Source organism: Protopterus annectens, chromosome 5.part0 (assembly GCF_019279795.1).
Source record: "Protopterus annectens isolate FY-2018-M chromosome 5.part0, PAN1.0, whole genome shotgun sequence".
Lineage (NCBI taxonomy): Eukaryota > Metazoa > Chordata > Ceratodontiformes > Protopteridae > Protopterus > Protopterus annectens.
This window is the reverse complement of record NC_056735.1, coordinates 740,585,854-740,874,211: the sequence shown is the minus strand read 5'-3', so window position 1 is coordinate 740,874,211 and position 288,358 is coordinate 740,585,854.

The window sequence follows — 288,358 nt, the reverse complement described above, 5'->3', positions numbered from 1 at the left end:
GATCCTGCAACAAGTCAGTGAGGGAACCAGTAGCTACCAATTATAATTCCTGAAATATAATGACCGAGTGGCACTTAGAATAGGGATTGGAGTTTGGTGGAACCCTGGACACAAGGGGTGATACTCTTATGCTACAAATGCACTTAATCAGAACAGGAATGATAGGGAACACAAGCCACCAGGATATCTTTAATGACACTATAACAGTATGGGGATTGGGAGTATGGCACTTGATACCAGGGATACTCAATATGCTGTGCTTTAAAGGCACATAAGTGAATATCAAGGTGTGGGGAACCACTAGACACTATGGAAAAGCAGAATGCCTTAAAAAGACAGTATACAAATGTCAAACCCTGTACTTTCCTACCTCCAACAGAGGGCATTAATCCTCTGTGCCCTGCTAGACACTAGTACGCTTGTTAGAAATAGAGGTAATGATAGTTGGTGTGGGTTGTCGGTAGAGTCTCAGGTTGTACAAGGACATTTCTTCATGACATTTAGCTGCAAAGAGATTACATGTACAGAGATGAAGTCGTTTGTACAGTCGGGATCCTAACAGTAGGTTAAATATTTCTTTTATGAGTAGTTACTTGGCTTTTTCTGTGGGTTTACAGTGATGCTCCTGAAGGGGTGAGTTTATAATGAGGTATTGGAGACTGTGTGGAGTGCAGTCATGGTTTTCTCTGAGGTGGATGGGAAAATGAGTAGTCCATATGCTAGATGAGAGAGGAGAACTCCTTTGCCAATGGCTGCTGCAGTTAGTTGAGATAAAAAAAGGAAGATCTTTTGGGCCCAAAGAAGGACAGATTTTATTTCCACACTAACTTAGTCTATATAGAAATGCAAGTTTAGAGACTGAAAACCTTTTCATGATACAACAAATGGCAGTTTTTAACAAGTTTAGAGACTGATCAAGCCATGATCCTAGTTATTTGAAAGTAGAGGTTGTTCTATGTTATGGTTGTTTAAGTCAAAGATAATTAAGGAGCCATGTATTTTGAGAATTTGTTTATTTATTTATTATTTATTTATTTATTGACATTTGGTAACTAGGAAAGTCCACTGAGTCAGAAACCCATTTTCAGTGGAGGCCTGGGGAGAAGAGCTCCAAGAAAGGTTACAAAAAAAATTACATAATGTAAACAGTTATATACAGAGCATAAGGAACAATGGTACTTATGTATTATCGCAACCAGATTTTCGTGGTAATGCTTCTTGCTTCTCGTTGTGTCAAGTAGCACCGAGAAAGTATTAAAAACCTCAGAAACAAGTTTTCTTTAATGTTTTCTGGTTTTAGGAAGGTTTATCTGTTAAACGGCTGAAAAAGGAAGGTTTGAAAATAGCTTTACCCTTTACTTTGGAGTGGTTGCATTTGCGCGTGTATTTGGCCGGAAAGGACTTTGCCAGTTAATCGTGCATATGTTAGGTGCTTTTCAGAGATACCTTCACTTATTTTTCATCTGTAGTTTTGTACGTTAACCTTCGTGACAGAAACTTGCAGGAATTAAGGGCTTGCAAGAGTGATGGGGGCATGATGTTGACAGGTAATCCGGGGTAGTTTTTCATGGCACTGCCGTGATGGCAGAAGGGAGTTACCAGGTGTGGTTTGGTTGTTTTGGTGGGTACGTTTTGGTGTTGTGATAGTGACATATTGGGACAAACTCTGGTGATGTACCTCAGGGATTTCTGCATGTTTTACAGCTGGAAAGCTATGCATGGCTCACTCATTGTTTTTCTGTTGGTATGTGTGTGGGGGGGGAGTTATCAGCGATTGCACTCAGTTAGCCCTTCAAAGCAGTTATTCTGCTGTGGAACCCGCATCACACAGCATGACTGACATGAGTTAATCTCTGAAAAAGGGACAAGCTATTTTACAATATTATTTTCTCAGTGTTTTCAAGGTTAAATAGTACTACCAATTGCAAATATTACAAAAAAGACTTTATTTCATTTTAATACTGTCAATTTTGTTTTCAAAAGGAAAACAGAAGCAACCAGCGTTAGCGTGAAAATCTGGTTGCGATAATACGTAAGTACCGGAACAACATTTGCAATTACAATTTCACATCAGTCATCGATTAAGGTAAACATCATACATATCATTAAGTATTTACAGAGGTTTAAGGTATTTACAGTTTGGAAACTATAATCATATACAGGCATATGTAAACTTGTTTCACATCTTTAGACACTATTTTTTCTATACAGCTGCTGTGAAAGCAGAAATAGGTGGTATGCAGAAACATAGGATCTAGAGGTGCAGAAAAAATCAAACGGAAAAAAATATGGACAAAAAGCCAAGGTATGTGAGTTAAAAGACATCATTTGATGTAGTGTAGTATTGAGACAATGATCTATTTAAGTAGGTGTATGTGAGTTGTTACAGGAGCATGTTTGATTGTTGAGGTAATGGGAGTTTAGTGTAGTTTTGAAAGCTTTTAAGGTGTCTATGTGAGTAATAGATGAAGGCAGGGAATTCCATGATTTGGTGATAATGAAGGAGTAAAGGCTTTGTCCAGCATGTTTGTTTGGCTTCGATATACTTAGGATTGGTTTGCTTGAGGACCTAAGATTTCATACAGGGGTATATTTATGTAGGATGGTTTGAAGAGAGGGGCAAAAGTTGGGGTTATATAGTAGTTTGTGGGTGAGTGTTAACAGGGTGTATTGTAAATAGTGGGAGAAGTCAAGCCAGTTAATATTTTGTAATGCAAGGCAATGATGTGTTCAGGTTGGCATATTGCAGGCAAACTTTGCTATTTTATTGTAGCAGGACTGTAATTTAGTTTTAAGAGTTGTATGTATGTTGGTAAAAATAGGGCAACCATAAAGAAGGGTGGGGAGGAGAGCTGGCCAGTTTTAACTTAGTGGGTGTGCTCATGAAATGTTTATGTATAGTTTACCAAGTCTGAAGTGGGTTTTTTTTTATCACATTATGAATGTGATTATCAAAGGATAGTTTGTCATCTATTGGGATGCCTAGCAGTTTTGATGATTTTACTTGTTCTAGTTTTGGTATTATTTTGTGAGATAATAATAAAGTCCTGATTTAAGGGTTTGGATGAGAATATTAAGAGTTTGGATTTTTTTGGATTGAGAAGAAGTTGTGCATCATTCAGCCAGGATTCAATAGAAATGAATGCTTTTTGTGCTAGATATTGTAGGTCTGTCAGGTTGTTGGCAGAGGAGATTATCATAGAATCATCTACATATTGGATTAGTGTACTAAGATGGGAAGCTTTATGGAGGTTATTGATGAAAATGTTAAATAATAGTGGTCCAAGAATCGACCCCTGAGGAACTCCTGTTTTATTCAGGAGATATTCAGATTGCTTATTCTGCCATCTGACAGATTGTTGCCTGTTAGAAAGATAGTTGGAGAACCAGGCCAGTGAATGTGGGGAGCAGTTTAAGGACTGTAGTTGTAGTAGCAGTTTAGGGTGTGATACTGTATTGAAACCCTTAGATAGATTCAATAGGATAACAGAGGTTATTAGACCAGTATCCAAGGCCTTGTTAACAGTGTTGGTGAATGAAAGTAAGGCAGTGGTACTACTGTGTGCAGGGAGAAAGCCATGATGGGTGGGGGCAAGTAAGTTATTGTTGGTGAGATATTTTAACAGTTGTATGTGTATACACTTTTCCAGGTTTTTAGATAGAGGAGAGAGTATGGAGATGGGCCAGTAATTAGAGAGACCATTAGTGTTACCACCTTTATGTAAGGGAGTTATAATGGATTTTTTCCAAAGTAGTGGAATATATGCTTCAGAGATGGATCGATTTATGAGAATGCTAACAGGGTATGCTATAGCACTTGAAGCAACCTTTAAATATTCTGCTGGGAGTCTGTCTCCAGAGGGGGAGCCTAGCTTTAGTATACTTAATAGTTTATGCACTAGTGAGGTGGGTACAGGTTGTATAGTAAAGGTACAAGTGAGTGGGCTCCTACTGGAGGTATTGTTTAAAGGGGGGGTTATGTTTGATGTAGGGGCGGGGGATTTGTGTTGCTATCTGATTTATTTGGGGTAGAGTCAGTATGCGTTAAGGAGTCATTGACAAGTTTCAATGAAGAGGGTGTTAAAGGCATGAGTAATTTCTAATGGGTCTTTCTCAGGGTATGGTGTGGGATCTTGATGGTTTCCAGGCTTAAGCAGTGAGGAAATAGATTTGCAGAACATTTGTGGATTGGAGTTTTGGGAGTCTAGTTGAGTGGAGAAGTAGTTTCTTTTGTCGGTAATGACTAGCTTTTGTGAAGTTCCAAAAGCATAACTTGGGTCTTGGAGAAGTTGAAAAGTAGTTTATGGTTTGAGCCATTGATGCAGTTCAAGTAAGTCTGACTAGAGTTAGAACTGAATGCTAATGTGAGAGTGACTTGATCTGTAAGTGACCATGTTGTCTGCAGAGAGTATGAATGAGAGATGGGAGAGGCTACAAGGATGTTTGTCAATGAATAAGGAGAACAGAAGGGGGGGAAGAATGGATTCTTGTGATACATCTTTGATAGCAAGTGCAGATTTTGATCGGGAGGATCTAATTTCAGCTTTGAATTGTTTTATCAGTTTGGAAGTTTTTAAACCAGTGAGCACTCTCTGAGCGAATACCAATTTCAGTCAGTTTGTTTAGGAGAAGTTAGTGGTCAGATGGGTTAAATGTATTTTTCAAGTCTATAAATAGGGCACCTGTAAGGAGGCACGCAACAGTGCTTTTCAGAATGTCATCAATAAGGGTCAAAAGTGTTGTCAAAGTACTTTGTCCAGGCCAGAATCCATCCATGCTGTATGGAGGAGACTGGGTGGTTCTACTAGATGCAGTCAGAGGTGAGGGTTATTAGTCAGCAATCAGGAGTGGAAGTTAGGTTTCATAGAGTTTTATTGTTTTTAAGCAGGAAGGGAATTTAGAGTTAGGCAGCAGTTGTGAAATGTAGGTGTAGAGAATTCAGTATTTGTTTTAGGGATGGAGAGTTTTAGGGTTAGGGAACAGGAGAAGAGCTTAGGGTTAGGGAGAGACTGAGAACTTTAGGTTTAAGATGTGAGAAGGAAGTTTTTGGTTTAGGGAGGGGAAGTACAATTTTGAGGCTGGGGTGAAAGAGGACTTCAGGATTAGAGATGGGGATAGAATTTATAGGTTTAGGAGTGATCTAGGACTATAGGGTTAGGGAGTAGGTGTGCTATGATTAGGGAAAGGGACCGGGTGAGAGTTTTAGGGTTAGAGTTAGAGTTAAAGTTCTGGTAGGGCAGTGCAGTTCAGCTGGGAAAGATGATGACAGGGCTAGGTAATTAACTAGGATTGAGAAAGTGAGAGTTAAGGCATTTGATTCTTAGAGCAAATGGCAGAGAGCAAGTGTGTTAAGAACTAATAGCACTTTGGCCCTTGTAAACCTTATCCAAAATATGTGCTTATTTTTTTTTCCATTTTGATGCCTACTTCTATTATTTTGCCTGTGTTACCCATGATCCTTGTTTAGATTGTAAAGATGGCCCATTGTACTACATCTTCAATGCTCCTTACACAAAGGGTCCTGAGGATGATATTGCGGCTAACACAGAAACCTGTTCCATAAGTTTGTAAACAACTACAGGAATATGGTTTCGGATTTGGTTGTTTTTCATTGTAGTACTGCTATTGGAAACATTGTTATTTTAGTGTACTAACAATTCAAAGATAAGCAGGGAAGTTGTCTGTCATGATAAGTTTACTCCCAGTGTTTTGTGACATTAATAATTTGAGTTGTATGATGATGACTTACTGATGTTATGTGAGTTTATTATTGAAAAAGGATTCAACTTTGTTCCAGCAGCATGGGCCAAAGTTGACTGAACATTAGTTAAGTTGAAATTATTTACTAAAAAGTTAAACCTGATCATTTTATTGTCATATATTAGCATATTGTTGCTTATTGAAAACATCTATAGACAATAAAGTACTTTTAATCCACAGTTAAAACAAATCCTAGTAACTTTTAAAAAGGCATTTGATTGGGAAATTATAGCCCTTTAAATAATGCCTTGATAATGTTTTAACATATCTTCACAAGAGGATAGCTCAGTTTTAACTATTTGGCTTATATCAGGTGTACATGATGTAACTGTAAATAATGGTGTCTTCACGTGCATTTTTTATGTTCTGAAGAAGTCTTATTAAAGATGAAAGCTAAACATTGTATATAGAAATTTGTGGTGCCATTGTTGACTTATCTGTTTTTCCAGTTTCAAAATTTTACCAACTTGTAGGAATTTAATCTACTATTTGAAATCATTACGTATCCAGTTAGCAAAAATTATTTTGATGTTCCCTACACATTCATAATTGATTTAGTGCAAAAAGATATTTTTTTCTATTGTAGTATTCCAGTTTATCTCTTATTGAGTTAAAGATAGGGAACACACTAGTATTTCTTTTCTTCCACTGCTCCTCTAACAGCCTCCTCTCCTATGAATTTATTATCTGGGAAGCCATTACCATTCAGCAAAGGTTAGCCCACCTCAAAGAGTATGATAATTGTTCTGGAAACGTTATCATACTTACACACTTACCTTTGTTTTATTTAGATAATTCATATGCACATAATTATCAGTCTATATATGATTGTAATTGGCCACTGGAAAAAGGAAATAAAGGTCCGTTTAATACACTCATATTGCAGCTACCCCTCCCCTCTGTTGCCTTTTCTTCTTTCCTTCCTTCCTGCCTTAATTAGTCTTTTGCCATATTTTACCATTCTTGACCATATATGTCTACATCTAGTGAAACAGAGGGCTCTGCACACCAACCACTTTTGGGTGGAATAAATTTTCATCATCTTTGTTTTAGCTCAGTTTAAAATGATGCGCTTTGTATAATATAAGTGAGGAGGATTGTGGGTTTAGGTCCCATCAGGGTTGTATGTTTGACAGTGGTAGTTAATGCAGAGGACTAATGCTCTGACTTATTAATGAGCTGTTTCCTATGCCAAGAATTCAGGGTTTGAATCTTTCCACCTTCATTTGCCAACTGCAATACTAAAAATAGGAGAGTAAATTATTAGAGGAACTAATAATTACATTTGCAGAGAGGATAAGGAACATCACATAGTGTTATGCTTGCCAGGAGCAAAAAATATGGGCTGCAATTAGGGCCTTAGAATACCTTAATATAAGGAAATATGTTGTTCCTCCAGATTCTCAAAAGCTTGCACGGTGTGCATGATTAGTGTTAGATGAAATTTTGCCAGTATGGCAGCCAAGCAATCCACGTACATGCACATCTGACGTGCGCGAGTGCTGTAGCACTAGTGCTGCATGTCCCAAGCCCCAGCAGCAGTGAAAACCATGCAAATGAGGTAAATTTGCCATCCAGGAAGCAGGAAACAGAGCATGCAGGACTAGCATAATATGCAGAAATGTACTCGGTTAGTAACCGAGTATGGTACTGCAAACTGCAAAACAGAGCTATGACAGCTCCAAATAAAGGCCGCATAGCATTGAAGATGCATGCCAATGGCCAAGTAGAAGGCCATTGGCATTGCAAACAATGCCAAATGTACAAAATACAACTTTTATGAAATGTCCTCCGATCACGTCCAGGGAGGCAATGGGAAGGGAAAACAGCAGTAGGAAGGTAATCAAGGCAGCGATGCGCAAACGGGATTGGGAGGAACATAATAAACTAAACCTAAAATAAGCACTCTAACTAAAAGCAGCAGTCTGCCTTGCAAGTTAATGGTAGGCAGAAGACAACCTTGCCAATAATGGTTGCTAAGGGGAGAGGCTCAGTGTGAGACATGTAACTATGCATTAGCAGGCAATCCTATGCAAATGAGATGAAGGATAGTGAATCCTAGTTTTCCCCAGGGTGTGAGGGCAGGTCCCAAGAGTGTAAGAGTATAAATACCTGGGATCAAGACTAGGATATAGGTGACATCATGGGGGGTGTCAGGCATACTGTAAGTGTATTGGAGCCCTGTGGCTTGGGATTGCTCCTAGCTTAGCACAGCTAAGCTAGAGGTGTGTCTAAACCTGTCTAGCACCCTTTACAAAGTGTAAGCGGGTGTGCGTGCCGCGCACCTCGTTGTACAGGAAGAAAAAAGAAGTTAAACCAGGAAATAGCAGCTCTGTGCACATTTGAACAGGGAGGCAATGGGAAGGGAAAACAGCAGTAGGAAGGTAATCAAGGAGAACTAGCTGAGCTGACAGGTGAAATGTATCAGAATCAGCTAATTACACAGGCAGCAGACCAGCCCAGCCCAGCCCAGAACACTACTATAAACTAAGCAAACACTGACCCCCCTGGTTTTTCCACACTCTACACCACCGGTGTATACAAGCAGGGAAATTTTAGCAAACAAACCTACAAAATTAGAAGGGTTGCAGCAGGCAACATAGAACAACATGTGCAAGAGGCTGAGGGTGGTGATGATGTGAATGCTGCTGAACAACCCACAGTGAAGAGAAAGAGAAGAGTGTACAGACCCAGGGTAACTTACCAGGGGCTACATGATCTGGAGATAGTGGAGCGCTATAGGGTGGACAGAGACCTCCTACAGCAAATTGTTGAGCTGTGCCGGCCACACCTCACACACCAAACTGGCCGAGAGGAACCCATCCCAGTGGATACCAAGGTATGTGTAGACCTAGGTATACTAGCCACAGGTACCTCCCAAAGCACAATCGGGGATATCAATGGCATCTCACAGGCATCAGCATCCAGAGTATTCCACCAGTTCCTGGATGCCATGTCAGCACATGCCAGTGAGCACGTATATTTCCTCAACACATATGAGGTGTTGACCAGCAATATGCATCTCTTCCACCAAATAGCAGAATACCCTGGGGTAGTGGGTGCTATAGACTGCATGCACTTACACATCAAAGCACCACCCGGTGAGCAGGGTAGGGCCTACATCAACCACAGGGGCATCCCCTCCATCAACTGCCAGGTCGTATGTGATGCCCAGGGCATTATAATGAATGTGTGTGCTGGCTGCCCTGGAAGCTATGATGATTCACACATATGGCATCTGACTCAGCTGTACCACAGATTTGCCATTGTGGACATCCCCTACAGTCACCTAGTGGGGGATGCTGGGTACCCACAGGAGCTGTGGCTAATGACACTCATCAGAAATGTGCACACACCTGAACAACACCATAATGAAACACGCACAGGCCAGACATATAATACAGCATGTGTTTGAGATGCTCAGGTCACGGTTCGGGTGTCTGGACACATCCGGTGGAGCCTTGCAGTATTCACCAGCTACATGTACCCAGATTGTTATGGAATGTGCTATGCTGCACAATATGATCCTGCGGACACAGCTGCAGCAAGAACAGCATGAGGCAGGGCCACACAGCCCCCACCAATACCAAGGCCTGTACAGGCACAGAGTGACTTGGAGGAGGGACAACCTGAGCCTGTCCCAGTAGGCAGAAGGAGGTGTGCCCAGTATGCCCTGGCCTTGGCAAAGAGGCAACGCATAGCATATGCACTGACACAGTAGGGACCCAGGGAATGACACCTCTCTCTGACTCACACAGGCAATAAAAGAGATGCCAAACATCACACTACCTGTGCCTAACCATGTATAGGGAGTGTACTATGTGCATCCAACATAGGCAGCCCTCCAGCACCATCCTCAAGTCCAGCATACCCTCAAGGTAAGTCAATCAACCTACCATTTGCCAAATTGAGTAGAATGTGTTGTTACCTGTAGCTATGGTATGGATGTGAGCATGAAAGGGAATTGGGTGGCTGAATGTTAAGGCAGCAGAGTGTAGACACCCATAGTGGCACCATGACATCTGTAACACATACTGGAGTCGCCATAGTAGCCAGTTCTACACAGGGTGACAAATCCCACTGCAGGAAATGGGCTGAGTGACATGTGTGTCCATAAGAGCCACACATGCCAGTCAGGAAGGTTCACATACCCAACAACAGTCTCAGCCATCAGGACAGGTGTAGACAAACACAAACAAATGCTGTACTATGGCCTCTGAATGAGCCCTATGGGTAACCTCTCCTCCAGGCCTACACAGACAGACCAAAGCAGGCCAGGCAGTTGGATGTAAGTTGTGAAGGCTAGGAAGTCAGAAACTAATATGTAGGTAAACAAAGCTAAGATCTGTAGTACACTAATATGCCTCTAGCTAGCAGGATAGGTAAGACTACAGACTGAAATGGAGTACCTGACATACCAGTACAGTCCTAGAAAATGTGTACAAGTGTCAGGTGTGCCCCCCATCCAACGTACACTTATAGTAACAGTCAGGTGTGCCCCCCCACTCCTGTTTAGAACAGTAGAAACAGTCAGGTGCCCCCCTGCTATGCATAAATGTAGCAACAGTCAATGCCAAATAACCAATGGATACCCTGCAGACACAGCATTTTACCTGTAGGTGCACAACACAAAGGTCAGCACCACAGTACAAACTACCTGGACTTGATCCACACATGCAATACAGATGGCCATACTGGGCATGCTCACACACTTAAACACATGAACGCCATGTCTGCAAACACCAGTGGACCAGACATATCTGGCAGTCTCATTTCTCTGTGCAGACACATGTCAGTATGCACCACTCCAGCCTTGCACACACAGTGGATAGGAATACAGACATATATGTAAGGACAACACACTACAATAAGCCAAAGGTAGATGGGCATAGATGTGTAGAAGAGGGTGACCGTGACAAGGAACCATCCGGGTCTGTCCCACCCAGCACATAGACAAAGGGCCCCAAACACATGAGGTGCGGATATCACTCACTGCAGATACTAGCCACCAGTATCTGTCAGCATCACAGACTATGTGGTGCACATGCCAGCTGTGCAACATGACTGTACATGGAAGTAGCCATCTAGTAGCTGTATACACGTACCTGTGACATATGACCCAGTGTGTGCCTGCATGTGGCATGTCAACCCCTACATGAATGGGTTATTGCCCATGCACACACTGCCCTCCCCATAGCAGTATTATGACAAGCCTGCTGAGGTCATCCAATGTGAAATACACCTTTGGGAGAGCTGTAGCTCTGTAATCTCCATGGTGCATCCCATAACTGCTGTAGTGATAAACTAGTTAGGCAGTAGTTCTAACCCCAGACCTAGCAAGTGTGTGTTGTGTGCGTGTCTGCCTGTCTCTGACTGTGTAGAGAGGAATGCGTTTTAGGCTACTCACACTCCGTGCAATTCATATACTCAACTTTGGCAAAGCTGCAGATGTCAGCAACCTAGAAATATACTTCTGGGATAGTCATAGCCCAGTAATCTCCGTAGAGTGTCTTGTAGCTGCATACTTTTGTAGTGTGATAAAGTAGTTAGGTAGGTGTTCTAACTCCAGACCTGGCAAGTGTGTGTCTGACTGAGTAGAGAGCGATGCTTTTTAGGCTACTCACACTCCGTACAATTCATATACTGAACCGTGGCAAGGCTGCTGATGTCAGTCACCTAGAAATATACCTCTGGGAAAGTCATAGCCCAGTAATCTCTGTCGCACGTCCTGTAACTGCACACTGCTGTAGTCTGATAAAGTAGTTAGGTAGGTGTTCTGGCAACTGTGTGTGAATCTGTGTGTGTCTGACTGATAGAGTGCAATTCTTTTTAGGCTGCTCACACTCCGTACAATTCATATATTCAACTTTGGCAAGGCTGATGATGTCACTTACCTAGAAATACACCTCTGGGAAGGTTGTAGTGCAGTAATCTCTGTAGCGCGTCCTGTAACTGGGTACTGCTGTAGAGTGATTTAGAACGATGGTAGGGTTCCATCTCCATACATGGCAGTTCTGGATGTTTTGTGTGTGTTTCAATGTCTGTGTATGGAGCAATGCATTATAGGCTACTCACTCACAGTACATTGCAAATGCCCTACTTTGGCAATCCTGCTGATGTCAGTCATTGTGAAATACACCTTTGGGAATGGGTTTCTCAAGTAATCCCTGTGATATGTCCTATAACAGCTCCATGCTGTAGTGTGATACAGACCTCAGTCAGGGGTTTTATACCAACACATGCGATTTGTTGATGTTTTGTGTGTGTCTCACTGTCTGTGTAGAGAGCAATGCATTTTAGGCTAGACACTTGCAGTACAGTTGACTTGCCCTAGTTTGGTAATCCTGCTGATGTCATTCATTGTGAAATTCACCTTTGGGGAAGATGTACTTCAGTAATGTCCATGGCACATACTATAACTGTGTACTGCTGTAGTGTAATAAACTAATGAGGTAGGGGTTCTACTCCCAGACATGACAGGTGTTTGCAACTTGTATCCTGTATAGAGGTGTTGGTGAGTGTAGGCAATGTGGAGGGGTTTTTGTTTATTTCATTTATGGTGGCCCTCCTATATATCACAATGTCAACCATACAGGGATAACAGATGTAAATTAGCTGAGAGGCTGGGGTGCAAAGCCGTACCCATACATGTGACATCAAGGCCAGCCAATCACAGTAAGCAACCCCACTGTGCCTTCACATGTGGCTCACAATGGACATACCATGCCTGACAACATGCCCTGTATGGACAGATGACAGACATCAGGGAATGCTGTTAGCATGCTATCAGTGCAGGTGCAGGGAAAACCTGCTTCTCATTACCAGTTCCTACCAAAGGTGGGCAAGACTGGCACATCTGATGATAATCTATGTTCACAACATGGGCCAGACACCCCAGGAACAGTTCCACATGTCACTGCACATGCATGTGGGAGGCGTGCACATCCTAGACACCATCCATGTCATGGACTAAGAAACACATACATGGCAAGTGATGCACAGCATTGGCCACACACAATAGTCACCCATGTGACTGGATGGTGGATGCAGTACTCAACTATGTAGGCAAATGCAGAAACTACAGGCCTGAGCCACAATGCAGACCATTGTCATGTGGCCTGATGCCAAGGTATACCCATCGCCTACCCTTGTATGGCCTGCTGGCACTATTGACCACCACACACCCATGCAAACATGCACCCATGCATATCAGAACTGGCACCCTGTGTGTTCGTGTGTGTTGTATGGTGCATATGTCCACATCCACACTCACTACAACCCCCCAGGGCACAGTGAAGCATGCTGTCTGATGTCTGAAACCTCTTCATACTCATTGCCCATACAACCTCCGTATGATCCATGTGGTGCATGTGATACCTGCACATTGATGTGTTGTGGCAATTCCACTAGTGATGAGTTGCACTCCTGGCCCTGCCAAGTGTGTCAATGTGTGTGCATCCCTGTGTGAGTGTGTCTGTGTTGACACTGGCACCTGTTCATGCAGACAAGCACGTGTATGTCACTACTATATATCTACCATATCCCTGTTGCAGATGTCACTCACCATCACATATATGTTCTGAGTGCTCCATCATAGATAACCCAAGTGGTGCATCCAATAACTGCACTGAACTGTTATAGCACTACATAGTTGTCAGGGGTCTGATACCCTCTGCTGGTAGGTGTGTGACACAAACATGCTTTAATTTTACTCTCCCACCCCTCCCTGACATGTATTCACCTCTGTCTGCCTCCCCCACTCCCTCTCTGGTAGAAGTAGAGACCCACACCTGCTTTTCTTAGACAGCAGCAAGTGTATTTTAAGTTATGCTTATGATCAGCTGATGGCCTCTGCACAAATTGCAGCCCTCCCCTAGCTGATTGCATGTGGAACAGCTGTGGTAACATTCAAATAGCCGATTGCATGAAAACACACTCCAATACCTTGGAACATTATGGTGGTGTTGGCCCTTTTCTGTCACTGTGATCAGGAACTAGATCTGTTGTTTGGCAAACAGCATCTCAGATGGATTGGGGATTTACCTCTAACAACATACACTGTGGAAAGAGGGCAACAAACAGGAGAGGGATGTGCCTGACCTGACTACAGACTGTAAGTGCTGCTATACTGCATTTGGAGTAACGTTGGCTTATCAGTGTTTGTCTGGATATGCCTGTCATACATGTCGCAATACCTGCCATGTCAGTTCCATGTATATGAGGAATCTCCATCTGCAGGGTCATCTGCAGACTGGGCAGTGTTATGTCTTTGGTCTCATGTGCTGGCCATGGTGCATCTATCTGCAGAATGCAGAAGGTAGTGTGAGGATTGCAGTCTGTAGATGGTGAAGGCCATGACAGTTACTGAGTTCATATCCCTCATAGGACATATGTTGCAACAAACCCTGTAACAATGGTAAATTTATGAGATTATCACAGCAACATGTCTATACTGGCCCTGTGTATGTGCTGTCAGCCATACCTCTGTCAACCTTTGTACATATGTTGTGCATGAAGTGGTGCATATGTGCTGTACACCATAAATAGTGTCATCATAATAAGCCAGTGATATGTCAGATTGCTACACATCATGCACAGTAGGGGTTATATTTTATGACATAACCTGGACATTCTGTGGATGTTGGTACAGTACTGAGGTCTGTGTAGTGATGGTGAATGTCAGCATTGTGTGTATTGTTAATATGAACCTTAGCCTGTTTTCAGACTGTGATGGATGTCATTGTTCTAGCTCCCCTTCTATCCAATGTTACATGCTGCCCCACTGTATGGTACCATTTTGGCATACATGTTTGTAGTGCCATACACACACATGTCCCATACCACAGACAGCCATCAGACCAAACTGTGTAGCAGCCCAGGATATGTAGGGTCATTCTGTGAGTGGCACATATTAGGATGGTGTAGAACAGATAGTCCATATACTGTAATATTATGCTAGCTTACCATATGTGGCTGTGACTGTGTTCACACTGGTTGTGGTTATGCAATTTCACACAGGTGTATCTTACCCTGCGCTTTGACATGGCTGTTGAGCCTGCTATATATGCAGGTACATGTGCATTCCCCATATGAGATGTAGGCCAGTGTTGTGCCAGTCTGCCTGTAGCCTGCACAGTGCATTGTTACATGCCTAGCAGCTTAGTGTACTTACCCAGTGAGATGTCATGTGCAGATACTTGCCAGATGTACCATTGCAGGGCCTCCCTTAAATGTCATGTATGTCACACAGAGCAGCGGGATGCTGTACAGATGTATGTCAATATCTAGTGGGTAGTATGTGTCCATGGCACCCCTATACCAGCAGTCATTATGTGTCAGGCCAGACAAGAGTGTGTGAATCCAAAACCTATGGTGGCATATGTATACCTGTCGTTATGTGTTATACTCATCTATATGGCTGTCTACATAAATATTGTCAGGCCTGGTACACATGTTGTGCACTAAGGGATTATGTGTATACCTCTGGACTGTACATTGTGTGTCCGAAGTTCCACATATATTGGCATGTGCCCTTATGCACTCCAGAGGCCAGTGTATGTAACAGTGGTATATGGGCCTGTATTATGGAGTCTAGGTGGGGAGCACCATAAATAACCTAGGCTGTTACAACATGTGAGGGTACCAGGGGTGAGCTGACGCAAGTATCTGGATGTACAGTACCGTATACTTCACCTATATTTACATGAATTGGGGTACTGCAATCCTACTGCCTCCTGCCATACAGACTGTTCGGTTTGTCAGTGTGCTCATGATGGTGTCAGTTATGCCTTGTTATGTACCAGTTACAGCCCATGTGATCACATAACATCTTTACCCACCTACTGAGTTTGTACAGATTGTAGATAGAGGCTGCTGAACTACACACCTGCAGTACATACTGTTGATTGTTTGGTATCCTGTGGCCCAGTCTGTCTTCACTAATGTACAATTTGAAGGGCATGGCCTGGACAGCAACAGTTGTGAACCTTTCCAGACTACTGTATTAGTGTAACTGTTTCACAGTTGCAGTTCTCTGTTTATATGGTTGTCAGTGTCTGAACAGCTATATGACATGGCATGTAGAACTGTAATAGTAAACAATTAAAGGTTTCCCATTTCTGCAAACCTGTGTGTGTCGTCTTTCCTATGACCTTTCTATGGGTATATGTTGCAGGCAATGACTGGCATTTGTATGGGTGCCCCATACAGTGTCCAGTTTTTCAGGTGTTAACTGTAGACATAGTGGCTGTTCCATATTGTATGCACCTTCTATGTATGTATCATACTGTACATATATCAGCGTGTGTATGTGCAGTCACATGTATATATATATATATATATATATATATATATATATATATATATATATGTATATCTGTATCTGCATATCTGTGTCTGTATATCTGTATCCTGGGGATGTTGATGGCTCTCACATATTACATGTCCTATGGGAGGCAGACTCTACTTGGTAGTGTATTGCAGGGTGCAACATGTTTGGCTGTGGGGGGATGCCTATTTGTACGAGACGTATAGTGTGTGGGGCCTCTCAACCTCATTTATGGTGCATGTGGATATATGCGTATTTGTTAATCTGCCATTGCTATCTGCAGATGTATGGCCATATATACCTATATAGATATATATATCTGCTAACATATATATATAACCATGACCATATATACCTACATAGATATATATCTGCATACACATATGTAACGTGCTGTGTATATGTAGACATATAGGTGTAGACACATATATGTGTTGATGTAGGCATATGCATGTACTTCTACACTTAATACAATAACACCTCACATCTATGTTTACTGCAGTACTCCAGTTCACATATTTATGTTATGTGGCAGGTTACACCACTTTACACTGTACATAGATTCAGTTCACATGTTTGGTTTGATTTTCCTATGGTGAAGATTAGTTTGCTGATACCTCATTCATCTGCATGACTATGGTGGCTTAGTGGTTGACTGCTGTAACTATAGTGTACAGAGTCCTGAATTCGAGCCTTACAAAAGCAGTTTATTTTGTTGCTGGGCAAAACATGTGGGTTTGCGCAATGGTAAGCACTGCTAACCTCCAGTTACAGTTTCTTAAACCAGTTAGCTTCTACTTTGCTTAATCTGTTTAGGCAATGCTTACCGCCGCCCACACAGGTGTACTCCTGCTTGCTGCCGCATACCCCCACGCTACTTCATGTGCATGTCGGTTTTATACATGCTAAGTCAGGTGTACATGTCAGGTATGACTGTTCACGAAGGTCAGTGTAAGGTTAAGTAGAATTCCAGTTTAGCATTTCTGGTTAGGCTACACTCAGGTATTCGGGTTAGGTTTAGTTATTTCATACCTGTGTTGTAGAGTAGATGTGAATATTGGTGGTGTAGGCGGGTATGTGGAGGGGGGGCATTTTAACTGTATAGTAGGCCGTTCGACTGATTGGTGGGGGACCGGTAGTGCAGGTTTGCAGGGTGTTGGGATATGTATGTGAGGCAGGACAGGAGGTGTCAGTGTCAGTAGATGGTGTAGGGGTCTGGAGTGTTGGGAGGGGTGGCAGACTTCACCAGGGGGTGATCCAAATGTGCTTGGGTTTTCCCTTCATGTGTTTTTACATGTGTAGTCTGGGACAGCTGTGGTAATTCACCTGGGTTGGGGGTTCCAGATTCTGGCAATATAGTTGTGTGGAGGGAGTCACCTACTTGTGACTGTGGACATTACTACGAATGTAACAGGGGTCGATAGGTAAGTGGTGTTACTGGGCCACACAGAGGGGCTGATAGTAGGGGACATGTCCATGGGTGTGCAGGACGGCTGATGGGAAGGTCCACAGCTGGCCATTTCTTCTACAGTGACAGCTGTGTATATACCCTGCATTTGGGTGAAGGTCTGGACAATTACACCCCTGGGTGGAGGTGAGGACAGCAACATAGCTCTCAACCGATCAGAGACAAATCTCAAAAGAATCAGGAACAACTCCTCAAATAATCAGGGACAATCAGGGACATTTTCTAAATATTTGTAGTATTAACATGAAACATTTGCAGAATAAGAGAATGTGGATTAATATAGGTTTTCTGATATGAAACTTCTATAACTCTGAATTACTATCATTATTTATTAAGGGCAGTTCACTACCTTTTCTTCAGCACTCACCAGTTTTCAGGGGGATTAAGAGGGACACTCCTAAAATCGGAGTCTATATCAGAGACGTCCCTGAAGATCAGGGACAGTTGAGAGGTCTAGACAGCAATAATACCTTGGGATGCCAATTAGTTCGGCTTACATGCCTACAGTGGGGTGTTGTGACCAAGTGATCTTTGGTGTCAATTAGTGGGTTTGCAGCAACACATCTGGTTATACCCTCCTTTGCCATGTAAAATAGACTTTGCTGCAGTGGGACTCATACAGGGCATGGCTGCTTATTAGGTGTCGGCTCTGCCCAATGCACACTATTGCTTACATCATTGGGGTGGACAACATAGAAGCAATCCAGCCAACACCTGCACAGCTAGGCCCATAATTTCATATGCATAGTTCCCAAACCGCACATCCTTTTCGGCACTCTTCCATACTCTGGGTGCAGGTTGGGTCTGGCCACACCAGTACACACTACCCACTCCCCAAATCTCGGGGCCCATCACGTATGTTGTCTCGCCCCATGGATCTTCAAGCTTCCCCAGCCTTGTAGACCAAGAATATGTGTGGCCTGTCGTTGGACATCTGTATAATGTCTGGAAACCTGAAAATCATAGAATTTTTGGAGTATGCCACAAGGGACATTCTTGTCTTTGTTTCAAGATTAGACTTGGTGGGTCTCTCCCATTGGTAGTATCCTGCCAGTAGTCTAGGAAGCAGTGGTGTGTTTACTTTTATTGTGTGTTTGTATGTTTCACCTGTCTAGCTGGGGGGGACCTGATGCTATGTGTTACATGTTTGTTGATTGGACCCCTCACCACCATTGGCACAGCCTGTGAACATATGTAATTCTTAACTGCTGTATCATATCCTAGCTATATATATGTGTATATTTACACACAAATATATATATATATATATATATATATATATATATATATATAGCTGTATATATATATATGTATATATATATATATATATATATATATATATATATATATATATATATATATATATATATATATATATATATATATATATACATATATATATATATATATATACATATATATATATATATATATATATATATATATATAGGGGTTCTATCAGTTGATTGAACTGTCATTACATCGGCACCTCTTGACACGAAAACATATCTTCATATCATCGAATAGGTGATCCCCTCTTGGGACCCATGGTAGCACTTGTTTTTCTGCTACAACGTATGGTTCATGTCACTACCTACAATTTCCCTAGACAACGCTGTGATTTACTTCAATATAGCCACAAGTGCTACCATGGGTCCTGCGAGGGAGGATCGCCACCTGACATTTCATGATATGAAGAGTCGATGTTTTCGTCGAAGAGGTGAGCGCCGATGTAATGACAGTTCGATCAACTGATAGGAACCCATATATATATATATATATATATATATATATATATATATATATATATATATATATATATATATATAAAATGACATATGGATGTATGGGTGTCTGCATATGTATATATCTGTATGTGGGTATTTATATATATTCTGTCTATGCATGTATACATTTGTACTATGGAGAGGGAGAGGTATATCTCCATGTAGTTATGGGTATGTATACACACACATACCTCTACATATTTACATCTACATATGGCTATTCCATTTTTACCATGTAAAATAGACTGTGCTGCAGTGGGACTCGTAGTGGGAGTGGCTGCTCGTTGGGCGGTGACACTGCCCAATGAACACTATTGCTTACATCCTTGGGGCTGTCCGAACAGACCCACTCCAGCAAAACCCCTGCATGCCTAGACCCATATTTACATACCCATAGTTCCCCCACCCGACCTCCTCTACAGCACTCATCCTTACTCTGGGTGCAGATCAGGTCTAAATACACCACTACACACTGCCCACTGTCCACTTCATGGAACCCATCTCGTACATTGTCTCGACCCATGGGTGATCAAGCTTTTCCACCCTTGTAGTCCGGGTATGTACACACCCCGCCTTGATAGGTCATCGCACAGGCTTCCTCCTTTAACAAGACAATTTTTGGGGTGTCCCACAAGGTACACTCCTGTCTCTGTTCCAAGATTAGACTTCTCGGGTCCACTGTGTCCCCCCCCCTGGTTGTACCTGCCTATGGCCTGGGGAGTAGTGGATTAGTTACATTATTTGTGGGTTTGTTTGTATGTTTCCCCTGTCTGGCTGGGGGGTTCATGCTACGTGTTACACATTTCTTGCTTGGGCCACTCAGCTCCATAGTCATGGCCTGTGAACATATGTCATTCTTAGGTGCTGTATCTTATCATAGTTATAGATCTGTGTATATCTACGCACACACACACATACACACATAGAGATATGTATATATATATATATATATATATATATATATATATATATACACACACACACACACACACACACACACACACACACACACACACACACACATATATATATATATATATATATATATATATATTTAATGACATGTGGATGTATGGGTGTCTGCATATGTATATATGTATATGTGGGTATTTACTTATATATCTATTTATGTATGTATACATTTGTACTACAGAGGGGGGAGGTATATATCTATATAGTTATTGATATTCATACAAACACATATACCTCTAAATCTTTAGCTACATATCCTGTAATGTTGACTGGTATTGCTGGATACTGTGTTTTGTTTGCATACCAGCCAACCTTGTGTGGCACGTATGCTTTGCAATACCTATGACTGACTCCGTTAGTGTACACAGAGTCACACGTGACACCGGCCGTTGGATACAGTGTGCTTAAGGCACTTTTCAGTGGATGTAAGCGGGTTTGCACAGAGGTTAGCACTGCTGGCTTCTGGTCTCAGTGTCTTACATGCAGTTAGCATCTCCTTTGCTTGATCTGTGTCGATGGTGCTTCACCCTGCCCAAACGCACTTGCACGTGCTTACTAGTGCTTACATTTGCTTACTACTGCTTATCTGTGCTTATGCTTGCTTACTGCTAATTTATTCATTATGGTACTCACTCTTCACATGTGCATTTCATGCAGTACTCCAGTTCACAATTAAATGTAAATGAGTGTTCGCATACAGATTTCACATGGAAAATGGTATGTGCTGCAGTGAGACTTGAGCCGGGAATGCCTCATCATTAGGTGGATGCTCTGACCACTATGCTATTGCTGTGCTGCTTCATTTGCTATATCTTCCATGTTATCCTCTTCAGCCTTTTATGCTGCTTTAACCGTAGCTAAGCAATGGGCACACCCACGCACCTACGGTTAGCTGTACTCAGAGTTTTAAAATTAATTACAGGGGTTACTTCTTTTTATTTTTATGAACTGTTGTACAAATGGGGGACTGTTGGTGGGGCTATGCGGACACCTATGAGTGGTCTCACTCATTTATTTACAGTTTCTGCTGTTCTACTTTGCAGGGGCATGTTTATTCTGAGAGCTCTGCTCTCAGACATGCTCCCTGCAGTCATACATGCTCCGTGTAGGATTAGGAGGTCAAGCAGCTCGCCTTCATTAATATGCTTGGCGCACTGCAGTCCTCCTCCTAGACGGCCGCTTCTGTGCAGCACTAGACTAGTCCTGCATGGAAGTTTAGTGAATCCACGGGATTGTTTTTATTTATTTTGGTTCAAATTATCTCATCTTCAAGGACTCATTAGAGAATTTGTATGTATGTGTGTGTGTGTGTGTGTGTGTGTGTATATATATATATATATATATATATATATATATATATATATATATATATATGTGTGTGTGTGTGTGTGTGTGTGTGTGTGTATACCTCTGAATACCTTGCCACCATTCTACTGATGGAATGAGAGGAATGCTGAAGAGAGCTGCATGAGAGTCATTGTGCTTCAATGTGGGGGGAAGGTATATAGTATCAGGAGTCATAATGAAATACAAGGCCGAATTCATGAATGGCCTCATGTTACATTGTATTGTGTGCACATCACAGTGCAATGCTCACATAATAGCGTATTATTTTGTATTTATTAAACAGCTCTAGCAAAAATAAACTGCAGAGTATGCTAATGAAAGCAGCTAATTAATCAATCCAAGAAGGCAGTGCCATTTTGGAAGCTATAAAGTAATCATGTACACTTGATGTAGCTCTTTGCCATAAACTCCAAAACCTACTGGAATACAGCCACCATCACACATAGAAAAAAAGGTAATGTTAGGCGATGTTAGTTCTGTCTTGCATATGTATATGCAACAGGCTCAAATGTATGCTGCTGCTGCTGATAGACCTCAGCCATGAAGAAGGCTGTTTATTACTAGAGTAGTTAGTTACTAGATTAGTACCAGGCTAACTGCTCTTGTGAGCCATTTTAAGCCTAGTCAATTAACCCATGTTAGAATTAAACCTTGCACCTTGTGTTTCTAAGGTAAATGCCTTAGCCATCATACCAACCTGGCTATGTTCAGACCCCATCTAGCATATTGTGGACTGCATGATAATGAAATATTAGAGTGCTACAGGGTGGATAGGGAAACACTTGAGGGACTCTGCAGCCTCTGCCTTCCCCATCCCAGATGAAGGAGAAATCAAGGAGAACCTAAACCAGTGGAAACTAAGGTATGCATAACATTAAGGATATTAGCTACTGTTACATTCCAGAGAGCCGCAGGGGATATGCCAGCAGTGTCACAGTCCTCACCTTCCAGAATATTGTACAAATGTCTTAATGCTATGCTAAAACATGTAAGGGAGTACATCTATTTTCCCCACACTCCAGAGGAGAGACCATGAACAATGCAGGAATTTTATGCTGTAGCACAATTCCCTGAAGTTTTGGGTGGCATAGACTGCACTAATTTAGAAATAAAAGACACACCTGGTGAACAGGAAGGGCATACATCAACAGTAATGGGATCCACTCAATCAACTGCCAGTTCTCTGTAATAACTGTGGGATCATCCTCAGTGTATTTGCATTGGCAACCAGGCAGTTACCATGATTCACACATACGGCACACCTAATTTTGCACAGGGTTTGCTAGGGGTTATGTTCCACAAAGCAATCTACTACATGATGCAGGTTATGCAGTGGAACTGAGGCTCACTAAGAAATGCGCACACACACACACACACACACACACACACACACACACACACACACACACACACACACACACACGCATCCAGTGAAGAAGGATACAACGATACCCATGCTCAAACTAGAAACATCATAGAACATGTTTGGCATGCTTAAGTCAAGATTCTACCATATAGACACATCAGGGGGTGCCCTGTAGTACAACCTAGGCACCTTTGCAGAAATTCTCAAAGTCTGTGCCATGTTGTGCAATATCATCTTGAGGAAACAAATGCAACAGGGATAGCAAAGTCCAGGACCACACATTCCTTGACCACAGGCAAGAACAGTACCTCGAGCACATACAAACAAGGATTCTGAGGGAGAACCTCCAGCTGCAGAGGTCAAACAAAGGTATGCACACTATGCCTGCACCCTGTCTAAGAGGCAAAGGATAGCATCCACAGTCACCATATAAGAGACAAATGATAGCATACATATTTATCAGGTAAGAAATGTACATAACATCATAAGCACATACAAATAGTAAAACAGATGCCATCCAACTTACACAAACTTTACTTCCCCAGAGATAGCCCCAAAGGACATGACTCATACCTGCAGCAATGTCAAGGTAAGTGATGAAATCAGTAGTATACGGACAAATGTGTAAGAGGATGAAAGTGATATACTGCATACTGTTAGTAGTAAATGTACTCAAGCAGAACCTGTATGAGGTGTCCAAAAACTGGATTATTGGCTTTCAGGACTGATATCTGTAATACACAGCTATGCACTTTACACAATAACATCCATCAAACCAGTCACTTAACCACTATATGCAAAGCAGTTAACATGATAATTATATCAATAATTCAGAAACAGACAATAAGCAGGAATGGATTATCACAGATTTGAATCCAAGCCTTACATTACTAACTGAAAAATCATTCTGAAATGAGCATGTACAGAAACATCCCAAATGTTCTTATGTAATATATATATATATATATATATATATATATATATATATATATATGCATAAAATCAACATTGTGAAAAAGACCCACTTTGCTGTCTACTCTGTGCGGCAAACATATATGCAACCCCAAGTCAAAACAAAATGAACAAAGGGCATGGCACAGTTATCATCATTTGCACAGGGTAGATGGTGAGAGTGATAGGAGGCCAAGGCTGACAAAAAATTAGTGAATGTGTGCAAGTAAAAAAAAAACACAGAATATTCAGTAAAGTAGGAAATATCTCAGGGCCACTAACAGGAGATATATCCCAATCAACATTAAAGTTTGCTAATCTTCTATAGTCAGTTTTTGAGAAATATGTGTGTGTGTGTGTGTGTGTGTGTGTGTGTGTGTGTGTGTGTGTGTGTGTGTGTGTGTGTGTGTGCGTGTGTGTGTGTGTGTGTGTGTGTGTGTGTGTGTGTGTGTGTGTGTGTGTGTGTGTGTGTGTGTGTGCGTGTGTGTATACATGAAGACAAGCATTATGCTAGCACTATATCCTGGCATGTCAGACATGTGTGAGCCATGCATGGTAGAGTTGTCCGCTCAGTGTTGTCACTCCTGACCATACAAACTGCCTCTGCCAGATGTTGCACTGCCATTTTCACGTCCCCAGTTTGAAGTGGGGGTACTACTTGAATGTGAGCGATGTCTGCTGGATGAGGTCTCTTCATGACTATGGGCAGAATCATGACCCACATCTGGGTGTGGATACCTCAACCACTGATGGAGCAGTGGAAGTAGTGCCACTACAGGAGTGGGATCTGGCATGGTCACATTATCTAACACCAGAGGAAGATGTGGCTCTACAGACACATGAATGCCAAGCCTCCTCCAGCAGATATTCCACCACAGACACTGCCTGAGCCATTGTGTCACTCATCGCATCCAAGCAGTTACCCACATGGCTGAGCCAGGTTTAGGACTCCACTACCTCTTATGAGGCCCTGGTGGAATGTGCCTTTGCCTCCATGATAACACTATGCATACATCTGGTGGCATGCAATGACACACCAGCATCAGGAGGATGGGTGGACAATAGGCCTCATCCAAGCACCTTTAGCAGCCTTCCTGTGTGGTACCACACCCTCATGATGGCTATGTGCAGACTCAACTAGCTCGGCAACTGGAGTAACTACACTACACTGATTAACTGAGTCACCCTCAACCAGTCTTATATCTGAGGGCTCAGTGAAATAAGTATGTGTAGGCATACTGACTGTGTGAAATAAGGCCAGGGGATGTGTGCACCACAACCTTAGACTGAACCTCAAGATGGTATTGCACCCCCTGACTGTGCCTCTTTACTGCCACTATCTTCATCAGAGCCTACCAATATTCTGAAATCAGGTGGTATGAGTTCTACATTGCCACTGTCAGGATCCTCTGTGATAATAAGCAACGAACACAAAAACAGGTGAAATATTCTAAACACTCATGTTAAACAATTTAACATATTAAAGGAATACAATGACTGCTCTATCGGACTTATATCTAACTAATCGGTATTACTAAGCAAAGAAAGTTTGTGCTTACCATGTGCATGTGGTCTTTCAGACGGTAATTCTGATGTTTCTAGAAAAAGAGGAACACAGTAGAAAGAAGGCCAATAAGTATTACAGTGCAAATGGTATAAGGAAAAGACAATAATGCTCTGCCGATCTTCCTCTTAAGAAATACTTCAGCATCAGTCAGACTGACTATCCCCCCAACACAATCTCTGTTGAACTGTATCTCTTCTAAGCTGCACATCTCAGTGTTTCAAGATATATCAAAATATACAAGTATTAACACATATAAAGATATCTAGAATGCCGGTAAATGCCATATATATATATAGCATACATTGAAGTTGTTCCTGGGACATGCTTGTCCTGTCATCCAATTTAGCACTAACACAAAGGAGTTTGTGTTAACTCTGCTGAGCTGTCAGGATCTCTGACAGTGGACAGAAACTCCTCAGTTTTAGTGAGTGCTGGTTTGGTAGCAGGACCATCCCCCATAGTTATCTCTTCATGTGGAACCATAACTGCCCTCTTGTGGGCCACTGTAATCATATCAGTAGCATGTTTCCATACCTGATTATAGCGTCTGGCATGGCCGCCCACTGCATTTATGTCAGAGACCACCTGCTATCATATGGCTATTCCGTTCTTTACCATGTAAAATAGACTGTGCTGCAGTGGGACTCGTAGTGGGAGTGGCTGCTCGTTGGGCGGTGACACTGCCCAATGAACACTATTGCTTACATCCTTGGGGCTGTCCGAATAGACCCACTCCAGCAAAACCCCTGCATGCCTAGACCCATATTTACATACCCATAGTTCCCCCACCCGACCTCCTCTACAGCACTCATCCTTACTCTGGGTGCAGATCGGGTCTAAATACACCACTACACACTGCCTACTGTCCACTTCATGGAACCCATCTCATACATTGTCTCAACCCATGGGTCATCAAGCTTTCCCACCCTTGTAGTTCGGGTATGTACACACCCCGCCTTGATAGGTCATCGCATGGGCTTCCTCCTTTAACAAGACAATTTTTGGGGTGTCCCACAAGGTACACTCCTGTCTCTGTTCCAAGATTAGACTTCTCGGGTCCACTGTGCCCCCCCCCCCCTGGTTGTACCTGCCTATGGCCTGGGGAGTACTGGATTAGTTACATTATTTGTGGGTTTGTTTTTATGTTTCCCCTGTCTGGCTGGGGGGTTCATGCTACGTGTTACACATTTCTTGCTTGGACCACTCACCTCCATAGTCATGGCCTGTGAACATATGTCATTCTTAGGTGCTGTATCTTATCATAGTTATAGATCTGTGTATATCTACGCACACACACACATACACACATAGAGATATGTATATATATATATATATATATATATATATATATATATATATATATATACACACACACACACACACACATATATATATATATATATATATATATATATATATATATCTAATGACATGTGGATGTATGGGTGTCTGCATATGTATATATGTATATGTGGGTATTTACTTATATATCTATCTATTCACGTATACATTTGTACTACAGAGGGGGGAGGTATAAATCTATATAGTTATGGGTATTCATACAACCACATATACCTCTAAATCTTTAGCTACATATCCTGTAATGTTGACTGGTATTGCTGGATACTGTGTTTTGTTTGCATACCAGCCAACCTTGTGTGACACGTATGCTTTGTAATACCTATGACTGACTCCGTTAGTGTACACAGAGTCACACGTGACACAGGTCGTTGGATAAAGTGTGCTTAAGGCACTTTTCAGTGGGTGTAAGCGGGTTTGCACAGAGGATAGCACTGCTGGCTTCCAGTCTCAGTGTCTTACACGCAGTTAGTGTCTCCTTTACTTGATCTGTGTCGATGGTGCTTCACCCCGCCCAAACGCACTTGCACGTGCTTACTAGTGCTTACATTTGCTTACTACTGCTTATCTGTGCTTATGCTTGCTTACTGCTAATTTATTCATTATGGTACTCACTCTTCACATGTGCATTTCATGCAGTACTCCAGTTCACAATTAAATGTAAATGAGTGTTCGCATACAGATTTCACATGGAAAATGGTATGTGCTGCAGTGAGACTTGAGCCGGGAATGCCTCATCATTAGGTGGATGCTCTGACCACTATGCTATTGCTGTGCTGCTTCATTTGCTATATCTTCCATGTTATCCTCTTCAGCCTTTTATGCTGCTTTAACCGTAGCTAAGCAATGGGCACACTCGCTGTACTCAGAGTTTTAAAATTAATTACAGGGGTTACTTCTTTTTATTTTTATGAACTGTTGTACAAATGGGGGACTGTTGGTGGGGATATGCGGACACCTATGAGTGGTCTCGCTCATTTATTTACAGTTTCTGCTGTTCTACTTTGCAGGGGCATGTTTATTCTGAGAGCTCTGCTCTCAGACATGCCCCATGCAGTCATTCATGCTCCATGTAGGATTAGGAGGTCAAGCAGCGCGCCTTCATTAATATGCTTGGCGCACTGCAGTCCTCCTCCTAGACGGCCGCTTCTGTGCAGTACTAGACTAGTCCTGCATGGAAGTTTAGTGAATCCAGGGGATTGTTTTTATTTATTTTGGTTCAAATTATCTCATCTTCAAGGACTCATTAGAGAATTTGTATGTATGTGTGTGTGTGTGTGTGTGTGTGTGTGTGTGTATATATATATATATATATATATATATATATATATATATATATATATATATATATATGTGTGTGTGTGTGTGTGTGTATATACCTCTGAATACCTTGCCACCATTCTACTGATGGAATGAGAGGAATGCTGAAGAGAGCTGCATGAGAGTCATTGTGCTTCACTGTGGGGGAAGGTATATAGTATCAGGAGTCATAATGAAATACAAGGCCGAAATCATGAATGGCCTCATGTTACATTATATTGTGTGCACATCACAGTGCAATGCTCACATAATAGCATATTATTTTGTATTTATTAAACAGCTCTAGCAAAAGTAAACAGCAGAGTATGCTAATGAAAGCAGCTAATTAATCAATCCAAGAAGGCAGTGCCATTCTGGAAGCTATAAAGTAATCATGTACACTTGATGTAGCTCTTTGCCGTAAACTCCAACACCTACTAGAATACAGCCACCATCACACATAGAAAAAAAAGGTAATGTTAGGAGCTGTTAGTTCTGTCTTGCATATGTATATGCAACAGGCTCAAATGTATGCTGCTGCTGCTGATAGACCTCAGCCATGAAGAAGGCTGTTTATTACTAGAGTAGTTAGTTACTAGATTAGTACCAGGCTAACTGCTCTTGTGAGCCATTTTAAGCCTAGTCAATTAACCCATGTTAGAATTAAACCTTACACCTTGTGTTACTAAGGTAAATGCCTTAGCCATCATACCAACCTGGCTATGTTCAGACCCCATCTAGCATATTGTGGACTGCATGATAATAAAATATTAGAGTGCTACACGGTGGATAGGGAAACACTTGAGGGACTCTGCAGCCTCTGCCTTCCCCATCCCAGATGAAGGAGAAATCAAGGAGAACCTATACCAATGGAAACGAAGGTATGCATAACATTAAGGATATTAGAAACTGTTACATTCCAGAGAGCCGCAGGGGATATGCCAGCAGTGTCACAGGCCTCACCTTCCAGAATATTGTACAAATGTCTTAATGCTATGCTAAAACATGTAAGGGAGTACATCTATTTTCCCCACACTCCAGAGGAGAGACCAAGAATAATGCAGGAATTTTATGCTGTACTACACTTCCCTGACATTTTGGGGGGCATAGACTGCACTAATTTAGAAATAAAAGACACACCTGGTGAACAGGGAAGGGAATACATCAACAGTAATGGGATCCACTCAATCAACTGCCAGTTCTCTGTAATAACTGTGGGATCATCCTCAGTGTATTTGTACTGGCAACCAGTCAGTTACCATGATTCACACATATGGCACACCTTCTAATTTTGCACAGGGTTTGCTAGGGGTGATGTTCCACAAAGCAATCTACTAGGTGATGCAGGTTATGCAGTGGAACTAAGGCTCACTAAGAAATGTGCACACACACACACACACACACACACACACACACACACACACACACACACACACACACACACACACATCCAGTGAAGAAGGATGCAGTGATACCCATGCTCAAACTAGAAACATCGTAGAACATGTCTAACATGCTGAAGTCATGATTCCACTGTCTAGACACATCAGGTGGTGTCCTGTAGTACAACCTAGGCACTTTTGTAGAAATTCTCAAAGTCTGTGCCAAGTTGTGCAATATCATCTTGAGGAAACAAATGCAACAGGGATAGCAAAGTCCAGGACCACACATTCCTTGACCACAGGCAAGAACAGTACCTCAAGCACATACAAACAAGGATTCTGAGGGAGAACCTCCAGCTGCAGAGGTCAAATAAAGGCATGCACACTATGCCTGCACCCTGTCTAAGAGGCAAAGGATAGCATCCACAGTCACCAAATAAGAGACAAATGATAGCATACATATTTATCAAGTAAGAAATGTACATAACATCATAAGCACATACAAATAGTAAAACAGATGCCATCCAACTTACACAAACTTTACTTCCCCAGAGACAGCCCCAAAGGACATGACTCATACCTGCAGCAATGTCAAGGTAAGTGATGAAATCAGTAGTATATGGACAAATGTGTAAGAGGATGAAAGTGATATACTGCATACTGTTAGTAGTAAATGTACTCAAGCAGAACCTGTATGAGGTGTCCAAAATTGGATTATTGGCTTTCAGGACTGATATCTGTAATACACAGCTATGCACTTTACACAATAACATCCATCAAACCAGTCACTTAACCACTGTATGCAAAGCAGTTAACAGGATAATTATATCAATAATTCAGAAACAGACAATAAGCAGGAATGGATTATCACAGATTTGAATCCAAGCCTTACATTACTAACTGAAAAATCATTCTGAAATGAGCATGTACAGAAACATCGCAAATGTTCTTATGCAATATATATATATATATATATATATATATATATATATATATATATATATATATATATATATATATATATATATATATATATATATATATATATATATATATATATATATATATATATATATATATATATATATGCATAAAATCAACATTGTGAAAAAGACCCACTTTGCTGTCTACTCTGTGCGCCAAACATATATGCAACCCCAAGTCAAATCAAAATGAACAAAGGGCATGGCACAGTTATCATCATTTGCACAGGGTAGATGGTGAGAGTGATAGGAGGCCAAGGCTGACAAAAAAGTAGTGAATGTGTGCAAGTAAAAAAAAAACACAGAATATTCAGTAAAGTAGGAAATATCTCAGGGCCACTAACATGAGATATATCCCAATCAACATATCAACATTAAGGTTTGCTAATCTTCTATAGTCACTTTTTGAGAAATATGTGTGTGTGTGTGTGTGTGTGTGTGTGTGTGTGTGTGTGTGTGTGTGTATGTGTGTGTGTGTGTGTGTGTGTGTGTGTGTGTGTGTGTGTGTGTGTGTGTGTGTGTGTGTGTGTATATGAAGACAAGCATTATGCTAGCACTACATCCTGGCATGTCAGACATGTGTGAGCCATGCATGGTAGAGTTGTCCGCTCAGTGTTGTCACTCCTGACCATGCAAACTGCCTCTGCCAGATGTTGCACTGCCATTTTCACATCCCCAGTTTGAAGTGGGGGTACTAGTTGAATGTGAGCGATGTCTGCTGGATGAGGTCTCTTCATGACTATGGGCAGAACCATGACCCACATCTGGGTGTGGACACCTCAACCACTGATGGAGCAGTGGAAGTAGTGCCACTACAGGAGTGGGATCTGGCATGGTCACATTATCTAACACCAGAGGAAGATGTGGCTCTACAGACACATGAATGCCAAGCCTCCCCCAGCAGATATTCCACCACAGACACTACCTGAGCCATTGTGTCACTCATCCCATCCAAGCAGTTACCCACATGGTTGAGGTAGGTTTAGGACTCCACTACCTCTTCTGAGGCCCTGGTGGAATGTGCCTTTGCCTCCATGATAGCACTATACATACATCTGGTGGCATGCAATGACACACCAGCATCAGGAGGATGGGTGGACAGTAGGCCTTCTCCAAGCACCTTTAGAAGCCTTCCTGTGTGGTACCACACCCTCATGATGGCTATGTGCAGACTCAACTAGCTCTGCAACTGGAGTAACTACACTACACTGATCAACTGAGTCACCCTCAACCAGTCCTATATCTGAGGGCTCAGTGAAATAAGTATGTGTAGGCATACTGACTGTGTGAAATAAGGCCAGGGGATGTGTGCACCACAACCTTAGTGTCAGACTGAACCTCAAGATGGTATTGCACCCCCTGACTGTGCCTCTTTATTGCCACTATCTTCATCAGAGCCTATCAATATTCTGAAATCAGGTGGTATGAGTTCTACATTGCCACTGTCAGGATCCTCTGTGATAATAAGCAACGAACACAAAAACAGGTGAAATATTCTAAACACTCATGTTAAACAATTTAACATATTAAAGGAATACAATGACTGCTCTATCGTCGGACTTATATCTAACTAATCGGTATTACTAAGCAAAGAAAGTTTGTGCTTACCATGTGCATGTGGTCTTTCAGATGGTAATTTTGATGTTTCTAGAAAAAGAGGAACACAGTAGAAAGAAGGCCAATAAGTATTACAGTGCAAATGGTATAAGGAAAAGACAATAATGCTCTGCCGATCTTCCTCTTAAGAAATACTTCAGCATCAGTCAGACTGACTATCCCCCCAACACAATCTCTGTTGAACTGTATCTCTTCTAAGCTGCACATCTCAGTGTTTCAAGATATATCAAAATATACAAGTATTAACACATATAAAGATATCTAGAATGCCGGTAAATGCCATATATATATAGCATACATTGAAGTTGTTCCTAGGACATGCTTGTCCTGTCATCCAATTTAGCACTAACACAAAGGAGTTTGTGTTAACTCTGCTGAGCTGTCAGGATCTCTGACAGTGGACAGAAACTCCTCAGTTTTAGTGAGTGCTGGTTTGGTAGCAGGACCATCCCCCATAGTTATCTCTTCATGTGGAACCATAACTGCCCTCTTGTGGGCCACTGTAATCATATCAGTAGCATATTTCCATACCTGATTATAGCGTCTGGCATGGCCGCCCACTGCATTTATGTCAGAAACCACCTGCTATCGTATGCTTTTCCGGCAGACATATCACCTCTGCCTCTGTCAAGTAGGAATGTCCATGGTGGCATAAAGTTTTAATGCCAAGCTCTTTCTCTGCATCACTCAGTGGTGGCTTGCATGAAAAGATGGTCTGGGTAACATAATCCTGTATGGCATGAAACAGAAAAAAACATGAAACATATTTGTAACACATAGAAAAATTATACTCTCCAAATAAAATCTGTGAACACATCACCAACACAAAGGAATTTAACACACAATGCTCATTTAGGATAACACATAAGCTAAGGGACCCACCACCCCACAAAACATAATTGTAACACATTAGCATTACATCCATTCTGTTAGCATTTCTGTAGTGAATACAGCAGTTGTGTAAGTGACTACTGGATGGTATATTATCAATATTATAAATAAATTGGCAACAATTCAAAGTAGAAATGCCAATTAATTTTTCTCAGTCTCTTCATTGTAGTGGAGGTCAACCAGGGACATCTGTGAAGCCTAACACCTCTGTTAGCTACACATGCACAACTCCTTTAAGTTGATAAAAAACGCAATACACTTGTCTGCACTAACTGGTGAAACGCCAACAGCAAATGATAACACAATACTGTGATGTAACCATGCCAGTCATTAACAAATTTGAAAGTACAGCATGAACTGACATACCTGTACTATGCCAACAGTGAGTGAAAAAAGCATACAGATAAAAAAATCTATTGCATATTAAAATACATTCCAAATATGAAAATGTGAAGTTTATGAAGAAGACAAACATACCTTATGAAAAAATGCAGTAACTTGTAGAAAAATCTCCTCCAAGTAAATACCAGCAACAGTCTGTGTGTATCAAAACAGCTTCCCCACTTTCCTCTTACATAGCTACACCATTACCTTTATATAGTGTAGATTCAGTCCTCTGAGCACTGTGAAGCTATAAATGATGTGTTAAATTAGCATTCCTGACTACCAAAATTCTCACTAGGAGTAGGAGAGGTAAACATCATTTAAGTAGCTACACAACTGCATGCACATGTCTTAGGACTGCAGGGAGGAGCAGTGACAATTGTTACCTGCTAATTTCTTGCAAGTGTTAATGATTACTCTGAGTACAGCTCTAAGGAATATTCAAAAGACTCTTTTCTCTGAAGTGGGTGTATCACAAAGAGTAGACAAAAGTTGTAAACGAAAATAGTTTAAAGAAACAAGATAGATGATGCTTGCTTTGAATCCAACTTGCAGATATATTTTTTATTTATAAGGGGGTATAGAATAGGTATAGAATAATAATATGTTGTATATGAAATGCATATGCTAAAGTATGTGATAAATGTTCCATATCTTACCTGTAATTCATTTTAATGGTTTTCCTTATTAATAAAATTAGTAGCAAGAGATGTTGTATTATATGACAGGTTGTACAATATCACTACAGAAAAGGATTTATATGAGTACTGTGGACAGATGTGTGACATATGCTGTGTAAACTCTCAGAATCATACCTCATCACAGTAAGAAGTACTTCTTAATGGCATACTTTGTGTTCTGACAAATTGTATGTAGTCTGCCAAGTATGACCTCATTTCATTGTTTGTATAACCACTTCTTGAGCCATTGACAATACATGCTGATAATATGTAGACCACATGTGGATTGTAATGTGTGCAGCAAATGTGTAAATGCTGCATGTGTTTTTCTTATGGTATAACTTAAATGGAAATACAAGCCATGCTTGTTCTTGTTTTTTGCGCTTTTCAGTATAATAATATTTTTTGCCATTGCAATTTGTGTACTGCTTGGCATAATGCAAACAGGACTTGCAGCTGAAAGAAAAAGGGAAAAACATTAATTTCTGTAGATTTCATTCGTGCAAACACTACTGACATTGTTACATGGTATTTGTATTCAGTGAGTGAAGTGCACCTAGTATTTACCCCTTTCTGTGGCACAAGCTGTAAATGCAGTGACTTTGGACGAATAATAGAATTGTTCTGGGGTTCAGTTCCATACTGTGTGAAGGGAAAGCTGAAATTATTACTCAAAATTTAAGTTATACTTTCATATTTTTTTCTGTTTCTTGCCTTCTTCACTTGCTCACTGCTGAGAAGCACACAATCATACTTACATGCCTAAGAAAAAAGTGAACATTTTTATTTGGAAAGCCTTCTGTACTCAAATAAGCTTAACACTGATGCACAGATATCAGAACTCTGGACAGTACTGAGGGGAGAACGTCCAGTTGTCCTGTGGAACAAGTGGCAATGCAGTGACTTCAGAGACAGAAAACATGTAATCCAGTGTTCAAATGCAGATAGCAGTTATTTTTACAAAGGGTGTCAAAATGCCATTTTTCACAACACTTTGATTAGGAAGGCAACACTACATACAAGTAATTATCATAAATATGTTGACTGCAAGAAATATATCAGTGATGCTTTGATACCTACAATTTTCAAGATCGCATATTTCATGAATGACTTACTTATGAAATCCAGTTGATTGTGTGTGTAATTGTTAAAGCATAGCAATTATAATTAATTAAAATGCACTTGCATATCTATGAAGTGCAGAATACTTTAGTTAAAATCATCTTGACTCCTCACATAGCCCAACTATGTGTTTAGGACAGTATCTATTCTAAAATACATATGGATCATAGCCCGACCTGTATTACTCAGCTCATGAAAATCTATCCATCCAAAATATTTTTACAAACAGCAATACTGCCTCTTCATGGTAATGCAGTTCCCAGGACTTCTTAAAGTCACACACATACAGGCCTATCTGAAGTATATTTGCATTCAGTGTGAATGCCGTAAATCTGCAATGACCATGGTTGAAAGGAAGTTCTTTCAAAGCACTGAGAAACAATAACCTGGCTTAAAATGAATGCAGTCATTATTCCATAGAATTGAATCCCACCTTGTACAACTAACTTTCTACAGTGTGTATGTCCCAGCACATTAGGTATCAAGTCATCCTATTTAACCTTTGAAAGCTTACAAGCAAACCGTTAAGCATGTCATTGTTAACCACTGGAAAAAATGTGAATAGGCTGAGCATCACATGAAGCAAATCTCACTATCTTTCACACATTCATTGCTGTTTGATAAAATCCTTGCCTTTTTGTCTGGGAATGGATCTTTCTGCTTTCTAGCACACAAATGCAGTTGGCATGGGTGTGTATCTTTGCTCACTGGCTATTAAATCTGCGATTGGAATTTGGTGGCAATTTATACATAGTGCTCTTGCTTGACTTCTGCAGATATGGCTGGTGAGGGAGATGGTGGTGTTAAATTTATAGCACAGAGGTAGAGTATTGATGATTCCAAGATTTTTCTGGCACGCCTTGTGAAGCATTATAGCTGCAGGCTGCTGCTGGGAGGACTATGCTGATTCTTGATATAAAACCGAGACTTGGTACAGCTTAGCCAAGGCTGTCTAAAGTGCAAGTGGTATTCCATGCACTGGGGAGCAATGTCATCACTGCAACAGTGACCTGACATGGAGCAAAAGGGACCTCCTTAGCCAATGAAAGGATAAGTTTAGAACTGCTGACAACTGACCCATCACACTTCAGTCATTTAGAATGTAGTTTACAGCCAAGGGCTGGTGGAACGCATTGTGGAAATGGGTCTCCATGTTCAAAATTGGTCGTGGAAAAAAAGGTGCTTCGTCATATTGCAAAGACGATGCCATGTCAAGCACTAATACAGGAAACTGAGACAAGAAATTATGGTGACAGTTCCAAGAATGAGGACTAGATTCTTATTTTTCTTATGGGTACTGATAATGCAGTTAGCCCCCTATAGTGCCACTTTTCCTTCCGTTACTCATTTCTTCCTTCCATTTTTGGTTTCCTCCTTCTTTAATTAACTTGGCTTGTTCTGCCTGTTCCTGTTCTTGATTATACATATCTACACCCCATTGCAAAGGGTTCTTCTGTACACTCACCATTTCTTTGGTGAAAATACATTTCCTCATTGATTTTGATGGATATCCTTTCTTATATAGTAGTTACAGTAGCAGACACCAGCAGAAAGTCTGTTTCTATATTAGGTATGATCTTTTTTGGCTATGATTTAAAGGTGCAAATGCGCTTAAAGAAGTAAATAAGTAAATACTACTGTTTATTGTTCAGAACTTCTATTGTATATGCAAATTTGCTAATTTGTTAGTGATCTCATCTCAAGTACACTTAATGACACATAAAGGCAAATTAATAAATAGATCAATATGAACATTTATGACAAATGAGAGTGGATGTATTTTGAAGACTGTACTGTCATACATACACTAAACATCAAATGTTCAGAAGATATTCCTTTGCAAAAGATGTCCATGGAAGGCCTGATACAGTAAGTTACAGGAAGCCATTGCTTAAACCCATCACATAACTCAAAAAACATTGAGTACAATGGAGATCAAATAAGGAGAACATTTAATAGAAGAATTTTGGTTGGCAAACCCCATGCTGCCTCAAATCCTTCCACTTCTGCTTCTGAGATTGATGAGTGTTGTGGATAAGATGAAAGCTTTCTTATCCTCATACTTTGGTCATCTTACTCTTAATATTACACACATACATTGATAATTTGTGAGTCAAAACCTTTACCCTGATGAACTGGGAGTTGGCTAAATGTTTTGATGTGAAACTATCTGAAACCATGATCCCAGTTTTCAGATTACAAACTATACAAATGAATACTCACTAATGACTGTTATACAACTGAAGGGTGGACTTCTGCTCTAACATGTCCTCTGAAATGATAACAGTATCAAGAACAAAGTCATACTGAAAAGCAAATGCATTTTAATTTAAAATTCAGATACGTTGAGGTGGGTGCAATAGTATTTGGGGATGATAAATCCTTTTCAAAGAAAGAACAAGTTGTAATGAAAGATAAAAGAAAAATGTCTAGTTTGTTGAGAAAACTGAAGAGGATGTGAGAGAGTTACAAAAATGCGGGCAGTAATGGAATCTATACCAATGAACATTAGTCTGCAGAAATGCCTAAAATCACTCATGCACGAAAATGGATAGTCAGTCAATCAGCAGATTATATAGCTCTGATAAGTGGACATTTAGTTATTGAGGACAATCTGTAACATATAAACACAAAAATAGCAAGGTTTCTATAATTAAATGATATAAACAGAAGAGACAAGGAGAAAGTAATGCATATTGTATAGCAGTTACTCTGCTTTAAACAATGCAAATTACACAGTGCAGTCCATTACCTGCACACACATTAAGTAAGACAACACCAAACATCAAAGAAAGTAGAAAGCTGTCACATGTGTTGGCCGTTATTGCACAGATGACAGGAGACACATCACTCAGTGCTAACAAATGTACACACACAGAAACATGTAAGAGGGTGGACAGACCACACCTTATTGTAGGTGGGGAGGGCATCCATATGGTTGTGTGCAGGAGATAAATTGTTCCCTGGTGTTTTCTATGGAGTGTTCCCTGTGGTATTTTATGTTGCATTTTATATGGTGTTATATGAAGTGTTCTCTAGGTGTTCTGCTGTAAGGTATGGCAGTGTAAAAGAAACTCATTGACTGCAGTCACCAAACTTTTGATTACTTTGTTTGTCACAGCAGACAAGAAATACTAAGTTGTGTGCTGTATGGTGTCCCTTGATGAGAGGTGGGTGTGGTTGAGGCTGTGAGGAACATGAATGCAGAGCTATGAGCTCAGGCTTAGCATGAAGTAACAGGCTTCCTAGTCACAGCTTCAGTCAGTGTGCCTTGGCTTGCCCCAGACTGAATATGCATTTGCCACATCTGTCTATTCTCTCACACATCTACATCTGTCTCTACCACATGCCTATCAATGTTTTACAGTAACCATCCCCTGTGCCTTGGTAGCATATCTCAGCAAATATGCAGGAAAACAACATTTGCAATGTCCATTCATTGTGGAAAAAGCTGCATCTATTTAGCGGCAGTGGAGAAAGAAAATGTTTCACTTCAAAATACCAATAAATATTTCACTACTCATCCATTTTCTAAACAGACGAAGATGTGATATAAGCCCTCTCAACTGACAAAGCTATTGTATAAGCATAATATTTAACTGTAATACATTTAAAGCACATGCTTTCATATTCATGCAAGTAAATTTAACTTTATTCATGGCAAAAGACCTGCACGATGGACCTTTAGAAGTTTTTCAATTTTTTCAGTATTAAATAAAAATGTATCAGAGAGTATAGACTATCCTGTCCATTTTAAACAGAAGTACAGTGGGATAAACTTCAGAAAAGGTGTCTTTGCCTCCTGTCAAAAGCTTTATCATGTAAAATGCATGCCATCAGTAAGTGAGGTTAACATGTCTCACAACCCTCTATAAAACTAAAGAAGACTGGTGGGGATGAAAGGGTATGTCATCCTGGTTACTAATAAAATAAGTATAGACATTTCACAGTAAACTTTGTTCAAGTAAGAGAGTACAAGAGAATCAAGTTAAGCATAACTGCAGGTAGCATATAAAGTAACATAGACTGAAAGTTCTGTGTTACATTTATGCACAAAAGGAGTTCACTGTGATTCTCCGAGCAAAGTTATGGGGGTAGGTATAATAAAACACCACCACCCAGCCTATGACCCTGTGCTATCTAAAGAGGAAATGTTGGGAATGATCCACAAAGAGGGTGTTGCAAATATGTTTGTGTTGTACTGATCAGACTGTTCATCTTGGAAAATCTGAAAGCTCTTATTACCCCAACCTCATATAGGATCATAGCCAAGGCTATGAAAGATGATTTTGGATACCACAAACTTTCAGGGGAAGAGGAATTCATTTTTTGTCTCAGTCATCTGCAAAGAAAATGCCTCATTTCACGTGACATTCACTACTATATTGATCTCCCATACCTTTTTATCAAAGCAGTCAATCATGCCAAAGACCCTGCATCAAGACTGCAGAAAAAAGTTGCCATAATCATGGATTGCATTTAACTGATAGAGCAAACTTTGGCATAGTTCTATGCACTATTGCTGGCAGCTACCAGTCCTGGCCAGTAAAATTAGACCATGGTTCTTCAGGGATTGCAGGAGGTCTACATTTCTGAAGCCATAACATTTCTCTCACTACAGCATTCCTAGCCAATTGACAACCTATAAGACATAAGGCACACAAGGTACACCTCAGTATTTCAGCGGTATTCATATAACTAGATGCAGAAAGTTTACATCTTCAAATTAAAATGATACTCATTATGTAATAGTTCTAATATCCAAACAATTCAAAAATATAACCAAATAGAAATGCAAAGTTGATCAACTTTACAGCTTTTAATATAAGATTTAGTGCTTTTATCTACTTAACAGTGCAGGACTTTATAAGAATATGCAATAGCTTGTAAAAGAACTATTTATGTGCAGTCTTAAAAATCATGTGATTTTTATAATGCATTATCTGACAATTCAGCACTTAGTAGCCAAAAATGTGAGCAATGTTTATACATGAAAAAAATGAAAGTCTTAAAACAGATGATTGTTTGTTTATTAAAAAATACACATTTAAACCTTTCAATTTAAATATACTAAGGTATTTTATTGATTAGGTGACCTTAACTTTAAAATGCAAGATACTGAAATGTCATAATTTAAACCATGGTGTTGTGTCATATTCAACTAAAGCTGACACAGTTGCTCTCTGTATTCCAGCCTAGTCTCCCATGGGCCATCCTGACATATAATAATACTGTCTCCAAAATAAACAAATAAAACAAACAAACAAAAAAAAAACTTTTTAAAATTAATTTGTTCACTTGAATGCATGTGAAGGGTATTATTCGTGCTTTTACATTTGATGTCACAGCCCATAATGCAAAACAACATACCCAACACACTAGTCATAGGTGACTCTATAGTCAGGCACACTGATGTCCCACTCACCAGGCTAAACAAGGAGAAGGTTACTGTCAGCTGCCTGTCGGGTGCCAGGATCCACCACATAACCACGCACTCAGGTCACTCCACAACAAGTACAAATATGACTCTGTCATTGTCCTTGTTGGTATGAATGACCTGAGATGTACCTCCTGGACTACATGAAAAGAGACATGGAAGAGCTCTCCAATCTTGTAGCCCAGGCAGTTATGACCCTAGCCCTGAGTAGCATCCTGCCATCACCCAGAATGATACTGCAGTACAAGGACAAAATGATTGACTTCAACAACTGGCTAAGCTTCTGGTTTCATTCTAAAGGGATCCAGTATCTGTCTGCCTGGGATGACATTGTCGACAAACCATGATGCTTTTCCAGAGATGGCCTGCACCTGTCACCCCTAGGATTCCAGATACTGGCTAAGGCTCTTGCCGCCCCTATAGTGCCTTTTTTAGGCAAGGTTAAAATACCAAATTCACCACCGTAACAGGAACAGGCAAGCAAAAACTAAGGGTAATGCTACTCGATGCTAGAAGTCTAAATCTCAAAATGAACTCTCTCAAGGCACTCCTTAAAATGGAGAACATCGATGTCTGTGCAGTGACTGAGACCTGGTTCAAGGCTTCAGAGAGCACCCCTGCATTACCAGGCTATAACTCATACCACACTTTTCAGCCATCTAACCTGGACTGGAACACCAAAGGCAGAGGTGTGTCCATATTTATTAAGGATGTCCACACCTCCAGGCTAGTTGCTCAGCATAATGCATCCGAGGCTATCCAAGTGCAACTAACTCTGGGCAAAACTGCAATCCAAATTGTAGCTTGCTACAGATCCCCCACCATACCCCAGGATTCCCACTCTTATTTTCTTGATATACTGAAAAATATTAGGGTTCAACCAAGCACCCTAATAATGGGTGATTTCAACTACCCCACCATTAACTGGAAAACTACTCATGTACCAACTCCTTCGCTCAATGCTTCTTCTGACTATAAGCTAATCACCCTAGATATCCACATCCCATCCCCATTAAGGAAACTACAGTAAAAAATTTCTCCAAAGCTAACTTCATGCTTCTTAAGCAGAAGTAGTAAACTTCATGTCACCCATGCAGATGGACAATACAGTTACGACTGCTGAATCCTACACAAATGCACTATGTTAGCACTTACACAAATGCATGGATCATGCTATCCCAAACAGAACCAAGACGCTATCCTTCAAAAAAATTAAGCCAATCTGAGGTCCCCTGCCATAAACAAACTCTACAACAGAAGGAAGAAACTGTTGCAAAAGAGAGTAAAATCCCATGAGTGGAGGAGCTCCCTGGTCAGCCTCAGTAAGAAGCTGAGCTCCCTTATAAGATCCTCCAAAGCTAACTACAAAAACAAAATCACCACTGATTCTAGGGACAACCACAAAGCATTCTATAGCTATGTCAAGAATCTCAACAGCAACACCCAGATCTGCTCTGAGTTACAGCACTACAGCACAAAAATTACAGAACCAACTGATATTGCCAATATCCTGGCAGATAGGTTCAGTGCTAACTTTACCCCCCACCCCCACCCCCTAAAGGGCCCATATCTATACAGGAAGAATGCAGAGTCCCTGTAATCCCAACTATGCAGGTAAAAGCTGCACTCTCTAAAGCCAAAAACACAGCATCCATGGGACCAGACAATATCCCAGGCTGCATTTTACATGAACTTCAGAATGAACTGTCTCCCTACCTAAGCACCATGTTCAATCATAGCCTCATGTCAGGCTTTGTGCCCACAGAATGGTGCACAGCAACAGTTATCCCACTCCACAAAAGGGGAACCACCGCTGATCCAGGGAGCTATCACCCTATAAGCCTGACGAGCCTGGTCTGTAAGGCCATGGAATGTTATCATCATGGAACTCATAAACAAAGACATTGGTAACCTCCAAATGCTGGACCCCACCTAGTTCGGGTTTGTGAAAGGCATATAATGCCTCCTGAACCTGATCAACTTCTTTGAGGCAGTCACCAAAGCCATATATGAGGGTAAGGTGGTTCACACAGCTTACCTTGACCTCAACAAGGCTTTCGTCACCATCCTCCATTTTGTAATTATAGCTAAACTCATTAAACTAGGTATAAATCCCTACGTCACAAGATGGGTTGCCAACTGGCTCACTGACAGAACCCACACTGTAGAAGTTGCAGACTCCAAATCTGACTTCAAACCTGTGACAAGTGGAGTACCACAGAGTTCAGTCCTCGGACCTCTCCTGTTTGGTATCTACTTCTCTGAAGTACAGGCTAACACAGAAGGCCTTTGACTAATGAAGTTCACAGATGACTGCAAACTAGGAACCATAGTCGAGTCCCCAAATGATGTGGACATCCTACAGAAGGGCCTCACTGAGACAGATGCCTGGTGTCAGAGCCATGGCCTCAAGCTCAATGCCAAAAAGTGCAATGTCATCCCCTTTGGTAAAACCTCTGTACCCATGAACTACCACATAGGCGGCAGTCTACTTAATGCCGAATGTGTGATAAGAGCCCTTGGGACCCAGGTGGACAGTAGTCTCTCCTTTGATAATCACATCGTCACAGTAGTCAGGAAATCCTTCTATGTGGCACACCACATCACAAAAGGGTTCTCATCCAGGAAAAAGGAGGTAATTGTTCCCCTCTGCTCTACACTCATTAGAACCATTATAGAGTACAATTCCCCTTTTGGAATGTACCTCACAAGACATCTGCAGCAGCTGGAAAGGCCACATAAGTACCTCACAAAGAGGATTACTGGCATCAAGCAGATGCCCTACACTGACTGTCTCAAAAAACTCCAGCTTTACTCCGTAGCATATCACCTAGGTGATCTCTTCTTAACATATAAAGCTATGTCAAACCCAGAGCTTTTGGACATGCTACACCTAAAGAAATCCCAATCCCTCTGAGCTACATGCTCTAGGGACCTAAACCTAGTCACCACAGTAAACAGGACATGCTGGAGGGATAGATTCCTGTCCCAGAGACTTCCCATACTCTGGAACAAGCTACCAATCTATGTCAAGCAAAGTTCCTCATTAGCACTCTTCAAGAAAAATATTGATGAGTGGATGGGAAATAGGAAATACACCAAAGGGATCACTTCTGTGGCTCTACTCGATAGGGGCACAGGAAAATAACTTTCTTGGGTGGCGTATGCCAGGGAACCTTGTTGGCTAGGCTTACTTAGGCCCTTGTGCCACTAGACTAGTACCTACCTATGAACCTATGAACCTATATGTATGCTCAGAAATTCTCTAGCATAATGATGTTTCCATCTTTCCTAAGTGGACTACACTACATGTATAGCAGAATGCTAAATAAAACACACCATTGTATTGCAGTTGAAATAATCCAGACATTCAATATTTCTGTCATGAATGGTGACTGCTGCATTAGGGATATCTAATTTGTAATGGCAATATTTACATCTTCAACGTTTATGTCATGCTCTTTTTCCCATTACTAATTTCTAATATTTGCTTATACTTTTGTTTTTACAAAACGAGAAAACAGGATCAATGCCCTGTTTTTTAAGCTCCTGTGTGAAAACTAGTTTCAAAGTTTTTCTTATAATGGACTCATGGTTGTTAGATCACAAGTAAATGGCAAAATTATAGCCCTAGCCTTACTCAAAACATACAGTTTCCTTTACAGAATAACTGCCCCATACCCACCATGTATGAGCTTGAACTTTAGATGCCTGTCTTTACTGACTTCCAGACCTATCACATATACTAATATCACATATACTAGTTCTGAGGGATAGTCCCTAGCTACCAGCATATCTCTCCGTTTAGTCAGCTCCACCATAAATGCCTTGTCTTCTGACTTCCAAAATGGCTGCACATTGAGTAACAGCTTAATTTCAGCTCTCCCTGTGTGAAAACAGAAAAAAGAGAGAGCCAGGAAACTTGTTTTTTTTTAGGGTAAACTTCAGTAACTGGCTTGTAAGTGCACTGCCTGGATGCCATCAAAAAAGAAATTCAGAGAACCTAAAAGAAAATCAATCACAAATGTTGAGGAAAAAACACTGACTGGGAAGAATTCTTCTGACTTCCAAGATGGCTGCACATTGAGTAACAATTTAATTTCAGCTCTCCCTGTGTGAAAACAGAAAATCAGAAGAGAGAGCTAGGAATCTTGTTTTTTATGGTAAACTTCAGTAACTGGCTTATAAGTGCACTGCCTAAATGCCAGCAAAAAAGAAATTCAGTGGACCTGAAAGAAAATCAACCACAAAAGCTGAGCAAAAAGCACTGACTGGGAATAATTCTGCAGCTGTTCAGCAAAAAAGCAGTGCAAGCTCCAACTTTGGTGCAAGACATGACTTCCAGTAACCTAGAGGAAAAAAATAAGTCAAATGTACTGAGCTGATTAAAATAAACAAAACACTGATGTAGTATCAACTCAAATAACAAAAGGCTTGATGAAATGAAAGAAGCTTTAAACAGATATTCAGATGGGGGTGATAAAACTACAAAAATCAGAGGTCAAAATGAAACAAAGACTGGCTGAATATGATACTGCTCAAGAAGAGATGTTTCAAAAATAATAGAATTAGAGAACAGAGCACTCAGGGAAAACTTGAGATTTTCTGCTGTGCCAGAGAAGCTGGAAGGAACAGAATGTATTAATTTTATGAAGGCACAAATAAGCAACTGGACTGCTATTCCACAGCAGGAATTATTAATTGAAAGGCACATTATTGGTATGCTCTAAACTGGCCATGAGAAAGCAACCTAGACCTTTAATAGTAAAGATACAATCCTACCAGCAGAAGGAGTTCATTCTGACAAAACTGTGGCAGAAGGACAAAGTATTAAAAGACAGAGACAGTAGAGTGCTTGTAGAAAATGATTGCTCACAATACACCAGGCAGAACAGGAGGAAATGTATTCCTCTAATCAAAGAATATTGAGAAGCAGGCATGAGATTCAAATGGCTGGCATACCTCTCAACTGTACAGATTTTTGCAGAATGTCCAGATTTTTGCCTCATATTTTTGGTCCTTTTTTCATAAAATTCTTTTTTTCTGACAAGTTAGTGGCAAATAATTAAAGGCTGAAGTTAGAAAATAATGACAGACATTTGAGTTTTAGACTTCATACCCTTCAAAAAATCATCATAATGCAAAACTTGTTATTCTATCAACTTTCTAAGTTTGTAAGAGCAATATTTAAAATTTGTCCATATCTGTGGGCCTTTGTCTCACTTTTTCTCATTGCTTTGTCCAGATGTCTTGCATTTAGAGGCTGACAGGTATGCATCTATCTTCAGGATATTCTTTTCTGGAGGGACAAAATAATTTTTTGATGCAGAACTTGCTAAGGAGGAAATACAAAAGTTTGTCCAACAAAAAGTGAGCTGTGAAACAAAAGGAGATTCTGTAATAAAGAGCACAGAGAAACTGTGCCAGTGAATCCTTTTCTAGTTTTTCAACAGAAAATGCTTTAGAGACAGAGAAAAGCACAAAAGTTGACTAGAAGAACCAAGAGTACATTGGAAAGAAAATAGAGAGTGAATTTGGAAAACAGAAATAAACAGGAATAAAACCAACAACTCAGAAATTGCCAAATAAATTTTGGAATATAAAGCATTAATTATATTTGTGAAACATGACAGAATATTGGACTTTTTGACCTCGTTAAACTTGTAGGGGACTCTAAATCATATACCCTACTTCATGTCATTAATGTTTGAAGGAACACTTAGGAGAGGAGAAGAGGAAGAAAATAATTAAATGTAAAACAAACTTTTATTATTTACAGTAATATTTGCATAGTGCATGATATCTATATGATATAAAGTAAAGTTTTCTCAGTTATTTTCAAGTGTAATGGGGATACTAAAGTAAACAATTACCCCTGTGTTTTCCTTCTTTTCTCTTTCTTCTTGTTTAGTTTTAAGAAATGTAGGCACTGCAATATAAAAAAAAGAAGTAAAGTCTGTTCAAAAGAGTATTATATAAACATATGCTTTTTCTCATTCTTGCATAGGGGAATGACTGGATCAAGGCTCTTAGCTTTATCTAGTGACATGTTTTAAGAGAAAGCAAATAAATAAAAAAAATAACACTGAATATAATAAAGCTCTCCTCTAACAAATAAAATAAATAAATATTTGTAGAAGCAACCCTCATTGAGACAATCTGATAAAGTGCAATAAAAACAGAATACTTATTTCTGTTAATGGCTTTCTTTCAATGGCTAGGAGATAATGTTTTCTAAAAGCATTCATGTGTTTTCTCATTCTGAGCAAGCAACAAAGATAAGACAAAACCAGACAGCTCTTAGAAGCACAGGCACTGTCATGCATCTTAGCATGGGTAACTTTCCTTTTAGGTTAAAGGAACTCTGATTGTGGTGGTCAATCTGGGACAATTGTTCCTATTAGGAAGGTAAGACTTCAATATTTGAAGATGTGGATGGTTGTATGTGTTAATATTAAGTTAATAGGTTCTGGGGGTGTATTTGTTTTTTTGTTGTTGTTGTTTGAATGCTTTCAATAAAACAAAAAGTTTTGAAAGATATGACATAGGCTCAAATGGATATGACAAGAAACTATTGTATAAAAGTTCAATCTGCCAAACATTAGTGTGTACATGTAACACAAAAGTGGGAACTAGATACTTAACAAAAAACTGTTACAAATAAAAGGAGGGAATAATAACTTTTTAACATAATTAGCCTTTTGATATATGTTATCTTTAAATGTTAATGGTCTCATTTATTTATTATTTATTTTACATTTGTTTACCGGGAAAGTCCAACTTGGAACAGAGACAATTTTCAGTTGAGGCCAAGGGAGAAATGCTCCAGATGCATGTCTTTGAAACATGGGAGGAAACCGAAGCACCTGGAGGAAACCCACACAAATGCAGGGAGGACATGCAGACTCTGCACAGAAGGCACTCCAGCTGAGAATCGAACTGGAGAACCTCTTGCTGCAAGGTGACAATGCTACTGCTGCACCACTGTGCTGTCCATAGAGATATACAAAAAAGAAAGAGTAGTGAACTATATTAAAAATGTTGAGTGGAAATAGCTATGTTACATGAGACACATTTGGAAAGAACTGAACATGTGAATTTGATAAAGAACGGTTTTCAGGATGGTTATTAAGAGGAATACCTGGGACAAAGGAAAAGTGGAGTACTTCAATTAATTGCAAGATGGCCTCCAATAGTGATAGAAGAGGATAAAAAGATAATGATGACAGATATGTAGTACTAATTTGCTACTGGCAAGGGAAGAGGATTACACTGGCATGTACTTATATTCCACCTAAAACTGCTATAATGGAGCTTAAGAAAATTCTGGGAGAAATAATCAGTTTTCAGCAAGGAATATTACTTATGGGCAGGGACTGGAATTTTATTTGCTGCAGGGAAAATGTTTCTGAGGGGCCCAGAAGGGAAAATATAACAAAGGATGGTAGATTTTAAAGAAATTTGTGAAAATATCTGTCATAGAAGATGTGAATTCGGTAGTAGGGGTTTGGAGTGAATTTACATATTATTCCCCAAGATACAAAAACTGGGCAAGGCTAGACAGAACTTACATTTCACAGGAACATGTGTATTTAATTGAAAGTTTTGATACACATCCAATAACTATTTCAGATCATGTTCCAATAATAACTAAAATAAAAATGCAGGGTAATGAAATAAAAATGAGACATTGGCATGTTCCCACCTATCTGTTGAAAAGAGAGGAATTTAAGGAATGGGTATGGGAAATTATTTTGGAGTTATTGCATGAGAAGACAAAGATTTTTTCTGAAAATATAGCTAGGGAGTGGGATAAAATTAAATTGGAGTATAAAAATAGGGTGGAAATAAAAGGAAGAGATATATGGTTAACAAGCAACAAGAATTATTTTGAGGGACTGACAAATGTTAATGTACTGTAGAATAGGTGGAATCTCACAGAGCAAGAAGAAGAACAATTGCAGAGCACTAAGCAGAAAATAAAAGATTACCTTGATAATATGCAAGTTTTAAGAAAGACTGCTGTTATGCAACTGTTTTTTAATAATAATGCCAAGCGCAAAAACTTTTAGCACAATGACTCAAGCAACAAAAAGTAGAAAGGGTTGTCACCAAGCTTAGGGAGCCTATAACAAGGAAGATAACAAGGCATCCTGTAGAGGTACTAGAAATATTTCGGAAATTTCAAGAAAATCTGTATAAGACAGAGAAATATCAAGATCAAGAAAAGGTACAAATGGAAATGTTTAGGGAAGAATTAAATATGCCAAAGTTAGAGGTAGATGAGGCTCAATTACTAAAAAGATAGGAGGAGATGAGATATAAATGGTGATGTATAACCAATGACCAGGAAATTCCCAGGAATAGATGGTATTCATGTGGAAATTTGGAAGCTAGGAGGGGAAAAACTGATAATGATCTGGAAGGTTTTGTTTAACAGTATTTTAAGAGAAGGAGAACCACCAACTTCCTGGAAGAAAGCAGTGGTGGCTGTAATACCTAAAGAGGGTAAAGACCCATCAGATCCAGCTTCATATAGGCCCATTTCAGTTCTAAACCATGATTATAAAGTGTTTATGCCTGTAATGGTTAAATGAATGGCAAAGGTGATGCCAAAATTAAGAGACATGGGATCCAGAGGGAACCTGAATGTAAGATGTCACTGTTGTTGGTGGGTCTTGATGCAGAGAAAGTATTTGACAGAGTAAGCTGGGAATTTATGAGCAGGGCATTGGAAGCATTTGCATTCCCTGACTAAAATTCTAAGGTTGATTTAGAGGATATATGAAGAATCGGAGGCAAAAATTAAAGTGGGTGGGTTCCTTTCTGATAATTTCTGTTTGACAAGGGAACCAAGTAGTGGTGTCCTCTTTCTCCTTTGTTAGTTGCACTATATTTATAACTATGGGCAAAGAAAATGAGACTCAGAAATTCAAGGATATAATTGGTATAGTAATCAGGAATAACTGGCTCTATTTATAGATGATATTATTTTATACCTGATAAAACCAGAAAAGGACATTTCAGTATTGTGGAACATTTTGAAGTAGCCTCAAATCTTTTAGGGATACAAAATTAATCAAGCTAAAACAAAGGCAATAGCTATAACTTATGTGCCCACTCATGAATTGTTTCAGCACTATCCATATTTTTTGGGGACATGATAAAATGAAGTACTTAGAAGTATGGATTAAAAGGGATTCTGGTGTGGCAGCTAAGGGTATGTGGATTGAGACTAACCAAAAGATAATACAAAAACTTGAGAAATTGGAAGCTCCGTTAAATGGATATGAATATCAAGATGCAAACAGTTAAAATGTTTTTAGTCCCTTTAGTTTTATACATGTCAGACATATTTTTAGCAACCAGAAGATAAGTTGTGGATACAATTAATAGAAAACTGAAGGATTTTACCTGGGAGGGGAAACTGGCAAGAATCAAGTCGGATAAGTTGATTCTTCCAATTGAACAAGGTGATTTGGGATTACCCGATTTGAATGGGGTATTTCACAGCTACACAGTTAAGGATCCTGTACATAGCACAAGTAGAAACCTATAATTCAAAGTGGAAAGGGATGATACTGAAACAGGGGGAAGCTCAAGATACAAGCAGGGGCTGGGATTTTGGATGCAGATCCTTAAGGAGAATAACAATAACCATGCATAATATTATATTAACAAAGTAGCAGAAAGTATTCTAAAGAGTAAGCCAACATAGGAATAGAGGGTACTTATGTATTATCACAACCATGGCTGGACATGAAGAAATGCTTCCTTTGTGTCAATTCTCAGCAAGTTGCAACCTATATGACATAAACAAGCATTTAATGTTGTATTATTTTATACTGTAATCTGACTCCTGTCTTGGTTTAAAATAATTGAGGGAAGAACATTCCTGTGTAATTCACAAAGCTTCAGCCAGCTTCATCACGGTGAAGCTCTTTTACAGTCCTCATTCTCCTGTTTAGCTCAGTCCCCATTGCTTTTGTAACCCTTGATGTTAAGTTGTCCATCTCACCTTCATTCTTGCTGTTTGGGTTTGGAGCTGATCCTCGGCTCTGACTTGGCCATCTTCTATAGCTCGAGAGCTGTTTACTGGCTCGAGGCTACCCCTTATCCCAGTATGCCCAGCGTCAGCTACCCAGATCTCGTTTGCCGCTTCAGCTGCAAGGTTGCTTCCTTACTGGCTCAGGCTTAGTATAGTTTTTTTCTATTAATATAGTGTTGTTATTCTTGAAAGTTTGTCAAGTATTTGTCTATTTTTTGTCTACATAATATTCCTTTATCCCTTATTGCTTTTTTGTGTATTTTAGCTTTGTTGGCCGTCGCTCCATAACTCACAGGCCTTATGAACCCTTGAACTCATTTAAATTAGAGAGTCCCCCCCCCCCAAGGATAGCCATTTAAATTAGAGGCTTTCCTTCTGTTCCTTAACTGTAAAAAAAAAAAAAAAAAAGTCTATTTGTTTCTTGTTTTTTGTAGTATAGCTTTTTATTATTGTTGTTGTGGTTGTTGTTACTATAATGTCTAAAGATACCAAGGTTTCTGGCTTCAAAAAGTGTGACTCATGCTGTCAGAAAATGTCACTGACAGATGGGCACACTAGTTGTGTATATTGTTTGGATCCTGTTCACCTGCAGGACTCCTGTTCTATATGTCACGCTTTTAGTCCAAGGGTCCTGCAGGAGTGCAAAAACAAATTAATCCTTTGGGGATTATTGAAGCCTCAGGATTCTCCAGCTAAAAGTAATCAGCCAGCGAAATCCTCTAAGTCTGTCAAGCCGTCGGCTCCACCTTCGGAGCCAACTCCTTTACTTGACCAACCAAGTATGTCGGTGCCGGCTGGCACTGACAAGACAACTCCTCCGTCGTCTCCATCTGCTATTTCGGAGCCATCTCAGAGCCATAAGAGACTGAGGTCTCCTTCCTTGGAGTCCATCAACTCGGCACCTCAGTCCCCTTTATTATGAGTGAACGTAGCCATCATTTTTCCCAATCCTCTCGATCCTCTTGATTATTGGATCATGATGTGGAGAGAGTAGTAAGTAGGTTGCTTAAGTCACAGGCACTGGCTAAAATTCTGTCCAGCCCACCTCAACAGGTGTCGGCTCCAACCGCCTCTATTTCTGTTCCACCTCTGACTACATTTAGCTCGGAGCCAGAGACCATGGATCCGCAGGTGGTAGAACCGTCGGCACCGATCATCATCTCTCCTTTGGTTCCGACGTCAGCTCCGATTACCTCGATTGTACCTTCTATCGAGGGATCTGGGCACCAAGGCTCTCTCATTAGATCCAAGGGGGGGGAGTGGCATCAGATCCTTGTCCGACCCCATTCTCCCCCTCGGAGCTTCGGCGCACGTGAGCTCGGCTCCAACATCGGCCTCGGAGCCATCACCCTTGATGCAGAGAAAGACTCCTGTTTCTTCAGAGCCGGAGCTTTCTCTGCCTAGAGATCAGGATGCCTTTGAGGTCATGCAGAGTGTGCTGTCCCCCGAAACAGCTCTAATGCCAGCTCCATCAGCTCCTCCCCCCATGGTGTCTGTTCCAACCTCTACTCCTCCCCCAGACCCCAAGCGTAGGGAACCTATGCCCTAGCACACCCCATTGGGTGATCCCTCTTCTTCCGAAGCCTCCCCTGATCACTCTGACAAGCCTCCCCAGAAGAAGAAGTGCAAGAGGAAGCACATAGACTCTCCTGAGTCTGTCACTTCAGATACAGACATGGATGAATCGTAAGGGTCCCCAAGGTCTCCCTCTGAAGATGTTTCCTTTTCAGACATCATTGAAATGCTTAGACAGAGGAGAGACTGGACTTCCCTAACCCCTACTGAGGACAAGTCTGTATACCTGGATGCATTTGGTTCCCGACCTTCCACCTCCTGGGTATCTCCTCCTTTCGATCCACTCATGTCTGTAGTGGCTCGAAAGGCTTGGTCAGCTCCAGATTCTGTGGAACCTACTCTGAGGAGACCGAACAAATTTATTACAGACCCCCAGGACAAGCAATTCCTCTCCAAAGGTGTGCCTGTTGATGCCATGGTGGTAGCAGCAGCCACCAAGAAAGAATTAGCAGAAACCTCTTAATCTGTTCATCCTCCAAACAAAGAGTCTCAGATGATGGACAGATATGGAAAGTGAATGTTTGCTTCAGCGACCTTTTCAATGAGGTCCCTGAATTATTTATGCCATTTTACATGTCTTCAAAGGGATCTCCTGAAAAAGCTTGGAGATACCCTTCAAGATCCTACAGCTGAGGGAGCACCTGACAAAGTAGCTTCTCAGCTTGTGACTCTTAATTCCATAGTCAACTCCTCCATGAGGCTGACTTCCTATGCAGCTGATGGAGCGAGCAGAGCCACAGGGACAGGTCTGGCTCTCAGGAGACATGCTTGGATGTGGCTGTGTCAGTTTGCGGAACCCTTTCGAGCGTCCTTCACCAATACTCCCTTTGATGGCTCCTTTCTCTTTGGGCCTCAGTTGAAAGACATGTTGACCAGGTGTGAGCAGGAAGGCAAGACTCTCTCTGCCATGGGAGTCCGTTTTTCCACTCCTTCCAGACTTTATCCCAAGGGTCAGAAGAGCGGAAAGATGTGGTTCCGAAAATCCCAGGGACCCTTGCCTGACACACGTGGTGAGAGGGGGAAGCAACAACAGATGCCACCCTCGTGGCAGAGGGGGTCCGCAAAACAGGGTGACAGAGAAACCTTCTCTACCAAACCCTTCCAGCATCCCTGAAGGGTTGCCCGACTGCTCACCTCTGGAGGCAGTCAGGGGAAGACTTTCGCTGTACCCAAAAGCCTGGCAAAATATAACAAGAAACAGATGGGTACTATCCAGCATATCCAGAGGTTACAAAATTCCCTTCCATCAATCCCCCATGGAATCAAAAAAGCCCATCCCAGATGTCAAACCCAGTCTACGGGATCAAGCAGTCACAGCCATTCAAGAAGTCCCCGTAGACCAACTAGGATCCGGAACTTACTCAAGATTCTTTTTAGTACCAAAAAAGACAGGGGACTGGAGACCAATACTGGATCTCAGCAGATTGAACAAATCTGTACAAAAAGAAAAGTTCCGGATGGTGACACTGCAGTCCATTTTCCCTTTTTTTGGGTCAGGACAATTGGATGTGCTCGATAGATCTTCAGGACACGTACTACCATATCAAGATGGACAGACGCTCCAGAAGATTTCTTCGCTTCTGGGTAGGGGCCAGTCATTACCAGTTTAGAGCTCTGCCCTTTGGTCTCACCTCAGCCCCCAGGGTGTTCACCAAGTGTATGACAGTAGTCACAGCTCACCTGAGGCGTCAAGGACTCCACGTGGTTCCCTATCTAGACGACTGGCTCCTGACTGCTACCACTAGGCGTCAGCTCTTAGAGGCATGGGATTATACAATCACATCATGCACTCAACTAGGCATTACAGTAAATTTTGAAAAATCTGCCTTGTTGCTCTGTCAGTCTACACATACATAGGAGCAGAATTAAACACAAAAGAAATGTTTGCAAGATTACCACAGGAAAGAGTTTCCACTATTCGCCAACAAGTGTTAATTCTAATGCAGAGCAAAAGGGTTCAAGTCAGACATGTCCTCCAAGCTTTAGGCTCCATGGCAGCTGCCATTCTTCTTGTCCCATTAGCGTGTTTCCACATGAGAATCCTTCAGTGGCTTCTTTTCACGCAGTGGTCTTTCCAGGAACTACCCATGTCTCACATGATCCTGATCACAGAAACATGCAAAAGGCACCTTTCTTGGTGGATGGTCTCCCCACTAGTAATTCAGGGCAGACCTTTCATACAACCCCCTCCGGTAGCCACATTGACCACGGACACCTCCCTGATAGGGTGGGGGGCATTATCTTGGCAGGACAGTCCAAGGCACTTGGCAACCTTACGAGTACCATCTGCATATCAATGTCTTAGAAATGAGAGTGGTTCTCCTAGCATTGCAAGCCCTTCAAGACTCTCTTCCTTCTGGGACCATTGTAATCCAAACGGACAACATGTCAGTGGTGTGGTACATCAACAAACAGGGTAGGACCAGGTCTTACCCCTTGTGTTGAGAAGCACTCAGACTGTGGCAATAGGCGATTTCCTCCCAATGCTTTCTGATAGCAATGCACATCCCTGGGAAATCCAACGTTATAGCAGACAGGCTCAGCAGAGCTATCCTCATGCCTCACGAGTGGTCACTGAATCAGGAAGTTGCGGATATTATCTTCTGCAAATGAGGACAGCCTTGCTGTGACCTATTTGCCACTCCTCTCAACAACAAATGCAGCAGCTACTTCTCCCTACTTCCTCTTCCAGGTCATATACCCAGAGATGCTCTAGTCCATGATTGGCCTCAGGGACACCTTTACACTTTTCCCCCTTTTCCCCTCATTCCAAGACTCATACAGAAAGCAAAATCGTTGGGTTGCAAAATGATCCTCATTTCCCCATATTGGCCTTGACAAATATGGTTCCCGTTCCTACACCTCCACCTTCTAGATTAACCATGGATTCTGGACCCAGTTCCAGATATTTTGATTCACCAATCAGGCGGGTTGCACCAATCCCTTCAAACTCTCCAGCTCACAGCTTAGTTACTCCACTTCCAACCTTAGCCAGGCTTTCCAACATCTCCCCAGCAGTCCGTGATATTATTGTTTCCTCACATAAGTCTATTATGAGGAAAACGTATGCTAGTAAATGGAAACGGTTTTCTTACTGGGCAGAATCTAGAAATTTGGATCCTTTCTCAGCAGCAGTCAATGAAATTCTTGAATTTCTAGCACAGCTTTTTCAGTCTGGTGCGGCTTCCGCTACCATTAGAGTACAACTAGCTGCCATTTCAAATTTTCATATTGGTATGTTTAATTCTAGCATAATGTCTCATAAGCTCTGCAAGGCTTTTATGAAAGGAACATCTCTTCTTAGACCCCCAATTAGAGATCCTCCCCCTCCTTGGGATCTCAATTTAGTTTTAGCCTCCTTAATTTTGCCACCCTTTGAACCTGCAGCATCATGCTCTTTAAAGTTTCCTTCTTGGAAGAAACTTTTTCTGGTTGCTATCACTTCAGCTAGACGTGTCTCAGAACTTCAAGCACTATGTGTTTGTCCTCCTTACCTGGTGTTTCACAAGGACAGAGTTTCTCTGAGGACCAATCCATCCTTTATTCCTAAAGTTTGCTCAGAGAACAATTTAAAATCAATCCATAGATCTCCCAGTTTTCTTTCCTAATCACAGCAACAAGGCAGAATACAAGCTCCACCAATTGGATGTACACAGACAATTGCGTTTTTACCTCCATAGAACTATGGAACTAAGAAAGTCAGATCAGTTATTTCTTTCTTATGCTTTCAAAAAACAAGGCCTTCCAGTTTCTAAAGTGACCTTATCCAGATGGTTATCTGATACTATTGCCTTTATTTATCAGCTATGAAATAAAGAGCTTCCAGCTAAACCAAAGGGTCATTCCACTAGAGCATTAGCCACCTCTCTAGCTTTTCAGTCTAGGTTGCCCATAGACTCAATCTGTGCAGCTGCCACTTGGGCAAACCCCCACACTTTTATCTCTCATTACAAGGTAGATATGGTCTCCCAGAGCAGAGCTTCCTTTGGTTCTACTGTTCTGAAGAGTTTGTTCCAATGAACCACCCATGATTTTAGGTGCTAGGGATGCTGTCCCAAACAGCAAAAATGAAGGCGAGATGGACAACTTAACATAAAGAAGTTATGTACCTACCATAACGTTCCATGTTAGTTGTCTTCATCTCGCCTTCCTTCTTGCGTCCCTCCCTCCTTCCCCCTTCCTATAGCATTGTGAGTTCCCTTTTTTTTTCCACTGGCTGAGCATCTTTTATTACTTCACATGCCAGGTAATTTATAACTCTTTCCTTGTTTAGGTGTATTGGACAACCAGTTTTTAGGAACTGGTTACTCTACTTATGTCTAGTGTGCACTATCACAAACAAGATCTGGGTAGTTGACACTGGGCATGCTGGGATAAGGGGTAGCCTCGAGCCAGTAAACAGATCTCGAGCTATAGAAGATGGCCGAGTCAGAGCCGAGGTTCAGCTCCGAACCCAAACAGCAAGAAGGAAGGCGAGATGAAGACAACTAACATGGAACGTTACGGTAGGGACATAACTTCTTTTTAGTTTTCGCTGTTCTGCTTTCAAGTACAGCACTCCCAATCCGACCTTAGGAAATATTCAGCATCCTGTATGACAGTAATGGTCAAATCCTACATTACTGAACAAATTTTGTCTGTCCTAAACAACAAGTGACAGCGGCAGAATAAAACATGCCAGTTCCGTTAACATGTCCTTAAGCTGCTGTAATAAACTTTCAAACTTGATACAATAACACCTTTTGTTTACACATGTGTTTTCTGAAGGATATGAAGTCTGAGTTTGTAATGGCTGGGCTACACATCAAAGTTTTTCAAGGAGACAGCTAACTCATGTTCTATAGAGAGGGAGACAGTATATCACATGACCAAATAAACATGAACAGCTAGGCAGAAACATGTGGTGCAGATGGAGAAAGCTGTGCTTTAACGATGAATTTGAGGTGCAGAGTAAATGTAAGTAAAGAACATTGATACAGCTAAAAGCATGTAAAGAATGGAAGGATGTGGTCTCACACCTCACTACATGAAACTCGTGAAAACATGTATAAACGGTAAATCTGGTAGCCTGAATAGCTGCTTTTTGAAATTTTGCATTGAGTTATAGAGCTAAAGGATGCTACCCAGGAAGAGGAATTTAGCCTTTATTCCTGTTCCTATTTCAGAAGCAACGTGACACAATAGTAATTTAGAGAGTACACAACACTTTTCATTTTAAGATGTACTTATTTCACTATAACTTTACGTATTACACCAGCTTAGAAATCTGGTTGCGATAATACGTAAGTACCGAATAGAGAAAGGAGATTCTGCCAATAGGGATGACTGTAATTAGGGATACAGACAATAGGCAACAGGGGGCTGGAATTTATGGGAGAAAACTGGTAAAAGAACCAAGGTATTGGGTGCAAATAATTAGAGAGAGAAAGGTAATATAATGGGAAGAGACCAAGAATGTATTTGTTCTGGAGGATAGAGATTGCCTTCCCTATTGAGGATTGATATCAGAGTATAAGCAAAGAGAAAGAAATAGGGGGATTGTATGCAAAGGACCAGCACTGGTAGAGTTTTCAGTGGAATCTAGAACAGAAGTTGCTGTTAAAAAAAGGAATAATTCATACAGCATAAAAATATTTCATGATAACTATAAGAATCAATCAGAGGAAGTTAGAAAGGACTGGAAAGAGAGACTGGATAAGAAATTCACAAAGAAACAATGAGGGATATATGTATGTATCCTAAATAGGCAACAAAGTGTGGAAGATTTAGGATCTTTGCTTGGAAGTATTTATACAGGTATTTTTTACCCCAAGTGGACTCCAAAGAATTTCTCCTCAGGTAGACAGCAAATGTTAAAGGTATGATTGGAAGGAAAGAGGTAACTAAAAACATATTCTCTGGGAGTGTAATGAGATGGCAGACTTAAAGATTCCCTGCAAGCTGCTCTGTCAAAGATACTGGTTGAGCAAATTGGTGTACCTAAGGAAATTATTTTTTTGAGCTATGATACAGAATTGGATCTGTGTAGACATAATAAGGAATTGCTGGATCTAATTATGGTGGCTGCCAAAAAAATCAGTTACTAAAAAATGGAAATTAAAGTCTAAATCAACTTTACTAGAAGCAGTAAATATAGTAACAGAGATTAAACAACTGTATTTGGGATCTTTAGAAATGGGTATGAGCAAATTACATAGGAAAATGGGAATACTGGGAATAATACAAGCAGAGAAGGAGCAATGTTTAAAAGAAGGCAGAATTTGAATAAGCTATGTATTGTTTAACTGACAATGGCTGATAGATTATAACTTATGTATAATGTTTACAACTAAAATTACGTCAATGTGGTTTGTTTTCATTGATATAAATGTATGATTGTTTATACCATATCTGATAATTTAATAAAGACTTTTCTTGTTTAAAAAATAAATACATTGTCTTCTGTTATCAGTCTGGATAATCTTACCATCTGATATTTTATCAGACTTTTCTTTTATTGTTGAGGTAACAACTTCCAGAATGAAGGTAAGTATTTAAAAGGGTGGGTTTTCTCTCAATTGCAGATTGAAAAACATCCATATTTCTCTTTAAAAATAAACATAACTAAAAAATCAATAGAATTAATGTTGTGCTTATATGTGAACTTCAGACAACTGGTTATATTACTTATATATTCTATAAAAATCTTCCCCAACTTCTATACCACCATTCCAAAAGGTAAAAATGTCATCCAAAAATCTAGCATACAAATACAAGTGCTCTAAGTATTTGGACCCAAACACAAAAATGTTATTCCATCCCCACAAGATAATATTCCTTTATATGAGGACAGAGACTGCTGACATGGCAACTCCCAATAACTGATGATAGTACCCCCCCAAAAGAAATAATGTTATGCAGCACCAAATTTCAGTCAGTAAGTTTATTTCAATATTTTTAAGCTTGTGGAATTTGGTTAGAATTTTCATGAACTGAGATGAATTAAGCTTTAATGAGTGCAAGAATTGTAAAAAAAAAATTTCTAGTTTTTATTTTGGAGAAAGCATTAGAAAATGTCAGGGATATCTCATGGGAGACTACACTGGAATATTGGAAGGTAGTGTGGTAGCTTCAGCTGAACAAGGCACAGCACCATAATTTAAATGACCATATTTCAATATCTAGTATTTTAAATTTAAGATCAGTTAAACTATTAGAGTCCTTAACATATTTCAATTGAAAGGTTTAAATTTTTAATCCTTTTTTTAAATAAACAAACTGTTCACGTATGTTTGAACTTGTAAGTTGTTTTTCTATACAAACATTGTTTACATTTTCTGTCACTAAGTGCTAAATTGTCACTGTTGAATGATGAGTGGACAAGAGACTGCAAGATATCAGCAGTTTATTGCACACCAACATAAATCCTTCTGCATGCACATCCAAGATTTACTTGCTTAGTATCCCCCATGTACTGTCTTAACTACAGTGGCTGTCAAGTTATAAGACAACAGAACATAGTCACTGTTCTACAGTCACATGAACCATTGTAAAATTTCATGATTTTCTTAAGGCTGTAGATAAAAGGTTCATTTAGTAGGTATAACAGATTCTTATAAAGTATGTTTAGTTATCAAAATCACTAAATTTTCTATTAAAAGCAAATGATATTACCAACTTGGGCTTTTTAGTTGGTCAGAAGTTTAGAACTTAAAAATGCTGAGGTTCAAAACTGCAGATTTGTCCTTGGTTATTTTTCTTAATTTTCACACCAGAACTACTGTTATGATATCAAAACAGATGTTTGCTTATATGTATGCATCAACTACCTAACCTGGTAATATTACTTTACTGCTGCAATAATTATCCAGGTATGCACAGACTCCACAAACTTTCCCTGCATCAGAAAAAAAATGAAACAGCTCCTCAAACAGAAAAATAGACTTCATATATTAAAAAAAACAGAACTTCATGGTGAGTTTTTGTACTCTCCTGAAATTTTGGTAATCAAAAAGTTGTTTGAACCAAACTTCAAAGTGAAGGAACAGTAACTACTGATTCAGAGGAATTTGTCATGTCAGTTTAAATCACTAGAGACCAACACATTTAAATGTAAATGTTTACAGCTCGAAATGTATATTTGGAAGACAGTATGTGTAACAAAATGTTCTAATGGGTTATAGAAATTTCTGAATAGACTCAAATGAAATTTAGTATAGATTATCTTTAAATCCATTTGATAAAACTGGCTGTGAGTTTATAAAACTGGTTATTATAGAAAATTGCATGAAGTTGGATTCCATTTCAAAAAAGAATAAATAAAGTATTGTGTGGATCAATTACAAAAGGTTTACTGCTTAGTAGTTACAAAACTAAATATCTGAATGCTTTTTCTAATGCTGAGAAAAACATTATGGCAGAAAACCGCACAAAAAGCTTAGGTTTAAACTTGAAGTGGAAATGTATAAAGGGGAATGTGCTTATCTATTATCACCACTCTTCTGTTTATTTCCAGGAGCTTCACAGTGCTTCTGGGGAGATTTTTTTTTGGAAGCTACATTATCCTGTAGATTAGAGAGGGTAAAAAATCGATAGGGCCATCACAATTAGATCCAGAGAAAAAAGTACAATGGACAATAACCTTAGCAAAGCTGATTCAGGGGAAAGGGTTGAACAAATAAACACCTTAAGAAAAGCTAACCTGTTGCAGTCCAACTCTGAAGGTTTGGACACTCTTTTTTGCCTGTAGTGATGATTTCAGAATTTTTAACTACAGTCATCTGGACACCCTTTTTTGCTGTACTGATGATTTCAGACTTTTTAGCTACAGTCATCTGGACTTGACTGGTAAACATTTCAAAAAGCTTTTTTTTCTGTTGCTCTTTTGCAATGAGCAGCTATAACTAACACAGTGATTAACTTAAAGAGTTGTATACTCATGATTTAAATTTGAATTTATTGTTGCAAAATGATGAATGTTCAGCAACACATTTTGATATATACATTCAAATAGAAAGTCGACTTAATCAACAATTGTACCATATGTTCTTTTGAACAGCATTGTGAGGATGATGTAAAGAAATTTTGTAAAACCAAAAAATATTTTCCACCCAACTTGTTTAACAATGAAAGATGGTTGCTTTTTGATGTATCCAGCAACCATCTTGTCAGGGTTATGAAACCTGATAAAGGGAATTAGTAGTACTGATGATGTATGCAATAAACTATTTGGGGAAAATTTCAATAATTTTGTCTAACATAAAAGAAACTATGAATGAGTTGCATTTAATGAGATGAATATAGCATTTTACAAAACAGATTTTTTTTATTTGACTTGTTATCCCAAAGGGCAATTACAAAAGATAAATACACCGTTTTGCAAGTTAAAGATCCACTTATAACAGTAATGTTTGATTTCCTAAAGTTCATAGAAACAGTTTAGTCCTTTTCCTGAGCCCCTAGCTGTGTTTATACTTAGGACATTAAAAAGTTAAGCTTCATGCACACTTTTAAAGAAATGCAAACCATTTTTTGAAGCTGCTGTTACAGGTGGAGTTTTTGAATGATGTTGTATTCCTGACTGTTGGCATCATCAATATGTTTATAGTAATATCACATAAAGATGTGTTTTCTTGCTTCCCTAAAATTCTAACCCAGTTTCACAAGTTTAACAACAATGAAGAAGGTTATTCAATTAACTAATTGATCCAGTGCTACAGAATATTTATTTCTTTTCTGAGGTGAGATAATATCATTAGTTATCAAGTGATGCTATGGGAGTGGCCTCTGCCTGATAATTGCAAATATTATAGCACTTCTAATTGTTTGATAGGTTTTCTGACAACTTTTTTTATTTTGTGGAATGCTGGTATAAAACGTATGGAAGAAATTATAGATTATATACTTAACACAACTTGCTTTCTGAAATTCATGTATAAATACAGTGCTAATTTTCATTGATTTTTTTTTTTAGCTGTATCCATCTTTAAGAACTTTGGGACGGATGTTTTTTAATCTACAATTTTTAGAAAGCCCACCTTTTTAAATGCTTACCTTCATTTTGGAATCTGTTATTCCAAACAACAAAAGAAGCCTAGTAAAACTCCAGATAATTAAAATATGTAGACTGATAACAGGTGATGAGGTATTTAAGGGTGAGCTGACCATACTGAAAGATATACAAAGAACAAATACTGGACCTCCACAAGCAAACTATTAACCAGAAATCAGCAAACCAAAGTAATTTCTTTACTCCGCGCAAACTTTATTGAACAACAGTTAAGGGCTTTCATCCAAAATGGGACTTCTTCAGAACTGCCATTAGCTGAAACCAACCAACTTAAATAGTGCTCATAAAATCATGTGATAAAGAAACTAATTGCTTAATCAATTTTAAATAAATTATTAACAATTCCACAAAAAACACCTGTGTGTGTTTGTGTGTGTGTGTGTGTGTGTGTGTGTGTGTGTGTGTGCGTGTGTGTGTGTATATATATATATATATATATATATATATATATATATATATATATTTAAATATACAGTGTTATGGAGCAGGTAAAAAGGTAAAAAGAGATCCTAGGGGCATTGTAATAGAAGAATATTTATTAGTGAGAGAATTAATGTGGCAAGTTTATTTAAATGGTCAAGTGGCCCCTGGTTTAAATTAAGCTTGCTCCATTAGTCCAGTGCTTAAACTTAAATGTTTGCAATTATAAATGTAGGTATTATATTTAATACATGTTAATATGCACATACATGTTTTAAGGTGATTTTTTTATGTATATGCATTTTTTAATATATTTATAAGTATTTTTGGTGGAATTGTTAATAATTTATTTGAAATTGATTAAGCAATTGGTTTATTAATCATATGATTTTATGAGCACTATTTAAGTTGATTGGTTTTAGTTAATGGCAGTTCTGAAGATTGGTTTTAGTTAACGGCAGTTCTGAAGAAGTCCCATTTGGGATGAAAATGCTTAAATGTCCTTCAATAAAGTTTGCTCTGAGTAAGGAATTACTTTGGTTCACATACTGAAATATATGCTTTTAGCTAGGGATTATACCCCAAAATTGGTACATTCAATAGGTTTTGAAGTCAGTAAATTTGGGCATCTAAAACTCAGTCTCATATTCGGTGGACTGGGTTAGTTATTCTGGAGGGGAAAGTAAAAGCATTAAGTAAGACGAAGGCTATGATTTTGCCCTTTCCTTATGATGCTACAAGAATAAATCCATTATAAAAAGAGTTTGGAAACTAGCCTTCACACAGGATAAAAGTCGGGTGCTGATCCATATTTCATGATTTGATAAAACAAAATTATTAAACACATTTTTATAAATTTGTAATGTGAATGAAAAAGGCAGAACTATGAAAAGATCATGAGAAAATGTGGAAGATGTAAATATTACAGGAATATGTTAGGCTCCCCCAATCTAACAATCACTAGTGATGACAGAATTATTGGCTCTATATGACATTTTGACTGTAATACAAATGGAGTTGTTTACTTAGCATTGTGCTCTTCATGTAGTGTATTCTATATACAAAAGGCAGAGAAAGCATTATGCTCTAAAATTTATGAGCACACATATGACATCAAACATAGAAACAAAAATTATGCCCTTTATAGGCATTCTAATGAATATAAGAATTAAAAAAAAAAGTTTATTATTTTTTGATTTTGAAAAGAGTAATAATAAATGTCAGGGTGGCTCATGGCTGGAATACAGGACGCTAGTACAGCATTTTTGGTTGAATATTACACAGTATCATTGATTAAATTATCATATTTGAACATTCAGTGTTTTAAATTTAAGCTCATCTGATGTTACCCGTAAAAGACTTTACATATTCAAATTGAAAGTTTTAAATGTGTAAGTTTTTTAATAAACAAACTCTTAATCTATACATATTTGAAGCTTTTAAGTTCTTCATGTATAAACATGCATATATTTTCTCTTAATAAATTCTGAATTATCACATGATATATTGAAATCTCAAATGATTTTTTAAGGTTGCACAGAAATGGTTCATTTGCTAAGTATGGCAGATTCTAAAGAAATCCTGACATGTTAAATGGATGAAAGTCCTAAATCCCATATATACTTCTCAACTGTCCAGATTTTTGTAGCTTGCCAGATTTTTGCATCATATTTTTGGTCTTTTCCTCAAACAAATTGTGGTTTTCTGTCAAATCACTGAGAAGTGAAGTCACTAAATAATGACATTTGATGTTTGAGTTTCAGATTTCATATCTTTTAGAATCGGATAGCACAGTGGTGCAGCAGTAGCACTGTCGCATCACAGCAAGTGGTTTTCCAGTTCAATTCTCGACTGGAGTGTCTTCTGTGTGGAGTCTTCATGTCCTTCCTGTGTTCATGTGGATTTCTACCAGGTGCTCGGGTTTCCTCCCACATTCAAAGACATGTGTCTGGAGTTTTTCTCCCTGGGCCTCTGCTAAAAAGTGGCTTTGCTCCAAGTTGGACTTCCCCAGTTAATAAATGTGTGCTAACACAATACCTGTTATTCCAGCAACTTTCCAGATTTATAAGAGCAATATTTAGAAATTGCCTCAATGTTTGGGTTTTTGTCCCCTCTTTATTTTTTGGCTCTGTCCAGAGTTCTTGCACTTAAGAGTGTGAGAGGTATTATCTCATGGCATTTTTATTTGGTTACTGTGTTGGAAATTTATAAGATTGTGGTTTGTGAGTGCAAACTCCAAAACATAAAAGTATATGTCATATACAGTAACAAATCTGATATAATATAAATAGTATTATATGGCTTGTTACAGCATTAGTCTAGCAATGTAATGGAAGTTATATTGTGCAGATTTAAACAAACCTGGGATTCTTTAACAAGCATGTACACTTCACACTAAGCCTACACTATTTGAGTGTGTTAGAATGATGAGCAGCAGTGTTCATTGAATATGCAAGCTGCTACTGAAGCCTACATGTGTAGCAGCACTTATTCATGCCCAGCACAAATATTAATAGCTAAGAAAAGGTACACAGAAGTTCAAGCAAACAATGTAAACAAACGATTTTGCCTGCAGGCAAACCTAGCGGCTGAGCATATGAGGACAGCATACTACAAGGTGGGGCAAATTTATTGAAAGAATTAAGATGCAGGGGAGGTTAAATGGGAAAATTGCACTCAGATATATAGATTAGTGCACAAACAACAAGCAGGTGAAGCTAAAGGGGGGGAAACTGTTGTTAGGTAATAAATGTGATTATTTCACAAAGAGCATTCTGGTCAGAAATAAACTTTTATACTGATGTCTTAAATGTAATCCTGTTCATTGTATTGACTCGTAAATAAAACAGAAATGCTGTCAAATGATGTGAGGGAGACACAAAGCGCTAGGGTAACTAAGGGGAATAAATGTGGTACATGTGTGTCAAAATGTGATTACAGAGAACAGTTAACAAGGACAGTAGACACATTAGTGTGTATTTGCATATGCTGCAGTTATTGCATATCAAATGTGTATACAGAGATGTATCTGTTGTAAACAACAGTATGCTGTACTCTGAAGTTCATCATGTATAATTACACATCAGTGAACCCTATAGCTGTTGTGTCATGTACTTCAGTTAGGGACATTTCTGTTCAATTTGCTGGCACTTGTAACCATAGAAACAGTATTGCACACTTGAACATGTATTAGCCAAGCATGTGATGTATATTAATATAAATAATAAACATGAGTATAATTACACTCATAAATCCTAAAAGTGTGGTTGCCACTATACATGTTTTGTGGCATGATCATTAATATTTGTGTCAGTCACATGACTGTATTGACAGTTCCTAGATACACATGTGTTGCAGGTGTATCAAACTAGTCTACTACTGGAATGTATATTGTGGGTGAGATTAGCAGTAATAATTATATCCACATGATTAATATTACAAGTAGTGTGCCACAGTGGCACAGTAGATAGCATTTCTGCCTCACAGGAAAAGGTTCCCTTGTTTGAATCTTGGCTGAGGTGTCTTCTTTGTGGAGACTGCATGTCCTCCCTGTGTTTATGTGGGGTTTCCTCCAGGTGTTCCTGTTTCTTTCCACATTCCAAAGACATTCATTAGGTGGATCGGTCACTCTAAATTAGCGATATGTGTGAGTGTGTATGGTGTGGAAGAACTACTGTGGTAGGGCTAGCCACCTGGTGGTGTAAACCTTGGCTCTAGTTAATTGTTACTGTTAAAGTGCCACCCTGACCTCACGTGAAAAATGGGAAAAAAAGAGTTGTGGATGGATGGATGGATTAATGTTACAACATAAATGCAGGTTAAAAATTTCAGAGGCTGGCATTATCTTATGTGTATTTTAGAAACAATGCTGACAATTGTTATGGTAGTGTATACACACACATGTGATTGGATAGAAATATGGAGAAGAATCACAGACACCTGAGCAGTTGTTCCAATGACTGTATTAAGTGATGAATGAAAACATTTTTTTAAGCAACATGCATGTTGTCAAGGGTCTATATTATAACAGCGAATGCTTAAAATAGCAAACGCTGTATAATCGAACCTAAAATATTGAAACGGCAAAATGCCGAACACACAGAACAGCGATTTTTTTCCCTGAGAAAAAAATCGCTGCTCCATAAAAAAACAAAAAAAAACAAACACAAAATAAAGTAGGGGGCTTTGCCTACTTAAATATGTCAATTCTGAGATCATACCACAGTGGAGGAAATGGCAAAGTCCCAAAAACGGCCCAGTGATTTTTTTCCTGGGTAAAAAATAGCTGTTCTGTGTGTTCAGGATTTCACCGTTTTGATTAAAAAGGTTTGATTAAATCGCATTAGCTATTTTAAGCATTCGCTGTTTTAATAGGGAACCATTGTCAATGGTAGAAGGTTAGTGAGTGTTAATGCATGCTGTGTATATATATATATATATATATATATATATATATATATATATATATATATACATATATATATATATATATATATATATATATATATATATATATATATATAGATAGATATGTGTGTGTGTAGAAAAATACTGACGGACATGACACATACATATAGGTGTCACTTTAAGCAGGATATAAACAGAATAATGATCTAATATATATATATATATATATATATATATATATATATATATTACTACTTGCCTTACTATAGTAGATGTGACATATACAAATACACAATGAGTATGTGACATATGTGAAAATTCACATAAATCAAGATACAAGTAAAGTGTCGACCATTCCCAAAAGGGTTGTGTTCCTAAATATCATGATGTATATCGATACGCTATGTATTTTTGTGTATATTACGAATATATTGGCAGCCCACACAAGCCATGAACAAAACAAAATTACATGGCAGCAGTATGCCATGGGTAAAAGTAGCAACTGTCAGGCTACAGTTATCTGTAACTATGATGCATTTATATTAATGTAAGCAATGACATAATGTATGTCCATCCTGGTGTAAGTGCCACACCACACATGCTGATCTGAGTGAGTGTATTATACAGATTTGAATGCAGTATATTGTAACTGAGGTATATAGCTGTGAAGTGAGCCTTGTGAACAACAAAATTAAGAATTATATAACAGCACAGTAACAATCAACACACTCATATGAAGCATTAGTAAGTGTTACTAACTAACCCATTGTACATTTACATTGCACATACACCAAACATAGACTGGCCTGTGACAAATGTTGTTATCCTTTGATCATTGGTCACTACCTCCATTGTATGGATGTTGGCAAAGCCAACATTAAAGAGGATAATTCAATTAAGCCCTGACCAATAATAAGAAATTAAAAGAAACATCTCATGACATTGTGTAATTAAAGTTATTTTTGCTGTATGGCACGCATTTACTACATCATTATACTAAGCATATTCACAAGTAATTTCAACAGAGTACGATGATTTCAATTAAACAACACAAACACAAGAAAATGTCATAACACAGGCTCACTCACAATTTCTGATGATGTTTCAGCATGCCACACATTAAGAACAGTTATAGTTCTCATGTCCTATAAAGTTCTAGAGTGTGAACAAAATAATGTAAGTAATTTATACTTTTGTATGAAGATGTGCAATACAGAGCATTATTATTTGGAAAATAAATAGCGCCTGTGAGCATTCACTGACATAATCAACGTTTGCATCATGCCAACTCGAACATATGCCAGGGCAGATTTCAGAGAGATATGCATCAACTATTGACACCACAGAAACAGAGATATTGGTTACATCCTGAAGAACACCTTAGGGATTACATCAGTCTCCTACTATAATGTGTATGGATCCCCTAACTTGGAGTGTAAGCCCTTAAGTATGTGGCCCTGTGTGCCATAACTACTTTTGTTGCCTAAGCTACTCCTGACACAATTACCGATAGACAGATTTTAACAGATTCAAACCCCTACCAATCATACTCCACACTCTACAGAGCTGTGTATTTTCTGTGTCTACCACAGGAGACAGTACTAGTGTTTGTTACAAATAACAATCAAGTTTGAAGTAAGAAAGGGCTTTTGATGTTAATTTATACAATAATAATCCAATAGGTTGTCAGAATGATAAAAAGGAGATAGCTATGTTAATGTTCCCACAACTGTGAGCAGTCCAGCACCAGTGTTGTATGGACAACCCACCGTTTTCCATCCATATTTTTTACACACACAGATGAAGATATAATCCACAGGCCAGCTGTGTATATATGCTAAACAAGTCACTACTATCTGCATGTGCCACAGGAGCACTCATAACACAAGTATCCCAGAACACTTTCCACTGACATGAAATTCTCAAAAGTGTTGGAAAGTTTTTTTTTTCCAACAAAACATGGATACAAATAAATTGATGCAATGGTGGTTGCCTCACATTAGTACACTCATGTAATGTTGTTCATTTCTAAAATTGAACAGCCACCTATGTAAGTCCACAGGCTAACAAAGTGTGTCTTAATCACATGTGCCACAGTGGAAGTCTTAACACAACTGTGAAACTCCATCTGTGTGATGTCATTACATCATATGATTGCATTGCAAATCAGTTGTCTAAGGTAAAAGGGATGGGGAGGCCTCTCCCACTGTAATTGTACACACTACAATTGTGGTGGATGCTATTTGTGCATATCAGTATATTGACACACAATGATTATAGTCACTCACTGCTGATTTTGAACACCTAACTATGTGACCACAGAAGCTACACAATATTGAGATGACTGAACATGCCATGGAGAAATTTTATTACAATTTGAGATAAATGTGTACTTTAAGGCATTACAGCATCTTTTTGCTGCAAGGCATATGTGTGCCTGTTAAAAGAGTGGTGCGATCTGTCTCATTGTCCCACAATATTGTATCATGATACCCACCACACATGGTGCATAATACAGTAGCCACTGTGATGGTAAAATCCTAATTATAGACAATGTATAGATATTCGTAAATTCAAATGCATATCTTACTAAAGCAGCAATATATTGACCATTGTCTCAACTCAACACGCCAAAGAAGGCCTAATGCTAATATTAGAAATGGCAAATATTATCAAGTGTCATCAAAGGATGTCATCATTGTTAAATAAAGCATTTAGAAGTGAAAAATGGGCAGAAATTCTTGCAAGTGGAATCACCAGCTATACATGTACACAGCGGACAGGTAGGTAACAACATTGTTACCTACATGTACATTTAAAGTCATTGTGATGCAACTGAGTCTAAGGAGTAATGGCTGGATTAAAACTGAGTATCTAATGAAGATCACAAGCTAGAGAATATTGCAAGAATTTCAAGCAACCCAAGAGATGTTGTTTTACCACCGTGACAGTGCACAGTTGAATGGATGACATCACCATTATTTAACAAGGTGGTAGTTTTGCTAAAAAAGGAAAGAGGCAACAACACTCTATAGCTACATATTCTATCTCTTCAAAGTCATTTCTTCACAGCACAAGGGAGAAATACGCACTCAAAGTAGTTATTCACTCTAGATTCAAATGACCTACATACTTAGTTGCACAATCTACAGACCACAGCATCAACAGCCAGCGCCATGCAAAAAGTCATATGATAGCTGTGAGATAAAATATTTTTAAAGCATTATCTAATTAGTGTTTTTTTTCTGGAAATTTATAGGGTAGCCCTCTCCCAGTAAAGATATGCTTGCTAAGTGGAAGTGTATATAGTAGGTGCTGTGGTGGAGCCAGTGGTATATGGCAGTATACAGTGTCATTACTTAAACAATGCTGGATTTGAACCTCATATCTATACAGTTACACAGTCTAGACAGAATAATATCAATTGCACGTGGCACAGAAAAAGTCTGGCATCAACAGGGAAAGAGTGCACTTCTGTCAAGATTACCTCATCAGTGTGTTTCAGAGAAGCTGTTTGTGTTAAATATATGGATGGATCCCTCTCCTGGAGTAAATTTCTTTTCTGTGTTGGGGTAGACACAGTGCATAACTTACTGAAGATATATTTACCTGACACTAGAGACATACACTCGAGTTCTCCACTTTTGGATATGAACCACATACATATCTAGGTTTACACAAAGTAGAAAACAAAGTACCAGCCACAAACCATTGAGGAAGACTTCAATAGGGAGAGAGCGCATTTTGTCACGATGACCTCAACAGTGTGTTACAGAGAAGATGTTTGCGTTAATAGTGGAGGGGGAAGTCTTTTCAGAGTCCAAATGCTTCTCTTGAGTGGAAGTGGATACAGCACAGTTGTTGATGAAATTATACTTACCTAACAATAGAGCCATACACACAAGTTCACCACTGTTGGATTCAGTCTACCTACCTATTTAGTTATACAATCTAGAGAGCACAGTATAACCTGCATGTACCACAGAAGACGTTTGACTTCCATAGGGAGAGAGTACACTTTTGTCAGGGCAACCTCATCAGTGTTTTCCACAGAAGATATTTGTGCTAAAGTGGGGGGAACCCCCCACCCAATGCAAATGTTTCTCCTGAGTGGGAGTGGACACAGAAATTCAGTTGCTGAAGCTTACACTAGACACACACACACACACACACACACATACAGACTCACACACACATGCACACACACGCACACACGCACACACACACACACACACACACACACACACACACACACACACACACACACACACACACACACAAGTTCACCACTGTTGGATTCAAATTACCTACCTATCTATTCACACAGTCTTGAGAACACAGTACTAATCATAAGCGTCAGAGGTGAAGTCCGACTTGAAACGTGAAAATGCACATTTGTAATGATTACCATATCGGTGTTTTGCACAATAGCTGGTGTGCTTCACAGATATTGGTGAAAAGGCCTGTGTCTTGACATGCAGAAGTAACAATAATGTGCTGATCCCGAGTAATTGCATACTACTTGGATAATTTATCTAGTCTATCATTCATGTAGAATGCATTACTGTGAGCGAAATATACAGTACGGTGTTTGATGGCAATCACATTTGTGAAACAGCACACTGACAGCCAAGCATTCATGAGTGCTCATCTCAGGATGATTGTATGCAAATACCAATTGGTGATTTTCACTGGCATTGTCTCATGAATGGATAATGTGCAGTGTAAATACATCCACAAAAGTCATAAATATGGCAATGCATTCCTGAATACCACTGATAAAGTATGTGCAAAGATGTTCCACAGCACTGTCAACATTTTCAAATGTAAGTTTTGGAATACAGACAACTTTGCAAAAATGATGTGTTTAGGCAACATCTGCACATGAAATGTATGGCATAACTTAATGACTCCAATCCTCAATGATTTCCAGACATTCACCAGTTTAGTGATGAACACAACAAATATTGAAATGCATAAATGTGGACACCTTTTGAAAATCTGTGCACTACAGAGGTATTCAGAAAATGCTTCACAGAGTAATCAAACAAACCATCCAAAAATGTTTTGGTTTGCCTTCCAAGAACCAATTTGAATTTCCATCCAGTAGAAATTTTATTGCAAATAAAAGAAATAAATCAGAAGAGTTATGCACTTTTGTTCTACCCTGTTAAGAACTTTATCAGAACTACATATACTGACTCAGATTTGGTTTAAATCACCACTGTAATCACATGACAAATGAATAGGAAGTCATACTTTCTTAAGTTAAAATCACACATTGAAAGGTCAGTGACAACAGACTGAAACAATGGTAAATTTAGGCATCAGGCTTCATCACATTGATGACAATTTTAACATCCCATAAGGTGTATATTACATCCATCAGCTAAATAAATATGCTACATTGAGCATCTCACAATAGTATTATCAGTCTGTATTTATATAGTTTAGTGGGGCTAAGCATATTTGTGCAATATGAACTATGCTAGTGCAGTCGAAATTAAAATCATCAGCTTTTGCCATAATAAGTGAAATGCCATTCAACATCAGCCAAGACTGCTGCTCAGTGCCAAGGTCCGCATAAAAGCTGAGGGCAATGAATGGGGAAGAGAAATTGTGAGACAGGGATAGAGACTTAGGAAGAGTTTTGCTTATGGGACATTTCTGCACATTTTTGTTGTGTTTACTATAAGGTTTGTTATCATAATTATTCTGTCAGGATCTATGTAAGACGGTGTTCCCAAAGAGGAGTAAGCAGATAGAAACAACAGCAGGATAAGAGTGTGCTAATAAAATGTGCAGCCAACAGTTACACACAAAAGAGTCATGTAAAATACATACAATGACAATTTCACATACTTATGGATTAGAATCTTCACACTATACAAAAATCAAATTACAGACATGAGCATTATCTCAGTATAACCCATATGAACTCCTGCTTCACAAAGTTAAAATCTGACAACAGATTGAAGCAAAGGAGAATGTATGCATTAGTCTTTATTGCAGTCATGACAACTGTAAAATCCCATAAGTTGGACTTTACATCCGGTAGCCTTATTAATATCAGCTTGTCTTTACATAGTGCAAAGGGCATCAGACTAATGCAGCTGAATACAAAAACTCAAAAAATCTTTCTAGCTGCTGTGCAATGCCATTTCCCATAAGTTACAGGTACTGACTGGCAGCAGGCATCTTGCAAATCTTGAAGAGAAAGACTGATGACACAAGGGGTGAGAAGAGAGAGAGAGATTTGGAGGCAGGGATAGAGGCATACAAACAGACTTCTTTATGGGACAGTTCTACCCATCTTTGTGTTGTGTTACTGTTAGGGCTGTCATCATGATTATTCAGTCAGGCTCTGTATATACAAAAGCAATTGTATGCAATAGATGCAGAAATGTGGCTATTCTTTGACAATATGTACACTTTAGAGGTATTGCTCTGTACATTAAATATTTCCAATCTACATCAAGAAGGGGCAGAAGAGTGAAAATGGAGGATAGTGGTGGATTAATCACATATGTAGCACACAGTTATACACATACCTCTCAACTTCTTAGAGCAAGAAATCTGAACAAAGCCATAAATAAAAGAGGGACAAAGGCCCAGAAAGAGGGATAATTATTAAGTATTGTTCTTTCAAACTTGGACAGTTGATAGAAGTACAGGTGTTACATTAGCATGAATTTTTTGAAGGGTATGAAGTCTGAAAGTCAAATGTCTGTCATTATTTTCTAACTTCAGTCTTTAATGATTTGTCACTAATTTGCCAGAAAACCACAATATTATGAAAAATGGACCGAAAAATATAAGGCAAAAATCTGAACATTCTTCAAAAATCTGTACAGTTGAGAGGCATGGTTACACATATTATTAACATAAAATGTTACTTAATTGTATGGCATGCTTCTGGATTTGAACATTTGATAGTACAAAATACTAGTTTACAGATCAAAGGATTACCTCAGGTCATCACATAGGAACTCATGCTTTGGTAAGTTTACATTACACATTGTAAGGGCCTCTGACAAAAGATACAATAAAGGGAGTAGGTAGGCAGCAGCCTTCTTAACAGTTAAATCAGCTGTAACATCCTATAGACTGTATGTGATATCCAGAAGCCTAACAGATATGAAAGAGTAACTGTATCACATTTTATTATAATAAGTCTATTTTTCTATAGTGCAGCAGTGTTAAGATGTTTCCACAAATCTAACTGTGCTATTGTGATCTAAGACAAAACTCACAAGATTTTGTCATAAGATATGAACTGCCATTTACCATCAGTTAGTATTGCTGAATGGTGCAGGCATTGTACAAATGCTGAGGGCTCAGACTCATAACACAGAAGGGAGTAGACATAGAGATAAAGTGAGAGGGAGGCATTGAACAAGTAGATTGTGACAGGATAATGGTGATTCAATACAATATGTCGACAATAGCTGCACATGAAATAGTCTTATAAAAATAATAAATAAGAATTTGATATTTCTAGATTAGAACCTGTGAAACTATACAAAAATAAGTCTATAAATCTGAATATTATCTCAATACACCAAAAAGGAACTTTTACTTCACAAAGTTAAACTCACACAATTGAACGGTCAGTGACAACTTTTTGAAGTAAGGGAGGATGTAGGCATTAGTACTCTTTCATGTTCCATACAATATAGTGTTAGCTTGAGGGAGTAAGAAGGGGTAGGAGAGTAGAAACAAGGTTAGGACATACGGAGGGAGAGGGTTATTAAGTCTCCATACTGGAGATGGAATATGTTTGCAAATGCTTTATTGCTGCACTATTCATTTACTATGCTATAACTCTTCTAGTCACACTAGGTCATGAAATGTTGTAATTAGCGATAAGTACAGACTTTCTTAGTTAAGCACATGATAGGAATATAAAATGACATGAAATAATATTTTGAGATATGTCTGGAATCAAACGCTTGACACTATGCAAAGACATCAGTCTAGAGATGTGAATTAAATCAACACACCACATAGGAATTCCTAGTTCCTTACATAGAGCAGCTTTATAACTACTGGAGTAACTTTTTCAAAGTAGTACATTTACTCCATATTCATATAACACAGGGTTTTTAAGCAAATTTACATAAAGATAACCAGACTAGTCTGGTCAATGGTAAAAACTGTTTTTTTCCATTGAACATGAAACAGCATTCAACATCACTCAGCACTGTTGCACAATGCCAATCTCTGTGCAAACAATGAGGACAAAAAGTGAGAGCTTTTTGATGGGCCATTTGTGGCCATGTGTGCTATATGTTTTTCTATTTTTTACCAGGTTAAATGTGTGAAAAGGGTTTGATAGGACAATGGTAAAAATTGGGTGCAAGCAAAGGGGAGGACAGAGGGGGAAGAATACAGGAATTTGCATGATGGTGATAGTAGAGCACCATTGCTATTCACTTTTTCACAACCTCTATGTAGAATTGTACATATAATTGGATAAACTTGGATAGTCAACTCACCAGGGATGGGTGACAATAACAGTATAATGTTGTATTGCTTATTTTATTTACTAGCTGGAGAGAGAAGACTGTTGGAGAAGGTGCTTAGGAATAAGAGGGTCAGGTTTGCAGGGCAGGTTAGGTAGCAGGCACAGGCATGCAAGATATATAAGACAAACAGGCTGGTAATCTACACAAATATGTTGAGGGTTACCATGACTGGCGATAGATAGGGGACATCAGAAGCACATCCATTTGCAGTTTGAACACAGAATCTAGTCCTCATCCTCTGAACTGTCTTCACTCTATCCTGTGTTAGTGCTGGACATGGCATTGATTTAAATGTTTTTCTTTTCCTTAAATTCATGGTTTCATAAGTTCCTAGCTAATTACTAGGCTAGCTTTCTTATCAGGCCCTTCTAAGCCTGACCAGTTTCCCTCCCAAAGGTGAGAATCAAACACGGTACCTTGTGTCTATCAGTCAAACACCTTAAGCCTTATACCAACCCCAGTTACTAAAATAGCACCTGCTAGACTCAAACCCCAAGCCTTAAGATATAAAGGCTGACACACTAAGCACCCAGCCAAACCCACTGGCTTGGACAATCTGACACAGGATCTTTTCAACTCTGATGATTCAGGAATCAAGTCCCCTCCTATTATATCCTCTACAAGCCTGTCAGCTCCTGACAGGTGACAAAATCACTGCCTTCACTAGTACTGATCCCATGGGGTACCACTGCACAAGCAGTTGGGACAGAGCTATGTGATACAGGTAGAGCAAGTAGAGCAGAAGCTGTGGAGGCAATGCTGATGGTTTGTGACCCAGATGTTCTGAGTGCCTGTGCTGCCTGTAATAGTTCCACCGCTGCAGCCACCTGTTGAGGTATGGTAGGCCAAACCACGGTGGTCAGTCTAGCTCCCTGTGCTAAGGATCATTTTGGTTTCAGCAGTAATGAATCCCAATAAAATAAAAAAATAAAAAAACGAGATAGGGTTAGGGGAGACAAAAAAGAGAAAGTAAGATAAATGACATGTCACATTATTTTATTATTTCGGTACTTAAACAAATATGACTCATAAATATGTTCACCTTTGACACATTCAGATATGATGTGAAAGCATTAACGTGTCATAAGTAAATCAATCTCAAGTGTGCTGTTATATAAAAAAATGCAAGCATTCATTTCACTATGCTATGTCAGTTATATTCTGTCTAAGTTAATAATTGAAGTTACCAGCACTGAATTGTTAATATCATTCAGTATTTAAGTTAATTGTTAGAAATATTATCTGCAAAAACAGTTAATTTCTGCTTCTGGGAATTTAACCCACACACAACAAAGCTGATGTACTCTTTTCCCCAGATTCACTAATCCTCCGTGCAGAACTAATTTAGTCCTACACAGAAGCACCCATGTAGGAGCAGGATGGCTGCATGCTATGCATAATAATGAAGGCGCACTGCTTTAAAGTGCCTTAATCACTCTGTATCCAATGGCCCATGTTCTGCCCAGCAACAAAATAAGCAGCCTCTGCAAGGCTTGATCTTAGGACCCTGTACACTACAGTCACAGTAGTTAACCACGAGTGCAGGGGGCGTGCCTGAGAGCAGGGATCTCAGAATAAACATGACCCTGCAATGTAGAACAGCAGAAGGTGTTAAGAAATGAGCGAGATTGCTCATAGGTGTCCGCATATCTCCACCAACAGTTCCCCATGTGTACAATAGCAACAGTACTGAAAAAGTAAATGAAGAAACCCTTTTATTTTTTTTTTAAATCCGATTAAAGCTAACAGTAGGTGCGGGGTGTGCCCATCGCTTAGCTATGATTAATGCAGCTTAAAAGGCTGAAGAGGATAACAAGGAAGATATATGCGGCTAAATTAGTGCAGCAATAGTATAGTGGGCAGAGCATCTGCCTAACAAACAGCCATTTCGGGTTTGAGTCCCACTGCAGCACAGTCTATTTTACATGGCAAAACACATTAGAACCAATTTTATTTTGTTGCAAAACCCACTAAATAACATATATTTATGAACTAGAGTACTGCAGGAAATGCACATGTGAAGTATCAGTGTCATAATGAATAAGGCACTAGTAAGCAGGTCTAAGCACAATTAAGCAGTAGTAATCATATGTAAGCACTAGTAAGTGTGTTTAAGTGCATCTGCGTGAGGGTAAGCACTGCCTACACAGATTAAGCAATATGGAAGCTAAATGAGTATAAGAAAGTGTAACCGGAAGTTAGCAGTGCTTAGCTCCTCGCAAATACACGCACACCCGCTTACAACTGCTTTAAAGTGCCTTAATCACTCTGTATCCAATGGCCCATGTTCTGCCCAGAACAAAATAAGCAGCCTCTACAGGGCTTGATCTTAGGACCCTGTACGCTACAGTCACAGTAGTTAACCACTAAGCCATCTTAACAGTACATACAATTGCGGTGTCAACAAACAAATCCACACCGTAGGAAAATCAAACTGAACATGTGAAATGAATCTATGTGCAGTGTGATGTTGTATAACCTGCTACATAACATAAATATGTGAAGTGGAGTACTGCAGTAAGGCCAGATGTGAGGCGTTATTGTAATAAAGTGTTGAAGTCCCCAGGGCCCTATACAATGTACGTACACATGAATCACAGATACCAGACACAGATATAAATGTAACAAATAATAAATCAATGTCAATATGAAAATATAATGCTAATTAGATATTAAGAAATGCTAAGCATTGCACAGATCAGCTTACACTGAGGTGTAAGCAATGTGTAGGCTGGCTAACTCAATTTGCCCAGTGGTATGCCATTTTAAGCAATGCCAGCATTAGGTAAGCAGGTGTACCCATAGCTTAGCCTTTTCAAAACCATCCAATCATGGGAAAGTGTGGGAAATCGGGTGTATTTAAACCCCACAGGTGCCAATAATTTGCATAACTGGTTGCAGCTCCCTACTGCAGGCAGAATGGCTGGAGTTGGGGAAGGCACTCAATTTAGACTGCAGCTCTAGGACACCCAGGAGTCCAGATTCCTGGTATGGCTCTTGGTAAAACACCATGAGGAGAGACTACTGCAGGGTCAGTACCAGGGCTCTCAGTATAAAGTGGAGGCCCGGGACAGTCTCGCCCATGACCTCACCAGTGCCACTGGTATCCCCGGACTGATGAGCAGGTCAGGCATCACCATGATGATCTGAAGTGGCAGAGGGTTGATCTCTTAGCCCAGTGAATCAAAGAAGCAAGGCAGATGGCTGATGCCCCAGCACTGCGTAAGTACCCATTCTACTACATAGATACTGATTGCCTAGCTTGTGTATACTATGGATAGGTAATGGCTAAATAAATGAAATAAAGGTGTAATATCTTGTGAATAAAAGTATAACCCCTGGAGTGCTTGTGTACATCTTGCTTTCATATGTTGTTGTAGTGTTGCATTCTACAAATAGTAATGTTGTATTAAGCAGTATTCCTCACACTGTTGAACGCAGGTAAAATGTGTAGGAAGTTCAGTGTAACAATGCTGGAAGTCCCAAGATGTCAGTCATATAGAACAACTGAGGGAGACGTAGACAGAAACCATTGGAATGCTTTACACCAATTCTCTGATAGCACAGTGAACTGCGATGTCAGCTGTAATATTTTTACCACACACAGCAGGGGTTTGTATCCTGGGAGTGGTTGTAAGTTGTATGCATAATCATATCCCACTACTGTACAGAGTTTGCAAGAATGTTCAGATAGAAAGCTGTATGCATAATTAGACCCAACAACTGTACAGACGTTGCTAGAATGTTCAGATAGTATGTTGTAAGGATTTTCATAACCATCAACTGTGTAGACTGTGGCAGAATGTTCAGGTAGTAAGCTGTATGCATAGTCTTATCCTCAACTTTTCTGATCTGTCCAGCATGTCCAGATAAATGGCCCAAATCTGTTGCCTGGTAACCTGTTCCCCTGAAAAATCAGCATGATGATCCAAGAAATGTAGGTAGCTTATACTGACTTATAATGGATAGTCAGACCTGAACATAAAAAGGGAATGTATATGGAAACAAACCTGTCATTGTAGCAACTCACAAAAGTATATGACAGCAATTCTCAATATATGTCACATTGACACCTGCATCCTGTCATGCCTTGACCATAGTATGTGTTATAACAGATTGTTAGGTATGTGTATAACAGCAACATGGAATCTGGGAGTATGTGTAGAAATTGTCAGGTAATGTTAACAATGATTTTCTCAACAGCTATACCAGGTAAGAGGTGTAGACTGTAGGTACAACACAGTTCACTCATATACTTGTTTACAAGCATGGAATCTGGGAGTATGTGCAGAAATCATCAGGTAGTGTTAACAATGATTTCATCAACAGGTATAACAGGTAAGAGGTGTAGACTATATGTAAGACACAGTCCATGTATATACTAATCTACAAACATGCCATTGTACAAAGTAAGGACATCGGGTAGTGTAATAATACATGTAAGGGACAGATCACTTCAGTGACTAAGAAAGTTGCGAAAACTACAGGAATATATTAGTTGTTAATTGACCTCTCTCTTTCACCTTCTCCATATGTGCAACAATAACCTTATTACACACCTCAATGGGTATGTGTACACTCCAAACATTTGTTGGGACATATGTCCTATTGGTTTATAAATATTCGCATTTGGTTCTATGCATGTGCCATGTTAAAATACTCCCATATTGGTGGCCTGTTGCCATCAATGAAACCTGCATGCTGTTGTAATGGCCACTGTGGTCCCATATATGCATGTGTTCTGCTCACTCTGCAACTGTTGTAAACTGGTGTCTTGGGTTAATGGGAATACCTATGCATGCTGTTATAACTAATCCTGAATGCTGCTGACTATGACTAACTGATATCTTTCTTAAAACTGCAACACCATAGCTCTTATGGGAAGGCCAGTCCCAGTAGACCCACCTGTCCCACCTCAGCTGGCCATGGCACTGGGTACCAGCACATCTGGGGCCCAGCCTGGGACCTCCTCCTCCATTAGCCCTACACCAACTTCGAGTAGAACCACCACAGGGGATGGGGCTTGGCCCCCCAGGGAGCAGAGATGGAGAGATACCTGTCACCCACCGTCAGGTCCGGGCCGTGGTGCATAGGGAGCTCGACAGGGAGATTTGAGACCAGCTACGCCAGCTTGGGGGCCGCGTGGTGCAATTAGAGGGTGAGCCTGCCCCTCTAACCCAGCCCCCAGCACAGCAAACTTTGGGGCCGTGAAGGTGCAGTGGTGACTGCCCATGGGTGGGGACCTTAGTCCCACTGTTTCCATTTGGGGGCTCATGGGCTTGTGACTTCCAAGCACCCCTCCCTGTCCAAGGTGTTTATCCCCCACATGTGTCATATACCACCCTGTATGCGTCTTGTTTGCCTTGTCTGTTAACCTACCCAACCTACCTGCCCAAATATACCTACTACCCTTCCCCAACATCAAACTCTCTTCTGAAAAAGAAAAAAAGGGCAATCTGTTCCCACAAAAAGATCTCATCCTATACATTGGCTGTCCATTTCACACATGTGTCCACCGGCCACATGTGATCTGGTCTAATTGGCATCACAATGAATTATCGTTGTCCTCACTCTGAGCAAAGGGGTTTTAGTGTCCAAATCTGCCTTCAAATTCAGTGTATATGCACAGCTGTTGCTGTAGAAGAATTGGACAGCTACGGACCTTCCCTACACCCTTCATGCACATCCCTGGCTACTTTCCCTACTGTCTTTCCCTCTTTGTGCCCCTTTTTTCACCACTTTCCTATCAACCCCTTTTTCTTTTCTTTTACAGAAATTAGCGTGGGGGCAAGTGGGAGTAAGCACTTTTAAGCAGCAATAATTAGGTTTAAGCCTGTTTGTGCAGTGGTAAGCTATGCCTGCAAAGGTTAAGCAATTTAGGAGCTAACTGAGTATAACACACTGTAACCGGAAGTTAGCAGTGCTTACCTCCATGCAAATCCACACAAACCCACTTACAACTGCTTTAAAGTGCCTTAATCACTCTGTATCCAATGGCCCATGATCTGCCCAGCAACAAAATAAACAGCTCTTGCAAGAGTCAAACCCAGGACCCTGCATACCATACACAAAGTAATCTCCCACTACACCATGCCAGATACACAAAAGTCTGCTGTTTTCAGAAACATATTATCCAGCCCAGTAATGCAATAGTAGGGAGAATGTATACCAACATCTGGTTGTATGTGTGTGTAAATATATTAATTTCTAAATAGATACAACATATCTATATATGTAGATATATATATATATTTATCTATATGTATATGTATATATATATATATATATATATATATATATATATATATATATATATATATATATATTTCTAGAAATATATACATATACATTAATATATATGAACATATATACATGCAAATGTCTACATTGCCACATATGTGTCTACACCTGTATGTCTACATATACACAGCAAGTTAGATATGTGTACACAGATATATATCTATGTAGGTATATATGGACATAGTTATATATATGTAAGCAGATATATACATATATATATATATATATATATATATATATATATATATATATATATATATATATATATATATATATATATATAGCCATACATCTGCAGATAGCAATGATTGATTAACAAAACCAAATAAGTCCATATGCACTGTTAATGGGGTTGAGAGGTCCCACACACTATACATCATGTACGAATAGGCATACACCCCCACAGCCAAACACATCCACCCTGCAATACACTACCAAGTGTTGCAGATCCCATAACAAGGACCTGACACGACATGGTCACAAAATGTTAACAGTACTACATCCCACTTGTATGATGTCAGGCTGGTATTGGTAACATATCATGCAGTACAGTCTGCCTCCCATAAGAAATGTAAAATGTGGAAGCTATCAACATCCCCAGGATACAGATACACAGACACAGATATGCAGATACAGATATATATATATATATATATATATATATATATATATATATATATATATATATATATATGGATATACATGTGACTACACATACACATGCAGATATATGTACAGTAAGATACACATGTAGAAGGTGCACACAATATGGAACAGTCACTAGGTGGTAAAGATGTCAGGTGACCAAATGGGTTGTAATTGTTACATAACAAGGCATAACTGACACCATCACAAGCACACTGACAAACAGAACAGTCTATATGGCAGGAGGCAGTAGGCTTACATTAACCCAATTTATGTAAGTAATGTAAATATAGGTGAAGTATACTGTACTGTATATCCATATACCTTAAGGCAGCTCACCCCTGATACCCCCACATTTTGTAACAGCCTAGGCCATTTATGGTGCTCCACCCCCCAAACTCAATAATACAGGGCCATATACCACTGTTACATACATTGGCCTCTGGAGTGCATAAGGGCACACATGTATTGTGTAGGTGATGCCCATACATATATTGTCCCAGTCCCACCGTATGTGTGGGGGATACAACAGCAGTGGAGTGATGGCAGCAATGGCAGTGTGATATACACACAGCCCACTACAGAACAACCCCTGACAGCATGCCATATGTGCAAAGCTTGGTATGTAGGTGGAGGACAGAGGCTGGAACACAGGCACATATGTGAAAAACTGTTGCCATACACTAAGCAAGTTGCTGTTGTTACAGGATAGTCTGCAACATACCCTTAGTCAAGGAATTGAGGTTAGAAACAGAAATGGATGTAGCCATGTACTGATAGCACTCAATACACACACACTGCCAGTGAAATATCTGACACAGGACCTGTGTGGTGGACAGACAAAACATGATAGGCACACTCTGGCCACCAAGAGGATAGGCCCACAGATGAGAGCTATGCAGACAGACTGCATTCCAAGATGAAGTAGTTTGTACACCCACACCCTGTAACACCAGTAATATACAAAGCATTACACACTCTACTCCTCCTACAAATATGTAGCTGCTCTGAGTGTGCTGGTCCTCCTGTAAGAGGTATTGCTACCTGCTGTCTGTAACACTGATGCCCACACCCAGGACGGATGTCTATCACACAGGAAATGTAAAGCGACCACGCCCACACGATGTAGGGATTTATAGTAGGTGGTTGCCATGACAGTGGTAATTGGAAGTACCACACATGTGTAATCATATAATCATATATATATATATATATATATATATATATATATATATGACTATCTAGATAATTATGTGTGCATATATTTTCACCATATGTCCTGGACATGGAGTGTAGCCCTACCCCGGCCTCTATAGTCCCAAAGTCATAGTGCAAGGGGATGTCAGGTATGTATAGCAGGTATATTAGTAGACTATTGCTACTGTAATTGGGAATATCTTCACAGACATGGTGTGTGTGGGAGGTCACATCTGCTTATCACATGTGTGCCACTGGCTACTGACAGACATCCTAAGGACATCATAGTAAAGTACAGCTGCTAGCACTTAATGCCCCTGTGGACTGCAGCAGAGATATTGGCCAGTATATGTGGACATTCTGACATACTCTGTACAGTCCAGCAGTATACACATAACCCCTTAGTGCAAAACATGTGTACCATGCCTGACAATATGGATGTATACAGCCATGTAGATGGGTATAACACATAACGACTGGTATACATTTGCCATCATAGGTTATGCATTCACACACCCCTGTCTGGCCTGACACATAATAAACACTGGTACAGGGGTGCCATGGCCACATACTACCCACTAGATATTGACATACATCTGTACAGCATCCCACTGCTCTGTCTGGCATATATGACTGTTAAGGGAGACCTGGCAGCAGTACATCTGGCAAGTATCTGCACATGACATCTCACTAGGTAAGTACACTAAGCTGCTAGGCATGTAAAAATACACTGTGAAGGCTACAGACAGACTGGCTCAACACTGGCCTACATCTCTTATGGGGGAATGTACATGTACCTGCATATACAGCAGGTTCTACAGGCATGTCACAGCACTGGGTAAGATACACCTGTGTGACAGTGCATAACCACAACCAATGTGAACACAGCCACATATGTTAAGCTAGCATAATAATACAGTATATGGGCTATCTGTTCGACACCATCCTCATATGTGCCACTCACAGACTGACCCTACATATACTGGGCTGCTACACAGTTTGGTCTGATGGCTGTCTGTGGTATGGGACATGTGTGTGTATGGCCCTACAAACATTTATGCCAATACAGTACTATACAATGGAGCAGCATGTAACATCAGATAGGACGGGACCTAGAACAATGACATCTACCACAGTCTGTACACAGGCTAAAGTACATATTAACAATACACACACTGCCGATATTCACCATAAGTGCACAGACCTCAGTACTGTACAAACATCCACAGAATGTCCAGATTATGTCATCAAATATAACCCCTACTGTACATAACATGTGTAGCAGTCTGATATCTCACTGGATTTTTATCAGATATGATGACACTAATTATGGTGTACAGCACATATGCACCTCTTCATGCATGACATATGTGCAAAGGTTGACAGAGTTGTGGCTGGAAGCACATACACAGGGCCAGTATTGACATGTTGCAGTGATAACCTCATACATTCACTGTTGTAGCAGGGTTTGTTGCAACATATGTCCTATGAGGGACATGAAGCCAGTAACTGTCACGGCTTTCACCATCTACAGACTGCAATCCTCACACTACCTTCTATAGTCCACAGATAAATGTTCCATGGGTAACACATGAAACCAAAGGCACAACACACTTCCCAGTCTGCAGATGACCCTACAGATGGGGATTCCTCATAAACATAGAACTGACATGGCAGGTATTGAGACATGTAGGACAGCAATATCCACACACACACTGTTAAACCAACATTACTCCAAATGCAATATAGCAGCACTTACAGTCTGTAGTCAGGTCAGGCACAGCTCCCTCCTGTGTGTTGCCCTGTTTCCACAGTGTATGTTGTTAGAGGCAAATCCCCAATCCATCAGCGATACCGTTTGCTAAACAACAGATCTAGTTCCTGCTCACAGTGAATGAAAATTGCCAACACCAACATGATGTTCCTAGATATTGGAGTGTGTTTCCATGCAATTGGCTATGGGAATGTTAACACAGCTGTTCCACATGCAATCAGCGAGGGGAGGGCTGCAATTCGTGCAGAGGCCATCAGCTGATCACGAGCATCACTTAAGATACACATGCTGCTGCCTAAACAAAGCAGGTGTAGGTCTCCACATCCACCAGAGAGGGAGTGGGACAGGCAGACAGAGGCAAAGACAAGTCAGGAAGGGGTGGGAGAGTAAAACTTAAGCATGTTTGTGTCACACACCTACAGCACAGGGTATCAAACCCCTGATGACTATGTAGTGCTATCACAGTTCTATGCAGTTATTGGATGCACCACATGGGACTTGTTGTGGAGCCCTCAGAACATATATGTGATGGTGAGTGACATCTGCAACAGGGATACGGTAACTATATGGTAGTTGACGTACACATGCCTGTCCACATGAACAGATGCCAGCATCAACACAGCCACACTCTCACAGGGACACACACACATTGACACACTTGGCAGGGCCAGGATTACAACTCCTCAGTAGTGGGATTGCTACAACACATCACTGTGCAGGTATCACATGCACCACACAGGTCATACGGAGGTTGTGTGGGCAAAGGGTATGGGGAGGTGTCTGACATCAGACAGCATGCTTCAGTATGCCAGTGGGGTTGTAGTGAGTGTGGATGTGAAAATACGTACCATAAAACACACATACACACAGTGTGCCAGTACTGACATGCATGGGTGTATGTCTGCATGGGTGTGTGGTGGCCGACTGTGCCAGACGGCTATACAAGGCTAGGTGATGGGTATACCTTGGCATCAGGCCACATGACAATGGTCTGCAGTGTGGCTCAGGGCTGTAGTTTCTGCATTTGCCTACACAGGTGGATATTGTATCCTCCATCCAGTCACCTGGGTGACTATTGTTTGTGGCCAATGCAGTGCTTCGGCTTGCCATGTATGTGTTCCTTAGTCCATGACATAGACAGTGTCCGGGATGTGCACAACTCCCACATGCATGTACAGTGACATATGGAACTGTAGCTGGGGTGTCTGGCCCATGTTGTGAACACAGATTATCATCAGATGTCCGCCTGTGGTGGGAACTGGCACTGGTAATGGGCATCAGATTTACCCTGCACCTACAGTGATAGCATGCGAATGGCATTCCCTGGTGTCATTGGAAACTGTCCATACAGGACATGTTGTCAGGCATGGTGTGTCCTTTGTGGGTCACATGTGATGGCACCACAGGTGGCGTAGGTGTCCATTGGGGAACATCGGGAAGGTGTACTGTCTGCATGTATGTGCATTTTTGGACAGATGGACAGGGTGCCATGCCCTCTGTAGCCCACTGCTATCACTCAATAGTTGCTATCAGTGGCCAATATGCAGTGTACTACCCACATATTGGGTGCACCTAGGCATGTGTGTGTGTGTGTGTGTGTGTGTGTGTGTGTGTGTGTGTATGAGACATGTGTTGAGAGTGTGCTCTGGGTAATACTGGGGTTGCTAATTGTCATTGCCTGGCCTTGATGTCACATGTATGGGTCCAGCTTTGCACCCCAGCCTCTCAGCTATTTCGCATCTGTTATCCCTGCATGGTGGACATTGTGATATATAGTAAGGCCACCATATAAGAATTATGTAAAACCCACTCCACATTGGCCACAGATGTCACACACTCACAACCACCTCAACACAGGATACGAGTTACAAACACTCACACACCTGTCATGTCTGGGAGTAGAACCCCACCTAGCTAGTTTATTATAGTACAGCACTATGCATTTATAGTACATGCCATGGAGATTACTGGAGTACTCCTTCCCCAAGGTGAATATCACATTGGATGACATCAGCAGGATTGTCAAAGTAGGACATTCGAATTGTAGTGAGTGTGACTAGCCTATAATGCATTTGCTCCCTACAGAGACAGTGGCATGCACATAAAACATCCACAACTGACAAATGTGGATATAGAACCCCTAACAGAGGTCTATATCACACTACAGCATAGAGCTGTTATAGGACGCACCACAGGGATTACTGAGAACTCCTTCCCCAAAGGTGTATTTCACAATGAATGACATCAGCAGGATTGCCAAAGTAGACCATTTGAAATGTACTGAGTGTGACTAGCCTATAATGCATTGCTCCGTACACCGACATTGAAACACACACAAAAACATCCAGAACTGCCATAGGTGGGGATGGAACCCTATCACAGTTCTAAATCACACTACAGCAGTATGCAGTCATGGCATGTGCTACAGAGATTACTAGGCTACAACCTTCCCAGAGGTGTATTTCTAGGTGGGTGACATCAGCAGCCTTGCCAAAGTTGAGCATATGAATTATAGGGAGTGTAAGTACCCTAAAAAGCACTGCTTTTGACACAGACAGACACACACCTGCCATGTGTGGGATTAGAACACCTACCTAACTAGTTTATCCCACTACAGCAGTACGCAGTTACAGGATGTGCTATGGAGATTACTGGGCTACAACCTTCCCAGAGATGTATTTCTAGGTGGATGACATCATCAGCCTTGCCAAAGTTAAGCATTTGAACTGTTAGAAGTGTGACCACCCTAAAAAGCATTGCTCTCTACACAGTCAGACACACACACACCAACACACACTCCCCAAGTTAGGGATTAGAACTCCTACCTAACTAGCTTATCACACTACAGCAGTTCACGTTTATGGGACGTGCCATGGAGATTACTGGGCTACGGCTCTCCCAAAGGTCTGTTTCACATTGGATGACCTCAGCAGGCTTGTCATAGTAGGGTTATGGGGAGGGCAGTGTGTGTGCATGGGACATAACCCATTCATCTAGAGGTTGACATGCCACATGCAGGTACACACAGGGTCATATTTCACAGGTATGTGTATACAGCTAATAGATGACTACTTCCTTGTACAGTCATGTTGCACAGCTGACATGTGCACCACATAGTCGGTAATGCTGACAGATACTGGTGGCTAGTATCTGCAGTCAGTGAGTGATATCTCCACCTCATGTGTTTGGGGTCCTTTGGCTGTGTGCTGGGTGAGACAGGCCTGGGTGGATCCTTGTCACAATCACCCTCTCCCACACATCTATATCCATCTACCTTTGGCTTATTATAGTGTGTTGTTTTTTCATATATGTCTGCATTCCTATCCACTGTGTGTGCAAGGCATGACTGGTGTATACTGACTAGTGTCTGCACTATCAACTGTGACTGCCAGATATGTCTGGTCCACTGGTGTTTGCAGACATGGCCTTCATGTTTTTAAGTGTGTGAGCATGCCCAGTATGGCCATCTGTATTGAATGTGTGGATCGAGTCCAGGTAGTTTGTACTGCAGTGCTGACCTTTGTGTTGTACACGACAGGTAGCATGCTGTCTTTGCAGGGTATGCATCGACCATTTGGCATTGACTGTTACAATATTTCTGCATAACAGGGAGGGGCACACCTGACTGTTTCTACATTTCTACACAGGTTTGGGGGCACACCTGACTGCTACTATATTTCTACATAGGATGAGGGGGGCACACCTGACTATTTCTACATTTCTACACAGGACTGAGGGGCACACCTGACTGGTACTATATTTCTATGTAGGACGGGAGGGAACATCTGACACTTGTACACATTTGCTAGGACTATACTGGTATGTCGGGTACTCCATTTCAGTCTATAGTGTTACCTATCATGCTGGCTAGAGGCATACAAGTGCACTACAGATCTTAACTTTTAATTACCTACATATTAGTTTGTGACTTTCTACCCTTCAGAGCTGACATCCCACTGCCTGACCTGCTGTAGTCTGTCTGTGTAGGCCTGGGGGGGTTACCCATAGGCCTCATTCAGAGGCCATAGCACAGCCTTTGTTTGTGTTTGTCTACACCTGTCCTGCTGGCTTTGAATGTTGTTGGGTATGGGACCCCCCCGACTGGCATGTGTGAGTCACTTATCTTGTGGGTGTCCCAGTATTGAGGGTGGTGCTGCAGGGCTGCCTATGTCAGATGCACATAGTACACTCTCTACACATGGTTAGGCACAGGTAGTATAATGTTTGGCATCCCTTTTGCTGTATGTGAGAGTCAGAGAGAGGTGTTATTCCCTGGGTCCTTCCTGTGTCAGTGTATGTGCTATGCATTGCCTCTTTGCTAAGGCCAGGGCATTCTGGGCACACCTACTTCTACCTACTGGGGCAGGCTTAGGTTGTTCATCTTCTGGGTCACGCTGTGCCTGTGCAGACCTTGGCAATGGTGGGGGGGCTGTGTGGCCCTGCCCTGTGTTGTTCCTGCTGCAGCTGTTTCTGCAGGATCATATTGTGTAGCATGGCACATACAAGGACGATTTGGGTACATGTAGCTGGTAAGTACTGCAAGACTCCACCAGATGTGTCCAGGCACTGGAACCGTGACTTGAGCATTCCAAACACATGCTCTACTATAATTCTGGTCTGTGTGTGTACCTCATTATGGAGTTCTTGTTTGGGTGTGTGTGCATTTCTGATGGGTGTCATCAGCCACGGCTCCAGTGAGTATCCAGCATCCCCCACTAGGTGACCGTGAGGGATGTCCCCATTGGCAAATCTCTGGTACAGCTGAGTCAGTTGCCAGATGTGGGAATTGTGATAGCTTCCAGGGCAGCCAGCACACACATTCATTATTATGTCCTGGGCATTGCACATGACCTGGCAGTTGATGGAGGGGAAGCCCTTGCGGTTGATGTAGACACTACCCCGCTCACCGGGTGGTGCTTTGATGGGTATGTGTCTATAGCAGCCACTACCTCATGGTATTCTGCTTTTGGTGGAACAGTTGCATATTGCTCGCCAATGCCTCACGGGTGTTGGGGAAATATATGTGCTCACCGGCATGTGCTGACATGGCATCCAGGAACTGTTGGAGTACCCTGGATGCTGATGCCTGTGAAATCCCCATCATATCCCCAGTTGGCCTTTGGAAGGTATCTGTAGCTAGTATTCTTAGGCCTACACATACCTTGGTATCCACTAGGATGGGTTCCCCTGTTATTTATGAGTGTCAGGCATGGCCAGCACAGCTCAACAATTTGCTCTAGGAGGTCCCTGTCCACCCTATAGTGCTCCACTATCTCCAGCTCATGTAGCCCCTGATAGGTTACCCTGGGTCTGTACACTCTTCTCCATCTACTGTGGGTTGGTCAACAGTATTCACATCCTCACCTCCCTCAGCCTCTTCCACAAGTTGTATGATAGCTATTGCAACCCCTATCATTTTGCTGCTGTGAGTGTTAAACGTTCCCTGCTTGTTTACACCGGTGGTGTAGAGTGTGAGAAAAACCAGAGGGGAAGGTATTTACTTAGTTTATAGTAGTGGTCTGGGCTGGGCTGGTCTGCTGCCTGTGTAATTGGCTGATTCTGATACAGTTCACCTGCCAGCTATGCTAGTTCTCCTTATTTACCTTCCTACTGCTATTTTCCCTTCCCATTGCCTTCCTGATTAAGCCCTTGTGTGCACCGCGCAAACACAGTGCTCAAATGTGCACACTGCTGCTATTTCCTGGTTTAACTTCTTTTTTTCCCTGTAAAACCTGGTGCGTGGCGTGCACACTTGCTTAGGCTTTGTAAAGAGTGCTAGGCAGGTTTAGACACACCCCCTAGCTTAGATGTGCTAAGCTAGGAGCAAACCCGAGTCACAGGGCTCCAATCCACTTACAGTATGCCTGACACACACCCCCATGATGTCACCTAACTGCTAGGCTTGCACCAAGCTATTCCTGCTCTTACACTGTTAGGATCTGACTCACATGCTAGGGAAAACTGGGATTCACTATCATTCCCCTCATTTGCATAGGATTGCCTGCTAATGCATAGTTACATGTCTCACACTGAGCCTCCCCCTTAGCAATCACTACTTACTGGCCTTGTTGTCTTCTGCCTGCCATTGACTTGCATGGCAGAATACTGATTTTAGTTAGAATACTTATTTTAGGTTTATTTTATTACCCCCCCCCCCAGTCCCATTTGCGGGCTGCAGCCGAGATCAGCTAAAAAAAATAAAAATTGATTTTTTATTTTATTTGTTTTGTTTGCAATGCCAATGGCCTTATACTTGGCCATTGGCATGCTTACTACATGATATGCAGCCTTTATTTGGAGCTGTCATAGCTCCGTTTTGGATTCTGCAGAAATGTACTCGGTTACTAAAAGAGTACATTTCTGCAGATAGCACTAGTCTTGCACGGACTGCTGCAAGCTTCCTGGAATGCAAAATCACCTTATTTGCATGGATTTCACATGCAAATGGGGTGATTTGCATACCAGGGCTTAGCCCATGCAAGATTAGTGCAGGAGTGCTCGTGCACGCCCCTGCAGGCTGTTTCGGGATTGCACAGCAGACATATTGTCTGCTTGAGCTCTTGCACCAATCTTGCACTCCGTACAAGCTTTTGAGAATCCGGGGGTTTGTCTAATGCAATCACCAAGAGCTGTTGGAGAAGACATATATGCTTGATAAAAAACTTTAGGTATGCCTGTGCAAGCTGATATAGACAGATGACCTGAAAAGTATTAACTGGCTTGCACTCATACATGATGCATATTTACACCATGCCTCACTGAGGTGAGTGAGTCTCTCCCAATGTACCTCACAGTTTTTTGTTGTCTCTTCTGCAGCTGTACAGCTAGAGAAAAAGATTTGAAATCATAATGAATAACTATATTGACAGGATAATCCATGCTATATCATTGACTGGTGATGAGTCACTATACTTGCACAACAGAGGGGTGTTTCATGTCTTAAATTCTTCCTCTCATCAGCTCAGGAGGTCCTGCTTGCACCTCTTCATGTCACTGTAATGGTGAAAACATTCTTCCCCAGTATGTTGAATGCCAGTTGCACTGCAGACAGCCTTGGCCATGCTATCCCAAGCCTCAGCCTTGTACTGAGACCTCGTATAATCCTCCTGCAGCAGACTCCTGCTGTAGCTTGATGAGGAGTGCAGCAAAAATCCTGGGCATCTCAACACCCCACCTTTGCTCTACAAATGTATCATCATCCTCTCCTTCACCAGCCATGTCTACAGAAGTCAAGCTAGAACAATGTGTCTGAACTGGTGCCCAATTCAGATCCCACGTGTGACAGACTATGCACAAAAATGCACTGCCTTGCCAGCTGCATATGTCAAACTGAAAGCACAAATGTAACTTGGCAAATATACTGACAATATTTACATCCAAAAGCAATGAAAGTGTGAATATGGCAGAGAGATTTGGCCATGTGATGATTGATTTATTTACACATATTCCAACTTTAAACCATGAAATGCTTCATGGTGTTTGTTATAATCATCACTGATTGTATGTAAAAATGGTATGAATTGTGATATATTGGGCTGCTGGGACCTATTCATTAGTAAACTTGATTTGTACCACCTTGGATTCAAACCCATGAGAAAATGGAGGATAAAATGTCAACCTTTGCTTACTAACTGTATGTGCCACAGGAGAACTTCCAAGTTTAAGTGTTCATTTCAGATATTCTAATTCATAAATGAATGCAGCTGTACTTAGAGATGCGTGTTAGTGTGTGACTTTAAGTAGTCATGCTATTGCATTTCTTTGTAAAACGCCATCTGGTTGTAAATGCTAGAGTTGCATGACCTGAGTAACACATGTTGGGGAATGTTACATACATATTTCACAAGACAAATTGTAATAAATACATAATTAAGATATGTGATGAGTCATAATAATTATGAGAAACTTACAGTGTGCTTTATATCTATGCAAGTGTGTTTTAAATTAACTATCATCTCTGACATGTTTAGCATACTTTAAACAGAATATATTAGACTTATATAGCAAACTCTAATGATACATGTTTTGCAAAAATCATATTTATGATATTAATTTGTATTTAGTGTTACATTCATAATCTAAAGTTTGTGACAAATGTCATTCTAATGTATCTATAAATTGAATTTGAACCCTGCATTACCCGTTTTACCTCTCTCGACTCACATAAATTACACCTTGTGCCACAGAGATAGACAACAGCCGCTGTGTTTTCTTTACTCAGTACTGTCCAGAGTGCCAACAGCAGTGCAACAGTGACAAGCTTATTTGTGCTACTCATGGCACCCCAAATTATTTTTTTTTTTCATTTTTTTCCTTTAGATGTGAAACACACTGCCAAACAGCATGCAAATGCAAAAGGAAAAACAAAATAGGCAAAGATATAAAATTTTAATTAAAAAATTATGCCAAGCTAACAATAATACTTTGAACATTGGCTTGCCACATCAGAACTTGTATTTGTGTTAAACATCAGCAGAGATTCAGGTAATATTAATTTTTTTTTCTGAAATGAGACATTCAGAACATTATATCATCTCATTTGTGACACACCAATGAAAGTCATAATGACATACTTTGAAATGTAAATGTATTACTGTTGTGATTAACAATTAGACTACATGAGTAAGTAATTTATAATACATTCTACATATTTCCACATTCATCATCTTAGTAAATTTCTCTTCTCACACTTTAGAAACTCTTTTTTGACATTGTGCATAGCAAATGTTATTCACAAGAAGAATATTTTAGTTTCCCACAACCAAACATTGCTAACAGCAATTCACAGGCCTATAGGTTACATATTGAGCATTTATCACATATCCATAGGGTGTTGAATTCTCATCCCAAAATGTACATCAACAATTTACCTGACACTACAAGCAAAACTATCCTTACTAAAGATTTGAATTCCCCCCTCCCGTACTTGCTTTTTGTTCCCTACTTAATGTATTTAGTGTTTGTGCCACAGAGATGTGCAGCTGGCAGGTGCACTTTCTTCACTCAGTATGTTCCAGGGCACTGACAGCTGCACACCAGTGCCAGGCTCATTTGTTCTACAGAAAGAAGGCAGCCCAAAATTCATTTTTCATTTTTGCCTTCAGCCATGAACTATTTGTGTACTTCAAAGGGGAATGCAAATGCAAAAGGGGAAGAAATTAAAAACATTGAAAGGGAAATTAAAACAACAAAGGGTATATCCAGCAATAACCAGAGCAAGTAGTGCATTCAACTGAGACATTCATTCTTTTCACATCTCCTTGCCAAATCAGAACTTGAATTTCTGTCACAAATTATTAGGAGTTTAGGTAAAGCCAGTGTGGAAGGGAACAGACAGCAGAAGAATTAGATCCTTTTTAACACTGTAGATACAATAGTGACATCACTTCAAAGGAAATCCCTGTGTCTCAGGATTATTACTTGAGAAATATGTTGACATAATGCGTCATATGTAATACAGTTTTCCATATATGTTACTGCCTTTGTGTTATTACAGTTTACAAAATGTCATATTGCTCATGCATATCACATCATTAATAATGAGATATTTAAACTTCCATTAGCAACACATTCATGTATGAAAAATGGTTATTCTGAAAAGCTCATGAGAACTGGATTCAAACCTTATGTTACCTGATGTTTTTCTGTAAGCTCAGTGCATTTGCACATTGTGCCACAGAGATAGATAGCTGTTTTATTCAATACTATCCAGAGACCACCACAAGGCTCGTTTGCTCTATTGAAGGCAGACCAAATTAAAATATTATTATTATTATCTATTTATTATTATTTTTTTGTTGTTTTGCTTTAGGAAGTGAATCATCATTCACTGCTAGTGACCACAGTCATTATCTATTGCACAATTCCAAGTAGTGCACGATAAAAAAAAAATAGAGTATTGTTTTGTAGTATTCTTTCAACTTTGGCTGCTTTATTAGATGAAAATATGCACATTACTAATTTTACACAATTACCACCGCATCTAGATTTTAACTTTGATACCATGGCATGAACATGACACATTTTAGACTATTTTCACTATTTGCCATACACAACAGATATCACATATTAAGAAGAGAAAGTAGCTTACATATACTGAAGAGGTCACACTGGATAACTTTACATTAAAGGTCCTACATAAGCCTTTTCTACCAGTCATGCAATAGCAGTACTAAGTGCAGGTGTTTATGAATCTGGCCCAAAATGTTCAGAATAAAACACCTGACTGGCTCATCATAGTAGCAGTCTACTAAAAGAAGTCATGCTTTAGTGAATCACAAAGAGAAGTAAATTCAAAAGTACCCACAAATAAAATGTGCAGATAGCAATCCAGCATCTATGCTAGATGACTTTTGCATGCATTTTATGCTATGTTTCTCCTTGCATTCTTCATGGAGTCATTGTAAACTGAATGTGTTAGAATAAGTTAAGCATTCATTGTTAGAAAACAGCCTTTAAAATCCTACTGCTGCCACCAGTTAATATTGTGTAATAGTGCACTGGGTGTAGCCTTTAAATCTATGTCACTTGTACCAATTAATATGTGATTTGGCAGGGGCTACAGACTCACAATTTAAACTGTTGCTGATAAATAGTATATGATGGATAACTGGCCTGAAGAGCATACAGTAAATGCACACTGCTCTCATCCATGAATATTAGCCAAAACCTGCCCCATCGAAGCAGGCTTTACACTGATCACCTGTAGAGCAGATTTGCGAACACTGACTCCCCAAGATATTGATATTATCTATTCTGCTCACAGCCTAATGACTTTGGGTAGATTCTTATCAACAGTAAGTGAAATGTTCTGCATTGATTAGTACAAACACTTACATACATGTACCCAGAAACACCTCCTCCAAACACACACACACACACACACACACACACACACACACACACACACACACACATACAGATCCACCCCCATACACACATTCACATATACCCACCTACACACACACTCATGCACACAAACATTTGCATGCACACATGTGCAGATACATACGCGCAGGCCACCCATAGGCTCACTGCCAAGAACAGGTCCATTGTAGGAGGTGGAACACCAACACAGAGGCAACCCACAAAGGTGAATGAGATCCTGACAACCTGTCTAAGGCAGATGACCAAACATTCATACCTGGTGTTGGCTTGGATATGGGAGTTGGGCTGGTGATGGCTTTTCAAGTGTCTATATGGGATGCACTAGGTTACAAATTGTATGTACATTTTCAGGTTGTATACTGACCAAATGTGAGAACCTATTCAACACTTCAAGAACCAAAAGTGGATACGGTTGCAATAAAGGCTGTCTTCCAAAATCACAACACCTCCAATAACTCCACCAAAGTCTGCAGGATTCATAAAACGATAATTCCACCAATGATAATCAAATAATAACTTTTATTCGACACAGACAGATGTACGCCAAAAAATATATATAACTGGGTAATGGATGAAATACAATAAAGTCAATAATGCGATTTAGCGCTTTCGTCTCCCACTGGAGACCTTTCAGAATCAATACATATAGTTAATTCAACTCCTTAAATACTACCCATAGTTCGAATTAATGAACTAGTTAAGCACCAAGTGATTAGTAACACAAAATCAATAAAATTAAAGGTATATGTACCTATATATATATATATTTATATATACTTACACACACACAAAGATGAAAATGAATATACAAAGATGAATATACAAAGATTAATGTACGGAGATGAATGGGGCTGACTTGCTGCATATGATTGTTATAAGTTTTCTTATTAAAGCAATATTTCACCATACAAGTATTTTGTATACATCAATCCATACAGGTGTACAATTCTTTTCATTCATAAAAACACTTGTATTCTTTGTTTAATGAGAAATACTTTGTTTAGTGAAAGAAAGTACTGAAATATTGACCCATATAATTAAAAAATATATATAAAAAAAAATATATATATATAATATATATAAAAAATATATATAAAAAAACTACTAGATGAAAATCGATATAAGTGATATAAATATATATATAAATAAATAAAAAATACAAAATATATAAATAGACTATGAAAAGCTATAAAAAAGCTATAAAAACTACACTCCACATCCAATATGACTAGATTTAATGTAAAACCCTATAATAAAATTGATATTATCAAAATTCTATATGGTTGTCCTTGAAATGTTGAACTGTTGAACACATAAACAGATTCTTAAAAAAATTGATGTTACTATATAAAAATTAGATATTGTGTTATAAATACTATTGATACTAAAACTAAATAAAAATGCATAAAAACGCAATAAAAAATCCATGTTAACAAAACCACAAGGCTACAAAAATGAATCATATAGAGATAAGTAACCAATAAGAAAGAAAATAATATTGGTAAATTGTATTATTCTAAACAACTACCCAGATTATTGGTATTAATATTAATATTGATATTAATTTCTCTTTGGGTCTTCTGCTAGTATTTTAAGGGCAGGTGTAATGGAGACATGATCATTCAACCCCTTGCCATAGCAGGCATCCATTTTCAATTCCCAGATCATTTCCCTGTATTCTAATCTTTTCTCCCAATCACCGCCCCTTTCCAGTTGTTCCACTTCTTCCAATACCCCAAATTTAAATTCATTTTCATCTTTGTGTGTATATAAGTATATATATATATATAGGTACATATACCTTTAATTTTATTGATTTTGTGTTACTAATCACTTGGCACTTAACTAGTTCATTAATTTGAACTTTGGGTAGTATTTTAGGAGTTGAATTAACTATATGTATTGATTCTGAAAGGTCTCCAGTGGGAGACGAAAGCGCTAAATCGCATTATTGACTTTATTGTATTTCATCCATTACCCAGTTATATATATTTTTTGGCGTACATCTGTCTGTGTCGAATAAAAGTTATTATTTGATTATCATTGGTGGAATTATCGTTTTAGGAATCCTGCAGACTTTGGTGGAGTTATTGGAGGTGTTGTGATTTTGGAAGACAGCCTTTATTGCAACCGTGTCCACTTTTGGTTCTTGGTTTTTGTGTCGAGGGTATACTATTTGTATGCAACACTTCACTTATGCAGACATCAGAGCTGCAACTGCAACACCATATACCCCAAAATATGTACATGCCCATATGCTACTCACAGAAGTATCATGTCTCAGGATGTGTGCTCTTCAATTTCCATAGCTCCATACCATCCCATCTCCTGCCTGCAGACAGAGTGCCATGCCTAGATCTGATCATCATCAGGGTAATTGGTATATCCTAGCTCCCAACTTGATGTGCCATATTGGAGTTCTTGTACGTGCTTCCAAGTTTGATTCCATCCTTTATGCAAAATATATCATGCCCTGAAACTATGTGGTCACACTGTATGTATAGGCAACATTAAGACATGACAGATTCACACCAACACTAAAGGAAGTTATCCTTGGCTCCCCCAGCCTGCTACCCACCTGAGAAATCACTATGTCCACCAACGTCCAATGACCCTTGTCCATGCGATAGTAATGCTGTCAACTGTCAAGGTGATCCACCACAAGCAATGAAAACTGTTCCCTGCCCACTCTCTTGCTTGTAAATATAAGGTCATTTCTGATATACAACATGTCCAGTCAATAGTTGAAGATCAGACACCACCTCTTTGTCAGTACCACAACATACTGCATCCATCTCTGCCTTTCATGGAATGCCGCTGCTGCCAGCTCCTCTAAAGACTCTGCACCCAATGTCTCATTTACTGCTGCAACAAGTCTATCAGGCAGAATAGCAATGTTCCCAAGTTGTGTCTGCTTACATATTATCGTTCTGTGCAACATGACACATAGCATGAATAACTGTCTACAGTTTTCCACCACATGTATCCAAAGAGGAGAAGCAACCCATTAGGATTTCAAGTACACATTTTTCATTGTTCCTTATCTGTGAATGCATGGTACTGTATGCCATCTCAGATGAGGTACAGGAGATTTGTATGGGGTTCATTATCCATGCTTCCATGGCATATCTAGCATCACTTATAACATACAACAGTGGACTCCATTCTAAGCCATCTGTCACCTGCTTAAGTTGGAACTATATATCCTGGATTATGTACTTGGCAATATGTGCACCAATCGATTAAATGACATTGTTGGAAATTATCCTGCACAAAATGCTGACAGAGGATGTAAGCGTACCAGATTTGGGAATCATGGGAACTTCCAAGATAGTACTCAGACACATTGTATATAATGCTCTGTGTACTGCAGACCACCTGGCAGTTGACAGAGTGATAGGCCTTCTGGTTGATGTTCAAGGCATCATGCAAAGTAATTAGGCCCTTACTGGCAATATGAGTGCAATCATTCGTTCCTAGAGCCTCAAAAAAATGGGCTATGTTGTAAAATGACCTGGTAATGCAGCGGATAGCATTGCTACCTTACAGCAAGAGGTTCTCCGGTTCGATCCTTGGCTGGGGTGCCTTCTGCATGACGTTTGCATGTCCTTCCTGTGGTTGTGTGGGTTTCATCCAAAAGACATGCTGTAGGTGGATTGGACACTCTAAATTGCCCCTAGGTGTGTGTGTGCCTTCTGTGGAATATTGAGTGCTGAGCTGGCATCTTGAAACTGTAAAAACTCTACTGCCAATCATGAGCAGACAGGTGATCTGTTGTGGTGACTCCTAACCTGGAAAAGCTGAAAGAAGAAGTGTTGAGTCTGTCATTTGCTGTCCATGTAAACTATATATGCTCTTCTGCAGGTGCAGGATCCATGAGACTGACACCTGTCTGTCCATCTGAAATGTCTGTAGTGTTTTTATGAGTGAAACCTCCTAAAAGGAACACGACAAATATGATATGCTGCAAGAAAGTCCAGTGCCAATGAAAGGGCCTTATTGGCCCTTTTGGTTCTCTCAACAGCATGCAATACCATTGATAAAGCTTTCTTTCTTTTTCTGTCCATTCCCAAAAAGGTTGGTCCTTGACTGAATTCATCTTCATTCTGTCCCTTGAAATATGTAATACTACAGGGCTCTATCTTAGGCCCATTTATGTTAATGGTTTATATACTTCCATTGGGATCTTATTATCAAAAGGTGAGTAGCATACCATAGTTATGCAGATGAAATCTAAATTTAGCCCTCATCTCCATAAGATGAAGTGGCAAGTGTGTATTATCTGGCTGATGATGTTGAAGTCATCCATTCCTAGCTTTCGCATAATAAGTTGGATTTGAACAGCCCCAAAACCAAGGCTATGGCAGATCATGCTAACTCAACTCAGACCTCTCAACCTCTTAGCACTAGAATATAGGCAAAGCTTAAAATAATGGAGGGGCAAAGATCCAAAACAGTGACAGATTTTAAATATTGCTTTTATAAGCGTAGAAAGTTTCTGGAATACAGGATTTGTGTTAGCATGCATTTTCTGAAGGATATGAAGTCTGAAACTCAAATGAATGTCATTATTTAGTTACTTCAATCCAATCCTCAGTGATGTGCCAGAAATATCCTTATTACCTCATTCCACACATTCCAACCCCAAATGAGGTCAGGAAGACTAAGGGTGGTGGAGTCTATCTTCATTAAAGACAAACACACCTCCAGACTGGTTTGCCAGCATGATGCATTAGAATTACTCCAGGTGCAACTGACAATTGGCAAGACACCCATCCAAGTTACAGCCAGCTATAGACCCCCCTACATTACTCAGGACATCCACTCCTCCTACCTGGACCTACTTGACTCCATCAAGATACCACCTAATACCCTGATCCTTGGTGACTTCAACTACCCCACCACAGACTGTGTGAACTATTCCTGCACTAATGTACTCACCCAATGATTCCTTGACTTCAACAACATGGGTGACCACTGCACCACCCCCAACAGTAAGTTCTTCCCTGGTGAGATCAGACCATTGGACTGTCTCATTTAAAGTTTCTATCCTGCCCAACCCCCCCCCCCCCCCACACCAGCTGTAACCAGGCTAAAACACTTCTCAAAAGTTGAGTACAACCTTCTAAGGGAGGATGTCAGTAGCTTCACACCACTGCCCTCCTCAGAGGATGCAGACATCTATGCTGAACAGTACTCCAATGAAGTACACAAGCACCTGTACAACTCCATGGACTTAGCCATACCCAGCCAAATTAAAACCTGCTCCTCAAGGAAACACAAACCTATCTAGTGGACATCCTCTATCAACAGGCTTTACAACAAAAGGAAGAAACTGTTGTCCAAGGGTAAAAATACACAAATTCCCAACTGGACAAACTGCCTCCTTAGCCTCAACAAGCAAATTAGATCACTAGTGAAAACCTCCAAAGCCAATTATGAATCAAAACTATCATCCAAAACAAAGGGTAACCACAAAACCTTCTTCAGTTACATCAGGAGCTTCCATGGCAAAGCCCAGGTTTGTTCTGAATTAGTTCTTAATGATACTACTTACACTAACACCTGCTCCTCAAGGAAACACAAACCTATCTGGTCGACATAATCTATCAGCAGGCTTTACAACAAAAGGAAGAAACTGTTGTCCAAGGGTAAAAAGGCACAAATTCCCATTTGGAAAAATTTCCTCCTTAGCCTCAACAAGCAAATTAGATCACTAGTGAAAACCTCCAAAGTCAATTGTGAATCAAAACTAGCCTCCGAAACAAAAGGTAATCAAAAAGCCTTCTTCAGTTACATTTTGCAGTTAGTTGCAGATAGGGTTCAGGGCAAACTCCCCTCCTCCCGTCCCCCTCCAAAGGCCCATTCAACATCCCTGATACTTGTCACACACTTTACATCTCCATAGATCAAGTATTAAAGGCCCTATCCAAGGCAAAGAGCACAGCTTCCATGGGACCTGATAGTATCCCAGGCTGTATTCTGCACCATCTCCAGCAAGAACTAGCCTCACCATTGAGCATCCTATTCAACGATAGCCTAAGTACAGGCTTCATTCCAGCAGAGTGGAGAACTTCCATTGCGATCCCTTTGCACAAAGTTGGTGCCATTAATGACCCTGGAAACTATTACCCCATTAGCTTGACAAGTCTGATCTGTAAAGCCAAGGACCGTATTATTATGGACCTCATAAACAAACATAAGGTAACCTCCAAGCACTTGATCCCACCCAGTTCAGATTCGTCAAGGGCAGATCTTGTCTATTGAACCTCGTTGACATTCTTGAGATTGTCACCAAGTCCCTCGATGAAGGAAAGTGAGCACATACAGGTTACCTTGACTTGGCCAAAGCCTTTGACACAATCCCCCACTCAGGCATCATCAAAAATCTATCACAACTGGGCATAAATTCCTATCTCATCAGGTGTGTGGCCAACTGGCTCACTAATAGGACCCACAAGGTCAAAATAGTTGCCTCCACCTCTAACAGCAGACCTGTCACTAGTGGTGCTCCCCAGAGATTTGTCCTGGGACCTCTACTGTTTGGCTTCTACTTCTCAGTGGTCCAGGCAAAGACAAAAAGCCTGTAGCTGACCAAATTTGTGGATGACTGTAAGATGGGTGCTGTTATTGACTCCCCAAGTGATGCTAAGATACTACAAGTGGGTCTCACAGCAACAAATGACTGGTGCTAAAGTGCTGGCCTTAAGTTAAATGCAAAAAAAATGTATTATCGTATCATTCAGCAAAACCACAACCCCTACTGGTTACCACATCAATGGCAATCCCCTAAGCACACAACCTGTGGTGAGAGACCTGGGTACACAGGTTGATAGCAATCTCACATTCGACCATCATATAGCAGCAGTGGTCAGAAAAGCCTGTTACTTGGTTCATCTCTTAAGTAAGGGGAGGGATTGCATCCATAAAAAAAGAGATTATTACCTCTATATATTCCTCCCTCATTAGGGCAATAATTGAGTACAATGCCTCGTTTGGTATGTACCTCTCCAAACACCTGCACAGGCCACAGAAATACCTCACAAAGAGAATCCATGGCCTCCAACAGCTGTCCTATGTGTACAGGTGCAAATCACTATCATTCTACTCAGTATCATACAGATTGCTCGGAGGTGATCTGTCTCACCTACAAGGCAATCTCAGACCCTACCTACTAGAGATGCTCCATATCCATAAGTCTAAATCCTTGCACATTACCAAATCGAAAGGCCTAAATCTAATATGTGACATTAACAAAACCTGCTGGAGAGACAAGTTTGTTTCCCAGAGGCTGCCCTGTCTCTGGAATAGACTCCCCAAACATGTTAAACAGAATATGTTGCTGACCCTCTTCAAGCTCAACCTTGATGAGTGAATGGGAATCTACAAATTTGTCCCAGGAGTTCCAACTGTGTCCCTCATTGACAGGAATGGCAGGTGCTAACTGAGGTTTCTTTTTTGGAGATAAACTCTTGGCTAAACTTGTAAGGGCCCCCAGGTTCATTAGCCTAGTAATCTCCTATGATCCTATGATCCTATGAAAAACATAGATTTTATGAGAAAGTGAACAAAAATATTAGGCAAAAATCTGGACATTCTGCAAAAATATGGGCAGTTGAGAGGTATGCCTCAGTTTCCTAGTTTCTTTTTATTTGGGGGAATTAAGCTTGATTGTGTTAAAAAGTGCTTAATCTTGGTGTTATCTTGGATCATAAGTTGACACTTTGGAACCAAATGTCAGTTGACCCATGAAATTATGTTGCTTCCATTTATGAAACATCTCCAAGATTAAGCACTTTTTGTCTCAAACTGATCTCACCCAGTGGCAGTTCATGCTTTAACCTCCATCAGGATAAAGTATTGCAAACCCTGTACCTGGGCTTTCCCATCACTTTCCTAGACAATTTACAGAAGGCACTGAATTCTACTGCCAGGTTACTTTACTAACACTTTGCCAATATTCTGCCAAGCCTACACTTGCTGTCAGTTCATTTCAGAACTATCTGTAAGATTAAGATTCTGGTACTGATATTCTTACCCTTTCATAAAATGTCTCTTACTTACTACTCAGATTTTGTGCTCTGCCACTCAGAAGATGTTAGTATTTCTACAGATGCATCTTGAGAAACGTGCCCATTCTTTTACCTTTCAGATTCACCACATGTGGAGCTTACGTCAGCACTGTCTATCCTTGACTGGCATCAAGAGATCACTAAAAACTCAAAATTTTGAGATTGCCTTTGAAGAGGTGGGATAAGTTCTCATGATTTGTGATCATTCTTTATTTAATGTTTTACGTCATTGTTTTATGCAATTTTGTTGCTGTTTTATTATTTGCATTTGTTTTATTTCATTAAGTGCATCCAGCATTTTTTGATAAAATACCAAAAGAAACTATGTTGTTCTGTCCACCATTCTTTCATCTGAACAAGTGTTTTTATTTAAGGCAGGCTACCCATGAATGGGAAGAACATTCTAGAGTGAGTCACAGGAGAGGTTATAGCTATCTGGAGGGCAGGCAGCAGATGGGAAAGTAAAGGGGTGAGACTGGTAAGTTTATTTAAAAATAAGTAAAATACTAGTAAAATGGGAATAAAGTGCATAGAGAAAATAAATAGTAAAAATAAAAAAAATAATGTAAACAAAGTGAAATATGAGTAGAACTGAAAAGCCTTACATCCAGCCTGAAAAAGTAAACAATTAGTAAATAAAGAAAGCAAAAGCTGCTATCCATATAACACAGAATTAATGTTCAGTACTTCTCAACAACAAAAACAGACACAACAATAAAAACAGATGCAAATAGCTACATATAGGAATATTCATAAAGCTTTGCCCAAGATGCAACAGTAGATAAATGATGCCTGCTCAAAGCTGCAGGGAAGTATGGTTACATGACTGTATAAGAAAAGAAAGAATTTATAAATGCCGTAATATGAATGGAACCTGCAAAAGAAACAATGGTATTTAATTAAATGCAAAAGTTAAAGACTTACCAGAGCAATGTTGTAGTTTAGGCATTCAGTTTTAAGATCACAAGTAAAGGAATACAAGGAGGACAGTAGATGATATGGAAGAAGTTCTGGCAAGGCCTAAGCCACATGATACATCCTCAGGGTAGAACATGAGTGACATACTACAGTTAAAAGACATTGGAAGCTGCAGACTGTGCTATGATGAGAAACTGGATAAAGTTACAAATGGGCAGTGCTAGAGTTTTGAAAATAATTATTAAATGTGGTTTCAAAGTGGATTGAGAGTAAATACCTTAAAAATGGCATGGGGATTATTTTTTTTTCTCTGTTGCAAGATTGTAAATGATGAGAGGAGGCTTAGAGAGATAACTGCAAGTTGCAGACCTGTGTTTCAAGGAAAACAAATGTGTATACAAACATCATCACTGGATACAGTTGTTAGTTGGATCTCTGAGGAAGAGCATGTTAGAAAGTCTTATGTAGTGCTTGCATTGCATGGTGAAGAATTTTAATCATGATGTTTCTTTGTTTCTTTAGGTTGGAAATGTTGGGACATACTGCTTACCACCACACTGATGTCAATGTACACGATGATGTCACTACATATTCAGCACATCTGAAGATGATGTTAGCGTCATAGGAATGCATTTCTTATCACACACAAATTCTGAGGTCATCCTGAGTCACATGATCAGCACCATGACATTACCTGTGGGCAAAAGGTATGAAGGCCTTGCTTAGGTTCATAGTTTCACAGGTAATTACTAGACAAGCAGTTCAGACGATCATCAAGGATTCTAGCCCAAATTCAGTTGTTTCAAAGCACCGTCTGATTAATTGACTTGCTTAAGATCACAAAGCAGGCAAATGAAGTCTGAGAGAATCAAACCATGTACTCCGGGAAACAACTCATAACTTTAATCTTCTGCACAAAATACAGGAAGGACTGAAACATCAGGCCTTATTTTAACTGATTAATTACATAGATTGTTTAAAAGATTAAGTAGTAGAGTATCAGCTGAGATTTACTAGTGGTTTACACACCAGATGAATATGTTGCAACTGATGCTCTGGATAATATGAAATCATAAATGCATGAATGCTCATGCAGTATTTCATAAGGAATTAACCTGTATCAACAAGCATTTGTAACTGCATTTTAGGGCCAGATAGACACAAGCAACCAGAAGTCAGACATATATAATGTATATAGTTTTGTGTGTGTGTGTGTGTGTGTGTGTGTGTGTGTGTGTGTGTGTGTGTGTGTGTGTGTGTGCGCGTGTCTGTGTGTGTATTTATATGTCAACACAATAATACAAATAATAAAATATTGATATCTACATATATATATATATATATATATATATATATATCTTTAAAAATATACATATATATATATATCTATCTATCTATCTATCTATATATATATATATATATATATATATATATATATATATATATATAATGAAAGTATTGCTTGTTTAGTCCTGATGATGCCACTTCCTCAGCTGCACTCAGGCCTTGTCTCGGGCATATGTCTCTGAATAAGCTCCTCAGTCTGTAAACTCACATGCTTCCAAATACTATATGCATGCCGGCAAAGGGAAAAAGATAATATTATATCAAAATAATGATGGCTCTGCACATGGCCAGAGAAGCCAACAAGAGGTCCAACCTGGGTTTCTGGTAATCTGAAAGGAGACATCGGGGCAAGGGGAGGGCAGTTTGGTTAGGCAATCTACTTGCTGTGTGTAAATACTGATGTTCTTTATAACCGCTCATCTTCCTTTCTTCCCCATTTTCCTCTCTTCCCCATCTTTGCTGGAATTGTTCTTTCTTTAGTTTAATTTCAGTTGCAGTGGTGACAGTCACCAATTATTTCAAGCCACATTTGAAAGCACTATTCAGCACATGGTTTTATAAAGTTATGAATAAACCTTTCTATACTGATGAGACAAGTGTGAGGAGAGAAGCACTAAAGGTAGCTGAGCGAGCATGCCAAGAGCTGAGAAAAAAAACAGTGAGATATATCAGCAAGTAATGATATGGGTTTTCAAACAGCCATCAGGGGACAAATTATGCATGGCAACAGGATGAGTTTTCTCCTCTTTCAACACTGCTGTGCAATCTAGAGTTTGTTTCTGTAAGTTCAGAGGTGTGAGGTGTGCACCACTACAATGCCAATGGCAGAATTTAAGTTTAGAAAATAAAAATTACATTTAGAAACTCATTGCAGTGATAAGGTATGGAGACAAGGACTTGTGAGCTGACAAAATGACAGAAAGCCACACAAGGAACTGCGTTCAATAAAAAATAACAAGTATAAAATATGTGTTTTTACAATCTTTGCAAATTATTATGTATAAATGAAACATTCCACATCTCATACATATTGTTTTCAGCAAGATTTTTTTCATTTATCACTCTACTGTTCATTACTGTTGTATTACTTATTCACGTTTGTTTATTTTAAAATAGTAAGCAGTGATTTTATTTTAAAACTGTCGACCATTTACAAGAAAACTACAGAAACAGATAATAAAATTCATGCCTTTAGTATATAGTAATCTTTATTAAGGTAATTTGCTCCTGTAAAGAGATCTGTGAAAATGTCATCTGTATTGTTTAATTCTTTTTATAAAAGCATATTTGTAGGATTATATGATCATTTGTTTAAAAAAAAAAAAAATATATATATATATATATATATATATATATATATATATAGATAATACAGTTAAAATACTGAACAAGTCTTTCGCTGACAGCTATGAGAGCAGCACATTACACCAACAACTCATAGTGCAGAAAGATGGATATCTCAAATGAAATATTATTGAATGCCGAAATGCCAATGTCAATATAAGTCAGTGATACTCTATATGTAGTGGGGAATATTAGGGACAATATAAAAAGCACAGCGGCACACAGCAGTCCAACCAGTCATCCTGGTATATTATGGCATACACATACAACAATGCAGTCATATGGTAAAGGAGCACTAGTAATAGATGGCTTTGGTACTGCTGCAAGAAGGTAACCAAAAACAGGAAGTACTAGGCATGTAGATGCAAACAGTATGGCAAATGTAAGGGATGAACTGCAACAATTACAACCATGGCTGGTGATGAGTTGTTAAAGTAACACCACACCAACACCTTCCAGATGCTGCAGATGTTGAGAAAATTTGTTGTTGCACAGATTTAAGAGTATGTCTAGCAGTGACAAGAGATATCCCTTGCCTGATAGTGGACAATGACATGGCTACTACTTTGTGAGGCAAGTGTAACCTTGCCTTCAAGGAGGGCACTGCTTTAGAGGGTACATAGGGTCAGGAAGGCAGAACTATTGAGTTAAAATGATGCTGAAGTAGGGGATTATCAACTAAATGAGGGATACTCCATGCAGAAGACCCTATCGAAGAGTAGCTGTGGTGTTTTTATAGTAGTCCAGTGTATATAGTAAATGTATTCCACTTGTATACTAGACATGAGCAGTTTACAATAGTTACAAACAAAAATACTTGTACACTGTGCTAGACATATGTCATTTTTTTTACTCCTTGAAAGCTTATGTGCTGAGGAGCTAGAGTTTTGTTAATGTTTTTTTTTTTTACCATTGGCCAGTAGTTTGCTGTTTTTTAGATTTCATTTGTTATTCATTGTGTTTGTTGTTTACATGTATGATTGCTGCCCTACTCAAAATATAAATGTGTATGTGTTCCATAAAGTGTCCACCATAAGGTGTACCTTTCCATTACACTTTAATTCTTCTAATTTATTGCTTAAACCTTCACAATGAAGTGTTGCCATGTCTAGTATTTTCATAATGATATGTTTGACACTTTTTTCATGTCATACTTTCATTTTTAATCACCGTCCAGGGTGGGATGTCATTTTATACGTGTTTATTTTACTTTAAAAATAAAATTACACATACATTGTGGTTTGTGCCAAATACTTTATTAAAATCTTGTATGTTTGACTACCATTGTAGGAATTACTTCTCTTCATCCTGATATAGAAGTGTATTACTAGGAAATCTGTGTAGGATTGCCATTACTTGTGTCCTTCAATAAATCTTTAACATCTCTATGTTCATTTAATATGTTATTTAAGGCTAATTTATGTTAAAATGCATTTTTAGGTGTAGGTACATGTGGAGAACTGAGGTGATGTCACCATTTCAGGCTTTCACGTGATGAACTGTTGTGTTGTCACCATTCCAGGTATTCAATATTTTGAGCTGTCAATCAAGTTAGACTTTGACATTAATTTTTGACATTTTTCCATTCTGTGAAAAACAGCATTAATATACTAAATTATAATATATATATATATATATATATATATATATATATATATATATATATAGGCTCTATATTACATTGACGAATGCTTAAATGTCCAAATCTCTAAAGGCCGACCTTTAGAGATTGGACATTTAAGTGTATGAAAATGTAATAAAATAAACCACACCCCCCTACTTAAATATACCAACTCCGAGATCGCACTTCAGTGCACGGCAAAGCGGAAACGGGAAATTTCCCATTCCCTACACTGTAGCGCGATCTTGTAGTTGGTATATTTAAGTAGTGGGGGGTGTGGGGGGTGCCTGCTTACACCCTTTAGTTTTTTTTTTTACTTTTATTTTTTTTTTTTTATTTTTAAAGATATTCGAACACTTAAATGTTTGATCTCTAAAGGTCGACCTTAGATTTGAACATTTAAGTTTGTTTATTTAATACAGACCCTATATTATTTTATATATATATATATATATATATATATATATATATATATATATATATATATATATATATATATATACACACACACATACATATATCTGACTCGTTCGTCTCTAATACATATAACAAGAAAGCTTGGGATTTTTTTCGGATGCTTTAATACATACAAACACATCAGGATGGATAGCAGCATCATTAAATATGAACAAACTAGTTAACAAACAGAGCTTACATACATACATGCTTACATCTCAACAGCTAACTAAAAAATGGTGGTCAGACTTGCACATGCTCAGTATTTATCTTGTGCAAGCCCTTGGATAGCTTTTCAAACATATATACACACATATTTATCTACATCCTCCCTCTTAAAAAGATTGCCCTTTATGCAAAACAATATCAGAGTCAGGCATGCATTACTATATACATTATAAACAAAACACAATGCAATGTTAATGACCAAGTTTATTCATATCTCCTGCAAGGTTTAGAGTTTCGACCATATCTCGTAACATAACAGTTGGGACCAAATTTAGCAACAGGGACAGTCTACAATGCACAACTCATATCAGGAACTTCTGGATTTGTCACAGGAACAGGAATGGCTTCTAGAACTTCCTCTGGAATTGGAACAACACACAACTCACTCTGAGATAAAGATTCTCTCTCACAGGCTATCTGCTATGGTATAGACTCAGACACTGGTCTCAAATGCTTCTGATTCACCTAAAAGTTGCTCTTTCTGATTCTATAATGCAGGATCTCAGCTCTGTACCAGTATTCTTCATGACACCAATCCGATCATAACCTTTGGACGTTTGCATCCTTATCACTTCTCCCTCTCGTAATGGATTGAGCAGTTTGCTGGTCTTATTGTAGTAGGACTTCTGGGTTAAATGCTTCTTCAACAGAAAGGTGTTCACTAAACTGTTGTTTCTGACACATGGAGCCAACAATTGACTATGATTGGTAATGTGGTTCTGGTTTGTCTCGACAGAAGTTCTGAGCAGGTGAATCAAGATGTTTATCATGAGGAAAATTTCTGAGATTCAAGAGATACAGGAAAACATCACTATTATCTTGTTTTGACTTCTCTAGTAACTGTTTTGCACTTTGTACTGTGTGTTCTGACAAACCATTACTGCAGGTACTCTGGACTACTTCTGACATGAGTAAAGTCCCAGCCTTCAGCAAATCTTTTGAACTGTTGGCTTGTAAACTGCATGCCGTTGTCAGAAATAACTTTGTGCAGACTTCCATGAACAGCAAAATGATGCTTCATTTTAATAATGGCAGTACTGGATGCTAGGTTAGGAAGTAGGTCAGTCTCGAACCAATTGGAGTAAGAGTCTACTAACACCAAATAATGTTGACCATTCCACTCAAAAATGTCTGTGGCTACTGTTGACCAAGGTAGTTCCGGAATCTGGTTAAGCTGAAGTGGTTCCTTCTGTTGATGAGGCTTTGTACTGTTACACACTGAACAAGAGAAAAGTGCTCTCTCAATGTGTTGTGACACAGAAGGTCAAAATACTAGTGCTCTCACCCTTCTTTTGGTTCCTGGGTGACCACGATGCAAGATAATAATGTACTCTGGTTGCAAGGAGTTTGGAACAATTATTTTTGAGCCTTTCATTATGATACCTTTGCCAGTCAAAATCTCATCTCTGTATGGAAAATAAGGTTGCACTTCTTGAGGTAAACTAGAATGCTTTGCTGGCCATCCTTGATTGATAAAGTGGTTAAGCCTCTGTAAACTGGATCTGTGACTGTGTTATTTCTCATCTCATCAAGATGTGTGGAAGAAAAAATTTCTCACTTCCATGACTTAAAAAACAAGGTTCTCATTCTCATGCTGTTCGTGGTGTTTCCTGGGTGATCTGGATAATGTATCATCAAGATAAAGAAGTTTGCCTTTCTTGTAGACAATATTGAAATTGTACTTTTGCAATCTCAGCATCATACTTTGCAGTCTGGCTGGAGCTGAATGCATAGATCTTCTCAATGGCTGGGGGTCTGTTTCGATCTGGATAGGTCTACCATAGACATAATCATGGAACTTCGAACATGCAAGCATAATTGCCAAAAGCTCTTTCTCGATCTGGGCATACTGCATTTCATTTTGGGTAAGAGTTCTTGATGCATAGGCAATGCGTTAAACCTCTTGTAGAATGACTGCACCAAGACCAAATTTCGAAGCATCACATGAAAGTTTAACTGGTTTGTGAACCTCATAGTATCTGACAGAAGGTGGACTTGCAATTCTCTGTTTCAAGACATCAGATGCTGTTTGGTGTTGCTCTAACCAAGACCAGGATGCATCTTTATGTGTCAGCTCTCTGAGCAGTGCTGAATGTTGGCTCAAGTCTGGAATGTACTTGCCTAGGTAGTTAACCATGCCAAGAAAATGTTGCAGGGCTTGAACATTGTCTGGAGCTGGCATCTCAAGAATGGCTGTTAGTTTTGTAGGATCTTGTCATACGTCTACTCGTAAATAAATGACAAACATAAGTAACTTCTTGAAGCCTGAGTTTGCATTTCTGTGGATTGAGCTTAAGATTAACTTCATGTGCCCTTTCTAAAATTTTTCTGAGGTTTCTGTCATACTCTGCTTTATCACAACCTCCTGCTAGTATGTCATCTACTAAAATAGCACAAGGATACCCAGAAAAAATTTGCTCCATTGCACGCTGAAACACTTCACTTGCAGAATTTATCCCAAATGGCATTCTCAGACAACTGTACCTGCCAAACGGACTACTTAAAGTAGTGAGCAATGAGGAACGTTTGTCAAGCAGAATTTGCAAAATGAACTCTTTGCATCTAGGACAGAAAAAATAGTGGCTTTTCGCATTAAGGCTGTGACTTCCTCGACTATGCGCATTGGATGATGAGGTCTTTTAAGCGCTTTGTTTAAATCTTGTGGGTCAGTACATATTCTGATGTCATCTGAGCTTTTCGTATGAGCTAGAATCATAGGTTCATAGGTTCATAGATAGGTACTAGGCTATCAGCCCAAGGGCCTAAGTACGCCACCCAAGAAAGTCATGGAAGATACCCATTTAGTTGGAGTTTCAGCTGGACAAATCACACCTTGTCGTACCATTTTATCTAAGTTGGCTTTGACTCTGTCCTGCATGGCTATTGGAACGTTATGTGCTGGCCTGATAACTGGACTGGCCTCTGGGTCTAACTTCATGGAGTACACAACTGGAAGTTTGCCTAGTTTGCTTTGGAAAAGATCAGCATAGGTAGAAAAAATGTGCTGGGCAAAATTAGAGTAGTGGTCTTTTAAACTAACATGGTGGACTTCCTTATTAAGTGAAAGTAGTCCCATTCTCAAACTGTCTCTGAGCCCTAATAATGACTGGGTGTGCCTCTTGACCACATAAAATAATAAGTCATAGCTTCTTCCAGCAAAGTAATATAAAAGCACCACTGAGCCTTCAGTGTGAATTTCTTCACCTCCATAAGCAACAAGCTTTGCACACCTTGCCAAATCAAGCCTTTCACCTTTACATACTCTAGCAAAAGTTTCTGCTGACATAACATTGCACTTGGAACCTGTATCAACTTTGAGCTCTATGGGCTTGCCATTTATCTGAACAGTACAAAATACTTAATTCTTTGCCCTTAAATCTACTGTTTCATGAAGCACTGACAGACTGTCAACATAAAAAGTAGAATTTCCACTGTCTAACTGATCAACTTATTTCTTAAAATGTTCCCCTTTAATTAAAAAAAATGTGGGCCTTTTGATTTACAAAATTTTTTGAAATTATTCCATTTATTCCATTTGTGGCATTGTTGACCAAAAGCTAAACTCTTGTCCCTTTTGGATTAATGGCTTCTATCACAACTACAACAGTTGGCAATTAAGTGGGTGTGGGCCCACACTTTGCTGAGTCACTCTTATGCTTCACTGAGACTGTGCGAAGTCTGGAATTTGCTAGAAAGTTCTGGGGTTTACCAGTGAGTGCTGCAGGGGTTACAGTTGCTACCATGTGCTTGGGCCTGTTTCTTTTAATTATGTGCTGCATACTATCAACATGAGCTTTATCACTGTGCCTTCTAGAGCTGCTCTCATTCATAAGCATATTTGTGTGCTTTTCTGTGAGCTAATATATCTGGCAAATCTCAATGGCCTTATTCAAAGTTAAATCACTGTCATGAAGCAAAATCCTTCTCACAGCATCATCTTTTATACCACACACAAGTGTGTCTTTTATCAACTCATCCCTTAAATCACCAGATCTGCATGTTTTAGCCTTATTTCTCAGGTCAGTTATATATGCTGCAAAAGTTTCACCAGGCTTTTCATCCCTTGTGTCTGGGGGTTACACATTTCTCTAAATTTGGATTTTAAGCACTCTTGGTCCTCCCTTGACTCAGCCAGTACAACAATATGATGGTTTTCCCCCTCTCCTGTATAGATAACAGGTGCATACACAAATGAGCATTCCCTTTCTATAGCTTCTCACTCAGCTAAAGAAAGCAGAATAAATGCCTTTATACAGTTATCTTTATCACAAACTGCAACTTGTATGAAAATGTCGTACTCTTGCTCAAACATTCTCAGCAATATTACTGTCAAACACAAGTGCAGTGGGTTTCCGAAATCCATCTGCTATGCCCGCAAAGTATACACAAACATACTGAAAATATGGCCCTTGTACATATGAACAAACAGTTCTGTGAGCTTGTTACAACATTCAAATGCACCATAAACTCTTTGAAATACTGTACTTTGTGAAATATGCTCTATAATGGCTGTATTCTGTGAAATATGCCTTATAATGGCTATATTTTGTGAAATAGGTTTATTGTAACATGGCACAAACATGCAAACACTTTGCTTAATATGAAAATACATATGCTTTGTGAAAATATAGTCATTTTCCCTTATTTCATACATTGTATGCAATTCAGACTTTATTTCAAACATTTTCCATAGTAATTTGAATATTTTTAAAAATATTGTACATATCGGTTTACGCAAATATTGTCTAGAGCGTTCTGTATGCCCCGTTTCATATTATGTGAAAAAGAAATAATGCTGAGCAAGTTTTAGTATCTAAAATTTATTTCAGACCTGTTTTGCAAAGTTTGCACATTTAGGAATGATCCACTCCTAAATATTCCTCCAGCATCTAAACAAGTGCCTTAAGTCATTTTAGCCAAGCCACTTCTAATTTCATGCCATTTGGATATGCTGGTTCTGACTCCATGTCCTTTTGATATGCTTCATCTAACAATATTCTTTTAGACATGGCACTTCTGACACCATGTTACTCATTTGTCTCTAATACATATAACAAGAAGGCTCGGGATTTCGTTTAAATGCTTTAATACATACAAGCACATCAGGATGGATAGCAACATCATTAAATACGAATGAACTAGTTAACAAACAGAGCTTACATGCATACATGCTTACATCTCAACAGGTAACTACAAAATGGCAGTCAGGCTTGCACATGCCCAGTATTTATACACTTCTTAAAAGTATATACACACATATTAATCTACAATATATATGTGCATATATATATATATATATATATATATATATATATATATATATATATATATATAAAATACACTGAACAAATTGACTCTCACATCAGCCTGCTATTTTACATGGTTTAAAGTTAATTACACTGAAAAAAATTCCTTTGGGATTCAGAAAAATGTAACGTAGCAGAAGCTTAATCTCAGAGGGTTTCTACATCACTCTAATCATTTCAAATTCATAGACCACTCTATAGCTGAGTTTTTCCTCTCATGGGAGCCTCATTGTGGGGAATAGATTTGTAGGCAAAGTAATTTGTTAATGCAGCAGTCCAGGGGAGTGGCTAATGCTAATTAACCAGGTGATCTCCCCCAGAAATATTTGTGGCTCCTGATTTCCTTGGATGAGTGATTCAGAAAATCTTCCAGCAAAGCAAAATGTTATTCTTGGAGTAAAAAGTGACCACTATCAAAATGCAGCAGTCATCTATTCAGCCCTGTGGGAATACTCACAGTTTAGTTATGTTCAACAAAGGTATATGTGTGTGTGTGTGTGTGTGTGTGTGTGTGTGTGTGTGTGTGTGTGTGTGTGTGTGTGTGTGTGCGCACACGCATGCACACGTACATGCATGTGAACGTGTTAGGGGGTGCAAGAGGGGTGTCTTTCTTAATGCATGCAACACTAAGCAGAACACTACCTCAATCAGGTCTTATAGTGCTAGTGTTCAATTCAAAGACATGGTAATGAGCTAGTAATGAGATCTTTCTCATTGTATTTATAACTGCCTCTGAATCACATTTTCTCACTGTCCTACTAATTGACTAACACTGGTTGGGGTGTGGGCACGAGCAATGAAGATTTTATTGAATTTAGGAGTTTATGTCTTTCTTCAGTTTGTGTCTTTCGGCTTTTCCCAGTTAGGGGTTGCCACAGCGGAACTCCGGTCCACTAATGATTGGTAGTGGATTTATACGTTTTTACGATTTTTAGGGTTACCAGCCCTGACGCACAACCTTCAACGAAGGCACGCCCCATTCACATATGCCTCCACACAAAAGACGCTCTAGCTGAGAATTGAACGGGACAACGTCTTGCTATGAGGCGACAACGCTACTGCAGCACCACCACCGCAGTTATGTCTTTCTTCAGTAATATGCAGTAATCTGCAGAGCTAAGAAATACCTACAAATAAAAACTGATTTTTTTAGTATCTGTGAACTAAATTAAATGATGTTTACCAGAAGTATATATTTCTGAATGTTTAATGACAGTGATTTGAGTAGCTCCAGTACCATAAGTGCATTGTTTTGAATGTGCTGTTAAAACTACTGATGCAGAAAACAGATTAAACACATAATGATGCTGCTGCTGTTGAGTAACTAAACATTACTTGTACAACTGAACTAGATATAGTTTTTAAAAATGTATTTATTTATTTAACATTTGTTGACTGGGAAAGTCTGACTTGGACAGAGCCTATTTTCAGTGGTGGCCTGGGGTGAAACGCTCCAGACGCATGTCTTTGGAATGTGGGAGGAAAAGAAGTACACAGAGGAAACACACACAAGCACAGGGAGAGCATGCAGACTCCGCACAGAAGGCATTCCAGCTGAGAACTGAACCAGACAACCTCTTGCTGTGAGGCAACAACACTAACTGCTCCACCACTGCGCCACCCACATATATTCATATAGAGATAGAGATACACATATATTTGTGGGAGGGGTTTTGAATTATGATGCATGTATATGCTGCTATCTTTATTTTTTGTAATAAAAGGTAAAGCAATAACTCATAGCATGAAATTTGTTAATTTTACAGTAAAAGATATTGCATGTAACACATGAATTAGATCTCTGTAATACCATTTATCCACGCTTTGTTTTAGCTTGAATTTTTGTTCCCTATTTATTTTAGTGGGATGCGGTAAGTACTTTTTTGTGTACATCATCTCTTGATTAGGTAGTGCCCATGGGTTGTTGTGAATGGGCCATTTCATGGGTGTTGTTTTACTCTGTTTTTGAGGTGTATTTGTTTTTTATATGTAAAACAAGCTTTTACTGTTAATTTAGCAGACTATTGCATTTTTATGTTAGGGCTAGTTTTTCCTTCTTTATCTCTGCTATATTTGATCAGGTCCATTTTGCTGGTAATGCTATCTTATTAGTTGTTCGAGATCCATTGTTTAGTTTATTTTTATTATGTGCATGTAATTTTCTTTGTAAAACTAATGTTACAATTTTCTTCTAGAGTTTGGATTTAGGAGATGTTAACTGCCTTGGAGGAGCTTATCATATATTTTACAGCATATATTGTATGTAGTTTCATTTTTCCCTTTAGCTTAACCATGTTTGAGATAAGATTTTATTACAGGGTTCTGGTTATGCAGGGAGACTATGACATATATAAGATATGCATAAATGCACTGATGAACTGTATAGGATGTTAATAAATTAAAAAAAAAAAACATACATGCTGAAACAGATGTTGCACTTCAATAAGCAAATGTCATTAACATATGTCAAAGGAAAAAACTTCAAAGACCAATACACGTAAGGTTCAGTTAAGGCATATTTAATTACTTGCTGCAAGGAGACAAAAACATGCAAATACAAGGATTTGTCTAACTACTAACAGGAAGTATGCTTATTCTTATACTGTTTTACAAGACACGGCCTTCTATGGCTGACGTAATCAAACACAACTTTCAGTATTGTTCTACAGCAGATGTTACTCAGATTTTCTGCTGACATGACTAGATTTGTGAGAAACTTTTGAGAAAAACAACCTGGCCTTGGTGGGCACTAATTCGTTTACAGGCTTCTATTGTACAGTGTTACATTTCAAGGTATTTTTCTAACTCAGATACAAGCAAATGCTGATTGCAGTTCATATTTTCAAACAGGCTCTGTCCTAATTATCTATAGCTTCTACAGCTGTGTATTTTCTCACAGCACAAATTGAACTTCTTGCCTAAGTTTCATACAAGTAGTATTGTTCTATTCATTATTTTCCTAACATAAGCAGGAATCATCTGCTTCTCAGTAAATTTCCAAGGCACAAGCAAGATTTTAGCTAGCAATATAAGGTTAGAAAGCATCTGCAGTTTGTACAGATTTATGCAGTATGAAATAGAATAAATGTGTTAACCCTTTTCAAGCTCTAAATGCACTAAGCATATAACTAATACACACATTAATACATATTTTTCTGACAACATAGAGAGTCAGCTACCAGATTTATAGCTATCCTTCATATAGTACAGCAGAGCAGACACAGAAGAAAGGGTGCTGGAAATAAAGTGCTCAGACACATGATTCTTTTATTTATTTGACATTTGGTAACCGGGTAGTTCCAACTGAGCTAAGGAGAAAAGCTCCAGTACATAGACAGAAATTATAATTGCACATAAAATCTGAAATAGTGTAAAAAATATCAAAATTAGAGAATAAGACTTGCATACACAATAAATATAAGTAGTTACAGTAGAATAAACTACATGGTAAATGTAGGCAAATACACTTTCTTTTTACAGGTATATATATATATTTACATGGGTTTATGTAGTCAGAAGAGTAGAGGAAAAAAAAGAGAGATAGCAATAGTTAAGTATAGGAGTCAGAGAGTACTGTTAGGGTGTTGTTGGTAGAAATATGAGGAAGAGATTAGGTAGGGGCATGATAGTGACAAGACCTAGAGGCAAGTAGAAATTGTTTTAGCTTTTTTGAAGAGCAAGGGGTGGTTTGTGGTTCTTATGCATGAGGGAGTTTATTCCAGGCCTTGGCTACACTGTGTTTATACAAACTTGTTCCTAAATTTTTGTTAGGTGTATGAATGTCAAGGAGTTGTTGATTGGACGTATGGAGGTGTTCTTGAACAAGATCACATATCTGTCAGAAGGAACTTGGTGTGCTGCAGAGTGAAATGAGTTTCACACCGACCAACAGTATGTTGCATTAGTTCCAGTGATTAAATGAATATCTCAAAATATGTACAGTACTTGTGGGGATGAGAGTTCAAAGATTGCAGGTCAGGCACACAGAAGAGTAACACTATGTTCCCTCCATGGTAAGTCACTGAAATAATTTTCTACTGCTACAGGAAAAAAGTAACAGCATTTAAGGTAAACATAACATGACAGACAGTGTCCTACACTAACATATTACTTGCCACTGGAGAATTTATACATACTGGCATAGACATACCACTTAGTACTGAAAGGTTTACACTTACTGGCATGGACACAGCACTTGGCCCTGGGGGGTTATACTTACTGGCATGGACATAGCACTTTGTACAGGGAATTTGTACTTACTGGTATGGACACACCACTTGGCACTGGGGAGTTTGCACTTACTGGCATGAGCACAGCATTTCGCACTTTGGATTTATACTTATTGGTATGGACATAGCACTTAGTACTGGGAGGTTTACATTTTCTGGCATGGACACAGCAATTGATACTGGGAGGTTTACACTTATGCATGCACACAGCACTTGCCACCTGGGGGTTTATACTTACCGGCATGGACACAGCGCTTGGCACTTGGAGGTTTACACTTACTGGCATGGACACAGCACTTGGCACTGGGGATTTATTCCTACTGGCATTGGCACACCACTTGGCACTGGGGAGTTTACATTTACTGCCATGAACATAACATTTCGCACTTTGGATTTATACTTACTGGTATGAAAAACGCACTTAGTACTGGGAGGTTTACACTTTCTGGCATGGACACTGCAATTGATACTGGGAGGTTTACACATATGCATGGACACAGCACTTGGCACTGGAAGGTTTACACCTACTGGCATGGACGCAGCATTTGGCACTGGGAGTTTATACTTACTGGTATGGACATAGCACTTAGTACAGGGAGGTTTACATTTACCGGCATGGACACAGCAATTGATACTGGGAGGTTTACACTTAAGTGGACAGAGTGCTTGGCACCCAGGGGGTTATACTTAGTGGCATGGACACAGCACTTGGCACTGGGAGGTTTACACTTACTGGCATGGACACAGCACTTGGCACTGAGGATTTATACCTACTGGCATGGATACACCACTTGGCACTGGGGGTTTGTACTTACTGGTATGGACATAGCACTTAGAACTGGGAGGTTTACATTTCCTGGCACGGACACAGTAGTTGGCACTGGGAGGTTTACACTTATGCATGGATACAGCAATTACCACTGGGGGTTTATACTTACTGACATGGACACAGCACATTCCACTGGGGGTTATACTTACTGGCATGATGGTACTTAGCACTGGGGCGTTACTTACTGGCATGGACACAACAGGCACAGCACTTGGTACTGGGGGGTATACTTACTGGTGTGGCCACAGCCCTTGATGCTGGGGATTTATACTTACTGCCATAGATACAGCACTTTGCACTGAGGCTTTACACTTACTGGCATGGGCATAGCAGACAGCAGTTGGCACTGGGGTTTTATACTTACTGGCATGGGCACAGCAGACAGCAGTTGGCACTGGGGTTTTATACTTACTGGCATGGGAACAACAGACAGCAATTGGCACTGGAGATTTATACTTACTGGCATGGACACAGCAGACACAGCAACTGGCACTGGGGTTTTATACTTACTGGCATGGGCACAGCATATTCCACTGGAGGTTATATTTATTAGCATGAGCACGGCACTTGGGAGATTTACATTTACTGGCATGGAAACAGCACCTAGCACTGGAGGTTTATACTTTCTGGCATGGAAACAGCACTTGGCATTGGAGGTTTATACTTACTGGTGTGGACACAGCACTTGGTAGTGGTGATTTATACTTACTGGCATGGGCACAGCAGACACAGCAACTGGCACTGGGGTTTTATACTAACTGGCAGCGATACACATTCTAGCACACTGTGCTCCCTACATCTCTCTAGTGCACTAGCTTATCATAAAGCATGTCTGTTGGGGATGGCAAAAATACATGCTTTGTAATTTCATTCATGAATGTGTGCTTGTGTGTGTATATGGACAACTATGTGTGTGTGAGTGAGTGTGTAAATCTTACCAATGTAAGATTAATGGCTTCTCAATCCTTCTTACATAGCAGCACCAGAGCAGCTGCCCTACATATAGGTGTCTATAGTTATATTATAAAATTTTATTTCAGAAGCCAGCCGTAGGTTACAGTACAGGTGTTTCTGAAATATGTTATCACTGTGTTTCATACTATGCAGCTCATCTCATTCTCCTATTGGTCCTCAGACTCAAAGTCTTCACTTTACTGTTCATCAATCAAAACTCAAGAAACATTATTGCTCGTGTATTGCTCACATAAACTGGCAGCTTAATTCTCAGTGATATATTATGGTGCAGTGGTGCAGCGGTAGCATTGTCGCCTCCCAGCAAGAGGTTCTCTGGTTCAGTTCTCCAGCTGGAGTGTCTTCTGTGTGGAGTTTACATGTCCTCCCTGCATTTGTGTGGGTTTTCTCTGGGTACCCTGGTTTTCTCCCATGTTACAAAGCCATGCATCTGGAGCCTTTCTCCCTGGGCCTTCACTGAAAATTGGCTTTGTTCCAAATCAGACTTTCCCAGTAAACAAATGTTAAATAAATAAATATTACTTATACGGGTCTAACCTCTGAACTGTGTGTCAGCATTTGCATTTAATATAACTAACCTAAATAACACTGACATCTTACCCGTTAAACTATAGGTTAACCAAAACAAGTTTGTAACCATTATAGATACCTATGTCTCACCCAGCAATAACACCTCCACAATAGAACACATTCTCCAGTCTATATCAAAATATATATCTCAAGAAACTATCATTATGGGTGATTTTAATGTAGGCTGGACAACCTGTAATTCACACAAACCCAGCAACAACATCAACCTCTCCAGCTTGACACAACTTATCCAATCTCCTATATGGATTGACAAAAAATCTAACCAACAATCTATACTAGACTGGATATTAACCAACAAACCTCATCACTACCAGCATAGAGACTGTCTGCCTGACAGTCTCCGTGACCATATGCCAACCCATCTATTAAGGCAACATGTCAATCCTATTAAACTTACCACTTTCCCACAAATCTGCAGTAAGAAAAACTTCAAACCCAAGGATCTAATTAGCACACTAAAAAATGTAACTGGTCTAGCCGTAGACGAGGGTAAGGTGGTTCACACAGCCTATCTAGATCTTGCCAAGGCTTTTGACACCATCCCCCACTCTGGAATTATAGATAAATTCATGTCACAAGATGGGTTGCCAACTGGCTCACTGACAGAACCCACACTGTGAAAGTAGCAGAGTCCAAATCCGACTTCAGACCAGTGACAAGTGGAGTACCACAGGTTTCAGTCCTGGGTCCTCTCCTGTTTGGTATCTATGTTTCTGAAGTATAGGCTAACACAGAAGGTCTTTGGCTAATGAAGTTTGCAGATGACTGCAAACTGGGAGCCATAAATGAAACTCCTAATGATGTGGACATCCTACAAAAGGGCCTCACTGAGACAGATGGCTGGTGTCAAAGCCATGGCCTCAAGCTCAATGCCAAAAAGTGCATTGTCATCCCCTTTGGTAAAAATTCTGTACCCATGAGCTACCACATAGGTGGTAGTCTACTTGGGACACAGGTGGACAGTAGTCTCTCCTTTGGTAATCATATCGCCACAGTAGTCAGGAAATCCTTCTAGGTGGCACACCTCATCACAAAAGGTTTCTCATCCAGGAAAAAGAGGTCATTGTTCCCCTCTACTCATCACTCATTAGACCCATTATACAGTATAACGCCCCTTTTGGCATGTACCTCACAAGACATCTACAACAACTGGAAAGGCAGCAGAAATACCTCACAAAGAGGATTACCTGCCTCAAACAGATGCCCTATGCAGACCATCTCCATTCACTCCACCGCATATCACCTACTCAGAGGTGATCTCTGCCTAACATACAAAGCTATGTCAAACCCAGAGCTGTTGGACATGCTCCACTTAAAGAAATTCCAATCCTTCCAAGCTACATGCTCTAGGGACCTAAACCTTGTCACTACAATAAACAGAACATGCTGGAGGGATAGATTCCTTTCCCAGAAACTTCCCATACTCTGGAACAAACTACCTCTCTATATCAAACAAAGCTCCTTATTAGCACTCGTCATGAAAAATCTTGATGATTGGATGGGAAATAGGAAATTCACCCCAGGGATTACCTCTGTGGCTCTGCTCGACAGGGGCATATGAAAATAATTTTCTTGGGTCGCGAAAGCCAGGGTACCTTTTTGGCTAGGCTTGTATAGGCCCTAGGGCCAATAGCCTAGTACCTCCCTATGAACTTATGAACTTAAGGATGTGCCTCTTGACACCACAGTTGAACATTTTAATAATACATTTCTCAACATTTTCAACAGATTGGCCCCTCCCAGGTCAGTTCGTACTAAGGCCACATATACACAATGGCTAACTAATGAAACAAGGAACCTGCTTAGGCAAACGGACAAGGTTTGGCAAATTTGACATACCTGTAAAACCCCAAACAAGCATGTAGCATACCAACAAATTAGAAATAAGGCTAAGCACCAAATCAACCTTGACAAAAAGAACTTCTACTATAACTTACAAGAAAAGCACCAACATAACCCCCAAAAATTTTGAAGCACTATCAATGCCATTCTTCACAAAGGACAAACCACTACCCCTCCCCCCAACGTAACACATTGTTCTAGTACCATCGCTGAACAATTTAATAAGTACTTCACAGAAAGAATATTATCTCTAATCAATAGCAATAACTCTGATCCACCACTAAGTCTCAAATTTTAAATCTTAATAACACCTTCTTCTCTTTCCAGCCCATCCCTACAGCTACCATAGAGAAACTACTCAAGAAATTATAACCCACTACAATTCCGGCTAATAAGTTGCCAACCAAATACTTAAATTAGCAGCTAAAGCCATATCCTGTCCTGTATCAATTCTTATCAATAGGTCTATAGTAGAGCCATATGTCCCAGCAATATGGAAAATCACCCTACACAAAGGTTGCAATTCTACAGAGCTTACAAATTATAGACTCGTCACCATTCTCTCCCCACTATCAAAAGTCCTTGAAAGATGTATCCACTCACAACTGCTCCAATACCTTACCACCAACAACCTACTATCAAACTCCCAATATGGTTTCAGGCCCTCTCAGCTTCACCAATACCATCAACCAACTCAAAAATGATGGCGAAATAGTGTCTGCAGTCTTTATAGACATGTCCAAAGTCTTTGATACGTTCTCCCACCCCAAATTATTATCTGCTCTTTTCAAACTAAACCTTAACCACTATGCACTCCTATGGTTCTGAAGCTATCTAGATAGCCGCCAACAATCAGCAAAATGGCAACAAGTCCCCCACCTCCACTCCCTGTCACATTAGTAGTCCAACAGCGTTCAATTCTTGGGCCACTACCCTTTAGCTCCTTTACAAATGACCTGAATGCCACAACCTCTAGCCTCAATAATCCAATATGCAGACAACTCAGCACTTATATGTGCCGCATCTACCCTACAACACCTCCAAGACATAACCCAGAAATCCTTCTCAGAAATTAAACTATGGGTATCAAACCATCAGCTCATACTTAACCCTGAAAAAACAAAACATATGATCTTCCAACCCGCGAGATCCTCTCTCCCCAACCTCTTTTATCATCACTGCTAGCAACAATAGAAAAATCACTCCTGAATCACAAACAAAACTACTAGATATCATAACTGATAACAACCTAAGATTCAACCTACACATATCACAAACAATTAAGAGAGTTCATTAAAAAATGGGTACTTTATATTGAAGAATACTTCTAGGGTAGCCATTGCTAAAACCCACCTCCTATCAACACTCCTGTACTCTTCCCCATTTCTCATCAACCTTAAAATACAGAAAACTAGAAACATGTTATAATAAAATAGCTAAATTTGCCAGTGACTGTCCACATTACACCCATCTTGGGTTGCCACCCCTCCATTTTTTTTCCGAACTATCCAGAAATCAAACTGATTCTCTGGTAGTCCGGAAAACACAGTACAAACTCTGGTATTCTGTTTCAAAAAGGAAACAGACTATCTGAGTTTGTAAATCGGTTGATTTACTATGCTTTTTTTACAGAAAAGCATAGTAAATCAGCCAAAAGCAGGCAGCAGGAATGAAAAAAGAGGGCGTTCCCCACTGAGTGATGTGATCGTGACATCACAAAATGGGTGTAATGTGGGCGGGAGAAGGGATGGGATGGGCGGGGTTACTGATGACACAAGGGGTGTGGCTTTACTCCGGTTTTAGCCACGAAGGAAGGTGGCAATCCTACACCCATCACTGTCACACCTTAAAAAAACCTATCCTGGTTAGAACTACCACAACTTTTACCTTGCAATCAACTAACCATGGCACACAAATTATTATTATTATTGGAACCTTTTTTATGTAACGCTATTTCTCTTACTTCCTGCTGGGGGCCGTTGATCCTGACCATGGACTGACTTGGTGCAAAAGTGTTGTCTATGTGTAGGTTTAATAACCTGTCACAATAAACTGAAGTTTTCAGGATCTACATTATGCTGGTTCTGTTTTGATCCTGACCATGGACTGACTTGGTGCAAAAGTGTTAGGTTTAATAACCGCTGGTTCTGTTTTTCTTTTACCATTGTTATAATTGGAACCGCCATGTACTGCTGAGGTGATCCTGACCATGGACTGACTTGTCACAATAAACTGAGGTTTTCAGGATCGATCCTGACCATGGACTGACTTGGTGCAAAAGTGTTGTCTATGTGTAGGTTTAATAACCTGTCACAATAAACTGAGGTTTTCAGGATCTACGTTATGCTGGTTCTGTTTTTTCTTTTACACAAATTATTATACCAGCCCAAAAAAATTTCTGTCCCACTAAAATTTCTTCAACTCCATTCTACCAATTGAAGCCTACAGTCAACAACTTTACCTGCTTGCTATTTTAATCACCTTACATACTCTTTTCAGTTGCTATGATAACTGTATGCACTGTTTACATTGTATATTCATACTCTCTATTCTTACATTGTAAAAATAATTTATACCTGATCAAGTTGTACAAATGCTAGCTGTAACAACAAAGTATGTATTTTACATTGTATGTCTTTTATGTATTGTTATATGTGGAGCTTTTCTCCCTGGGCCTCTGCTGAAAACGGGTCTTCGGACATTCCAGACAAACAAATGTAAAATAAAAATAAATAAAACTTGTCTCCACACTGTAGCCTGTATCATGTCTATGAATTCAGCCCAGTACTGCATGACAAGAGTATTCCTGTGCATATAACTACTATATAGTTGTGATGTAGCAACTGCTATTCTGTAAATGTGTGATTGTAGCCATCGCACTTAAACATCACCATAAGGACACATGCATGGTCAAAAGCGTGGTTATGAATGGTACCACTGTTTTCAGACAGACAGACAGACAGACTATCACTACTGGCAAAGCAAGTTATTTCTAATTTTTTTTTTGGTCTCCCAATCAGGGATTTTGTACTGTTAATATTGTCATTTGCAACACTAGTGTGGTAGGATGGTTGTACAAAAGATATGCAACATTCTTGTGGAGGTACAAAAACTGCATGTGCTGGGCTTCCCCAGATGATCACAGTCATGCATAATATAGTCTTGCTTTGCTGAAAAAGTTTATGCATAATTTTGTACTTTTTGCATATACCAGTAATCCTATTACCTGTGTGAATTCCTGCTAATTCCAGCTGTATGAGTTAGTGTTTTCTTGGTGGTGCATATGTTGAATCCATTGTTATTGTTTTTCCTGAAAAATACTTTTCTTATATGCTACTATTGTTTATGATTAAAGTACATTAATTTATGAATACTGATATTTAGGTCTGAAGAGCTTTGTGATCTGATCTAAGTGGATGCCTTTGTTACTCATTTTCTTTAATAGGGTTTTTTCATGCTGTTGTAGAAACAGTATTTGGTAGATAATATATCTGCTTCTTTAATCACATTTTATGATATTTCCTGCGCTCTGAAAATGCACCATCTTGATTTAGAGAGTCAATTATCTGAACTAATTGGGGCCTAGGGTAGTTCAGATAATCAAATTGTTCAGATAAACAAACATATAATTGAACTGGATAAAAAAACTTCTAAAATCTTATTTGTTCTGTATGCAGGAATATACTTTTCAACCATTCAACGATTCCAGTAGACAATAAAGAATATTTTTTGCACATGAGCTGGTTATAAGCTCAAAAAAAAAATGTTCAAGTGAGTAAGTATAATGTTTACATATTCAGACTTCATGATTTTTCCTGTCGAAAACTTTGGAAGGCTGATTCGGATAACTGACGTTTCGGATAATCAACGTTCAGACAATCGACTCTGTACTGTAATTTGATGATGACAGATGACTTTCGTTGTCAGGAATTTCATGATAGTGTGCATAGGGTGGGTTTGTGACATAGTGGTGCACTGAATAGCATTATCACCTCACAATAACTGGTTCTTCTAGTCAATTCTCAGAATTTCATGTGGAGTTTGTATGTTCATTGTTTGTTCATCTGGGTTGTCTCCAAGTACTTTGTTTTTTCCTCCACATCCCAAAAACATGAGTTAGGTAGACTGGGAATCCTAAAATTGCCTGTAGGTGTTTATATAATATGTGTGTGTGTGTGTGTGTGTGTGTGTGTGTGTGTGTGTGTGTGTGTGTGTGTGTATATGTGTGTGTCAGATACAGAAGAAAGGCCTGACAAGCTATTTCCACTCCCTACTTTCCTAGTAAGCTCTGTGGATGGTGTGGCATGTTCATGGGTTGCTATCGGCATCAGAGATGACTCAGCAGTACTGGATAGTTGTATAAAGTGTTTGCTTTAAGTCTGACTAAATCTGTTTACACTGCAGTCATTCTGTTAATTTGCAGGGTATATATTGGGATCTTTAACACCATATGCTTGTGTTTAATATTTCATCTATCATTTTAGTTTAACTCCATTCTTGTCTGACAGCTGTTCAGAGTCTAATTGAATATAAGTCTTGCTGTGGTTGTCTGAAAAAAATTGAAATATCTCCCTGCTGTAATGCTGTGATCTCTCCATCACTTTGAAGTCAGAAGAATGAATAAACTATCACTTTCATGGCGGGTGGGCTTCATAAACATCTAGCATTAAGAATTAGGCCGTAGCACTCCTCCTGCCTCAATGAACCGTGAATGAAAGATGCAATAAGTGCTTGCAAAACATACACAGCACAATGATAATGAATATATTAACATGCAATTTGCATTTCAAAACATGATGTGAACAACCCAGATGTCAGCGTGTGTGAGGACACAAAGTGTAAGTGAAGCATGCTGAGGAGAAGAAAACAGCATTTCTGCATATTTTTTATATTCTTTTTTTTGGTGCAAAGCCAGTCATGTATGTGCTTAACTATTAATATTACTATTTATTTTGTCAGGCTATCCTGTATACCAGACTGTAGAACTGAATCAAAGGTGTTTGCTAGGTTCACATAGACTGCACAAAACTGCACGCAGCTGAAACTTGTTCATAAAAAAGGAAACATTACCTCCTTCTTATGAATCCTTACTGTTCTGCATGTAGTATTAGCAAAGTCACTGTTTGTTTTTCATTACAGAGCTAATAGTTCTTTCTTTGGCCTTGCACAAACTACACACTATACTGACTGGACTAACATATTCTAGATACCATTAAAACACTGACAAAGTTGACAAATAGAACCATGTTTCTCTATAATCTGGGAAACTACATGTGTGCACTGGTTTATTGAAGTAGAATTTCACTGATACAGTTTTCAGCTATTCTTAAGAGTATAATGGGATACTGCCTGGATCTGCCAATGCTTCAGAATTTTTAAAGAACAATGAAAGATCACATTTTATCAACATTATTTCCGTAATGCTCACCAATTTCACTTTCTCTCTATATGCAGAGGACTTGGTCATCTAGTCATCTAGCCACTGTTATAGAAAACCTCTCACAAAACCTAACATCTATCGTCACATAATTAGAAACACTTGTGCTAAGTTTAAACTTCTCCAAAACTAAATGTATGTCTTTAGACATTCAGAATAATCTAACACCATCTATAATTAGTTGTACAACCAACCTCCCCAACTAGATCCAGGAACAGAGGATAATGAGAAACTCAAAATGTGGGTTTAAAAACTGGGAAAAGATAAGAAAAAAATAGTCATAAAGGACTTAATTCTTTCTGTGTTAAAACAGACTTTCAGGAAAGGGGGAGAGGCAAATGGGGGGAAGACACCCTGTGGGAACTGATCCTGTACAGAAGTTGAGGATCTCAATAAGCAGAGGAAATGTTCTGTATATGGTTTCCACCAGTGCAGAACTAAGATGGGTAGAAGTTGGGGAAAGTTATTAGAAGTCCGTGTGCCACAATATAGTTCTCAAAACCTGCTGTAGAAATGACAATGCCAACAGACACAAGAGTGGGGCATCCATGCATAAACATGGATTCTGGAAAAGACTGACAGTAGCAGGCTATTTTGTGTTACTTCTGTCTTAGAAAAAGTTGAACAAAGTGTCTGTTAGGCAAATCTGTGAATTTTTCATATGTTACTGTTCTTACAAATAGGCAGCAGCAGTCCTCTCTGTTATGAACGTCTTGACAATCTAGCTTGATCCAGTTCTACATGTTGTTCATCACAGTGATGGGTAAAGATATTGCAGTAAAACTGACATATCTGAATTTTATAAGGGTCCATAACACTATGACAAAGGAGATTAGCTGCAATGTTAGAGCGCAATACTTAAAATGGTGACCAGGGTAAAAAACAGACAAACGAAGTGTCAAAGTATAGTTAGTGGGCAACTGTTTGGAAGGGAAGCAATCCCCACTGGGGTGCTGCAGGGCTCTGCTGGCATCATTCTGTGTCTGGGAGAAATAAAGCATTTGAAGTTCTGCTGTGTAGTAGTTTGAAGCAACTGTGATTGTAATTTAGAGCAATAATCAGTTAATGCCTAAATATTTCATATACTAATCTTTTCACACACCATTAACATGTTCACTACAGTGAAAGGAAAAAACTGGCAATGAAATACTAATAGCATTTATTTATCCTGCTATAGAGGCAACTCATTTGGGAAGAGCTGATGAATTTAAATAAACTACTGACATGTACAGCACATACTTTAAGAACTGAGCATTTTATTTCTTCATGTATGAGTTTATCAAACAATTATGTATAGATAATTGGTAAGGCAAACTGTACCTCATTTAACTGCTTTACACCACTGAAGTGCAGTTTGCCATCATGACTGACTGAGATTCATAAAGAGGCAACAATCATTAGGCTGAGGAGTGAGCAACGGTCATTACCATATTATGGCAATGAGGGTATCTGGTGCTGTGCAAGCTCTCACTGGTGGGAGCTCAGCAGCATCACTGTGGGGGGGGGGGGCAGGACAAGGTTGTGTGAGGTAGTGGGTTTCTCTGCAGCATGGAGGACTCACCAGTGATTATAAATATGGCCAGTAGTTCTTAGGAAATATGACACATGTTAAAATGCAATTATTTTAAGAGTATAAATTACATTTTCTGAATGCAAGTATAACAGAATACCAGTTTTTACTTTATATAGATAACATTATTTGCCTCTATAAACCATTTAAGGGTAAAATGTTCTGAGTAGCTTTAAAATAAAATCTGCATGCTTCTGTACAAAGAGAATACTTTAAATAAAACTTCATATGGAACTTGGACAATAGTATTCCACACAAGAGAATACAGCAGTTTACATAATTAATTGTTTTGTTAAATACAAGTTTTACAGCAACATGTTATATGAAAGAAATTGAGGCAAGATCTATGGACAATTTATCTATAATACAAACCTTTCAATTGTCCCTGATTTGTAGGGATATCTCTAGTTTTCCCTCATAATTTTTCTCTGTCCCTCCTAATGTCAGAGGAATCTTGAAGAAAAGCTGATGAATTATAATCAACAAATAATGGCATTCATTAAAAGTACTGAACCTTTTATAACATTTATCTTAATTCACATATTCATATTTTGTGAACTTTTCACATCACTGATACCAATATTTTAAAACTTTCCCTTAATTAGGGCATTTATCCCTGATTCTGGTAGGTTGAGAGGTTCCAAGCTATGCTGTTCTACAACATCATGGGCAACCTCATCCCAGAGACTAATTTAATATTGTGAGGATGGTCTTTTATATATGGAATTGTACTTTTTATTTATTCCACTCTGTAGCAATCCCACAAAATTTTAACAAAATTTAAAACAGAATACACAAGGCTAATTGCCAGAACTACTGCTGGTGTCACATTGCTGTGTAAATAACAATCATTGATGGTTAACAGAAGATGAAAGGATACTGCAACTTCCACCTACAAATAAGCAAATGGTGATCGTTGTACTATACTACATCTGCTGTCATATACTTTAGAAAGAAGCTGTCCATAGTTCAGAACAATCTTTATAACTGTCTGTATCACCAATAAGGCCTATGGCAGGTGACAGGCTTCTAATTACACTGTCCCACTAATCGTACCCTTCTACCTCTTCACCGGGCATATAAGAACATAATATGCCTAGAAACAAGCTGCTTTACTAGTGAATAATCAGAGCGCTAAACCTTCTTTTTAAGGGGTAAAATAAAATATTTAAAGGCTTTACCTGAAAAGCTCACAGACTCTGCCACAGCTTGCTGTGAGGTAAAGGTTAGTTTGTTTTTGCTGTCTTGTATTGTGTATTGCTTCATAGCCTCCTTCTATTTTGTATATTGTTCATAGGTTAGTACTAGGCTAACTGCTTGCCGCCCATTTTAAGCCCTGCCTAGCCATATTCCCCTGTGAGACAAAAACCACACCTTGTGTTTGCAAGGCAAACACCTTAACCATTAGGCCACCCTTCTTTACAATTTGTTTTACTTGTATTTTGCTTTTACTTGTATATATAAACTAGTAAAGAGACCACAGCTGTTTCTCTTGTGAGCCTTGCAGAAATTCAGCTTTCCCACACTCTACTGCTGTTAATTTGACTACATATTACCTTCCCACTTCTCTTTCATTGGCTATTGTAAGTAAGCACAAAATTATCATTTTTGTGAAATCACTCTCCCTCAGCTATTTAAATTTACTGGCCATCCCACTCCATCTTGCTCTTTTAAAATTAGTGGCTCTCTGCTTAGATAGCTAAAGCTTGTTAACCCCTTTCATATCTAATTCTTAGAATATTAAACCATTTTTCCATCTTACTTTTAAAATCTGCAACTTCTACTCCAAGACCACTAATTATTGGAGAGCCCAAATTCTGTCTGTCAATAATCACCATGGGATTAGTGTCATACCTCTCAATCTGGAAAAATCAATAATCTGGACAAAGACCCATGAAAAGTAGGTACAACTGGCCAAAAATTGGGACAATGATTAACATAAAATTACATACATAACCATGTAACCTCACCCACTCCAATGGAATTGTGGGATACCAACATGAAGATTGAAATCACTAAACAATAATAAATAATGCCAGGCATTTGAATTTCAGACTTCATATCCCTCAGAAAATACATAATAATGTAAAACCTGTTATTCTAGCAACTATCTGAGTTTACGGAGATAATATTTAAAATCTGTCCTTATTTTGGGGTGTTTGTCCCACCATTATTTAGCTTTGTCCAGATTTCTTGCTCCGAGAGATTGAGAGGTATGTGTTGGGGTTGTGGGTGTAAGAGAGAGCAAACTAGAAAAATGTCATTATGCATTCGACTTGTCCTTCTCCCTTCAGAAATCAGACTGTGCTTTTGTATTCTCTACACGTACCACATATCTTCGTTTCTATTACAGTTTACCATGAAAAAGTAGATTCCTTTTCCAGCACTTGAACACAGTAACAGAACCATACCTCTCAGATGTACCTAGCTTTGGATGAAAAGTTTGCTCTTCTCTTTTCCCTCCTATAAGTGTTAATTTTAGCATAAAAGACAGTGGATACTGAGAGGAGTCCATGTTGCTGTTCTCACAGTTGTAAGCGAGTCTCTATATCAGACAAGAAACAACCATTACCTGGGAGTACTTGTTCATTTCCTCATGGCCTTGGGGGATACAACGTGCTCTGTGGTGAATATTCCCATAGCCCCATGGCTGCAACATTTACCTTAACTCACAATAGATAGTATACTGTTCCAAGCAAAGCTAAGACATATTATTAAAAAATAAATAAGGAGCTCTTCACAAATAAATAAATAAACATAAATTCTGATGTTGAGGAAGATTAAGCAAATGACAACATTAGAAGCTGCTCAGAAAAGCAAATGAAAACGATGTGCATACTCAATGTCAGCAACTTTTGTAATGCTTACATACTACATTAATAGTACACTAAAAGAATTAAGGATTTATATGCTTAATAAAATGCACTTGAGCAGCTTGTATGACTGACTTCTCTATCACATACAGAGGGATTTTCTAAGTTGTATGATGCACCTCACAGTGTGTGGCAATGAAGAGGTGCACAGAGGTTGCCTGCAGCTTGTGTCCTTTGGGTCATATCATATCAGCATTGCACGTGTGCATAACCATTTCAGCCCAAGGTGGTTGTCAATGTGTTTTAAGGAGATCTGCATCTTTGGAAACTGAAACCAGTCAAACTGTGTGGGAACCTATGCCAGAGGTCAATAACTATGCTCCCACATCCATGATGGTTTTCGTATGAGCAGAGGAAAGAAACTTACCTTATCCCCAGCCCCCTGCATTAGCATGAAACCCACTTCAATTAAAATACTGAAAAAAAAACTCTCAAATGTGTAAATAATTCCTGGTAATATAGCTCAAACTTACTGCCACTCAGCACTAAAATCGAAACTCTGCCAATTATACTTGTCAACTAAGAAAGGGCTGCAGCTAATTAATTACTGGTTTGTGAACGTAAATGTCCTGAGGCCAGAAAAGAAAGAATAGAGGTTTGCAAAATTAAATAACACAGACTCAATGTTATGTATATATCAGATGCACCTTGCACTTTATGTAGATGCATGTTTAGTGAAAGCTTCCTAAAGTGAATAACTGCTAGCCTACACTTAAAGCAGGAGGTTTCCATTCTTGGAGGTCTCATGGCAGCCACATTTGAAACACTGTTTCTCTCTCCATTGCTTTGCTGCCCATTCTGCCTTCATTTTTTTCTGTTGCTCATAATTCCACCTTCGTAGCATAGACACAGAGGAATGATGCCATCCATCATACCCCAGATAATGAAGGCTGGACGTAAAACCTCTACTGAAAATGTGAGCAAAAATATGTAGTTGACCACGTTAGTATAAAGCTGCAATGTTTTTTATCAGTAGTACCTACCAGGATAAAAGCAAGATTGATTGACAAAAACAAACACTGGCTGTGTTTGGGCTGCAGCAAGTAATTCCATAATCTAATAATAAAAGTGAGGAGTAGCTAGTTTGTTGTGGAGGGTCTGCATTTTCCTGCTTCAGTGTTAGCCTTGACATTACGTACAGAATGTCAAAGGAGTGAACTTGGGAGTCCCAGCACCAGTCTCAGAGTTCAACAGGCAGTCAGTCACTGCCTCACAAAGTTGAAGTCATCATGCATGCCCCTGCTGGTGATGCGCGATGATGTTGGGCATATTTTAAAAGTCTAAATAAAAAAATTTTAAAAAATCAGGAATTGAAGGGGCCACTTCAAAATTCATGGCACCCCATTATTTTGCCCTCAGAACCGGCAACTACAGAGGAATTTGGTGCAGTTGAGAGGTATGATTAGTGCTTCCATTTTCCTGCTGGTGAGAGAATAAGCATAGGGATATTATTTCCTAGAGACTGCTGATCACCAGAAAGCCTAGTAACTGCTTCATAAGTGCAGCTCAGAAGTTGTGCTTATATTTTGCTCCTGGTTAGAGAAGGAGCTGAGGGTACTGATTCCTGACTGTCTCTGTGTCTGTATGGGATCTTTCTGATTGGTCTGATTGCTATTCAAGGCATCTACCAGGAAAAGGCTACAACAAGCCTACAGACCCTTACAGCATCTGGGGCAAGACTGTTGGTCACCTCAGAGCCTGTAGCCTGCTTCTCATCTTGGGATTGGGGCTACTGTTTTGCTTCTGATGATAGAAAAAGCAAAGGAGCATTGTATCCCAGCAGCATAAAGCTGTGGTGAGACCAGCACTAGTAGAAGCCAATTAGTAGATATTCAGGCAAATCCCCTCTTTTCATCATTCTTGACAAAGCTAATTCTTTTATTTCAGTAAATATTGCTTGATTTACTCCTGTCTATCCTAACTTCAGAATATCTCCTGAAATACTTTGTCTATAAATGTATTTATTTATTTGACATTTGTTTACTGAGAAAGTCCAACTGGGCCAGGAAGTGCCCATTTTCAGCAGAGGCCTAGATAGAAAAGCTCCACAATCACTACCTTTCAAAAATCAATTACAGATATTTTAAATCGCAAAGTATCATGCTACACTACAAATCACAAGAATGAAAAAAATGGTGTAATGAGGAAAAACATAGAACATATGTTTCATAGTACAGCGCAATAAAAAAACAATAACATGAGTTGGAGAAAATATGTGAGGAAAAACTAAATACTCATATTATTAGATATTATAAACCATCAAGGTCTGCTTATTAGTTTCCCCTCAGGTGTTTGGCAGTGCCCTGTATATACCCAGACAGCTTGAGTTGGCATTTTTCTTGTAAAAGCACCTCTGAAATTTCACTAATACTTAATTTTCACTAGTTTTCAGTGGCAAGCACTGCCCCAGAGTTGCAAACCAGATACCCATGACATTACTTTATATTCTCCCTCCAACCGTCAAATCAATAACAAAGGGTCTGTTGCTTTGGATATGACCTTTCCTGCTATCTCCATTACCAGCTTGGTGGCTATAGACATATGGACATCCTGAAGCAATGTAGAATTTGCCTTATTTTACTGACAACCAGTTAATTCTAAACAAAGTCATATGATATGTGAGAAACCTTACACAATGTTACTGGAGGCAAAACTCTCACGTTAAAGCAGTCCTAATGTCAATCAGGTTGTCAGGAGTACACAAGCTGCACCCATCAAACACAGTTCAAAGCAATCATGTAGACCCACATATGCTGAGGCACTTAAATGTAACCTTCCTAAAACCCCAAATCCTTCTGGATGAAGTACACATAACAAATACACTAAGCAGCCCCAAATGCACTCTTAAAACAACACCCCCATCAACACACACAGCCACATCTCGTGGAGCCTCTGCTTTTAAGCCTATAAGGCAAGCCATCACACAATCCAATATCCTGGTCACTGGAGACGCCATTATGAGACACACTGTTGTCTCTCTCACCAGGCTGAGAAAGGAGAAAGTCACAAATTGGCAGTTGCTTATCCAGAGCCAGGATCCACCACATTATGCACACGGTCCTGTCATTGGGCCAAGTACCAGTATGACTCAGTCATAGTCCATTTTGGTATAAATGACATGAGATGTACCTCACTAGACTATATGAAGAGAGACATCATGGTGCTCTCATAGTACGTGTCCCAGGCTGGTATGAGCCTAGCATTGAGCAGCATTTTACCTTCTCCAAGGATGATGTCACAATATGAACAGAAGATGACTGACTTTAATAATTGGCTTAGTTTCTGATGTCATTCTAAGAGGGTGTAATATTTCTCAGCATGGAAGGAAATGGTCTGCACCTCTCCCCTCTAACAATTCAAATATTAGCTAAACCATTGTCCTCCCCCATAGTGTCTTTTTAGGCAATGACAAACTGAAAGTAGTTTCAACATAGCAAATCAAAGCCAAGAAAATCTAAAGGTGGTACTGCTCAATGCTAGCAGTCTAAACAAAAAAACTACAGTCCCTACAAGCTCTCTTTACTCTAGAGGATGCTGATGTCTGTGTGGTCATTAAGACATGGTATAGAGCCACAGAGAGCACACTGGCAGTGCAAGGCTATATTGTGTTCCACACATTTAGACCATCTATTACACAGACAGGGACAAAAGGTGAAGGTATCTCAACTTATATCAAAAATAAATATACCTCCAGGCTGATCAAACAGGGCAATACACTTGAGCTGCTCCATGTTCAAATCACCACAGGCAAAATCCCATACCACTTCCTTGCTAGTTATAGGTCTTATGAAAACCCCATAACATGTATTTAAACTTACTGGAAACACCAGCCAACCCAATACTATATTCATGGGAGACTTTAATTACTCCACTAATAACTGGGAATCATATATGACACCAAATGTACAGGCACAGAGATTCCTGGATTTTGAAAACACAAACTCCCTGGACAAGACTGTCAATACTCTAACCAGGGGTGCAAACATACTGGATCTGGTCCTCACTAATATGGGAGAGGGCTGCACACCCCCTAGTGTAATGTCTTCTCTGGTAAGGTCAGACCACAAAATGGTCTCCTTTGAAGTAAAAATGAAGCCGGGAACCCCAGCTAACCCTGGAATATTTAGGAATTGCTCCAAGGCTAACTTCCTACTCTTAAGTGATAACCTGGCAAAATTTCAAGATCCCATAAAGTCTAGAAACACTGCTAGCTACAAAGAACTGTTGACAAAAATCCTATACAAGCATGTTAATAGCTGCATAGAGGCAGCTGTACCCACCAGGAAGAAGAACTAATTGAAAAATAAAAAAACAAGCCACCCTGGTAGACTCACAACAGCAACAGGCTGTATAACAGAAGGAATAAATCATGGCAAAAATTAGGAGGACCAGCATTAACCAGGATAAAAGCACACTCATCAAACTAAACAAACAACACAGAGGACAAATAAAGTCTACCAAAGCCAAATTTGAGGTAAATTTGGCCTCCAAGGCCAAGGACAACCACAAGACTGTCTTTAGCTATGTCCACAATCTCAAAGGCAATACACAATTGTGTGCAAAGGTCATTGTAAATGGAGCTACCTCTACTGAGCCAGAATAAATTGCAAACTACTGGCTGACAAATTGTGCTCCAACTTTACCCCTCTCTCCCCCACAACCTTCCCTCAGGAAATACCAACAAATATAACTTCCTCTGCTATCACTAGGGAACAGGTCCTTAATGTTCTTTCTACGGCCAAAAATGCTGCATCAGTGGACCCAGACAATATCCCTGGATTCCTTCTAAACAGAATGAAATATGACCTATAAGGCCCCCTGGAACTGCTATTTAACTGTAGCCTTCCAACTGGCTGATGCCTCATGAATGGAGAACAGCAACTGTTATCCCTCTGCACAAAGGTTGGTCACCTATGAACCCTGGAAACTACAGACTCATAAGTCTCACTAGTCTCATATGCAAAGCCATGAAAAGAATTATCATGGAAATGATCGATAATGACATTGGAAACCTCCAGCCACTGGACCCAACCCAAACTGGTTTCATCAAGGGCAGGTCATGCCTACTCAACCTGGTGGATATCTTTGAAAAGGTCAAAACAATGGATGAGGCCAAAATGGTTCACACTGCCTACCTTGACCTGGCCAATGCATTTGACAGAATATCCAACTCAGGCATTGTTGAGAAAAACTCAAGAGGTTAGGTATAAACCTTTATGTCACCCAGCGGATAGCCAGCTGGCTCAGAGACAGGACCCTAGAAGTTAGAATTTGGGGGTACACCACTACAAAGAGGCAGTCTCAAGTGGAGTCCATCAGGGAGTGTTTTGGGACTGGTCCTTTTTGGTATTTACTTATCTGAAGTCAAGGTCAATGACCTCTGGCTGACTAAATTTGCAGATGATTGCAATGTTGGAGCAGTTATAGAATGCCCCACCAACACAAACATTCTCCAGGAAGGGCTGACACTGACAAATAACTGGTGTCACATCCATGGACTAAAACTAAATGCAAGAAATGCTTAATAGTATCCTTCGGGAAGTCATACTAATAACACACTCCTAAGAGCTGACCCAGTAGTCAGGACTTGGGAACATGCATAGACAGTAATCTAGCCTTTGGCCATCATGTGTCTACAGTAGTGCGGAATTCATTCTATGTCGTGCAACTTATGAACAAAGGTATGGGATATAGGTCTAAGAAAGTCATTGTTCCACTGTATTTGGCATTCATCAGACCTATCATTGAGTACAATGCCACCTTTGGTATGTACCTTCATTCTATGTTGTACAACTACCTAGGTACAAGGAAGTCATTGTTCCACTGTATTTGGCATTCACCAGACCTATCATTGAGTACAATGCCCACTTTAGCATGTACCTGACCAGCATACCTCTCAACCTGGAAACATCAAAAATCTGGACAAGGCCCATGAAAAATAGGTAAAAATCTGTATGCTGATTAACATAAAATTAGCATACAAAATTATGTAAACCCCCACCCACTCCAATGGAATTATGGGATACCAACTTTCAACCACAAACTGAAGAACAGACAACCAAAATATGGCGCTAGTGTCCCCCTGCAGCCATTCCAATGACCTATTACCTGGCTATTTCGCCACATTTACCATGAACACTAATATGCATACTGCTTTACTTCTACATTGATTATTTAGGTTTTATTTTTACATTTTATAGCACAATGCACAAACACTAATAGACATCCGCTAAACAAAGCAATACTGTCTCACAGTGAAAATAAACATAGCATTAAAACTTCTCTGCCATTGAAACTCACATTCATTGAAACAGCATTGAAACCCACACCACACCCAAAGAAAATGCATATGGTCAGTGGTGGATAAAGATTACCTCTGGGCTGTTTTCAAATTGAGGCCCCTTGCACATAAAACAAGAAACATACATGTGTTTTTTGATACACCTTCCTGACTTAATTAAATTATATTCCTTGTACAATACAGCACAATTGTTAGACTTAGAGCACATTTTAAATTTATTGTTTGAACATTTTTTCCAGTAGGGAATGAAACAAAATGAACCAATGACAAAACGCCCAATTCAGAACATTTCCATCATAAAACTTTACTTCCACACAGATTTATTTTCTTATAATGCAGCACAGAATATAATCAATCTGATTTTCTGTTCCTGAATTTGAGTTAATATTTTTTGTTCTTTCCACTGAGACACAAATGCCATTGTGCATGATATTTTCTCACTTCTGTTCTATCTGCAGCTACACCCTTGACTTGTTATACCCACCCCCTTTGAAAGTACAACACAGTACAGTATCAGGAATGCATCTACATACTGTGGGAGCAGAGCTCACAGTCTTCTGCATCAAAAGCAAGCATTTAACCTGTTATGCTACTAACAATGCAAATGGACTCAATATAAGCAACACTAAACTTCTCTTCCCCTGAAGTTCTCAACTCCTTGTAAAATCCATTCAACACTCAACTGCATCTCTCAACTTTGCAGCACAAGAAATCTGGAAAAAGCCAAATTTTATTTGGGGAGGGCTGGAACAAAAGCCCAAAAACCAGGAACATATTTTAAACATTGCTTGTATAATTTTGGAAAGTTACTAGAATAAAATGTTGTGTTATCACCATGCATTTCACTGACAAGCCTTGAACCCAGGAATCTATGTACTAGAGTCAGAGCAACATACCACTATGCCTAATCAGCAGTTTCCTGACATATAGTAACTTTAGGAAGACTGAAACTTAAATGGCTATCACTCACCATAGCTACTCTCAAGCCATATTAACCTATATGGCTTTTCACAAACCATTACATACCCCACCAGGACCAATAATGTTAGCCAAAAATCAAGTATATTAGACTGGATTCTTATCAACAATCACCCCAATAACTATGACTCAGGAACCGTCCCTGATAATATAAGTGGCCACTCACTCACCTATATTATTAGGCACAAAGCCTTCACTCCCAACTCAACATCTGTTAAAATATCAGAACCAAAAAGAACTTTAACTCTGAGCTCTTTGAAAAAGAACTAAGAACTTGTAATTCAATCAGTTACCATAGATGTCCCTCAGGGGTCCATACTAGGGCCTCTCCTCTTTTCAATTTTCATTAATAACCTTCATCTAGCCATCCCCCAAGCCACTTGCATACAATATGCTGACGACTCCACACTTTTATGTTCAGCCAAATCCAAATCTGAACTTCTCTCTCTTACCCAGAACACATTTAACATAGTTGAACAATGGTTTACACAGCATTGGCTTCTTTCGAACCCTAATAAAACTAAACTCCTCCTCTTTACTCCAACTCATAATTCCTCTTCATTGGATTTCTCAATTACATCCACCAATGGTACTATTATATCACAAGACTCAACAACCAAACTTCTGGGCATTATCATAGATACCAACCTGAATTTTGACACCCATATCAATAATACAATAAAAACTGTCAACAAAAAACTAGGCTCCCTATATTGGATTAGACCTTACCTCTCCCCCACTACTAGAACAACTATAGCGCACACTCACCTAATCTCTACTCTCCTCTATGCATGACCAATTTTACTAACCTTTCAAAAAAGAACCTTAGCAAACTGGAAACTTCCTATAACAATATTGCTAGGTTTGCTACAGGTAACCCCTACAGAACCCACCATTGCATAAATATAAAACAGCTTGGATGGCTGGAACTACAAAATGTGATTAAACTCCACCAACTAACCATTGCCCATAAAACCCTTTATAAACTGTCTTCTACTCCTATTCTATCCACCCTCATCACACCATATATAAATCTGAAATCCCTACGTTCCTCTCACAAAAACCTTGTACATACCTCTAAACCCAACAACAAGGCTGGAGAATCTCTCTTTTCTAATGCTATTGGAAAAACTTGGACTCTTCTCCCCAATGATCTTTCCTCTCTCCCCTCTCCCTCACTTTTCAAAAACAAACTGAAACTTTACCTAACAACACACTGGCTGTGCCCCTGTTCTAAACCAGACTAGGCATCTAGCCAACAGATTTACCTAAGTTTCTGCCATTATTGACTACATATGTACTATTTTATATTCTTAACTTATAAATACCACCTTTTATACTACTCAAGAAGAAAGACATTTTCTTTTCTAGTAAACAAAGCTCGTTACTATTACACAAAGTTTCTCTCTCTAGCCATACTATCCTCTGTCTCACTAAATTCTCTTTACAGAAGATTGTCTTTCTTCTATACTCTAGTTGCACATTTTACATAATTACTCTTTCATCACTTGTCCTTCCTTATTGTATATTTACCTGTATTTCACAATGTTTTGTTATAATATTCTAGCACTAAAGCTCTTTGCATTGTCCTCTCGGATTTTTACATTATAACCTGCTAGAAGAATAGTACATAATGTATGCAGCCACATAGTTATCTTATTACTTTTTATCCTTCCAAGGTTTTATTTTGTAATTTGCAATGTATATCTTAATATGTCTTATTCTTCTTCTAGTCCTATGTTAAAATGATTTGTAAGTTTTTCACTTAGTTTATCTTGGAGCTTTTCTTCCCGGGCCTCTACTGAAAATGGACACATATCCAGCTAGACTAGCCCGGACAACAAATGTAAAATAAATAAAATAAATAAATAAAATAAATAAATTCTCACTTCTCACCATAGCTCTCAACTTCTTAACACAAAAAACCTGGACAATGCTAATAATGGGGGAATACAGAATTCAGTTCTCACTTCTCACAATAGCTACTCTCAATCTCTTAGCACAAAAAACCTGAACAAAGCCAATAATGGGGGAATACACCCCAAAAATAGGGATAAATGTATAATACTGATGTTATAAACTTAAAAAAAAATGTTAGAATAAAAGGTTTTGTGTTACCATTTATTTTCTGAAGAATATAAAGTCTAAAATGCAAATGCCTGTCATTATTTAGTGAATTCAGTCCTTCACTGAAAACCACAGATTTTTATGAGGAACAGAACAAAAATATGAGGCATAAATCTGGGAAATGTTCACAAGTGGTGGTGGGTAAGGACTTTAGGCTTTTGTCACCTGTAGCTAAGGTAGAGGGTTTGAGCCTGAGTGCCTCCTCTAGCCACCAGGTATATTCACCTGGGGCATTTTACACCACACACACGCCAGTTAAATCTCCATTCCACAGTCCATAAATACACACACACCAAAATGGCAGCTTAAATCTCCATTCCACAGTCCATGAATACACACGCACCAAAATAGCAGCTTAAATCTTCATTCCACAGTCCATAAATACGCACACACACCAAAATGGCAGCTTAAATCTCCATTCCACAGTCCATGAATACACAAGCACCAAAATGGCAACTTAAATCTGAATTCCACAGCACATAAATACCTCAGCTTTCTCCATCACAGGCAGCTCTCAAATCCAAATCTCAGGGAAACAGCAGCTCACCAATATTTCTGCAAGCTTAAATCTCCATTCCAGGTAGCTCATCAATACCCTTGCAAGCTTAAATCTCTGTTCCAGGCAGTTCATAAATCTTGAAAGCTTAAATCTCTGTTCCAAGCAGCTTGCAAATCTGAGGGAAACAACAGCTCACCCTTATATTGCGTTGCGGATTGTTCTGTTCCTGTTAACAGGTAAGGAACAGCCAGGAATGCATGCACGTTGAGCCCTTGAGCTCAAATCCGACAGGCTGGCAGGCCATTTCACAGAGCTGATGTCATCGCGCACATGATGATGTCAGCTCAAAAACCTGGGAAAAAAATTTAAATAAAAATGCAGGGAAATTTGGAAATTAAGGGGTGCAACTCTGGAATCGTGACACCCCATTATTTGGAACCCAAAACTCAGTAAAAACCCAGTAATTCAGTATGGTTGGGAGGTATACTAACCAGGCATATCCATCAACTGGAACATATACAGAGCTACCTCACTGAAAAAATACAGGACATAAGTAAAATGTCATATGCAAACCACCTTAAGGCCCTGTCCTTGTATTCTGTCTCCTACAGGCTGTTGAGGGCATATCTATGCCTGGCATGCAAGGTGTTGTTATAATCCACCCTGTTGGGCCTCCTGCATATCTGCAAAACAAATACCACCAGAATTACCCATTCTAAAGACTTAAACTTTGCCTGTGATATAACTAGGAGCTGCTGGAGAGGCAGGTATGTACAGGTTCCCCATCTATGTGAATTAGAATTCCTCCTTAACCAATTCAAGTGTATCTTGGAGAACTGGATGGGAAACAGGAAATTCATCTCTGGTTTGGCATCTATGTCTCTAATGGACAGTTAGGTTGTAAATGGGTCATCTCAGAGGCCCTTTCTTGTAAATGTTTTACCTCCCAAGCCCCTGCTTACACTTATCAAGGGTACCAGAACTTCTCGGAGATTTGGGATGTATGGCTAGGCTTAAAAAGGCTCTTGTGGTCATTAGCCTAGTAAGTACCAGTGAAGACTAGATGCATTTCCTAGGCAACTATTTTCTGTGGCTGTTCCAAATTATTATGATTGTTCTAAATGATGACATGCCTAGAATATGTGATTGTTGTAGTTGGAGTTGCACTAGATCATTTGTCAGGAAGAGTACTTAGATGATCATCCACTAAAAATTAAACTGTAGGTGCTAGAACTGTGTATGGCTGCTACTGTGGATAATGCATTAAATAGTATCATATCATGAACAGATTCTCAGGATTATTGCAAATAAAAGCAAGGCATGCTGTATAAATTTCTAAAAAGCAATGCAATAACAAATATCTATAATATTTCCTGTGTGACAAGTGCAGTGCTACCATGATGCAGACTGGCTAGCAACCTGTTTGTAGTATAAGACTCTACTCAAGCCATTAACAGAGTAGCAGGGAGGACAGCCATGCCTATCTTGTGGGGGGTGGACTGTGGTGTGTAAGCAATTTGCACTTAAGCCCAGATAAACTCTAAGGCCTAGAGTGATTGCTGGCTGAGCACACATTTAGGCCACAGAGGAAAACACATTCTCACTGACCATGTTTAACTCTCTGCCGATTCTCGCAGTGTAACATCACTGTGACAGGAGTTTGTAGCATAAGAAAAGTCCTGGCATCCAGGACAGCATATATGACACTGCCACACCTAGTTATACTCCAGGTTTATACTTCCCCTCCCTCATCTGTGAAAGGCCATACAGTGGAGAGGCTAAGAGTTTAGTATCACTCAGCCTTGTGAATCCTACATCAGTTCCTGATGTGATGCTGATGCATGTGAAGGAGCATATTTACTTTCCATGGACAGCAGAGGAGAGAATCACTATTATAGTTGAATTTGATGACACAGCTCATTTCCCTGAGGCCTTGGGGACATTGACTGTAGACACTTTTGCTATTAAGGCCCTGGCTGCTCCACATGGCATCCAGTATATCAAGCAAAAAGGTTTCCACTTCACCAATTGCCAGGTGGTATGCCATGCACAGGGTATGATATATAATGTGTCTGTGCATCATCAAAGTAGTTCCCATAATTCCCACATCTGTCACATGCATGACCTATACCAGAGTCTCAGACAGGGGGGACTTTCCACATGTCATCTAGTTGGTAGATGTACATATTCCCTACCTTAGCGTCCATGAAGGTCCAGTCACATAAATGTTAATACCAAATCACTCATAATGGTCTTTGCTATTGTGTGTTGCAGATGATGCAACATTTGCCTTTGAGCTATGAGTGATGACCTCCATAAACAGCCCTCAGATGCTAGCAGAGATGATATATAATGCTACATTTGCACAGAAATGGAAAATTATTGAATGTGTGCTCTGAGTACTGAAGTCCCATTTTTACTGTTTAAATATATCTGGATGTGTACTGTAGTATGATTTGTAGATATGCAGCAAGATATTTGTTGTTTGTGTCATGTTATACAACATGGTGTTACAAAAACTGTTACAGCAGTCTATCATACCAGTGCCAAAAACAGAAGAAAAACTGGGTGAAGAATTGTTGGAGTACACAGTTAGCGGGATCCCTTACAAAGCAGAAGAGGTTGCAGTACATCATGGCACTGGCAAAGAGGAAGATTTGATACATACCAAGACAAACATGAAACAACAAAACTTGTATATGCATTGACACAATCAGGATATGCATGTTAACGCATTCATGAACCACCATACAGCATACATTATCATACCCTCATTAGTCAGAGTGTTTGGTAGGCAGGACACAGTCATCATCATTTGCACATGTGGGTGAGGACACAGTGGCATGGGATAACGATGGTATCATACTTAGAATGGTCATGGCTGATGCCTGCAGCAATCATGCACCCAGCTAGGAGGTTGAGGTGTGTCAGGGATAATGTTCTGAGGTGATGAGGTGGAGCTTTTTGATCAAGACGATGGTCATGTGTTCCATGCGGCCTGCAATGCCATGTCTAGAGAACTATTCTTCAGGATATGGTATAGCACATTGATTACACATGCAGGAATGTGGTGGTGACCTCTTCTGTGTGGTCCTGGCAGACGGATGGTGGCCATTACAGTGTGGTCATAAGTGGGTATGCATTAATCATGGATTGTATTGAACTGTAAGACACTGAGTGGATGTCCAGAGGGATGTGCCCACAATAACACCATATGAGTATCAGCCAGACCTCTCTGGATATTCAGGGACAAGGGTGGAGGCCATGGAGGAGTAGGATGAATATCAACCAAATCTAGGAGAGTACTCATGGTCAGCATGGAAGCTACAATGGTGCCAGATGAGCATCATCCACATCCAGGTTAGCATCCACAGCCAGAGATGGATGCCACAGTGGAGCCAACTGAATATCATTATCCACATCCAGGTGCATATTCACTGCCATTATTGGAGACAGTCACGGACAGAGTGGTCAGCTCAGGTATGGTGTGCACTAGCTGTGCTGTGTAACTGTGTACACATGAAGTTTGAAAATGTTCCCTACCTCAGCTATGGTGGCTGGTACCTAACTGCTGAAGGGATGCAATAGTGGTTGCAATGGAGCTGCCTTTGCCTGCTTTCCCTATCACAGTCCAACAGTAGTCAAAGGTCTTCATGTACATCAGCTATGACAAGGTCTGGTTAACATCTCTCTATGCCTGGGCAATAGCTCTGCACATGTGCTGATTGATGCCAAGGGTAATATCTAAGTGATGGAGTAGCCAGGTCTAATGGCACTGACAACTCCCCCCCAATATTTCTCTCCTCAGTGGTGTGCGTGTATCCTTTAGAAGTGCTGTGAGCCTCTAATGTTCAATGTGTTGATGCTGACTGTGAATCTGGTATGGTAGCAGACATGGAAGATACATCCTACCTTGAATACAGGAGATACTGGAGATGTATCTCTGGCCTTTGCAGTCCCCTCAGCTGTGGGAGATGTCAGTGTTCCCCCACTTATTGTGTCACTGACAGTTCCATTGTGCCAGGTGGACAATCCCATCATAGTCAGCCTCTAGAGACACCCTGCTGTCAGACATGTACTGACGTATAGCATTGGAACCTCTCCCAGTAGAACTTGAAAATTCATACAGACAACATACCACTGTGAAAGATAGTCCATGAGTGACTTCCTTTACCATTCATTGGACAGACTGCTACATGCCAGGGATATATACAAAGCCTATGAGCACATACTGTGTGGTATAAACTGTCTCTTTTGCAAGCCCAATGTCACTGGGTGAAAACACTGTTGAATAGTATCTCAGAGTAAACTCTGCAGAAGTGCTAAGCAATGGCTACAGGAATAACACTTGTTACTTATCACCTGGTGCATCCCCTACAGGTACTTGGGCAGTTGTACCTTGTGGTGCAAAGGATTTCAGTTACAGCCCTGATTTCCTTGGGTGACATAAATGCTGATGGCCATATACATGCAAACCAAGGTGATGTGGTGGCAATGTCCTACAGGAATGGAATGTGCCATTGCTTGCCTGTGGTAGTAGGGTAGCTAGGTCAGGGCAGGAGAGGCAACTGCCCCAGGCTCAAAGTGTTGGGGGCATAATCAGCCAATCTGGATTTATTTAAAGCAATACCAGCTTTTAAAAGCTGGTATTGCATTTGCAGTCATACCTGAGCAGTGTAGCACTACAAGTGTGGTCTAATCTGTAGCAACTCCTTGATACAGTTTTAAAAAAAAGAAAATCTATGTTTTAACTAAAACATAAGGCTTGTAGCATTCCATGCAAGTAGGGTATAAACTGTAGCAATTGTTTGCTACATTTATAATAAGCAATTTGCTACAGTTTAAAAGAAAATATTTTTTGTTAAATAAAATATGTGGAAGGATTGTTTGGGGCACGGCACAGAAATGGGACATGAATGGCTGGGGCAGAAGGGAGGGTTAGTGCATGTTTCATTCATCTGGGCACCTAGTTGGTGTGTCTGTAGAAGGAATGTAAGAGCTGGGGGCATAGCTTTGAGTGTAATAAGTGAAGTGCCTTTTTTGTTTGATTTTTGCTCTGAGGTTGGGTGCTGGTTTGTAGTACCGACACAAGGCATTGGATTAGCCAGCTATGCTTCTGGACTGGAGCATTTCTAAGACACTCAGACAATAGTTTAGCCCAAATGCCCCTTAATGACATAAATGCAGATGGGCATGTATGAGTAAACTCACCTGGGACAGCCTCAACAGACACCAGTACAACCATGTCTCACCTGATTCGTCCATTCAATCCACCACCAGGTATTGGTGTTCTCTCAGTGAGAGGTTATAGGAACTCCTCAATATCCATGAGCTACTGCTGGGTTGGGATTGCATCCTTAGTGATTAATCTCTTCTAAGTTGTGTCATGTGCCTTGGTCTTGGCGTGGAGAAACATGTTATTGACCCTGAAATATACCTGCTTATATGTCTAATTGTGACCTCCACCGGATTTATGTCTCACATGAATTCCTGCCACACCTAGCCCCAGAAGGCTTGTCCTTTTTAGTTTTAGCAAGGACTCTTTTGCCTTGTGGCATAGGGCTGGCAACAGCATCTCAGTGTCATGAAGTCTGACTTTTTCCAGTTACTTACATTCTTTGGGTGTCATAATAGCTCAGGTATGTTTTTGAGTGCACACCTGCATCAGTACAGATATGCAGTTACAGCCTACGTCAGTCAACACCTGTCAACTTATTATACTTAGCATCCCTGTCACAGACACAGTCCTGTGCACTGCTGTGCAGTGACTAATTCTGACAATTTGCCATTGTGCATAAGCTGTGGCCATGTCAGCCATGTGTGCTGTCCCTTGCTCCACTACCAATGACACAGAGTATGCCCGAAGTATGACAGGAGTAGCATCTGTATTAATCTGCCCTGCTGGCTGTGTGCTTGTTCAACAATATGAAAACAGTCATACTGTAGGACTGTGACTCCACCTGCCTGTTCTCAGTATCCTGTAAGTCTGTCTACCATCCAAGAGCACTCCAAGTTGTCCAGCATGTCCGCTGTGCTTTGACTAAACACACAGTACACATACCTACAGAACTGTAATCAATCTTGTTTGTACCATGAGACCTGATTGGATGCAAGCCAACTAGGAATGCAATATGTTCTACCTGTTTCCTGCATCTTTTAAATTTAACCCCCCCCCTTTACATCCTGTCAGACCCCAGTTATAAACAATGCAATTTTTGCATATATAGTGCTTACAATGTGCCAGTGCATGTAGTAGTTATGCACCCTTCAGCAGTTACTGCAATGATGGTGTGCAGTACTAGTCACCCTGTCTGCTGTCACCTTCTCTATATGTTACTCCAAAATGAAATGACCAAATGACCAGTCCACACACAAGAGTTGCAATGGATGCTACATTTATTAATTAAAATGAACTTATGCAATCATTCGGTTAAGTGCTTTTGTCCTTTAAAAATTTTCAGGACTTCTCCAGAATCATTACATTGCCTGAAATAACTGCCTTTTTAAAAACTCTTTAACACATTCCCTTAATCCAATTAATACTTTTAAAGGCATATATACATCTACCACTATGACATCCTAGTATAAATTTCTCATGAAATAAACTAAAGTACAGTAAATATATTTACAACATGCAAAATATGTAACAAAATTCAACCTTTCTTATTAGCCAGTACATTCTCAAATTCTTAAAGCCCTACATTTCAATTCACTTGCAAAAGAAATATATTCATTGAGACCCGGTACAGAGGTCGCATTCATGCGTAATTGCCATACAATTTCCTTGTACAACAAATGATTTTGCCAATCACCTCCATAGCAAGAGCATTCAATTTTTTTCCAAGACTAAATTTAAACTTGCTGAAATTATTACATCAAAGAACATTAACAGTCACATAAACAAACCCAGACTGAAACCAGGCTGAAATAAAACGAAAAAAAAATACGCCAAAAGTATAATAAAATCTCTTTACTGGTGCTTCCTGGTACCTCAGCTCAAAAGCCTTTCAAAGGAATCATTTTTACACCAAAAAGTGCAACATATTTAAATATACATCAATTAGGCTTGATAGAAAAATCATTCAATTGCAACAGTGTTAAATGGCAAGTATTACTCATTAATCCTTATTAATCCTTATCCATCTTACTCATTCCCCAGTAAAGAGATTTTATTCTACTTTTGGCAAATTCTTTCATTTTATTTCAGCCTGGTTTCACTCTGGGTTTGTTTATGTGAAATTATTACATGCCAATGCATGTCTTGCTAAGACACTTTTACTGTCTTTTTTCATAATACTGTAATTTTGTTAGTAAATCCTTTTATTTAGGGCTTTTTCGTCTTCCCTATATAAAACACCATACACAAACAGCACCTTCTCATATAAACAATCTTATCAGTGTTAAAATTAAATCTACTATTGCTCATCCATTTCTGTATACTATCAAACATCCCCCATTTTCATCTATATCAACATAAGGACATTATCTACAATGATCACATCTTGTAGTTAAAAATGACCCATTGTTGTTATTTAAAGTAGAGCTCTCCAATATTTTATACTGTTGTTCCTGTTCTTATAAGTACAGTTTGGGGAATGGAAAATCTATATTTCCACTTTCCATACTATTTAAAATTCTTCAATTCTTATCAAAAATCTGTTTAATATCAAAAACATCTAATGAATGATGAATCAGCATATTTTTATTATTATTGGTGAATTCTATATTACGTCTTTCTTTAATCTGATTAATATATTGTAAACGTGTGTATAATAGGTGCATAACAAGTTTTTCTTGATTGAAAAACCTGGTTATAAAATTCATCTATTCTTTCTTCTGGATATAAATATTCTAAAAACATCTATTTTAGTTTATCAAACTCAACCTTGCACCTATTGTCATTAGATGTAAGTCTAGAAATTCTAATAAACTGGCTCTTCAATATTCCTTTCTTTTGATGTAGAGGTTGACTGCTTGTATAATGCAAAAATGGCTTACTAAACTTGGGCTTTCTATATATAGAGGTTTCTGTTGTATTTTGTACACCCCTATTAATACTCACATCAAAATAATGAGTTTTCTGAGTGTTAAAATTACATGTAAACCTCAAGAAGCTAGTTGTTTTTTTCTAACTCATTAACAGATTCCATAAAATATATAATATTTCCCTGCCAAATGATAAAATATCATCAAGATAAAAGTACAATTGACATCTTTTAAATAAATCCATTTTAAATACAATTTAATTTTCCCTTCTATATGACACCATATTGGCAAAAATAAGGGCAGATGCGGCCCCAGTTGGCACTCCTTGTAATTGCTTAAAATATTTACCATCGAAGAAAATGAAACAATATCCATAAAATTGCTGATCAATTTTTACTTCATCCACTGTTAATGGATCATATTATGTTATTATTTCACTGAAGTGGCCTAATATAATTATCTCTGAATAGTGCCAATTACTCTATAGATTATCAGCTCTAATCAATACTATGGGTTCAGGGCAGGCTTGTGCATAAACAGTGAAATCAGTTATGATGTGTACAGCTGTACAGCCTGGCCTCATTACTAAATATGTGTTTCATGCTAATGATAATGGTCATCAAGCTACCCAGCAGCCCATCATGGACAAGTCTGAGCAGGTGGGTCACATCCTGTGGAGCCTGGTCACACAGCTGTTGCCCTTCCCAGTGCTACAAAACATGTGTCATATTGCTTTAGATGGGCATCATGCTACTATGCTACCCATTGCTGTGAGTCAACTGGTGCCCTTGATGTGTGATATTTCACCACAACAATCATTTTTGCTGCTGGACTTAATCTGTTGAGTGAACTTGGACTCAGCAGGGTCTCATTCTGGCAGAGCTCACAATATCTCTTTACACCTGCTGCACCTGGGTCTATATCACATCATCAAACAGTCTAAATGTCAAATGCCTCTTCATCAAACCGTATTTGTCAAAGTCTTCATCTGTAGAACAATGAGTTTCAGTGAACTTTTTCCCACAGTAAGTAACCAGTTGGCCATTATCAGGAACTTGCCCTTTTTCCTACTGTACTGTGATCTCAGAGTTGGTATATTTAGCTAGGGGGCATGTGTGAGGTGCAGTCCCACCACCAGGGTGGGTTTGAAAAATGGTGTTTTTGTTGCAGTCCGTAGGTTGGACAAGTTGTTACTTACATGGGAAACAGTTTTGTTTAAATGATCCTTCAATGAATTGAGTTTTGACAAATAGGGTTTGACGAATAGGAGTTCAACATTTAGACCGTTCGACAATGTGACATAAACCCGCTGCACACATGGCATAAAGAATGCCTGATAGGGACTATAAAGGTCCCCACTACAAAGCAGATGCCTGGCAACCACTTTCCAGAGTGGCGAGTGATATTACCAGTATCACCTACTCTAGCAAGCAGTGCTGCTATAAAGACTGTCATCTGCCAGTCAGAAGAAGAGGTTATAGACAGGGAGCCTCCCTGTTACAGTAAGATTTGTATTTTTGCTGAGTCACTGTACTTTAGACCTAAGAAGTATAGCAACATATGCCTTCAGCTGCCATACACTCAGCAGAAGTATAGCTACACATGCCTTCAGCTGTCATACACCCAGCAGAAGTACAGCTACACATGCGTTCTGTTGTCATGTGTATGCTATACTCATTAAAATGTTATTTCTGTTATGAAGCAGAAGAAAAAATCATGACAAAAAGATACCAGAGGATGCAAGTCAGACTCTCCAGGAAGTATGATAAGTGTACTGTATTACTACTATTACTATATCTGTGCTTCACCTGTGGACCTCTGCAGTGAACAATTTTTTCTGATTTTAATATTTCACCATTGCTTAGTTATTCATTATTTTGCAAAGTGATTGTTTTCATTCATTTTTACTGTGTTCCTGTTGTCCTAAGCTGCAGCAGTTATACCTGCATTTGCCATATGTGTGTGCGTAACAACTGTTCATAACCTGAGGTTTTTTTTTTTTTTGCATTTAATATACCATCATTGCTTCATTGCTCATTGCTGCTTTTAACCATTTAATGTGCTACTGGTCAACATAATGTGCTAAGTAAACTGTGTTCATAAACTGTTTCTCCATCAAAGGCCTATCTTAATATAGTGTACAACATCACACTGACCACTATTTTTATGTTCTGTTCTGTTGTCTTTCTCATTCCTGTCTTTATTATATGGCATTGTTGTTGTTCTGTTTTTCTCCATTTATCCACATTTCTTCTACAGAGTCAGCCATGTAGCATAGTCAGATAGGGACCACCATGCTTTACACCAGCCACGATGCCATGTAGGGCTCACTGGTGGCCTTTGTTGCTACTTCATCAGTGAGTGGCATAGGATCTTCTAGGTAGAGTTTCATGGGGGAGGCCTTTCTGGGTCACTCAGCATGAAGTTTGGTGGCAGGTAAGACCAAGATGAAGCAGTGTTACAATGGCTCTACTGGTACCCTGAAAAGTTTCCTCATGTGTCTGGTCTGGTAGAGTAATTTAGATGGTCTCCCCCAACCATTACTCCATCAGTGGCGGAACCCTCCTCCCCCGATATAAGTCATGGAGGTGACTGACTTCTGGGCTAGTTCCCTCTGGACCAGCTTTGTAGGCTGTGCTCACTACCCATCACTTGTCATGGTGTTCCCCATCCTCGTGTGCTACCCTCTCTCCCCTGTTTATAGTCCAGTCTTCCCCATCACCAGTTGTTCATGTGAATGCATATATCAGCATGCATGCTACCAACATGAAAATGTACTCAGGTCAAGTGACTACCCATATTCTGGTCCACTCACTTGCATGGTGAATGTTGTTTTGTGAGATTTCATTATGCAGCACTTTCCCAGGCATGTCCACACTATGTTAGTGCATACCTAAGCCTCATCAAGACACATTATTTTATCTTAATCACAGTAGTATATCTTCTGGCGGCTTTGTCCAGATATATTGTGCAAAGAGGTTGAAACAGATGAACAGTAGTGGTCATAGTATGATCTTATGGTAATTCTTTCTGACTACTCCTTCATATCTGTACTAAGCAAATCATTTTTATACTACTGCCTACTTAAAGAATATTTAGCTGATTGTACTGCATTACTGTCTGCTTAAGGAAGGCTTAGGTGATCATCTCAAAGCTACTACTGTCATTTATATTTGACCAGGAGCAGACCGAAATATGTCCATTTGGATCAGTGCTCTACCCCATTTACCAAACAGAATAAATAAATAAAATAAATACATTTTATGACCAAATACTGTTAATACTTGTGGAAACTGATATATTCTTATGATGTACAGCAAAATCTTTTTATTTGTAGTATTGCCTTGAACATTTTGCTTTACCCAGATTTCTGGCACTAATACCTTAAAACATTTTTTCCACTGGATTTTACATGAAGATGTTCCAGTTCAGCTTTTCAGAAAAGCAGACACACTAGTAATTACACCTTGCAGATATTTTACAAAATTTAAAGCATATGTACTATGGCTTTATTTTATGTATGTTATTATAGTTCACCATCAATATCCTGCAACATTCGTGTGATTGATCTGTTGAATAAACTTGTTAAGGAAATGGTATGATCAATCTTTAAATGGGGATATCAGTTCACAAGGTAAGATACATTTCTTTATAGAAGTGGTAGTGGCAAAGTAGAAAGCATTGCCGAAGAGAATGGTAAACTAAACTATACAAAGGGATTTGAAAAGGCAAGGAACATCTAGGAGACAGATTTGATGGCTGGCAGCTCTTCAGACAGATAAAAGATTACTTCAGACATATTACATTAGCTTATATGGCTGTTTTTACTGGATGTAATTTAAGTGTATAACTCACAGACAAACATAAATACACTCCTGTATATAAATTTCAGTTTGTGTTATGCGTAGAATTTTAATACCAATGCTGCAGTGGAAAGGTAACTATTTGTTTTTGTATTCTCCCTTCTCTGCTGAAATGTTAGAAATGCAACTTCTTAGATAGTTCTTCATTTGAAAGCATTGGCTGCACTATAAAGCAACCAACTTAACTTCTGTTACAGAGGGTGAACAGTATGCAAAGTTATTTTAGGAAACAGCATTTGTGCTGTATAAACTTGTCAGTACAAAGCTGAAAAGATCTATTGGATTTATGTCTGCCACTGATAAGACCAATGCATCCTTAAATCAGTAAGTGATAAGGCCATCCAAAAAACTTTCTCTCTGAATGATCAGACAGCATAAGGGCTGCCCTACCATTCTAAAAAGGACACTGTCAAGAACATAACCAGAATTGAATGGGGGGGGGGACAATTAACAGAAAAGGAAAACTATGCCAGCCTGATAGATTACTTTACAGTCTCATCATCTGTTTTCTTCTTGACTTTCTTATTCATTGTCCTGGCAAGATTGGTGCTGACTGCAGCAGAATGAAATGTAATAGTTTAGTGTCTGTTTTTGGCAAAAGTGATAAAGTAAACTACTAGACTCTCTTTATTTCTAAAATAATAAGAAATTATTAGAATGATCATATAACTGACAAGCAAATTTGGTGCTATTGATCATATTATAACAATCTCACAGGGTAGTAAAGACAGGCATATTTATAAAGTTGGTTGTGAAGGGATTTGTCTGGAGAACTGCCTGAGATTGCTTTATAGCCATTGTGAGAGTGAATATTTTTGTGTAGTCAGTGTTAGAGTGACTTTGGAAGTGATTATGCAAACAATAATGCCCAATGGGGGGCATTACTGGGAAAATAGTCCACACAGGGTCTCCCCACCCCTAGAAGGACCATTATTTCTCCTATAATGTGCACCATGGAGAGCTATTACACTTAGATAATGCACTGTTAAATTGTTTTAAATATGTATTTTGTTTGTTTTTTATAAGTGTATAGATTTTTAAAATTTTTGAGGTGTATTAGTTCCTCTCCTTAATGTTTCAAACTTGCTGTAACGTATGTAATTGCTGTTAGAGGAAAGATGTTATGTAAGTATTTAATGTTTCCACACATAGACAAACACACACACACATACATACAGACAGAAAGACAGACAAGACAAACACACACACACACACACACACACACACGCACGCAGACACACACACACACACACACACACACACACACACACACACACACACACACACACACACAGTCAGTGTGACCAGGATTTACAGTTACTTTTTTTGTCTAACTACATTTCAGATAACTCATTCTGATCAAATGAATAAAAAAATGAATACAGACAAGACACTGCAACCCCCTATGCATCTCAACTGTGCCTAATTTTGCTCTGCCCTTCAAAAATACTATCCTGCTCTTCACTGAAGAGGACTGTCAGTCAATGAAGTCAAATGTTATAGTTTCACACTTGCTCAGGAAATCTGGGTTGATGGAGAATCTCTTGCTTTCTTTTCTTGATTGAATTAGGGTTATATTTACAAATTGTAGGTGATTTCAGGTCTTTTGCCATTGTGTTGTTGGCTTTATTCATGAATCTCAAGCAAAGATGTTGACATGGGTCTATATTAGATCGTCTAAATCTTCTTTCATTGACCACTTATTCATCAACCCCTATCCATCAAAACTAACTTCAATGAACATCAACATTTTTTACAGGGTAAGTAACCAATTGCCCAACATCACAAGTTTGCTCTTTTCCCCACCATAGTGCGATCTTGAAGTTGGTATATATAGTTGGGGTTGTGGGGAGGTGAAGCCCCCCACTTGGTTGGGTTTAATTTAGTGCAATGTGTGTTTTGATAGGGTAGTGGCCAATTGGTTACTTACCCTGTAAAAATTTTCAATGTTCGGTGAAGTTAGTTTCGATGGAGAGGGGTCTATGAATAAGCCCTCAATGGAAGAAGATTTCAATGATCTAATACAGACCCATTGACATATATACACTTGGTCTCTTGCTCACTCTCTCTTCTTACAGATAGACAGACAGACACACACGCACACACACACACACACACACACACACACACACACACACACACACACACACTTTTTTATTTATTTATTTTTAATTTTATGCTTGCTGAATAGCAAAGATGCATTTAGTGAGCATAAAAAATGATGCCTGAATTTTTTTAGACTGTTATTTATGGCACCTTAATATGCTGTCATGAACTTACACACTTTTTTCTTTTGTTTCTTTTTTGGGGTGATATCAGTCATTTTCCAGCAGGGTGACAGCCAACTCCTCAAACTAAAAGTTTAAAAAATTGTAATCCTAGCATTTTTTTTTTTTTGATGATTGGAATTTTATTTATTTTTACACATATGGTGTTGGAGGTACCACAAATCATTCAATGTATTCATACTTCAAAAATGAAGTCAAAAATTGAATTTTTTTAACTTTCCTGTCATAGAGTATCTTAAATGTAATTTTTCTTTGTTAGCTATTTATAGTATGCAAAACTGATAAAGCAAGCAAAATTTGGATAAGGTTTGCAAGCAAATAATACTAAATAATACTTTAATTTGTATTCCATGGTATTGGTTTGTTTCTTAGTTTCCTACTAAATTAACTTGGAAAGTCTTAGATTTAAAAGTCCAAATTGTTGTTACTCCCAGTATACAATACTTTATCAGTACTAAACCTTGTAATGTATCCCTATAATAAATGCAATTATTAATAATAAAATATCATCAAGTTTAATAGGCTATGTAAACTAGCATCATAATACTAGGTTTCGTTCAGTGACAGAATGCTCTGAACAAATATGAGCACTATAAATAAATAAATAATAATAATACATCTAAAGGTCTTAAACTGTTAATAAATACTGAACAATGTTGTCAGGTGTAAGATCACAACATTAGTAAAGCTGGAATGAAGTCAAAGCAGACAAGAAGCCTTAGCATGCGCTTTAAGCACATTTAGAATTTATTATCTGAAGATGTCATTTCTATTAAAGTCATCAAACAAAAGAGCAGAACATCTTCGAACAGTGTGTTCCATATCTGTAAATGGAAATCTGATTAGAATCTGATTCACTTTGTTCTATTTCCTGTCAAAGGACATATGCCTAACTTAAAGCCCACTTCATTTATGATTGCTTCTTGCACTAAAACTTCAGGAAAAACATTTAATTGAAAGGTAGATACAGGAAAGGAAATGGTACAGCTGTTGGAGAGTACTGAATGTCTTATATAGTCAAGAAATACTATGCTATAGCATCCATTGCTTGCCTGTTGGGTATATTAGCTATTAACAAAATCGTATTTCAGACAGATAAAAACATTACAAAGCTGAGCATGTTTGTGTTGCAGGAAGTAGAATGCATACTTCTTTGTTACAACTTATACAGAGCTAACTTGGCAATCTAAAACATTTGCAACTGCCCTACTGTTTGGCTAAGTCAATAATAAAAACATATTAGGATTAAAAATGATATTCTGATGTTGTTATTAGTATTATAACAAGGCTCTACAACTTTTTCATGACTAATTTTAAGTACATTTTTCTATTCTAGAGACAAAAGGGGCATTCAAAACTGTGGACAGTACAGAGGAATCAAACTCCTGACATACTTCACGAAAATGCCGGAAGTCAGACAACTGATAAACACACAAAGTAGTACAAAGTAAAAAAGTAGATGAGCATTTCTGATTTAGACTGGGATGTAGCACAACTGATCTAATGTTTGCAATGAAACAGATAGTGGAGAAGAAGTTGGAGATGAGGATAGTGTCCAACTGGACATTCCTAGACCTGGAGAAAGCATATGACAAGGTCCCAAGAAAGCTGATTTTGGCAATCCTGTGATCGTTTAAATTCCTGGAAACATTGTTAGAATTAATGCAAGCTATGCACAAGCACCCAGTGACACAAGTACAATTAAAGTTAGGTCTCACAGAAGAACTTTCAGTGGGAGAAGGTGTGTATCAGGGTTCAGCTCTGATCCCACTGCATTTCGTATTGGTGCTGGACTACAGTAGCAAACAGGTCAGAGAGGCAAATCAAGAAAACTGCTGTATGTGGATGATATGGCACTACAAGCAGACTCTGAACAGGGACATCAGCAAGTTATAGGGGAACTGGAATGCAAAAGTGAGAACATATGGGATGAAACAGAATACTGACAACAAAGTGGTTATAGCAGCAAATGAGGAAAATCAGAAGAAGAAGAAAACTGAGATAAAAAGGAAAACAGTGGAATAAGTTGTGATGATGTGGGCTAGTGCCAGCATAGCTAGCTGGAGCTCTGTAAAGAATGATATGTCCTTTGAATGTCAATCTGATTTATATAAGATGCTTGTATTACAAATGTATTAGAAGTGTATGGCATTTGAATATCAAACTGATTTGCACAAATGCCTATGTTACAAATGGATTAGAATGGTATGACATTTGAATATCAAATTGAGTTGTACTGTATGGTATTTGAATATCGAAATGTATTTGTAAAGCTGATAGTGTTAAAAAATGTATCAACACCGGGTCCTGCTGAACAGAAGAATATACATGTGAGACTGCATGCATATATGTTAGCAAAGGACACCAGAAGAGAAGTGGTTAACCTCAGTCCAGTTAGTTTTGGAAAATCCTTGAAATTCAATTAGCTGTTAAGCCATAAACATGACACCCCATTGTGCTGAATAGGACCAGAAACTGTAGGTCTAGAAGAAGCCTTTGTTCATTAGCTCAGTAAAAAGAGGGGAAGCTCCAGGCACTGCTATAAACATTGAGATGTGTATTGTAGCCACCTATGCTAACTTTCTGTCTCAGCTTCAAAGGGGGATACTGTGAGAACCTAGAGTCAGGTGATCAGATGAGGTCATTATGCCAGCCATCTTGTAAATTATGTTTTAGATAGTACAGAGAGTGTTCTCTCAGCATTGAGTATTCTGACTTGGGCCTGACAACAAGAAGGACAATTCTCCACAAAACAAAATATCTTGATAGTCTGAAATGGAAAGATCTGCCCTAATTCCTTTGCTGAATGGAGAACTTCTAAGCTACTCTATAATGCTACAATCATGTGTACATTTGACCACTGTTGCCTTCAAATGATTGAAATCTTTAATTGGATAAGATGAAGGTACTGAAATTATGGTATTCAAAACCAGCGTGAATGAAATCTTGAGTGGTAGCAGAGGATGTCCTTTCTTGTAATGATGACAGAATACTTATTTCAGTTCTCCATCTACCATTGATGACCCAGACCTTTGATAAATAATTTAGACACTTAAAGAAACAGAAATATTCAAGTTCATAACAATGAGATAAAGATACATTTAAAGGCAGTGAAAATAAGAAATAACAAAGGATGAAAAAAGTAGATCTAATGATCATGATGCTTGCATTTGCAGATATGGATAAACCTCCTTAAAATGCATGGTGCATGAGAGCAAGCAGAAATAATGGATTTAAGAGGGGCACTAAAAGAAGCTAGAAGAGAGGCCAAGAAACAAAAAGACAGTGAAGTGCATATATAAGAAAAACTGAAGTGCTGAAAAGTGTAGCAGAATATAAAAAGCAAAAGCAATTAAGAGAGCCAAATGTGGAGGTCAAACCTGAGATCTGTAGGGATACCAATATGAATCTTTAGATTAAAGATATTTGTATGCTGTTATCTCCCCAAAGGACTTGAAATTAGGCATTTAAATAATTCCCAAAGTGGGAGTGAATTGCACAGACTCATGAAGCCCAAAACACATACTCCTGTGGTTTCACCCATTCACAGCATAAGAGTAGGGGCTGCTGCAGGGGAGGATAAAAAAAATCAAATAAGTAAGAATGATTACTGAATATTTTGCTGGACTACTCCTGACCTTGTACCAAATGCAAAGGGCATAATGATAGGAATTGTTGGGGTAAGTACTTCTGATTTTTGTCCCTTGAGAGGGTACCACAATTTTGAAAGAATATATAAATGTCTAGCCCAGAATTAGCAATATGGAGTGCACTAACTCAGAGAGTCAGAATTTGGATTTACAGGTCCAGACAAGGTGGACTGACAATAAGATGCTATTGCCAGGAAAATCCCTTATATGCAAACATGGCAAAAATCAAAAGATGGTTAAAGGATTCCCATCAGTCATTTAGATGAGGATGTAGCTGTGGATAATGATGTAGGTATGCACCTCAACAGCAGATGAAATGGCAGAAATATTAATGGAGATTACTGGTCTGATCAGAGTCAAAAACAGAGACAAGAAGGTTAGAGTCAGGCAAAAAACAAACAAACAAAAAAAACAGTGCAGTCATTGCAGGGATAACAGAGAAGACAAACTGCAGCATAATATAGGTAGCTATAACTGAGTTCAGATAAAGACCACACGAGCAGGCTACAATCTGGGATAGGTGTTTACCAGGAGAGCACAGAGTACTGAGGATTCACATTATCAGGAGTATGGTGTAAAATGGAGAGATTCCCCTCATCAGACAGCATCTTTTAAAAAGGGGAACTTTATATGACTGTAGAAAGAAATAAAGGCACACTACATGTGCTCCAAAATGAATGAGAAGGATGAAAAGTGCATGACAAAAATTGGCAAAATAATGAGGAAAAAGTATAATTTTTAGACAGGGCATGAAAGGGGATTGTGAAGTTAAGAAAATGAAGAAGAGTGAAACCTAAAGGACAGAGATTATATAACAAATATAGACATGAGTGGGATCCAGAAGAAAGCACAGTGATTCCCAAGGCAAAGATGAAGTGAAAACTGAGGAGAGGGAGACAATAACAATTCTGGTTCAAGACAAGTAGGGAATACTTAACAGAGCATTGCAATGGTTTACACAATCAAGACTATTCAATCAGTGTAACAGGAGATGGAAGAACAAGCAAATCAGTCACTATTGACCTAAGGTAAGGTTTAAGATAAATGCAACATGATGATAAAGTAGTAAGAAAAAGTGAAGAAGATTAGTCATCAAGGCTTGAGCAAGGTTAAAGGCTGCAAGGGCTATAACTAACAGGAAACTAGGATAAAGAAGTCCAAAAAGAATGTTGGTCAGAAGATGTAAGTCACTAAAAAGAGTGGACAGGAAAGAAGGTGAGGATTGGAAAGCATAAAAATGTGCAGTATATGGGATGAGAATAACTGGGAAGCAAAGAAAGGAGAGGGTAAATAGAATTGAGCAAGGAAAGTAGGAAATGAGGAAGGGTGGAATATGAGTTAGATGATGCAGAGAAATATGGTTTGGTATGCTATAAAATGGGATAGCTCAAGGGGAAGGTATGGACTATAAAAAATGGAGTTAAAGAGACAGAACCAAGTATGGTTGATAAGGCCACTGTTACAGTTGCTAAAGGGAGATGTCATGTTTCCTACAGAAAAATGTCTTCCTCACTCAAACAACCCATCATTAGGTTAATCTATATAATGATTAACTCATTCAAACTCATTCAAACCTATAGTCCTTTTTTGTATTCTTCCAATTTACATCCATACCTTCTTATGAAGTTTAGACTTTTTTTGGATCTGGCCTCCTTAACTATGTAATTTACCAGTTCATAACTGCTAGTGTTACAAACAGCATAGTATAAGTACTAATATAGTACTAGAATTTATTTTCAATTTACAATATCCTGCAGTGGTGAAATAAAATCATTATTTTTCAGTTATTTGTATTTCCATATTTGCATTCATGTTTTCATAACTATGAGACTTATATGTTACTAAAAGGAATGGTGTGGAATAACATGGGGTGAAATAGAAAAATGTGTTGTCACTGATAACTTATAGTACATTGTACTGAGGATATTTCTAGTTTTTTGCTAGTAATTATGAAAAATACATTGTTGCTAGTAATTATGAATATATGCATTATTTCCATAGTTCTCCAAAATAAGTGACATTAAATGTATTTCATCAAGTAAAACTGTAGGTGATGATAAAGAAAACTGTCCCTGGGATTCAGTAAACTGAAAATTCCATGCAGGAGCAGTGTAGCTGTCCCTGCATGGAATATGGCTACAGAGCAATCCAGTAAACTACTGTTCTGATGTGCACGAGCCTGCCTACACTATTCCTGCATGCACACCACTGCATAATGCTAATTACCTCATTTGCTGGTGAAAAACATGCAAATGAGATGAATTAGTGATTCAGCAAGCAGGGAGGTATCTGTGCAAGAATAGTGTTAGTTTCAGAAATGTATTCGGCTACTAGCTGAATACATTTCTGCAAAAATTAAAACTGAGGCATGACAGTTCAAATAAAAGCATGTATTATAATCTTTAGGCATGCCAATGGCCAAATATATGGCCATCGGCATGGAAAATTGTTTCATTTTTCTAAAAATAATTTTTTTTGGCCGATCTCAGCCATTTAAGCATAGTACAGCAGCATGCAAACAGAATCGCGCCAAAAATAAAAAAAAAAATGTGAAAACGCAATTTTAAGGGAAATCTGCATTTTGCCATTATAGTCTATGGCATGCAAAATCAAAACAATACCAGGGAACAGTAGTTGCTAAGGGGAAAGGCTCTGGTGTAGTGCAGTAACTAGGGACAAAGACAGTGGGGTATGCAAATGAGGGGAAATTTACTGAATCACAAACATATTCTAAGTACCAAACTGTACCTAACCGTGTAGGTGATGTAGCATGATTGTGTAAGCAGGAGGAGTAGCAGACATGAAAAGGGTGTGTCATGCATGATGTAAGCACATTGGAGCTCCATGGCCCCTAGATAAGCTTAGATAACCACAGCTAAGCAAGAGGGGGTGTCTGAGGCTGTATTGACTTATTCCATGAAATGAAGAACATGTTCACATCCAGGAAGGGCCATTTTTCAATGTTTACATTAGCTAAATGTGTTTGTGTGGCACACACCAGGTCTAAAACAAACAAAAAAACCCTGGAAATAGCAGGACTGATTACATTTAGGCACCAGGTTTGCACAGCATGCCTCGAGGCTTAAAATGGGAGGAAATGGGAATGGAAAATAGGTAGAAAAAGAGAAATAGCAGAATAAAAGCAATCAAGTACAAATTACATAGCTAGCAGGTGGAATGCATCATAGTCAGCCAGTCATACAGGCAGCATCTGCAGCACAACAGTATAAACTATGGAAACACCTTACAGTGTGTTTTTTCCCACAAACTCTGCACTATTGGTGTACACATGCAGGGGAATTTTAACCAGAAAAATGTTAGGGGCTGCCATTGCTTTGATCCATCAGTATGTGCTAGAGGCTGAGGGCGCTGAGGAGGATATTGCTGACAACTGCCACAGACCGAGGAGGAGAAGAGTGTTCAGACCTAGGGTAACTTACCAGGGGCTACATAATCTGGAGCTAGTAGAGTGCTACAGGGTGGATAGGGACATACTGAAGCAAATCATCGAGCTGTGCTGGCCTCAACTCAGACCCAGAGCCAGCAGGGGGGAACCCATCCCAGTGGATACCAAAGTATGTGTTGCCTTAAGAATACTAGCTACAGATAGGCAGGGGTTCTACTCTCAGATCTGGCAGATGTGTGTGTGGGTGTATAAGTGTGTGTGTATGTTTGTAGAAAGAAGTATTTTGATAGGTTTCCCAAACAGTACCCTACTTTATCAGTCCTGCTGATGTCATTCCCCTTATCAGCCCCTTTGGCCAGTTGTCAGTCCAATAAGCTTTGTAGCATGTTTACTAAATGCGTAACACTATACTTCAAATAACTAGATAGGCAGGGGTTCTAATCTCAATACTAGAAAGTGTGTGTGTGTGTGTGTGTGTGTGTGTGTGTGTGTGTGTGTGTGTGTGTGTGTGTGTGTGTGTGTGTGTGTGTGTGTGTGTGTAGAATCATATCCTGTGTGGGTTATACCATTTCGAGGTGTGTACCATCATGTACACTTCCCATTACCCTACTTTACAAGGCCTGCTGATGTCATTCACCTTAGAAGTACCTTGGGACAAGGTGAAATCATATAAGCTCTGTGGCATGTTTGATAACTGTGTAACACTATAGTAGAAATAACTAGATAGGTAGGGGTTCTAATCTCAATACTGGCAACTGTGTGTTTTGGTGAGAATCATATTCTGTGTGGGTTATACCATTTTGATGTGTGTACCATCCACGCCTATTTACCACCTCCCGATGGCATTACTTTATATAGCATGGTAATGGCATTTGCCATACATGCAGCATGTTAAACCATTGTACATGCCATACCAATCATCTGTACAGATGCCCATGGAATATCCAGATGTTTGCAACCTATATATGGTCCGTGTTCCTAACAATGTCCATGTATGTTATATTGTTGCCAAATAGGTCACAGTTAGTGTAGTGACACACATGCCAGCATCAGATATCATACCTGTCTGAAACATCATGCTGATACAGCTGTTATCCTATCACTTGTCCAGGCTTGTAGGAGCAATAGATGACTGCAGTTGCTATGTCTGGTGGGTCATCTCACCATCCATGAAGGCATTTACAACATTAAGTGTTGTAAAAGGTAGTGAGTTATGTCCCATGCATATAATCGATGTGGGGCATGTCATGTGTATGTAACACTATAGTATATTAAAGTGGATATGTAGGTTTACTAATCTGCCTATTGCAAACTGTGTTTGTGTTACTGTATGCACATCCCTTGTGTCAGTCTTTACTGTTTTTATGTGAAGGATATACCATTTTGTCTCCCTGTTCCACCCTGTGAACTCAGGAATACATACCACAAACCTGTCATATACAGTACAATGCATGTCCTCACCAACTGCATCAGGGTTGAGTGTATGGGAAGAAATGGCAGTGGCAAAAAGTGCTGACAGGTGAATCTGTTGCAGTCAATCTAATGGCTAAGCTCATGAGGGACCTACTGACAGTATTCCAGTAACCTGTTCTGTATGTATGAGCCTGTGGTACTACACAAAACTGAGGTGACATGTCTGAAGGCTACCTGTCTGTGATAAGGGGTATGTATGCAAGGTCACCCTCTCTGATAACAGTGTCCCTCACACACTGTTGCATGCACACACACCTTGTAAATGTACATATAAAGCTGTACCTTGGCTATGAAGTGGTCGGTGTATTTCAACTCTGCCATACTCCATGTTGATAATGTATGCAGGGCCACAGCCTGCAGACACACAGACACCTGGAACAAAAACAAAATACAGCGTGTCAGACTACATTCAGTCAGTGATACTAACAGCAATAATGCATCATGGCTAATAAGGTACATACACCTTTATGTGTACTCATAAATGCAAGCAGACATCAGCTTACACAGTATTACAGAGCTACACTGTACTATACTCACCCTGTGCATCAGACCCATATTAGAATGTCCCTGCATCAATAGTGTGGATGACAGGGATGTGGCACAGGTATCATCATATGCACAGGATGTGGTGTGGTTTTGCCAGAGGTCTAGGCTGGGCCATACAGTTGACATCATGTGTGTGTGTTTGGAGGAGTATCCTATAGATGGGCTGTGCAGAGGTGCTGTGTGTGTCTGGAGGTGAGCTGCCTGTGATACAGATATGTGTGTGTATTTATGCACACAGTCACACCATGTGGGTGCCCTACACAGGGGTATGTTGGACAGCTGTGGACTGTACATGGCAGGCTGTCCAGTTCACCGTCTCCGGCCTTTGACATGGGAGCTGGTCATGCCAAGGGTCTCACTGGCACCACCAGGCCCAAGGCCAGATGCAGTACTGCTTCCTGATGGTGACTGCTGTCTGCTGGATCTGTGTCTCTGACGGGACCATCCAGGACCACATGCCCATGGCCTGCTCTGTTAGGATGTAGATAGCAACCCCTCTTCGGTAGTGCTGGTGTCACTGATACTACAGGAGTGTGAAGGTGCATGGCCCCGTAGACTCTCCGCTGATGTTGGTGCTGACCTACATCCATGTGGCCAATGCCCATCTCCCACCACATGTTCTAGCACAGACATGCCACAGTCGGTGATTGCCAAGGTCTCACCACACCATCTATTCATGACCTCTGAATTTTGGCATGCGACCTCAACAAGGTCATGTATGTTGCCACGTAAATCCAGAAGAGTTGCTTCCAATACCCTGAGTACTGGTCTGGTGTTGCACTCACTACATGCCTGCACATCCATGACAGCCTGAAACATGTGTCTGGTGACACCTGCTGTGGAACTTGTGACAGCAGCTTGATGAGCAGCAGTCCTCCTGCGAGCACCCCTGTCCATCCGCCTGTGTGAGACCTTGCCTGCACTGTCTGGTTATTGCTAGTGTCTACACTCACACCTGCCATACTCACCACACTAGCCGGTTCCATGCCACCACCTGTCAACTGTCCATCATCTGTGGCTGCTGAGTACAGGGCATGTGCGGGCATTGTGACTGTGTGCAGGGACATTGTGGATGACTGTGGGATGCCAACCAATGGCAGAGATTCATTCCCTGACAACCCCACCTGTGTCTGACTATGGCCATCATCATTGTCAGAGTCTGCAGAGACACTGACATCAGATTCTGAGTGGGAGGGACAATGACCACCATATCCACCTGTGGGGGGGAAGGCAACATATATAAGTTAATACCTGCACTATAACATTTGCTGCTACACACACACATGCATACACACACCCCCACACATACACACACACACACACACACACACACACACACACACACACACACACACACACACACACACACACATGCACACAGGTGAGGTGGCAAACAGGCATTGCACAAACCTCACAATAGCCCAACTGGTGGCATTCAGAACACAGTCAGACCACTACATACACACCCTAGACAGGTCCACAACATTATGCAGTACAGCCATTTCCATGTAATGTTACTACTTATATACACCTCTGTGATATGTGAGTAATGTTAGTAGGTGATGGGCCTTCAAGTAGCACACACTGCTCTCGTGTACACATGACTGCTGTTCACCTGTATAGCACAGTGGCAACTCCTACAGAACATATCTTTCAACTGTGCAGAGTGTCCCTGAATGTCTACATGTGTGGCTCATATTTCTGGTCTGTTTATCATAAATCATGTGTATGTATGACACATTACTGGGATGATCTGAGGACTGGTGTCATTAATTAATGACACATTTTGAGTTTCACACTTCAAACCTGCAGTACATGTATGTTACAACAGAACCGGTTACACTAACAACCATCTAAGCTTACAGTGGACATTATAAGTGTAGACACCCCTGTTAACATACCGGGTGTGTCTTATATATAACATGAGACAACAGAAATCATGTGATAACATTTCCCACATTTAATGTGACCTATAACCTGTGCAATCCAATTGAAGAACAAACACATTGGTTAGGGGTAACGTGTAGAAGTTGAAATATGTAAAATAGGCTGGATGCATGACTGTGCACACCCTTAAATTAATACTTTGTTAAAGCACCTTTTGATTTCATAACAACAGTCAGTTCTCTTAGGAAGGTGTGTATCAGCATGGCACATCTCTACCTAGCAATATTTATACACTCTCCCTTGCAGAAGTCCTCCAACTCTGTCAGATTGTGAGGGCATCTCTTCTGCACAGCCCTCTTCAGGGCATCCCACAGATTGTCTATTGGATGTAGGTGTGGACTGTGGCTGGGCCATTCCAAAATGTTAATTGTCTTCTGATGAAGACATTCTTTTTTTGGATTTTGATGTATGGTTTGGGTCATTGTCATGTGGAAAGGTGTAATTCCTCTCTATCCACAGCTTTCTAGCAAGCACATGAAGATTTTGAGCCAGAAGGGACTGGTATTTGGAACTGATCCTAATCCCCTCCATCTTGGCTGGAGCTCCACTTCCAGCTTAGGAGCAGCAACCCCAAAGCAGGACACTGCCTTCACCATGCTTCACTATGGGGATGGTGTTCTTTTGTTGATGCACAGTGTTGTTATTGTGCCAAATAAACCTTTTGGTATTGTGGCCAAAATGTGCAACCTTGGTCTCATTACACCATAACACATTTCCCCACATGCTTTTGGGAGACCTGATGTATTTTTCTTGAAAAAATCGCCAGACCTGGATGTTCTTCTGTGTGAGAAAAGGCTTCCATCTTCAAACTCTATTGCATAGGCCAGACATGTGAAGAATACAGGATATTGTTGTCACATGTGGTACACAACCTGTACTTGCCAGAGATTCCTACAACTCCTGTAGTTTTGCTGTAGGTCTCCTGGCAGCCTCCCTGACCAGTTTGGTCTTGTGTTTTCCACACATTTGGAGGTATGTCCAGTTCTTTGCAATATCCCTGTTGTCCCATATTTTCACCACCATTTGATGACTGTCTTCACTGTGTTCCATGGTATATGCAATGCTGTGGAAATGTGTGTGTACCCTTCTCTGGGCTGATACCTTTCACAAATGAGATCCCTTTGCTGCTTCGTAAGCTGTATGCAAACTATGGCTGTTGCTGTAGCAGGCAACTGAGCAAATGTTAGGATAATCCTGGTAGGACACCTGATCGTTATTTGCTGTTAATCAAAGAGTCTCTGTAATTGATGGTAGGTGTATACCCAAGAAGATGTAATGCTGTAATTATACATTTTTTATGTGTCATAATTGTTCCCCTAACAGATTTGTTTGTTTTACAATTGAATTGTGCAGATTATAGGTCACATGAAAGGTTGGAAGGATTCAGAAATGTTTTATTGTGCTCTCATTTTTGTATATCACAAACACTTGGCATTGTAATATGTGTGTCTACACCATTATTACACAGTGTATAACACTAATTTATAAAATATGTCCCAAGTTTTGGGCCTTTGTCCCCCCATTTTGTCAGTCTTTGTCCAGATTTTTTGCAATGCCAGGTTGTGAGGTATGTTACAGATATGTGACATCTCCTGCAAATAGGCCCCTGTGATGACCACTGTGATGCAATGCAATTAACCCCACCACAAGTGAACATGGAGATATCACAAAATGGCTGAGAGTAACAGCTGTGTGCATGGTCACATGCATGACCTTAACATGCCTGGGGTACTGGAGAGCCACAACAGGAAAATTGCATACTCACTGGCTTCAGGCTGCTGTCCCACATCCAGAGCAGAGGTACCTATGTAGCTGTGTGGGAGAGGTATTGTCAGCAGAGTCACATTTGGCATTGGTACAAGATGAATGCTACTTTTCTGCACATGTACAGTACAAGCTCTGATAGTACACAATTTGCTGTCCTTCACCATAGATGTGCACTTGTGTGCATTAATAAATCCCACACACAAATGCAGTTTGAACTGACATATACATCTAGCTACTCTATAGAAGACAGTATGACTGCTACATGATTAAATTGATGTGCAATGTGGCCTTACTTGGACGCTCCTTGCCTGTAGCCTAGGTGCCACCCACCTCCATAACTTGTGTTTCTTGTGTTGGCTGTTGTGTGGGGGCTGTCCCAAGGTTGGCAAGGAGCTCTTCTGTGGCCATAAGTGGGGCCTGTGTGACTGGACCCCCACCTGTACCAGTACAGTCCTTGGTCATGGCAGCAGACCTTTGCTGGGCACGATGTATCAGGTCAGTTGCCCGATGCCTGACCTGATCATATGTGCAGCCATGGTGGTCCAAGGTGTTAATTCTGTGGACAAAGTCATCCCACAGGACAGTCCACTCCTGCAGATTTTGTCGGCTATGGCCAAACATCACCCCATGGTGTTGGATTATGGCATCAGTGATGGTTGCATTTTCATCTGCAGTATATGCTGGCTGATGCTACATGCCACCTGGAAGACATAAATAGGGAAACAAATCACAAGACCTCAGACATTGCCCAGAGTTATTTACAGAGCCAGCACATCAACATTGCCTATCATTATCCACCACTTACAACAACATCATACCCCTGTCATCTATCAGCACAATATAAACCTGCATTGCACTCCTGATCCTGATGTGTCATGTTCCCCCCAATGAGGACCAGTACATTGCATAACCCACCCTTCATCATTCACGTTTGATTAGAGAGATGACAGTGGCCATCTTCCTTGCAGATGGGATGTCAATGGTGCTCAGGCTTTGCTTGCATGCAGTGTGTAATGGAGCTGGAAGCATATGCCTGAGTTCATGTTGGATGCAGACAGGAATGTTATCAGGTCCCATGGAGACTTGCTTTTGTTGACTTTGATTAGGCAGTATGCACCTGCTCCCTGATGATGAGGGGAGGGGTGTGGGTGTTGCGCATATCCACCTATACTGATGGTGAGCCAGGGGGGTGATATTTGCCCTAAATCTGTCTGCAGCAGGTTGGCTATAGCTATGGGGTGTGTGTATGTGGTGTGATTGACCACCATTACAGGTTGAGTTGGGTTGTTGCCTCTGAGATTGCAGACATATGTGAAGACAGCCTTGTGATTGCCCTTGGTGGATGTGTCCAATTTGTACTCATAGTTAGCCTTACAGTAATCCACCTGTGACCTTATATGGTCATTCAGACAAAGGTTGACTTGCTAACAAGTTGGTGCCTGCTCCTACTTTGCCCTTTACAGCCAATATAGCAACCAATTATGTGGTTTGTGTATTTCTGCTGACCAGCAAAGGGGATTACACTACCTTGGTAGAGGCAAGTTTAACAAGTAAGGTATTGTTGAGTCCATACAGCTATGTAGGTGGTCATATAGCTGTTTGTAGTAGGCATGGACACAAGGTCATAACACAGTTGGACACCTCTCCAATTTCAACCTGATAATCATGCCCTGTGTCAGGGCAATGCAACAACCAGTAGCTGTAGAAATCTAACTCTGTTGTATGCACAGAAACTAAGATTACACACATGTACAACATGTACAGCTTATTTACCTGACATTTTGCATCCCATGTCTGTTGTTATGAGGCAGCCAGGTACACCTACTCATATATACATGTCCACAGGTAATACTTTGTATACATTTCTGTTCTATGTCAGTACGACACACTGTGTTTACACTCTTGCTGCAAAGTCATTCCTCTCAACCTGTTAGAGCAGGACATCTGGAGGACACCACACATAAGCACCGGTGGGCCAACATTAGTGATACTTTCTTAATATTGCTGTAACACACTTACGTCATTTGATATCACAGTAGCTTTTGCATTTACAGAGACACCCTGGGGGATGTCCAACACTCATATGGCAGGAAGAGAGGAGAAAAGCTAGGAGTGTAGTTGTGAGGGTAGGAACTTTTAATGGCAGTATGACTGGTATGGGAACAGAGCTAGCTGATATGATGGACAGAAGGAATGTTGATATATTGTGTGTGCAAGAGACTAGATGGAAGGGGGGTAAGGCTAGGTGTATTGGAGGTGGCTCCAAATTGTTCTATCATGGTGTGGATGGGAGGAGAAATGGTGAAGGGGTTATGCTAAAGGAACAGTATGCCAAGAGTGTTTTTGGAGGTGAAAAGAGTGTCAGATAGAGTGATGTTTATGAAGCTGGAAACTGATGGTGTAATGATGAATATTGTTAGTGCATATGCTCCCACAAGTTGGGTGTGCGATGGATGAGAAAGAAAAACATTGGAGTGAGTTCGATGAAGTGGTAATGACTGTACCCAAGGATGAGAGTGTGATGATTGGAGCAGATTTCAATGGGCATGTTGGTGAAGGGAACAGAGAGGGATGCAGAAGTGATGGGTAGGTATGGTGTTAAGCAAAGGAATGCAGAAAGTGAGATGGCAGTGGATTTTGCAAAAAGGATGGACATGGCTGTGGTGAATACATATTTTATCAAGATGGAGGAGCATAGGGTGACATACAAGAGTGGAGGAAGATGCACAGGTGGATTATATCCAATGTAGGAGGACCAGTTTGAAGGAGATTGGAGACTGTAAAGTGGGGACAGGGGAAAGGGTAGTTAGGCAGCATAGAATGTTGGTCTGCGGGATGATGTTGGTGATCAACAAGAGGAGGAAGAGTGTGACGGCAGCACCAAGGATCAAATGGTGAAAACTGAAAAAGAGTGAATGTGAGGTTGAGTTCAGGGAAGAGTTAAGACAGGCACTGGGTGGCAGTGAAGAGTTTCCGAATATCTGGGTAACTACAGCAGAGCTAGTAAGGGAGACGACTTGAAAGGTGCTTATTGTGACATCTGGACAAAGGAAGGAGGACAAGGAGACCTGGTCATGGAATGAGGAAGTACAGGAGAGTATTCAGAGAAAGAAGTTGGCAAAGAAGAAGTGGGATTGTCAGAGAGATGAAGAAGGTAGACATGAGTATAAGAAGATGAGGTGCATGGCAAAGAGAGAGGTGGCGAGGGCTAAGGATGAGGCATATGAAGAGATGTATGAAAGGTTGGACACTAAGGATGAAGAAAAGGACCTGTACTGATTGGCTAGACAGAGGATCAAGCTAGGAAAGATGTGCAGCAGATAAGAGTGATAAAGGATAATGATGGAAACGTACTCACAAGTGAGGAGAGTGTGTTGAGCAGATTGAAAGAGTACTCTGAGGGGCTGATGAATGAAGAGAATGAGAGAGAGAGAAGGTTGGATGATGTGGGTATGGTGAATGAGGAAGTGCAATGGATTAGCAAGGAGGAAGCAAGGATAGCTATGAAGAGGATAAAGAATGGAAAGGCTGTTGGTCCAGATGACATACCTGTGGAAGCATGGAGGTGTTTAGGAGAAATGGCAATGGCGTTTGTAACCAGATTGTTTAATGAAATCTTGGAAAATGAATGGATGCATGAGGAGTGGAGAAAAAGTGTTTGGGTACCAATTATAAGAATAAGGGAGATGTGCAGAGGGATAAAATTGTTCAGTCACAGCATGAAGTTATGGGAAAGAGTAGTGGAAGCTAGGTTAAGAAATGAGGTGATGATTAGCGATCAGCAGTATGGTTTCATACCAGGAAAGAGCACTACAGATGTGATGTTTGCTCTGAATGTTGATGGAGAAGTACAGAGAAGGTCAGAAGGAGTTGCATTGTGTCTTTGTGGACTTCGAGAAAGCATACGACAGGGTGCCTAGAGAGGAAATGTGGTTTTGTATGAGGAAGTCAGGAGTGGCAAAGAAATATGTAAGAGTGTTACAGGATATGTACAAGGGTAGTGTGACAGTTGTGAGTTCGGCATTGGGAGTGACAGTTGCATTTAAGGTGAAGGTGGAATTACATCAGGGATTAGCTCTGAACCCTTTTTTATTTGCAGTGGTGATGGACAGGTTGGCAGATAAGATTAGACAGGCATCCCTGTTGATTGTGATGTCTGCAGATGACATTGTGATCTGTAGTGAGAGTAGGGAACAGGTTGAGGAGACCCTGGACAGGTGGAGATATGCTGTAGAGAGGGGAGGAATGATGGTCAGCAGGACTAAGACAGAATATATGTGTGTGAATGGGAGGGAGGACAGATGAATGATGAGGATGCAGGGAGTAGAGTTTGCAAAGGTGGATGACTTTAAATACTTGGGATCAACAGTTCAGAGTAATGACAAGTGTGGGAAGGAGAATAGGAAAAGTCAGGAATGTATATATTTTACATCTACATATTCAGTGTTTACAGATATAGTAAAGGATCAAGTAGAATATTTCTGGACAAAAGTTAAGAGGGAGGTGGATTTTTTCCAAAACAAGAATATTAGCTTCTCTTTTAGAAAAGGTAGAAACATAAAAGATTTTCTAGTACATGGGAAATTCAGTATGCCCTCTGTTGGACTTGTTTCTTCCCCAGTAATGTTAGGCACACATCCCTGTGGAAAATGTAGCATATGTGAATTTATAGTTAAGGATTTCACATATATTAATGGAAGAAAATTTCAAGTGAAGGGTATACATAGTTGTAATACGGAGAAAGTTATCTATGGTCTGAAGTGCCCTTGCAATAAATTTTATGTGAGGGAAAGCAAAAGGAGGTTTGCATGTAGATTGAAAGAACACATAAGAGACATAAGGAAAAGTAAACTAACTAGTCCCGTAGCAGTTCATTTTAAAGAGTTTCACAATAGTAACCCTGAGCAGTTACAGGCAACAATTCTGGAGAGAATAGAAACTAGTGAATTGATGATGGAACAGCAAATAAAAAATATATTAAGAAAAAAAGAAACAATGCTGATTTTGAAGTTTGATACTATGAGACCTAGTGGATTAAATCAAAAATGCACATGAAAATGTTTGATGGAATGTAACAAATTGTAATTGATTAATTGTTTTATTGAGGAATTAACTTATTTGTTTATTAGATTTAACAGTATTTAAATTTTAGTTGCAATGTGTTTAGTTGTACTCTGTGAAAGGCTTTTTTCAGCCGAGGTGCTAGAGATTCTTCGTGTGTTTTAATAAAAAGCAAAACTTTGTGGATCACTGGCCAGTTTGTGTGGAATTTGTTTCGTGAGCATTAGGAATATGTATATTAGAGGGTCAGCCCAGGTTGGATGGTTTAGAGACAAAGCCAGAGAGGTGAGATTACGTTGGTTTAAACATGTGCTGAGGAGGGATGCTGAGTATATTGGGAAAAGGATGGTAAGAATGAAGCTGCTAGGTAAGAGGAAAAGAGGAAGGCCTAAGATAAGGTTTCTGGATGTGGTGAGAGAGGACATGCAGGTGGTTTGTGTGACAGAGCAAGATGCTGAGGACAGGAACAAATGGAGACAGATGATTCACTGTGGTGACCTCTAACAGGAACAGCCAAGAGAAAAAGAAGATGTTGCAATGTCAGTCTTCACAGATTTGCCAATGATTTGCCAGACATAACACAACTCTATGAGTAAATGACTACAAATATGAGAACCACATATGGTCATTGTGCATAACACTGGACAGTTGAATGGTATGAGCTTAGTATATCACATGCACTTCAACACGTGTTTGCAACAGTAGTTTACTATGCAAATACCCTCAATAGGTCTCTCACATTTCTGAGACAAACATGTATATCATAGTTGTATTCACAAATACCATATAGATCTCTATGACACCCCAGTAGCTGGCCTAGCAGTGTCACAGTCAGTATTGTTCAACACACACTCCACTAGTAATTATATGTCAACCATCCTTTCCTGAGGTGACTCAGGGGCCTGAGCTGTAATATATGTCACTGCAGACAGACCCAAGTGCTATGGCCATAGGTTCTGATCAGCAATATATCAGTACAGCAAGTCTTGTTGAGACATATTTGTTGAACTTCCTATTTCCCATTATTACATACCCCCTACTGCATTCCATTACATGCTTACTTGTTTGGCATACATTTTTTCCCCAAGTAGAGTTGGTTTGATTCCAATTTCTGTGACTTTGTTTGTCTGTCTGTCTGTCACTCTCTCTCCAAGATGTAGGGTATACATCTGCTTTGCACAGGCAGCATCTTGCCTTTTGTAAGTAATGCTGATGAGCAGCTGATGGCCTGTGCACCAATTGCTGTCCCCCACTTGGTAATTGCATGCAGAACAGCTGTGTTGTTATTCCTGTAGCCAATGGCATGGCAACACAGTCCTATAATTGAGTACTTCATGTGGGTGCTGCCCCTTTTCCTTGCCTGTGAAGAAGACTTCATGGAGTTGTGTGAACAATAGCATCACAGATGGTAGTTGGAAATACCTCTTACAACGAAAACTGTGGAGACAGGCCACTAAATGGGGAAGAATGTTCCAGACATAGGGAAAGAATGTAAGAATTGCTGTTATACAGTTGGATTAATGCTATTTTAACAGGATTTGTGTGGACATGGATTTTCTGCATGATTTTAAGTCTGACAGTATTATGTGGCTGACATAACTCTCAATTGTGGGGCTATCCGCAGAATGGCCAGAGTTTGAACTCTTATGTTTGGTGTGTTCCTCAAACATTTTTTGTCTTTGGAAAATCAGTAGCATACTCTGGGGATTGCAGTCAGTAAATTGTAACATCCATTTGTGTTTCTGTCTTCATATCCCTCCGAAAATATATGTTACAACAAGCCCTGTTACACCAGCAACTTTCTCAGTTTATAGCAGCAATATTTCAAATATGCCTTTGTTTTTGGGCCTCTATCCCCCAAGTATGACAGGCTTTGTCCAGATGTCATGCAGTAAAAAGTTGCTAGGTATGGTATATCATTATTTAGTGCCTTCATTCCTGATATCATCCCAGTGATGCATCAGAATGCCAGACATGTTATGTGGAAGAGGGCTTATATATCAGGACAAAGCCTAGACATTCTGTGGAACTCTGTACAGTTGAGAGGTCTGTGTGTTTCTGATGATTTTTGACAGACTGTCAGGATTTTGTAGCAGTGCAGTGTGTAAATGTTATTTGACCTGTGTAGGGAGGGGGTAGCTGTAAGTGCTATGTCTCCTTTTCTATCTGACTGTGCATGCTGCTCCAGTTTCTGCTGATCTATCAGCTGTATATGTTTGTAGGGGTAGACTGAGACATGTCCCATACCATGGTCAGGTTTCATACTACACTGTGAACTGGACCAGTATATGTAGGGGGTCGTGTGTGAGTGGCAAATATGATTTTTTTGTTCACACAGTCCTTATACTCTACTGTTCATTTGGCTTACTGGTATGTCACTGTGACTGTGGTGAAATTGGTTGTGGGTATGCACTTTCACAATGATATCTGTTTTTCAGTACTGTTACATCCCTGTAGTGCCTGATATATTTCCAAATACATGTGTAATTCCCCTTAGCGGATTTGGGTTAGTGTTGTGTCAGTCTGACTGTAATTTGGATGGTGCTTGGTGAAATGCTTAGCAGCTCAGTGTAGTTTGCCTAATGTGATGTTATGTCCAGATATTTGAAGGATGTACTGCTGTCTGGGCCCCATAAGTGTTGTGTATTTCTGACACATCAGTGGGATGCTGCACGGATTTAAGTCACAACTAGTGAGAAGTAATTGAGTGTTGTACTTGTGATATTTCAGTCAATATTTGTTAAAACAGACAGGAGAGTGCTACTGCAGCAACTGTGTCAGCTTATCTACGCCAGTATTTCAGATATGTCCCTATTTTCATGACATTCTCCCCCCACTTTGTCAGGCTTGGTCCAGATTCATTGCACTAAGGGGTTATGAGCATACCTCTTGAATGGCTGGATTGTTTCAGAATGTCTAGGTTTATTGCTCATATTTCTGGTCTGTTCCACAGATTTATTATTTTTATTTCTTTGGTAAATTACTGTCATGATCTGAGGATTTCTGTCAGTAAATGATGACATACATTTCAGTTTCAGACCTCACATCCTTCAGAACATGTATGCTGAAACAAACTCTGTTACTCTAGAAACTTTCTTACATTTATAAGAGCAATATTTAAAATAGGTCCCTAGTTTTGGCCCATTGTCCCCCCATGTTGACAGCCCTTGGCCAGATTTCTTCCACTAAGAGACTGAGAGGTATGGTTCTGAGGTATGACTCCACTACATGTTATGAGCATATAGATATAATATGTATATATTTTATATGTATATCTCTATATATATTATGCATTTATTTTTCATATATATGCATCTCCATACATATATACATGTGTATATGTATATATAAAAAACCTGACTGATTCTACAGAATCTTTTCCTTACTGTTGAATGACTCTACTGCATGGTATGTTTGAAAAATCATCAGGTATTTCTACAGCTCAAATGGTGTAGTGGTACATTTCTCTGAATATGGTGTACATGGCCCTGGGTTGGAGACTTACCAGGGCTGATTATTTTGTTGCTAGGCAGAACAATGGCTGATGGAGACAGAGTGATTAAAGCAGTTTTAAGTGGCTTTAAGTGGGTTTGCAAGACGCTAAGTGATGCCAACACATGGTTAACCTTACAGATGCTTAATCTGTGTTGGCTTCACTTAGCATCACGCAAACTCGCTTACTCCCACTTACACCCGCACTAATTTCTTTAAAAGAAAAGAAAAAGGGGTCATAGGAAAGTGGTGAAAAAGGGGCATGCAGAGGGAAAAACAATATGAAAGATAGCTAAGGATGTGCAGGACTGGTGTAGGGATGGTCTATAGTGATCCATTTCTTATACAGCAACAGCCGTGCATTTGTACAGAATTAGGAGGTGAATTTGGACACTCAAAACCCAGAGAGAGGGGCAAGGACAACAGCAATGTGTCATCAAGCCAATTGGACTGGATTACATGTGTCCAGTGGACATGTGTGCGAAATGGACAGCTATGTATGGGGCAATATTCTTTTTTGGGATAGATGCCCTTTTCTTTTTTTTTAAGGTGAGAGTGGGATGTTGGGGAAGGATTGTAGGCATGTCTGGGGATCTAGATTGGGTAGGGAGACAGACAAGACAGACAGGACAGCAGACAGTGGTGGTATATGACACATGAGGGGGTAAACGCATTTCATGGGGAGGGTGCTCCGGAATCTGAAGCCCATGGGCCCCCATATGGTTACAGTGGGACTGAGATCCCCATTCATGGGCAGTCAACACTGCACCTTCATGGCCCAAAAGGTGGCTGTGCTGGGGGCCCCTTGAGGTGTGCCAGGCACCCCTCAATCTTACGCAGCTGCTCTCTGAACTCAGATTGAAGGGTGCTGCTCACCAAACCCTGACCTGACTGCGGGTGACAGGGTCCTGTCCGCACCTGCTCCCAAGGGAAACGGGCCCCTTCCCCTGTGGCAGTTCCACCCAAAGGTTGTGCAAGACCAGTGGATGAGGGAGATTCAGGTTGGGTCCTAGATATGCTGGGGCCCGGTGCCATGGCTAGATGAGGTCGGACAGGCGGATCTGCTGGAATCTGCCTTCCCAAACCCGCTATGGTGTTGAGGTTCTACAAAATATGTTGGTTAGTCATGAACAACACATCTCAAGATTAGTTATAACAGCATGCATGGGTGTTCCAATTAACCCCATAAAACAGATTTGAAACAGTTGCATAGCAAGCAGAACACATGCATAAATGGAACAACCGCATGCATAGTAACAGCATCCCAGTAACATTAACAGCAACAGGGCACCAACAATGGTATTTGAACAAGATATGTTAACATGCAATCAATCAAACATATTAACAATAATATAACACACGTTCCAACAGTAGCATTGGAGCCCAACATACCCGTAGTATATCAGTAATAACTATTGATGCAGATGAGAGGATGGGGAAGAGACAAAAAGTCTATTAACAACTGTTTATGCTTCTATTTTCCACAACAGTACTGCTCAATACTCTATGGGTCTACCCTCATTTTACATATACCTATGGTCCATAGCTTCTGTAGTACAAACATGCTTATAAACTATCAGCCTGGAATGGTATGAGGCAAACTGTGACAACTCTGGGTACATGACTAGAGGGGACTCGTGCATGTCAGGGTTACATATCTGGCACAGGAGGGTACCCTGAACTGTTGTCATGTGAGTGTGCTACTGGCATATATCAACTGATTTCCTATCTGTTTCCAGGATTATTTGCAGCAGTGACCACTAGCCTTGACAGCATGACACTTGAGAGACATGTATAAGGAATATACCTCTCAACCTCTTAGAGCATAACATCTGGCAAAGCCATACATAAGGGTGGGACAAAGGCCCATAAATATGGATCATTTTTAGATATTGCCCTTACAAATGTAGAAAGTTGATAAAATAACAGGTTTTGCATTTGCATGGCTTTTCTGAAGGATATGACGTCTGACACTTATGTGTCTATCATTATATTCTAACTTCAATCTATAATGATTTGCCCCTGATTTGCCATGACACCACTACTTTATGTAAAACGAACCAAAAATCTGAGACAAATAGCTGGACATTCAGTGAATATCTGTACAGCTGAGAGGTATGATTCGGGAAGAGTGCATATTGTGTGTACCTATCCTGCTGTCATTTGCAGGCATGTGGTGGGAGAATTGAACAGTTGTACACAGTTTATTAGTATACCCTTCATACAGCTACTACCAACATTTCCTTACCTGTAAAACCTGTGGAGAAAATATCTGTTAACACTACCTTAGTACAACTCCCTGGAGTCGAACCATGTCTGGGTGTGCAGACTTAATCTCTAAGCTATATCTCATCTCAATTAACTACTTGGGAACTGCTGTTGCATGTTTCACTGGTGTCTGGCTAATAGTCTCTTGGTTAGACAGTCACTCCTTTGGATTGCTACAGTCTGGAAAGCAAAGGTTAACACAAGGCAATACTGCATGGAACACACTTTGATACTTTACATATTACTATTCAGGGTTCAGAGCTTAGTGCATTATATATTTCACATTTAATTTATATCTCATTTTACAGCTACACCATCTACAGTTTCTCTTAACAGCTTGTTCACATGTGAACCTCAGTTAATGTATGCTGTCACAACCATATCTGCTGTGAAGAACCTGTATACATTCTATATATGTCTACAAAAACATAGCAAAATAAACACAACAGGATGGTGGAGCCTAGATGGCCAACTGAGAGCAGTGAATTCTGAAAGCTCCATAAACTAGTATAATAATATAGGAAAATGTTATTATCTTCAAGTTTAAAATGTCAGAAATCTATAGATAAACTACTTGTTGTTGAGTCTTTTGGCTTTTCCCGGTTAGGGGTCGCCACAGCGGAACTCCGGTCCGCTAATGATTGGCAGTGGATTTTTACATGCTGAGTTACCAGCCCTGATGTACAACCTTCAATGAAGGTATGCCCATTCATGCATGTCTCCAGCCAGAAGACGCTCTAGCTGAGAATCGAACAGGACAATGTCTTACTGTGAAGCGACAATGCTACCGCAGCACCACCACCGCAGTCCCTAAACTACATAAATATCAATTTTGGTGGAGATATACAAACATTTTCCTGTCAAGTAACTTTGAGATATATTGAGTCACTGAATATGAACAACTCAAGGAATTCTCATCCAGATGCTGCTTTGAAAAAAGAACTGCAATTGATGACATCTACCTTAGAGAACTATCATTGAAGATGGATGGTTTTAAAATGACTTAGAAAACCTCAAATTAAATTCTCAAAAATAGACTGATACTCAAGGAACTATTACAGCAACATCATACAGAAATAACAAATATAGAGACTTCTCTAAATGACATTGAAGGGAGACTCAAAGTGGAAAAAATCCAAAAAGAATTTCTACTTAAACAGAACACATGGCTGCTTAACAAAATAGATGACTTAGAAAACAGGGAAAGGAGAAACAACATAAGGATCTTTGGTCTGCCTGAAAAGACTGAAGGAGAAAACATTATTTCATTCTTACCCTGGAATCCTGAATTTTTAGACTTGAAAGAGGGACTTTCATTTGGAATTGAAAAGGAGCATAGAGCACTGAGGAAACCTGCTTCTAACTCAACAAATACTCCACCTAGATCCATATTTCTGGACAAGGAACTAATATTAAAACCTGCTTGGAGAAAATCACTCTTAAAATACAATCAAAGCCTGATAAGGTTTGACAATGATTATTCTTCCGGAATACTAGAACAAAGGAAAAATGTCTGGCCAATAATAAAACTGTTGAAACAAGTGAAGTTTGGAACAGACGAATTTGTCACAGAGCAACCTTAGTATGTGTGTGGGGGTTGGGCTGTGAGGTAGCGAAATAGGTAATTTAGGTTTTGTGCAGGTAGAGAGTGGCTAGGAAAGGGTTAATTAAGTTGGGAGCTGAGGAAGAAGCAATGTAAGGCTAAAGGGTGGGTCTTAGGGGTTTTTGAAGGGGACACTAATGTGAGTAAACACATTTTGGTGTGGTCTTGTTGAAGCAGGATCACATCCCTGATGACCTGAGGTGTGAGCAAGGTAGGCAGTAGGCCTTGGGTAGCTATAGGACAGTGAGCTGAGTACAGATATGGGTTGTATGTTTTTTCTCTCGTATCTTATGTTGGTTGAAATATACATTATGGTGGGTTGATGGCACATGCATACATACTATAGGCTATAACCTGTTTGAAAGTATTGTTGTAGACACATGCCTTGCAGACATTTAACAGGGGGTAGATTAGATAAAATCAGCTGTTTTGTTTCAATAGTTATAAGTTATTTCTTGTTGTATCATGGTGGTTTAGCAGTTAGGGGGTTTCTTTCTCTGTAATTGTGTCCATGGTGGTTTAGCAGATATTTGTCTTAATTCTAAGGGTTTCTTTCTTTGTAGTTGTGTTCCATGGTGGTTTAGCAGTTTATTCACTTGGGTGTACGAGTTTCTTTTCGGTAGTTATTTTCCATGGTGGCTTAGGGGTTATTTGCCTGGGTTTAAGGGTGTCTGTTTCTCTAATTGTGTTCCATGGTGGTTTAGTGCTTATTCGCCTTGTCGCAAAGGTTTTCTGTTTGAGATTGTGTTCCTGGTGGTGTAGCAGTTATTCACGGGCTGACAAAGGCCATTCATGGCTGACTGTGCATGTGCAGTAGCGTTAGTGTGGCCAGCTGGTAAAGTATTCAAAAAAAAAAAAAAGAGAGAGAAAGAGAGAGAGAGAGAGAGAGAGAGAAGAAAAAGATAAAATGTTGAATTCAGTATAGGCTGGTGGGTGCCTTGATTGGTGGGATTGTGGTGGAGTGTGTTTCTCATCCTGCTTTGATGGCTTGGCATTTTAGCTGTTTTCTTGGGTCTGTAACAGGTAAGTGCTGATTGCTGGTGTTGAGCTGGTTCAATTGCTGGTTAGGAGAAAGTGTGTGGTTGGTGGTATATGTTTTTATTTAGTGCCTTTAGGGGACTTGGGAAGTAAGGTGAGTGGCAGCTTTTCGTGGTCTTTGTTAGCATTTTTTTTCCCTGGTGGTCTAGTGGCATGTCCCCTGGACTGGGGGAGGTAAAAGGTTTGTTGCCTGTATGGAAAGGTGGTTTCGAGTGGGAGTTTGATGGATGGTTACTCGTCCGTTGCTCTGGTTTCTTAGGTGCAGCATCCCTGGTGAGCTAGTGGTTTGTGGGCAGAGGAAAGGCACTGCAGCTTTTTTGAGCTTGTCTGTCTTGGTGGGGCTACTCATGCATTCGCAGTAGCTCTGGCAATTGTGGATTGCTGTTTTAGTGTGCCTTTCTTTTTTTCTTTTTTTTTTTTTAATTAAAAAAAAAAAAAAAAAAAAGAGAGAGAGAAGAAAACATATATTAGGTTTGATAGATATTGAAGTGTTTGGGTGCTGTGAGGCAGTTGGCAGGTAGTGGGAAGCCAGCCAACATAGTGCAGTTGTTAGAGTTGTAGCTTTACATGCAGGTGTGCATGGTGCAAGTCCAAAGACAGCCAACTTATGTATAGCTAGTAGTCGCATGGTGTACTGTGTTGCTGGTGAGTCTCAGATGGCTGAGTGGTTTTTTGTCTAATGGTAGTATAAAGGGCCAGGGGTTCAAGCCTTGGTAGGACTATTATTTTTTTTTCACAAGCCCTGGAGGTAAATCAGAGCAGGTAGTTAGGGGTGGAATAGTTAGTGGGGGTTAGGGGGTTAGGAGAAAGGTGCAGTAGGCATAGGGATCTTTAAGATTCATGTATTGACTTTGGATGCGGGTAATGGTTAGTCATAGTAAGAATTTATTTATGGGTTGTTCTAACATTTTTTCTTTCATTTCTTTAGGTCATCATGGCAGACGTATTGAGACAGAGGTGGGCCAGTATTGTAGCACAGGCTGAGGACCTGTTCAAGGACATATCTACTGAAGTTCCATCAACTAGTGCGCAGGAGCCGAAGACTCAAAGGAAGAGGCAGATGGTGACTGCAACCCAGGCATTGAGAACAAAAAGAGACAGACAGTCAGCAACTGCAGTTGTGGCAATGGGGTTTGTGATGCTGGTGGTGGCCCCTTCATCTTCTGCAGGTAATTCTTTATCAAGTCTGAGGGGGTGTGAGGAGATAGGAGCAGCTACGGGGGGGGGGTGAGCCAGGGTGCAGTGAGTGGGTCCAAGGTGAGTTAGCAGGTAGGGGTTTAGAGTCACTGGTTGATTGTGAAGGGGTTTTTGATAATACTCTATCATTGCCTGATCAGGATTTGGAGCCTGACTTAGATGGGGTGGGGTCTGATTTCGGGTCGTGGCCGGGGGATTGGTTGGCGATGCAGGTGTTACGGCAGGCAGGGGCACCCATTGTATTGACCCCCAACATATCTCTGGTAGTGAAAGAGAAGATTTGGAAAGGGGAATTCATTGATATTTTCAAATTGATTGATGCTAATGGGGTTCAACATTTGACAGAGGCAGACTCAGCTAATGAGAAGGACCTTTTGGTGGCGTAGGTGGCCATAGGTCACAAAAGGGTAGATAGGTTTCAGTCTAGGTCATGGGATAATTAGGTCCTTGGTTTTATATATTACATGGTGGTTTGGTTGGAGAGGGACACTTTATTGGCTCTATTTTTTGACTATACAGGAAGCAGAGAGGTTGCGGCCAGGCTATGCATGGTTTTGGTATGATCAGAAGTTTTGTAAGCAAAAGGTGGTGGATAAATCCATGCGGTGGGAGGTCAGTCATCTGGACATTTGGATTTCTACCATGATGGACGGTGGATGGGGTAGTAGATTGGCTCAACCATTGAAGGAGGTTCAGGGATATGTTGGGCTTTTAATGCAGGGAAGTGTTCATGGGTAGGTTGTAAATTTCCCCATATTTGCTCTAAGTGTATGGGGGCTCATGCCGTTACACAATGTGGGGGGGACATTTTGCTGGTCAGGTGTCTTATTCTGCGTGTCCTAGAGGTTGGGTTGGTTCTCGCGTAGCATTGCTAGGTGGATGAGGCCGGGCTAATTTTTGGGGGCAAAGGGGGGTCCTTTCATGGAGGGAGGGTGTGACCAGGGACTCATTCACCTATTAAGGTTCACATTTAGGAGGCATTTCTAGCACACTACCCATTGCCAGTTGTGGCAGGGGAATTAATTGAGGGTTTTTCAAAGGATTTTTCAATTAAGTCCAGGATTGGTCTTTGTTGGGCATGATGGGGGATCATTTTTATTTTGACACTGCCATACCTATGGGATGTGCAGTGGCATGTTCTACTTTTGAAAAGTTTAACTCAGCACTCCACTGAATATGGCATCGGGGGGTGGAGGATCAGCAAGCTGTTCACTATTTAGATGATTTTTTGTTGGTGGGTGACAGTTGAGATATGGCGCAGGCAGCTCTGTGAGAGTTTGTGGAGATGTGAGAGGCCCAGGGAGTGCCCTTTTCTAAGCATAAGTTGGAGGGCCCTGCAAAGGTGTTGGACATTCTGGGCTTGGCAGTAAATGCAGGACAAGGCTTGTTTTGTTTACCACAGGACAAGATGGTTTGGCTACAGGAAAAAATCTGCTGGGTGAAGTCCAAGGTTCAGGTGCAGGAGGTTATGGAATTGTTGGGCTTGATGAATTTTGCTTGCAGGGCTGTGCATCCAGGGTGAACGTTTTGCTGGTCTGTAGCATTTCTTTTGAAAGGAGGGAGGAGTAAGCACCACAGAGTGTGAGTAACTAAGGTAGTGCAAGAAGATTTAGAGTTGTGGATGAAATTTTTGAACAGTTTAATGGGATTTCATTCTGGCAGTCAGATTGGGTAGAGCAATGGGAACTGCAGTTGTTTACTGATGCAGCTGGGGGGGGTTGGGCATGGAGCTTACTTTGCAGGCCAATGTTTTTTGGCCCCATGGCCAGAGCATTGGTCAGATGAGTGGAAACAGGATGTTGCCTTTTTGGAGTTGATGCCAATTTGGGCGGCTTCTGTGGTTTGGCAAGATTGTTTGAAAGGTAAGAGGCTGTTTTTTATTCAGATAATACTGCGGTGGTGAAAGTGTTACAGGTTAAGATGGCTAAATCTCCTCATTTGTTACTTGTTCTTAAGAAACTGGTGTTGCAAAGTTTGATGATTAGCGTTTCCTTTACAGTATTGTATGTGCCTGGGGTTAAAAAGGAGATAGCTGATAGCTTGTCTTGTTTTCAGCTTTGCAGGTTTTAGCAGTTGGCCCCAACAGCAGCATTGCATCCGTCAGTCATTCCGGAGGACATTTGGCAAATTATTCAATAGTAATTGACAGGTTGGTGTAGCAGTCATGGGCTTTGTCTACGAGAAGAGCTTATGGTAGGACATTATTTGATTTTGACAAGTTTTTGAGGCAGTTATCAGATGAGTGTGAGTGATCAGAGGTTTTGTTGTTGCATTACTTGCCCGTGTTGAGGGAACATGGAAGGGCAGTTAGAATGGTGAGACTGGTGTTGGCAGCTATTATTGCTTTCACTCACTTGGCCAGATTACAGGATTGGACTAGGTCATGGGTGGTGAGTTGAGTATTAAAGGGTTGAGGCAGTCGAAGGTGGGGTCATAGAGAGGAGATGGCCAGTGATGAAGGGAATCTTAAGACTGTTGCTACGGGGTTAAGTTAAAGTGTGTGGATCCTTGGAGGAGTAAGTGGTGTGGTGTATGGTTAGTGCAAGGATATATTGCGGGGCATTTAGAGTGTCTGAGTTATTGAGTTCGTTAGTATGGGAGGATGTATTGATATTGCCTAGGACGGTCCAGATTAGGCTGCGGTCTTCAAAGATGGATCAGAAGGGGCATGGCTCCCTGATAGTCTTGGAGGAGGTGAGGTAAGTTGGAGATTTTTTTTTTTTTAGGTAGAAGAAGGATTATCATCTTGGGTCATTCTCTCATATTCTGGGCAGCTAGGCATGCAGCAAACAGATGCAGCGGAATGAATTTGGGGCTGGACTGTTTTGGATGGAAGGTCATATGGCATGGTGTTAGATGGTTAATGTGGAGCAGGATATTGCAGGTATTTACTGGATTACAGAGTCAATGGGGGTTGCCACAGATTTTGTTGATTCATTTGGGGGGAATGATTTAGGTAGAGTTCTGAAAAGGCAGTTTGTTTATCACATTTGTGAGGCTGTGTTAGCGTTGATAAGGATGTAGCAATCATTGGTTTTAATATGGTCTGAGATTATTCCCCATTTGGTGTGGAGGAAGGCAAGGAATGTTGTGGCAGTGGAGAGAGCTTCGAAATATGTCAATTTTACATTGGCAAAATATTTGAGAGAAATTGGGGTGCATACGATACGGCATGTGGAGTTTGAGAGCAGGGATCCTGTATGGTATAGGTTGGATGGAGTTCATCTCAATGAATTTGGGCTTGATTTATTTAATTTTAACCTGGGTTTGATGGTGGAGGATCTACTGAAAAGTGGTATGGACTGAGGGGAAACAGCCCTTTTGGGCTGGTGGGCAGAGAAGAGGGTCAGCCCTCAGCAGGATAATTGGAATTGAGGTGGTGATTTGATGGTGGATGACTTGGAATAGAAGGATGGAATTGATGATATTAAGGTGAGCGGGGATGCTGCCTTTATGATTACAATGATAAGTGAGCAACTGGAGGATATTGCTTATCCAAGGGTGATTGGGTACGCTGCCCTTATGTTCAATTATCTTATTTGTTGCAATGTTTTGATTCTGTGTGCTTCAATAAAGTTTTATGTTTATTATTCCATTTCCATTACAATAAAAGTCATCAAATGTCTGTTGGTGTCTGTGTAGTTTTTATTAGGACCGTGAAAAATGAAGTTTGGAACAAACAAATTTGTCACAGGATGACCTTGGTATGGGGGGGGGTAGGGAGACAGGTAATTTACGTTTTGTGCAGGTAGGGAGTGGCTAGGAAAGGGTTAATTAAGTTGGGAGCTGAGAGAGGAAGTGAGGTAACGCTAAGGGGTGGGACTTAGGGTTTTTTGAAGGAGAAACTAGTGTGAGTAAACACATGTTGGTGTGGTCTTGTTGCCCTCCCAGCCCGACCTGTTTTGGTGATGGTTTGAGGGGTGGAGAAGAGGGTCAAGCCTGACCCTCTTCCGTTCCCCCCCAGCAGGATATTTGGAATTGAGGTGGTGATTTGATGGTGGATGACTTTGAATGGAAGGATGGAATTGTTGATATTAAGGTGAGCGGGGATGCATTACAATAATAAGTGACCAAGTGGGGGACACTGCTTATCCATGGGTGAGCGGGTATGCTGCCCTTATGTTTAGTTATCTTATTTGTTGCAATGTTTTGATTCTGTGTGCTTCAATAAAGTTTTATGTTTATTATTCCATTTCCATTACAATAAAGGTTGTCAAATGTCTGTGAGTGTCTGTGTAGTTTTTATTAGGACCATGACAAAACAACATTAAAGCACAGCTGGCCTTTCCAGCCAAGATAAAAGTACTTTTTGCCATTGAGATGAGAACCTTTAATGACTTAGAAGAAGCTACTATATTCATCAAAAACAACAACATAGTGTCTAACTCAGAAGAAATGGAATGGATGGCCCCTAGTCTTAAAAGAATAAAAGAAACAAATCCTTGGACAGATGCTAGAAAGAAGAAACAAAAAACTGATTACAAGATAGTTGTCCCAAAAATATAACTCTTACAGGTACATTTCTCAGAGTATCAACTGATATGGTACATCACTTGTCATCTGTTTTTATTTTAAAAAAGGAGGGTTTCTTAAACAACTGAGAAACACTAATGATTTAATCAGAATGTTCAATGAGTCCAATAATTCTTCACAAACAAAGGTAGGTCAAGATAGGTTACTATTCATATTATATATAAGCCAAACAGAGCAACATATAATACAAACATAGAAGTTTCTATTCCCCTACTTGAACTCAATGAATACTTATCTTGTTCATTTTTCATTGATTTTACTTATAATAATTTAAGTAATTAATTAACTAATTCAGCAAGGTACCATTCATCAGAGTTCAGACTCAAATGTAACAAATTAACATCATATATAATAGCAGTAACAGTAGAGTGTTTTGAAAAAAAATGCTGTCATGGAGACTAATGCCTTCTTCAGTTAAGTATGATTTGGAAATGTCATGTATATCCTGGCTAAATAATAGTAGCAAGCTTTTAGTACAAATGTCATTATTCTGTCTAAATATAGTTAATATCAATTATGGCAGGTATCACAGCTACGAGTGCTGTTTGATCAATCCTGATATGGTGTGTGTGGATGAAGCTGTATCTGGCAGCTAGTACAAATGTCATTATTATTCTGTCTAAACATAGTTAATATCAATTATGGCAGGTATCATAGCTTCAGGTGCTGTTTGATTAAGCCTGACATGGTGTGTGTGGATGCAGTTGTGTCTAGCAGCTGTTGTATGTTGCCTTTTTCATTTCCAGGAAGCTGTGGGTCGCGGCTTGTGATCGAGGCTTACTGATGCTTGTGTATTAGGAAGTGACATTTGGTGTTTTAGTCTCCCTACTGCTGTGGCTCTGAGGGATCTAGATTTTTGAGATGAAGCATGTTCATCAAATCTGGGTTTGACATGGCCTTGTATGTCAGGCATAGGTCACCTCTGAGCAGCTGTAAGCAACTGAATATAACTGGAGTTCTTTCAGTCGGGCAGCATAAGACAGATTTTTGAGACCCTTTATCCTTTTGGTGAGGAACTTTGTGGCCTCTCCAGCTGCTGCAAGTGTCGGGTCAGATACATTCCGAGTGGGCATTGTACTCATCATTGGTCTGATGAGTGATGAGTATAGGGAGACTATGACTTCCCTTGATCTAGATGTGAATCCCTTCATGATAAGGTGGGCAATGTAGAAGGTCTTCCTAACTACTTTAGCAATATGAGTGTCGAATGAAAGGCTACTGTCAACCTGGGTTCCCAGGTCCCTAATAACTTCTTCTGTGTTCAGGGATTGCCACCTATATGGTAGCTAGGGGTAACCTTATTTTTCCGAAGGGTATGACTATGCATTTCTTGGCATTTAACTTTAGGCCATGGCTCTGGCACCAGTTATCCGCTTCTGTGAGACCCTTCTGAAGGATATCTGTGTCGGATGTGTTTTCAACTACGCTCCAGTTTGCAGTCATCTGCAAACTTTGTCAGCCATAACCCTCCTGTGTTTGCTTGTACTTCAGAAAAGTAGATGCCAAACAAGAGTGGGCCCAGGACTGAGCCCTGTGGGACACCACTTGTGACAGGCTTTGAGTCTGACATGGCGCCAGCAACTCTGACCCTGTGGGTTCTGTCACTCAGCCAGTTTGCAACCCATCTTGTAATGTATGGGTTTACATTTAAGTTGATGAGTTTTTCAATGATACCCGAGTGAGGTATTGTATCAAAAGCCTTCGCCAGGTCTAGGTAGGCTGTATGGACTGCCTTTCCCTCGTCAATGGCCTTGGTGACTGTTTGAAAAGTCAACCAAGTTTAGAAGGCATGATCTGCCTTTGACAAAGCCAAACTGGGTTGGATCCAAAGTCTGCAAGTTCCCTATGTCTTTATTTATGAGATCCATTATGATCCTCTCCATGGCTTTGCAGATAAGGCTTGTCAAGCTAATGGGACGATAATTTCCAGGGTCGGTGGAGGCACCACCTTATTGGATTGGGACCACAGTCGCTGTGCGCCACTCCTGGGCAATGTATCCGGAGGTGAGACTAAGATTAAACAGCTGTCCTAACTGTGGGTTTAATTCCTCGTTGAGTTCATGGAGCACACAGCCGGGGACACCATCAGGTCCCATGGATGCTGTGTTCTTTGCCTTGGAGAGAGCAGTTCTCACCTGGGCGTTAGAGATGTTTGGGGGCTACAATCATTTGGTATAGATATCTCTCCTTTAGGGGAGAAGTTTGCACTGAACCTTTCAGCCAGTATGTTGGCAATGTCTGTAGGATCAGTAATCTTCACATCATTTTGAACTAATTCTGAGCATATCTGGGAGTTTCCTCCTAGGTTTCTGACATAGCTAAAGAATGCCTTATGGTTGTCTTTAGAGTCCTTAGCTATTTTTTCTCAAAATTAGCTTTGGATGATTTTATGAGAGCTCTAGCTTTTACTTATAGTGATCAGCGGTGTCTTACCTTTTAAGGATTTTGCTCTATCTTGTAGTAGCTTTCTCCTTTGTTGTAGAGTTTGTTTACGGCTGGGGTCCACCAGACTGGACGCTTGCCTTTGGTACAAAGAGTCTTTGTTTTGCTTGGGATTGCCTGATCCATGCAGCCCTGGAGGCGCTGGTAGAAGGGATTTGTAAGTGATTCAGTGGTTTGAGTAATGTTAACCGGCTCATGGGCCTTAAAGGAGACCACACTAGTCTTTAGAAGTGTGAAGTCGGCTTTCGAAGTTCTTACTGTGGTCTTTTTCATTTCGGTGGGGGCGGGATGAGGACCTCCAGCGTAGATTAGTTTGTGATCAGATCTCACCAGTGAGGGGTATACTTCCGGCGCTGAACATTGTGCTCCCATGTTCGTGATGATGAGATCAAGTATGTTTTCTCCTCTTGTGGGGATGGTGACTAGTTGTTCCATGGCATTTGAGTTTATGAATTCCAGGAACTTTTGGGCTAGAGTGTTTGGGCTTGAGTAGTGTTCCCAGTCTATATTAGGGTAGTTGAAGTCACCTAGTATGATGGTGTTCGGAGATACATTTATCCCTCCAGTGTTTTCAGGAAGGCCATATGAGGTTCCTGAGTTTGTGAGGTGGCCTGTAACATGCTACAAATTGCAGAGCAGTCTTGCCTATGGTTAATTGCACCTGGATGGTTTCCGATGCATCGTGCGATGCCACCAATCTTGAGGTGTGGGTGTCCTTGATGAATATGGATACCCCTCCTCCTTTCTTGGTATTGTCCGGGTTTTGGGGCCGAACGCATGATATGAGGTAAAACCTGATAGTGCTGGGGTGCTCTCAGGAGCCTTGAACCAGGTTTCTGTCACAGCACAGACATCGATGTTCTCCATACTGAGAAGGGCCTCGAGTGCGTGCATCTTGAGGTTGAGACTTCCGCATTGAGCAGCATTACCCTTAGTTTTTTTTCTTTGTTTTGTTCTAGGGTGGTAGGTTTAGAATTTGAGCCTTGCCTAAAAAGGCACTATGGGGTGGCAAGAGTCTTTGCCAAAATCCGGAATCCCAGGGTGACAAGTGCAAGCCGTCCCTTGAAGCAGCGTGGCTTGTCCAGCATGACATCCGAGGCAGACAGACATCGGATCACGTTTGAATGACACCAGAGTTTAAGCCAATTGTTAAAGCTGATGATCTTATCTCTGTATTGTGGCATCATTCTTGGTGAAGGTAGGATACTGCTCAAGGTCAGGGTCATACCTGCTTGGGCTACATAATCAGAGAGCTCCTCTATGTCTCTTTTCATGTAGTCCAAGGAGGTACGTCTCAGGTCGTTAACACCAGCGTGGACAATGATTGAGTCGTACTTGTACCTGCTGTTGAGAGACCTAAGTGCATGCGTTATGTGGCGGATTCTAGCACCCGACAGGCAGCTTACTGTGACCTTCTACTTACTCAGTCTGGTGAGCGGGATGTCAGTGTGTCTGACTATGGAGTCACCAATGACTAGTGTGTCTGGCATTGTGTTTGGCCTTAAGGGCTGTGACTGCTTGACACTCTGACTGTGTGTTCTATGTGTTGCAGGTGTTGTGTTCTGAGGTGGTAGTTGTTTGGGTGTCTGCTTTGGTGGCCTCTGCTGTTTTGGTAGATTTTTGATCAGAGCCTCCGAGTATGTCTTTGTGTGTTTATATGTATGATTTGAGGTTGTGATGGTATTATGTGAGACTGGGTCTATAATGTGTGTGGTTACCTTCTCCTCCTGTCTGGTCATGCCAGTCCTATGTTGAGAGAGCTCAGCCTCCAGTTTGGCCATATAGTTGCATCTCTCGCATGTATTTGTGTTTTGTGGGAGGAGCCCTCCCAGCCCGACCTGTTTTGGTGATGGTTTGAGGGGTGGAGAAGAGGGTCAAGCCTGACCCTCTTCTGTTCCCCCCCAGCAGGATATTTGGAATTGAGGTGGTGATTTGATGGTGGATGACTTTGAATGGAAGGATGGAATTGTTGATATTAAGGTGAGTGGGGATGCATTACAATAATAAGTGACCAAGTGGGGGACACTGCTTATCCATGGGTGAGCGGGTATGCTGCCCTTATGTTTAGTTATCCTATTTTTTGCAATGTTTTGATTTTGTGTGCTTCAATAAAGTTTTATGTTTATTATTCCATTTCCACTACAATAAAGGTTGTCAAATGTCTGTGAGTGTCTGTGTAGTTTTTATTAGGACCATGACAAAACAACATTAAAGCACAGCTGGCCTTTCCAGCCAAGATAAAAGCACTTTTTGCCATTGAGATGAGAACCTTTAATGACTTAGAAGAAGCTACTATATTCATCAAAAACAACAACATAGTGTCTAACTCAGAAGAAATGGAATGGATGGCCCCTAGTCTTAAAAGAATAAAAGAAACAAACCATTGGACAGATGCTAGAAAGAAGAAACAAAAAACTGATTCCAAGATAGTTGTCCCAAAAAATTAACTCTTACAGCTACATTTCTCAGAGTATCAACTGATATGGTACATCACTTGTCATCTGTTTTTATTTTAAAAAAGGAGGGTTTCTTAAACAACTGAGAAACAGTAATGATTTAATCAGAATGTTCAATGAGTCCAATAATTATTCACAAACAAAGGTAGGTCAAGATGGGTTACTATTCATATTATATATAAGCCAAACAGAGCAACATATAATACAAACATAGAAGTTTCTATTCCCCTACTTGAACTCAATGAATACTTATCTTGTTCATTTTTCATTGATTTTACTTATAATAATTTAAGTAATTAATTAACTAATTCAGCAAGGTACCATTCATCAGAGTTCAGACTCAAATGTAACAAATTAACATCATATATAATAGCAATAACAGTAGAGTGTTTTGATAAAAAATGCTGTCATGGAGACTAATGCCTTCTTCAGTTAAGTATGATTTGGAAATGTCATGTATATCCTGGCTAAATAATAGTAGCAAGCTTTTAGTACAAATGTCATTATTCTGTCTAAATATAGTTAATATCAATTATGGCAGGTATCACAGCTACGAGTGCTGTTTGATCAATCCTGATATGGTGTGCGTGGATGAAGCTGTATCTGGCAGCTAGTACAAATGTCATTATTATTCTGTCTAAACATAGTTAATATCAATTATGGCAGGTATCATAGCTTCAGGTGCTGTTTGATTAAGCCTGACATGGTGTGTGTGGATGCAGTTGTGTCTAGCATCTGTTGTATGTTGCCTTTTTCATTTCCAGGAAGCTGTGGGTCGCGGCTTGTGATCGAGGCTTACTGATACTTGTGTATTAGGAAGTGACATTTGGTGTTTTAGTCTGGATTTCGAGGAAGGGGGAGTGGATAAAACTGTGATTTGGGATATTTTAGCAGAGAATATTTATACATCTGCTGAGTGAGAGGTGGGAAGGCTAGAAGAATGTGTTATCTCTTGTTATGGTGGCTTGTTGGGAGTTTTTTTTTATCTGTTTGCTTTCCATTCTTTTCTTGGCTACTGCCTCGCTGAAAGAGAGGGAATTTAGGCTTGTAGTTGCAGTGAAGTGAAGCTTTGCTTCAGGTACATCATGAGCCTCTGGTATGCAGTACACAGACACACTAACAGAAACAGATGCTCCCAGGTTGCTATGGTAATGGAGACATAGTGATGATAATGCTTAACGGCTCTGAGGAGCCTCTAAGATGATTCTCGGCAATGAAGTTTTTGGTTTAAAAAATATATATATATATATATATATATATATATATATATATATATATATATATATATATATATAAAATAAAAGGGCTGTTTTAATCCACATGTACACATATTGATGGTCTCCCAACACTTCATTTAGCTCATTAAGTTGATACTTGATAAAAAAAAAAATAATAATAATAAGTGTACGTTTTATATTTAAAATGTATTTTGGTCCACACACATTAAGGACTTACATAAGAGTGGAAGTCTGAGTTATTGTGAAAGATTATAAGCACTTGGTCTTGTGCAGTACCATTTGCAGTGGTCTGGGAGGTGAGCTTGCTCGGACGTGTTGGGCATATGGGGATAGCTGATTCTAGGGGTGTTTGGGGTTGCCAGGAAGTGCTAGAGAGTCATCAGATTTCCTTCATGGAAATATCTGTGGGAATGGAAGGTGTGTTGAGCCACTGCATGGAACAGGCTGGTAAAATGGAACAGGACAAATATTGGTTTGGATATTTTAAGAACAGCCTGGAAACATACCACAATAACTAGCAAATGGTATTTTGGCAAAACTGGATGGGCATTGTTGCCCATGCTTGAAGTACTGATATGTGTTTATGTAAGGATGGAAATATACTTCTAACAAATAAGAAACTAGAAGGGTCTCATAATTTAAAGTCTATGGACTGTGTAAACATGCTTGGAAGGAGTTAATAATAAGAATAAGAATTACAGCTTGTGGTCTCTCAAATAACTAAACAACAGCCAAAAAAAAAAAAAAACACACACACAAAATAGTTATGTAATGTATGATTTTAGTAAATCTAGATATAAAATATATAATCGTCATATAAGATGAAGCAGTCTGCTGAATTTAGATATTAAAGATGGGATTTAATAACATGGGCTTGTGTATAATAACACTACTGTCTTAACTTGTCATAAATGACATACACTATATTGAACATCAAGGGGAAGCATGATGTTGCTTGTCTTTCGGCTTTTTCCTGATAAGGGGTCGCCACAGCGGAACTCCGGTCCGCTAATGATTGGCAGTAGATTTTTATGAAATGCTGAGTTGCCAGCTCGACACCCAACCTTCAATGAAGGAATGCCCATTTACACACACTTGTCTTTCGAACGCTACCCAACTGCGGGGAGGACATGCAGACTCCACACAGAAGGCACTCCCAAGCCAAGCTGAGAATCGAACGGGAGAACCTCTTGCTGTGAGGTAACAATGCTACTGCTGTACCACCGCGGATGTAAGGGAAAGCATGATGATCTTATATAAGTAAATATGCATAAGAAGTCATGTAATTCCTTTAACTTGAATTGTAGTTTTTGTAACCCATCTTAACCATATATAATACTTAAGCAGTTACCAAGGTAACTAATGTTTTATACATGACATCAAACTGGCAAAGTTGTTCAAGAGAAACAATAGAAGCCTGAACTTGAAATGTCATAGAATGTAACAATCATATTCTGAACAAATAGTATTAAATTGACAATAGACACTCAGTTTAATAATATGAGCATGTATATAATAACACTACTGTTTTAAATTGTCATAAATGATATACACTATATTAAACATCAAGGGGAAGCATGATGATTTTCTTATATAAGTACATGTGCATAACAAGTCATATAATTGCTTTAACTTGAATTGTGGTTTTGTAACCCATCCTGACCATACATAATACTTAAGCTGTTACCAAGGTAACCAATATTTTATACATGACATCAAACTGATAAAGTTGTTCAAGACAAACAATAAAATCCTGAACTAGGAACGTCACAGAATGTAACAATCACATTTTGAACAAATAGTATTAAATTGACAATAAACACTCAGTTTAACCTTTGCTGATTATACAAAATAGAATGCTGCCATATAAATCTAAAAACTTTCAGTATATGCCATAAAATGGCAAATTATGAATATGGACATGGAGCTTGTAATCATTAATCACAATAAGTGAATTTGTTGTTTTTAGCCTATGTCACTCATTTTATAATAAGAAATGACAGATGTTTAGGAAATGGGGGGAAGAGGGATACACTGATAATTAAAATGCACTAACTTTCATCAATGTTCACATAAAACAAACTTGATGCTTTAAGTAAGTTAGCAACAAAGTGATTACTTAAATGCTGGCAAACAATGAAATATAACTTCTCATATATCCAGTAAAATACATTGTATTATAAACATTAGGTATAAATATTATTACCATCTATTTATATTAAGTAATAAGTTTTGAAAGACTTCATCAATAAGGGTGAATATGTTAAATAACTGTGTGCTATAATCTTTTACTGAGGTTTTATATATGATACATCCTACTTTACTATGATTGAATTGCTTGTCATCTATCTTTCATGTAAATATTAATTGCTTATACAATGAGTAGACATTTATATTGTATTAGAATTCGGTTTAATCTACAATAGTACTATATCTGTTCAAAATAATATAAGTATTGCTTATTCCTGTTACAAATATTTTCCATATGATAATTCAATTTCTGGAGCTCAGATATTCTGGGTTGTCAAGGTATGAGTGATAATCTGATGAACTTAGGTTTATCCATCAGATTAGGAATGATTTTCATTCCATGGCTAGTGTGGATCTTAGTTTTATTAACATTTATTCATTTAAATTTATTTCACAAAAACATTTTTAGTAAGCCTGACCAAAACATTACTTTATTAAACACTCAAAGTATAAAACTGATAATTTCCTTTAAAAGCTCAAACATATACTTTATAGTTATCAGAGGAAAATGTTCAATAGTCACAATAAAACAAAAATACATAATCTAAATAACCTAATATGGATTTAACTTTATTATCTTTAAATACCAATGGCTTAAACAATCCTAGCAAGAGATGAAATCTACTAAAATATTTAAAAGTGAACAAAGCACAAATTGTCTTCCTTCAAGAAACTAATTTCAAAACAAATGACAATTACAAATGGAATCCTAAGGAATATATGATACTGGCACAATCTACTTATAAGACAAAGACAAAAGGGGTAACAATTTTATGGAAAACAAATCTGTTTAACCCAGAAATCATTTATAAGTATGAAGATAAAGAAGGCCTTATGGCATTAGTAATAGTTAAATATAATAACAGAATATGGACCGTAGCCAATCTACTGTGGTTCCCAGGCACTGGAACAGGAACTGTTAAAAACACTTGGATTTCATTTACAATAATTATAAAGGCAACTTAATATTAGGAGGAGAGTTTAACTGTATATCTGATATTTCTGAAACTACAAATAAAAGACTGCTGCAGACATATGCTGTATCAAAAGCTTCAAACAAGTGGGTAGAATCATTTCATCTTATAGATACTTTCATATTTAAAGAAGATAAATCTTTGTTATTTTCACATCAAGATCACAGATTTGGTCCCCAAACTAGAACAGATAAAATATTTGCTGCCCACTCTAAAATCATTAATTTCTCAATCACTCCCAATCCCTTTTCAGACCACAATGCATTGATACTAAAACTTCAAAATGGGTACAAACAATTAATCTTTAACTCAAGAATGCTAGCATATATGACTAAAATTAAAGAGTTCAAACCCTAATTATTATTTGAATTACAGTTCTTCTTAGATATTAATTATATCACAGAGATAAATAAAATAATGATATGGGACTCATTAAAAGCTTACATATATGGTAAAACCCTAACTTGGTATAAAAAAATCAGAGAATGGGATTCTGAATTATTAGATCTACAATCCAAACTTTTGTCAGTAAAAGCTGAAAACAATCAAATGCATTTGGAGATAAAAAAGAAAGTAGAAATATTAAACAATAAATACAACAAAATTCTAATATATAAAATTAGTTTAGCTTTAGAAAAACTAAACATTAATATCTTGGCCACTTCTCCCAAATATCCACATAATTATCCACAAGAATCAAAATACAATCAAAAGCTAATAACATTAAAAGTATCTTCCATGAAAAGAAAGGGAAAAATGTCTGGGATATGGGTGACATTCTTGATGCCTATAGAAATCACTATATGGAACATTTCCAAAAAGAAAATATACATATTGATCAATTAAAGTTAGAAGAAAAATGTTCTAATATAAAAAAAAAACAGAAAAAGTAAAACTACATCTGCAAGCACCCATATCCTACAAAGAAATTACAGCTAAAATAAAAGAGGGTAAAGATAATAAAGCTCCAGGTATAGATGGCATAATTATGGAAATATATAAACTTTTTTCCTTTAAAGATACTATCCCTCTTCCATAAAACTCTACTAGAAATTCAGTCACAAGCTTTAATACCATGCTCTCGGAGATATTCCTTAATCACACCAATCCAAAAAGAAAACAAATCCCCAAACCTTTGTACCTCATATAGACCTATATCATTATTAAATAATGACTATAAGATATTTATGACAATATTAACTAACAGAATGGAAATACCACTATCCAAAACAATAAATAATGATTAAACTGGATTTACATATCATAGACACACACATGACAATATTAAAAGAATAATTTCTCTTATAGATTATGTTAATAAAGAAAATAAAGAAAGACTCATAATTGGCTTAGATATAGGAAAGCCTTTCATTCCCTAAATTGCAACTATTTATTCAAAATCCTAATGCTATTTGAGTTAACTGCATCCTTTGTTCATCTCCTAAAGAATATATATATATATATATATATATATATATATATATATATATATATATATATGTACAAATAATTTAGTGTATGTCAGGTTAGGTCCTTTTACCTCTGAATCTATGCATATAACAAAAGGCACTAAAGAAGGATGCCCTATGTCACCAATTCTATTTGCTCTGGCTATTGAAATATTGGCAGATTCAACTTGTAACAATATAAAAATCAAAGGAATAGATGTTTATGAACAATACAATTCTAAAGTAATGCTATTTGCTGATGACATATTACTAACATTATCTAATACAAAAGAGACATTAGACAAATTAAATATATTAATTGACAAATTTCACATGACTCCAGGACTCCATTCAATAAATCAAAATCAAACTTTTTATTTTTAAATAAAAATAAAGAAGTGCAGACTAAGGGAGATCTCATCACAGAGAAACAAGAATCTACCTTAAAATATCTAGGAATTGAGTTATGCAAGGATAATAATGAATTAGTCTCAAAAAACTACAATAATGTCATCAATACAATTAAAATCTCTGTGGAAAAATGAAACAAAATAGCATTAACATTTGAAGATAGACTACAGTTAATAAAAATGGTTTTACTGCCCAACATCCTATATATAGCCTTGGCAATACAACTGTTACCAGAAAGGAATATACTTAAAGAAATAAATTCATGCCTAATAAATTTTTTATGGTTTCCCAAAAGAAACAGAATAGCTTTAATACATCATATCAGACCATGGAAACAGGGAGGATTAACCTTTCCTGATATAGCAACGTATATAAAAGCATCAATATCTAAAACAATCTCAGATTGGATAAGTGCAAATTACTCTGCAAATTAGAAAGACTTACTAACTGTAATAAAAATAAATTAATTTTATTTACAAAAAAATTCAAATAACAGATAAAAACTGTTTGCCATGACACATATTATGTATTAGTATGCAATATAACATAATTCAACCCACTAAAACTCATATGATTAATTATTACATTGACTCATTTAGAAAAATTATTAATGCAAATATAGATTTAAAAATCTGGTTTGATTTTTAACACCATTTATAGTCACAAAGAACTTTCCACATAAAATATATAGAGAAATTATTAATTCATGGGAACAGAAAGGATTTGTTTGTTGGCTCCAATGTATCAAGCAAGCAATAAAAACAACATACAAAATTCCACAACAAGACTGACTAACTTTACAGAGTATTCTGTCATATTTACCAGATTTAAGTAGAATAATTAGCAATTCTTCATTAAAATAAATACCTAAAATTATGAAATGCATATATGAAATAATATATAATGACTTTGACATGCGAAACAGTATTTCAGAAATTTACAAAATATTGATAAACCATAAAACAACACCCAAAACCTCATATTGGAAATATATAACAAAAGGACATTCAATACAGTTAACTGAAATATTAAAACAAATATCTTATTATCAATAAAATATATATCCTTTACACAATACTGGAAAGTGTTTAATTGGAAATGCTTGCACAGAGCATTCTTAACCCCAGACAGAATCAATAAAATTAGTTTGTCCATAAAAGGAATATAGAGATGTGAGCAAGTACACAATGCAAATTGGAACCACATATTCTTTGACTGTGTTAAAATGAAGCCATTTTGGAATGGTATTAATAAATTTCTACAAGCTTTATTTAATGAAGCATTTTATTTAACTAAAGCTCTTGTATTATTAAATGTGAATGAAGGTCCCTCATTTGAATAGGTCAAACATGTATCTAGTATGGACTATATATGCAATTTCAAGGAAGTGTATAACAAGAAGATGGAATACAAACACAATACCAACTCTGGAAGACTTCTACAGCATACAGAAGATCACAGCATTATTGGAAATTAAAATTAAAGAACTAAAAATTTATCCAAAGCCATTTATCAACAACCATTGGGGAAAAGCCTTTTCATTGATTGACACTGTACAATAATCAATCAGACACTCTGATAATGGATTGGACATACTTATAATGTAACTGTATACATCAAGATCTGTTATAGTGTCAGGCTAATGTAAATAGTGTACACAGTTATTTAAGATGTTATGTATAAATACTATGGAATTCATTCAAATGAATTTCAAAAAAAAAAAATTTGAGTAAAAAAAAAGAATAAACACAACAATTTTTGTCAAGGTCTTTATTGTACATCAATATTAGTCAGTCAAACATTTTTATATATTTAGTTCACACAGTAACAGTATACCTACTATCAGTAAGCAATGTACTCCTTCTTAGCTATTTGTACTATATACTGCAAAATAGATTTGTGCTCACCAGCCTGTCGGTGCAGCCTTAGCAGTCTGTCACCATGGGTTTCGACGTTCACAGCCCTCTCTGCTGCAGATGTATGGGAGAAAAGCACAAATTATGCATATCTGTCTATCATATTCTCAGGCTGGTATTTGCTGCAAACCACTTGAGAGTGATACTTACACACTACTGAAGTATTCTGGTCCTGTCTATCTTGGATCCATTGGTCCAAGAGCACTCTTCTATTTTTGAATTGCATACTGTCACATCTGGGTAACTGTGAGTCCTGCAAGATATATTTGTATACATAAACCAAAAAAAACTTCATCAATAAGGGTGAATATGTTAAATAACTGTGTGCTATAATCTTTTACTGAGGTTTTATATATGATACATCCTACTTTACTATGATTGAATTGCTTGTCATCTATCTTTCATGTAAATATTAATTGCTTATACAATGAGTAGACATTTATATTGTATTAGAATTCGGTTTAATCTACAAAAGTACTATATCTGTTCAAAATAATATAAGTATTGCTTATTCCTGTTACAAATATTTTCCATATGATAATTCAATTTCTGGAGCTCAGATGTTCTGGGTTGTCAAGGTATGAGTGATAATCTGATGAACTTAGGTTTACCCATCAGATTAGGAATGATTTTCATTCCATGGCTAGTGTGGATCTTAGTTTTATTAACATTTATTCATTTAAATTTATTTCACAAAAACATTTTTAGTAAGCCTGACCAAAACATTACTTTATTCGTAAACACTCAAAGTATAAAACTGATAATTTCCTTTAAAAGCTCAAACATATACTTTATAGTTATCAGAGGAAAATGTTCAATAGTCACAATAAAACAAAAATACATAATCTAAATAACCTAATATGGATTTAACTTTATTATCTTTAAATACCAATGGCTTAAACAATCCTAGCAAGAGATGAAATCTACTAAAATATTTAAAACTGAACAAAGCACAAATTGTCTTCCTTCAAGAAACTAATTTCAAAACAAATGACAATTACAAATGGAATCCTAAGAAATATATGATACTGGCACAATCTACTTATAAGACAAAGACAAAAGGGGTACCAATTTTATGGAAAACAAATGTGTTTAACCCAGAAATCATTTATAAGTATGAAGATAAAGAAGGCCTTATGGCATTAGTAATAGTTAACTATAATAACAGAATATGGACCCTAGCCAATCTATTATGGTTCCCAGGCACTGGAACAGGAACTGTTAAAAACACTTGGATTTCATTTACAATAATTATAAAGGCAACTTAATATTAGGAGGAGAGTTTAACTGTATATCTGATATTTCTGAAACTACAAATAAAAGACCGCTGCAGACATCTGCTGTATCAAAAGCTTCAAACAAGTGGGTAGAATCATTTCATCTTATAGATACTTTCAAATTTAAAGAAGATAAATCTTTGTTATTTTCACATCAAGATCACAGATTTGGTCCCCAAACTAGAACAGATAAAATATTTGCTGCCCACTCTAAAATCATTAATTTCTCAATCACTCCCAATCCCTTTTCAGACCACAATGCATTGATACTAAAACTTCAAAATGGGTACAAACAATTAATCTTTAACTCAAGAATTCCAGCATATATGACTAAAATTAAAGAGTTCAAACCCTGATTATTATTTGAATTACAGTTCTTCTTAGATATTAATTATATCACAGAGATAAATAAAATAATGATATGGGACTCATTAAAAGCTTACATATATGGTAAAACCCTAACTTGGTATAAAAAAATCAGAGAATGGGATTCTGAATTATTAGATCTACAATCCAAACTTTTGTCAGTAAAAGCTGAAAACAATCAAATGCATTTGGAGATGAAAAAGAAAGTAGAAGTATTAAACAATAAATACAACAAAATTCTAACACATAAAATTAGTTTAGCTTTAGAAAAACTAAACATTAATATCTTGGCCACTCCTCCCAAATATCCACATAATTATCCACAAGAATCAAAATACAATCAAAAGCTAATAACATTAAAAGTATCTTCCATGAAAAGAAAGGGAAAAATGTCTGGGATATGGGTGACATTCTTGATGCCTATAGAAATCACTATATGGAACATTCCCAAAAAGAAAATATACATATTGATCAATTAAAGTTAGAAGAAAAATGTTCTAATATAAAAAAAAAACAGAAAAAGTAAAACTACATCTGCAAGCACCCATATCCTACAAAGAAATTACAGCTAAAATAAAAGAGGGTAAAGATAATAAAGCTCCAGGTATAGATGGCATAATTATGGAAATGTATAAACTTTTTTCCTTTAAAGATACTATCCCTCTTCCATAAAACTCTATTAGAAATTCAGTCACAAGCTTTAATACCACCCTCTCGGAGATATTCCTTAATCACACCAATCCTAAAAGAAAACAAATCCCCAAACCTCTGTACCTCATATAGACCTATATCATTATTAAATAATGACTATAAGATATTTATGACAATATTAACTAACAGAATGGAAATACCACTATCCAAAACAATAAATAATGATTAAACTGGATTTACATATCATAGACACACACATGACAATATTAAAAGAATAATTTCTCTTATAGATTATGTTAATAAAGAAAATAAAGAAAGACTCATAATTGGCTTAGATATAGGGAAAGCCTTTCATTCCCTAAATTGCAACTATTTATTCAAAATCCTAATGCTATTTGAATTAACTGCATCCTTTGTTCATCTCCTAAAGAATATATATATATATATATATATATATATATATATATATATATATATATATATATGAACAAATAATTTAGTGTATGTCAAGTTAGGTCCTTTTACCTCTGAATCTATGCATATAACAAAAGGCACTAAAGAAGGATGCCCTATGTCACCAATTCTATTTGCTCTGGCTATTGAAATATTGGCAGATTCAACTTGTAACAATATAAAAATCAAAGGAATAGATGTTTATGAACAATACAATTCTAAAGTAATGCTATTTGCTGATGACATATTACTAACATTATCTAATACAAAAGAGACATTAGAAGAATTAAATATATTAATTGACAAATTTCACATGACTCCAGGACTCCATTCAATAAATCAAAATCAAAATTTTTATTTTTAAATAAAAATAAAGAAGTGCAGACTAAGGGAGATCTCATCACAGAGAAACAAGAATCTACCTTAAAATATCTAGGAATTGAGTTATGCAAGGATAATAATGAATTAGTCTCAAAAAACTACAATAATGTCATCAATACAATTAAAATCTCTGTGGAAAAATGAAACAAAATAGCATTAACATTTGAAGATAGACTACAGTTAATAAAAATGGTTTTACTGCCCAACATCCTATATATAGCCTTGGCAATACAACTGTTAGCAGAAAGGAATGTACTTAAAGAAATAAATTCATGCCTAATAAATTTTTTATGGTTTTCCAAAAGAAACAGAATAGCTTTAATACATCATATCAGACCATGGAAACAGGGAGGATTAACCTTTCCTGATATAAACGTATATAAAAGCATCAATATCTAAAACAATCTCAGATTGGATAAGTGCAAATTACTCTGCAAATTAGAAAGACTTACTAACTGTAATAAAAATAAATTAATTTTATTTACAAAAAAAATTCAAATAGATAAAAACAGTTTGCCATGACACATATTATGTATTAGTATGCAATATAACATAATTAAACCCACTAAAACTCATATGATTAATTATTACATTGACTCATTTAGAAAAATTATTAATGCAAATATAGATTTAAAAATCTGGTTTGATTTTTAACACCATTTATAGTCACAAAGAACTTTCCACATAAAATATATAGAGAAATTATTAATTCATGGGAACAGAAAGGATTTGTTTGTTGGCTCCAATGTATCAAGCAAGTAATAAAAACAACATACAAAATTCCACAAGACTGGTTAACTTTACAGAGTATTCTGTCATATTTACAAGATTTAAGTAGAATAATTAGCAATTCTTCATTTAAAGAAATACCTAAATTTATGAAATGCATATATGAAATAATATATAATGACTTTGACATGCAAAACAGTATTTCAGAAATTTACAAAATATTGATAAACCATAAAACAACACCCAAAACCTCATATTGGAAATATATAGCAAAAGGACATTCAATACAGTTAACTGAAATATTAAAACAAATATCTTATTATCAATAAAATATACATCCTTTACACAATACTGGAAAGTTTTTAATTGGAAATGCTTGCACAGAGCATTCTTAACCCCAAACAGAATCAGTAAAATTAGTTCGTCCATAAAAGGAATATGTTAGAGATGTGAGCAAGTACACAATGCAGATTGGAACCACATTTTCTTTGACTGTGTTAAAATGAAGCCATTTTGGAATGGTATTAATAAATTTCTACAAGCTTTATTTAATGAAGCATTTTATTTAACTAAAGCTCTTGTATTATTAAATGTGAATGAAGGTCCCTCATTTGAATAGGTCAAACATGTATCTAGTATGGACTATATATGCAATTTCAAGGAAGTGTATAACAAGAAGATGGAATACAAACACAATACCAACTCTGGAAGACTTCTACAGCATACTGAAGATCACAGCATTATTGGAAATTAAAATTAAAGAACTAAAAATTTATCCAAAGCCATTTATCAACAACCATTGGGGAAAAGCCTTTTCATTGATTGACACTGTACAATAATCAATCAGACACTCTGATAATGGATTGGACATACTTATAATGTAACTGTATACATTAAGATCTGTTATAGTGTCAGGCTAATGTAAATAGTGTACACGGTTATTTAAGATGTTATGTATAAATACTATGGAATTCATTCAAATAAATTAAAAAAAAAAAAATTTGAGTAAAAAAAAGAATAAACACAACAATTTTTGTCAAGGTCTTTATTGTACATCAATATTAGTCAGTCAAACTTTTTTATATATTCAGTTCACACCGTAACAGTATACCTACTATCAGTAAGCAATGTACTCCTTCTTAGCTATTTGTACAATATACTGCAAAATAGATTTGTGCTCACCAGCCTGTCGGTGCAGCCTTAGCAGTCTGTCACCATGGGTTTCGACGTTCACAGCCCTCTCTGCTGCAGATGTACGGGAGAAAAGCACAAATTATGCATATCTGTCTATCATATTCTCAGGCTGGTATTTGCTGCAAACCACTTGAGAGTGATACTTACACACTACTGAAGTATTCTGGTCCTGTCTATCTTGGATCCATTGGTCCAAGAGCACCCCCTTCCTATGCTTTAGGTCAGCATAGTTGTGCCATACCTGCTCACCAGTCTGGGGGATGTCAGAGCACTGGTGAGGTCACATGCAAGATGGTCCCAGGCCCCCACTTTGTATTGGGAGCCTTGGTACTGGTCCTGCAGCAGTCTCTCCTCATGTTTTTTTACTAAAAATCCAGTCATGACCCTGGACTCTGGAATGCTCCAGCATTGCACCTGAAAGTGCACTCCCTCTCCTATGCCAGCCATTGTATCTGCACAGATGAACTATAACAAATTATGGCTCTATTCCCACCTGCACCATTTAAATAATGTGATATTCCCACCCTTTGCTGTCATTGGATCATTTTGAAAAGGTTAAGCTCCACTAAGCAGTACACAAATGCACTTAGCTGAGCTATCTGCTGCTTAGCATTCATGTCTTAGCAATGGTTACACTTGCAGTGCATTGGTAACCATTGCTCACTTTTCATTTATTAAGTGTATATGATTTACTTTACATGACATCTCTCTAAGTGCTTTCCTTAAATTGGCAAGGGGTGTGAATATGCATATGCAAAGTAAGCACATGTAACATATCCCCACATCATTATAAGGAATACAATAATAACAAATAGTGATAATCTTCAATCAGAAACACAGTAACAGCCTGTGACACATGAGAATCTAGTATATGTTATACAAATAGTATTGTCTGTGCAACATGCATGACTTACATATATTTATTAGCAGTCGGTACCCTGCAAAATGCAAACACCCTGATGATGATAGCTGACTATGAAATGGTGAAAATAAATGCCTAAGTGTTCAAGCATTCACAAACACAGGATACAAATATCATGTAACAAAAACACACAAGGTGCTCTATGCAGATGCAATACCAATACTGAACTGAAGGCATGCCACATAGACATATTGAACACTGACACAGCAGACATCCATTCAGTATGTGAATAGGCAGTCACTAGGAACCACATCCACACATACAAGTGTGCCAACAAATGCAGTACAAATAGCAGGCAAAGCATTATAGACTTGGATGTAAAACATCCACTTTATCAGCTACACAAACCCAACTGTCATTAAGTTATGGCCTACATTTTAAAAACTATCTTCAGAAAACATGGCTTGCTGATAAATTATATTTAAACATATGTGTATTTCCATCAGACTAGAAAGCACAGGTGTAGTGTGATTACTGCACTTACCTTACTGGTGCATGATGGGTATTTCAGAATTCTAGGTAATATACACATTAATGGAAAAAATATCCACCTGTAGTAAAATCAGATACATTTTATTTAACAAAACAAACACTGTAAGCAACATACCTGTCTTGCTCCGCTTATCCTCCAGCCTGTCCATCCATGCAATGTATAGGGCACGGTTTCAGCTCCTGTTGCACACACACACACACACACACACACACACACACACACACACACACACACACACACACACACACACACACACAAACACACAGTTCATTGCATCTTTGAGCAGAATTGAACACAAAGTGGGCAACCTGAGATTCAAATCTGCAATTCTAAACTATGTTCACACTCTAACCCTACCTGTGTAGCTAATCCATCTTGCCTGAGATGCTTGTTGTGAATGCGGTGAGTAGACTAGGGATTATGAATATGCAGGGATTAGGACTGACAAAAAGGACAACATCTTGGGCATTTAGGTAAATAATTAGCAAGAATGACATCATTTCAGAACAGTGGTCACAACCAGTAACAGCAAGTAAAAACCTTCATCTCTTAGACAGTGCTGTACATCAGGGACACAGTGTTGTATGTGGGAGGACTACATTTAAAGATATAATGCATAACCAATATTGGCCATCATAATCTAAAGAAAAAACAGTTATCAACACATAAATGAAAAGATAAATGTAGGTAGTCAGGCAGGTATTCCTCTTCACTTAAATAAATGGGATCATAGTAAGAATGTTCAGAGTAAAGAATTAATTAATTTATTTATTTATTTATTTATTTATTTATTTATTTTATATTTGCTTACCAGGATAGTCCATCTGGATGCAAGTCCTTTTTCAGAGGACTCCTGGAGAGAAAAGCTCCAGACAATTTACATAGGTATTAATATAACAGAAAAAGTACATTGATGTAATAACAGAAATAAAAATATACTTTGGCCTCAGTGGCATCTCATTAAAAACCAGGGCATAGTATTATAAGCCTTGTTTACAGAGTACAGCGTGTTTTTTTTTATTTTATTATATAGTAAGCATTTGAAGGTAGGTTTAGTTTTGTTAGTTAGGTTAGTATAGATAGAGAAAGAGGAGAGTGGGGTTTGAAGATGGAAAGATTTCTGTCAAATTAGTAGGGGTTCACAGAAGGCTACCATTCTGGGGGGATATAGGTAAGGATGAGTTGCTATGTACACATATACAGGAAGACTAGGCGATACCTTGGTAGTATAAGGGATAACTATGAAATGCATAGTCATCGGCTACCTAGGCGCTGGAGGCATCAGTGGTACATGACTACAGTGAATACTCTCCCAATATAATATTTATATCAGAAAACTGGCTTAAACCACACATCTCAGATAAAGAATTTCTCCCTCCTAGATACAATATCTTACAGCATGATAGAATAACCAAAAAAGGTAGAGGCATTGCCATAGTTTACTCTGACAAACTCATTGTTTCCCCCTTGCCTAACCCTCCTCCTTCATTTCACCCAGCTGAACTCTTAACTGCCAACTATAAACTTAATGACCATAAAATTCTAACCACTGCTGAAATCTATATTCCATCTGGTGATAATATACCTATTTTAGAACAAATCCCCTCCTGGTTTACTAATAACATTACAAATGCAACCATACTACTAGGTGATGTAAACATTAATTGGCTATAACTATCTATAGCTTGTCCTAGCTCCAGCATAAACTTTTAGGTTCACAGGTGTTTACTAGGCTAACGACCACAAGGGTCTCTTTAAGCCTAGCTATGCATCCCAAATCTCTGATGAGTTTAATTCCCTTGATAAGTGTAAGCATGGGCCTGGGAGATGAATCATTTACATGTTGCCTGTATCCATTAGAGACAAAGGTGCCAAAGCAGGGATGAATTTCTGGTTTCCCATCCAATTGTCCAAGTTGCACTTGAACTGGGTTAGGGAAGAACTTTGCTCCACGTGGATAGTGAGCCTGTTATATAGACAGGGTAGACTCTGGGATACATACCTATCTCTCTCTCGCAGGTCCCATTTATATCACAGGCAAGGTTTAAGTCTTTAGAATGGGTAATTCTGGTGCTGTTTGTTTTGTGGATATGCAGGAGGTCCATCAGAGTGGGGTCTAACAATGCCATGCATGCCAGGCATAGATCTTCCCTCAAAAGCCTGTAGGAGAAAGAATACCGGGATAGGGCCTTGAGGCAGTCTGCAAAGGACGTTTTACTTATGCCCTGTATTCTTTTAGTGAGGCACCTTTGTGGATGTTCTAATTGTTGGATATCCCTGGTTAGGTACATACCAAAGGGGGATTTTTACTCAATGATAGGTCTGGTGAATGCCAAATACAGGGAATAATGACTTCCTTGGATTTAGATGCCATACCTTTGTTTGTAAGTTACGCATCATAGAATGATTTCTTCACCACTGTAGACACATGATGGTCAAAGGCTAGATTACTATCTATGTGTGTCCCTAAGTCCCTGACTACTAGGTCAACTCTATGGAATGTGTTGTCAATATGATAGTTACCAGGGATGGATGACTTCTCAAAGGATACTATTATGCATTTCTTGGCATTTAGTTTTAGTCCATGGCTCTGACACCAGTTGTTTGCCTGTGTTAACCCCTCCAGGAGAACATTTGTGTCAGTGTGATATAGGTTCTCTCAGCGTATCTCAACCCCCACCCATTTTAACAATCCAACTAACTCTTCATCCATCATTGACTAGATTCTAGTCTTCAATCCTAAACTGTATCACTACCCTCAGTCTCTACCTGACACAATTAGCGACCACTCTGCTATCTGTGTCCAAAGATACTCCAAAACCTTCCTAGACCCTATAAGCTTATAGAATGAAAAAGACTATCAAATTTTCACCCAAATTAATTTAATAGCATTCTTTCATTTATCAACTGGTCCTTTCTTTATAAACTACCACTTGATGATGCTGTTCAACAATTTAACACAATATTTCTAAATACTCTTAACTCTATCGCACCCCCTAGAACAAAAAGAGTCAAATCTCAATGTTCCCCATGGCTTACCCAGTCTACATTCTCATTAATAATGTGCTGATCAACTGGCTCCTGTTTTTACTCTGATTTTTAATAAATCATTAGTGCTGTGTAAAGTTCCCTTATGTTTCAAACAAGTCGCAATCATTCCAGTGCCTAAAAAATCCACTATAACAGGACTGAATGATTACAGGCCTGTTGCTTTGACATCAGTGGTCATGAAGACTTTTGAAAGGCTGGTGTTAGCTCACTTGAAGGATATTACAGCTCCCTCATTGGACCCTCTTCAGGTTACTTATCGAGTGAACCGGTCAGTGGATGATGCAGTTAATATGGGCCTGCACTATATCTTGTAACATCTTGACAACCCAGAGCCATATGCAAGGATTCTGTTTGTAGACTTCAGCTCTGCATTTAATACAATAATTCCAGAACTTCTTCACTTGAAACTCTCCCAGCTTTCTGTATCTGCTTCCACCTGTCAATGGATCACCAATTTTCTAACCAATAGAAAACAGCAGGTGAAACTGGGGAAATTTATGTCCAGCTATCGCACGATTAATACAGGTACCATCCACAGATGTGTGTTCTCCCCACTGCTATTCTCCCTCTACAGTAATGACTGCACCTCTAAGGACCACTCTGTCAAACTTATTGAATATGCAGATGATATAACTATCATCGGGCTCATCAGGAATGACGATGAGTCTGCATACAGATGGGAGATTGAGCAGCTGGCCCTTTGGTGTAGTCAGAATAATCTGGAACTGAACACTCTTAAAACTGTGGAGATGACAGTGGACTTTAGGAGTGGTACTACAATATTACCCCCCCTCTTTATATTTAATACTGCTGTGTCAGTTGTGGAATGCTTCAAGTTTTTGGGATCTATAATCTCCCGAGACTTGAAGTGGGACACCAGTCTAGGGGGCCATCATAAAAAAGGAACAACAGTGCATGTACTTTCTGTGACAGCTGAGGAAGTTCAACCTCCCACAGGAACTGTTGATCCAGTTCTACACTGCAGTCATTGAGTCTGTTCTCGGCTCATCCATAACTGTGTGGTTTGGATCTCTGTCTAATCATGACAAATATAGGTTACATTGAATAGTCAGGTCTACTGAAAATATCATCGGTGCTAGTTTGTCCTCCTTACAGGACCTGTACTATTCCAGAGTCATGAAACGGGCAGGGAAGATCATCACTGACCCTTCACATCCAGGCCACCATGTTTTTGAACTATTACCATCAGCCAGGCATAATAGATTAATACGCACCAAAACAAGCAAATACAAGTACGTTTTTTTCCACAGGCCATCAAGTTCATAAATGGTTGTCAGCTTATTAGGTTGATGTATTCTTTTTCCCAAGTCTCTTATGATTCTGCAGTATTGTTTACATATTGTTAATACTTGTTTCTTTCAGAGTTTATTTCAGTATTTCTTGCATTGAGTTGCACTTTGCACCTTGTATGTATATGTATATGTATATTTACTTTTTTGTCTTGTTCTTAATTGTTGCATGTATGTCATTTGTCTTGTTCTTAATAGCTGTATGTATGTCATTTATGTAATTCATACTTGGAGAGTCATTGAAACCAGAGTCAAATTCCTTGTATGGGTGCATACTTGGCCAATAAGTGTGATTCTGATTCTGATTCTGATTAATACAAAAATGTGATAATGTATGGAAGCTCTGGATTAAGACCAAGCTACCCACTCACTACCAAACATATAAGGAGCTATGCAACCTCAATAAAAACAACTCATCACTGACAAAAAAATTTTACTATAAACCCCAAACAACACACAACAGAAACCCCAACAATACTTCTGGAATACTATCGATCAAATCCTTTACCCAGGAAACCCCTCCACTCCTAATCCCTACCCTAATAATACTCCACAAGAGACTGCTTCCATCTTCATATCTTACTTTATTGATACAATTAGTAAACTCAGACAGACCCTCAACCTCCACTGAACCCTTAAACTCTTCCATACCTCCTAAACTCAGTAACCTCTTCTCACTAAAGCCAACCAATTTCTACAAACTACATCAAAAATCTTCTACTTAAACTGAAACCCTGTTCTACATCAGCAGATAGCCTATCTCCCATTCTACCTTAAGGTCGCTCCCATTTCTGTACTCATAAACCACTCAAATTGTGAATCCACTGTCCCCGCTTTGTGGAAAAAATTCTATACAATACCCCTCCACAAAGGTGGAAACTGTACTGAACTGTCTAACTATCGACCTATAGCAATACTAACCCCCCTCTCAAAGATAATAGAAAAGTGCATACATTAACAAATCTCAGGATCATAGGATCATAGGAGGTTACAACGCTAATGGCTGCAAGGCCCTTACAACCAAGTATTTCTGCTCATTTACCTGTTTTGAATTGTTTAAAGCTGTTTTTCCACCTGCACTTTTAAAGATTGCCCTGTTTGTTGCATTTACCTGTTGAGGCTACACTATCAAGTGCGCTAGCCTGTGTTACATATTTATTGCATTTTTCTGCTGTTGCTTACAAAAAAAGAAAAAAAAACAAAAAAATGATCCTTGTTTCCTGCCTTTCCTGACCTAGAGTAGTCCAAATACAGGCTTTGCTGTATTCTGGACTTTTGGAAAGTTCCTGTGTTGCCCATTTCCTTTCTTGGATAAAAGGAGGCTTCTTTGTTCACCAGTGGGAGTGGGGAGCTTAGAGCAGCCTATCTATCCCTGAAGGAGTGATCCCAGCACAAGAATCTGGTAGTCTATTGGCCGTTTTGGGCCAATTTCTAGCTCTTTCAAGTCCCCCTGTATAAAACCCGCTTTAGTGCGGCTTTGCGCAATTTTGCGCATAGCTCAGCATCGGGCAGCGCTGCTTAATTGGGTTTAAACCATTCTCGGCTCCACAAAGTCTGCTCTTCACTTTTTCCCTTAGAACTGCTGTAGCTCTCACAATAAACACCCTATTCCTAATCTAAAGCCTGGCACTTGCTCACTAAAGCAATTATATAAGTCAGCACTAAAAAATTGAAACCACTACATCCTCACAAACTCCCCTTGAGTATCTTGTTTCCCATTGGCCCTTTTTTCAATTATAAAGGAGTTCCCTATACTATTCTAGCATGTCCAACGGTCAGTTGTCAATCTCCCCTCCAGTCCAGCTGGTGAATCTGGGAATCTTGAGGCAATGTTACAACTGCCTCATGTACACAGACAACCCTCTCCTCCTTCCAAGTTCCAACATATGTGAGAGATGCAACCATATAGCCAGACTGGAGTCTAAGCTCTCTCAACTCAGTACTGGCCTAACCAGTCAGGAGGAGAAGGTAACCACACACACTAGAATTCCAGTCTCACATAGACCTACCACAACAGCAAACCAAACACATAAACACACAAAAACATACTCGGAGGCTCTAAATAAAAATCTGCCAAAGCAGCAGAGATCTCCAAAGCAGACATCCAAGCAACCGCTACCCCAAAACAGAACACGTGCATCACATAGTTCACAAAGCCAGTGTGCCGAACAGTCACAGCCCTTAAGGCTAAACAACACACCTGATACACTTGTAATAGGTGATTCTATCGTCAGGTACACTGACGTCCTGCTCACCAGGCTGAACAAGGAGAAGGTCACGGTGAGCTGCCTGTCGGGCTCTAGGATCCACCACATAACACAAGCACTCAGGTCACTCCAAGGCAAGTACAAATATGACTCAGTCATTGTCCATGCTGGTGTGAATGACCTGAGACGTACCTCCATGGACTACATGAAAAGAGACATAGAGGAGCTCTTTGAGCATGTAGCCCGGGCCGGTATGACCCTGACCTTGAGTAGCATCCTACCCTCACCAAGAATGATGCCACAATATGAAGACAAGATGATCAATTTCAATAATTGGCTTAAGTATTGGTGTCATTCAAAGGGGATCCAATGCCTGTCAGCCTGGGATGACATGCTCGACAAGCCACGTTGCTTCGCTAGAGACGGCTTGCACCTGTCACCCCTGGGCTTTCGGATATTAGCAAACGCTCCTGCCACCCCCATAGTGCCTTTTTTAGGCAAAGCTCAAAAGACAAACCCACCTCCATAGGTATCACAAGGGAAAAGAAATTAAGGGTAATGCTACTAAATGCCAGAATTCTAAACCTCAAGATGCACGCACTCAAAACTCTCCTCAGCATGGAGAACATCGATATCTGTGCAGTAACAGAAACCTGGTTCAAGCCTCCCGAGAGCACCCCAGCACTACCAGGTTATACCTCATACCATATTTTTCGGCCCCAAAACTCAGACCGAACCACAAAAGGAGGGGGAGTATGAATATTTGTCAAAGATACCCACACCTCCAGGTTGGTGGCACAGCACGAAGCATCGGAAACTATCCATGTGCAACTAACAGTGGCTAAAACTGCCCTCCAGTTTATAGCCTGCTACAGCCCACCCTCCCAAACCCAGGAACCCCACTCAACCTTCCTGAGAACACTGGAAAATATGAAGGTCTCCCCAAACAGCATTATATTGGGCGACTTCAACTACCCAAACATAGACTGGGAGCATTACTCTAGCTCCAACACCCTAGCTCAAAGGTTCCTAGAATTTATAAACTCAAATGCTATGGAACAACTTGTCACCACTCCCACAAGAGGGGAAAACATACTAGACCTGATCATCACCAACATGGGGACTCTATGCTCCAGACCAGAAGTGCATCCCTCACTGGTAAGATCAGACCATAAATTAATCTCACTGGATATCCACATCCCGACCCCACCCCCTGCCCAGAAAACCACAGTGAAAAACATCTCTAAAGCAAACTTCACACTCCTCAAAACTGAGGTGGAATCCTTCAAAGCCCCCGGGCCTGTGGAAAATATGGCCCAAACTGCAGAATCCTTTATAAATGCATTCTATGAACACCTTCAGGAATGCATGGATCATGCAATCCCAAATAAAACCAAGACCCAATCCCCCAAAGGCAGGCGTCCTGTCTGGTGGACCCCAGCCATAAACAAACTATACAATAGAAGGAGGAAGCTACTGCATGAAAGAGCAAAATCCCTAAAAGGGAAGGCATCTCTGATCAGTATTAGCAAAAAACTGCGGGCACTCATAAAATCATCTAAGGCCAGCTTCGAGAGAAAAATTGCATAAGACACTAAAGATAATCACAAGGCTTTCTTTAGTTATGTTAGGAACCTGGGTGGAAACTCCCAGATATGCTCAGAGTTAGTCCAAAATGACAAAAAATACACTGAACCCACAGACATTGCCAACATCCTGGCTGACAGGTTCAGCGCAAACTTCTCCTCCCCCCTCCCAAAAGAGCAATTATCTATCCCAGCAGAGTGCTGCCCCCCCTGACATCTAAGATGCTTAAGTGAGAGCCACCCTCTCCAAAGCAAAAAACACAGCATCAATGGGACCAGACAGTGTCCCGGGCTGCGTCCTACATGAACTCCAAGAAGAGCTGAACCCCAACATAAAGCTACTGTTCAGTCTCAGCCTTACTACAGGATATGTACCCAAAGAATGGCGTACAGCAACAGTGGTCCCTCTCCACAAAGGTGGTGCCTCAACGGATCCTGGAAACTATTGCCCCATAAGCCTGACTAGCTTGGTCTGCAAAGCTATGGAGAGGATCATCATGGAACTCCTAAATAAAGATATTGGGGACATACAGACACTGGATCCTACCCAGTTCGGCTTTGTTAAGGGCAGATCCTGCCTCTTAAACTTGGTTGATTTCTTTGAAACAGTCACCAAGGCCATCGGCGAGGGAAGGTGGTCCACACAGCCTACCTGGACCTCGCAAAAGCCTTTGATACAATACCCCACTCGGACATCATAGATAAGCTATCTAGCTTAAATATAAACCCCTATGTCACTAGATGGGTTGCAAACTGGCTCAAGCACAGAACCCACATGGTCAGAATTGCTGGAGCCATGTCAGACTCCAAACCAGTTACAAGTGGCGTCCCACAAGGCTCAGTCCTGGGACCTCTCTTGTTCGGCATATATTTCTCAGAGGTACAAGCCAACACAGGAGGACTGTGGCTGACCAAGTTCGCAGATGACTGCAAACTGGGCACCATAATCGACTCTCCAGCTGACACAAGCATCCTCTAAAAGGGTCTCATAGAAACAGAAAACTGGTGCCAGAGCCATGGCCTCAAGCTAAATGCCAAAAAGTGTATAGTCATCCCCTTTGGCAAAAACAAAGCGCCCACAAATTACCACATAGGTGGTAATCCATTAAGTACGGAAGAAGTAATTAGGGACCTGGGGACCCAAGTTTATAGCAATCTCTCATTTGACAACCACGTGGCCAAAGTGGTTAGAAAAACCTTCTATATAGCCCACCTAATCATGAAGGGATTCACATCTAGATCAAGGGAGGTTATTGTGCCTCTTTACTCATCCCTCATCAGGCCCATAATTTAATACAATGCCCCTTTCAGGATGTACCTTACCCGACACCTGCAGCAACTGGAAAGACCCCAAAAGTACCTCACCAAGAGGATCAAAGGGCTCAAACAGATGCCATATGCTGCCCGGTTAAAGAAACTCCAGCTCTACTCGGTTGCATACCGCCTGCTTAGAGGCGATCTGTGCCTGACGTATAAAGCCATGTCCAACCCAGAATTAATGGACATGCTGCACCTCAGAAAATCCAAATCCCATCGAGCTACGAGCTCAAGGGACTTGAACCTTAACACTGAAATAAATAGGACATGCTGGAGGGACAGATTCATAACCGAGAAGCTCCCTTCACTCTGGAATAAAATCCCAGTCCAAGTTAGGCAGAGTCCCTCACTGACTCTCTTCAAAAGAAATCTTAACGAGTGGATGGGAGATCATAGGTTTACCCCGGGTATCACTTCTGTGTCACTGCTAAACAGAGGCACAGTAAACTAACCTAGAAAAAGGGCATAGTAAAACATTTAAAATGGGTGGCGAAAGCCAAACACACTCTGGCTAGGTTTACAAATGCCCTAGGGCAGATAGCCTAGTATGAACCTATGAACCTATGAACAACCCTAGCCATGTTCAGCTCATGTCCCAAGGGGGTCTGATTCAAGCAAACACTAAAATCAACATCTATTGCTCCTGTCCAAAAGGGACACAGGTGGAACCCCTAGGGTAAATTTTTGGTTACCTATTCAATCGTCCAAACTGTGCTTAAATAGGGCCACTGGGGGGCTTTGTTTAACATGAATAGGAAGCTTGTTCCAAAGGTGGGGCAACCTCTGTGAGACAAATCTGTCTCTCCAGCAAGTTCTGTTGATTTCACATACCGGGTTAAGGTCCTTTGAGTGAGTGACTCATGTGCCATTTAACTTGCGAATGTGCAACATTTCCATCTGTAAAGTATGAAGAGTTAAATGCATGTGCTTAGAAGGATTTGAGTATGTGACAGTTTGCATGCAGTGGAAAAGAACTAAGCACAAAGACTGTTGAGAAGTGGTAAACATGTACTTATATGGAAGTGTATTCGATTTTCTTTTTCTGCCTAGCAATATGTGCCTTCTGTATGCTTGAATGCAATGGGGAACTACCTGATTGGTAGATGGTGCTTTCCCTGTTATTATTGGTGTGATGTTAGCATTATTAAACGTATATAAGCTACTGGCTTCTTTTGTTCGGGGAGACTCCCTCTTGATTCTTGAGTCTCCCGCACATGTGACAATAAAAGCTACTATGAAAGAGAGAAGTTATTAAGTCTACTTTATTGCGTGATGACTTTATTATTATTAGTAATTAATACTAATGCTTTTTAGTTAATGCAACAATTGATACCGTGCTCTGGATCTGAATCTGGTTGGACACATACAGACAGCTAATTTTTCATACAGTGGGCCCACTGACAGATTTCTGTCATACAGAGCCTTAGTCTTTGAAAGTGTCTTTTAAAAATAGTTTCCTATTTTTTTTTTTATCTCTCTTTTGTGGCACTTTTACAAGAAGTAAGTCGGATGCTTTAAATCTTTTTGAATGAAAGTGGGTTAAGATGAAAACATTTTCTGGTGACATCAATATAAGAGTGGAGTTTGTCAAAGTTTCCTTTGACTTACTATTTTTACATATCTATTAGTCTGGAACTAATACCGAAGATATGGATGTGAGTGCAGGCAAACAAATAGAGCCAGAAAGAGGTACTCTGGCTGGCTATATGCATTTTAAGGTAGCACATGATAATTGTTTGTACTTAAGTCATTGGGTCACCCTCACTAAAAATGATGGCAAGTTATGTTTCCCATTACAAGGAAGTTTTAATAGAGACATTCTAGCTAACTTGCAAAAAAGATTAAAAGAAAAAGGAAAAAAGTCCCCGGTGGATGTTGGGCAGCTTTTAATGAGTGACAATCTAAAGCCAAGGACAGGTAAAAGGACTCAGTAGTTACTAGCCTTAAGCATAGTCAAGATAAATTAAAAGGACAACTTAGAGCATTAAACCAAATGGCTAACAGGATGAATTATGTTAACGGAGAACCGGTTAAAACCGCCATTTAAAGGGCTTTACCCAGTTGCTGAGTTAAGTCAGTTAAAGTTAGCAGAATCATCATAAGATGGTTACATATTTACTCCTCCGTTGGCTCCGTCAGCTTACAACCACCCCAATCCTAACCAAATCGGCCAACAGCCCCCACCTCAACAACAAAGAGAAGTTCGAATGGAGCAGGCACCTCCTCAACAAGAGGAGCCATATTCCATGTCGAAAGGGGCTGCAGGTTTGTCAGAAACAGCTGGACATGGTCATCACCATTCCCCCTCGTCGACCTCTCCTGATGACCCTGTTGGGACCAAAAGGTCAAAACATAAAGAGGAGTGGTCCGAGCTAATGTCCCATGATGGTCCGGCTGATGGCACAAGACAGAAGAAAGGAGGATGGGAAGGGGCTGTACACCAGATGTATGTGCGATTCCCTCATAAACCTGGAAAGTATTGGAGGAAAAACTTCAAAAAGTTCTCCGGTCAGTTCCCTATTATCATAAATGGAGAAGGCGGATATTTTGAACCATACAAGTTTAACCCTGACTCAGGTAGTAATTCCTCCATTTCATTGGAGGAAGAAAAGCAAAATTTGTTTCCCTTAAGGGAGGTGCCTAACCCCACCCATGACAGGGACAATTAGGCACCCACTACTATTACTGTTGACAGAGCGTGGTTGGCCGTCGACTTCCAAGCTATAGTCAGTTCCCTCCCTCCTATTCATTCAAATCTTGCTAAATTCCAACGAGTTTTGGCAGGACACATTAGCCTTCAAAATTTCACCATAGAAGAAGTACAAGCTGTTTCACAGTATGCAATTCCACCTGATCTACTCTCTGTCTGAAGCCTGCAAGCTAGCTAAAATATTACTGTTACTATTTACATTGATTTTCGTTATGCGCATGGAGTTGTTCACGACTTCGGACCTTTACGAAAAGAGAGAGCATTTTTTACTTCCTCTGGCGCTGTAATTAAAAATGCATTTTATGTGAATGAATGTTTAAATAATCTTTTGTTACCTGCACAAGTTACTGTTGTTAAATGTGCAGCACACCAGTCTGACTCATCTACTGAAAACAAGGGAAATGCTCTTGCAGACTGGGCCGCTAAACATGCTACTCTTGCAAATTCTGCTCAGGGACAATGTCAGCAGCCATTAATGTTTCAGCAGGCACTACAAGTGCCATTATTTTCAAATCAGTGTTTTTTACACCTGCAAAGTTCTGCAAATGACTTGGAGATTGCTCAGTGAATACACACGCACTGCAAAAAAAAATTCTAATTCCATCTGGCAGCATCCAGAAGTCCGCCTACTGGCATCTAAGGCCTTTCTACATCAACTTATCAGTGCTTATCATCTACCTGTTCATATAGGCCATAATTTGCTGATCAAAATTATGCGAGACTGGTATGCTCCAGGCCTCTCCGAGTCTCTGCACCATTTTGTAAATACCTACACAGTATGTTTACAGTTTAATTTTTCAAAAAGCACACAAGCCCCAACTCAGCCATTACCGAAATCAGAGGGACCTTTTTTTCCTTCTGCAGTGAGATTTTATTGAACTACCTCCCTCTGCTAAATTTAAATATGTTCATACTGTTATTGATGTCTTCTCTGGCTGTATTGAGGCTTACCCATGTGCCAAAAATGATGCTGTCTCAGTTGCAAAAAAACTATGTGCTGAATTCATTCCTCAATTTGGTGTTCCATGCCACATTTATTCTGACAAAGGCACACATTTCACTTCTCAGCTTACACAAGCTATATGTAAAATGTTAGGCATTACACTCAAGTTCCGCTACCTGTACAGGACCCAGGCCTCTGGTATAACTGAATGGGCAAATCAAATTATTAAGGTTCGGTTATCTAAACTTATAGTGGAAACAAGTTTAATGTGGGTACAAGCACTGCCATTAGTTTTGTTTTCCATGAGCATTCAAGTTCACCCCACTAAAAACCTGTCACCCCATGAAATTGTCATGGGCCACCCTATGCGAATTCCCCTGACTCCTCCTCCACCTTTACTGATTTCCAGTTGCAAAAGGCAGAATTACTGTTGTATTGCAAATCTCTTGTTTCTGTTTTACAGCACCACCATAGCCAAGTAGCTCAAGCTCAAATTTCACATCAACCTGCGAATCACACCATACTACAACCTGGCAATTGGGTATATGTGAGATTGTTCTCCAGGAAAACATCACTGCAACCCAGGTGGAAAGGTCCCTACCTTGTGCTGTTAACCATTTCATCTGTAGTTCAACTGCAGGGCTTGCCCACCTGGATTCATACCTCTCACGTCAAAAAAGTGGAGCCAACTGCTTCACAACAGCCCCTGCCCTTTTCCACCCCACAAGACATTGATGAACCAGTGGCCTCCAGAACCAGAAGTAAAACTGCTCACCCTACTTCTGCAGATAATGATTGATCAGCAACAACATCTTCTTCCTGGAACACCATCTCCCTCACAGACCAAACTCTGCCCTTTTGGTACTACGCACACAGTTCATGCCAATACTACACATCAACCTTTTCCTCAAAAGTCCTGCGTAGCAATACTAGCATCAATCCTTGCTGTCCTTCTCCTCTTACTGTGGCCATTTCTATTCTCAGCACAGACTTTTACATATTCTACACGTGCAACATGGCATCATCCTTTCAACAGTTATCAGGCTATCCAGAATGCTTATGCTTCCACTTTTAATCTCTTTGACTGCTGGATCTACTCCACTATCCCAACAGCCCATGATGGGTTGCCATTAACAGCCAGCCCTTTTTCCCCTGACAACTACTCAACCATTCTCTTTAATGTTTCTGGGGGATTGTGTAAAAAGACAAACTCAAACAAAACTGTATCCCTGACTCTGGCATATTGACGACAGGGCATTTTATGCATTAAACAAAAAGGACTAAAGAAAGTTGGGTCAAGTAATTGTAACATAACTATTCAGAAAGTGTGTGCCATTACAAACTATACAGCTTTACAGTCAGTAAATATTATGGCACAAAATAAGTCTATCTCCTATTCAGTATGGTGGGCCATAATATCTGCACCATTTCGGAACTATTTAGATTGGCAAACTTGCAATGCGACAAGAATGATGAATGGGCCAAAGGAAATATGGATTATTGAAAATAGCAGTAGAATAACAAATCATTCTCAGCTTAAGTTAGATTTGCATGATTTTTTTCCCAAGTAGTACTCAACAACAATGCCACAGTAAACATTTCTACTATGCTCCAGGAAGAAGGATTGTATTTTGTTTGTGGGAGAAAAGCCTATAAGTGGCTACCAGGAGACTGGTCCGGTAGTTGTTTTTTAGGATACCTTATCCCAGCAATCCAACATGTTACTGGACTACCTCAAGGGAAAATCCATAACCGGGAAATTAAAAAAAACACTAATCCAGTGGGGTAAATTGATGCATCATGGATTTATCACCATGATCTGGCTCATGCTAGTACTAAAGGATTGGCCCACATAGACCTGGGAGATGATGCTATAGCTGGAGCTGGTATCTTACCAGTGTATGGTGCTGCAAAATCAATTTGAGAGCTGAGAAAATTGTCCAAGCTTCTGGAAAATCCTGAGCAATGCAACTTTTTCAGCCTTAGAGCTAGTGACTGATGAACTGACCTCCGTGAGAGCGGTAGTCCTCCAAAATCGCATGGTTCTTGACGTTGTACTTGTGGCTAAAGGAGGTACGTGCACTTTAATCCAGGAGGAGTGCTATATGTTTATCCCTGACAATCAGCATGAAATTTAAAGCCATCTGGAACTGATCCAAAAAGTGTCTGAACTTTCTAAGGCCAAAAAGGCCGATAGTTCTATGTGGGCTTGGCTAACTAACCTGTTTTCAGGTTGCGGTGGTGGACTACTGAAACGGTTTCTACTAATCGCAGTATTAGCTGTAATAGCTTTTTTAAATTCTGTTTTTAATCAAAGCTTTAATTCTTAAACTTATGTCTTCCAAAGCAAAAATAAAAGTGCTTAATCTTTACATGCCAGCCATAAGCAATAAAAATAACAAAAGAATTGAAATAAAAATATACGACAACATAAAATGTTCTGATGTCATGGTTATGATAAATTCTGGGAAAATTTATAATAGATTAAATGGTGATGCTTATCCAGCATCAAATGGGGGATTGTAAAGTATGAAGGGTTAAATGCATGTGCTTAGAAGGTTTTGAGTACGTGACAGTTTACATCCAGTGGAAAAGTACTAAGCACAAAGACTGTTGAGAAGTGGTAAACATGTACTTATATGGAAGTGTATCCGATTTTCTTTTTCTGCCTATCAATATGTGCCTTCCATATGCTTGAATGCTACCTAATTGGTAAATGGTGTTTTCCCTGTTATTATTGGTCTAAGTCATTTAGTGTAATGTCAGCATTATTAAGCATATATAAGCTACTAGCTTCTTTTGTTCAGCGAGACTCCCTCTTAATTCTTGAGTCTCCCACATGTGTGACAATAAAAGCTACTACAAAAAAAAGTTATTACATCTACTTTATTGAGTAATTACTTTATTATTATTAGTAATTTGTTAGAAAAATGTGTATTTGAATACATGAGAAATGCTAGTTTAAAAGCAAAGTAGTATATAATGCATTTTATTCTATTAATCATATAGTAGTAAAATTAATTCATGTCTAAATGTGAAGTAGTTTTGAAACTGCAGTGTGGCTTGAAGCAAAAGCTGATCCCTGACCCTGACAGAATGCTAGCTTAGCAAGTTTTAATGTTTATGCTTTTCACAAGTGATTATCTGCTGGGTCAGGAAATTAAATGTGTGAAATAATGAAATCTTCTGCTCTTCCTGTTAGAATGAGATGGCCTTGTATATGTGTTACTTAGATATCACGCAGCTGTGTGAGAAAGTATAACAGAGAACAAAGACATACATTAAAAGACTGAAGCTGCCATTGTATTCGAACTGATATAAAACCTTGAATAAGTAACTTTACAGAAAGACATTATGACTGACCAGCTGGATAGCAAGGCCGTATTATATCTAGATGAAAAGTTTTTTTTAAAACATACTGCATCAGCAGATTAAAAGAATAGAGGCTTGTAAGCTAAAGTGATGTAGATGCCCTGTGACATATCACGTCAGTAAGGTGGGCATAGCTAAATGTTAAACCTATATAAAATTGTGTGCTTCCTCTTTCATGTCAGACAAAATTCTGTACTTGTATGGTTTTTTGCCTCCTGTTGTACACTAGTAAACTTTTGAATCTGAACCTCCTGTGTATTGAATTCTGATTTTTATTTAACAGTTTGGTCCTTTCGAGACGGAATTCCCTTGGTAAGCTGCAGATCAGAGCGTATCGGTGGTTGAATACTGCGCAGGAGAAGTTACCGAAATGGTTCTTCTTGAGTGAAAAGACCTCCGACTGAATTGTCGTGTGTAAAGAGGCTGGCCACTTTCTGATCTGTGGCCGAAGAGCGGAATTTGAACGTTTTTCAAAACCAGGAGGCTCAGGTAGGAAGAATTTGTCTTTTTTCTGTTTTAGATCAGGGACTAGGTTACAGTATATTGTTGTCAAGATTTGTTTTGCAGATCAGGGACAAAAGGAAGTACTGTATATTTGGTCATAGATCAGGGTAACAGAATAAGGTAGACAGTTATTCTAGATAAACTGTAAACAGGAACTAAGAATTTGATATCACGTGATAAAAAAGGGTTACGTAACATTTTCTTTGACATGGGTAATCAGTGCACTAAAACCTCGCGAGATCTGCCCCTAACCGAAGACACAAAATACATGCAATTACAGCGTTCTGATAACGTTAGGTATTATATGAAATGGGTTAATAAATATGAATTTGATGGTAAACTAGATAAACCTTCACTAGTTAAACTCCTTAAACAGCTTACATCTGATGCAGGAGGTCAGGCAAAAAAACAACGCCAACTAGGCATTCCTCAAGCACACAGGTGGATTGAGGAAGCAAATCATAGGGAACAGAAGCTTAAAAATTCAAAAACATTATTTTTAGACAAAGAGGATAATAACTTGGTAATAGCTACAGCTCCTCCTCCTCCTCCCTTACCCCCTCCCTTACCCTTTTCAGGATATGAAGCGAGTGGACAGGCTGGTCCACCTCCCCGTTATCCTGAAGTTTCAGTAAGACCACAACCATTTGTTAGAGATCCTATTGAGACTAGGTCCCGAACACGTAAAACACATAGGGACACAGAATCATACCAAATAGAGAGAAATCTACAGGATGAGAGTGAGGAAGAAATATGCCCACTTATAGAAGTTCCAAATCCTCAGGCAGGACAGGAAGGGCAGGATCCAACACTCTTAGTATATAGACCATGGACACCGGAAGACATCCGGAAGGCTACTAAGGGAATCCCCCATCCGAAAGTTAATTTTACGAAATTTTTAGAAGATTTACAAGGCATGAGGTTAAGTTACCACTTGAATGGGGAAGAAGTAGAAAATGTAGTGAGACAAATTATAGGTCCAGATTGGCACATGATTTGTGGCACCTGGAATCCTTGTAATGCAGAGCTCAGACCACTCCCACATAGTGACGCAGAGTTAGACAACAGAGTAAAAGGTCTGACAGACCGAATCTCTGAGAAATGGAAACATAGAGCAGACTGGACTTGCATTAATCAATGCATACAACAGGAAAATGAGACAATAGATGGATATTATGCTAGATTATTAGAATGTTTTAATAATCATAGCGGTATGTCGGTTCCTGAGAACCAAACGAATGATTCCCCGTATGAACAACAATTAAAAAATGCATTTTTGAAAGGTTGCATTGCACCTATTAGTAGCTTCATTACGAAGCATATGATAGATCATCGAACAGGGAGGCTACAAGCCTTACTTGAATACGCTAGACATGCTGAGAGACATTTTAATAGTAAAAAGAAAAAGAAGGCACAAGTCTTCACTGCTGAAGACGGAGCTGAAGTATTTGTATTACAGTCAGGTAAAAAGGGCAAGAAGAATGCCCAGGAAAACAAACAGTCTGACAAACGATCAGAAGATTTTGAAGAGAGGAAAAAGAGAGGTGAATGCTTCAAATGCGGGAAAAAAGGGCATCTAGCAAGGGATTGTAGGCAAAACAAGAAGGTAATTACAGAAGATAAAGGAGATGAGGACTGACTATATGATAGTGAGGATACATCAAGTGAAAGTCAGAAATCATCAGGAAAACTTAATAAACAGAAAGCAAATGTAAATGTGATAGAAGGAGTAGAGGAAGTGCAAGTAGATATGGAGGATGAAGAAAGTGAAATTTTGGACTTAGCATTGTTGAGCTTAGAGTTCTACTTGGCAGATACGAAACCGGAAGTTACACTTCTGGTGGAGGGAAGGGAAGTCAAATTCCTGTGTGACTCAGGAGCGTCACGGACTTTGATACACCCCTCCAAGTTACCAGAACATTCAGAATCACCTGATTATATACTAGTAAAAGCCACAAATGGACAGCTATACAGGGAACCACTATCCCATGATATAGCAATAACTGACCCTGTTTCAGGTATGACCCCAGAGAAGTAAAATAGTTGTGTCTGCAAAGTGTCCAGTAAACCTATTGGGCAGGGACCTTATGCAGATATTTGGCATAGCAGTAGTTCCAACTGTACAAGGTATGGAGGCACAGAGACAAATGGATACCTTTGTAGTGCGATCGGAGGGTGAAACCTTTTATTGGTACAGCCAGGACCTAGTCACGACTGGTCCAGGGGCAGTGACCGAGGAACTGATGAACGTAGCCATCAGTAAAGCCCCCTCCCTTGACACTGATCAACAGCATTTGTTACACTGTACTCTATATTACTGTACCACACCAGGACCTGATAGAGTGTATGAGCAAGAACTGTTTAGAAATCGTGCAACTAGATTGGTTTTGCATACTTTGTACTGGGATACTGAGGGGAACAGTGTAGTTAGCTGTTCATTACCTCAAGAATTCCTTGCATTGTATAGATCAAATCGGTTGCCACATGTCAGCTTGACAAAGAACAAAAGTGACAAATGGGCAGATTTAGGAGAAAAAGTAACAAGATGGGAGAAACAGACTGATTTAGAACTATCAGAACAAGGGATACAAAAACAAAAACTGAATTGGTTGACACAGACACATCCAGCTGTACACTTGCAATCTAGCGAGGACAGCTGATTAGCATTTTTATTAGAAGAAGAAGAAAAGACCTTATGTAAAATTCCAACAACTCTCTGGTCAACAGGCAAGTCAGATGTAGGACTTATTCGAACAGCAGGACCAGTTACAATAACCCCAAAGTCAGCTTTTAGACCACAGAAAAGACAATACCCTTTGAGAAAGGATGCAGAAATAGGAATTAAACCTATAATAGCAGCATTACTCAAAGAAGGAGTACTGGTAGAATCTCCTGATTCACCATGTAATGCACCCCTATTTCCTGTTAAAAAAGCAAATGGGGAATGGTGGATGGTACAAGATTTACAAGCTGTAAATAATGCAGTAATACCTAGAGCACCTACGTTGCCAGACCCACATACTTTGTTAAATGATTTAGAACCACAACAGAAGTATTTCTCTGTGGTAGATATTAGCAATGCTTTCTTTTCAATACCTATACACCCTGATAGTCAATATTGGTTTGCATTTACATTTCAGGGTAAAAGGTATACGTATACTCGACTACTGCAGGGATATTGTGAGAGCCCAACAATTTTTGCACAAGAAATGGCTAGCAACCTGGCAGGATTTACCCCACCGGGAGGTAGTCAAGTTCTACTTTATGTAGATGACATCTTGCTAGCAGCCCCCACCCAGCAACAGTGCAGGGAGGATACAGTAGCATTATTGAAATTTTTAGCAATACAAGGACACAAAGTAAACAAAAATAAGTTACAACTTTGGAGAAAACAAGTTAGATACTTGGGATATGTAATATCCAATGAAGGTAGAATACTAGATGAGGAAAGAAAAACAGCGATTTTGCAAGCACCCAAACCAACAACCAAGAAAGAAATGATGTCTTTCTTAGGTACAACTAATTTTTGTCGGAGCTGGATACCAAATTATGCTTTGGAATCTGCTCCATTAACTGATTTGATATATAAGACACCAATGGCAGCACAAGATATTTTACAATGGACAACTGAAGCGGAAACGGCTTTCTGCAGGTTGAAGCAGTTGATAGCTTCTTCATTAGTTTTAGGGCTTCCAAATTATCACAAACGGTTCTTTCAGACCATAGATTGTAAGCAAGGATATATGATGTCAGTATTGACGCAACAACATGGGGACAAGCAATGCCCCATAGCCTACTATTCATCACAGTTAGACCCAGTGGCGCGATCTTTGCCTCACTGTGTACAAGCAGTAGTTGCAGCCGCAATGGCAGTGCAGGCTTCGGCCTCAGTGGTGTTATTCCACCCTCTCACATTGAGAGTGCCTCATGCAGTTGCAATAATTTTACTGCAAGAGAAAGTGGCATACCTTTCTCCTGCTAGACATCTTTCATGTATGACTATACTGCTGAGCCAACCTCATATGACAATTGAATGATGTACGACATTGAATCCATCAACATTACTTCCAGTTCCTGTGGAGGGCACACCACACAGCTGCCTGCAGGAAATTGAACAGTTAGCTTTGCCTAGACAATATCTTACAGATATGCCCTTGGATAATGCCGAGGTGACATATTACGTGGACGGCTCATGCAGAAGGGGTCCTACAGGGAAGAATCTGGTGGGATATGCAGTAGTTACAGACACTGAAATTTTAGAAGCTCAATCCTTACCACACAACTTATCTGCACAAGCAGCAGAGTTGATAGCTTTGACGAGAGCATGTACTTTAGCAAAAAACAAGTTTGTAAACATATATACTGACAGTCGGTATGCTTTTTCTACAGTACATGTATTTGCACAACAATGGAAAAATAGAGGAATGATAACATCTAGTGGAAAACCTATTAATCATGCGCAATTTATTTTGGAGTTATTAGAATCTATTCAGTTACCTACCAAAGTAGCTATTTGTAAATGTGTAGCTCATACAAAACAACAAGATAAGATTTCGAAAGGCAATGCACGAGCTGATGCAGCTGCAAAGCAAGCAGCCTCAGACTCAGAAACTTTACTTTTAAATGAGGAATTACAACCCTCTGAGATTTTAGATTTAGACATGTTAAGAACAATGCAAATGCTTACTATAAAAGCAGAAAAACAAAAATGGGTAAAACGAGGTGCAATTCTTGAGAATGGACTGTACATTTCCAAAGAAAGAAAACCGATATTGCCGTCTAATTTATTTAGATATGCAGCTTTGTTGAGCCATGGGCAGTGCCATGTCTCAACAGGGGGGATGGTACAGTTAGTAAATCGAATATTCCAAACATATGGATACATAAACTACACAAAAAAATTTTGTGCAGCTTGTCATACTTGTAACAAGCATCATGCACAAGGAGCATTTAAAACCAAGCAAGGAAGTTTTCCTATACCACCATACCCATTCCATACTATCTGTATGGATTTCATAGAATTGAATAAATGTGAAGGGAAGAAGTTTTGTTTAGGTATTGTAGACATGTTTTCTAAATGGGTAGAAGCTTTTCCAACCAAAAACCCGGATGCAGCAACAGTGGCAAAAGCCCTGATAAAAGAAGTAATCCCTAGATTTGGCATGCCGGAGAGGATTTATAGTGACAATGGCACACATTTTGTGAATCAGACGATTCACCAGCTTGGGAGATTTTTTGGTATCTCCTTGAAGAACCATTGTGCTTACCACCCACAGTCAGCAGGACTGGTGAAAAGGTACAATGGTATCCTAAAGAATAAACTTAGGAAGCTAGTAGAGGAGACCCAAAAGAATTGGATATACTGTCTGCCTTTGGCACTGCTGAGTATGAGAACGGTTCCAAATGTAAAGGGTTTGACTCCCTTTGAAATGGTTTTTGGGAGAGCATATTATGTGCCTCAGTGGAAAGCTCTCATGCCTGCAGAACAAGAGGCTGACAGTTCGTTAGTAGAGTATATGAAGAAATTGTTAATGAATAAGTCTGTTTTGCAGTTTAACTCTCTTTCAGATAAGGAACAGACCAGACCGGTGGAAGCAGTCTTGGCTCCTGGGACATACGTCTGGCTGAAAGTGACGAAAAGGAAAAACTGGGCGAGTCCAAAGTGGGAAGGTCCGTACCAGGTTTTGTTGGCAACACCTACTGCAGTTAGAGTGGCCGAGAGGACGTCCTGGGTTCATTTAACGCATTGTAAACCAGTAAAGAACTTTCAACTTGATAAAAATTTTGTGACTGATACACAACCAGACCAAGATGGCCAAAAACAAAGCAAATAGAAGTTTAGATCAACCCCAGAGATGTTGCATAATCATTTTGTTGTGTGTACATTTATTAACTGTAATTGTGACAATTTTCCTCTTGCTGTGGTTTATCCTACACACAACCACACAAGTGAAAGTGGGAAGGTGTGATGAAATGTCTATAGACTGGCATCCAAATTTTAACACATACCTGGCCATGAAACGTGTGTATGCAGAGACTATGAACGTTTCAAACTGCTGGGTTTGTACAGCTATACCAACAGCATATGGAGGACTGGTAATGTCCGCCATCCCTTTGGGGATAAATGAGACTTGGGAGAATTTACTTTTCGACACAGGAACTGTGAGATCACAGGACAAAATAGCTTTATTTTTACCTGTCACACAAAAAGGAGTTGTATGTTTCTATAAAAATGACACTCTCCAGGTGGGCTGGAGCAATTGCAATATAACCATATCTTACCGATGTTATATTAAGAATAGTAATGGCAATACTTTTTGCAATACTAATTATGACTCGTATTTAAACTCATTGAAAACAACTATGAGTGACATTCAAAAAAATCCAGTTTTGTTTAAACAATTATCAGTTATAGATCAAAAAATGCTTCATGCAGGGCTGATGCGTATTAGTACTAAAGTAGAAAACTGTTATTTTATTTGTGGGAAAAAGACATATAAATGGTTACCTGAGAATTGGTCCGGCAGTTGTTTTTTGGGTTACTTGGTTCCGGCAATAAGACATACTACAGAATTACCTTTGGGTAAGATATGAAACGTAAGGGAAACAGCTCGAAAATCTGAAGGTCCAGTTAAGAAACCTGTGAATCCAGTTGGGAAGATCGAAGCTGGTTGGAAAGACCATAATTCAGTAAAAGACAAAAGTGAATTGACTCATATGGACTTGAGTGACAGTGTTATATCCTGGGCAGGAATACTCCCAGCTTATGGAGCAGTCAAATCGATCTGGGAGCTGAGGAAGTTGTCGAAACTTCTCGAAGTAATGAGTAATGCAACTTTTTCCGCTCTAGAATTGGTGACTGATGAACTGAATTCAATGAGAACTGTTGTGCTACAAAATCGGATGGCTTTTGACTTCACCCTAGCGGCGAGAGGTGGTACGTGTGCGCTTATCAAAGAAGAATGCTGTGCTTATATACCTGACAATCGTCACGAGATAAATAATCACCTAGAGGTAATTCAGCAAGTATCAGCCATGACTGAACCAGGCCCAAACCCATTGGCGGACTTTTTCCAGAATCTGTTTGGGGGGGTGGGGTTCCATCCTAATGAACATTCTAATTGCTATTTGTGTGGGTATACTCCTAATAGGAGCATGTGTTTGCTGTGGAATCCCCTGCATGAAAAGATTAATCAAAGATTTTGTTGATGTATCTGTTACTGAAACTTTCTACCAAGATATTGAAATTGAAAGATTGATTTCAGATGACGCTTTTTCTGAAGTATAGATTAAATGACTCACCTAGCTGAAAATCCTGAGCGGAAAAGGCTAGGAGATGAAATGACACTATGCATACTTCAAAATCTATCAATATGTGCCTTCCATATGCTTGAATTCTACCTAATTGGTAAATGGTGCTTTCCCTGTTATTATTGGTCTAAGTCATTTAGTGTAATGTCAGCATTATTAAGCATATATAAGCTACTAGCTTCTTTTGTTCAGCGAGACTCCCTCTTAATTCTTGAGTCTCCCACATGTGTGACAATAAAAGCTACTACAAAAAAAAGTTATTACATCTACTTTATTGAGTAATTACTTTATTATTATTAGTAATTTGTTAGAAAAATGTGTATTTGAATACATGAGAAATGCTAGTTTAAAAGCAAAGTAGTGTATAATGCATTTTATTCTATTAATCATATAGTAGTAAAATTAATTCATGTCTAAATGTGAAGTAGTTTTGAAACTGCAGTGTGGCTTGAAGCAAAAGCTGATCCCTGACCCTGACAGAATGCTAGCTTAGCAAGTTTTAATGTTTATGCTTTTCACAAGTGATTATCTGCTGGGTCAGGAAATTAAATGTATGAAATAATGAAATATTCTGCTCTTCCTGTTAGAATGAGATGGCCTTGTATATGTGTTACTTAGATATCATGCAGCTGTGTGAGAAAGTATAACAGAGAACAAAGACATACATTAAAAGACTGAAGCTGCCATTGTATTCGAACTGATATGAAACCTTGAATAAGTAACTTTACAGAAAGACATTATGACTGACCAGCTGGATAGCAAGGCCGTATTATATCTAGAGGAAAAGTTTTTTTTAAAACATACTGCATCAGCAGATTAAAAGAATAGAGGCTTGTAAGCTAAAGTGATGTAGATGCCCTGTGACATATCACGTCAGTAAGGTGGGCATAGCTAAATGTTAAACCTATATAAAATTGTGTGCTTCCTGTTTCATGTCAGACAAAATTCTGTACTTATATGATTTTTTGCCTCCTGGTGTACACTAGTAAACTTTTGAATCTGAACCTCCTTTGTATTGAATTCTGATTTTTATTTAACATAATTAATACTAATATTTTGTAGTTAATGCAACACATCAAAGCTGGGTCAGAGACTGCTCTATTTACAAGGCACAGGTCACCTCTGAGCAGTCTGTATGACACAGAGTGAAGTGACAATAATTTCAGTCTGTCCGCATAAGACAGATCTTGAAGACCCTGAATTTTCTTCATAAGAAACCTTTGTGGTCTATCCAGTTGCTTAAGGTATTGGGAATGGAACATACCAAAGGGAGCTTTGTACTCCATTATTGGCCTGATGAGGGAAGAGTACAGAGGGGTTATAACCTCTTTATTTCTGGAGGCAATGCCCTTGCTTATGAGAAGAACAAAATAAAATGCCCATCTTACCACTGTGGAGACATGGTGATTGAAGTTAAGGTTGCTGTCAATCTCTGTGCCCAGGTCTCTCACCACTGACTGTGTGCTTAGGGTATTGCTATTGATGTGGTAATTTGCAGGAACATCACCCTTGCTGTAAGGGATGATAATGCATTTATTTTCATTAAGTTTAAGGCCATGACTTTAGCACCAGTCATTAGTCTGCATAATACCTTCTTGCAGGATGTTAACATCACTAGGGGTTTCAGTGATCACTCCCAGTTTGCAGTCATCAGCAAACTTTGTCAGCCACAGTCCTTTAGTTTTAGCTTGCACTTCGGAGAAGTGCATTCTAAATAGTAGGGGTCCCAGAACTGATCCCTGTGGAGCACCATTGGTTATGGCTGCTGGAAGAAGTGGAGTCCCCTACTTTGACCGTATGAGTTCCATCAGTGAGCCAGTTCGCAACCCACCTGATGATATATGGGTTGATACCCAGCTGGGTGAGTTTTATAATGATGTCTGAGTGGGTGAATGTGTCAAAGGCCTTGGCTAAATCTAGGTAGGCAGTATGCACAGATATGCCCTCTTCTAGGACTTTGGTGACTGTCTTGAAAAAGTCTACCATGTTTAACAGGCATGATCTCCCCTTGACAAAGCCAAACTGGGTGGGGTTGAGCATTTGCAGATTTCTTATATCTTTATTAATAAGGTCCATGATGATTCATCCCATGGCCTTGTAGATTAAGCTGGTCAGGCTAATGGGTCTATAGTTCCTGGAGTCTGTGGATACACCCCCTTTGTGCAAAGGGATGACGGTAGCTGTTTTCCATTCCACTGGGATGAAACCAGTGCTTAGGCTGTGATTGAAAAGCATGCTCAATGATGATGCTTATTCCTGTTTTAACCCATGTAGAAAACAGCCTAGGATGTTGTCTGGTCCCATAGAGGCTGTGTTTTTGCCCTTGGACAAGGCATTGAAGACCTGCTTCTCAGGGATACTAGGTGGGGGATAAGTGTTTGGGATGCTTTGGGGTATATGTGGATGGGACAGGGGAGTGAAGTGTTCACTGAACCTGTCAGTCAGCAGGTTTGCTATATCCACAGGTTTTATATATATAGTACCATTAACTATGAGTTCAGTCCAACTATGGGCCTTACCTTTGAGGATATGGGTATAACTAAAGAATGCCTTGTGGTTATGCTTAGTTAGGGAAGTTAATTTGGATTCATAGTTAGCTTTGGAGGACTTCACAAGGAGTCTTATTTGCCTTGTTTAAGTTGAGGAGGGAGTGTTTCCAGTTTTCAGACTGTTACTTCCTTGAGGAGGGAGTTTTTCCAGTGTTGAGACCATTACTTCCTACTCTTAGACACTAATTTCTTTCTCCTTTTGTACAGGCTATTAAAGGCAGTTGTCCACGAGGCAGGTTTGCTTTTCCTTGGAAGATCTTGCTTTGGTTCTATCAGGTATGCCAGAGTCAATACAATTGTACAGGTGCTTGTATAAAGCATTGGTGTATAACACAGCATAGGTGCCTGTTCCATCATTGGGGGAAGGGGCTGTAAAGCTATTTCTGCCGTCATGTAAGAGGTTGTAATTGACTTTGGAGAAGTTTTTTAGTCTAGTTATTGCTAAGAGGGAGTCTTGCGTTGTAGTTACTTCTAGCAAGACTGATTTGTGGTCAGATCTCACAAGGGATGGCAACACAATGGGGGTGGTGCAGCAGTTTCCCATGTTGGTGATCACCAGGTCCAGGATGTTCAAGCCCCTTGTGGGTGTTGTCAACCAACTGGTCCAGGGCATTGGAGTTAATGAAGTCTAGGAACTTTGGGCAAGTGAGTTAGAGCACATATAATTTACCCAGTCTATTGACTGGTAATTAAAGTCACCAAAAACCAGGATGTTTGGTTGTATCTTGAGTGACTCAAGTAGATCCAAGTAGGCTGAGTGGATGTCTTGATTCACGGAGCAGGTCTTATAGCTGGCAATGACCTTTAGAGGGGTCTCACCTACAGCCAATTGTACCTGAAGTAATTCAAGGGAATCGTGCTGTTTAACCAATCTAGAAGTATATTTATCTTTAATGACTATCGATATACCACCTTCTTTAGTTCTCATGCCTTCAGTTTGTGCTCTGAATGTATGGAAGGAAATGTAACCTGGTATAGCTGGAATGCTCTCTGCAACCTTAAACCAGGTCTCAGTGATTGCACAAATGTCAGCATCTTTCGAGGCGAGGATTGCTTCCATTGAGTAAAGTTTCTGGTTTAGAATCCTAGCATTTTAGAAGGTATTATTATGTCGGAAATTTTATTCTTGTGACATTGTCTAAAAAGGCACTATGGGGATGGCAAAAGCCTTAGCCAGTAACCAAAAGCCCAGGGGTGACAGATGAAGACCATCTTTGGCAAAGCATTGAGGTCTATTGCTTAAAAAAGGCACTATGGGGATGGCAAGAGCCTTAGCCAGTAACCAAAATCCCAGGGTGACAGATGAAAACCATATCTGGCAAACCATTGAGGTCTGTTGACATGTGACCCCAGGCTGACAGATATTGGATCCCCTTTGAATGACACCAGAAACTAAGTGAATTGTTGAAGTCAATCATTTTTTGTTTGTACTGAGGTATCATCCTAGCTGAAGGTAAAATGCTTAAGGCTAGGGACATACCTGCCTGAAACACATAATCTGAGAGGTCAGTCACATCTCTCTTCAACTATCCCTTAGACTATCTCACCCTAGAAGACCTTTCACCCACACAACATGACTTCCATCCTTACCACAGTACCACAACAGCCTTTATCTCCTTCACACACTCTATCACCCTAGCTAGAGATAGTAACAATCTGGTCTCCTGTCTCTTTCTCAACCTTTCCAAAGCTTTTGATATTGTCTCCCACCATATTCTTCTGTCCAAACTCACTAACCTTAATATTTCCTTTGCTACTACTTCCTGGTTCCAAAGCTACCTATGCAACAGACAACAAGCTGTAAAATGGCTCTCCTCTCTGTCGCCCTTCCTCTCCATTAACATGGGAGTTCTTCAAGGATCAATACTTGGGCCCTTACTTTTTAACATCTTTATAAATCACCTTCACAACTCCTGTCCACAATCTTCCCTTATACAGTATGCTGAGTATTATACAGTCATCACTACTTCTGATACACTCTCTAACCTTCATACTCTTACGCAAAAGTCTTTCAATCTCATTGAAAACTGGTTCTCCAATAATCAACTCATACTTAATCCAAAAAAGACTAAACTTCTACTTTTCCTATCTAAATCACTGTTCCACCACAAGGCCACTTTTACCATAACATCCCTTAACAACACAACCATTAAAGTTGAAACCCACACTAAACTTCTCAGTGCCATCACAGATTACCAAGTTAAATTTGACCTACGTGTTCCAGTGCATCAAGAAAACCCACAAAAATTAGGCTTACTATATAGAAATAAAAAGTTCTTATCAAATGAAGCTAGACTGACACTCACCCGCACTTATCTCCTCCCTATACTCTTCTATAGTTCACAAAGCTTAACTAATATCGAGTCTCCTCTGTAAACTAGAAACCATGTATAACAAAAGTAGCCAGATTTGCTTCTAACCAGTCATGTAAATCTCATCATTGTCCTCCTCTTAAAACTGGTTAGAATTCTCTCATCATCTTCTACTTTCTCAATTTACTATTATCCATTCCATGCTATATAAACCACCCTTTTTCCCTGACATGTCATCTTTAGTCTCCTTCTACACACCATCCATAACTCTTAGGAGCTCTGATCAATTTCACATAGAAATTTACAAACCTAAAAGATTTTGTAGCCAAACACTGTATAGCTACTTACCAGCTCTATCATGGAACACGCTCCCCATGTCCCTAAGACAAATAAACCAGACTTGAAGTTAAGAAAGCTCTAAAACATCACTTAAACAATACCTGGACTTGTAACTGTAAAAATCTTCCCTGAATCTCTATTCATTCCACCCTATCCCTCCCTATCTTCTATTTCTCCTTCTATATACTCTCTCAGTTACTTCCCCATCTTTTCCCATTTAGATCAACTTACACCTTATTTTACTCATCTGTCCCCTGTACCTAAACTTCCCTTTCACATAATTCTTCCCTTCCACACTGACCTCTCACTATTTACTTACTCCTCCTATCCTTACAGCTTACTCACTTCTATTAACCTCCTACCTTAACTGTAGTCTACCTCCTTTTTAACTCTCTTTTACTTATAGACTTGCTTCCCTGCACTGTTTTGAAACAATGCATCTCACTGTCTTATAAATGTCCTATACTTAGATGTATATTCCTATACTTAGATTATATTCCATAGTACGTTTTCAGCTCTGTGTAATACTGTTCAAATGTCAACTCTGTAAACATACATGTCATAATGTTTTTTATCTGTAATGCTGAATTTTTATCTATTGTATCTACTGAATGTGTATTTTTCTGTAGAGCTTTTCTCCCCGGGCCTCCTTTGAAAAAGGGATTTAGCCCAGTCAGACTTTCCCAGTCAACTAATGTCAAATAAATAAAATAAATAAATAAAACAGGTGTACATCTATAAAATTCAGTATTATGTACATTAATAAATAAGTAAATGCACAGCATGGGAATTAAACCCATACTTACAATGAAAGCAGTCACCACATTTTCTTAATTATCCAGGTGAGCTAATTCTCAGAACAGCTGTTGAATGGTTACAAAAGTCAAGTGCAAAATATATTTGGGACATAGCTACATCTCTAAATTCCACAGGAATGCTTCGGTATATGCAGAATTATGACACAATGTAGGCATCCACCATCTGTCAACACACCATGGCAATCCTCCATTAATGTTCCTCTACATCCCTCGGATGCAAGGCATCATAGTGATGGCAAACCTGCACTCCAGTCTGGTAGATCCCAATGTCATTGATACTCCTTCATAATCTGGTTTCAAATGTCAAATATCACAAAGTTCCGTGGCTTGGCTGTCATGTGATGCTCCACTCTAGTGTAGATGGTCACCATCTGGGTAGTGTCCTCCTTAGTCCAATTGGGCACTGATCATATCAAAGCGTCCTTGAAGCAGCCATCTTGATGATGTCGATACTCCAATGGAAAACATACTCAGATCTGAAAATTGCTCACTGAGGACCCACTTAGTTCACAGGTAACCATGATGTGATCTGTAAATGTATCAAAATCAATATTTAAAAGTGGCTTTTGTGTCATGTTATCAGATCATTGGCAGATAAAAGGCATGTGCTACACTTGGTGCTGTTTAATGTTGGTACTTGCATGGAGCACATTCCCATTGCGCCTAGCTACAGGTTAATTTGAAGAATTCTGAGAACTTACTTGGACGTGCATAAATGGGATTCCAAAACCTGGAATTTTAATGAACCTGTTAATTATGTACATCACCTAAACACTACCTGGTGTGGTACTTAAAAGATGTATGTACATTAGCTGCTCTTGCTTTCAGTTATACCTATGTCATAGGTAGCTGATAAGATAAATTGCCACCTGTTAGCATTTTTGTTTTAGGGAATATTAGTTCATTATTCACCTGTGTTAATGCTACTCATACTCATTCTCAAATGTATCTGTTTAGATTCTTCTTTTTATGGAAAATGTGTGCATTATGAAAAAATTTGCAACTTAATGGAGTGATGTGTGATTAAGCTGTATGCATACAGGTGCTGACATCTGCATCAAGGACATGCAGTCATTTCCCATATGCAGTTGCACAGAGAGTGAACAGTGCATATAGGCTGATTTATAGATTTTCCAGATATCTTGCAGGTGACTCCATATACTCTGTGGTGTACATACAGAAAGGTAAGGATTCTGACAGTATCTGTATGTCACTATGTACTATGTATTCCTTTTCCTGTTATGGATATTTGTTCAATGATGGTTCTTAAAACAACTCTTAGAACTACTGGATCAATACAAAATTATATGTACTATCTGTGGCCTGCTTATATTTCCTGAGGTTTTCTGATGCTTTCCTTAAGTTGTTCAATTGATAATTTACAGATACTCTGTTATGAAGTGAATGGCATTCACTGCTCAGTAATGATTGTGCTGATCTTAAGTCATCATGTATGACATATCATATGACAGATTGTTTTTGAGTAGCTGTCTGTTTAAGCTGCAATTGCATTATAGGTACAAGAACACACATTTCTGTTGTATGTTTGCCTAGTATGTGGCTCCTGTGGTGTGACACTGTTGTGTTTGCATCTCTATTCAAGGGATACCTACTGTGAGGGGTTTGAATCCCACAAACAGCCTCTACAGCTATTGCAAGTTATATTGCTTTTGTAGCTGTTATGTATGCAGGCATTGTTGCATATTTTTATGTGTCACATTACTATATGTCAAAGTCAGTTTTTTACAGAGTTTTGCATTGCATAGAAATGCATAGTGTTTACAGTGGCATAAGCTGTCCACATAATCATCTCCATAAGTGGACCCCCCACATCAATATGAACATATACTGTTTTTCAGCTGGCAAACAGACCTAGGGGTGAAAATTTCTCTCCACAGGAGAAAAAGATTATAATAGATGCTAAGTGACAACATGAACTGAGATTCCTTGGATGGACCGGAAGTACAGTATGGAGGAATGAAGTCTGGGCCAACTTCACCAATATGATTAATGTGGTGGGAGGTCACAATAGATCCATGAGGCCTTTCATTGTTACCACTGCTCTAAAATGATCCTTCACACTGCCAACAAATTGCAACAGTATAAGAGACTGAGGAATCCTACCAGTTGTGGCCCACCATCGACCCCTCCCCAATGAAATCATAATATTTCTTGTATCACTGCATATGGCAAGTGGGGAGCAGCATGTACCTGGTGGTGGGATATAAGCAAGAGTTCCAAGCCAAATATGTATGTGTTACTTTGCATGGCATGGATGGCTATAGATTAAATCATGGCATATTGCTGTTGCATGCATATTTACATATTTTAATATTTCTTTTTCAGCAGTGGAATTGAATCATACACAGAGATCCACACAAGGTGATGAGGATCATTGTAAGTGTAATGACATGTAGCCATGCAGCTGCAGTATAGGCAGAACAGTGCAGCCAACACGTGTAATGCTGTCTGCATTAATGTTTACATCTACTTCTGCACACCAGGAAAAGGCAGGTTAGTGTCTCTATACAGTGTAACTATGACCACTACATGTTATTGCCTCAGCCTCATGCACTGCTGTTTACTTTCACACTGATAACATTGTACATTCCAGGTACCTCCACTGGGGGCATAAGCTGTGCAGATACAAGTACAGACAGACCAGCCATGTTACCACAACAGGTTCATAAGTTCCAGCAATGTGTAGCAGACCTGTGGTATATGACATTAATACCCCTGTGTTTCTCCACAGGGACATCTGGCCAACAGGTGCACCATATGTCATGTGATTATCCACAGAATCTGTCACTGTGTTACATATGTCATCATGTCAGTATTCAACTGTTTGCATACATGACTGTGTGGTCTTTCTCTTTACTTTACCACTGCAGGATCCACAGTATATCATACAAACTCATGACATCAGGAGTCTGTGAATGCTATTACCTATTGTTCTTATGTCATTGCTGTTATTCCTGTTGTTGTTGTCCTCCATTAATACTGTGTCCTACTCATTAATAGGACAGGCTACATCATCATCAGGTGCACAAACAAGTGGTACATCTCTGTGATACCCACTGTATGTTTTAATGTTGTTGGAATGGTCCATGCTGGCAAGGATATGATTAAGAATGTCTACTTTGCTTCCCTACAGCAGTCAAAGTTCATCCCTTTCTTTACATGACATTTTTGTCAGGTATATGTTATGTTTGCATTCCTCACATATGTCATGTATGTTGATTATGTAACATAATTGTCAACCCTCTATTATGTAGATTCCATGACCCACACACAGACAAAACCTAATGGAAAATCAATATTATCTTTAACGTTGCAGTGAGATATGTGTAATATGTCTTTAATGATATACAGCATGTGATGAAGCACATTGTCGTGATCTGTATCTTCTTTTAACACATCAACTGCCTTTATCTTACATTAGCATATCCACTGATCCCAATGTGGGATATGATGTGTCTCATTATGGTGGCATGGCCCTCTCACACAGAACACTGACATGATGATACAGTCCAGCCCAAATGATGACAGTCATGTGGATGTAGTTGTAGTCTCAGATATGGAGGAAAACTTCTTCAGCTTGTGAAGACTGGTAGAGAAGGGTGAAGGCTGCCAGCCTAGCCAGACAGAATTTTATAGATAATTCTATCATTTGTAAATATGAATGTAAACTACAGGCTTGTTGTCTTAAATGTAAAGAAATACTGTTATAGGTGGAACTGGAAATAAATGTGACAACAGTACACTCTACTGACCAAAGTAAAGCATGTGGTGACCCTTTGAAGTAGCAGTGGTGCTGAAAGGTCTAGATGAAGAAATTATTTCTATTGTTTTAACCAAGAGCTAAATTGCTTGATTTAAACATGCAAATGTATTTTTATTGGTCTGTTCCTTGACCAGCTGCAAGATAACAAAAGGGGGATGTTAAGAATGTAAATACAGTTAATGTGTAGCCTGGGAACTCCAGAAAAGTGAAAAACTAATGATGTAATGTTTATCAGAACTGTAGTTTCAATTTAAACAGAGAGAATCAGAAGGCATTACACATTTTTGTCTTTAACATCAAACTCAGCACTGCTCTATGCTCTCTTTATGTAAGTAGTATGTTAGAACTGTGTTTTCTCCTAGAAGTAGCTAGAAATTAGAAAGATTATACTAAGTGTTTTTCTGTATTCATATCAGAACCTTCCTACTGTATTGTTTTAAGTATTTCTCTGTGATCTCTGAACTCTTGACTAGCACTGTGTTGTAGTAGTATTGTCTTGTGTTTTTAGTATTTATTATTAAATATTTTAAACCCTTTCAACAGTGGCTGTTTTGTGTAGAGATAATTTAAGCTCTTAAGAGCACTTGCATGCCTTTTGTAAAACTTTACAAGGCCACTCTAATAGCTTTAGCCCTGGGCTATACTACCAATTGGATAATAATATTGCACAGTAATAAATTGACACCCTGTTAAGGGCCTTTGAGTAGCTGATAATTATTAGCTGGGTGGTGGCAAGTAATTAATACTGTATAGTCTGGGTAAAAGTGGCACAGCTGGATAACCTGTGCCAGACTTCCCCAGAAGTGTTTGTGTGGTTGTATAAACTCTTATCTCAATGTGTGTGTATGTCAGCTACTTGGGCAAGGACATGAAGCACTGGTTGGACAAAGAGGGTGCAGGAGATTTTAGCTTGCCACACTGGCTGAGATCTGGATCCTATATCTGTGCCAGTGGGAAGTCTTATTGGGGACCTGGAGAGCAAGGGAGCGGCCAGCCTGGGACTGACTGTGATCTCTGTGTGCTCTTAAGGGAAATTGCACTTTACTGTGTGTATTTGCTATCCTTTCCTCATATATGAGATGCCCTCTCTGGAGTTAGTGGTGAGGATGGAGCCTCCTTGATTGCTGAGCCGGGGCACAGGCATCACACAGCTATTCTGAAAATGAAGCAACATCAGATGGTGGACAGAATGAGGCCTGCAGACAACAGACCCATGTTGAGACTGCTGCTGATGTTGACAGTTCCTTACAACACATTGATACTGCCCATCAGAGTAGATGTAGGCATGCAGCTGGTGTGCATGGGCATGTGTCAGAGGGTGTCTGCCTACTCCTACAGGCAAATGAACATTCTCAGCAACATCATGAATCTCACATCTGCCCACTTGCCCGTGCCACAGATCTTGTTGCATACCAGCTGGGTGTGCTGCAAGAAGGACAGGAGGACAGACACAGTGAGGTAATGATGCCATTGGCTGCATAAAATGAAAGTATGTTATCTGTGGCATGGTCCATAGAACCCCTGACCTCTACAGTACTACAGTGGTGCCATAGTTCAAGCAGAGTTCTGTGTGCCCTGACTGTGCTTAGCCGATTGCCACATGGGAGAGTCAGGCCCCCTCTCAGCAGAGAAAGCCTGCCCATCGGGCATCAATGTCTATGTTCCAAAGTGCACACACTTCCACTGCTGGCCCATCTGTTGTGGGCCCAGCAGTCATAACCAGTCAAGCTGCAGTCATGCACCTTCACCTCCACATGCTGGCATCAGCTCATCAGTCTCCTCTGTGAAGCAGAATGGACAAAGTGTTTCCATATGTCGAAGGGGCAGACCAGTCCACAGTGTGAGCCAAAAGGGCATCCTAGACTGTTAGAGTAACACAGACAGTTGATCTGCATTGTCCTGTAATGCCATCCCATGGTAATGATGATTGATGTGCAGAACAATGCAATGCCATCTGTCTGTGTCCATTGACAAGGCTAATGTTACAGGAGTCCAACAGTTTTACTAATTGTAGCTGACTCCATTTATTATATTACTTTATTCATACTTTACAGTGATATATTTTACTTGTGATATTAACAATATTTGGCTTGTGATATTAACAATAGTTCTGCATTATGTCCCAAGTTGTTTACTTATTTGCAGCTTTCTATAGTGGACAGATAGGAATGTGTTGTACTGATGTGTGTCCCTTATTGTCTGCCATATACAGATGCACCAATTTGAGTCTGTATACATATCTATGTCAGTTGTGCCTTGAGTTGATGAACCCTGTTGTGATAGACTTGTATATGTTCAAACTGTCATATGTTATGATTATGTTGTTATGTCTGATGGTCAGTGTGTACATCTACAGGGTAATTGCCATTAGATGCAATTTGTGCTGCTGTAGTGGGGCAATGCCTGAACATCAGTGTTTAATCTGTGCACTTCTAAACATGTGGCTTGTCATGATTCAAAGTTATGTATCAGGTGCTGCCATGTTACCTGGATCTGCACTTGTGGAAGCACCCTCCATCACCCAGCCTGCATCTTCTGCCCTCATGTCCTCCTGCTCCTCATCTGATATCTGCAGGATGCCATCTTCAGACATCTGAGGTTCTTGGGGTAGTTCACCCACACCTGCAACAGGAAGACCACCATGTGATATTATTAGCATGTTGTGCGGCATGACACAAACACTTATCATCTGTGGTGCCTTCTCAGGTGTGCATTGCAGTGCACCCCCCAGATGTGTCCAGGCATCTGAACCTAGCTTTCAGTACACTGAACACTTGCTCAGTAGTATTTCTTGTTGCTGCATGTGCTGTACTGTAGGCCTCCTTTGCAGGGTTTAATGGTTCTCTGTATGGGGTCATTAGCCAAGGCTCAACTGGATAACCACAGTCACCTGGGGAATAAGCACAAATGTCAGCATGGATATTGTTGGGAGGGATGTCCTTAGCTTACATCCTAGCTGTGTTCCTGTATTTAGTAGTAGTTCCTCAGGTATTTCACCTTGCTGGAGTACAGCCCTCTGACCATTTTCCCCTCCATATGGCAGCATCATGGACACTTCCAGGGTGTGTTGCTATGAGGTTTGTTATGCTGCCATCTGATGCATACACAAACTGGCAGTTCAGAGATGGAAACCTCTGCCTGTTACTGTATCTGTCTACTTCTGGATGAAAGGGGATCTTGATAGGGATGTGGGTACAATCTATTACACCAAGTAAACATGGAAAGTTTGCAAGGTTATAGAACCAGTGCATTACAGTTCTCCACTCCGTGGAAGTAGATAGACAGTGTATGTAGTCACCCACTTTGCTGCAAATTGCTGCCAGGAATTTTGCCAGAATATGACTGTCAGCTGTCTGTGACACTCCTACAGCATCCCCATATATCTTCAGTTTCAAGGGGGATGGAGTTGTCTTGCAAGGTCCGCACAGACATGTATGGGGTACACATGTTGCACACAGTCTGAACCAGCTGCCTGTTTAGGCATTATTTGTCAATTATTTGTTGATCTGACAACTGGTTTAGTTGCAGTCTTGCTCTTACCCTAGCTGGCTGCCTCCTAGAGTTCCCAGCCACGTTCTCATCCATGATTTCTATTACTGTAGCCCACTGCAGTTCATTCACTGCAGATTGCATTTTTTTTTTTGCTGTAATTATTATGAAATACAATTCAATATATAGTAGTAGCTTCCATTCCTTGTGATGCCATTATAGCATACACCAAGGATTTCAGAAACAGAGTTGGCATTACAGTTTGTCGCACTTAAGTTGCATTGGGAGTGCATGATATGTTTTGGAATCTGACAGGCTTGAGCGGAATCCATAATTATCCTATGCTGAATAGCTAAGTACTCAGACTGTTTTCAGCATGTCTTCTGAAATCACGTCTACAATTAGTGTGCTGAGGACGGTCTTTCTTTGGTGTGCTGCCATGTCCTCATATAACCTTAGAATCCAGCCCATAATCTACTAATGTTAGTGGTCTGAGCAGTGGCAAAAAAAGATGTGGTTTATATATAAGTGCTTAAAATCAAATAAATTGAAATTATTTTATGCAAAATCACATATTTCTCAGAAAGATAAAGACAGAGTAGCTGGATCATATTATAAACTCAAAAGAAAATTGTATTAATACTATGGAAAATAATGTAATAATGCCCAAAATAACACTTACAAAAAATGTCAAGTATAGGATGCTTTCAGTGATGGTAAGTGAATTCCAAAATAAATGCTAGTATACAAGAAGAAAACTTAAAAAAAATTAAAGTTATCTGCTATAACAATAAGCCCAAAAAATTGCATAAATTATGAAATATACATAAATTATTATGCAAATCTAATCAAAGTAATCCAATGAAATGTTCAGAGAATAACAGAAAAGTAAATGACATACAATACATTTTAAAAGAGGTCAAGAAGCACAATGGGAGTGTTAAAGGAGAATTAAAGGAAAAATTATATTACAAGTTGATAAGGAACATTACATACATTTTACGACATAACACCTTTATTAAGTTGTCAGAATATGTTAAAACATTTACTACTAAAGCAGACAGATATTCATGAGGTTTTTTTTAAGAAAATAAAGACATTATAAGAAAATAAAGCTTCAACTATGGATGGTCTATCTGAAGTTTGTAACTAGCTTTTTGTCTTTAGAAAGACTTCATCAGAATAAAAAATTCCATGTTCAGAAATACTTTATATACCTATAGCACCTCACTGAATGTTATTCATTAAGTTAATCAGGTCCCAGTTTATAATTTCTTAAAGTCATAAAACATAAAAAAAAACATAAAAATGTCATTTTAAATAAAACCACATATTCTAAAATTTCTATAAATATACCAACCAAGAGAAATAAAAGTACATTATGTTTTTAACTAGTTCCTTTTGCCAGAAACATAGGTGGTTTAATCAGCACAATGGGCCAGTACTGTGAACCAACTCCCCATTTCTTCCACTCTTCAACTTGTTGTTGTTGTGTCTTTCGGCTTTTCCCGTTTAGGGGTCGCCACAGCGGAACTCCAGTCCACTAATTATTGGTAGTTGATTTTTACATGCCGAGTTACCAGCCCTGATGCACAACCTTCAACAAAGGTATGCCCATTCAGACATGTCTCCATGCAGAAGACGCTCTAGCTGAGAATCGAACTGGACAGCATCTTACTGTGAGGCGACAACGCTACCACAGCACCACCACCGCAAAAAAAAGCACTTCACTGTAATAAGCCAATTGATACATTGTAAGCAATGAGCTTATTGCAGTTCAAGCTCCACCCCCCAGCTTGTCTATTGAAGAGCAAAAAAAAAGAAGAATGTTCCTTCTAATCGCACACCAACCAGGTGTGCAGATGCATGACATGTCCCCCCTTCCTGCCCCAGCCATTCAGGTCCAGTTTCTGTACCCTGACCCCCAACCCTCCCTCAACTAATTTATTTTAAACTGTAGCAAACAGTTGCTATAATTTACATCCTGCCTGCAAGGAGTACTATGACACACATGCTTTAGTTAAAAAAATATTCTATTTAAACTTTAGAAAACTGTTGCTATAGTTTATACCCTGCCTGCACAGAGAGCTTCAGTGCTCAGGTTTTAGTTAAAGCAAAAAAAGATTTTTTTTTTACTTTTAAACTGTAACAAGCACTTGCTACAGTTTATAACACACACAGAGTGCTACAGTGCTCAGTTTTGATCGCATTTTTTTTTTTATAAATACTAAAAGTGTTGAAATAAAAGTGGGTATCAGTTGTATAATATTTATATTCTGCTATATTGCTTGAAGTGATAGGTCACAGTGGTGGACGATATATTGCCTCCACTCATATTATCTCACTAATACCAACAGCAAACTATGGCAGTCCATTCCACTTTTGGATTATGATTTATATGAATTAAATCTGTTTAAAAATATTTACTTATAAAATTCATCAGCAAAAAGCATTTTGTTTGGCCTTTCCTGGCACTCCAAAATGTGTCCTGCATATTAGCACAGTGAAGATGCATAGGATCATGGGATCATAGGAGGTTACTAGGCTATTGGCCCTGAGACCTTTATAAGCCTAGCAAGAGTTTTGCCGATGTTTAGACAAATCATATTGCATAATGGTATGTATTCCTTTCCAAGAAGAGCTAGTGGCAGTTGTTCAGTGGAAGAGCTATCCATACCGAGCATTCTATGTAGCAAAGACAGTATGGTGAACAAATCAATATATAAATGTTGTAATAGAATTCAGAGGTTTTGTCCTGAAAGCATATCAAAAGTCAGAACTTTACAGCAAAGGGACATTTTAACTGTTCAGTTGATATGGTAATACATTTAAAAATGTGTATGCCAACTTTATTTATTTCATAGGGAAAACAATACCCCATCTTTAGGTGAGAAGATAATAACATACTGAACACCGTATATACAACAATGTAGGCACATAATATTCAGTAGAACCTAAACATAACTTATCAACATATTAACATTATCATCACTGTAACAGTCATTGTGAAATTATCATGCTTATCTGTGAACAACCAGGACATGGTGCATGTCATAGTATGTAATTCTGAAGAAGACATTGCCTTATGGCAAGCAGTTGAGCGTTTTATGTATGCTGGCCTTCCACACTCTGGTGATGCTAATCACCCTATTCCCACATGAAGCAGTGTCCTCTGGCTTTTCACACTATGGTGCCTAGGACTGTGGTGATAGGATTGACAACAACATGGGTAGACAGGTCACTGTGCTTTGCTGTCACAATGTTGTACCACATCACACACACTCACAGTGACATGCCAAGTTGTTTTTTAGGTAAGTATTTCAGAGTAGCTCTGTATCTACCCAGGTATCTGAACCAGGGTTTTGCAACATAAACAAATGTTGTACCACATTCCTGCTCAATACTTTGTTGCATGCTTTCTCTGCCAACAATTGATTACTTGTATACCTGGATCATTAACCATAGGTCTAAGGGATACCACTATCTATCACCAGTAAGACAAATACAGATATATATAACTGACCAGCATTAGTATTCATAGCTAACTATGAAATATATGTCATATTACATATTTTTTACTCCATACTTATTCACAAGAACCCCTTTAGGTATACCTGATTACAAAAGATGTGCCGTAGGACACAGATATTGCAAATATATGGCTTGTGGAAGCTGGAATTGTGTTCTGTTGACAAATGGAGAAGTTTGCTATCATTTATGTACATCATTAATTCATTGGCAGTTCAATAACTTATGCCTCTTCTAGCTGATATAAGTTTTGCTACCCTTCCCAAGGAAAGGGGACGTTTATGGGTATGTGAATGCAGTCAATGGCACTTTATACCTGAGGAAAGTTTATAAACTCATTAAACAGTTCAATGGCTGTATAATACCTGGCTTATATCCTTTTATGTAGTTCTCAGCATTACAACATAAGCCAGATAGGAATTTTGTCTAGGATTCATGAGGTTCCAGTCTGGAAGACTTCAACTATGTAATTCATGCGGGATTGGAATGTCACAGAAATGAGTACACCCAGAGGTAGGCACACATTTGTTCTGAATGGAAGGGGGTGACATTTCAGCTTTTGTGGACTTCTGAATGGCAAACACATTCCTTACATATTTAAGACCAGCTCTCTGTCTGAGTGATAAGTGTTGATTACCTATTTCTCAGAGAGCTGGTCTAAAAGGAGCTGCTGGTGTTGCCTTGGTAGTTGTTTCTTTGCTGCAATCAGTACATTTCCCTGCATTGTAGTCATTGTCATACAGGGAGTATCTTTTCAATCATTTGTTCTAACAGTTAGTGGCTTTATTTGTGTGATCTTCCAGTCTTAACTTCCAGCTTATAAACATATAATATCACACTATGGTCACCCAATCAGGACTGTGTCATTGTGTTGGCAACAGTTTGGTTGAAAGCTAACTGGCTGAAAATGTTTAGCTGAAATAACTTTCATTGGTAGCGGAATAGTCCCTTTTCTCCACTGTTATATGACATGAGAGTAGGTATATTTAAGTTCAGGGAGTGGATAGTGTCCACCCATATGAGGGGGTGCATGGGGGCTTGCCACCCCTGCAAAAAATATTTACTTCAAGTGTGCTTAAAATGCTTTCAGCTAACTATTTTCTGTCAATTTGTGTTTTACCAAACTGACATCAGTCTATCAGCATGAATCCACAGAATCTTGCCATTGACAACAAGAGTGTATATTTTTATTCTCTATGTCATTTACATACAAGCTACAACACATGAAGACAATCTCTTGTAACCAAAATAGTAAGAAAGTATCCACAGCTTCAGTGCAGTGCCCTGCCCTTGCCTATTTATTTTTTTAGAATCTGTCCATGTATATCTTAAAAAGGTCCTTTGGCCTGTTCATCAGTTTTGGTCACCACTCTGAAATAAAATTAATAAATTCATTAACATTTGGTACTAAATTAAAAATTAAGACTAATGCCATCAGCATTCAAACTACAGCTGTCACTTCCAATTTTGGATTATGATTTATATGAATTAAATCTGTTTAAAACTACTTACGTACAAAATTCATGAGCAAAAAACATTTTGCTTGGCCTTGCCTGGCACTCCAAAATGAGTCCTGCATATTAGTACATTGAATATGCATATTGCTCAATAGTTTGTATTCCTTTCCAAGGATTTAATTCATATAAATCATAATCCAAAACTGGAAGTGACAGCTGTATTTTAAATACTGTTGGTATTAGTTAGAATTTTTAAGTTATTACCAAATGTTAATGAATGTATTCATTTTATTTCAGAGTTGTGACCTAAATCAATGAACTTTATGAAATTTTAATGAAAATTATGACCTTTTAAAATATAGATGGACATACTCTGAAAGAAAGTTGTAGAGTAATGAAGAAACTGTGCAGATACACACAACTATAATTTGGCAGTTGTGTGAAAAAATGTTTAATATTTGCTACTGAGTTTTGGTAATTTTGGCATTCAGAAATGAAAAATGGTAATTTGAAATGCAGTATTACCTATTCTGAATGAGCAGATGACATTAGACAGTGAAAGCTCCACATTAATGAAATGTTTGCTACCTAAGTTCCATGTTATTGTCAGATTGTTGCAAGAGAAATGATAATCTTATTACTTTGATGGACAGTGTGTTTAAGCTATTAGGAACTTTCTCACCTGTCTGCTCCCTTTGGGCTGATGGTGAATTATTGGAGTTCAGTAGTCAGTACACATTTTGCTCAGTAAGTGACCTATTGATCTTTACTATTCAGCTTGAATTACTCTGCTATCCTCTTCATATCTGAAATAATAGCACTGTAGCAACCCAGGCTGGTGTGCTTTTGTTCTTAGCTCTCTAATGTTATAAAACTCGTGTCTTATAGGAAATTACACCTGAGAAGGTCGCAAACCTTTCATAATTACATTGGGGGTGTTAATATTTTAACAATTTAATATGGCATCCTACTGTATTGTTACATTCCTGATATGATGAGTTTCAGCCCGTGCTATTATATTACATCCTTATTATTTTCATGTCTTGGACATTTCATATTTGTTATTTACCATACTTTTTTTTCATGGTATTGTAAGTATTTATTTTCTTCAGTCACCTCATACTTCTCTCTTATTATCTCATAGCTTAGGCTACTGATTATAAAATTATTTGAGTTGTCCACTAATCTGACCTTCTTGTACCTCACTTTCTTCCTTTCTCATATCTCTAGCACTCTCCTTTTTAAATTGCTAATTTTGTTTAAGACCACCAAGTTTTGATATCATAGTCATATTGCAGTCTGAACACCTGGACTGCTATAAATTTAAAATGTTATGCTACATACCACACTGGTGGAAATGCATTACCTATAACAAGATGGTAAGTAAAGCAAAAACTGTGCACTTGATAAATCATGCCATATAGTCCGAGGTGGTGCAGTGGTAGCGTTGTTACCTCACAGCAAGAGGTTTCCCATTCGATTCTCGGCTGGAGTGCAGGGAGTGCCTTCTGTGTGGAGTCGGCATGTCCTCCCTGCGGTTAGGTGTGCATTCGAAAGACATGCGTAAATGGGTGTGCCTTCGTTGAAGGTTGAACGTCAAGCTGGCACCTTGGCATTCGTGAAAATCTACTGCCAAACATTAGCGGACCGGAGTTCCGCTGTGGCGACCCCTAACCGAGATAAGCTGAAAGACAAACAACAACACCAAACCTAACATTACAGGCCAGCTTCCTACATTACAGAAAAATGATGGAATAAATAAAATGTATATAATTTTTAATGAACACTTTAGTGCAGATTAGCTCACACTAAAATGTAACAATACACCACACATCACACCTCTCCAAGGGGATCATAATACACATAATCCATCATATGCAGAGGCTTTAAACATTAACTTGCCTAAACCTCAAAGGCTTACAAACTACACCACAGGCACAAAGCACCCTCAGGATATTAAGTCTACTTCCTCAAATAGCACAAGGAGTCCCAAAGTCAAAGATGCTGTGCTGATAAAGCAAGCATTGACCCAACCAAGCATTCTTGTTATAGTTGACTCCATTGTAAGAGATACACATGTGCCTCTTACCAGGCTGAGCAAGGAATGAGTGATGGTTAGTTGCTTGCCTGGTGCCAGGATCTGACAGATCATGCATGCACTCAAGTCCATGAACAACAAGTACCAATATGACTCTGTCATAGTTCATGCCAGTGTCAATGACTTGAGATGTACCTCACTGCATTATATGAAGAGAGACATGATGGAGTCCTCAGACAATGTGTCCAAGGCAGGCATGAGACTAACACTGAACAGCATTCTACCTTCTCCAAGGATGATGCCACAATATGAGCAAAAAAATAATTAGCTTCAATAATTGGCTTAGTTTTTAATGTCATTCAAAGGGGTTCAATATTTGTCGGCCTGGGAGGATATGATTGACAGACCATCCTGCTTCACCAGGGATGGCCTATACTTTCCCCTACAGGGTTTCAATTATTGGCAAAGACATTGTTGAACGCGATTACTTTTTTAAGGCAATACCACCCTGACAAGCCTAACAACATAACAAAACAACAAAGGAAAATATGAAGGTGTTATTGATCAATGCTAGCCACCTGAACAAGAAGCTTCAATCCCTAACAGCCCTTGTTACCCTGGAAGACATTGACATCTCTGTAGTGACTGAGACATGGTTTAAAACAGTGTAGAGCACTCCAGCTGTGCAAAGCTATAATGCCTTCTGCACGTTTAGATCAGCTGCTGTGCAAGAGGGAAAAAAGTTGAAGGTATATCAGTCTACATTCAGAAGAGACTCACATCAAGGCTGGTAAAGCAGCAGGATGCATTAGACCTTCTTCATGTCCAAATAATTATCAGCAAGGTCCTGTAATATATATATATATATATTAGCTAGTTACAGAACTCTCTCTATGACACAAGAAAGCCACAACACATATCAACAAGAATTAGAATCACACTGTATTAAGCCCAATACCATTTTCCTAGGTGATAGAAACTATCCTTCTACAGACTGGAAAACGTATACTACCACTAATGCACAAGCACAATACAAATGCCCTGGAATAATTAGTCAGACTATGTACTGGGGGAATAACATCTTGGATCTTGTCCTTACTAATATGGGAACATGTTGCACCACCCCTTACGAATCTTCACCACTTTTAGGTCTGACCATAAACCAGTATGCTTCAACATAAAACTGGAACCGGAGGTCCTTTCCACCCAAAGTACCTTTAGAACTTTCTTTAAGACAAACTACAATTAGCAAGCTTCAAATTCCCAACAAACCCAGTTAACTCCACTGAATATGGAGAAATGTACACACAAAGCACAGTTCATCCCTGTCCATTTTCAAGCACAACTTAGATCTATAGATGGGAAACAGAAAAATTACCCCAGAACTATCCCTTGTATTACTAATGGACAGATGCAGCTCCTAAATGCTTTATCCCATGTCTGGGTCCCCTCAAATTATCTATGGTATGATCCCACTTATTTTCATTAGTTGTGATATATAATTATCGATCATGGGATAGATAAGGACATTCTTAACAAAATGGGATAGGTTAATTCAAGCACAAAAAGAGAAATTTGCTAGGCCCTAAAATGGCCAACTAGGGCTGCTAGCCTAGTACTTACCTATGAAACTATTGTAAAAATGTGCTCCAGAGAATAAAATGAATTATAGCAAGGAATAAAAAACAGAACTATAGAGAAAATGAAAAAAGAAATATTGCACTTTTTTGCTGTTTCTTTTTTGTTTGCCAAGATGTAAAAAGGTTAAAGTTCTTTATTATTTTATACTAATTTTGATTTGCAAAATACATTTGTTCGGTTGCCCTTAGTTCTGGTATGTTAAATTCAATTCTAGCAATGTTGCTAATTCATTGCAAGGTTTAATACACTGCAGTAACACAATCCTGTGTAATCCATCTGTACTATGAAGGAATAAAATATAGATTAAACCATGCAGAGGCCTATATACCAGATACAGTCCAAGATATATACAACTGGGTAACCCATGAACAAAGATTTCTGTTTTCAGGGCAACATAGCATACCATAGCATAAAAAGGTGGAGGCTTTGCCATTATGTACTCTGACCTCCTATTCTTATCCCCTCTATCCAGTCCTCCTCCCTTATTCCTTCCAGCAGAACTAATCATTGCTAATTGCAAGATCAACAAACACAAAAGTATAACTGTTGCTTCCATATATATACCACCTGGAGACAACATACCTTTACTTGAACAGATTCTACACTGGATGGCTTACACAATTCCTAATGAAACTATCATACTAGGTGATGTTAATATAAACTGGCTTGTTCTTAAGTCTGACTCTTCCTCCTCCAGCATACAACTATATGGCTACATTCAGATTATCTCCTCTTCCACTTTTCTGTACAAACCTATATATTCTACATCCATCCTGGACTGGATTCTAGTCTCCCATCCTTACCTCTATCATAACCCCAATATCAGTGATCACTCCGCAATATGTGTCCATAGATTCTCCCCTCATCTCACTAGACCACATACATTTATAGAATGCCAAAAGTTAAATAACTTCAACCCTGACACTTTCAATGGCTATCTCTCTGCTATCAACTGGTCCTTCATCTTTGACATTTCTCTTGATGAAGCAGTGGACCAATTTAACTCCATATTTTTAAACAATCTTAACTCCCTTACCCCTCCCAGAATTACCAGAGTCAAATTGCATGCTCACCCTGGCTCACTTGGACAACCTGATCTCTCATTCATAATAGAGATTCTACATGGAAACTCTGGTTAAAAACAAATCTCTCATATACTTCCAAAAATATAGGGACATACATAACTTGACCAAAAAGCATATAAACATAGATAAAAGAAACTTTTATCACACACCCCTAACCACACAATCTAGAAATCTCCAGATATTCTGGTGCATAGTCAACAAATTTTTTACCCTGGAAAACCCTCCACACCGAATCCATGCTCCAATAAGTTTCCTCAAGAAACTGCTTGTATATTTAATCCTTATTTTATTGATACTATATGCAAACTTATGCCTACTTCCTATCCTACCAATACCTCACCACCCAGCATTAATCTAAAAAATAACTCCTCACTAACTATATCAAAAAGCTTCTTTACAAACTTAAGCCATGCTCCCCTTCAGCAGACAACTTACCTTCACAATTCCTAAAGATGGCTGCCAACTCTATTGCATACCCAATAACCATTCTCATAAATTGCCCAATTTTTGACTCTACTGTCCCAACTCTTTGGAAGTAATTTTATACCACACCTATTCACAAAGGTGGGAACTCTGTAGAACTCTCTGATTACTGCCCTATTGCCATACTATCTCCTCTCTCTAAAATTCTTGAGCACTTTGTCCATAAACAAATCCTATCATATCTAATGTCAGAAAATCTTATTACTCCTACCCAGCACAGCCCCCTCCCACCACCACCACAGCACAACCACTGCTCTTATCTACTTTATTAACTCCATCTCCCTTGTCAGAGACAATAATAAGCTAGTGTCCTGCCTCTTCCTTGACCTCTCTAAAGCCTTTGACACTGTCTGTCATTCCATCCTCTTCTATAAACTAACTCAACTTAATCTCTCCCCTACAACTATTTCCTGGTTTACGAGCTTCCTCACTAACAGACAGCAATCAGTCAAATGGCTCTCTGCTTTATCAACCTTTCTCTCTATAAATATGGGTGTTTCAAAAGGCTCCATTCTTGGCTCCCTTCTTTTCAACATATGTATTAACCAGCTCCATGCATCTTGTCCTCAGTCTTCTCTCATACAGTATACAGATGACTCCACTATCATTACTGCTGACAATCCCTCTTGTCTTCTTTCCCTTACCCAAACCTCCTTTAACCTCACTAAAACTTGGCTTACTAATAATAATAATCTTATCCTTAATCGTAAAAAGACAAAACTACCCCTATTCCTTCCTAAATCTTTTAGTCATCTTAAATCGTCTTTTACCATCTCTTCCTTAAATAACACCATCATTTCTTCTGAACCTCAAACAAAGTTACTTGGAGTAATCATCGATGAACACCTAAAATTCAGTTTCTATGTACAGAACTGTATAAAGAAAACTCATCAAAAGCTTGCCTTGCTGTATAGAAACCAAAGGTTCCTTACCTCTAACTCCAGAATATCACTTACTCAGGTCTTTCTCCTTCTTAACCTCCTGCACTGCTCTCCAGTTCTTACTAACTTACAATCTTCTCTTCTATCTAAACTTGAAACCACATAAAAATGTTGCCAGATGTGCTGCTAACTTGCCTCCGAAATCTCATCACTGTCTTGCACTCCAGAATTTTAACTGGTTAGAATTTCCTAACCAACTCATATATTCTCAACTTCTTATAATCCACTCCATCTTAAATAAACCATCCTTCTAACATGCATGTCCTCTCTTGTCTCCCTCTATAACCCATCACACCTCCTTAGAAGTTCTGACCAACTTTTCTTGCAGATTTACAAACCAAAAACATCACTAGGACAAAACCTATATTCCTATCTTCCTTCTCTCTCATAGAATAAGCTTCCCATTACCCTAAGAAATATCACCCATGCACAAGCATTCAAGACAGCTCTTAGACATTACCTACACAGCTCTAGCAGATGTCTTTGTAACCATCCCACTTACATTTACTCCCCTTCCTCCTTCCTGCCCATTTCTCCTTTCTCCCTTTATCTTTTCCCCTACCCTTTCTTTCCGCTCTGCCTTCTATCTTCCCTCACATACTCTAACTATTCCAACTTTCTGACCTTTAAAATATCTTTCTACTACTCCACTCTTCACCCTTCCATTTTCTGCTTTAATACTCTTATTATTATTCTAAAGCTATGCCTCTACCTTTCTTTTTCATTTTCCCTTTTTAGTTGTTTTCTTATACTTGATAAAAACAACTCTTTAGTCTCTTCTGCTTGAACAGCTTTAACTTATTCCTAGGCATCCTTGTAACTTTGCTCTGAACACGTATTCTTCTTTTCCCCCTACTAAATTGTCTTCCCACTTTCTACTACCTCTCTTCTTGTAAAATATCATGCTACCTAATAACCTTTGTAATATATACACATTTTTGTCATATGTATACAAATTTGTTATTCTGTACTCTGAATATTCTACCTGTATAATTTTTTTGTAGGAGCATTTCCTTTTTCTTCTTATATAATTTGTTTTGTAAACATATGTATTTTTTTACATCTGTACCATATATGTTTTACTTGTTATACTTGTTCTTTAAATATATATATATATTTTAAATTTTTGTACAATCCTTAATTTTGGAGATTTTCTCCTTGGGTCTCTGCTGAAAATGAACAATAGCTCAGATGGACTAACCCGGTTAACAAATGTCAAATAAATAAATAAATAAATACCTCTCAACCTCTTAACAGAAAAAATCTGCACAAAGCAAAAATGAATGAGGGAATAGAGGTCCAAAATCAAGGACAGATTTTAAATATTACTCTTATAAACTTTTTATAAATGTTACAATAGCATGCATTTTCTGAATAACATGAGTCTGAAACTCAAATGTCTGTAATCTAGTGACTGTAGTCTTCAATACATTAGATAATTGATTATCCAAACTAATTGGGACCTAGGGTAGTTCAGATAACTAAACTATTTGGATAATCAAACATATAATTGAACTGATAACTTTTAAAATCTTGTTATTTCTGCACAGAGGGATACACTTTTCAACCATTCAGCAATTCCAATGGACAATCAAGAATATTTTTCATGCACAAGCTGACTACAAGCTCAAAAAACATGCTCAAGCATATATGTATAATGTTTACATATTCAGACTTTATTATTTTTCCTACCCGAAAACTTTGTAAGGCTGGGTCAGATAATTGATGTTTCGGTTAACTGACATTCAGATAATCGATTCTCTACTGTAGTTTGATAAAAAACACTCATTTTTAAGAGAAACAGACCAACAATAAGAAGCAAAAATTAAGACATTCCTCAAAATTCTAGGCAGTTGAGAGGTATGCCTGGGAACACTGTCTGGTCAAGTCACTTGCTTGGAGTCAGACAGTTTGCAAATGGAAATTAAGGGAAGTCAAACACAATATGCGCTTTTTGACAGGTGCTGTATGATTTTTTACATCCAGTAGCAGCTTATACTCTTAACCATTTGAGGTAAGTTATCAAATATCACAGATATGATGAACATACCTCTCAACCTGGAAACATGAAAATCTGTACAAAGGCCCATGAATAGTAGGTACAACTGGCGAAAAACTGGGACACAAATTAACATAAAATTTGTATACATAACCATGTAAACCCACCCACTCCAATGGAATTGTGGAGTGCCAACATGAAGCTTGAAGTCACTAAATAATAATAAATAATGGCAGTCAGCAGACATTTAAATTTCAGACTTTATTATCTCTCAGAAAATACATAATAGACGGCATGGCCAAGATGAGCTCTGAGTGGCTGGAGTTCTTTTCAACTCTGTCACTTCTACATTTTTATGATAGGATTTTCTGACAAAAGCTATCCTAAAAATGTATTTTTTGTACCAAGATATTCTACTAAAGTTACTCTAGGATAGTATATAAAAATGTTTATAGAATTTTGTTTTTTTTTTCTGTCAAAATTACTTTGGATATTTTTTCACTCATCATTGGATTTCAAAATGAGCAATTCTAAAGCTGACCATCAAGAAACATCACTTAAAAAGGAACTACAATCCTTACTCTCTAACATCCAGAACTTATGGATGAAAATTGATAAAATGGACTTAAAACTTGACAACTGTAAAGAGAAATGCTCTAAACAAATGGATATTCTACATGAGTATCTTTTACAACAGAAATCACAAATTTCTGGTATTGAACAATCACTTAATGACATGGACAGCAGAATACATGAAGGAGAACACAACACAGAATTTTTATTAGAACAAAATACCTTACTTCAATCAAAATTGAATGACTTAGAAAACTAGTCTTGTATAAATAATATTAGAATTTCCACAACTTGGCAAACTTTCTAACCACTTGGCTACATGAAGTCCTGGTTCTCCCAGAAGCTCTATCATGCGTCATAGAAAGAGCTCGCAGATCTTTAGTATCATCTAAAACCAGTAAGAACACTTCATCTAAATCTGTGATTGTGAGATCTCTTTCTTCACATGACAAAGAAATGATCCTCAAAACAGCTTGGCTAAATCTCCCATTAAAATAACAATATTATTCATTTTGACAATGATTACACTTCTATGGTTATAGCTAAAAGAAAACTTTTTTTGCCCTTAATTAAAGAACTAGAAAAAATGTCAAATAAAAACCCACTTGTTGTTCCTGGCTAGACTGAGAATTTTTCTACAAGATGGTCCCAAAATATTTGAAGACTGGGATACTGCTCTTTCATTTATTAGAACAAATAAAATTCCTGATAAAATTGAAAAAATGGATTGGGCAAATGCAAACTTGAAAACAATAGCTGAAAATGGTTCTTGGAAAACCTCTGAAAAAAAAAGAAGCTGAAAAAATGAACTATTAGTTGATCTTTTAATTTTATATATCATTTGATTTGTGTATTGAAATCTCTAAATAACATTTATGTTATTCTTCCCAAAGAATTAATTTGTGGTCTTGAACTCAGGTGAGCAACTTATATTACTTTGCTATTATATATTGAATGGTGCTTTCTACAATAGAAAATGAATGTAGTGTGAAGAGGGGAGGGATGGTATTACTTGAAATGATGTTCGCTCGTTATTATTGATAGGGCTTTGGTTTGTTTAGTGTTAGTGTCTAGACTGCAAAATTCAATATACTGATTTATAGAATTATATATAATCTGGTCAGTTGTGTCTTGGATTGTTGTTTCTATACAGATTTTGGCAGTTTTACAACAAACGGGCTCTCTCCGAACATTGTATGGTAGCACGAGACATTTCTGCATATATAACATTTCAAATAACTTACAGTTTCCTGCTTAAGATCTTGTTTTTCTCTTTTCTTCACTTTGAGCTCAAGAAAACATCTCTTGAGCTATTGGGAGGCTGGTTTGGTTACCTGAATAATCATTAGCATGCGACACATCGCATAACGAACTTCAAACTCTGATCTGAGGTTGCATTTATAGGAAAGAATATTACAACACAGAAGGAAACTTTGAAAAGGATATACACTCATTTTAAATAGATGTAAACATTTATAGTATTGGGAAAAGCATTGTTTAACCACACAATTGAAGAAGTAAGTTATTTGAGCATTTAAATGACATTTTGACTACCAGTTTGTTTAAATAAAATGATATTAAACAGTTTCCCCTTAATCTTAAATTTAAAAAAGGGGGGCTCTGCCTTTTCATACTTTCTGTAGTGAAGTGCATAAACTTTTGAATTTCTTTTCATTACATACACACGTACGCACGTACTTACACACACATACATATATACACACACATAATTCCTGGTTTGTAATGCTAAGTGCACTTCTTAGGATTATCTAAAGTCAATCCTCGGTTACATGAAAGGCAAGGAAACCTGTAAATGTTATGCTTAAATTACTGATTCTGTTTCATTAGTAAAAGCAATAATATGTGTTTAGATACTCTATCAATATTTATTTACCACTGAATATATTATTAGAAAGTGAGGACATTTTTGTTACTTCATACAAGGTTTTAAACTGCTGAATGATTTTATAGGTAGCATTTAGAGCAAGCAAACCTTTGAATCTTGCTTGAACCTTGTTGCAGCAGCTGACTGTGCTGTTTGTTCATAATGTATAACTTCAGTAAAACTCATTTACAGATTTAGGTTTATTATAATATAGCCATGCAATAGCTTGCTGAATGTTTATAATGTACAGTATCAAAAAACGTACAGTTTGTTTTCAGTTCACAGTACTTGTTAATAGTCTGTATGGTCTTGAAGTTATTTGTGGGACAAAGCTTAACTATATATACTGGCTTGTTAAACAAGTGCTTAATGATACTTGTTACAAGGTTTATAAAGCTTACAAATACAGGATGTTTGTTTATACTAAATCTATTTTAGTCTGTCTTTTCATACATAGTGTTTTCCTTCCCCTCTGAGAATGATGTTATATCCAGCCTGATATTAAATTGTTGACTATTTATTAACAAGTATTTTTATAACATCTTCAGGCTGCAGCTCCACTTGCTAATAACCTCAATTTATTCTTGTTGTTTTAATAGTATGCTTCTTTTGACATCAATATTGAAATATTTACATGCGATTGATATCCATATTCATGAATCTGATTTAAGAGTTATTAATGCTCTGAATATGTTAGGAAACATCGAGAAGGTTATCTCAAAATATAGTTTAGATTTATTTAAACTTTAACTGTGTATCAGATTAACAACTGAACCTTGGTGTTATAGTTTATATGGTTAGTTTATTTTAAATATTGATGACATCTTTTAATATGCAAGTATATAAATACATTCAAGAAAATAGTTATCTTGACAGTAGTTGATTAGCTGCTGCTATTTGGCAGATGGTTAATTTGACTAGTTAATGTTACTCAAATTATAACTCCAGAAAGGGTTTGGGTGAATTTAATTTTTTATATTTACATGTTTGATGTTTATTACAACCTTTACTGATGTTCACTATATCAATGTGTTCAAAAATATTACTGGTTGGTCATTATTTGATTTATTGTTTCCTAATAATTATAAGGTTCCTGAAAGAACTCCTAATACATTTTATACACATAAAATATTAATAGTCAGTTTATATCTAAATCATATAAACAGTCATATATGTTTCTTTTAAAAGGTATCTCAATTAATATTAATGGTTTAAATAATCCAAACAAGAGGGGAAGCTTATTTAAATACATTAAACTACATAAATCACATTTTTTTTTACAAGAAACACATTTAATATCAGAAGATATAGCCAAGCTTGATACTAAGTATTATACTGTAATATCAAGTTCAGAACATTATCAAAAGAAAAGAGGAGTAGCCATATTATGGAGCAATGCAATACCCCTTCCTAAGATATTAGAAGTATACAAAGATGATAAAGGTATGTTTTTCTCTGCTAAAATTGAAATGAATAAGAAAGTATTTACTCTTATAAATATTTATTGGTGACCAGGTATAGGGATGTATACAGTTAAACAACATTTAAACCAGATTGTCAATCTATCCAAAGGCAATATTATAATAGTCGGTGACTTTAACTGTATATTAGATGATAGAGACACAAATACCAGAAGTAAAATGAGGATTCCTGCTTAAGCTGAAGTATTAAAGGATTTTATTGACTTATATCTTTTCAAAGATATCAATATATTTGCTGAACCAAATTCATTATCCTACACCTTCTACTCTCACAGACATAATACCCATTCCAGAATAGATAGAGATTTTCTTTCTAAAGAATTGATTAATAGCTTATCTAAAACAAATGTCATTTCTTGCCTCTTATCAGATCATAACTCTATAACCTTTGAGATAATAATTAATACAATTTATAACATTCAGATTAAAAGAATCCCTGCATATATTACAAAATTAAAAGACTTTAAAGATTTTCTTTCATCAGAAATACATTTTATCACTTTAAATACTACAAAAGACATTTCTGAAATATACATATGGGATGCTTTAAAAGCTTACTTATATGGGAAAATGTTTCCTTGGTAGAATAAAAAATGGAAACTATGGGATAAGAAATTACAAGACATACAATCCAAATTAGACAACTTGAAACTTAATAACATGGGAGATAAGGATAGGAACAAGAAAAAAAAGTAATCACCTTACTAAATAATAAGTATTTGGAAATTTTGAACCATAAAACGATGATTAGTTTAGAGAAGTTTAAATTTATAAACTTTTCTATTAACCCTAGATCTCTGACTATATTGTCCAATAAAAACAAATGGCCTCATAAGCTTAATCATATTAATGATATTTATTCTCAAAAAAAAGAAAGATGGTCTCTGTTCTACAGAATATGCTAACAGAATTTAGAGAATTTTTTTCAATCTTAATCAGAAATGTCAGACAGTAGATTGCAAAGAAGATATCAAAGCCTTTATTACTACATTTAATAAAAATAGATTATCAGAAGAACAGTCTGCAGTTGTAGATAAACCCATATCCGTTACAGACCTTCAAAATCAGATTAGTAAATTAAAAGAAAATAAAGCACCTGGAAATGATGGTATTATTCCCAAAATATATAAAGTTGTGCCAAAAATAGCTTTAAATGGACTTCATAATGTTTTTACTATCTCTCAACACAACTTTACTATTCCACTCTCTTGGAAATATACCTTTATATCCCCAATAGTGAAATTGATTAAAGATCCCACAAAATGTTCTTCATACAGGCCAATCTCTCTACTAAATATTGATTATAAAATGTTTATGTCTATGTATGTGGAGAGGTTAAAGACATTTCTCCCATTTTTAGTAGATGAAGATCAGACAGGCTTTATTTTAAATAGAAATGCATATGATAATATAAAAGAACTGCTACCCTGACTGAATCTGCAAAAAATTTAAACAAACGCCTAACATTAATAAGTCTAGATATAAACTGGGCTTTTGATTCAGTCAACTGGGATTATTTATTTTTACTTATGGAAGAGTTACAATTCTCAAATAACTTTATAAATCTTAACACATATTTATATAAAGATTGTCAAGCTTATACTAAAATTGGTGCCAGTATTTTGCAAACAAATTCCAATAATCAAAGGAACTAAACAAGGCTGTCCTTTATCTCCATTACTCTTTACATTAATAATGGAACCCTGGGCAAATTTAATTAGAAATTGAAGGTTTTAAGTTAACTTCTAACGTCTCTTCTAAAATACTAATTTTTGCAGACAATATACATATAACTTTTGGGGGGAAATAATTAATCTATAATAGCAGTTTTTAATAGTTTAAGGTAGAGGTTGGATTACATCAAGAATCAGCTCTGAGCCCTTTCTTATTTGCAGTGGTGATGGACAGGTTGACAGATGAGATCAGACAGGAGGCCCCATGGACTATGATGTTTGCAGATGACATTGTGATATGTAGTGAGAGTAGGGACCAGGTTGAAGAGACCCTGGAGAGGTGGAGATATGCTTTAGAGAGGAGAGGAATGAAGGTCAGCAGGGCTAAAACAGAATATATGTGTGTAAATGTGAGGGAGGGTAGAGGAATGGTGAGGATGCAGGGAGTAGAGTTGGTAAAAGGTGGATGAGTTTAAGTACTTGGGATCAACAGTTCAGAGTAATGGTGAATGTGGAAGAGAGGTGAAGAAGAGAGTACAGGCAGGGTGGAATGGGTGGAGAAGAGTGTCAGGAGTGATTTGTGACAGACAGGTACAAGTAAGAGTGAAAGGGAAGGTCTACAAGAGGGTAGTGAGACCAGCTATGTTATATGGGTTGGAGACAGTGGCATTGACAAAAAGGCAGGAGTCAGAGCTGGATGTGGCAGAGTTAAAGATGTTACGATTTGCACTGGGTGTGACTAGGATGGACAGGATTAGGAATCAGTATATTAGAGGGTCAGCTCAGGTTGGACAGTTTGGAGACAAAGCAAGAGAGGCGAGATTGCATTGGTTTGGACATGTGCTGAGGAGGGATGCTGGGTATATTGGGAAAAGGATACTAAAGATGGAGCTGCCAGGTAAGAGGAAAAGAGGAAGGCCTAAGATAAGGTTTATGGATGTGGTGAGAGAGTACATGCAGGCGGTTGGTGTGAAAGAGCATGATGCAGAGGACTGGAAGAAATGGAAACAGATGATCCATTGTGGCGAACCCTAACGGGAACAGCCAAAAGAAGATGGTGATGATGATGATGATGAGCAGTTTTTAATACTATGAGAAAATTTCAAAATAAGTCAGGATTAACTTTTACTCACAGCAAAAGAAAAATTATTCCTAACTATCCAAGTAATTACATATTAGACAAAATATAAAATATTTAGCACAGGCAAACTAAATTATATACTTGGGAATAGTAATTACCAATAATATCAAAGATATCATCCAGTTGAATTATAATATAATAGAAGACCTTATAAGTAAATGGAAAAAGGTACCTTTCACCATGGAAGAAACACTTTCAATTATAAAAGTGACTTTACTTCCCAAAGTACTTTATATTATTCAATCAATTTCTTTACCCCCTCCAAAATCTGTAATTAAAAAATGTAATTCATTGACCCTAAAATTCCTTTGGTCTCCAAATAAACCCAGAATAGCACTAATTCACCACATGAGGGACTGGACTAATGGAGGTATAGGATTTCCTAACTTGGAATTATATTCAGTTTCCTCTGTGATTAAATATATAGCTCTCCTTATAGACAGTGAATATAATGTAAAATGGAAAACAGTTTTTAGAAATACTATCTTGTGACCCATATAATATCCCTAATTCACAAAAACTATCAACAGTGAATAATTCATTCATATGGTTATTAAAAGATTATTTTTCTATAAATACTCATCTTGTACACAAATCTAACTATATGTTACTCCTCTTAAAAACATTCAGAAATTATAATTATATACATATATATATTGTTTTTTTCTTCTCTTTCCCATAGCCTTTACTCAAGGACTTTTTATTTCATTTGATTACATAAAATGTCACGTTTTAAAGAAAATAATTTAATATATTGGTATCAGATAATGGTAAAAGATGAGATTAAATCAATTGATTATTTGACAGCTAAATTTAATATAGAAATACAAATTTATGGCTAGACTTACAAGATTGTAGACAATTTCTTATAAATAAATTACACATAATGTCACCTATGATAAAAAAGACAATACCTAAACTTTTACATTACTTGATCTTATCCACACAGCATAAATCTACTACTAAAAATAAGCTATCATATGCATATAAAATAATCATAGCTACTGGAATTATTTTTTTATTATTAATAAGTATCTTCCTAATGATAGAAATAAACAAATTATATTGGAATCAGCTAAAATGACCACCTCATTGATTAAATGGAGATTATACACATGGAAAATATATGCATAGATCTTTTTTCCCCCATACACTATGAGTAAATTTAGTAGCAATGATATAATATATGTTGGAGATGTAAGAATAAAGTAAAAGCTGACTGGTCTCATATGTTCTTTGATTGCTTAATATTAAAGAAATATTGAGAAGATATCAATCTTTTTTACAGACCCTATTTTCAGATAATTTTACACTTTCTAAATCTATGATCTTATTTAGCACACCAGTACATGAATGTATTAGGGAAGACTCATTGATATGGTCTATATTAGCTGTTGCCAGGAAAACTATAACAAGAAACTGGAAATCTGATACTTCTCCCTCTTTTCAAGAATGTAAGTTTCTTCTTACTGAAGTTTGTAATTTGGAACTACTGACCATTAAATCAAGAACTATCAGGAATACATCTACATACATGTGGAATAAGTTATATGACTTTCTAGGAAAATAATTTATCAAGCCAGAAATCTGTTGATGTACACCAGCATTACTACTTTTAATGAACGTCTTTGTAAATAGTTAAGTTATGTTTGTTTAATAGTGTTTGCTTATTTACTCAAGTTGAAATGTTTGTGAATATTATATGTAAATATTTGTTTCTATTTGAAATTCAATAAAATTGTTAAAAAAAAGAAAATACATAATAATGCAAAACCTGTTAGTCTAGCAACTATCTGAGTTTGCAGGAGCAATATTTAAAATCTGTCCCTATTTTTGTGCCTTTGTCCCACCATTATTCTTGGCTTTGTCCAGATTTCTTGCTCTCACAGTTTGACAGGTATCCAGCATACTGTATATTTAAGAAGGAAGAATACGATAATAAATAATTTTGGCAAGCCTCTATGTTGTTATTGTTAAAACTACCAATCAGTTCCTTACTAATAGCCAAACCAGATTGCTAATGTGAGCACCAGTATTTTTTCATATCAACTTTCTCCCATAAACCATATTGCTGGCAGACAAACAATAATAAGATAACCATGCATAGTCATCCCTACAGAGTGATGAAATCTATTGTAATTGCACTGCAATGCTTTCCAGTGCAATTCCTACTAATTTTTCAGATTCTGTGCGGTCCCCGCCCAAGTACCAGCTCATTGACTCTCAGTACTGAAGTTGTGGCATGTTGTCATCAATGCCATTCATAAGAAGCCATTGTTGGTTCATTTTGACAGGTACACATTCAATGTTAGCTTGTCAGAACACGGTTTTCAACATTTTAACTGGCTGTAGCCTAAATCAAAACAGACTATCACTCAAAGGAAAGAGACTAAAAGAAAGTTCAGGTGGAATTCTTCTCTGTTTTCCTTCACTATGTCATCACTCATGTTGTCAAGTATGACATAAATTGGGAGGTATGCAGCTGGACGCCTTGCTACCCTCACATCCTGTCTTTAAATATATGTTTTGGCCAGAAAGAAAATGATGGAACAGTGCAAATCACTGTCTGTTTCTACATACCAGCTTCATGAAAAATTAGGAGCAGCATTTTACCAAATAACCAATAATCCACTGGGCAATGCATTCCTGCGAAACACCAGTGCTAATCTGCCTCCATTATAATCAAGAAGCAAGCATTTGCTTTTTAAGAGAGGGGACGAATCCCCTACATTCCTTTAACTTTATACCAGAGTTATAACCTGCAGCTCAAACGTAAGATATTTATTTCCAAAGGGCTGCAGTTTGCTTTTTTAATTTATTTTCTACCCAAAGTACTTATTTGCATTCTTAGCTCAGTGCTTCACAAAACAGGATTATAAACTCAGTGCTTTTTTAAGAAATATGCTAATTTCGTTTGCAGGTCTAGTGTACAGAAAACCTAATTTTCCTTTGAAGATCCCATCAGTAGGATTCTACCCTTTTGTCTTGCATCACCCACATAACTAATCTGACAAGCTAATTAAAGACAAATTAAGCTATTCATACTGTTTGTTTGTTTTTTTCTTTTGACAAATAACATTCATTAATCATACAAACGTATTTATATGAGCCTCTTTACTTTAATTAATTTACAGCAGTGATAAATGTGAAGTCTCTGGCTTTTTCTTTTCTTTTTTTTCCTTACCTGGAGGAGCAGTGGGAAGAACTGGTACTGGTCAAGATACATTTTTTCAATGCAATTTGCTTCTCTGCTGCCTCTGCAATGTGCACAGCCTGAGTAAAACTAGAAAAATTCAAGAGAAGAAGACAGCTGGTCTAACCCTGCAGATCGCTTGGCTGCTGCACTTAAATTAACTTATGGAAAGGCTCAGGGGTTCCTGATCTAATTAATTTAAAACAAAAAAAGCTGCCTGGAGTGCCTGCTCAAGACGAGACTTGAGACGAGAGAGTCGTCCTCTCCACCACTCCATTTGTTGATTCTGATCTCCAGACGGCTGCAACCACGTTACCTATGGAAAAAGGTAAACAGAGAGACCTCACACCCTCTTGAGCCCTCAGTTGAATTCTGACAGGCTGGCAGTCTGCCTCATGAAGCTGATATCGTCACATATGCCCTGTATGTGATGACGTCAGCAAGAAATTCATCCAAAAAAAAAAGTTTGAAAAAACAACAGGGAAATTTGGGAATTAAAAGGGCCACTAAAGAATTTGTGGCACCCCAATATTTTGCCCTCAGAAACCAGGATTTACTGAGGAATTTGGTATGGTTGATAAAAAATGTGGTTAGAGCTCCACAACTTCATTGAAACATTGTTCATAGGTTCGTAAGTATATATTAGGATAACAACCACTAGGGCCCTTAAAAGACTAGCTGTGTAACCAAAATGTCATGTACAAATTTGATGTATATTTGATTTATAGAGAGATGATTTACTGACTGCCTCTGTCCATCAGAGACATAGGAGCCAGACCAAGGGTAAATTTCCAATTACCATCCATTTGTCCACATTGCCTTTAAACATGGACAGGGAGGAACTATGCTTCACATGGTGGGGAGTTCGCTCCTGAGAATGGGAATTCTCTGAGATATATATCTGTCTCTCTAACATGTTCCACCTATATCACAAGCAAAATTTAGATCTTTCAATCTAGTAGCTCTGATGCTGTTTTTTTTTTTTTTTTTTTTTTTTGTGGATGTGCATAAGGTTCATCAAAACAGTGTTCAGGGATGCCTTATATGCTAAGCAAAGATAACCTCTCAGAAGTCTGCATGATACTGAGTAAAGAGACTGGGCAGTAAGGCAATCAGTGCTGGATATTGTGTTTACTCCCTATATTCATTTTGTAAAGAACCTTTGTGGATATTCCACTTGCTGCATGTGTTTGATGAAGTACATACCAAAGGTGGCATTATACTCTAGGATGCGTCTGATGAAGGCCGAGTACAATGGTAGGATGACCTCTCTGGACCTAGCTGAACAACATAGAAAGGTTTTCTTACAACCTTGGACACATGTTGGTCGAAGGCTAGGTTGCTATCTATATCAGCTGCCAGATCCCAACTATTGAATCAACTTTTAAGGGTGTTTTATATTTGACATAGCTAGGGTAGCAGACTTCCCAAAAGGTACTATAATACATTTATTGTATTGAGTTTTAAGCCTGACTTTAGCACCAAGCTTTGGCCTGTGATAAACCTTCCTGAAGAGTGTTCTCATCTATGGACAGTCAATGACTGCTCCCACTTTGCAATAATCTGAGAACTTGGTTAACCAGAGTCCTTTGACATTGGCTTTAACATCCAAGAAGAAGTTGTTAAAGAGGAGTAGGCCTATCACAGACACTCCAAGGGTGGCAAGCCTCTTTGTGGAGGTGGCCTCAAAGATTCTAACCTCCAGGGTCCTATCAGTGAGCCAACTAGCTATGCAGTGTGTTATAAAGGGGTTTATATTTAGTTGAATAAGTTGGTTGACAATGACTGAATGGGATATTGTATCATATGCCTTAGCCAGACCTAGGTATGCAGTATGCACCATTTTCCCTTCATCAATTGAATTAGTGACCTTCTCAAGGAAGTCCACCAAATTCAGTAAGCATGACCATCCTTTCACAAGGCCAAAGTGGGATAGATCCAATGTCTGGAGGTCTCCGATGTCCTTGTTGACAATTTCCATGATAGTTTTTTCCATAACTTTGCAAATAACACCAGTCAAACTAATGGGTCTGTAGTATCCAGAATCTGTTGAAGGTCCTACCTTATAAAGGGGGATGACTATCACAGTCCTCCATTCACATGGCACAAAGCCTGCTTTAAGACTACAGTTAAATAATGAATCTAGGGGTCCTCATAAGCCATATTTTAGATTATTCAGGAGGCACCTTGGGATGTTATCAGAGCCCAATGAAGTTATATAGGTACAGCAGCCTCTATGCACCCATTGACATGGTTGTACAGAGTTTCTGAGAATAGTTCCACACAGCCTGGTGTTTCCTTGGGGTTTGGAGAGGTATTGGATTTTGAAAAGCCATCACTTAGCGGGTAACTTACTTTAAAATAGTTCCTAACTGTTACTGGTTTTAATGGGATTAGGGAGTTGATTTTGAAGGAGACAGTTTTATGGTTGGACCTTACCAGAGAGGATAAGACATTTGGGGAGAAAGCATTCTCTCATATTTGTGAGCATGAGGCCCAAGTATGTTGGAGCCCCTAGTGGGATGTTCACTACTTGGTCAAGGGTATTTGTATTTACAAAGTCCAGGAATCTCTGCACCTATAGATTTGAGGCCATGTAGAATTCCCAGTCTATAGAGGGATAATTAATGTCTCCCACGAGGAGGGTGTTAAGTTAGATGGTAAGTGTCGCCTGTAGGTCCAAGTATGCATTTGAGCTTCCTGAGACATGGAGGGTAAGCTATAGCTGGCTAGAGTATGGTATGGGATTTTGTCTGTGGTGATCTATACATGAAGGAACTCCAGAACATCATCCTGTTTGACCACACTAGAGGTGAACTTGTTACTGATGTATATTGAGACACTTCTACCTTTAGTCCTTGTCTGTGCAGCTACTGGTCTAAAAGTGTGGAAGGCTCTGAAACCTTACACTGCAGGGGTACTCTGCTGCGTTAAATCATGTCTCGGTAACTGTACAGATGTCTATATTCTCAAGTCAAGTAGGGTTTGGAGGGAGTGTAGTTTTTTATTTTGGTTCCTGACATAGAGCAGTAACACCCTGAGGTTCTGCTGAGTCGATTTTGCTATGTCTGTAGGTTTGTCAATTTGACATTGGCCTAAAAAGGCACTATGAAGTAGATAAAGTTCTGACCAGTATTCAAAAGTCTAGAAGAGAAAGGTGCAGACCATAACTGACAAAGCAGCATGGTCTGATGACTATGTCTCCCAAGCTGAAAAGTATTGGTTCCCCTTTGAATGGCACCAAAAAGACAGCCAATTGTTGAAATCAATCATTTTTGCTCACATTGTGGCATCATACTTGTTGATGATAATGTGCTGCTCAGTGCTAGGCTCATACCAGCCTAAGACACACAGTTTGAAAGTTTCATAATGTCTCTCTTCATATAATCTGGGGAGGTACATCTCAGGTCATCTACACCTACATGGACTATGATGGAATTATACTGGTACCTGTGCCATAATAACTTGGATGAGTGCATGATTTGTCAGATCCTGGCTCCATATAAGCAACAAACAGTTATCTTCTTCTTGTTCAGCCTTGTTAGAGGGGTATCGGTATATCTTACAATGGAGTCCCCTATAACAAAACTTATGGGAATTGTGTTTGCTTGCCTTAGGGGCTTAGTGTTTGGGGCTCCATTGAGTGACAGTATATATGCTTTTAGATGTTTTTTTTTTAGTGCCTTTTGGGTTCCTGATCTATAGCTTTGACCGTGGGTAGTCTAGGTGATCTATGTTGTTTAGGAAGTTTGCTTTTAAGTGCCTCAGTGTATGTTAGTTTATATGTGTGTTGTGTGCTATGTGAGGTGGGTGTTGTGTGCATGGTTTCAACAACCTGATGTGCACTTGTATGTGAAAGTTTAGCCTCCAGCATCATTGTATTAGTACACCTCTCGCATACTTTGATTCTTTAAGGATTAAGTGGTTGTCAGTAAACATGAGAAATTCCTACATTGTATCAAGATGCCCACATCCACCAAGCTGGCTACAGAAAGGTTAGGAAACTGTATATCCATACTGTCCAGTCCTTTGATTTGTGAGCTACAAGGGGGTGTTGTATTGAGTTTAGAAGGCTATTAAAAGTGCTCTGTTGGTACAGACTAATAAGGGTGCTTTAGTGGGGCAGAATATGCTAAACAGTACTAAATTCTACTAACTTTAATGTTTACATAGCATTGAATTCTACTAAATTTGTAGGTATTACCACTCAACACCAAGCTAGTTGCTCCAAGCTTATTGACGCACAATTTATTTGCACTATAATGCTGTTTTACAGGTTACCATTTTATGGACCAGTCTACGCAGAAAATGTGCTTTTTAGGTGACTGCTATTGTACAGGTCACTGCTAACCCATGTAAGCATGCAAAATTTGTAACAGCACAGCAAAAAGAAAACTAAATAATGAGTCCGCTGGCCAATAAAATGACCACACTACAAGTCCTTTTGTGAATTTCCCAACTCATATAGACCAGGCAAACCTCCTGCCACAAGGTGAATAAACCCAGTCTTCCTAATGTAAAAACATGGTAGAAGAGACCCACAAATGCAATGCTAACACAACGTGCTGGATATCTCTTGTTGAAGGCAATTTCAAGACAGTAACAGTGCGAGGAAGAGCAATTTCTTTACAAAAAAATTCAGTGAAATGCATACATAAAAGCAGGAAACAGTAGTGATCACTCAAAATAACTGAAGTGTGATTTAATAATCAAAGATACTTAACGTTGCCTGGGTGGCACTGGATACAAGTTAAACACTTCTAAAATGCAGACTAGGACTCCAAGCTTTGCTGAGCTCCAGGAAAATGATCAAGAGACAAAAATGCAGTAAAGGAGATTTAATCGAGCAATAGTGGTTTGATGGGTGGACACTCAGTATCATGAATCTATGGAAAACAATGGGTGGGAAAAGTACATAAATATACATATATATATATATATATATATATATATATATATATATATATATATACATATACATATATATATATATATATATATATATATATATATATATATATATATATATATATCACTCAGCAGCATACAAAACAACAACAACACCAGAAGAGTGTGAGGGTTGAGAAATTATTTCAAAGAGCAAGCAGGCTAGCTTCAGAAGAATTCAATCAAATAAAGGCAGTATTGGAGCTCTTTCAGAAACTTTAGCTTAATGTGTAGTGGTGGTGGGGCAGGCACAGAATTCATATCAGTTTGCTCAGTGGGCTAATGCAGGACTATCTCATCTCGGGGTACACGGTTCAAATCTCTTTCCCCCATAATTCTCAACCTCTTTGTGCAAGAAATCTGGGTATTGCCTAAATAATGGGGGGGGGGCAACATCAAGCACATATTTTGTATGGCAATTGCTACAGAGGACTAAAGCTATGGCTTATTAATGAGTTGCTTCCTGTTCTAAGGGTACTGGGTTTGAATCTTCCCACCTTTATTTGATCTTTGTGTGACTTTGAGCAAGTCAATTAACCAGACAGTGCTTTGGAGCAATTGGGAATTTGTGTTAGGCTCCTTAATGGTCTGCTGGACTGCAGGTCTAGTAAATACTATGAACTATGATCTATGAATGCAAGCAGATAAATGAGAATATAAAAGCACTGAAGCAGAGACCGAAGCAGAGGCAATAATCTCACTATTGAACTTCTACTACAGTTTAAGGCACTGGACTATGCAGAAATTTACCAGTGACATTGCTTATGGAAAAAATGCAATAATAAATGACTAAGGCACAAATCTGGTATTAGTAGTAGTAGTAGTAGCAGTAGTAGTAGTAGTATATAGTTCTGCCACAGCTGTAAATTAAACTACATGACTATGATCCAGTAGGGCTTAAATACAATCAGCTTTCCCAAGTAATTCTAATTTAGGGTTTCCACCTGTCCCACTTTGTGAGGGACAGTCCCTTTTTGGGCAGTTGTGTCCTGACCAAAAATATTAAAAATGGCAAATGTCCTGAGATTGTAGGACATAATTATGTCCCATATTTCATGTAATAGTTGCATAAAATAGTTATTTCTGAATGTAAAATACCTAAATGTTACAAGAAACAGAGTAAGCAACTAAACTGCTACAAGAATAAGCTTTCCTTTAAGCAAAAAAGTAAAGTTCTATCCTTTGTACTGATCGTGGGTATGTGTCGGCCTGTAAAACCTGATGTGTGTCCCGAAAATGTCCCACTATGGCCATTTGAAAAGGTGGCAGCCCTATTCTAATTGTGTAAACAGAAGTGCAGAATAATGCAGAAACATGATCTTCCCAGAGCTGCTATTAAAACACAAAATTAAGGTTCCAGAAAAATCTAAAAAATGCAATCAGATGGAAGAGAGCAGAAAAGTAAAATGTAGCATCATCACACTTAAATATTTAAGCAGAATTAAAACAATTAAAATAATTTAATTCTGTTTCCATTTTGATGATAAGGTAGCTACTCACAGATCCACACTTCTCCAAGTCTTAGATAAAAGAAACAGACTCCTGCCATCTCTTGCATGTTGTTAACTGAAAATTATTGAATGATTCTGTTCATTTATTTGTTTTGCTTTTTTATACATTCTGAAATGTTTTCTTTCAAAAACATTAAACAGGCAGAAAAAAATACTGTTAGTAGGTGACATTTACTTACTACAATGTTTCAAAGTCTGTATTAGAACAGATTCATAAACCTTATACATGATTTTCCTGGAGTCTGTATCCTACAAAAAATGTAGACTATCACTACTCTGTTGTGATAATTTCTTTAGAGTTGTGTTTATTTTATTACATCTATATTTTATATTTCCTTTGTTGACTGGGTTAGAGCCACTATGTTAGTAACCTCTTGGGAGGGGAGAACTGAGAGATTTGGTCAGGGCTTGGAGGAACTTCCCCTACTCATCGTTATTGTGAGTGGCACCCACTTTGTAGGAGCACTTCCTGTTTCCATTCCAGGTGCTGAGGCAGCCTGAGGAAACAGGGAGACAAATGGAAATGTTTTAATTGCTGGAACCTGTGTTCTGAGAGACTGCCTTCCAGACTATCTGCAAATATACAGAGCTGAGTATATTTTTTTTGGTTATAGAGTTTGTTAATTGTTGCTTAGATCTCTGCTGAAACTGTTGTCTCCCTGCTCTGAGAGACTGCTTTCAAATCTATCTGCAAATATACAGAGCTGAGTATATTTTTTTGGTTTTAGAGTTTGTACTGTTAGTTGTTGCTTAGATCTCTGTTAAACCCCCCACCCTCTCTATTTTTGGCTTGTAGTTTAAATTTGGTGGCTTTTGCAGTTGCCTGCCCCACTGTAGATTTGATCTGGGACACTCCTCCAGTCCCATCTCTTTACCACACTCTACCTAATAAACTCTTCAGCACTAGCTTTTAGTCTTTTTTAATTTAATTGCATTTTTTAAACTGTGTTTGGTCTAATATTGCTACATACTCGTGTGCTAGCTTGCACTGCATGTGAATTGTTTTTGCTACTGTTTTTGCTACTTTTCTATAAAAAAAAAAAAAAAAGCTATAAGCCTGTTTCCTACCTTTCCTGTAACTAGTGTTCCAGATTCAGATTTGCTGTATCCAGGACTGTATGTAAGCTTCTGAGCCCCCCACCCAAGCCTTTCTGTGTTGGAGGGAAGCCTTCTAGCATATCAGTGCGAGTGGTAAGCACTAGGTAACCTGTCTACCACATAAGGAGTGGTTCTGGCCCAGAAATAGTAGTTATTGGCCATTTGGGGAATCTCTTCCATCTCTCTCAACTTTCTGATTTGAAAGCCTGCATTTGCACTTGTTTCTGTCCTGTAACTCATCTAGTGCAGATACAGATTCTTAGTTTTAGCACTTAAATTTGCTTATTCGTGCTCAGCACTTGTTCAGAACTTGTAAGCACTAAATAAGCTACTAATTACTATAGCACTCAATCTTCCTCATTACCTCAGGCATGTCCAAGGGTCAGCTCCCAGTGTTCTCTCCTGTCTAGCTGATGAATCTGGGCATCTTGAGGCAATGAAGAAATTGCCTCATGTACACAGACAATCCTCTCCTCCTACCACCAAACACTACAACATGTGAGAGATGCACTTATCTAGCCCAACTGGAGGCAACGCTCTCTCTAACCAAGACTAAACTTGACAGTCATGAGGAGAAGGTAAACATTTGTACCACACCACACTCATCACATAGTCTCACTAAATCTACACCACCAAAAGCCATGCATAGTAACACAAAAACATTTGCGGTGGCTCTCAATAATAATCTGTCTAAGCAACAGAGACCTCCAAAGCAGAAACGCAAGCAACCTCCATCCCCCAACACAACCCAAATGACACATAGCCCACAGACTCAGTGTGCCACTCAACCACAGCCAATAAGGCAAAACAACATACCCAACACACTAGTCATAGGTGACTCTATAGTCAGGCACACTGATGTTCCACTCACCAGGCTAAACAAGAAGGTTACTGTCAGCTGCCTGTTGGGTGCCAGGATAACTGCCACATAACCCATGCACTCAGGTCACTCAACAAGTACAAAATGACTCTGTCATTGTCCATGTTGGTGTGAATGACCTGAGATGTACCTCCCTGGACTACATGATAGAGACATGGAAGAGCTCTCCGATCTTGTAGCCCAGGCAGGTATGACCCTAGCCCTGAGTAGCATTCTGTCATCGCCCAGAATGATACCGCAGTACAAGGACAAAATGATTGACTTCAACAATTCGCTAAGCTTCTGGTATCATTCTAAGGGGATCCAGTATCTGTCTGCTTGGGATGACATGGTCGACAGACTACGAAGCTTTGCCACAGATGGCCGGCACCTGTTGCCCCTGGGATTCCGGATACTGGCTAAGGCTCTTGCTGCCCCTATAGTGCCTTTTTTAGGCAAGGTTCAAATAACAAATTTACCACCGTAACAGGAACAGGCAAGCAAAAACTGAGGGTAATGCTACTCAATGCTAGAAGTCTAAATCTCAAAATTCACTCACTCGAGGCACTCCTTAAAATGGTGAACATCGATATCTGTGCAGTGACTGAGACCTGGTTCAAGGCTCCAGAGAGCCCCTCAACTCCTGCTAATTATGTATACCAACTTCTAATCTGGAACCCATTCAAGTACAAAAAGGAAACTGGTTAGGCTTAAAATGGCCCACAAGGGTAAGTAGTCTAGTACTTACATATGAACCTATAAAATGATGAATACCAACATTGTTATTTATACTGTGACGGATGTATTAAATGTTGTAAGTAAGATTATTGAGAACATTAACATTAATTATTAGCTCATTTTTAATAATAGTCATAAATTTTCAAAATGTGTGAGACAAGCCCCTTGTTTTGTGTATTGAAGTGGTATATCTACAGATGGCTGAGATGTGACCACAGTCAAATGTAATGCCAGTCACTGTTTTCCATAGGAGGTCACTGCTGGTGTGATTTGTAAGTGTGAGCTAGCAGTGATTCTTTTGTTTTGGGAGACTTCTCCTATCTTTGACTTGGAGTAACTGTAAAATTGATATATATAACATTAGGAGTATAGGAGGATTGGCCTAAACTAAGGGGGTACAGGGGAGTCTTCCCACTGCAAAAAAAATATATATATCAGTATATAAACATAAAATAATTATACATCTGGAAACAACAAAGCATATAATATGCCACATTTATGATGATTGCAGGAAAAGAAGTGTCATCTATTTAGATACAGTTGACATATTTAAAACATAAAAATCCCGATTTAAGAGAAGTAGGGAAAAGTGAGGGTTATGATATAAATGTCTGTGGTGAAAGAAAAAAAGGAAGATGTAAGGAGATAGTTAAAATGTTTAGGAAACTTAAAGTAGTTGGAACTTAGGAAAAGTAGCAGGGACAGACAATCAGATGTAGAATTCTAACATAGGCAGGTAGAGGCAGTATGGACACATAAGATGAGCAAAGCAGTGAAGGGACACAAGCATATGTAGGGTAGACAACTGGTAATGGAGAAAGATTAACTGCAAACAATGTATGAGGGGTTACATACAAAGGACTAGAAAACCTGCTGGGGGGAGAGGGCAGGGTATGCAGGTCATGAGATTGGCCCAGCAGCTAGCCTACTCACACAACAGTCACCTTATTGGCTGATATCATGAGCGGACTCTTCTTCTGTTGACCTGATGGATGGCACCAGCCAGTTGCACAACTCTACCACCCATACCGGAAGATACTGTACAGTGTCTAGCTAGTGTCCTAACTGCTGGTACACCTCAAACACAAACAGCTTTTGCATCTGATCCAGAGTGACTGCAGATGATTCATCTAGACTACATTCAGAACAGGAGCTTCTTCCCCTCAGGGGTGGTCTCCGAGGCCACCAGTGAGCCATCCAGGTTACTTTCATCAGAGTAACCTCAATGATTCTATCTTTTTTTTTCATTTCTACAAGTCTTTTGGTTTCTAATACCATGACGGGAAGTGACCTCAATTCCTACATCAAAGTATGATTAAAGTTCATGAAATTAGTATTGTTTCAATCTTTGATGTCAGCCAGTAGTGCTCTTTGGAGCTCCCACATTCTGCCCAGTAATGAATCCTTCTGCACTTTGTATGGAGTTACATGTATTGGTAACATACATAAATATGACTGTAAATTCTTTTTCATAAGACCCGTTGGTAACATACATAAATACAATTGTAAATTCTTTTTTATAAGACCCGTTGCTCCTACTACTGTTGGAACTGTCTGGGTATCTTTCTTCCACATTGCTCTCATTTCTGCCTGTAGATCCTGTTATTTTATGACTTTGTGTCTCTCTGTATGCAAGACACTGTAGTCACTGGGTGTGGCAATTTCAATGATCAATGCTACTCTTGTCTTCTTTTCTTGGACCACTATATCCAGTTTTCTAGCATCTATCTTTTGAACTGATGGTAATGGATGATCCCAAGTGATATAGACTTCTTCATTTTTTGATGCTTTGTGGCTCATGTTTACAGTGTTTTTCGGTCATTTCAATACCATAATGTTTGCACAATCCCCAGTGCAACATTCTTGCCACATTATCATTATGCCTTTCAGTATACAGTCCTTCTGCCTTTAGTATGTTGCAACCAGCAACGAGGTTTGCAACTGTTTCCAATTCGGTTTTACAAAATCAACATTTGTCTGTTTTTCCCACATGTTAAATGGACTTTATAAACCGTGTACGCAGCTCACTATCTTGGGCCGCTGATATTAATCTTTCATCTCTTGGTTTGAATTCGCCTCTCCTTAACCATTCCTGTGTTTGTTCCTGATCAACATGAGGTTCTTCCAGAAGTTTTCTATACTTACAACTATATTTATGGTTTTTCCACATTTCTTTTCTTCTCATCTGATTCTTCACCTTATATTCTTTCTTTTGTTTTTTGGTACATATAGATGCTGCCTGATTTTTACCTACTTCTGGTTTGATTTCCATTCCTGCTTGACGCCAAAAAATTTCTGATAAATTAAGCAGAGAAGTCATCTTAGATTTATTCTCCTCATGTTTCAAAACTTTCACTACATTTGGGTCTTGTGAGGTCAGCAGATATTTGTGTAGTCCCACAATTGCAGAGCTATACATATAATCAATTTCAAGGAGGCCCGTCCATGGGAAATATATAATTTTGGTATGCACTGATTTTTATAAATCATTTGGTGAGCATGAAGAATCCTTCTTGTTTTCCTATCTAATCTATCCAACATGTTTTGGGGCCAGTCACTTACTCCAAAACTGTAAGTTAGGACATGAAGAGCAAATTGGTTTATAGCTTGGATTTTGTTCCTAGATGTCAGTGCTGTTTTCAGGATTAATTAATTAAGTCGTCTGAAGTATTCCTTACTAAGTTTTATTCACATTTGTTTGTGTTTTATTGTCGATCCTTCATCAGTTCCTAAATATTTATACACTTTTTGTTTAAGTTCTTTTATATCACATGATTGTCCCAAACTGATGTTTTCCTGGTGTTGCAGTTTTCCTGCTTTAAATGTTGCTTTTGCACATTTATCAAGACCAAATGACATTCTTATACCATCTGAAAAAGTTTTTACAACTTGCAGTTGTGCTTTCAGTTCCTCATCTGATGAGCCATACAGTTTTAAATCATTGTCAAAGAGAAGGTGAGAAGTCTTTACACTTTGTTGTTTTCTAGGAGCCAGATTATAGCCATTGTCCAAGTTGTTGATTAAACAGCTTAATGGATTAAGGGCAAGGCAGAATAGTAATGGTGACAGAGAGTCACCCTGGAATATCCCCCTTTGAATATTTATACCTGAGATAACAATTTGTCCTTTATCATGGCTTAATTGCAAAGTGGTCTGCCACTGCTTCATGGTCACTGTAATGTAGTCAGTCAGTGTGGGGTGTATCTTATACATTTTTAAGCACTCTTTTATCCATGAATGAGGGATACTATCAAATGCTTTTTCTAGTCAAACCATGCCATACTTAGATTCTTCCCCTTTTTACAGTTCTCCACTATGACATTATTTAACAACAAATGATCCTTTGTTCCATATGACTTTCTTTTATTGCCCTTTTGTTTTACTGCCATAATTGAGTTTCCTCTAAATGACTATAAACTCTGTAGGCATCAATTCCCATGTATAGTTTATATGTCATTGGAAGGTAAGTTATTGGTCTATAATTTTTAGGGTAGCTTGCAGGTTCACTCTTAAGGAGAATTGTCTGTTGTTAGCCAGGTTGGTGTCTGTTCTGGGTATTCATATAATAGTTCTTACTCATGGCTAAATCTTTGTGCAAAGATGTTAATGCTTTTAACCAGAAGTTAGGTACTGCATCTGGGCCTGGGGTTTTCCAATTAGAGGCTTTTCTTAACTTTGTTTTAGTCTCTCTACCTGTTACTTCATCCCATTTCATATCCTGTACTTGAAGCTTCTAATTCTTTATTTTACTTCTTCTATCCATTTAGCATCTTTGTTATGTTCCACAGGATCTTCATAGATAAATCTCCAAAATGTATCTATTTCTTCTTTTGTTGGCAGTCTTTCTATTCCTTTTACCTTATTTCCCAGTTCTCTATAAATCCTTTTTGGGTCATTAATAAATTGCTTATTTTGCACTTTTCCTTTATATTTATCTTTGTATCTTCTAAGTTTTTTTCACCTGTGCTAAATTTTTTAGTTTATTTGCAGTGGTGCATTATAGATCCTGGTCTGTTCTAATATTGAGCATTGCTTTTATCACATCTATCTTTCTTAGTATTTTTGTTGATCTATTCCCTCTTCTATAGTCTTCTAACAGTGACATGTCTTGTCTTAATTGCTTTATAATTTTCTCTATGTGATATTTCTATGATGGTATTCAATTTCTCCTCTTCCTTCCCCTCACTACCCTGTGTTCTTGTGGTAGAACTTTATCAGTTATTAATTTAGCTGCACAGTAATATATCCTGTTTACTTCTGTTATAGCGCATGGATCTCTAAGAACAGTCCTAATTACTGTGTTCATTTGTTTTATCACACTTCTGACTTTTTGGGTTTTATTAATTGATTGTTTTTTTTTCATATACCTTCTGCTGCACCTACAGGACAGTGCTGCCCCGCTCCGTTCACCCTCGCTAACATTCGGGCTCTCTATGCTTCCCTACCCTACCCCCATTCTCACCCACCCCCATATCCATTACATTTATAGTTATACACCACACCCACATCATCTCCATTACAATCAGTGACCACACCCACATTCACTTATAGTAGTCACACCTAACACCACACTCTTATTCTACAACCAACTCCTAATCTTACTAATAACCCTCTCAAACTCATCCAATACCGCTCTGCACCACAACATGTCTAACACATATAACACCCACCTACTTAAACTAGCACCTTATCCATTAATTGTCCTCTCTCTCCTCCAGTTGTCTATTCTCACCAACTCCTAACCTTACTAATAACCCTCTGAAACTCATCCAATACCTCTCTGCACCACAACATGTCTAACACATATAACACCCACCTATTTAAACTAGCACCTTATCCATTAATTGTCCTCTCTCTCCTCCAGTTGTCTATTCTTACCTCCTATCACTCATACCTCAACTTCACCCCCTCCACCATGGCGAACAGACATCCTAACCAACTCTTTATAACTAAAGGACTGTCCCATATCACCTTACAACCTCTATTCATCACACCCTCTCTCTCAACTATATCACATTAGTCAACAGAAAGCCAACCCTCAATACTATTCAAAATTAACAAAAATACTACATAAATTGGCCAAACTATACCTCTACCTTCGCCAAAACCTCTCCTGCTGTAGAGACATTCACCCAAACCCAGGTCCCAAAACATCTCCCAATACCAACTCAAATCAACCAAATCCTCTATACCCAAGACCAACTTCATCACTCCAACTATTAAACCTAAACACAAGAAGTATACTTAACAAAACACAGGACCTGCATGCCCTCCTAGCTCTTTATAAACTGGATATAACCGTGTTAACAGAAACATGGCTCAAACCAGATAACCATAATAATGAAATTACGTGTCCTGGATACAATATTCTACGCAAATATAGAATTGGAAAAAAGGGAGGAGGTGTAGCTATCCTATTTCAAAGTCATCTCAATATAGATCAAATTAAATGTAATTCTGATGACATCAAAGATGTAGAACAAATTCTTGCAAGATTAAAACTTAATTCCAAGAAACAAATAATTATTGCTGGGGGTTATATCCCACCAGGCAATAACATTACTAAACTAGAAAGCCTACTAGACTGGCTGTCCACCTGTCTCCCACAAGAAACCATACTATTAGATGACTTTAACATTGACTGGTCTGATTGCACCAGCCAAACCCCCACAGCCAACTTTAACCTTCATGGGTTCTCCCAAATTATAACTGACCCCACTAGAACTGACAAGAAAAGCAAACACCAGTCTATACTAGACTGGATTCTGCTATCTGACCCCACTCAAGCACAGCAATCAGGCTGTCTTCCAGAGAGTCTGAGTGACCACCAAGCAACCCACATAATTAGGAATAGACCACACCATACTCACCAACCTATACTCAGGGTAATACGGAACAAAAGATCTTTTAAACCCACTGAATTTACCAATGCACTTAAATACTGCAATTGGTCCTCACTAAAACAACTACCTATAGACAAAGCTGTACAGTACTTTAATTCAACATTCCTAAAGATTCTAAACCAGCACGCATCTCTAGAACCATTAGAATCAAAACCAAATATGCCCCATGGCTAACAAAAGATACCAAAACATTAATGAAGGAAAGGGACAAATCCTGGTTACAATTTCACAAAGTCAAAACCGCTTCATTGAAGCAAAACTATCAAGAGCTTAGGAACAATGTCAAAAAACAAATAAAAATAGACAAAACTAACTACTATAAATCCATGCAAGAAAAACAAGCTCATAACCCTAACAAATTCTGGGCTACAATAAGCAACTTACTGCACCCAGGAAAATCCTCCACCCCCGCACCTGTATTACCAACTAACCACGATAACATCCCCACTCAGTTTAATACATTTTTTACTGAAACTGTCCAAGCCCTAGCTAACACCCAAAATAATACTAATGCTCCCAAATCTACAGACACCCCCAACCATACCAGCTCACTAGACCACCTCTCTAACTTCTCCCTGCACCCAGTATCTACAAATACAATCACTAAACTCCTCAAAAAACTGAAACCAACCACCCTAGCAGCTGACAACCTGCCAGCAGACTTCCTTCAAATGGCATCAGAAGTAATAGCCTACCCAGTTTCCATCCTTATTAATAGATCAATATCAGAATGTAAAGTTCCCAACTTATGGAAAATATCCACATACCATTGCATAAAGGAGGCAAATCACTTGAACTGACCAACTACCGACCCATAGCTATTCTTTTTCCTCTATCTAAAATAATGGAAAGAGTTGTGCATTCTCAATTAATGAAATTCCTCCAACAAAATTACCTACTAGTCAAATCACAGCCGACTTCAGACCCTATCACAGCACCACAACAGCACTACTCTCTTTCACTGATATTGTCAATAATCATAGAAACAATGGTCTATTTACAGCCTCCATATTCCTAGACTTATCCAAAGCCTTTGATATGGTTAACCACTCATTGCTCCTAGACACTCTAACTACCCTTAACATAAGCCCCCCCCCACCACATCATGGTTCAGTAACTACCTATCCAATTGACAGCAAGCAGTCCTATGGCAAGGTCAACTGTCCCCCCTATTACCAGTAGCCATAGGTGTCCCACAAGGGTCTATCCTAGGTCCACTGATGTTCTCTCTCTTCACTAACCACTTAGCCACATCCTCTCTCTCAGCCTCAGTAGTGCAATACGAAGATGATACCACTATCATATGTGCTGCCTCCACCCTAAATGAGCTCCAAACCATAACTCAAAACAACTTCTCACAAATAGAATCCTGGTTTTCTAAAATCAAACTGATACTAAACCCTAAAAAGACAAAACTCATTCTCTTCAGTCCAGGCAAATCTTCCCCGACAAACAGCAGCTTTAATATAAAATCAAAGGAAAACAAAATAATCAGCCCAACCACCCACACTAAACTACTAGGAGTAGAAATTGACAACAACCTGAAATTTGACATACCCATAGCCCAAACAATAAAAAAGTCAGCAAAAAACTGGGTCTCCTTTATAGGAACAAACAGTTCCTCACCAAACATACCAAAGCCACTATTGCAAGGACAGACCTTCTATCTATCCTGCTTTATGCCTCCCCAGTATTTACTAACTTACGTCACAGAGAACTAAGCAAAATGGAATCCTGTTTTAACAGGACTGCAAAATTTGCCACTGATGCATCCTATAGATCACATCACTGCCCTACCCTCAGGCAACCTAACTGGCTTAAGTTACCACAACTACTCTTACTCAACCAACTCTAAACAGCTGACAAAATCTACTACCTCCCAGAAAACATCCCAGCACTCCAGCAATTAATTCATCCCTACACTTCCACTCGTACCTTAAGATCCAGTAATCAAAATCTAGTCAATGTCATCAAACACAGAAATACAGCTGGTAAATATCTCCTTGCCTGTTCCATTGCCAATATCTGGAATTCACTCCCAAGTCAAGTAACGTTAACCACATCCTCCCTCCAATTTAAAAAGCTCCTCAAAACCCATTATCTAAGAAATTGGCTATGTCCATGTTTCTCCCCTGGTTGATCGACTCACTGTACTAGTGTCAGCTTCTTCTTCCTACCCAATCCTAAGGTCAGTCTAATGCCGATTGAACAGCTAACTAAATCTTTCACTCCTCCCTCTAACACTTGCTCTCTTTCCTCTCCTCTCTTCCTTCACTCTTGCAATTTTCAACCTCCAGCAGTGCTACTAGCCATTATTGCCAACAATGATGAATGAAATATACAATGAATGCATATATCTAGATGCAAACATCAGCTATTCTTATGTCAAGTACACACTCTGTATTACTACTATGCAGGGGCGGCCCGTGCTATTGGACTGCCGGACTGCAGGCCCCCCAGCTGTAAAACATAAAGAAATTAGAAAATAAAAGAAAGAAAAAAAATAGGGAATACCTCAGGCTTGAACCCTGTGCCTTGTATGCAGGTGTTAAAGACCTGAATTCCCTACCCACCACCATTTGTAAAAAAATTGCAGATTTTTGCCTCATATTTGATCTGATCTGTTCCTCATAATATCTGTGGTTTCTATATGTTGCAATGCTTGATATTTGATGGTGCAGTGGTAGCATTGTTGCCTCACAGCTGCAGGTTCTCAGGTTTGATTCTTGGCTGGGGTGCCTTCTTTGTGGGGTCTGCATCTTCTCCCTGTGTTTGTGTAGGTTTGCTTTTGTGTC